The 228073-nt window shown below is 40.4% G+C and overlaps 11 protein-coding genes and 1 long non-coding RNA gene across 20 annotated transcripts; 6 read left to right on the top strand and 6 right to left on the bottom strand.

Moving 5' to 3' along the window:
• Positions 1–12536: 12536 nt before the first annotated feature.
• Positions 12537–19299, top strand: dla (deltaA). Its single transcript, XM_039800053.1, has 11 exons — positions 12537–13090; positions 13248–13550; positions 13846–13906; positions 14006–14263; positions 15456–15516; positions 15631–15761; positions 16582–16751; positions 17071–17287; positions 18052–18832; positions 18939–19047; positions 19173–19299. Exons 1-11 carry the CDS (start codon positions 13022–13024, stop codon positions 19176–19178), a joined length of 2166 nt encoding a protein of 721 aa, XP_039655987.1. The 5' UTR covers positions 12537–13021; the 3' UTR covers positions 19179–19299.
• A 473-nt stretch (positions 19300–19772) lies between these two features.
• Positions 19773–40366, bottom strand: zbtb45 (zinc finger and BTB domain containing 45). 2 transcript variants are annotated; one of them, XM_039800068.1, is made up of 7 exons: positions 40056–40366; positions 37540–38908; positions 37026–37160; positions 32879–33019; positions 29592–29862; positions 25711–26058; positions 19773–21005 (listed from the first exon to the last, which is right to left on the bottom strand). In XM_039800068.1, the coding sequence occupies exons 2-7, from the start codon at positions 38629–38631 to the stop codon at positions 20971–20973; spliced, it is 2022 nt and encodes a 673-aa protein (XP_039656002.1). In that variant the 5' UTR covers positions 38632–38908; positions 40056–40366; the 3' UTR covers positions 19773–20970. The 2 variants fall into 2 exon arrangements, with proteins under 2 accessions (XP_039656002.1, XP_039656000.1); XM_039800066.1 differs by lacking the exon at positions 19773–21005 and having other exon boundaries at positions 23717–26058; positions 40056–40365.
• On the top strand, positions 39318–40835 carry LOC120558812. Its single transcript, XR_005639204.1, has 3 exons — positions 39318–39554; positions 40090–40141; positions 40728–40835. It is a non-coding gene; the product is annotated as an uncharacterized LOC120558812 (long non-coding RNA).
• Positions 40836–42125: 1290 nt separating this feature from the next.
• Positions 42126–66022, bottom strand: LOC120555608 (hexokinase-1). 2 transcript variants are annotated; one of them, XM_039794442.1, is made up of 19 exons: positions 65508–65570; positions 62405–62567; positions 58070–58218; positions 56640–56759; positions 56160–56255; positions 55869–55968; positions 55360–55543; positions 54708–54863; positions 54243–54476; positions 53188–53492; positions 52361–52509; positions 51993–52112; positions 51570–51665; positions 50014–50025; positions 48311–48410; positions 47376–47559; positions 47080–47235; positions 44730–44963; positions 42126–43203 (listed from the first exon to the last, which is right to left on the bottom strand). In XM_039794442.1, exons 1-19 carry the CDS (start codon positions 65568–65570, stop codon positions 43053–43055), a joined length of 2772 nt encoding a protein of 923 aa, XP_039650376.1. In that variant the 3' UTR covers positions 42126–43052. The 2 variants fall into 2 exon arrangements, with proteins under 2 accessions (XP_039650376.1, XP_039650386.1); XM_039794452.1 differs by lacking the exon at positions 50014–50025 and having other exon boundaries at positions 65508–66022.
• A 7880-nt stretch (positions 66023–73902) lies between these two features.
• On the top strand, positions 73903–113394 carry myom2a (myomesin 2a). Of its 6 annotated transcripts, XM_039794380.1 has the most exons (39): positions 73976–74072; positions 74980–75102; positions 77381–77473; positions 78482–78620; positions 80077–80231; positions 80780–80872; positions 83360–83448; positions 83556–83594; positions 84944–85108; positions 85768–85929; positions 87907–88048; positions 89009–89208; positions 89294–89347; positions 91140–91267; positions 92371–92554; positions 93408–93425; positions 94516–94690; positions 95064–95185; positions 95403–95420; positions 95844–96031; positions 96445–96571; positions 97139–97317; positions 97463–97577; positions 97820–97979; positions 99670–99776; positions 99862–99906; positions 100003–100139; positions 100291–100435; positions 102618–102677; positions 103267–103334; positions 103419–103532; positions 103725–103812; positions 103916–103954; positions 105738–105843; positions 109950–110113; positions 110297–110333; positions 110427–110449; positions 110782–110837; positions 111653–113394. In XM_039794380.1, the coding sequence occupies exons 2-39, from the start codon at positions 74990–74992 to the stop codon at positions 112193–112195; spliced, it is 4590 nt and encodes a 1529-aa protein (XP_039650314.1). In that variant the 5' UTR covers positions 73976–74072; positions 74980–74989; the 3' UTR covers positions 112196–113394. The 6 variants fall into 6 exon arrangements, with proteins under 6 accessions (XP_039650344.1, XP_039650314.1, XP_039650335.1 ...); XM_039794410.1 differs by lacking the exon at positions 74980–75102 and having other exon boundaries at positions 73903–74072; XM_039794401.1 differs by lacking the exon at positions 93408–93425.
• Positions 113395–114495: 1101 nt separating this feature from the next.
• Positions 114496–130428, top strand: LOC120569430 (protein FAM83B-like). The gene is made up of 6 exons (XM_039817302.1): positions 114496–114571; positions 114686–114743; positions 114973–115468; positions 120301–120465; positions 125359–125483; positions 127051–130428. Exons 3-6 carry the CDS (start codon positions 115025–115027, stop codon positions 129206–129208), a joined length of 2892 nt encoding a protein of 963 aa, XP_039673236.1. The 5' UTR covers positions 114496–114571; positions 114686–114743; positions 114973–115024; the 3' UTR covers positions 129209–130428.
• A 2325-nt stretch (positions 130429–132753) lies between these two features.
• lgsn (lengsin, lens protein with glutamine synthetase domain) lies at positions 132754–138636 on the bottom strand. The gene is made up of 4 exons (XM_039790180.1): positions 138435–138636; positions 136219–136912; positions 135349–135515; positions 132754–134121 (listed from the first exon to the last, which is right to left on the bottom strand). Exons 1-4 carry the CDS (start codon positions 138456–138458, stop codon positions 132928–132930), a joined length of 2079 nt encoding a protein of 692 aa, XP_039646114.1. The 5' UTR covers positions 138459–138636; the 3' UTR covers positions 132754–132927.
• Positions 138637–145014: 6378 nt separating this feature from the next.
• On the top strand, positions 145015–155659 carry ptp4a1 (protein tyrosine phosphatase 4A1). Its single transcript, XM_039807029.1, has 6 exons — positions 145015–145171; positions 148576–149251; positions 149569–149661; positions 150661–150791; positions 152127–152201; positions 154479–155659. Exons 2-6 carry the CDS (start codon positions 149147–149149, stop codon positions 154594–154596), a joined length of 522 nt encoding a protein of 173 aa, XP_039662963.1. The 5' UTR covers positions 145015–145171; positions 148576–149146; the 3' UTR covers positions 154597–155659.
• Positions 155660–157632: 1973 nt separating this feature from the next.
• Positions 157633–185749, bottom strand: col9a1a (collagen, type IX, alpha 1a). The gene is made up of 32 exons (XM_039776631.1): positions 185556–185749; positions 184593–184667; positions 183707–183745; positions 183540–183602; positions 179717–179770; positions 179491–179526; positions 179059–179082; positions 177242–177295; positions 176887–176940; positions 176701–176733; positions 175587–175643; positions 175441–175494; positions 175273–175326; positions 175089–175142; positions 174322–174375; positions 174184–174237; positions 173888–173941; positions 173581–173634; positions 173343–173396; positions 173209–173253; positions 173014–173067; positions 172698–172751; positions 171453–171506; positions 168538–168609; positions 166675–166710; positions 166529–166573; positions 165314–165346; positions 164328–164474; positions 163708–163762; positions 163279–163467; positions 161070–161147; positions 157633–158477 (listed from the first exon to the last, which is right to left on the bottom strand). Exons 1-32 carry the CDS (start codon positions 185628–185630, stop codon positions 158272–158274), a joined length of 2064 nt encoding a protein of 687 aa, XP_039632565.1. The 5' UTR covers positions 185631–185749; the 3' UTR covers positions 157633–158271.
• Positions 185750–192392: 6643 nt separating this feature from the next.
• On the top strand, positions 192393–199613 carry si:dkey-23f9.4 (histone acetyltransferase KAT6B). 2 transcript variants are annotated; one of them, XM_039811772.1, is made up of 8 exons: positions 192393–192907; positions 192989–194462; positions 196524–196690; positions 196786–196831; positions 196917–196971; positions 197123–197204; positions 197841–197867; positions 199454–199613. In XM_039811772.1, the coding sequence occupies exons 1-8, from the start codon at positions 192407–192409 to the stop codon at positions 199586–199588; spliced, it is 2487 nt and encodes an 828-aa protein (XP_039667706.1). In that variant the 5' UTR covers positions 192393–192406; the 3' UTR covers positions 199589–199613. The 2 variants fall into 2 exon arrangements, with proteins under 2 accessions (XP_039667706.1, XP_039667698.1); XM_039811764.1 differs by having other exon boundaries at positions 192393–194462.
• mrpl4 (mitochondrial ribosomal protein L4) lies at positions 199171–210949 on the bottom strand. The gene is made up of 9 exons (XM_039811785.1): positions 210749–210949; positions 208545–208626; positions 206248–206419; positions 206013–206064; positions 203432–203549; positions 203094–203200; positions 201849–201958; positions 201682–201755; positions 199171–199904 (listed from the first exon to the last, which is right to left on the bottom strand). Exons 1-9 carry the CDS (start codon positions 210794–210796, stop codon positions 199759–199761), a joined length of 909 nt encoding a protein of 302 aa, XP_039667719.1. The 5' UTR covers positions 210797–210949; the 3' UTR covers positions 199171–199758.
• A 6635-nt stretch (positions 210950–217584) lies between these two features.
• si:ch211-69b7.6 (neuroblast differentiation-associated protein AHNAK) lies at positions 217585–226814 on the bottom strand. The gene is made up of 5 exons (XM_039811057.1): positions 226677–226814; positions 223288–223341; positions 223022–223142; positions 222162–222331; positions 217585–221802 (listed from the first exon to the last, which is right to left on the bottom strand). The coding sequence occupies exons 2-5, from the start codon at positions 223288–223290 to the stop codon at positions 217585–217587; spliced, it is 4512 nt and encodes a 1503-aa protein (XP_039666991.1). The 5' UTR covers positions 223291–223341; positions 226677–226814.
• Between the last annotated feature and the right edge of the window lie 1259 nt (positions 226815–228073).

The following is a 228073-nucleotide window of genomic DNA, read 5'->3' as shown; positions in this document are numbered from 1 at the left end:
CACCAGCTCCACCATGTGTAGATGCCAACATGTCATTAAATTGTCAGTCTATCCAAATGTCTACCTTATCCTGCTGTTATCCGATGTACCAGCACATTTAGTTTGGGTTATATTTGCCTCTGAGATTGAATTATTTAAAAAAAAAAAAATCCCTGTTTTCCCCAGTTTTCACTCTGGTCTATTGTCTACCAAACACAAACTCTATTTAGTTTAAAGTGCTACTGTAGACCATGTGGCTACAAGGTAATAACAGAAGAAGATCATCTTCATCAGAACATTTTTCTGAAATACGAGGAAAAAAGGTTTTGATTTACTACCCTCTGTACTGATTTGTTCTTTTTACTTTTTGTACTTGCACAATTTTGCAGCGTTCCTTTCTTTAACTTATATCTAATTCATTTGTGCCTGGTTTTGGCGTGTGTAATACTGCGCATACAAAAAAACTGAATACTGAACATACATTTGAAGAATTAACCCTTTAAACAGAGGCCTATTTCATGTGCAGCAATCTTTTGATAATCATTTCTAATCACTTGTATATGCTTGTTTGTACCTCTACTGTATACTTATATAGGACTCTCACTGACATAAAGCAATCCTGACCTGAGCATTCCCTAACGTTATTCTAACCTTAAACCGAAAACCAAGTCTTTACACTCAGCACGACCAAAGAAGTGAAGTCTGTTAAAAAAAAAAAAAGCCCTGACTTGCCAAAAAAAAAAGCCTCACTCTCTCTCACTCTCAACATCTCAAACTGAAGTTGTTCCTCATAAACTCTTCGACAGCGTTAAATCTGCAAAAAAATCATCTTTAACCAGGCGCTGACATTGCTGCTTAACGGGATTAACGAAAGAGTCAGAGTGAAAAACAGAGAGATCTACAAAGTCTGTGAATGGAGACATCAGGCTGCCCCTGCTCCAGAAGCTGGCACAAAACCCATAAACCCTGTCAAACATATACACAATACTAAAAATCTCCCTCCTCCTCTTCCAACATGTGATAAACTAGACACCATATCAGAATCTTTGAGGGACCCTGGGCCTCCTATTGGAGTTTTCAGACCAGGCAAATACATTAACTCAATTTAGAGTTTGGGATTAAGGACCCACCCCTCCCCCCTTTATATCACACACGCAAGCATGCACATACACACATAGATAGAAACACACAGCATCAACCCTCCTCCTCTGCCTTTTTCTCCTTCTCTCATCTCTCTTTTTGATGGGATCAGCTGAGCGCTACATTCTCCTCTTCTTCCCCTGCACCCTCTCTGTCTCTCTCCCCCACTCCCCCTTTTCCTCTCTCTCTCTCTCTCTCTCTCTCTCTCTCTCTCTCCCTCAGGGGACCGGGCTGCTCGGACTCTATAGTTATGGGCCGGGGCCATCTGTCACCGTGCGCATTCACGCAGCCACCAGAAGGCCGCAACATGTGCAGATTTAAATGGAGAACCCAACTTTCCCAGGACACACAGGCCTGACCCCGGCAGCCGCGGCAACCTACCACCCCCCCCCCCTCCCCCCTCCTCTCCTCCTCCCTCCCCATCACCCCGTGCCTCCATCCTCCTCCTCTTCTCTCCTCCGTCCCACGACCATCACCACCACTACCACCATCCAGAATCCCTAAAACCCAGACCCCACCCACCTGCCACACCCTCCTCCAACACCACAACCACCAAGAAATACTGTCTGCATGTGAATCTGTGAATTAGAGCCCCCCCCCAAACATCCTGGACCAATCGTTCCTCCCCCCAAAAGACACCCAACTAAGTGTGTGTGTGTGTGTGTATGTTAATGGCTGCGCGGCGTGCACGAGCACCTTCTTCACACACAATGATGGATTTCCACCTTATGTAGCAGCTGATGGTGAAAGGGGAGGTGATGGAGGAGGGGGAGGAGATGGGGATGAGAGCAACCCCTGGTGGATGTGTGAGAAAGAGAGAGATCAGCTGATTGGTAAAATTGATTGTGTGTGAAGGAGAGAGGGAAAGGAAGAAGAGGAGTGTGTGTGTGTGTGTGTGTGTGTGTGTGTGGGCAGCAGTGCGAGTGTGTTTTGTGGTTGCGAGGAGGGTTGGATGAGGGGGTGAGGGGTGAGGGGTGGGAGGGTAACAGGATTGGTCTTGTCTGTGGGACCCACGGGGAGGACAATGGGACCGGCGGGGGTGGGGCGAGTGTCACACACTTTTGCTTTGTGGCTCGGTCAACAGGCGTGTGCCGCGGGTGTCGTCTCGCCTCCCCTCGCCTGCTGTCCGACTCCGGGGGGAAAGCACCGGCATCCATGAGAACCGGGGCCCTGGGCCCTTTAATGAGGGGCGTGCTGCTTCTTATCAAAGATGGACAAGCCATCATTACAATCATCATTAGAAGCTGCACAATGGAGCACGCCTCCCTTAGCTATGGATGGGAAAATCCTCCTACAGAGCTGCGGCAGTGGTGGGGGGGAATGAATGAAATAAACAAAAAAGAGAGAGCTCAGAAAGTCTCAGTGAATGTGTGTTTTTAGTGAATCTGCAACAGTTAGGTCTGGCGAGGCAGCACGGCTCATTCAAGAAAGATTTCAACTTTGATTGAACACGAACAGCGGCGTAAAACTTTAAGCCTACAAATGAAATGCTGCACTTATCTGTCCTGGAACAGGGAGCCATCTTCTGTTGCCACTTTCTGACATGTCCTTCTCTCATTAGGTCGAGTTTTTCATTAACCGAATTGAGGGTCTGATGGCGTGTTCAGGTCATTCGGGACTGGTGGTAGGACTGGTATTTGATGAATTTATGATGACGACTTTGGAGCGTTTACGTCACGAGACAAGCTCAAGATGTATGAGTGCAGAGTAGGTTGTGTGAGGGTTAACATACATCCATTCAATTTGGGCTTAATTACCTTGAATGTCAGACTTTGGCTGACGTAGAGCGTCCCTTTTTGTTAGCTTTTTCAGACAAAGCATGAACCTGGTAAAAGGATTGGATACAATTAATCAATTCAAGTACTAGCATGCTCTGTGACAATACAGACCCAGATCTCAACCCAATTAAACATTCACTATTGGAGATTGGACAGTGCTCTCTAACCCCTAACCTTAGCCATCATTAAAACTGGGAATATCTTTGGGAAGAATGGTGTTTATCTCTCCGGTAAGAGCTCCACAGACTTGAGGAATCTATGCCAAGAAGCACTGAAGCTGTTCTGGAGGTTCATCTGGAGGCCCAACGCCTTATTAATACACTTTATGTTGGTATTTCTTTTAGTTTGTCTCCCATTTCATAGATTAGACACTAGTCTTCTTGGTCATCCAATAGCAATGCACGGCACAGTATACTCCTGAATAGATGGAGGTGCATGTTAAAGAGATGGATAGAATTGATCTGACTTGATAAGACCCGCGTCAGTGTTTGCATAATGAAAGACGACCTTTGCTACTTTTATGGTTTGAGTCTAAAGGTTAGAGTGTAAATGAGATTGTATATAGGATACAAACTTCTTCTTAAGTGCTGACAGTGGCGTCAGTGAAAGAAAGTGAAAGTACAACTATTCAAATCTCCCTCGACTTGGAAGAATTCGAGAAGGAATTTGCAGCTGGGATCTTTGAAGTGAACAAAAAGGACCGTTTGTGGACCTTCAAGTCCGGCATCAACAATCAAGCTTCCTTTTTTTTATTTTCCCCCTTCTGAATCACGGCTACAAACTGCAGTAAGTTTTGCACCATCACACAGAAATTCTCTCTTTTTATCGTTCAGTGCTCTGTGTGATTCGCTCTGAGTGGGCTGGGAGTCACATTCGTCCAGGTTACCGTGTCGTGCACCGTAACCCTGCTCCGAGTTTGTCATCATTAATGATCGGCCAAAAAACATGTTGCTCCGCTGTGGCCTTTCTCAAGAGTCTCCTCCAAGTCCTTTTTAATGCTCTCCACTGGCCTGTGGCCCTGGCCGCAGGGAGCATTGTCATGGTGCTGAAGGTGGAGGGGATACTGGGAGGAGGTGTGTGTGTTTGTGTGTGTGTGTGGGGAGGAGGAGGAAGAGGAGGGGGGGGGGCATGATGCTGCAGCAGTGGCAGCTGGCGGCCCAGCTTGCAGGGGCCATCTCTTCACAATGGAGAGCCTTCCCCCTGGGGCCAGTGATTTAGGACAGGGCTCTCTGGACAGGCCCCTGGAGAGCAGGAGAGAGGACACTGGCTTTGGAGGAACGCACCCTCCCTCCCTCCCTTCCTCCCACCTCCACCTCCCCTCATTCGCCTTGTCTTGTCCTCTAAAGCTTCCCTGCTGATTCCCTTGCCCCGCCCCCCCAGCTCCTCCACACACACACTCCTGACACCCTCCACTCATCCCACCGTGGCTAAGCTCTCTCCTGGGACGAGCAGCCTGGCCTCTGCACGGGGAGCATTCCTGAGGTGTAGCACGCTAACGCTAGTCGAACACAATAGGGGGGTGGTGGTGGGGGGGGGCGACAACAGGTGCGTGTGGATCCTCTGTCCTCCAGCGGCAGCTGAGAGATAGGGACTGGGGCTATTATGGCGCCATTATCCGCCGCTGCTCTACCGGTGGGCTGTTGGGACCTCTTTCCTCGAACAAAAACAAGGCTTTTTATGTGTAACCTGGTCTTGTACCCACCCTGATCCGACAAGCCTCTCTTTCATCCTCCTACCCCAGCTAGCACCTGCCACCCCCGGGCCCTCCAAACCAACCCCAACGGCCACTTATCCCAAGACAGGATTCAATTCAATCGAACCCCTACTGCAAGAAAACCTGAGCCCACTTGTTTAAAACACCCACCACTTATATGCACCATATTGGAGCCATAGAAATTATCCAGGCAGCAGCCACCTCTGTACGCCATCCAGACCCCCCCTCCCCTGCTCCCTCCATCCTCTGTCCCTCTGAATTATGTTATGTCTCAAATGAGCAGTCATACAGCAGATTGTGTGGTGCAGCCACTTGATATAACTGGTGACAATGCCTCTAACAGAGCGAGTGTCCTGGGGGGATAGGCAGTATTTGGTTACTGCATCCCTGATCTCTCCCCATTGTGGTCGGCTCTGGGTCCCATGGAAGGTTGAAAGGGGGTTCGGGGAGGGGGACATGTGCGCATATGTGGGCCCACAACGCAGGTGCCTACATCTGTTCATTTCTGGGCAGATGCTCATGGTTGTAGAGATAGAGAGGGAGAGTTAGGGAGAGAGAGAGAGAGAGAGAGAGAGAGAGAGAGAGAGAGAGAGAGAGGGGAGGGAGGGGAGGGGGACTTCCTCCATTTACTCTTTCATCATTCATACTGGTGATTAAGCCTAGATGGAACAAAACTAGAGTAGAGAGTAGAAGGGTGACAAATGGAGAATTGCACTTCTTCTGGGCCCCAAAAAAGGATGCAATATCACCCAGGTGTCAAAAATAAAATAAAAAATAAAAATGATTTCTCTGGGGTTGTTTGGAGTCAACCCCTTTAGCTCCAAAGAAAACAAATGCTACAGCATACAATAGTATTTTAGACAATTGTGTGCATCCTTTGTATCAACAGTTTGTGTTGGCCCTTCCCTGTTCCAACATGACGCAAAACCAGATCCATCGATGTAGACATTTCATTTTTCCAGTTTGTTGTGAAAGATGTTGACTGACCTGAACTGGTGCTGAAACCATTAGTAGATTCATCAAACTGTTTTGATAACAAATCAATTGTTAAATCAAACATTTGCTGTGTCCAGCTTCTAAAATATGACTTTTTCCTTATTGTGTGTGTTTTATTATTCCACAGTGGATTGGAAATCTTTGAGTTTCGGACTTTTGGTCCACAAAACAAATAGTTTAAAAGACGGGCTCTGAGATATTGTTTTTTTTCTGACATTTTATAGCTTAAACAATGAAAAGATTCATTAAAAAATACAAATTAATTGATAGTTGAAATACCCCAACTGGAGTGCAGACTGCGTTCTCAACAGAAGTGATGGACATCGCTAATGCTCTTGGGAGCAAATCTCTACATATCTACATACTTTTGGCCATGTAGTGTTTATGATACAGGTGACTGCACATTAAAAGTTCAGTAGAAGAAAAGATAAGTCATTTTATTGGGTTTGATTTTTTTATTGTATTGAGGTACAATAAAATCATTAATCTTATCTTATCCTCTCCTCTACTTTAGTTTTTTACAAACAGTTAACTTAATGGTTGTTATCTTCGTCGTCGTAAATTAATCATTTTTCAGCCTGCAGCCATAAGTGCCCATTTCCTGTAAATCACATCAGATGACAGAAGTGACAAATGATATGAATGCAGCCAAATTATAGACTGCGAGTCTTTGAGTATTTAAACATCAGCATAACATGCAGATTTTAGCAAGGAAACGTTTAACTATCTTAGTTTAGCATGCCAAAATTGGCTAATTAGCAAGGCTGATGCTGATGGGGTTAGTTTTAAAAGGCATTTGGCCATAAACCAAAGTATTGGACCAAATTAAGTTTGGAACTGATGATAGCGCTAGATCAAAAGTCAGAGGATCAAAGTTATTACAATTCTTCCTGAGGGGGACATGAATGTCTGAAGCAAACTTTCATGGCAATCCATCCAATAGTTCTTGAGACATTTCACCCAAAACTACAAGAGTCCACCTCAAAATCAGTAGGATTCATCCTCTGGGGACCATGAATGTCTGTACAAACTTTCATGGAAATCCATCCATAGTTGTTGAGACATTTTACTCAAAACCACAAGAGTCCACCTCAAAGTCAGTAGGATTCATCCTCTGGGGACCATGAATGTCTGTACAAACTTTCATGGAAATCCATCCATAGTTGTGTGAGACATTTTACTCAAAACTACAAGAGTCCACCTAAAAGTCAGTAGGATTCATCCTCTGGGGACCATGAATGTCTGAAGCAAACTTTCATGGAAATCCATCCATAGTTGTTGAGACATTTCACCCAAAACTACAAGACTCCACCTCAAAGTCAGTAGGATTCATCCTCTGGGGACCATGAATGTCTGAAGCAAACTTTCATGGAAATCCATCCATAGTTGTGTGAGACATTTTACTCAAAACTACAAGAGTCCACCTCAAAGTCAGCAGGATTCATCCTCTGGGGACCATGAATGTCTGAAGCAAACTTTCATGGCATACCACCCATAGTTGTTGAGACATTTCAGTCTGGACCAAAGTATTGGGCCGACTGACAGACCAACACTGCCATTCCTAAAGCCATGACGCTAGCATGGCTGAAAACACAAAAGGTGTTGGTCCACTACAACAGCTTCAGTGCTCCTTGTCGTCTATTCTCTGCTGAAAGGACGTAACCCCCTTCTGTTAAAAGATATTCCCCCATTTGGTGTTAAGATGGAGAAAACTGTCTGACATGATGCTCCATAAAATCTCCCATAGGTGATCAGGTACATGCTGAGATCTGGGGATTGTGAAGGCCAGAGCAAATGCTTTACATCGTTTTCATTAAGACCTTCTCCTCTTTACCGTCTTGATGCAAAATCGAGGTCAACAGGGCCTCCTCAGCACTTCCATACATTCACAGAGCATCATGGGATGTAAGCTGCTTAATAGTATCATGCAGTGCACCTGTACGGAAGTATCTGCATTTTTTAGGTTTCTCTACTTATTCATTATGGATTTTTTCTTTTAATTTGTCGCCTATATTTGCATACTATTCCTATATGGAGTATGGGGACATGTTTTAATACTTTTCTAAATAAGACATAGATTTAGTAGATATTTCTGCACAAATGTGTAAATGTGACGCTCATGGAGCTTACAATAACTGCATTTGCTTTTTTTAATCCCACAGTTTAATCACCCTACAATAGTCTTACAATAACCTAAATACCCAACCCTGCGTTTTACCTCATTGATAGAATATATTCCCCATAATAACCTTATAAAACACCACATTTATTAGGATTTTTTTACTTGTTTGTTTAACCCTTTATCTCTCATCGACACGGACTATTTGATGTTGTGGGGAAACGTGTCGCTGCACAGTATTAGTTGTTGAATTATCGATTTTATTCATAGGGACCCGCATATGTTGTGGTGCGTCACCCCGGGGTGCGCGGCAGATGTGTTTTCATAAACATTGGCACGCGACTGGCCACGTACAGCTCCCTCTCTTTTACCCTTCCCCTAAGGTCTCCAGTGTCTCTGTGCGCGCGCACACACACACACACACACAAACACACACACACACACACCCCTCCCTTCTGACACACACACTTATAACGCGCGCGCACACACACACACACACACACACACACACACACACACACACACACACACACACACAAACACACACAAACACACACACACACACACACACACACACACACACACACACACACACACACACACACACAGACTATACACTTGCAGGCGCGTCTCTGGGCCCCCCACGTAATTACGGCGGCACTCTTCCCATAAACTTAAGCTCAGCACGTCTCCAGTAACAGCACGTATGCAAATGAGACAGCAGCCCGGACCGGGAGCCTCGATGAGCCGTGGGAAGCCGTGGGGAGCCTGGCGGAGCCCTGAAGAGCCCTGGGGAGCTGGACGGATCTTGTGGCAGGCCCCCCGCAGATGGCGTAAACAGTATCTGGGCGGGAGACCAGTGACTTGTTAGCAGGTAAAACAAGCACAAGAAGAAAGACAGTCCAGGTCTAGTCTTAACTCATGGGTCTCGAAAAGATTTAAAGGACTTTAAAAGATGATACGCCACATCACGGCAAATATCCTACAAAAGAAAATAAATTAAAATGAAATTAAATACAATAAAGCAGCCATAAAGTCACTATGGAATCATTTTATTTTTCCATGTGCTTATTACAGTCATTTTTCATCACGTTAACGACAGTTTTATTTAGTGCATAATCATGATTAAGGACTCGGGGGAAGCGTGCGTAAAAGCGTCTCCTGAGAAAGTGCTGATTCAAAACCATTTCCTTGAGGCTTTTCATACGAGCCTACATTTTTAGCACGAGTGGCCTCTATGAGACACCCCCTCGCTCCCCCTCCTCCTTCTCTCCACCCTCCTCTCAACTCCACCCAACCCTGGCAGTGGTCTGGTGCCTTGCTCCTCCTGCATCATTCAGGGAATGGAACCACCAACCCTGGCATCATCACAGGCTCAACTGCGCTTCACTGAGAGGTGGAAGCTTTCACTCCGGGTGAAGATGTGTCAATATTTCCTACACTCACGAGGTATCAGTGTAAACAAAATCAATTGATCCTCACACAGTAGCAACACCCCCTCCCCATCCCGTTCCCAACTCGCCGCTTCATATGATCGATATCGTGTGATGCGCGCCGTGTTTACGTTCCCACGAGTGACCATGTGGTGTCTCATCTTCGGGGACCAAAAAAAGGAAGAAAAAAAAATAATAAAACCTCCTGGCTTCCCCCTCGCCATATGGCCCCGGAGGGCCCATACCGTTACAGGTCCTTTAACATGCTTCCAGTTGAGTGTAGACGGGAGCCCGGTGGACAGAAGCGCATAGAGACGTGCGCTTCAGGCCGGAGGAGGGAGGGAGGGAGGGAGGGAAGCAGGGAAATTAACGTCGTTTTCTGGATGTGGAAGGGGTGGTGGTGGTGGTGGTGGTGGTGGTGGGGTAGTTAGTGGCAGATGGCTTGTAAGGGTCTGTCCGCGTCTGAAGGCGTGTCGTGGTCCTCCACTGAAGACCCCCCTTCCCTCCCTCCCTCCCTCCTGCATTCACAATCAATGGAAATTAAAGCGCAGAGAATGGATGAATAGTCAGACCCCGAGTCACCCTTTTTTGTTTGGCGCAGCTACTGGTGGGCAGGAGTTAAACTACAGCAGCCCCCTACAGTAGCACTTTAGTTAAACAGTCAGAGCTCAGCCAACAGCATCTTGGCCAGGAAGGGGGACAGAAAGCATAACTGTATAGAGTTTTTATTTCAGTTTTACAGCTTCAGCTCCTGGTTGAGTTTGATGCCAAGTTCTGCTCAGATTGGCTTTCAGTTCTGGCTTTAGTGTAGTTTCAGGTTTAGATGCACGTTTAGTCAAACACTTTGATTATCAGCAGTCAAGTGCACGAAAACTGAAACAGAAACTGATCACGCATTGATTGCCGTTTGTGAGTCATATGAGACCATTGGCAAATTATTAAGGTCAGTTATTTTCGGGGGAAGACTTTTTAAATCTCTTTTATTTTTAAGTTTTCCCCATTGTGCCTAGTTTTTACTCCAGTTTACATACCTAGTTTAAGGCTTTTGGTTCGAGGCTATGATCAGTACAAACTACAGGATTATATTGGAGCAGCTCGTCATGAATGTACTTAACCCTTGTGTTGTTTTCCCGTCAACCGTGAAAACAAAAACACTAATTTTTTTTCGACGTTTTAAGTTGTTACATTTTTCTTCTACACATTTTCAGAGCTTATTTCTAAGTCCAATATGTTCTGATATAAAAAAAAAATTGAAAACGGGTCAATGTGACCCGAAGTCAACACAAGGGTTAAGTCCAGTTATTTTTCTTTTTCTTTTTTGTCACTTAATTGTGATGGTCACGGTTCAGCCGGCGTTTGGTCTGAAAAACAGGCCGGTGTGAAAGGAGAGATGGACAGGTTTATTAATGGAGGAGGACTTTGTTTGGTTGTTGCTGCCATTGATTAGAGTTATTAAGTAACTACGGACATCAACCGTGTTATGTCACATCAGAAGGGAAGGTACTTTGGATGAGAAAGGGAAAGCATGTCACTTATTTTAGGGAGGGGTGGAGGGGGAGGGGGTGGAGCCCCCCCCCCCCGACAGCCACGGATCACAGCAGCAGGTAACGAAACGGACACCGGAGAGACGCCCGAAAACAGCAGCCGTGACGGGCATATCTGAACACAGTGACGCAATGTATATACGCGCACCGGTACGGTAGCCCGCGCGTGGGGCTTACCACAGCCCCCCCCACATTATACAGCAGAAAAATCACACTTCTAATGAACGACCTAATTAAGAAACTACCCCCCACCTCCTGCTCCTTATTCATACGCGCGCGCGCGCACACGCAAGTGCAGTGCACACATCCACCTTCACACAAATAAGACTTAAATAGAGAGTTATTTCCCTCGGGCTGGTCAATATTTAAAGAAGAAAAGAGAAGAAAAGAAAGCAAATATGCGGTTACGTTTGTTTGATGTGAAGTGAAAAGTGTGTGTTTGTGTGTGTGTTTGTGTGTGTATGTGTGTTTTGAGGGCAGTGGAGAGTGTATTGTGTATGCGACGTGTGGGCGCGCGCTCAGCGGAGGGAGTCGCGCGCACGCTGTTATTGAGGGGAGAGCAGGTGCTGGCCGAATTACCATACAGCTGGGGGCGAGTGGTTGAGAGAGAGAGCAAACTTATTCCTTCACCACACACACAATAACAAAAATCCCCCCCCTCATGTTGGCCACGCGAGCGACTCCGGTGCGCGCGCGCCCCTTTTCATGCACACACACACACACACACACAACACACAACATTTTTTTTTCTTCTTCTTCTCATCTTAGCCCGGAGAATGGAGAAGAAGGGGAGAGCAAAATGAAAAAAGCAGGAGTCCAGCCCCTCAAGTCGTTTACCTCACCAGCCAGCTCTGCCAAGGAATGTTTTCTTTAGTCTTTTGAGTCGATTCAAAGCTAATTCTTCCCACAAACCAGAAATACCAAAAATGGAGAGTGTGTAAAGCAGGGAAGGAAAGAGGGAGGAAGAGAAGGAGGAGGAGGAGGCGGCGGAGGGGTGTAAACAATTAACTGAGTCAGGGTTTGACCAAGAAACATTTTTTTTTTCTTCCCCGAGAACCTTTGAATCAACTTCAAGCAGTTTCTGGGTTGTTGTCTTTTTGGCACTCTACCAAAACATGTTAAGACGCCAAAAAACCAAAGATGTTTGGCCAGTGAGGCAACAGCTGGAGGGGACCAAATCAACCACATGCCATTATCCCGTCAGAAGGAAACATGGCGCTGTTCAAAAACCTATTACATTCTGGTTATGGGCAACTTTTTTGAATCTACAGAGATCGACTTAAACACGTTAATCATTTCATTTAAAAGGGAAACTATAGTATGATCTCCAAACAACCACTAAAGTCATCAAAACGTCCATTTGATTTCCTCCTAACCCTGTAACCGTTATGGTTTAAATCCAACGAGCTCTCTTAAACCTGTGAATTCATTCAGAAAGATTTGGCTACATTTAACAAAAAAATGGAATACAACTTGTGTTCATCCCTTTTGCTCAACAGGTTATCTGACAATCTTTTCCTCCGCCTGTAGGAGTCTCGCAGTTTTTTTTTTTTTTTTTTTTTGCTTTTGTAATGTTTCACTTCTTATTTGGTCGAAATACTTTCAGACGTCTCCATTTTGGGCTCAGATATTAACGCTGTATGTGCTGGTAGGGGTAATAAGGAGGCTGTTGGGGTACTTGCATGGGATCCCATTGTGGAGAGCCGAGCCAGATTGGGAGGTGAAGTCGGGGAGGAGGAGGAGGAGGGGGGACATTTGCATGTTATTACCATAGCATGTGCCAGGCCGTATATAACAGGCTGCAGGCGGCCTTGGCTAGAGACAGACGCACAGTTCACAGAGAGGAAAGACATTAGGAGGAAGAAGGAAGCATGTTGGACCAGTGACAAATCCGTCCTTGGGTTAGACCAAGACCTTCACACAACAAGCTACTTCCTAAAAAAATTGTCACTTTCTTATGAAAACAAAAACAAGGAACCCATCTTTTTTTCACCCCCCCCCTTCTTTACGCACTGGATTAACGCTTTATAACGGAACTGGAGGACTTCTCTGATTTTTTTTTTTTTATTCCCTACTCACACGTCTTGTTTTGTGATTTTATTTTTCATTTTAAAGGTTTGGGATTTATCCTTTTTTTTTTGTTCCTCGGGACATGAATGAGAGCGGCGTGGCTGACAGCGACAGCAGTTAGGAGAAAACCCCGTGAGGCGACAGAAACGTGCTCAATGCATCTTCCCCAGAGGGACTGAACAGGAGGAGGCACCCCTGAGGACAAGCCGAGCCCCGAGACTTTTTACTCTATTTATTCATTATTTATTATGTATTTATTTAATATGGGGCGCGTCATCCTGCTGACTCTTGCCGTCATGTCCATGTTGCTGTGCCAGGTAAGCTACTGATTCTTTATATTTCTTTCTAACAATGAACCATCACCCCCCCACCCCCTCACCCCACGCCCCCTCCCCTCCCATCCCACCACAACACACGTACACGAGCGGTTCTATGTGTATAGCTAAAGATAATAAGGTGCTTTTTCCTCCGCAGGGGTTTTGTTCGGGAGTGTTTGAACTGAAGTTGCAGGAGTTCCTGAACAAGAAGGGAGTACAGGGCAACAAAAATTGCTGTAAGGGGGGGCTGACTTCGGCTTTCCAGCAGCAGTGCGAATGTAAAACCTTCTTCAGGATCTGTCTCAAGCACTACCAGCCCAACGCCTCCCCGGAGCCTCCGTGCACCTACGGCGGCGCTGTGACTCCAGTGCTCGGCTCCAACTCGTTCCAGGTCCCCGATGTCATCCCGGAGAGTTCCTTCAGCAACCCCGTCAGGATTAACTTCGGCTTTACGTGGCCGGTAAGTACAGCCATTCATGTCCCTTTCACTAGGCTACATTTGAATTGAAGGCGGCGAAATCGCGCCATTTTGTTGTTGTAAATCCGTGCGTAAAAAACGCGCTGAAGCACGATTTGTGACCACAACTTCGGGGCTGAGAGCACACACAGTTGACTGGTATTTAGTTTCACGGGATCGGGTTAGGCAGTTTGCATTCAGCAGTGAGTGTATGGCACAATCGCCTAGGGGCCTTTGCTTGATGTTATCGCCACATCTCCGCTGGCCACCTGTCTCATGAAGCCATTTGTGTTCCCAGGGGACCTTCTCGCTGATCATTGAGGCATTACACACCGACTCCAAAGACGACATCTCCACAGGTAGGAAATAAACACCCTTTTCTTTTTTTCAATTCATCACATTCTCGCACTTTTGCATCCATTAACCCCTCACCGTCTGCCTCCACATGTGCACTTTAGATAATCCAGACCGCGTTATCAGCACCATGACCACCCAGAGGCATCTGACGGTGGGAGAGGACTGGTCCCAGGACCTGCACACCGGCGGCAGGACGGAGCTCAAGTACTCGTACCGCTTCGTGTGCGACGAGCACTACTACGGGGACGGCTGCTCGGTGTTCTGCCGGCCGAGAGACGACGCCTTCGGCCACTTTACCTGTGGAGAGCGCGGGGAGATTGTGTGCGACTCCGGGTGGAAGGGACAGTACTGCACAGAACGTGAGTACCACAACTTTGATATTGTGTAATGAGCATGTGTATGAGTGTGTGTCTGTGTGTGTGTGTGGGGCTCTGGACATTTAGTAATCTCAAAATCAATTTTAAGACATAATGAACGTTCTAATTGGAATTAAAGGGTATAATTTGAGAGAGAAAAAACCAGCATGTAGTTGCTTTGAATTTAATGTAAAGAGATTACAAGATAAAGTATAATAAGTGTAAAAACTGTAGAACTGTTGGTCTGTAATCAGATCCTATGAGTACCGTTAGAAGGCAACTTGTGCGTAAACACCACACGCATCCCCTTCTCCTCTCACGCGCGCGCGCGCGCACACACACACACACACACACACACACACACACACACACACACTTGATTTATTCTAAGGAAAGTTTTGGGGAATAATCTCACGCGTGCCATAAATTTACATGCTACCTTCCGATTCGTTACTCTCGGAGTGGGACGGCCGCTGATTGGCCGAGGCGGGGGAGGTATTGTTTGAAGTGGGCAGCTGCCGGCAGAGAGGAGACAATGGAGCAGCTGTCGCGCACTGGCAACACACTCGCCAGCTGTCCACTCTTATCTGCCCCAATCCGAGACATTAAGGGGAGTGTGTGCACAGAATGAATAAAAGAGTTTTGACCCGCAGCGAAGAAGAAAAAAAAAAAAAGAGGGTGGTGGGGTGGGTTGAGGGGGTCTGTGTGAGTGAGTGAGTGTGTGTGTGTACACTCTCTGTGGCACACACATTCACACACTCCCTCCTTTGTCTCAGCACTATGTTAAGCAGAAAATTCTTCCACGGTGATGAGGAGAGTTTATAAGGTAACAGCTTATGGGATTAGGAGTCCCTCCTTTCCTTAATTTTAATGACTTTGTTGAGATTGAGGTGATAACGTTTTTACATCTTCAGGTGCAAAACCAAACAAAGAAGCTGTATTTGAGTATTTCTATGAGTATAACGTGGGAAAGATTTTTTGCACACCTCTTTGGTCGGGCAGGTGCGTAGGATATGACGAAAGTAGCAGATCAAAAAGTTTAGAGAAAATCCCGCACACTCACCATTACACAAACAATAATTTATTTAGAAGAAAAATACAATGTTTAAGTCTCAGACCTTCATCGGGTGAATTCCTAAATTTCCCTAAAGTTCCTATGAGTCTAAAATGTTTCTTTCCTCTTCTTCCTGTACAGCGATTTGCCTGCCAGGCTGCGACGAAGAGCACGGCTTCTGTGAGAAACCCGGAGAGTGCAAGTAAGTTGTTTTTTTTTCCTCCACCGGGTTCACTGGGGCGTTAAATAATTAGTGGGACGCATGAGGTAATGTGAGTGGACTGACCGGTGTTCCCTCCTAATTGGACAACAACAGGTGCAGAGTGGGATTCAAAGGCCGCTACTGCGACGAGTGCATTCGTTACCCGGGCTGCCTCCACGGGACCTGCCAGCAGCCGTGGCAGTGCAACTGTCAGGAGGGCTGGGGGGGACTCTTCTGCAACCAAGGTGAGGAGAGAGAATCCGGTAACGAGTGATGAGGAAACACGGAGAGGAAAGGAACCAGACAGCACTGATAGGGTGACTTGTTGGTCGAAAGACGGAAAGTCTTGGCTGTTAAGTTAGGTTAAAAAAGTGAACATTGCTTAGAAGTCTAGGTTACATAAAACTCTTCATTCAACAGCATTTCGATGAATATGTTTCAATAAGAAGCAGGCCCCAATTACATTTGGAAGGATGCTTATTGAAATGCCAGTTATACGTCTAAAATACCCTGACTTTTCAACCAAATTTAGCCTCATTTTTCTCCTAGATGCCTCAACGTCTTTTGACGGGCAACCCCGATTGTGAATAACTAAAGTAATGCTTACTGGGAAGAGAGTGCTAGAGGATAGAAAATGGACAAAGTGATCTTGAGGAAAAGCTTTACAAAGTTTTGGCAACAGGATCTTCGCAGTGCGTCATCTCTCCCGTCATTCATCGTCGGAAACATTTAGAAGTCTGTAAAGAGACAAGAGATGGGAGAGGAACAAAATCAGACATCACGACAGCAACACAACGGGCCTGAACACTGTGGTAAAGGAACAACAACAGAGCAGCAGTTGTCTCCAGATGAACAGCAAGAGCAGGGAGGGAGGAGGGAGGAGGGGGGGGGGTCGGGCACAGGAAACAAAACAGAAAAAAAAAAAAAAAAAAAAAAACACTGGAAGAAGAGAAAGAGTCAAGTGTGCCAAGAGGACAAAAAGACATTCTGTCGCTGCTGCTGCTGCTGTTGTCCTGCCATGTGTTGTGCTGCGGCTAATCCACATGTGCTGCTGTGTCTTTCCAGATCTCAACTACTGCACTCACCACAAGCCCTGCATGAATGGAGCCACTTGTAGCAACACCGGTCAGGGCAGCTACACCTGTTCCTGCAGGCCCGGCTTCACTGGGGCCAGCTGTGAGATCCAGGTCAACGAATGCGCTGGAAACCCCTGTCGCAACGGAGGAAGCTGCGCCGTAAGTGCCGCTTGGTCTTCTTAAACGAATTTTGAATAAGAACGGAGACTGGGATTAGGCTCGGTGCCAACCATGTCTGAATGCCTGTAAAGAGACAAGAGATGGCACATGCCTTTCCTCCCTTCCCTTCCATCTCGGTTTCCCGCCCACCCACCATTCTTGACTTGAAACCAGAGAAGCTTTCAAAATGTTTTAGATATTATTAAACATCATAACAGATGCGGCATACCGAGATTCAAAAGCGTACAGCGTGTAGCAGCCGCGGCTGCATCTGGATCTGGATCTTGATGTCGAGCCCGTTCTATTTTCTCCCCCACAGGATTTGGAAAACACATATACCTGCACTTGCCCTCACGGTTTCTATGGCAACAACTGCGAGCTGAGTGCCATGACGTGTGCCGACGGGCCCTGCTCCAACGGTGGCCGCTGCGCTGACAACCCTGACGGAGGCTACTTCTGCCAGTGCCCCACGGGGTACGCCGGGTTCAACTGCGAGAAGAAGATTGACCACTGCACCTCCGGCCCCTGCTCCAATGGTAAGAGAGACTGGCCCCGTGGCCCAGTTTGGATTTCCTCTTGGAGATGTGCAGATTGCTTTCTAGGGCTGTGCTCGATTGAAGAAATTCTTAGTCGACTTACAATCATTCAATTGTACCGACTAATCGATTGATTTAATCGACAGATCTGTAAATCGGAGTTTCTCCGCAAAGAGTCACGCAAAAGCACCACTTTAATTCTTGGGTTTACCAGAGATGAGCTCGTACGTTTCTTGGAAATAAGTCATTCAGCATGAAAAACAGCATCAAACATGACTAATGGACTAAAGAAATCTAAGTTGACTAAGACCAAAACGACCGATTAGTCGACTAATCGACTAAGAGGGAGCAGCCCTATTGCTTTCAGCGTGTCTTCAACGCCAAACATTAGGGGTGGGGCTAAAATCGCTAAAGCACAGTATTGTGATATTTTCCGTGGCGATACACGGACGCCAAGTATCCATCTTTTATTACTTAATCGCACATAAGAATGGAACTTTTTGGTACTACAATAATACAAGAAAGAATCAAATTGAAGCGAGATGAACAAAATCTTTTTAGATAAAGTATTTCCGTTGGGGACATAATTTGAAGTTGGAAAAAAAGTTAACAAATTGCAATATATCACAATGATATCGCACGTATTGCGATAATATGGTATCGTGGGGCCTCTGGGGATTCGCTCCCCTGCCAAACGAAAGACAGGGTTTGCCATTCCAACATTCGGACCAAACACTTATGCCGCTCCTTATCTCTGTTCTCAGGTGCACGCTGCGTGGATCTCGTCAACTCGTACCTGTGTCAGTGCCCGGAGGGTTTCACTGGGATGAACTGTGACCACACCGGGGACGAGTGTTCCACGTACCCTTGCCAGAACGGCGGCACGTGCCAGGAAGGTCTCGACGGTTACACCTGCACCTGCCCACCGGGATACACCGGCCGCAACTGCAGCTCGCCCATCAGCCGCTGTGAACACAACCCTTGCCACAACGGCGCCACCTGCCACGAGAGAAACAGCCGCTACGTCTGCGCGTGCGTTCCCGGCTACGGCGGCAGAAACTGCCAGTTCTTGCTTCCGGAGCACGCCGCGATCCGCGGGTCAGACGTGCCCTGGATGGCCGTGGGCTCCGGCGTGGCCCTGGTGCTGCTGCTGCTGGCCGGATGCGCTGTGCTTGTTGGATTTTTCCGCTCAAAAGCGCAGCGCGGCGGTCAAATGGAAACCGCCGGCGAGGGAGAGACAATAAATAACCTGACTAACAACTGCCACCGCAGTGACAGGGACCCGGCGGTCGGCGTGTTGCCGACACCGGGCGTCAAAAACATCAACAAGAAGATGGACTTCTGCAGCAGTGATCCCGATGAAGGATCTTCACCAGAGAGGAGCGGCTACAAGAGCCGCCATCCGCCCGCGGACTACAACCTCGTACACGAGGTCAACTACGAGCAGGCGGCTAAAGAGGCCATGCTGGAGGCGGCCCGCGAAGACAAGTGCCAATCCCTGGACTCCTTTGAGTTCGAGGAGAAACGCAGCAAACGTTTAAAATGGTAAATACCCGCTACTGAAAAAGTCGACTTAAAAACTAAATGCAAACGTTGAGGCTGTCAGAATGATGAAACTAACGTTTGTTTTTTATCCCTTGCTTTCCTGAAGCGATGCATCAGAAAAGAGAGCCCCAGAAATGTCTGCATGTGCGGACACCAAGTACAAATCTGTGTTTGTGATGTCAGAGGAAAAGGACGAATGTATAATTGCAACTGAGGTGAGTTTTGGAGGTTTTACTTTGGTTGACCTTACAGTTGTAAAGATAGGATTTTGGTCTGTGGTCATTTGTCCAACAAACGCTACCGTTTTTTTATTTTCTGCTGTCTTTTTGTGTCTCTCCAGGTGTAACGAGCCACCAATGGGCTGCCCGTTGCTTATTTGCTCTATGGGAGAGTTTTTATACTCCTTCAGATGCTGCTCTAACCCTAGGGGGAGGTGTCCCGCCTTGAGACTGCTGCTGATACTGAGACGTTTAACTGATATTCAGAGTGAGCTGGTTCTCTACTGGAAAATAAGCGCAGGCAGCGGCGGCCTGTGGGATAAGAACTGGCGGGGTAAAAAAAAAATAAAACTGCCACTTAGCTTTCTGTTCTGCCTTTTTATCGGGGAGTGGGGGTTAAAAAAAAAAAAAAAAAAAAAAAAAAAAGACATATAAACGGACACTGTCTCGTGGCGATAACGCGGCGACGCTACGATTTTTGTTTTTGCAACATTTGCACCCAGGCCTTTTCTCTAACCCACACGCCGTTGCTGAGCGCAGGAACTGCATCAAACGGTGGATGTTTGGCCATACTGGCCTGTTCTTCACGAGGCTGTTCACATGGGCTGTGCTCCCATCACTGCTCCTGTGAAGACTGTATGTATACTTGATCACTGTGTTAAACTGAAGTGCGTTTTCTTCCCTAAAGCCCTCCAAAACCATTTATGACATAGTATTGTTCATTTTTTTTTTTTTTTTGGTTTCTATTTGGGACATGGAAACTCTGTCTTAATTTAAAAAAAATAAATAAAAAAATGTTGCTTTTTGATACAGATTGTCCTTTTGTAAAATAAAGAAAGAAAAAAACAAGAAAAAAGTTATGATTTAAAACTATGATTTAATTTAAAGTTAATTTAATGATTTTGTGTTATTTTTATTTTGTATTGTATATTTGTGATGTTTGTTACGATTATTTAAGTTGCTTTTTTAAAACGATGATATTTGCAAAGGCACTTCAGGTCAATGGGACTCTTTTTTTTTTTTTTTCTTTTTTTTTTTTAAGAAAATGTTATTTAAGAGGGATTGTACTGTACAAATTGTTATGTTACCGTCTCCTTTACCGTTTTTGAATGAAGGAATTAGCCAAGACTATTTTTCCAAATAAATATTGCTAAACTTGAACAAATTTCGTCCAACTTTTGTTTTGTCCATCTGCAAGCACTCTGAAAAACACTTCTTTAGGGGTCTGTGAGCAAAGTTAATCAGTAACATCTGTTGTCTTCCCCTGGCGACCCCATAGTGGGCTGTTCTATGCCCACACTGTTGGCTACTGCCAGAAGTTGAAAGTGTCTCCCTGGAGACGGGAGAGGGGGCCTATTCATAAAAAACAATGTCCCTACGCTAGATTTACCACTCCTATTTCTCCTCCTAAAGACCAAGTCAGGTAATTCATGGCTCTAAAATTCTGATCAATGTAAAGGAACGCCTACTGGACATCCAACCCTTTGGGTTTTAGTTTTTACACCCTTCCTGTTCCCAGCAAATGTTACTTTAGTGGCTTTTTTTTTTCCCTCACTAGTATCTGAACACAGCCTTCATGTAAGAGAGAGAACACACTTTATTTCTGCCTACGTTTCGATTTTTTTCCACAATTACCTCTTTAAAGTCCCCTCCGTTTTCTCTCTTAATTGCCCCATAAAGACGCTGATTGTATTTAGACACAAATAACTGTAAATCATTAGCCCGGTGAAGTTGGCCTCCGAAGGGGTTTATAACCCCCGCGGCATTATGGGAACAGACTTCAGCAGACAATGATGGAATTGACAATGGCGCACACAAAAGGCCACCCTTGGGAGAGGCCTGTGTGTCCCTCGGCATGCTGGGAGAAAGAGAGTAACAGGAACAGATGTTGTTGAGTAACAGATGCCTTCTGGACAGAGTTCAGCCACGACCAGCCAGACCTTCAAAGGCCTGAGCTGCAGGGTAAAAAAAAGAAGAAAAAAATAGATTATCTATGGGCCTTCAAGGAAAGACAGCTTCTACACTGTCCTCATGATAAATTTGTTGGGAGTTTGAGGTATGGCAGAGATAAGAGAACACCTAAAAGGCCTTTTGTGTTGAGCGTTGAATACAGACAGAGAAACTACAGTACGGCTGCAGGAACGCAGAAACCATTCAACAATTTGAAGAATAAGTTTGCGGAACTAGAGTTAAAAGTTAGTTTGCACATTTGAAAGTAGTTTTTTTTGTTTCATATTGGAGCTTTCAAATTGTCTTCTTACAATTGCCAATACTTTACTTGTAATAAAGTATCTTTATAATGTGGTAGAGCAACTTTTAAGCAAGTAAATCTGAATTCCTCTTCCACCGACGCTTCGCACAAAACAACCACACGACCGATGTTAACCACATTTTAATCAAGCAAAATCTGAACACACAGACACACACACACACGCGCGCGCACACACGCGCACACACACGCACGCCGCACGCACGCGCACGCACGCACGCACACAATAATTCACCTCAGTGACGAGCAGCTGGCCTGGAGCCATAGAAGACTTTTTATTTGGAGAAAGAAATCTTTGAAATCACTCATCTTTAAAATTCAATTAATTCATTGAGTACGACATCTAAGTTCTCAGAAAAAAGTTAAAATCATGCCTTTAGTCTTTTTATACAATAAAAGATGTGGTTTTACGATGACAAGTGATTTTTTTTTTCTTCTCATTATAAAATGACAGTTTCTTCTTCTGACATATTTAACCTCTGAGAAAGAAATATTAATGTAGAAAAACAATTGTCAACTCCCCTCCCAATAAAAGAAATGAAAATAAAAAAGGCATAACAAAGTACGTTACAATGCGCTGACATGGCTTCAAAGCACAAATATTACAGTACTGTACAAGGGTCCGCCTCAGACAATATGCACCAAAACCACTTCCACTGCTGAGGATAGATCAAACCTCTGAAACAGCTCAACACTGCTTATTTACCAAACCCAGACCACAGCATGGTGTTGGCAACTGGCGAATGAGGTAAATACCCCAAAAAAGCACCAAATGTTTGGCGTTAAATTTTATATATAGCTTATAACCAACAGTGAGTTGGAGGACTTTTAGTCCAGCTTCTCTTAAACTCTTATTTAAATTCAGTTCATCCACAATGCAGACGAAATGTACTTCTGAGTCTGCAAATTAATTAGCAATGTTCAGAGGCCAATGAACTCACGCTGCCAGGCCCGCTCCGTGTAAATAAGCAGTTTTTTTTTTTTTTCCACATTTAAATGGGACATTGAATGTCAATATTTATAGTGAAGTCCAGACGGAAAGCATTTCAACCTGCGTCTTCGCCGGATCCACTCATTTAAATGAAAATACGTTTCGATTAAAAGTGATATTGAAGTCAAATTATCTCATCCCTTCGCAAAGTTCTCAAGCTCAAAAAAAATGTCTCACTTGTTAAAGTGAGGTCCACTTAGGAAATCATGTCAATTAGAAGGCTCTTACAAAGCTTAAGTAAACTACTGAATATCATATAATACGCCGACTGACAAACATGAAGGAAAATGAGCAAAAAGCAGGGACACGTAAGGTCTTTTTAAGATCACCTTTTAGGTGAAAAAAATGGGGAAAAAAAACAAACAAAAAAACAATCTTAGGCCAAATACTTTAGGGGACAACAACATCTAGGTCTAAGTAATATGATGTGCAAACTTAATTGTGCATAGAGATCAAATTGTAATAAATATTATGGTGATAATTCACATTATCACGAGTTTGACTTTGTCAAAACTTGTAGGGGTGATTGTACATTTTCATGATTAATTTAGTTTTACTAAAACGTTAAAAAGTTGTTTTTTATAGTGCTGCGAGAAAAGCTCTTATCGTTTTTTTTTTTTAAGCAACAAACACTTCCCCATTTATTATTAACCAGAGCCCCAAAAGACAAACACAAACACTCATTAAAAATCCTGATAAAAATCATTGATTTGTCATAGTTATTCAACGTTTAACTTCCTCTGAATGGCTCTTTCACTTTAAAAGTTTTTTAGTTTTTTTTTTTTTTTAAATGTTCTGCCTTATTTCTGCATCAAAGAATCACATGAGCAACAAATGCCAAACTGAGCGTCATAGCGATGTATAGGAATTTTAGATAGAATTAATTTAGTAAGTTTAAAAAAAAAAGTAAACTGATCTATTGTAGCTTTAGTTTTCACTGTTTCTTCGCTTGATGTAGCTTTAAAGATGTGAAGCATAATGCCTGTCTTTGGACCACCGAGGTAATTGTAGGTGTGTGTGTGTGTGTGTGTGTGTGTGTGTGTGTGTGTGTGTAAAACATGCTGAAATGTTTCCCAAACATTTCAAAAGAGAAAATAGTGTCCCTCCGAGCCGCCGGGGGCTCGTCCTGGTTCGAGGTATATGATCCTGGGGCCGACCAGTGGCGCCTGTGGAAAATGTTACAAAGCTGTCTGATGGATGATGGGGAATTTCATTCATGCTGCTGTGCATCTCGCCCCCCCGCCCCCACCTCCCTCCCTCCCCCGTCCCTCCCTCCCTCTCCTCCCTGCTGTAGTCTCACTCTGCTCGGACTACTTTTCTTCTTCATCGAATTATTCACCAACAACCTTCTTTGTCACCCTAGTTTGCCCATGAATAGCTCCGAACTTCATTCACATTCAATTCAGTTAATTCAGGACGTGCTTTTTTTTTTTTTTTATATATATTCAAAAATGGGAAAACTTGAAAAACTATGAGGCTCTTAAGGTTTGTTTAAAACTGAATGGGAAGCAAATTTTCCTTTTTAAGAGAATTTGAAAGTGTGTTTTTAGCCACAGACAGACAGGAAAAACACATTGGACTACAGCGGAGACAAATCCATACTAAAAATTCTGACCTGATCTTTCTTTTATCTACTTTCATGGAGTGGAGTAAAACAGCTTTGGGATATGTGCAAATTTGTTCAAGTTGAAACACTTTCAACTCTAGCAATTGCCTCTTATGTAGTGCTGGGTATCACTTAAAAAATGCCAATACCAGTGCCAATACCAGTACTGTTAAAGTGATACTGATACAGTACTTCATTTGAAATAATCTTTCTCGCATGTAGCCATAATATCGGACGTTTTGGTGGCATCTCGGCACGCTGAACTGCCAACTCTGTAGTGGGCCAATCACGCATCGCATTCAATCAAAGAATCAGACTGATCTCACGAGGTGGCGTATGTATGACACGCCAATTCGTATGCCATTATTGGCGTGTTATCAAGACGCATAGTCATTTTTTAGCGTGCTTATCAACGCCGTTTGGCCTCCATTGACTTACATTGCCTTGCAATCCGCGTAGTTGGACGTTGAGTTGGAAGTTGGTCGGGGTGGAGGATGGGTAAAACACAGGACTTTCACCCAGGAGAGCGGGGATCGCTTCCTGCGTGTGATGTTTCCTCTCCACATTTGTCGTTTTCCTAAACCCAACCCCATTCTTCTTTTCCTAAACCCAACCCCATTCTTCTTTTCCTAAACCCAACCCCATTCTTCTTTTCCTAAACCCAACCCGCGTGTGACGTTTCTAAACCCAACCGTAGCCTGGCGATAACACACGGTGTATGTTTACGCTGTGACGTTTCAGACTGCCGTCCGCTGTACAGAGCATAGACATACACGCGGATAGCTCAAAATGCATACAGACAACACGCCACTTGGCTTTAAGTGGAAAGTGGCGTGTATGTTTACACAAAGTCATGATATCCCGTTGAAAGAATGCTTGCGGGGATTTTTTTCTAGATGTAGCTACAAAAATGATCAAATGCAGGTATCGTTTGACCGGAGAAGTTTCGATAATACGCGCTACTGGATTATTTCGGTTAATACCGTTTCCTCGGCCACTTTGCTGAGATCTCGGGATAAACAAAGTGCTTCACAAATTAGATTGTGAACAGGACTGAATGAACTCCAATTTTCAACTTGAATTAAATGAATTGAGGGTAAAAAACACAAAACAACCTGCAACGCTCCTCCCCACTAGCCCTTCCTTCCCCGAATTTCCCCTAACTTGCATCTCCATATTACCCCAATACCCACCCCACCATCACCTCCACATAGAAACCCTACGACTCCCCTCGCCCTCAGCTACTCCCAAACCCGTTCTGCATTCCTAACCTCTTTGGTGACTCTCTGGTGTCGTTTAAACAGGGTTCCTACACATTCTCGGTTTCAACGGTTAAGACTCGCTTCTACCAAAACAATAACGGTTTGACTGGATTCTGGATGGCTGTTCAACAAGGTATGTGGTTACTGGCGATGTCGCTCTACATTCGTCACAGCAACAAATGTCACAACACATTTTTTTTTTTACAAACTTTTCCAGGATTCTTGGGCAATTCCAATCATTTTTAATCTTCAAAAACGCCTTTCCAGCCCTGTGTAGGAACCCTGATCGATGGTGTCGATAAGCTAAAACAATGGGAACCTGTCAGCGCTGTTCTCACCAGAACAAAAGATCAACAAGGCTGTTAGGACCAAATAAGTGTCGGTTCAAGGAATGGGTTCACTGACCTCCCCCGCCGTGTCTCCCCCTCCCTCACTCTCTCTCTCTCTCTCTCTCTCTCTCTCTAGGTGGAGGAAGCTCCGTGGCTGGGCATGTTGGCCATGCTGCCGACCATGCCAGCCGCGCCAGCCATACCTGAGGGCCCTCCCAGAGCCGGAGGACTGTGCTTGGTAGGTGAGGTCATGTCGGCTCCACGCCCCTGGCCTTGGCCTTGGCCCTGGGGCGCGTGGTGGGCATGCTGCAGGGCGTGGCGCTCCAGCAAGGTGCGGTGGGTGAAGGCCCGGTGGCACACGTTGCACTGGAATGTGCGCTCGGCACGGTGGGTGCGCATGTGCACGTTGAGCGAGCTTTTCTGGGTGAAGCGCTTGCCGCACATGGAGCACTGGAAAGCCCTGACGCCGGTGTGCACCACCATGTGTTTGAGGAGGTAGTCACGCAGGGAGAAGGAGCGCCAGCAGATGGAGCACTGATGAGGTTTCTGACCTGGAGGCACAGGTATGCACAGACAGACAGTCAGTCATACAGTATATACATAGCCACACAAAACTTTGTCAGTCCATCTGAATCATTTAGCCGTTTTCCTTTTGTTCAAGTGGAGGGTAAATTACATGAATTGAATAAATTATAAAGGATTCTAACCAAAATGTACCTGAAAATTAACTAAATCTGTAATCGAGGATTTTGTTGTGTGAATAGTTTAGCAATGGAACACAGTTCATTGCATTTAACATCAATTTGACTATTTCATATCTAATCTTCTAATCCACATTTGTCATATACCATGGCCATAATGCCAAAGAGCAAAGTAGAACCCAACTCATATATGCTTTTGAACTCCAATATTTTTCATTGAGGATGGCGATATTTGTATCCAATATCTACACATTTTGCCTCCTCTGATAACAGAAATTGAAATTCGGATAAATACAGTGATGCCTGCTTTTGAATTAAAATTAGAAAGTAAATATTGATCAACTGTTCTAAGAAGTTTTATTACAGGTTTTGCTTATTGTTCAGGTAGATGTATTCAGAGAGGACCCTCTATATTATCAATAATGAATGACACTCGATGATTGATATATGAAGCTATGCAGCATCCTGAGATGTGGGCCTCTACCTATTCAGAAGCTCAAGGTTCAAAGCTGCTGACAGATGATGTGAGAATTAAAGCTGCAGTGAGGAGTTTATTTTTGGCCACTTTGGGACAGACAAACTCCACAACAAGCTGACAGACACGCACACACTTGATATATCATTAGGGGCCGAGCAGCGAAGCCTGTATTCTTCTTCTTCTTCTTCTTCTTCCTAAGAAATCCATGTTCCCATGCACGGAAACTAGGGCTGGGCGATATGGCTGAACACTGTATCACGATATAAGTGTTTCATATCGGTCGATATCGATAATTATTGATATTTTTTATGACCTATTTGAAATAAGGACCAGGAGAAAAATATTTTAAATTTAAACATTTTTATTTTAAACTTAACCTTCCTCTGATTATAATCCCCTCAGTTATAAAAGCAGAAATGTCAACACAACCATGGAAATCACTCAAATAATTAAAATGTAAACATAAGTGTAAAATCACAGTGAAGAAAGAATAAGTAAGAATTGCTTAATAAGGTGTAATAAAATGGTGCAAAGTGTTAAATATAAACATAGAGAAACCTGAAACCTGAGAAGAACTATTTTCTGCAGGTTTAGTGCTAGGTTGGTAACCTGGCTTCTGGACAGTGCTCAGCACGTCTGCCTCTGTTATTTCTTTGTAGCGTTTAGTAAGGCACTGATGCAGAGTACCTCTCCATGGCGGTCTGCTGCTTGTGCGGTGTAGCAGCTGCAGATGTTGTTGGACGTTGCTGACGAATACGGCTGTGCTCCAAAGTATGAGCGCGGCTAAGGTGGTAAAACAAGTTTGCGGTAGTGTTGGTGGGGACGACGGTCAGACTTATAAAATCCCCAAAACTGCCATACTGACTTTTCCTGTTTTATCAACAATTTCCTCGCTCGCTGCGGCACTCACTTTCCACTTATCGCTACACCGCCCGGTTCGGTTATTGTAGTAGCCACACACCGCGAGACAGCGATGGGCGCAACCAAACATGATACTGTTACATGATTGGCTGTTAGAGTGTCACTCCCTACGTTGCTAGGTTACCAGAGAGTGAGTGCCTTTGTTCATGCAACCAAACTTGCTTCGCAACTTCTGGTTTCGTCCGAAGAAGAAAAACAAGTTATCGAACGTTTTATCGAACGCATTTTCTATTGATATTGATTACGTGTCTATCGCGATACATATCGTTATCGTTTTATCGCCCAGCCCTAACGGAAACTCACCAAACTTTGCACACAAGTCCAGTCCTATGCCAAATGCAATCAGTGTGATTTGTGTGCCAATTTTCCTGATGGTGGCGCTACAACAGCCTTTAAAAAATCATAACAAATCAGTCGTGCATGCTACAAAGTCGCAACTTACGCCAAACTTTAGCCCCAATAGAGAAGAACCTGTACTTTGCTTTTACCTTGTGGCAATTTTGAAGTTCATCACTCTACTTTTTGCAAAAAAATGCAAAACTTCTTAAACCTATCTCCTCCCACATTTTTGTTTCAATTGACACCAAATTTGGGCAACTTCATCTCCAGACTGTCCTCCACAAACTTTCCATGATGTATCAAAAATTGAGCCCACAGTGCATTAAAACGTTTTACTGCATACAGTAATGTAAACAAATACTGTAGTTTGGAAGAAATTGCAGTAAGTCTTTGATGTTCATGGAAAAAATTCACATCATCTGAAGATCACTGTAGATTTGGTGTGCAACATTTCAGAACTTTATCTCAAAAAGTGAAATTCATATATTTATTTATTTTTTAAATTGTGTCCTAATCTACGCATTGCAGTCAATACAAAATAGAGCATCTTTAAACATCAGTTTGGCATTTATTGATCCTTGTGAAAATAAATTACAGGCATCTCTATGTCGTCTTAACCAAGTACACAAATTCTCAGAATTTTCTAATAAGAAATTAATTTTTTTACAGCAGCTTAAAATTCAGCATTTTCATGCAAGCCTGCTCCTTGTCTACTAGGCGTTGCGATGCCACTGGTGACATCACCCAGATAATAGCTCCCTGAGATCAGAAACTGCCTATGGCCTCAATGGTTCGGAGTTTGAGCAGTGCAAGATGATCATACATGTATCTAATCAGGCATTGTGCTGTGGACAACCGCCCTGCATATTTTAAATGTGTGTCTGCATTAACACACCTGATTCTGACTAACAATCAGTCCAGTTGCAGTGTAGGAAAATCACGTTATTGAGTCAACCCAGGCTGACTCAATAAAATATAACCTTGATAGCTAGAGGAGTCATCAACTGAGTCCACATTGTGTCCACCTGATGAGTGTCTAATATTCACTCCCCCTTTAGGCTCATGTTTGGTCTCCACCACCACCACCTGAGAATAATATCTAGCTGCTAGCTATTCCAGTTTCTTCATTAGCTAACTGTGTCTGTCTTCCTTTTGCCGCTGTCCCATAACAGGGTTTGATAAGAACGACTTTGATTCAAAACAGAGAGTAGATGTGCCGTAAAACCCAAACAATGAGCTAAAAGGGACAGATAGGCAGAGTTGGTGATACTCTATGATAATCTCTATTTTTGTCACTGTAAAGGATAGGGCTGGGGTAAAAAAACTATTCTGATGCTTCGCGACTCTCTCTTGAAAGATCATGTCTCGATGCAGAAAAGTCAATAATCGAAAAATTTAAAACCAAATTCTTACCCTTGTGATCGCCTGTAACATTTTTTGTAAGACTGGGCTGTACGTTCCTTACGGCTCAGGCGCCATTGAAAGAGAGTCTCTCTAAAGGACACTGGGCTGACCCAACTGGATGGTGAAACCTAACGGACATGTTTTCCACGTCATTTGATTCATTGTTTATATAAAAAGATATTATTAGGAAAGAAAGAAAAGAAAGAAATAAGAAGGTGGAGGAGAAGGAGACGCGTCTTACCAGAGTGGATGAACATGTGCTTGCTGTAGTTCTTCCTGGAACGTAAAGATTTGCCACAGTGCGTGCAGTCGAACGAGGTCTCAGATCCCTGGGAGGAAGGGGAGGGGCCTGCAGAGCAGGAGGAGTTGGAGGGAGGCGGGGCCGGGGTCATCGGCGCAGGAGGCGGGGCCTGCTGAGGCTCAGTCCCCGCCATGCTGTCGATCCCACCCATGGGCCCGCCCACATAGAACGGAGCTGGCTGCGACTGGCTCACCGGGTACTGGAAGAGAAGCTGAGGACGAAAACAAAGTTGGATAAAATCTCTTACCATTACTAGAATAAAAGTGAAAATCTGCTGAACTAATGAACTGTATACAGGTTTGTATATTCCTTTCTTTATCTATATCTACAGATATGAGGGATAATCTTAGGGATATGCTTTTTTTTGCGCGGTGCTGTTGTGTTTATTATTTTTTGGGGGAAATTGAAAATCAATGAAGATATTTAATGAAAATGATTGTCACTGAACTTGTCTTTTGCATTGCATTTCTTTTCCACATCACTAGTAATTATCACGTAACTTGAAAGTCTGATGCAAGTGGCCGGGTTAGCTCAGTTGGTAGAGCAGGCGCACATATGTGGAGGTTTACTCCTTGACGCAGCTGCCGCGGGTTCAACTCTGACCTGTGGCCCTTTGCTGCATGTCATTCCCCCCTCTCATGTCTTCATCTGTCCTATGGAAATAAAGGCCTAAAATGCCTGAAAAAATTAATCTTAAAAATAAAAAAGTCTGATGCAAAAGACAAGTTCACGTTTTAAATTTTCGCTACACACACTGTCTGCCAATATTATTTTCCAAAGTATTTTTGTATGTGTTCTAATGTATTATTTATTCAATGTACTGTCATGTATTCATATATCTTTATTAGCTTTCAAATGTCTGGTTGTTGTCATGTCTCTTACCTGGGTTTTTCTCATTTCTTTTTATAGTTTCTAATTTATTTTAATTAGTCTTTTTACACGTTTTTCATCTCTTACAAAAGAAAATATGTCATCTATGTAGACGTATCAAAAGTACACTAATAACCATAATTATACACTGTATATATAATTTGCAAACTAGATTTGAAGGGTTTTTCTTGTCCCTGTCATTTAAATCAAAAAAGTTTCAAAAAGAAGTATATATAAAGATAATTTGATTAGAATTTTATATATATATATATATATATATATATATATATATATATATATATATATATATATATATATATATATATATATATATATATATATATATATATATAAAAAAATTCTAATCAAATTATCTTTGTCAAAAAGGTGATTATAATTCACTTGTATAATTAATATTGTACGAGGTTGACAATTTAATGGCAGTGGCTCCGTTTACATCTACATTTCCACATAGTCATGTGTCTCTTCAACAAAACTTAAAATGCAAACCCTCATTGCATTTTCATTTTCAAAGTCAACACATCTGTCAATCAAACTGTGGAGGCAAGGGCCTGGGAAAAAAAAAAAAAATCCATCAAACTAAAACTGAGGCGTTTCGCTTGGTTTTATGTTGTCTTTGTTTCACAGTTTGACTGTTTGAGTGATTTTTCTTTTACTTAAGTGCTGCATTTTGTTCAATACTGTTTTCCTGTCAATCACTTGAGCATTGCAAAAACTAGAAGAAATACAGCAGCTGTCTTGGCTAAATGGACCGTGTCTTAGAAAGCATTCAGCTTTTGAATTTAATTACCGTGTCCTTGTCTTTTGATATGTTGGGAATGCCATACTGTACGTCCAGTCATATCACTGTTTTTATTCATTCATTCATGCTCAACCTATTGGCATCCTAACACCCTTAAAGGTATAGAAACCCATCCATCCCTGGAGCTTTTTTTGAGTGCAATTGTTTTAGTTGTTTGTAATATTTCAACAGAAGATATTTCTGATTTTAAGAAATCTTTTCAGTTTTATTGTATCCCAAAAAAAAAAAAAAAAGGTTGGTAGTGGGACGTGTAAATCATCTTCATACAAAGGTTTAAAAGTGTTGTTGATTTATGTATTATTCCATATTAAGACATTTGAACCCTTATCTTTCACAATTACTGTTGGTTTGGCTTGAATTCATTTTGTGAAAGCTGTGTTGTTTTGTTCCTCCACCATATGTGTGATAATAAAGTGATGTATTTTCTAATTAATGTATCTTATGAACTCTGCATCTTCAAAGCACCCATATTATGCTCATTTTCAGGTTCATAATTGTATTTTAAGGTTGTACCAGAATAGGTTTACATGGTTTTCAAAAAACCACCATATTTTTGTCGTACTGCACAGCTCTTTCTTTCACTGCTGCAGCTCCTCTTTTCACCTTGTGTTCAGTTCTCTGTTTTAGCTACAGAGTGAGACCTCTTTTCTTCTGTACTATCTCGCACATGCGCAGTAGCTCAGATCGTAGATCATGTCAGCTAGCTCCACAGACAGTAAAAGAAAGGCTGACAAGGCAGGATTAGCTGGGAGACTTCTTCTAAACGAGGGCACACATGTAAGTAGTTCTTTTGTAGATTATGGTGAACTTGTGTGTGTTGTAGCAGTGCTTTGCTATTGAGAACGAGGTAGCATGCTAACAGTTGCAGTTAGCCAGCTCGTTTCGCCTAGTGACGTAGACAGCCGTGCAGATTTTGACCAGCTCACCCGGAGACTGAAGGCAGGACACATGCAGAAACCGTATCTCACTCAAAACAGCATGGGTGGATTTTTTTTCAAAGTTTGTATGCGTGTGGAAGCACCAGAGACAAAAAATAACACCCCAAATCCCAGAAAAAGTGATTTTTTCATAATATGGGCACATTCATTCTCCATATTCAATCACTCAGTTTATTTTCTGTTGGCACAAAAAGACAATAAACCGGAGAATGATCTGATATCACAATTTCATAGACTTTTGAGCCCAATAGATCGTTGAGTGTACTTTGATTTTGATTCAATTGTTGGTTAAAAGACAGTTCTTAATCAATCAATCAATCAATCAACTAACTTTGAAGTTTCAGCACTTAGTTAATGTATTATTATTTATCTACAATAGTTTACAGCGAGGAACTAGCAGAGCACACAGGGTTGTGGTGTCTGTTTTGTTTCCAACTGTAACACACACACTAACTGTAACTGTGCCTCTGGCACATTCTTTGTCATCGCTCTGCCAGCCTTTGAACTCTATACTCAGTTTGTAGAAACATTTTTGTAATTGCAGTACAGCTTCAATGTAATCACGGCGTATAACATGAGCCACTGAGCACACGGACCTGGTTGTTGATGGACTGCGTGGTTGGAGGCGGAGTCAGAGGCTTGTTGACCCTTCCTCTGGGGTTGAAAGCCATGGCCTGCGGAGGCTCACTCTGGGGCCAGAAGCTCTCCGAAAACACCCCCTGCTCGTCGTAGAAATCCTGAAAAGACGCACACAGGCACAATTTAGGATCCCAGCGCACATATCTCAGATGAAAAAAAAAATCTGACATTATGTTTTGGCAGCAGTTTCAAGGATTGTTGCTAAAATAAATCTAAAACCCCTCCTGTTTAATACACTATGAACTCTCAAGGTCTCCTAATGACGTATACATGATCTTTAAGCAGGTCACTGCACACTCACCTGCCACACGGGTGTAGATCTTGCCTGTCTATATGCTGCTTTGCTGAGTGTGTGCAAAAAGAAACAAATCCTTAACTACATTTTTTTGTGTTCCCTCCGCCTCCCCCAAAACCATCCACACACAAAAATTATTATTTCACCCCACCACACCAAACAAAACAAAAACACCCCAAAAACCCACACAAACCCACTTTCCGCACCCCCCCCCACTCCCCCACAACACCAATAAAAAAAAAAAAAAAAAAAAAAAAATAAAATTAAAATAAGAGAAAAAAAACAAAAAAAAAAAAAAAAAAAAAAAAAAATTAAAAAAAAAAAAAAAAAAAAAACAAACCCACCCCCCACCCCCAACACGCTAAAAGAAATTTAAAACAAAAAAAACAAAAAAAAAAAAAAAAAAAAAATAAAAAAAAAAAAAAAAAAAAAAAAAAAAAAAAAAAAATAAATATTAAAAGAGCACAAAAAAAAAATTTTTTTTTTCACCTCTCCCTAAAAACCAACACCGCAAAACATTTTCGGCAAAGGCTGCAACATATCTCGACAGACACTACGAGATTTTTTGTGTTAGTTGAAAGAAAATATCAGTAAAAAAACTGCAAATTAAAATGTAACTCATTCTTTTTTAAGTAGTGCCTTTTACGTTCAATTCAATCTTCAATGTGTTCAATAAAAGAATGTTAGAAATGATTCCCTTTTATTTGTTTTAAATTCAACAAGCAATTTGTTGTATTTTAGAAGAATACTAAAGCGAAGAAAGCCAGAACTGAGCAAGGTTATAATCGTTAACGAAAACGAACGAAATAACGAAAACTAGGAGGGAAAAAACATTGTCGTTAAAGTGATGGTTCGGAGTAATTCACCCTAGGGTCCTTTGCACCATGACCTCGAGCCAAACACCCCCCCAGAAGCTTTTTTAACCTGGGACGAACATTGGGAGAGTTAGCTAGAGTAGCGTTATCAGCTGAATAGCTTAGCGCAGGGGCTAACGGACCCACGTTTGTATCTTGTAAGTTACCCCACTAATAATGCCCGAAATGATACCAAACGTCTACAAGTAGTACAAATAGGTTATGCTCTCAAAAAACAATATATTGGAAAGTTTGTAAGTACACCAGAGGTTTATGTAAATAACACTTGCCTGCTGGCTTCTGCTCTCTGTTGCTGCTGCTGCTGCTACCTGCAGTTAGACGAGTGCTTAGGGCCGTCTACAAATTACTACACCGAAAAGAGATACAACAAAAATATTTATTAATTCAATGATTAAATAAGGTAATGTCTCCAAACTTACCTCAATTATTACTTGTCTCCTGCTAGTTATACTACAGCACTTACTTAAAAAAAAAGTTAAATTAAAAAATATTTTTGTTGCATCTCTTTTCGGTGTTGTAATTTGTAGATGTCCCTAAGCACTCGTCTCAACAACAACAACAGCAAAGAGCAGAAGCCAGCAGGAATCAAGTGTTATAAATCCAATCCATCGTTTATGAGAGCATAACCTATTTGTACTACTGTAAACGTTTGGTATAATTTCGGGCATTAATATGGGTAATTTACAAGATACAAACGTGGTCCATAGCCTCTGCGCGTAAACTATTCAGCTGATAACGCTACTCACGCTATTCTCCCAAATTCGACCGGAAAAAAGCTTCTGGAAGTGTTTTCGAGGTCATGGTGCAAAGGACCAGGTGAATTAGGGTGAATTACTCCGAACCATCACTTTAACTGAAATAAAAATAAAAACGAGGCATTACAAAAAAAACAAACAGATAACTAAACTAAAACTGTAATGTCTGTTTGCAAAACTAACTAAAATAAAATAATCGAGTAAATGTCCTTAGTTTTCGTCTCTGTCAATGTCTTGAGCAAATAACGTCATATCTTTCAGAGTTGACATTTCCGACCATAGACCTGTTTTATTCAGTCTATGCCGTAGACATATATAGTTTCTGACTGGGAACCCAGAAATTCTGACATTCCACGTCAAATTGAACACAACAATGTCCATGCCTGGCATCATAGCGGTACCGAAAGTCGGAAGAAAGTGGCAGAGTCCTATTTGATTATGACTGGGTCAGATAAAAGCAAGTGCCTCGCAATGGAAGGTGGTAAAATATGTGGACAATTTATTAAAGGGAAAAATCCCACGAATTTTAAACTACATTTGAGAAGTGCGCACAAGGAGGCTAACCTAGCTTACCTTAACAAGCAGTGACAGGGCAAGGAGAACCCCTGTTGATGTTTGTCTTCTTCAGTCTGTTGGCTATTTAGTTTTTTTTCCTGGCACAGTTACTAACACATTTTGCACTTACTGTGGCATCCTGTGTAGACTGTTTACATATCTGTGCTCATCATCATATGTACATTTATGTACTGGTGTTATTGTTAAATACATTGTATGATGTTTTTGTTGAATTATTATGACACAATACTTTTTTCTGACCTTTCTGAATCTTGCCCCCGACAAATAACCCATATTACAAAACAAAAAAGACTAAAACTAATAAAAACTAAATTAAGACTAAGCATTTTCAAAAAAATTAAAACTAAATTAAACTAGCAAAGCCGCTTTAAAAACTAATTAAAACTAAACTGAATTTGAAAACAAAAAGTCAAAACGAAATAAAAATAAAAACGCATGAAAAATGCAAAACTATAATAACCTTGGAACAGAGTACACTTTAATATCTGTTTATACTGTATATCGTAAGTAATATCGTTATCGTGACATTCAACAATATGGCATAGTTTCCTCATATAGTGCAGCCCTACGGTATATGCAATTTGATATGCATTATTATTTGGTATATTTTCTGGAAATTTATTGGAAAAGCCACTCTCAAAAAACAGAGCGAAATGTCTGTTTTTGGTTAACTGACTGAATTAAATGCCTATAAAAATCAAGACACTTCATACTAATACAATGCTGTAAATCCAATATGGTAATGAAGAGGTTCTGCATATGAATTTGCAACATTTCCACCTGCTATCACCATGTGACCAGTAGCTTGACAGCTTATCAGAATGATGACATCTGATTACAGATGGATACTTATAGACCATAGACTGTGTAATTGTTTCTGTTTTTCTTCTTACACTTCCAGCAGCGAAGGGCAAATGCAACGTTCTATGATAAATTGGGTTCCAAACAGTCGGTACTGCGATATGCAGGTAAAGAAACCGCTTCACATCCTGTCATGTGAACTAAAGAGCACAACTGAAAAACCGCTCATAGACACAAGATCAGATTATTTCAAGCAGTGCTGGGTAAATTGTCGATCACATGCTGTGCTTTGCGTGAAAAACTGAACCTCCTAAATTGGGTGGATTATTCCATTTCCGATCTTCACTTACTCTGCAGCACTTTTGAAAAAACTGACAGGCAAGGCTGAATCCTTTTGACTGTTTGGCAGATGTTCCTTGTGTATTCTGCTGGGTATAGCAGGCTGCGGCATAAATCCGCCCCATCATGTTTGTTTTTTTCCCTCTACTTACTTCAGGACGTGTGACAGAAATGCTGGGAATACATTTCACACAATGGAGGTAATTCTAAAAGTTTCAGTTCCGAAGCACATTTTTAACCAAAGTATTCCCTTGAAAACAAGGCACAATCTGCATTACGTTTTTAGCTCTGAATGGTGTCCTTGTCCAGCAAGCAGTGGTCGATAAATTATTTAAATGTTTAGTAAAAGTAAGCTTGACATCATTAACAAGGTCTTGCATTTTATAATTTTCTTTCGTTTATCATCAGTAGGTCTTTTTTCATTGGCTGCTATAGCTGCAGCTCAGCTCTGAGCTACACCCACCTGTCCGAAGCCTGCCATGGATTCCTGGGAGCCCTCCTGCTGTCTGTCTCGGCTCCCGTCCTCCAAGGCATAGACGGTCCCATCCGGGTCCTGAACCCCTTCATCTTTCACCACCACTCCTTCTCCTCCCAGCACCTAGAGAGAATAAGATCAGTTCCAATTTAAAGCAGTACAGAAATTACATTTACAACAGTGAGCAAGACCTAGAAGGCAGGAAAAAAAAAAAAAAAAAATGCGAATTGACCTGGCCACAGCCCCTCCAAGCAGGTACTAATAAGTTTAATGACCTACAGGAAATATGCAGAAGTCCATAGGACATCAACAAAGCAATTACTGCTGAAGTTGAGACGAGAGCTCCTCTTCAACTGTGCAATGTGCAGAAACATCTCAGCGATATACGCCAATGCAGTGCGAGAAGAGGGAAAAAGCAGAAAAAGGAAAAGAAAAGCAAACCGTTGCAGCTCTGCATGCCTTAAAGCTGTAACCATGGCAACCCTTCCCCTTATCCCCCTACCTGGAGCCTCAGCGGCTGCCTCTGCTTGCGACTGTGGCCCGCCCCCCTGTCTCTGTCTCCGTCTCTTCCCCGCTCTCTCCCGTCCAAGTCCTCCTCCTCGCTGTATCGGTCCATCCCCACCAGGTCATCGGAGAGGTCCGTCGTGTTGCCGCGGAGGCTGTCCCTGCCGATGCTGTCCACGCTGCCCACGCCGGAGCTGCAGCCCGCCGAGAGGTTCCCTGTGCTACTAGTGCTGGCTCCGTTGGCCGTCTGCGCCAACAGGTCTCGGAGCTTGTACCTGACGTCCTGAGTGCAGCTGGGGCTCTGCTTCATGAGGATGGCGGCGGCGGCCCCGGAGCTCAGTCCTTCGCCGCCGCACATGGAGCCGGGGCCCATGTCGCCCAGTGCCATCAGACTCACTGCGCTAGATTGCTCCATCGGGCCTGGGCCGCTCTCGCTGACGCTGGCACCCCCCAACCCCCCGCCCATGTTAGTGGCCGCGCATTCGGCCATGAAGTTGGGGAAGTTTGCGTAACCTCCACCTGCGCCAACCGAACAGCTCCCACCACCACCACCACTCTCTCTCCCTTTCCCCCCGCCACGCTCTTCTTGTTTGGGGTGAACTCCTCCGAGCATCCCTCCGCCTCCTCCTCCTCCTCCTCCACCTCCTCCTGCTGCTGCTGCTGCTGCGGCCGCCGCTGCTGCGGCCGCCGCCGCCGCCGTGGCCGCTGCCTTCCTCTGAGAGATGATCTGGGTGCACTCGTCGATGACCGTCTTGATTTGCAAGATGCTGGCGGCGGTGAGGATGCACAGGGCCTGCGACTGCAGCACCACCAGCGAGCCGCTGTACATGAAGTCCACAAGCTGCTTCACGGTTTCGGCGGGCACCAGCGGCGGCACAGAGATTTCAGAGTGACCCAGCAGCAGCTTGTCCTGGAAGAAGGGGCTGCCGGCCGCCAGGACGCAGGCGTGGGCGCGCAGCGAAGCGTCGTGGATCCGCACGGTCACGTCGCAGAAGAGGCCCTCGCGCCGCTGCGTGCGCAGGGCTTCCAGCACCGACTGGCTGGAGTTGTGAAGGTGGATGTAGTGCACGGTTTCCGTGCCGGACACCATGGCGGGAGGGGGCGAGTCGCTGGGGATGGGGTGGGAGTGGGGGTGGGGAAGAGGGGGTAGGTGTCTGGGGTTTTGCGTCAGCTTGAGGGATAAGGAGGACAGGGAGGGAAACGGGTACAGTGCATGGGCCACGGTGGGTCCTCGTCCCCTCAGACAGTCATGAGTCTGACGGAAGCTTGCGGCTCTGCTGTGGTTTAAGTGCGAGAGGAGCTGCCTTTGTTCTCGTGAGTGACGTCAAGAGGTTGTTTCCACCAGCGTCGCGGTCTCTCTCAAAACCCTGTTGAAATGAATCACAATGACAATAAGTCAAAGAATTGATGAATCAATCAACAACAAACTTGATAGTTGACTAATTTATTTAAGTCATTTATGTAGCCAAAATACCACATATTCCCTTATTCTAGCTTGTCAAATATAAAAAAAATATATATAAAAAGTATACTTTTCTTTGCTTTGAATGACTGAAAATTCATCATCTTTGAGTTTTGTACTGCTGGTCAGACCAACTGAAACATCGTGATGGGTATTTTTTCACAATTTTCCGACATTTTAGGACACTTTAGAATTCATGTTATAAATAAAAACATATAATAAAAATATAAATAAAAACATATTATTCGATACTGCTAACAATCATTACCGTCAGTTGCATACATTTTTGTACAATGATTTGTGTCATTTTCGAGCCAAGTCACACGGCTGTGGATGAAGGCGACAACTAAGAAGCTGCTAATAACCAGCAATTAAGTCGCGTGCATCATCTGGAACACCTGTTTCGGACAAATGACAGCACGTGCCGTGCGCGAGTCCAGTAGCTCCTCGGGTCAGTTTATTTGGCTATTCTGCTCAGCGGGTGGCCGGTAACGCAACACCAAAGATAATTTTAGCTGTTAGTGATGCTAAAAAGACGAACCATCAGTGAGGTAGTAGAAGCTCAACAATTAAAACACCTCATTAATCAAATTTAACTGCCAATTCCAGTAAATAGGTTACTGACCAGCCGACGTTAGCGCCAGCAACAAGCGACTAGATTAACAGTGACAGGCTAACGTTAGCTAGCGTTAGCTGTTGACATTAGCCGCTTAGCTCCAGCACGGAAATCTGCACGAAATGTACCGATTTCTACATGCAAACGGAGCGTCGCCATCGACTAAAACACGAACGCGAATAGTTAAATATCGAAAGGTAACTGGCAACTTGCCTGGCATAACATAAAAGCAGCTATCGGAGCTCGCCCCCACGCTCCAATACAATGCTAACGTAGCTCGGTTACTAGCTAGCTAGCGCAAATTGTACAAAAAACAACTAGTTAAGTTAGCTTGCGAGCTAATGGGCTACCACCCTTTTTCTGTACAGAGCGCGTTAACGTAACAGTCAGGTAGTTGACCCGTGTCCTTGCATGTTGTTTTATCGTGACTACATACCTGGAATGTGCAGTGACAGCTCGGGGCTTTTTAGTTTCAGGCAGATGGATGCAGCAAGAACCCCCCAGTATAACGCACCCAACCTGGTGAGCGCCTGAAACAAACACACATGCACATAAACACACACTCACAGACCCGCGCGTACATACAGAGCTCTGCACAAAAAAGGGGATGTGGAGTTTCTCATGCTCCACGCCAGATAAACCATCCACAAATGTGCACGCAGTGCTTCTCTCGCATAAAGGTACATACGGGCTCACATCCTTTTTTAAAAAGTAGGACAAATGCCTGCACACAAACCCACGTTAAAACACACAGCCACCAGACAGCAAAACACACCTTTACACACCCACGCACACTGCAGGAAACACTGTAACAAAAGAATGATGCACATAAACTCATATCCTATTGTTTAACTCTAATCTAAACATTTGATTGTAATGTGTACTCATGGTGGAGTTTGTTCATGGCATCAGCATAATGGAGGGAATTAATATAATAAATGCATTGTATTGGATAAGTACAATAGCAACAATGTAATATTCATAGTAGTCCATGATGAAATCATTGTTGACATTGACAATCACTGTTCAGATGTTGAGCGTGCACACAGCATGTGTGAATGTGTATTTAAGGGCATTTGTGCAGTGAGTTATCCTCTCTGTTCTGTAGCCCTGTTCCGGGTGGATAAACTTCGGTGACAGTGGCAGCAGGTCTGGTGAGCTCCGCACAGCGAGATCCAGGGTCAGCTTGTACTTTCAAGGACAATCACTTGAAGTGAGTACAATGCAATACTGCAAATGCTGAGTGAACTAGTAAGAATCAAGTCAGTTACAGCCCCTTTGCCAGATGATGAGCACATGAGTCTGGCACATGTTTGTTTTGATCATTTTAAGACCTCTAAAGATTAAATAGGTAATTATTTACTCATAGAAATTGTCCAAATAATTGTGCAATGAAGAAACAACCTTTTTTTTTGTACTTTTGTCTTAAAAAAATCAACTGCAGCCGATAAATAGCACCAAAACCCAGCATGAAAATTCTGCTTTTGCAGACATCTAGTGGAAACTTTTGACAAATGGTGTAGCGCTGCAAAGATTAATCGATTATTTGTCGACATATTAAATTAATCGTCAGCTATTTAAAACACTTGTTTCAACGGTTTAATTTTTTTATGGGGTAAAAAGTCAAATCTTGGATTCCAGCTTCTTAAATGTGAATATGGTTCTAGTTTCTTCACTCCTCTGTGACAGTAAACTGAATATCTTTGAGTTGTGGAGAAAACAAGACATTTGAGGACGTCATCTTGGACTTTGGGAAACACTTTTCACCATTTTCTAACATTTTTATAGACCAAGCAACTAATTGATTTATCGAGAAAATAATCAACAGATTGATCGACAGTGAAAATAATCGTTAGAACGCAGCTCTAAAATGTATCAAATATCATGGTGCAATTTGCAGCCATGATATTAACCAGTTATTGACTTAATACCGTTTCATAGAAATAATAGAATCTGTTGAGGGAAAAGAACCCTTCATGGCGTCCTTTCGAATAAACAGGACCTCCTTTTCTTTAGAAGACGTCTTGTGGAATTCCATGAGGAACAACTCGTTGTATTACAAATACATATTTCTTTCTTCAAGGCCCTGAACACCCACACAGGTATGGCCCCTGAACTAAGCCTTATTTGAAGCACATTTTCTCTTCCTTTTGTATCCGATAAGTGCCCCCACATTGTCTGTAATAACATGTCTGTCCGTGAGTATTAGAAGTATAACAAGTTTGTGCATGCCTCCCCCTGCTTGATAGTTTAAAAAAGAGACACCAGGATTTACTCCACAACAAAATATAATTTAATGAATTCACTTTTCACTGTGTTGATCACAAATCTATATTGAGGTGAAAAAAAAAATAAAAAATGAAACAAAAAAAGAAAATGATCCAATACTTTCCTTTTGTCTTAATGTAAGGCATGCAGTCTCCTAAGAGCTTTGGACATTGAAAGCTACAGGTCATTACAGTAAGACTCACTGACACTCAGCCACAAATACACACAAAAGCGCTCGTAGGATCCACTCCCGCCCGATAAACATTTATTCTTTGCACGTACAATGAGTAGAAGTGGGATTCATCACAACACCAAAAGTATAGTAGTTCACACATAGCAACAGGATACGCTAACACTTCATCTTGGGCCTTTACTACCCTCTCAGCTCCGGAGGAATAAATGGTATGGTGATGCTGGAATACTTTAATATGTGAGTTACATTGATAGCTACACAAAAAGTGGTAAGTTGCAAAGCATGTTGTGTGAGCATGTAGCACATGAACGAGGATGGTTTGAACAGCCGTGACTCTTGCATTCAACGCTTTTCAGCGAGACTGTTTTTCTGAACCAGTCAATCAATCAAACGATTGTATCTATCACATTAAATCGCACACGGTACATTTCCAGTGAAATGTAATCCCATCAGCTCCTTCAACTTGTAAAAATGAGTTTCGTCATTCAGTGAGAAGGACGTCCTTCATTTAAGGAAGTAAGTTACATATAAATGCTGCGTTTGTAACTCTCATATAAAAAGTGCCGGGGTTTTCTTGTGTCTAAGGTGAAAAATGTTAATGACCTCTGGGATGCAAAGTGGCCTCAGCTTTATAAATACAATTATATATTTGCCTCCATATAAAAATAAAATTAGCAATACACAAATATTGCACACCTAAGGAGTTAAGATTTATTAGATTACTGACAAGCTATTGAGGAAAATGTACAAACCTGGAAATAATAAACCATCCGGTGCAGTACAAATGAATACTTAGCTATTTAATTCCCTATTCATGCAGCTTGACTCTCTGGCTGTGGGAGGGGGGCCAGGTGGCGCAGAGGTGGAGTCACGGCTGCCAAGGGGAGCTGGAGTTGGGCTGTGCGCTGGGGGGAGGGTGAAGGTCAGGGTGGAGCAGCAGGTAGTTCTTCAGGACAAACGCAGCCGAGCACCTCATTGCTGCTGCGCGTCTAGCTCTCTCTGGCGGCAGCCCACGGCAGTGATGAGGGCGGCACCCTTGCCGCTGCCATCCTCGGATAGCAGGAAGATGACGTCACATTTTGGGGCGAGTTCCTTGACCGTCTGCTGGAAGATCCGAGAAAAGCTGAGGGGGGAGAGCAACAGGAAACGGTGGTTAAGAGGCAGTTCACAACTTAAATCAAAGAAATTTTGCTTGAGGAAAATGCAGATTAATCAACATTTCTGCAAATGTGCCAGTGTTAAGCCGCCTACACATGATCCACGGTAAAACCGCTCTGGGCTGGCTGTTAAATTGTTTTCCCACGGGGAGAGCAGTGATGCCGAACTAGGCGGACTGTTACCCTTGGCGTCACACTTGGAATTTTTGCAGAGTGCTGCTCAAAGTTCAAATAATTGTTGCCATTGACCTTTCAAGGCGCAACCATAATACATCCATGGGCGCAAACCAATTCCAAAAGCAATGATGACGTATACCTGCGCAGCCTCTCTGCTCTGCGCCATACCTCGTGGTTTTACCGCGAATCATGTGTAGCCAGCTGGCTAATTTTCAACTGTAGTCCTTTTGGGGAGATGTTTTGAGAACAGAGAAATAGGAAACTGCAAGATATTAGTATAAGTTAAAGAGAGAGATGCTTTCTAGTTAGCAACAAAAATGTTGCTCTCATTCAAGCTTTACAGCTCGGATGAGCAGCAGGGTGGAGCAAGGAAAGTTCATTTAGGGCCTCATAAAGAAGTATTATGACGCTGTCTGGATAGTCCACTTAAAAGAGCTCCTTTGGATGTTACTCGATGCAGTTGTCCAGCTAATTTTGTAATCTTGCTTTATGAGACATTCCTCTACTAGCCCTTTAATTTGAAATGCAACTAAGATCTTAGATGCTTTTAAGAAAAGGGGCTTGACCAAATGCAGCACTAAGGCTTCTTTTCTATGAAAAGTGCCAAATAACTTGCAAAGACAATAGCGGGATCACAGGTGGCGGGGTGCAGGACTGTTAAAAAACGGTCTTGATTAGGTAATTGAGGTAGAAGTAAGTAATTCTGACTCGAGAGACTCTAGTGCCTAAAAAAACGGTTTCTGAATTTGTTAAACAAGATCAAAATAGCAAGTCAACATTAACCCCTCTCCTGCCTCCAAGCTATTTTTATAAAAAAAAGACGCAATCACCTTTAGTCTGTTAGAAATATTGGAAATAGTGAAAGAGAATTGCTTTGTCAAACTAACAGCCCCTCCCCAAAAAAAAAAAAATAAATAAAAATGGAGTAAAGCAGCAAATCCTCTTTTGTTGTTCTTACATGATAAATTAATAAATTATTCTTTTCTGTCAACCAACTAAAATAAATGATTTTACTAATTGCTTCAGCTTTAGTTTTCTCAAGGCCATTGAGTTTGGTACTCTTATGAAGAGCCTTCATTGTCAGCGTCTTGAGATTTTAGAGGTCTTTTTAGAGTTTTTTTTTATTGTGAAAAATAGTATTCATTCAATAAATTCCCTGCCACTTGAATCAAGTGCTATCCACCCTTCAGAAAATGATTTCTAAAAGAAAATATAAGATTCAACCTTTGCATTCCGATGAAATTCAATATGTACTGTAGTGTTTAAGAATGAATGAACCCCTTTCCCCAGAAACCCGTCTCCTGTTATGTCTTACTGTGGGTGCAGCTTGTAGAGCGTGCCGTCCACGCCCACGGTAATGTCCAGGTGGTCCAGTCCTCTGTTCTCACGGATCTTGTCCACCACAGCAGCCATACCGGCTCCGCAGATCTGAGCGGCGCGGCGGGACACCGTGCCACACACCTCCTTGACGATAATACTGTCATCACAGGTGCTGTCGAGCCCCAGCTGCTGCAGGATCGCCCTGACCTGCAGCAACGCCAGACGATCGCTGTGGAGCAGGAAGGGTGGGGTGCGGGGGGGAGGAGGGAGAGCGTGTCAGAGGTCAGCCAACAGCAGGAGAGTCACCGGATACCTCACAGCTGTTCCCAGAGGCTAAGGTAGGCTTAAACAAGTCGTCACATTGCATCCCCCTCCTCCTCTCATACCTGGGGGTGTTATCCCCTTAGATGCTACTTTTCTGTGGACAATGATGCCTAAGCATGTGCTTTTGTGTGCTTATCCTCTCAATCATACTACTGTTTCTATGTTTTAGCAATTGGCTGTATATAAACAAGTATAAAATCAGATATTTTACAGCAACAACTTAGTTTTTTTCCTAATGTACCTCCAGGCAGCCTCCAGTTTCTGTTCATTTCACTACAGTATGAAAATCAACAATCATGAACCTGTTTTATGTACATAAATTATACATCACAATAAACATGTCTGCTTTGACATAACCATTTCAAGTACTGCCCCCTTTTCAGTCGACTAATCTGTCGTTTTAGTCTTAATTGACTAATGGCGCTTACCCACTGCTAGTACCAGCTCGGCTCGGCCGCGGTGCCCCGTCCTCCATTTTACATAGCAGATTTATTACTGCCTCATGCGTGAGGCGAGCATGGCTGGTTGTCATAGCGATGCCGCAGGAAACTGCCGTGACCTAACGTGACACACACGCGCCTAACGTCGAAGGTGTGTTGTTTTTGATTCTCGGCATGTAGCTGTTGCCACAGCCAGAAGACAAATTTAGTTTGAAAAGAAGCTGGGGGCAGCAAAAAAACACCGCTTGCTAAACTATTTAAAAATGGCGGGTTTGTTCAGGACACCCCCTTCTGTCGCTAGCAGTGATGATGCAGCGATTAGTGACGATTCTCTTTGACCAGTCAGTAGTCTGCAGGTTTTCACGTCACCTTTTGCTATCGCCTCAGCTCGCTTGGAACCTCGACGGAAGTGGTACTAAAAAAAAGTACCTGTTAGCAGGTACCAGGGACTTTTTTTCATAATGGAAAACCAAAAAAGGCGAGTAGAGTCGAGCAGGTACCATGTAGTGGAAAAAGGCCATAAGATTTCTTTAGTTAATTAGTCATTTTTAAAATGCTTTTTAATGCTAAATGACTTATTTTCAAGAACCTTATGAGCACATCCTCTGGTAAACACAAGATTTAAAATGGTGCTTTTGCACGATTCTTTGTGGAGAAACTCAGTTTTACAGATCTTTCGAATCAAAGATCAACTCATTGGTTAGTCGGCAGAATTATGTGTGTTGAGTGTTAGTCGATTAAGAATCTCCTTAGTTGGGGACAGCCCTGACATTTCAATATTTAAGTTGTGTGGTTATACAGTTGTGAGTGCAGATTGATATAAAAAGGTAGGCTTTGTGTTATCAAACAAGAATGATCTAAATGCCTAAAATCAGACATGGTTTTCTCTGCTGAAGATTTACCTACTTTATGTTGTTTCTCTACAACTAAATTTGCATACTGCATGGGAATTATTACCTGCCTGGGAGGTAGAAGTAACACTCTGTAGGCTGGCAATAATGCAAACAATGTGGGACCAAACATGCACAACCTTCGCCATGGCACTTTTAACTTCTGCTCGTTTATTGTTGGATAGCAGTTTGTGATGTGTGGTGACTACAAAGGAATTGTGCGGCAGTTAATTATTTATTTTGGTGAATTCCCTTCACCTGTCTCAACTACTATGCTTAAATTTTCTACATAATCTCCACCCCTGCTGCTATCAAAGGAGAAAAACCTCTTCTCTCTTTACTAATGATTATTCCCTATTGGATGTTGAAAATTAGTGCACACGTGCAGTGATCTAAAGCTGAGCGTACAACAAATTTTTTTTTCTGCCATGGAACTTCATTTTAATTGCATACAAATCTGAAGAATAGTTTGTGACAGAAATAATTTGCTTATCTGTTGAAATAAGAAAATGTTACCACCAAAAGGCCCAAAAAATATATTTGAAGGTGGATTTTACCTTTTTAAATATAACAACAGTTTGTAACCGACACAATAATGCTTTGTCAGCCTTTGGATTTGATGTGTCTCAAAAGCCACTGCATCAGCATTGATGAATCACCCGCAGTAATGCATGTTAAGTGATTAACTCACCTCTCTATCTGTGACAGGAACTTTGTCTCAAAGATGCCCCTGGTCTTCAACGTCTCAGAGATTTGTCCCCGGAAGAGGTAGCCACGCTTTGTCAGATCAATTAAAATCTGCCTGACGATCTCTCCAAGGTACATACCGCTGCACATCTTCTCATATCTGACCCGTATAAGAAAGAGACACATCTTAGTTAGCAGTAGCAGTATCTTCCATTGTTTTGTTTAAATCTGTTATGTTATTTGTGTTAAACTAGCAATGAAAGTCCTAAGATATGTACTTAATACTGGAGGTGTCTTCACCTTTGTTTGCCTTCGTTGAGCGAGTTCTCATCCACCGCCTGGTCGTACTTTGTCCTGATGTCATCCAGGCAGCCGTTGTCTCCAAACGCTCCCCACTCCATATTGACACACATACGGCCCTCATTTCCCTCCACTATCTCGATGTTCTTCGTCTCTTCCATGTAGCAGGCGTTACTGCCGGTCCCTGAGAGGACACAAAGCCTGTCAACCTCAAAACCTCTGAACGATACCTCATTTTGCAAGACTTTCTGTTTTAAAACATACAAATCTAAGATAAACTAACTGTAAATTAGTTTTCCAATTGGTGCTGTAGATCAATACAAAAACAGTAAGGCACAGTGAATATAACACAATTGTGAGTATACAAGTTTACTACCTAAATGTTTACCAAACTATGCCGTTCAAAATGTGTCTGTTTGGAACAGGCCAATTGTATTGCTGCTTGCAGCTTTCTCGAGAACTGCTCATCCAAACAACTTCACACTCAACACTGCACTTCCTTGGGTCCTGAGCAATACACCTGCAATGACGGGTCATTTGTAAACAGTTATTCAGGACCAGGCTACAATGTAACATCTCTGGTCTCTCTTTCTTCATCTGTTCTTGAATGTACTGTGGTGAGGGACACAGAGTGAGCTGTACCCAGCATGCCGTTGTGCGCTGTATCAGTTAATAGGGGTCTCCTCTCTGTACGCTACACAGTTTGTACAAAACACACTTCAAATAAATATGTCTCGGAGATCTCAAGAGCACGCACTCGACGCTGCACTTCCTTTGGTCCTCAGCAAATCACCCACCAAGTGTGAAGTCGATCGCATGAACGGTTGTCGTGGAAATTGAATGACCAACAGACTCCTTCCATTTTAGTTACATACTTTCAACTTAAACTTCTCTTTAGATCAAAAGTTACTTAAAAAGCATTGGTGTTTTCTCACCTGCAATCAGCCCAACCTCACAGTTGGGTTCCTCGTATGCACAGGTCATCATCGTCCCCACTGTGTCGTTCACTATGGCAACCACATCTAACTCAAACTCCTGTGAAAGCGGTTAGAAAATTAAATCACAGGCAGAAGTATGATGAACCTACATATCTGTTGCTGTCGCTACATTACACAGGTCTCACAATTCAAGATGTGTTACAATCCATAAGTCAATGTACTGAGTAGAGTTCAAATTATGTTACTTTTAAATTATTAAACGCCAGGTTTAAAAACAAATGTCATATGACATGATTACTTGTTTTTTTACCAAACTAACTAAAATATTTTGGATTACATAATACCATTTACAGTATTTCACATAAGTGAGTACACCCCTCACATTTTAGTAAATATTTCATTATATGTTTTAATGGGACAACACTGAAGAAATGACACTTTGCTACAATGTAAAGTATTAAGTTTACAGCTTGTATAACAGTGTAAATGTGCATTCCCCTAAAAATAACTCAACATACAGCCATTAATGTCTAAACCGCTGGCAACAAAAGTCAGTACACCCCTATGTTAAATTCCCATAGAGGCAGATTTTTATTTTTAAAGGCCAGTTATTTCATGGATCCAGGATACTATGCATCCTGATAAAGTTCCCTTGGCCTTTGGAATTAAAATAGCCCCACATCATCACATGCCCTTCACCATACCTAGAGATTGGCATGGGGTACTTTCCATAAAATCATGTCCCAGTGCAAATCAAACTAGCTATTAGGCTAACTGACATAAAACCATGCCAATCTCTAGGTATGGTGAAGGGTATGTGATGATGTGGGGCTATTTTAATTCCAAAGGCCAAGGGAACTTTATCAGGATGCATAGTATCCTGGATACTATGCATCCTGATAGAGAGATGATTTTATGGAATCTACCCCATGCCAATCTCTAGGTATGGTGAAGTGTATGCGATGATGTGGGGGGGCCTATTTTAATTCCAAAGGCCAAGGGAACTCTATCAGGATGCATAGTATCCTGGATCCATGAAATAACTGGCCTTTAAAAATAAAAATCTGCCTGCCTCTATGGGAATTTAACATAGGGGTGTACTGACTTTTGTTGCCAGCGGTTTAGACATTAATGGCTGTATGTTGAGTTATTTTGAGGGGACAGCACATTTACACTGTTATACAAGCTGTACACTTAATACTTTACATTGTAGCAAAGTGTCATTTCTTCAGTGTTGTCCCATTAAAAGATATATAATGAAGTATGTTTCCAGGTTTTCACTCAAAATTACAGCAATGTTAAGTCCACGTTTTATATCTAGCAGTGGTTTATGAATGGTTGTGTTGAAAGAATGATTAATATCAGGCCTGGTAAGGTTTTAAATGCCACTCTGAGCAAAATGCAGTTCACTCACATTCCTAAACAGACTACACAATAAAATGCACAAGCTGTTTCAGACTGCTGCAAAATTCAGGAGCCTTGCCAAACACACAAAATGCAGAGGATCATCCATGTCATCACTGTGCTAACTCTGAGTTTAAATGGAACACCCACACTGCAGACGCAGACACACACTCCACAGTATCTGGAAGTAGGTTTTCCAGGTGATAAGACATGCTATTACAACAATAACCACACACTGCTGCAGTCCTGCACTGCTTTACCTGCCGGTTAATGATTTACAGTCCCATAATACTTACTGGATTCTCAATCTAAAAGGGTGAAATTGATATGAGAAACTCAAAAGTGCGGATGAATAAACAAAATTTCTTGAATACAAAACCGATGGATAATCTCAACTAAAATGTGTTGGTTCATAATAATAGTAATAATAATAATAATAATAATAATAATAAGTGAACAGCATCTTTAATACAAGAAATGAAGCACAAAATGCTTTAAAAAAAGGAAATAATGACATAAAATGAGCCTAAGAACAGGGAATCAATGTAAAATAAAAACATGGATAGAATATCATAATTAATGAACGATAGGATGGAAATTAAACACACCTGACAACAGCAAAACAAGATAAAATGTATATGAAAAAAGAATGCATAACATATGATGGGAGGTAAAACCCACTGAATAATAGAAATAAAGTTTAAAAAATATACAAATTAGTGCCCATACAGTATGATGAAGATTTTTTATTTTATTTTTTTAAGATTATTTTTGGGCTTTTTGGCCTTTATTGATAAGACCGATGAAAAGGAAAGGGGGTAGAGAGACGGGGAATGACATGCAGCAAAGGGCCGCGGGTCGGACCCGACCACAGGCCGCTGCGGTAAGGACTGAGCTACCAGGGCGCCCCAGAGATTTGAGATTCTTTCTAATTATTGGCGCCCAGGTCTCTGAGTTTAGAAATAAACACATCAGAACCTACTTTTCCCAACTTTGACACCAAAATAGGCATTTTTTTCAATAAATAATTAACCAGCTGTATTGTATATGCCAGACCATGATAGGTGCTGTTAAGATGATAAGTTTGCACAAAGGTGTCAGTATGCCAGGATTAGCATGTATCCATGAGATGTACTAGAACAATATATCTTCTATAACTACTCTGTTTGCCCAGTGAATTTCCTTAGAGAGTTCCTTTTTTCCTGCAGTATTTCAGTACAGAAAACATTTTAATTTTATGCATAGCAAAAAAACAGCAGTTCTGAAGGCTACAGTAGAAACATACAGTGGGGAGACAAAAACCAACACATCATGCTAAAGGACTTCAGATCTGAGATTTCTTAATCCCATTTAAAAAACATTGCCACGGATGGTTGCAAGCCAGTTAGCAGCATCTCAGACCTTTTTATATGTTGGGCTTTAAAGCAACATAAGGCAACCTATCTGAGCTACAAAGAGGCCAAATTATACAAGGTGCATTGGTCCAAAAAACTAATTATGAAATCTTTCTTATCTGAAGTTCTCGATACATTCAAACAAAACTGCATCGGTGTATCAGCAAAGCAGCAGTCCGAAGGTAATTTAAACTAGCAGGAAGATGGCAGACAACGAAAGCTAAATGTTTTAGAAGTTTTTTAAGTTTTTGCCTTCCTTTGAAGAAGCCCTTACTAAAATCATACTATTTTATTTCCGAATTTTCTCCCTCAATGGCAGCAAGACTGATTTGTCACATTTAAATGTTGAAAAAAATTGACAAAACTGTGGTGTTTGTACAGCATTGATGTCTGTGTTGCTGCAGTTCAACTAACATAATACCTAATGATGATTAGATGTTCTTCCTGTTTGCCATTACCTCTTTCCTCTTGATCGCTTCCCGAAGAAGCTCCACCACATCTTCACCCTCACAGTCTGTGGCCTTGAATCCTTTGGTCCAGGTTACGAGGATACCCTGCAGAGCACATAACACTTACTGGGAAATATCTAACAAATACATATTTACAAAAATAAAATGTCAACTCTTGAAACCCTTAAAAAGGAGAAAATATCAATGGAGACAATGATTAGTTATGCTAATCATTGAACAAGGTTGTAGTTGCTCACAATCAGCCACATCCAGCTGCCAGCAGGAGAAGATTATTCTAAACTTTCTTTAACTACTTGCCACCATTTGCATTGACATTTCTCTTTTACATCCAAGGGACTCGTCTGTTTCCTTTTGCTTTCTATTTTACAAAAAGAGGTGTGCTACTTTTGAGATAGTTGATAGAGAACATACTGCATCCAAGCTGGTCTGATGGCAGGGGAAGGAGAAGGTGAAACCCAGCGGCAGGCGAGCGCTTTTCATTCCCATGTAGTCCAGGAAGTCGGAGATGCAGTACACAATGTGGTCAAAGAGCTGAAAAGAGACATGCTTTTTAGTGGTTTGTACACTGGGAGATATGGTTAGTTTTGCTATCACTTCATTTTCTATGGCGAGACAAAAATGTTTAGCGCATCCTCTAAATGTTCTTTATTGTGTCTATTAGATAAAGCAGAAATAGGAATAATTCTGTCAAAAATGGGGAAAGGAGTACCTATGTCCACACAAAAAAGACTTATTTCCTAATAAGCATCAAATCCTCAAAAAAGAAACCAAGTCGTTACCTCTTCTCCTGTGCCCTGCATGACTTCTATGGGAATGGCGTAGATTTTATTATGCATCTCCACTGATCGCTTCTTCCCGCTGCGAATCTTTACCAGAAGCACACGGAAGTTTGTTCCTCCGAGGTCCAGAGCGAGGAAATCTCCGTTTTCTGTATCCCAAGAAAAGCCTTGTTAGCTTAAGAACCCGCAAAACTTGACCTGTCATCAGTGAATAAGTTTTCTTCATATGTATTGATTTTATTTAAGAACAAATATTGCTCCCTGATGCTTATAATACAATTTTAAAAGCATAGGAGTAGGACTTTTGAAAGTTAAGGATTCACAGTAACAAATTTAAAGTTTTACTGCCATATTGAGAATTTCTGACAGTAGTTAATTCCTCTTGGCTTTGAAATCTTAATGCACTTGTCTGCGCCTGTCTGTGACGTTTATCCCTTCCCTGCCAAGATATAAGTCGGTGACGGTGTAATTTCTATCCCGCCATAAATTACGGCAAAGAAGATGACTGAGAATTTGGTTTAAGTTGTTTCATCTCTTCGTTTATGTCATATGTTAAAACCTGACCTGGTAACAAATGCACTTCTGTATGATTTATAGAAGTAATGTTGACCAGGACACGTACAACCCAACAAACCTGATCAACATTTCTAAACAGCAGCAGTGTCTCCAATCACAGTAAAAACACTGTTTTTAGTGTTTCAGGACATGTGTTAATGGAAAACAATGCTCTGATCGAAACTATTGATGAAATCACAAGTTGCACATGGAAACTAACTCCACCACAGGGTCCTTCCCTCCCACCTGTCTGCACATCAATGTTCAATCACCTGTTCCATCTGGTGTTCTTCGGACAAAAGTAGGCAACATTTTGACTGTAGCTTCCTTGTGGGTGTCCTTCTTGAGGCCTCTTTCAATCTCCACCTTCATGCGCTTCTTCACTTCTAGCAGCTGCGCTTTGCTCAGCCGGAACTCTGCCATCGTCTGCTGAATCTGGCGCGCCTGCTCCGTCAAACGGTACGCCACTGCTGTCACCATGGCCGCTCCTTTCGCACTCCCACTCTCAGACAGCAGGAAGCGGACATCTGAGTCTGGGACCAAGCGACGCACGGTCTTGTGCAGACGGCGGGCATATCTGTTCAGAGAGCAGAAGATATTCTAATGAGAAACTCGATCGGTACAACATCTAATACAAAATGTCACTCTTTTGCTCATCATTCAACACCAATTCTCCTCGGGATGAGGACATAGACAGGGTATAGGTACCGTATTTGAGATGGTCTTAGGTGATATTTTACACATGCATAACTATTTTCACTATGAACTGAAACTATTTCATATTAGTGCACTGATAGTTTACTTTTATTATTGTATTGCCTCCTCAAAGAAGGCTGTTTCCGGTTCGGTTTGTTTGTTGGTCTGTTTGTCATCAGGATTACAGAAAAACTACTGGCCTGATTTTAATAAAACTTGGTGAAGGGTGTAGCATTGGCCAAGAAAGAACCCATTACATTTTGGAATGGATCCGACTCATGTGGTAGATACACAAATTAGGTATTTTACGAAGAAACCTCAACCTGACTTAAAAACAACAGAAGTAATTTGGATATGTGTGGGAGTTTTTGTTTGTTTTGAAGACTGAATTATGGGAACATTTTCCCACCACTAAAATGAATGTCTGGTTTACATCCTCTATATTCCTCAGAGGATCTTGTTTGCCTTGATCACTGAGTATCTTGTTGTTGTTTTTGATGTTTTATTTTTTTAAATTTTTTTTTTATGGGGGAACATTTAGACAAATATGAAGGCTAATGTAGAGACATGAAATCCCAACTTTCAATATTCAGCATTACTGTCTACACACTTCTCTTTAAAGAAAACTCACTGAGGGTGCATCTTGTAGAGAGAGCCGTCGATGCCCACAGTGGTGCGTAGGCGTGTGACTCCTTTGTTTTCCTTAAGACGACAGAGGATGCCTCCTAGTGTTGAAGCAATTAGATTTGCTGAACGGAAGGATACGATGGTGCACACGTGCTGCACAGCCAGACAGTCTTCATCTGAAGGCTCCACCCCGAGCCTTGTTAGGATTTCCATGCATTTCTTCAGCCCTTCTTTACTCCTAAAATGACAAGTATTTTTTGTGATGAAAGATCTCATCCCTACTGCTGAAGAAAAACAATGAACCAGCATTTTTTTTATATGTCCAGATGATCATTTTTATGCCCTTTTTAAGGCAACAAATGAGCTTTATTTTTAATTCCTGTGAAAATTTTCTGCAGACAATTCCCAGAAAAATCAAGCTTATATTTCTTTCTTGTGCATTACTCTGCAAGTCATTTTCCCAACTCACTTTTCAATGGCAGAAACATGTTTCGTCTCAATCTTTCCTTTCGTCAGGAGCTCGGGGGTTATCCGTCCCTCAAATAGCAGCCCCTCTTTGGCCATCTTGACCAGAATGAGTCGAACCAGCTCTCCTATGTACATCCCACTGGCCATTTTTTCAAACCTGAGCAGAGAGAAACACAGTGTGTCACAGATAGTTTGCGTCATTCCATCTTCTCTTCAAAACCCCATTCTGCTTTTGCTTGGCAGGATACCATTTTAGAAGACCTGTAACCTCTATTCTCTATTTCTAGGATGAATCTTAAAGTTGCACTTTAGAAACAAACTCAGATATTTTCTAGAATACTGTGTACTTAACACAGAACAAAGGAGCTTTATTTTGTTGACGCAGCTACATAATTATGAACATGACTGATGCATATTTATTGTAATGCACACTGGTATACATTGTAATGTACATAAACATTTTTGTCACAAAAGTACGTAAGCCACATAATGTCCTTTTAAGGTCTACTGCACTTTCAGTGTTTTATTATTCTGCAACAATGGACTTACCAAATGGTAGCTCTTTGCTGCATGTTCAAATTATACAATTTCAAGTGTCTTTGTAGCTTAAGTACTCTTGCTTGAATAAATAGAAGTTTGAAGGAAAATCTTACAGCTGTTTTCCTGGGTTGATGGAGCCTCTGTCGATCTCGCGGTCAAACTCTGTGCGAATGTCCTCTAGGGACCCATCGTCCCCGAAGGCACCCCACTCGGTGTTTATGCACATCCGGCCTTCGTCTCCTTCCACCTGGTCAATGTGACGCAATTCCTCCATGTAGCAGGCATTTGTTCCCGTTCCTGAAAAGGATGCAGAGCTGCATGACTCTTTTGCTCTGTGGTGCTCAGTAGGCAGACTGCATTGTCCTAATGATGCCAGGGTTAGTGTTACAATACTTTTGGCGCCCCCACATGTAGAACTGTGCTTATGGAACTGTAAAGTGCTTTGGCTATGTGCATTGACTTTGTCTGCTTTTTCAAAACGCATCAAAACCGACTGCTTTATAATTTTATGAGCAAACAATATTAAGTCGGTCCCCAGTGTTGTTTTTTCATCAGTTTGTATCCTCTACTTTATTATTTCTCCTTCTAAGGTTCTTTTAAAAAATGTAGTCTGTGTCTTTACCTATGATGATGCCCACTTCACAGCGCTGATCGTCAAATCCGCAGGTCATCATGGTGCCAACTGTGTCATTCACCACCGCCATGATGTCTGCCTCATAGTCCTGAAAAAAAGAAGTATACCATCATTGTTGGTACATCATTTAAAAAAACGTATTTAATTTTGACTGGTTAAATTAAAATATTTAGTGTATTTTGAAATGCTGCAAACAATGAAACATGACAAAAAATAATTTTATAGTTTTGTAAACCCTATGCAAATGGTTAAGTTAAAAGAAGAAGAAAAAAAACTCACCCCTCGTTTCTTGATAGCCTTGTTCAGAAGACTCACAACATCTACGCCTTCTACACCACTGACTTTAAACTTCTTTGTCCACGTCAGTAAAACCGCCTATAAAACAAGTACAAGGACACACTTTAAGTTACAGTAAGACAGGCTTGGCAAGTCCAAAATGTCTGTCCATTGTTATTCCAACCACGGCATCACCTTTCAACAACACTTCTTCCCAATGGTACTAAGAACACAATTACATTAACATTTAGCTTCTCTGAGAAAGCAAACATTTGTGATGCATGTTTCATATACTTTGTCTCCACAAGATAAAAGAAAATGAACAACATCCTCCAGCTCACATTTGATCTTGGAACCTCAAGACTTGGGGAAAAATAAAAATAAACTCACCAAAATATTGAAAAGTAATAGTTTGAAAGTTGATTGTGGCACTGTGTATCTCTTTAACTTCTAACTAAACAACACATTTGTTCGAGTGTTTACCTCATCTAGTTTGGTTTGGGCACAGGGGAAGGAGAACGTAAATCCCACAGGAAGCTTTTTATCCTTGATTTTTTGCTTCTCCATGAAGTCGCCCAGGCAATCTGCAACATGGCCAAAGAGCTGCGGACAGAAAAGAGACTTTTACACTGCCGAATACCAAGATACTGTAACAAACAAAACCCTTTGACCAACATTATATTTACACACATTTGACATTTTTCTTGAGAAGTAAAAGTTCACAAGCTACTGTCTCATAACCATCACAGTTGGAACATTTTAACCTTAGTTAAAGTAGGATTTATTGCAGGACTGGTGCATTAGACTGCATTCGTTTTTTTAGTTAGGTGTACCTCATAAACTGGCAACTGAACTGAGTGTATAACGTGTCACATTTTAGGAGGCCAGATAGATTGATGAAGAAAGACCATCAACACGTAACACTCAACAGCACTATATTAATAACTTGACACTATTTAGAAGACGGCTGCATTTCTATAGCGAGTTTCACTGTTTTGAAGGCTGTTTTGCTTCATATTTATGAATATATATATATATTTATATTTTACCAAATCACTCTCTTTTAACCTGTTCATATAACACATGACATTTGTGGACAGCTGTCGCCTTGACATTTCATTCAACAGCATCTGTCTTTGCTCTGTCTGTGCAAGTCATGGTCTAAACCAATCACGCAGCCTCAGACAGCCTCTCATGTTTTGGTTATCAAGTTACAATTCGCCTGCCAGCTGTTCCCTATAAGTTCAGTGAAGGTCAGCGTCGGTTCTGACTTCGCTGTCGTTACCCTCAGCGTTATTAGGGGGGTCATTTTACACATTGATCTCGACCTGACCTCAAACTACTGAGCTCTGTATGAGTGGAGCCAGTTGTGTGTCTGACCTTGGTCGTGCGGTATTTGCTAAGTATTTGTTGATGATAGGGATTACGATGTGGACAGTTTAGACAGACGGAATAGCTGCCTCCATCCAGTTTTTTTTTTAAACAGTAAAACAGACCTTAATTTGTAGTTAGTTCCGTTTACACGAGTTTTGCTGCTATCAAAAATTACAACAAAACAGATTTATTTATATATATAAATAAAAAAAAACTGAAAAACTAAAGAAGAAATTTGACTTGCAGAGTAGTGTGGATCATAGAGGAAGAGGAAAAAATGTTCTCCTAATCCCTGAAACTATATAGTAAATAATGTAAGCAGTCTGGAACACTGATTAAACCGATGCTGACAGATGTTTCTGTCTGCCAGCAAAAAGGACAGCCACCCTTTGGGCCAGGATTGAGGTGCACCAGATATCTGCTACTGGTATATCCAGTATCCTCCACTGGAGGTCGCCAGTCCGTTTTGTTGACAGGGTATGTTCAGAGGACAATGCCATGAGAGAGGGAGGGTTATAACAAGGGGTATTTGTGCTTACCCGTGACCCGTTGCCGTGAATGATGTCATCAGGGGTCTCATAGACCTGGCTCTCCATTTGAACCGGCTGCTTCTTGTCCTGCGTCACTTTGACACGCAGGATCCGAAAGTTCGACCCACCGAGGTCCAGTGCTATGAAGTCCCCCTTTTCTGTCAAATCAAAAATACAGATAAACGTTAGAGATTTTAAAATCTCTGAAATTCTTTATTTTAGGAGTGCTTATTACTTATTATTTAACGATTGTCAGCCCAACGAATTAGATTTTCTGTTGATGAAGTTTGAGTTTCTCTAGGTGGAGCTTTTCTAGTTTCCTGTACAGCTATGGTGGTCACATCCAGCCTCCTTTTTAAGCTCCGTTTTAGATTTTGCACCTTACCAGTAACCTGTTTATTTATGACCCTTACCGTTAACTGTTTACATCTCTGGCATTGTGTACATTTGGTTTTTGCACCTTATTGATAATCTTTACGGTTTATATTTTGTTTAATTTACACTCCATATATTTGCACCCTTTCCTACTTTTTTTCCTACTTTTTCCCTCGGGATAATAAAAGTATCTTATCTAGGGGTATAGTATATCATAACGTTAACATCGTTAAAATTAATATCCTGACTATAGCAATATTCCGACTTGATGACACAATTTACTTTTGGGGAGCTGTTTAGATGTGCACTCCTTGAATGTAAGAAGATGCCTAATCATTTCTGATATTCAGCGCCGTGGCTCGCTTCGAAAGCAGTTTCAATTTAGATTAGAATGATTAATTTAGCTTTCAGGCATTTACCTGAGACGGATCTAGAGTGAGTTACAATGAACGAGTAGAGAAGGATTAAGTTTCTTGCAAAAGGACACTGCACCAGAACACATGATAGTGTGCGTGGATGTGCTTTTACTGTTGCAAGGATCCAACCTGGCTGTGGCCTTTCAGTTACAAGTAAATAGACAGGACATCCTGCCTCCCAACTAAACAATGTTCTTCATTTAGTAGTTTGCTGCATTGAGCTCTTTATCTCTTTGACCTGACTGGAATGAGATGTGACCGGCGCGTGACATATAGAAGTGTTACTGATTTGCTGCAGAGCATGTGTCCGTTTTATAGTCTGTGTCCCACTATATAACCTCAATGCTGAGTTTGTGTATACATTATTATTTATACATTATTTAAATGAAGCCCTGTCAGTCAAATCGCAAAATAAAACAACAAAGTTGTACAAGGATTTAATATAATTTAGTTTAATCCTGGCTTTAATTTTGGCAACAAACCCTGGGGTTTACTCAGTTTTCAAAATATATAATCCCAAACATCAGAGCCAGCCAGAGCAGGAGCAGCTGAAGGTGTGCTCACATTCTACATTTGTATCCCAAAAAGTATGTCTTTGTCTCCTCACACTTTCCCAGAGTTCAGGCTTGTGAACTTGTGACTCTGAACAATCGAAAACACACTTGGCCGCAGAGCATTGTTTCCTGTTCCACAGTAAGCTGGTCACTGAGTATTGATTATGTCTGGCTTAATGTTGAAACCTTTTGAGGGCACTCACTTCTGCAGTGTGGAATTTATTTTGGGGAACAGAGTGAATTTGGTTGCACAACTGGTAATGTGACCAGGCTTCACCCAGTGTTGAAGTTGGACTAAACCTCTGAATTGTAGCTTTGCAAAGCCAAGCAAGATATTTCGCTTTGCTTGTTGTGGTCTGGGGTAAGAGATATCATCAATGGACGTCAACCAAGATTACTTTGCAGCCTGTCACCAATCAACAGATGGTGACAGATGGATTCCCTCAGATGAAATATTAACATTACTCTATAGAGTCTGCCCTGAGGGATCAGATTAACTGTTACTGAAACTAGCCTACATGTTACAGTGGAGGAAAAGTTATCTTTCATTAGATTCACACATTTGATTAGGCTTTCAAATGTTTATCAGTTTTAACTATCGCCGTGGCTTCAACTCTGCCCTTTGCGTGATCCCTTTGACATCATGTAGATTTTGAAACCTGAGGCTATTTATAATGTAAGCGCAGGCAGGAGACGGGCAGCGGGGCCTCTGCCTTTCTGCTGGCCTTGTTCGGGCTACAGTATGTCTGACAGCCACTTGATGTTATTTCTGTGCGTTGTTTACTATCCGGGACAAGCCATCATGGCACCGGCCTGTTTGCTGCCTATCATAGGCAGCAAACAGGCCGGTTTGAGGACCAAGCCTCTTCACTTTGGCCAATGGGAATCTAAGAGTTGTTCTGAAGGGCGTTTGGTTTCTCTGAGGACATTTAGCTCATTACAATAATCCTGCATCTACACACAGATTCAGACAAACTTCAAAATGATAACACCATTAATTTTCGATTTCTTTGTTTTGTTTGTTTTCCCATTAACTATCACGATCAGGCCCTTATCTACGCTACGTGACACTTACACACCCGGTGTGTTCCAGCTGTTATGAGGCTGAAATATGAGGCTCATAATACATAAATATTCACTGTCAGTGTGGCAAATTGCTAATTGATGCTGGCGACTGTTACTACTGGTGGATAGCTAACATTGGCTTGAGTGGGAGGCTTCTGCAGTACAGTACAGCAGCATCAGACTGTTGTATCCAGCTAAATCTCAGCCATCGATGAAACAGTTGGCTATTAACAGGTTGATTATTTACAGACACACTAATGATACCTGGCCGGAGGAAGACTGAAGAGACATGATGGCAATCAACCTTAATTTATTAAGGTATTGTAAATCCTCGGGTTCAGGAAAGGTCGCCAAATAATTATTAGACATGTCTATAAAACAAATGTTTGTTAAACAAGAAATAAATGCATACAAACTTGTCAAAAATATTATCCAAACGTGAAATTGCATTGACATGTATAAGATCTTCTGTTTTCTACCCCCCTCCCAAAAGGGCGCCAGTCTTATGCGCTGAACTGGTTCATTGCATATTATCATCTTAAGGACGAAAAACTGTAATATTTAAATGTGAACTTCTCCATCTTATTATTTTAAAGTTAAATTACACTGCAGCTATAGTCTATTAGAGAGCCTTAATCAGAATATAACTCCATAAGTATAGTCAAACTTATTTGACATTAAAGTTGCCAATCCTAATTTTTAACTAAATAAACATAATGTAATACAGTTTGTATGCTACTTCTGTCTGGCAAAAGCTTTAGCTGATAACAGGCCAATCCCCACGCTGGCAGACATGAATATTTAATGGGCAAAAGGTTTTGAATGGATTATATAGGTCATTAGATTGTCCCTAAATTCAAATCAATAAATCTGACATTGTGAGGTCTTCATCCGACGGTGTTGGCTGCATGTTATCAGATGGATACAGAGCGTGAAAACAATGGTGAATCTACTGAGCCCAGAACCAGAGCACAACACAAAAGAGGCTGTCGTCACACAACAGGACTGACGATTTCACCACATCAGCACATTGTTTATAGACGGACAGAAACAGGATGCAACAAGCACGCTTACAGTATAGATGGACTGTATATAACATAACATAACAAAGACACTATTGTTGTGAATGGGATCACTTTGCCTTTAATGTGATTGATTTTGTCATCCTCATGATGTTGCTTCTTTTGCAAAACCTATTTATTCCTTCCTTCCACATTCCTCAGTTTTAATTGTTGCTTGTTCAGTCATTAAATGGTGGACGCTCTTACGTTTTCTTAAAACAATATGGTATTTAAAACTCTTAATACTTGTGATGTTTGTATTTTTGATACGCATATGTTCATTTTATTTAATTCTGCTCTAGTCATCTCAGTGTATCAAACTTGAGCACAGTTTGCTCTTTTGTAATACATCTATAATACAAATGTATAAAATATAATTACATTATTCATTTGTTTTTTTTTGTACTTTCTAGATGTTGTTTGCTGAATCAATGGGCTCCTCCTACCATGGGACACATCAGTCACACAACACCAGGAAGTGAGTGGCAGGTAATTCAATATTGACCTAATACTTAACTCCTGCTGAATATTTCAAGCAGAACATGACCACACCAAGTTCTTGTTATATCAAGTTGTAAAAGTTTTTTCTTTAAGATGCACAACATGTTAAAGCTACTCCAAATCCCTAGTTTCCCTCTCAGCTCACTATTTGCAAAGTTTTGAAACCCTGAATAATATCAAAAGTGAACTGGCTCCTGTTTCCCGAAAGCATCTTAAGTCTATGGGTTAAGTCTGTCTTTAGATTCTTTTGCGCAGCAGAATCCCAGAAAAGGTTTGTTATCGGTGAGCGGTGTTGGGCACTTGACCATAATCAGGTAGATTATCCTTAAACACCCATGTTTTGTTGTCATAATTTGTTTTTCTACACTGTACCTGATCCGTCAGGGATGGACCTGACGAAGGTGGGCAGCATCTTGATGGAGGCGGTGGGGCTGGTGTCACGGCCGAGCCCGTTCTCCATTTCCCTGCGGAACCGGTTCATGATGTCCTTCAAGGTATCATCCGAGAAACGCATGGAGTACAGGTACTTATCGATCTGAGGAGCAAACACAGGGGGTCAGGGAGTGGTCGAAATGTGCCAAATTAAAAAATGAGTTACCCATTTTTTTTCACATACAGTAAATGCTTAACAACAGATCTGAGGATAGCCCCAGACAGGGGGGGGGGGGTCAGTTGGATGTTGTGATGTAAAATAGAACTAAAAACAGTTTATACATAGAAAAATCAAAGTACAAGGTATAATGAACTGTAGGTTACCATGGCAACATTACTGAAGTTTCCTGCTAGGTTAATGACAGTGGTGGAAAGTAACCAAATACATTTACTCAAGTACGGTATTTAAGTACAATTCTGAGGTATTTTACTTGATAATTTCTATTTTTATGGTACCTTATACTTCTCCTCCACTACAATTATCTGACAGCATTCGTTACTGGTAACCTTTTTACTACTATTAACTATTCAGATTATTAATACAAAATATGAAACAACTAGTAAATCATGAAGTATTATTATGGATTAAGATACACAGCGGTGTATAAAGTAGTTAAAATGAGCTCCACCTTTACAAGCTGCAACATTTAAGTGATGAACATATTAATGCATCAATTATATCTATATTCTGAAATGAGGCAGTCAGCATATTGAGTACTTTTACTTTGGTACTTTGATGCTTCTGTATTTTTACTCAAGTGAATGCAGAACTTTTACTTGTAGGTATTTCTACACTGTGGTATTGCTATTTTTATTTAAGTAATCGGAGTAGTTGTTCCATCACTGGGTTTTTAAAATTTTACTTTAACTTAAAGCTATAGTGCGTAGTTTCTGTCGCCCCCATGAGGAATTCTAAGTAATGACAACAACACTGTCTGCGCGTCCACATGATACAAGCCTTCCGTGATCGTGCATGTGCCCCTACGCCTCGTCCACGCAGTTGCTAGTAACCAAGGAGGACACGGAGGATTAAAAAAACATGATGGACTCTTCAGAAGATTCCAATTGTTTTGGTCAATATTAAAATCACGATAATTTATCATGATTACTCATTGATGTTGCATTTCTAGAAACAGTGAAACAGTTAAACAAATCAAAAGTGAAAACAAAAATTCCTTTAATATGTTTCACAAGACAAAATAAGAGTTTACTTGCAAAATGCAATGTTCAAAATAATAGTTTTTCTCGATTACATTGTTGTTGTGATCGTTATGAGACGGAATCGTGATTAAACTATCATTAATTGCACAGCCCTACCTCAGATTGTGTTTGCCGCTTACGTGACTAATTGCTTAAAGGGCATGTCGGGCGATTGGGTACTGAGGCAGAGGGATTTATCAATTTATAGATTGAGCCACGTGACAAAAAGTACCACATATTGTGAGACGCAGCCTGAACCAGGACACGGATGCAGAAACATGTTAACATGGGACAAAAGTAGCAAAATCACTGCAGTACAAGAAATTGGTGGCGATACTTTTTAAAATCTCTAATGATTAAATAAGATGCCTTTTTGTAAAATGCAATAAAAATCAATGCAGCAAAATAATCGGTTTGTTTAAAATAGCAACATTGCATGCAGTTTAATTGCAGTTAAAGCATTCAATTAATGTAGTGTTTGTTCCAGGGGGGATTTTCCCTGTTATTGTTATGTAATCACACAGTCATTCCATTGGGCACACCACAGGTCAGGCATCCATTCTGTGCCATGAAACACAATCATGTGGACTTTGTTTCTCATCAGGCTACTCTGTGTGACATTGCTATTATTAGCCTCTGAAAATGACTAACGCAATGTGGAGTACAACTATTGATTGAATAGTGAATTTCCAGGAAATCTATTCCTGTCTTTCGCTGTCAACCTAATGTTGCTGTGTGCCAAGACAGTTTGATAATTTTGTAATTCTTTCTATTCTTCGGCTACTTTAACTCTCTAATTTTTGTCCTTTGACTTGAATAAATAAACAGTATCGCCAACATTTAATCGAAGATATACTTCCTCATAGTGGGTTAAATATATTTAAACCCAAGGTGCCATGTTATTTATGGCTGCACCATTACATCAAATGGAAATTTTACATTTCCCCCAAACTTGAGCCTGACATATTTATTTTCCCGGGATACTTTTGAATCCCCACCACTTAAATAAACTGTTTGTTTGTGTTACAGTGTTTGGCTTGCTTATTGGCTGCTGCTGAATTTCTGAATATGATATGCAGTGTACCAGTCATATCTAGGGTAACTTGCATCCTTTCAAGGATCCTGAGTCACCACAGTAGACGCGGTTGTAAATTCCACTAACCCAGAGGCACGTGCATCGACTGCACTGTGATATCACAAATCACCCCCTCCCCCTTGGGAACATCTCACCGGTCTATCCATCAGCCCATTTCTACTAAACCAAAGGTCAGATTCTTTACATGACCAGAGGCGACAGTATTTTTCTAGCTAGGGTTTCAATGTGTTCTGCTAATGAGTGCATGTTGTCTTTGCTAGAGGTAATAAGAGAATGAGCGAATAAAAAGAGGAAAGAGATAAAACGGGAGAGAAAGAGCATGATTGGTAAGCAGCGGGGAAGGGAGGGGATCGCAGAGCTCACGAATTTCCCCAACATCCCCTTACAGACACCTGTCTGCTTCAGACGCCCTGGCAACCGACGCTCCGGAAAAAACTACGTACGTATAACGAGGGTCTGTCTGCAGCACATCTCCACCATCACTGACCACAGCCCTTCTCAAGGACATCAATGTCAAACACTGCTAACCCCAGAGCAAGCTAAAATAGAGTCAAATGCAAATTAGAGTTCATCATGGCCTCCTCCTCCTCTACTTTCCAAATGCTGCATCCTCCTCTCCCAGCCTGATACGCCCCACAGGCTCAGTGCTGACATGCAGCTACTGTTAACCGGCGTCCATGGCTGTCACGTTACAAAACTCTCCAGTTCAACACAAAAAGACCACTGTGGCACTTTACTTTGACTCACCTTCTTGAGTTGATCATCCTTCAACTCAGTGAAGTAGTAGGCCAGAAGCTGAGCCGCTATCATCCTGCCTGCACGTCCGCCAGGAGCTGTCAGCGACTATGAGATGGTAAGGAGGAGGGGGAGGAAGCCTGCCGTGCGTTCTCTCTCCTGTTGCCCCCTGCGCTGATCCCTCTTTATCCTGAAGTGAAGGAAGAAGCAGGCCCAAGCTAAGCACCGTGGCAAGGCAAGGTTAAAAGGAAAAAGTCTGCTAAAACAAGAGCGCAGCAGCAGCCGTTCCTGCTAGTCTGCAACACACGCACACACACCCACACCCCAACACACTTAAACACACAACACACACAGAGGCTGGGTTTGAGCGTGTCTCCTCCCTCTGTGCTGCTAGCTCCCTGTTAGCTCTGGGGAGATGCAGCAGCTCTGCTGTGGAATGGTGGCTCTACTAAGCCCTGCCCCCACCAAGCACTCTGATTGGCTGAGCTGGGGAACGTGAAGGAGATGAAGCGGGGGAGGAGTGGATGAGGAGGAGTGGGCTTCTCCTACAGCAGCGGGGAGTGAGAAAGAGGGAAAGAGGAGGGGGGGATTGTAAGCAGAAGCAGGAAGCTGCATCTGCATGATAACCTGCCGCTCTCCTCCCAGCAGCACACAGAGCCAGAGACCCCTCCCCCGGCCGGCATGTCTCACATGTTGCCACGGCACCCAGAAGTGTACGTGCAGATGGGCAAGTCAGCCACACAATGATGTCATAATCCCTCTTACTGCTGCATCACACGCAGCATCAGCTACAGGCTGAGGGGCATCAGATACAAGCTGCAACATCCAACTGTCATCTCCGCACATACTACAGTCCGAGTAACAGGCCGGCTGTTTCTTATCTCCTGCAACACTCTCCCCTCCCACAGCAACTAGTGCCATGTTCCCATCAACAAGGCACCCAAAGACACGCTGGACACATGCTGGCACATAATTGCTTGAAATTGTGCTTGATAACTAAAATATCCAAACCTTTTACTATAGATTGAGCATTCATTCTTGACCTAGAGAAGATGATAAAGATTCTAAATGCAAGGTTCAATCACTTAGCTTTTATGGGAGTTTTACCCTTTCTATAAGAGGATTCTTGTAAACACAGCATGTTGTATGTTTTTACTAACTCACCAGTCTGTGGTGTTTAGACAAAAAAAAAACGAAAGAGGAATAACTAAGATAACCTAAAGAGGAAAAATACCTGCTCTTCTTTCCATCAGAAACTGCTGTTTAGGGCTATGGTTCTCGCTCAGGGGTCTCTGGTTAAAATCACAGACAAGACCCAAATTCATGTTGCATCCCTGACTTAGGGCGACCAAGACATTACTTGTGGTGTAGATACTTTGTAAGCTTTTAATAACCTTAGAAGACCAGCTTAACATATGAGCAAAAAGTGAGAACAATGCTCAAAATAACAAATATTTAAAATATATATCCACATATTTCAATTTATCAACAACCCTAAAGCTCCTCAAACCAAAAACCATGAGAAAGATTTGCTTAAACAAGAAAGGATTCTCAGTTATTTCATTTTTCCAATGACTTACTTGATACTAACTGGAGCCATATTTTGTTGCATGTTCACAATGAAACGTTTTTTTTTTAAATTTGCCATCAAGCCCACAAAATTGGATACCAAAAAATTAAAAGAAAAAAGTAAATAGTAATACTGCCTGTTCCGAAACAATTTATTTCCTTTTTCTTCACTGTCTATCCTTATTTTGTCTCATTCTATTCCTTTCTTTTTTTTCCTGTATTTCTTTACTTTCCTTTCTCTTGTATTTTATATATATATATGTTATATATTATATATATATATATATATATATATATATATATATATATATATATATATATATTTATATATATATGTATATATATATATATATATATATTCTTTTCTCTCTCTCTTTTTATATGTATATATATATATTTATATATATGTTACCTCTCTCTATATACTTCTTTTTCTCTGTGTGTTCTGTGCTGTTATATATATGTGTTTCTTTGTCTCTTGTATGTATATATATCTCTGTCTTTTTTGTGTCTGTTCTGTCTGTTCTTTCTCTGTCTTCTCTCTTTCTTTCTTAGCTTTTTCTTATCTCTTTCTCTTGTGTGTGCTGCTGTATGTGTTTGTGTTTTCTTTTTTCTGTGTCTGTTTTCTTCTGTGTGTCTGTGTGTTTGTGTGTGTGTGTATGTGTGTTCTCTTCTTTGTTTGTTCTCTGTGTTCTCTCTCTCTTCTGTTTTGTTTGTCTTGTTTTTTTTCTCTGTGTGTTGTGTTTTTTGTGTGTGTGTGTTTTGTGTGTGCTGTGTCTCTATATGTGTGTTGTGTGTGTATATATGTGTGTGTTTATATATGTGTATATATATGTGTGTATATATGTATGTGTATATATGTGTGTATATATGTATGTGTATATGTATGTATATATGTGTATGTATATATGTGTATATATATATATGTATATATATATGTATGTATGTGTGTATATATGTATATATGTGTATATATGTGTGTGTATATATGTATATATGTGTGTGTGTATATATGTATATATAAGTGTGTGTGTGTATATATACTGTATATGTGTGTGTGTGTGTGTGTGTGTATGTATGTGTGTGTGTATACATGCATGCATGTATGTATGTATGGATGTATGTATGTATGGATGTATGGATTTCTCCGAATGATTTGTATATGCCACCAGAAGATGTTTGCTAAATAAGTTTGTGGTGTCTTGTAATCCCATGTGGGATGGGCCAAATGTTTGGCATGACACAGAAATAAAATGTAACTAACTAACTAACTAACTATAGAATGTGTTGAGGTTTATTGTTACTTAAGACTTTACGGTGAAAGAGTGCACCACAATAACAGAGTAAAAGCTGGGCGTTTATTCCTGATCAAGCCGCTAGTGAATCTTTTTATCTGCTTTGTATTTTTTGGGTAAGCAGACTGTAACACTGTTGTGCTATTGGTTCCTGTACGAAACTAAAAAAAACAGAACAGCTAGATGTCAGTGAGACAATAAGCATCCCTCCATCCTCTCAAATGTGCTGATGTACTGTATGTGTTGTCCTCAGTAATATTAATTAAATGCATTATAGAAAATATGTTTTCTAAACTGTATCACAATTTTTTTTTATAGTCCTTTTAATTAACAGAGGGTTTGAAGCCCGTCTTAGAATTGCTGATGAAGCCTGATGCAACACATCTCATCCCCCCCCCCCCGCAGCTCAGTTACGTCACCGCACTCTGCGTAAAATGAACCATGTCTGCTGACTCAATGACGTGCAAAGCCTCTGACGTCCTCCTTTTTTTCCGCTGTGATTTAGGACTTCCCTCCTTGATTCCCCTCTATCCGGCCCTCAATTCCCCTCCTCCTTCTCTTTCCCGTTTTCTTCCCGCTGCAACCACAAGTCAGTGAGGGCATGAATGAAAAGAACAGCTTCTCTGTACTGTCTCCCCCCCTCCCACCCTCCGTGCCTCAAAAGAGCAGCTCAAAAAGAAGACCGAGAGGAGGGAGGGCTCAGCATTCATTCACTCCCCTCTGGTCAGAATATCCTGCCTGGTGTCATGGCTGCTTCAGACTGACTTTCTTTAGTGACCTTCACATTTTAGTGAAGACTGCTGACACACAAACCCAATAAACTGTTATGTAAGTAAATAATTGATGCTTAGGCAACAAAAAGAACATTTGAGGATGAGTCAAGGTCAGACTCCGGATTTTTAACCTATGACTGGCTGTAATTTTTGTTTTTAAACGTGAACAATTCAGCTTCTCAAATGTGAGGATTTGCTGCTTTTCTGTTTTACAACTTTAAGTATCTTTGAGTTTTGGGAGTGTTGGTCCTCAACTTGGGCTCCACAAAGTTGTGATGGACAATTGTTACTATTTTGTGACACAAACAAGTAATCACTTAATTGAAAAAAATAAATGGTGCATTAAATTATATTGAAAAGAAGTTAATTAGTTGCAGCCCTAGCTGTGGGGATCCTTAGAAGTGTGTCAGCAGTGTTTATTTTATTTTAAATATAAGTGTTCATCCTCTTGAAAACATAAATTTGCTTCATTATCAAATTACAATATATTGGAATGTCTCCTCATTACTTGAGTCACAAACAATATAGAAAAACAAAAGTTATCGAGCATGTTTGGAGTGGATCCAAGAGAATGTGGTTGTGCAGTTGTAAGGCCCCTCAAACTTGTGAACTTACTGCTCATCATATTATCATGCTCTAATAATCCCTTTTATTCCCACTACAAACATGCTGTGCACTGGTGCCAGAGAGAGGAAGGAGACTGGAATCAAGCGGGATATCTCTCAGACACACACACACACAAACACAAACACACACGTGTGTCAACCGGCATAAATACAGGGGGTGGATAAAGTTAAGTGACCTAAAAATTCAGCAACACTGGGGAAAAAAAACGGCAATCAGTTGAAGCTGATAATGTTTAGTTTTTGGAGGACAGATTCAACGTGATCACTTTTTTTCTGCAGCCATGTGTCCTTATGTTAAGCACATATAAGTTAGTGTTAGTGTTCTGCGTGCTGTGAGCACGGTCTGCAATGCAGTAAAAAGAGAATGCCTGAGAGAGCATGGGTCAAAGGGTAAAGCAACACTAACTATGCACCACACTGCTCTCTGCCTCTCTGCCAGAACAATGGAGATAAATGGGATTTTGTTTTGTGTTGCTCAAAGCTTTGAAAACTCACATTTCAAAAAGGTTGTGAACAAACATGTCTATCATTATGTATATACTTTTAGGAAGTGTTTATTTTCAATGTCGTTTAAACATACATTAAATTGTTCCATTTTGTCACCGTTGTATTTGTTTTATGAGAGGAGCCGTTTAAATAATGTTTATCATTATCACCAAAATTCTGACGATCATAAGGGTCAAGTCCTGGGGTCCGTCTCAGAAAGCAGGTTTAGTGAAAACTCTGAGTTTATTAACCCTGAGATGAGGGGAACTCTGGGTTTTCTGTTTCAGAAAGAGAGGTTAATCCAGGTATGAAGGTGTAACTGTGTGAATGTGACAGGTCGTCGTTCGCAAATGAGAAGTTGTTGAAATTCTCTCTCTTTTGCAGCAGCCGCTGTGTTTATTTTTTATTTTTTTTCAAAATATGTTTAAATTCGCTGTATAGTGTGCATGAGTATTTCTGCCGACAATTTTTTTTTGTGGTAGTTACCGTGGTGAATCGTAGTATCATGGCTCCATTCATGCTGCCTTTTTATAGTGGTGGTGCGCGCACTTAACTGAGTGAACCTACTCTGAGTTGATTGGACCAACTCAAATCAGCTGTTCTGGAACCGAAAACTCAGTTTCCCATCTGAGGGTAAATCAACTCAGAGTTCAGGGTTAGACTCAGAGTTTGTTAAACATCCTTCCTGAAACGGACCCGGACAATTTCCCTGTTTTCTGTAAGCTCCATGAGTAAGAGAGAGAGGAACCAAAACATAATGAAGGCAACAAAGGATTTATTTATAAGCTGATGTTCCACCGCAACTTCCAAAAAGTAGACACCAGGTGGCAGCATTTAACAGAATAACACCAATCTGGATTTAAAGGGGCAGTCCACTGATTTTAAACATGAAGCATAAATTACTGGTCATCGTTACTGCTACTACTCAGCCTATGAAAACAGTATAATAATACATTATCATTTATTTATTATTATCATCATTCAATCCGAATCTGACAAGTAACTAGTAACTAATTTTGTCGAAATAAAAGCCTGTCTAAGACTTTTGCACACACATATATATATATATATATATATATATATATATATATATATATATATATATATATATATATATATATAAATAAAAAGTAAGTTTGTTTTTTTGTTTGCAGGAGTGGCATCTTGTATAGAGGTGGGAGGTAGATGATCTTCTGGACTCAGTTCATCAGGACCTCGCAGTAAGTGCCAGTCCAACGGTCACTGATCTAGCATGGGTCTCTCTTCCTCATGTCTGCAATTATATTAAGTTGCCTAATTGATTTTGAAGGCAGTTTCTTGTTTCACCTCTTTTATTTTTTCAATGTTTTTTCTTTTCCTTTCTTTACATTTTTGTTTCTCATAACTCCACCTAAACTTTCCCAAACCGCCCCAAACCAAGTGAAAATAGTAAGTAAAATGTATGTTTACACTGGCTAAATTGGACCTCTTGTGTCCTCCTTCAGGCTACATCTACACTATCACGTTTTGGTTTAAAAACAAATATATGTTGCTGCGTTTATGCCTCGCGCCCTCGCGTTACTTAAAAAAAGGCAGCATCAAAAGGAAACGTCAGTGCAGTTTTCTGGGAGTTGGTTCCACATATGTGGTGAATGAAAACTGAACGCTGCTTCCTCCATGTTTAGTTCTGACTCTGGGGACACAAAGTAGACCTGCCCCAGATAACCTGAGAGGTCTGGGTGGTTCATAATGTAGCAGCAGATCAGAAATGTATTTTGGCCCTAAACCATTCAGTGCTTTATAAACCAACAGTAGTATTTTGCAAACAATTCTTTGAGGGACAGATGTCAACGAAAGACCTTACAACGGGAGTGATGTGATCCACTTTCTTGGTCTTAGTGAGGACTTGAGCAGCAGTGTTCTGAATCAGCTGCAGCTGTCTGATTGTTTTTTAGGGAGATCTGTAAAGCAAGCGTTGCAGTAGTCAAGTCTACTGAAGATAAAAGCTAAACTTTTCCAAATCCTGCTGGGACATACAGTATCTCACAAAAGTGAGTACACCCCTCACATTTTAGTAAATGTTTCATTATATCTTTTAATGGGACAGCACTGAAGAAATGACACTTTGCTACAATGTAAGTATTAAGTGTACAGCTTGTATAACAGTGTAAATGTGCTGTCCCCTCAAAATACCTCAACACACAGCCGTTAATGTCTAAACCGCTGGCAACAAAAGTGAGTACACCCCTGTGTTAAATTCCCATAGAGGCAGGCAGATTTTTATTTTTAAAGGCCACTTATTTCATGGATCCAGGATACTATGCATCCTGATAAAGTTCCCTTGGCCTTTGGAATTAAAGTAGCCCCCCCACATCATCACATACCCTTCACCATACCTACAGATTGGCATGGGGTACTTTCCATAAGATCATGTCTCAATGCAGATCAAACCAGCTTTTAGGCTAACCAACATAAAACCATTCCAATCCCATGTCCTACTTTTTGCCATTGTATTTTCAACTTATACATGAATGATTTTCAACCACAGAGTAACATCTGACAATCTGCTTCCTGTTAACACCGGCACGCACATGCCCAGTCTATGTGAATGGTCATGTGATACATATTGTCAGACGTGTTAATATGGACGGTGATGAAAAATGAAAATGTAGTAGCCTCAGCCACTTTACCAGTCTTTACATGTGGTGTCAGTATGTTGATGTGCACAGATGTCTGCCACAGTGTCTACTGATACTACCACTAGGAGTGGTAGACAAAGTGACATTTTTAAATCATGCACTTTGGTGCTTTGGGGTAGACATGTATATAATGCAATACATGTTTTAAAGGTGTAATGAGTTCATGTTTTTTAATAAATATCCTTAAAATGTGAGCAAAGCTGTAGGCCGGTCTCCTCTAAACAGAGAAGGGGAGGCGACTTTTTCAGTGAAGCCACATGACAATAACTGTAGGTCAAATGGTCAATAAACCCAAGGCCTGCTACCTCTTTTGATTTCACTCTGATGTTTTTTATCACATCTGAGTTTCACCTAATCGCCTCATGAGTTTCTTTCTCTGTGTCTTCAGTCATTTTATTTTTAAATGTACTTGTGTAAATGAAAATAGCTGCGAGGGTTCTTGTACAGTAAGAATCTGGTGTATCACTGTATCGGAGGACTGGCTGTTAAAAATAGCCTGACTGCTGCCCACAAGTGTTGAGCCAAGGAGGACAGGCTGTCTCAAGAAACCTAAAAAGGTCTCGCAAGGCTTTCAGTGTTGGGATTTGCCAGCAAATTGTCTCAAAATGTCTTTCTGGTTCTTGGCTATATGAATATTTGTGAAATCTAAAGGTGAGGTGCCTCTTCATTAATCTTGTTAGAAAAGGAAATTGGTCTACATGCCAACAATGAGAGGACTGGCAATGTGCCATTCAGACATTGATTTAAGGACTTCCAACATGAGTTTTTGTTGTGTGGAAACAGTATATCATGTTAGAAATTTAGCCCGCGTAAGCATTTTACAGACATTTAAAATCTTCTTTTAACCTTTCACTAAATGTCTCTGTAAAAAAAAATCTTTAAATTTAATAAATGCAGGAGAGGAAACATACCTCTAAATAATTCAATAAAATTGCCGGTACAGATGCACACTCTTCATCTCCAAAGTGCAGAATGAGAACAAAATTTGGGGGTAAATGCTATATATAGTCTTAAGTGCATCCATACATGGGGTGGAAGGGGAACAGCATTCCCCGGGTGAGAGGGTAATATTTTTGTTACCATCAGCAAGTGCTTCCCAAGCGGCATCAGGCTGGTCTTCCACCGCTTTGCGCTGTTTTAATCTCTCTGGGTAAGTCACTTTTCCTAATATTTGCTCACTAGGCTAATTAGGAGAAAAACTTTTGCAAAGTTCAGAGTAGTAGGAGAAGTTATCGAGTGTGGAATGAGTGAAATGTGTTGCTATAATGAATGGTTGTAGTTAATGTGTCTCCTGTGTGGGGAAGCAGCAGCAGTCTGTTGTAATCTCCCTGAGCAGTACTTCTTTACATACCAGGGCATTAAGAGGTTGCTGACCCTCTTGTCCCAAGTTATATAAGCTTAAAAAAAACTCTGGTAAAATGTGCCTGTGTTGAAAGAATTGATTATACAGAATGGAAACATAATTAGCCAGAAGTTTGTATTTGACAGCTGGTCTAGTTAGTTAGTCTTGTTCCAAAAAAAAAAAAAAAAAAAAAAATTAATATATGGGGGGGGGGGGAAAATAAAAAGAGAGGGGGGGGGGGGGGTTTAATTGTTTTTTTTTTTCTATTTTCCTCCAATCATGGAATAGACCGACTGCTGCAAGCTATTCATAGCTGAGCTGTGTGAGGTTGTAAGGTGAAACATTTGAAGTGCTGATCTCTGGTGTATGTTGGAACTGTCCAGATGCCTCTTAAATATTGGACTCTGAGATAAATATGTTCTTATGATATTTATGTATTCTCTAAATGTCTGTGTTTTAGCACTGTTAATTTATTATGTGTAATATGGCTACATAAATTAATCTTGCGAAAAGCAAAGAAAGAGATTGTACTACTGAGGTGTACATTTAAAAGATGACCGCACTTGTAGCAAAAAAAATGTGAATCACAGATACTTCATAATGGCTGCAGTAAAAATAATGTTAAAGGGACAGACTTGTCCCTTGTTTGCTTTCATGGCTAACACATGTTTGGTCTCCCCCTCCCCCTGGTGCTTGTGGCCATGTCTCCTTGAAGTGTTCCAGTCATGGCTTCCAAAGTCACACCTTGGTATAAGAAGAAGCGTGTGAGCCAAGTTAAAACTGATTACGCTTATGACCACACTAAATGTGTGTGTGCCAAGCAGCAAACAGCAGTAAGGTATGAAAGTTGAATTCACCTGCTACTTTTGGCTGCTTTGCCAGGTAGAGCAACAGATCTGCCTAGAGCCGCTGCTGATAGGTGGTCTTCATATTCCTGCTGCATGTGTCCATCCATTTGCCTTCGGATGTCAGATAGACACAGAGCGCATCCTCGTCAATTCTGACTGCTGGCAAACAACAGAAAAATTCCTAAAAGCTGCTGTGTGGTGATATTCACTACCAACAATTTAATGAACCCATAACTTATGCTTTTATAAGCTGCTTACACAATAAAAACTGAGCTTTTATGAAGACAAAAGTGGCAATACACATTATTAAGTGGGAGACATTAGAGTTATATTTGGATTCATATGAGAAGTAGTCCTTTGTGTCAGCTTTATTTTTAGTTTTCAAAGATACAAATTTTTATGGGACAGTTGACAGAGAGAGGAAATATGATGCGAAAACAAAGACTCCCAGCTGGAATTGAACAGGCATGCACTTTAACTATTTGGCTACCAAGGCGGCAGCTTTTATTGATTGTACATCTCAAATGTTGTAAAAGCAGACTTTGTGGTGTTATGTTTTTGTGTTTCTGGATGCAGAAACAGGTCTAGGAAATCGTTACCCTTACCTCTCACTGCCATTTGGAGTCACAGACCATACATTATTTCATGACTCAAACTTAAGGCACAAATGTTACAAGATTTTTAGAGAGTGAGACTGCATAGTGACAGAGTTCACAAACTCATTGTTCCAAATTCCAACTCCAACTGTTTTTTATAAAGCACATTTAAAAACAACCTAATTTAAAAATTACCTAAGCGCTGTACAATGAAAGATAACAGTAAAAGCACAGAAACCATAAAAAAACAGTAAAGAATGAGAGGCTGTTCCAGTTTTGAACATGTTACTTGGACTTAATGTTACATAACTTAGTAGTATTCATTGGGAATCCATATTTATCCCTCTGTGTGATGCTTTTTGTTCCTCTGCCGAACGTTGATTTAGTTTGAGATAAAAGATGACACATGTTCAGTCTAAAGCACTCAGGAAGGTACCTGGAAATATTGCATGTCCAATGTCAAAGGTGCATAGCTTGAAGATGCCGACCTGCAAAAACCAAACCATTTCAAAATGGTCACCAGTGAGTCTTTTCCCTGTGGGGTCCTGAAGCTCTGGAGCTACATCCCGTGACAGGGCTACAGATAATGCTACTGCTACTGATGCTCTGCAGCTTTTGGCTGGTTTTATTACTCAGGTCTGTATTTTACTAGATTGCTGTAGAACACTTTTTGAAAGCATTGTTCCCTACCTGGCTCTTAGTCCAACTCTGCTATACAACATTAACATGCTGAACTTGATACTTAAGTTGAAGGCTGTACTAGCTTGGTTGTCACTAGTGATGAAGGCAGAACATAAGAGTGCCTGAAACGTCCACTTCAAGCCAAGTTCAGCCCCTGCCTTATGTCAGAGGCTGCATGCCACTCCCCTGAACCTGACCTACATCTGAGGCCAGTGGTCAGGGCTGTAGGTACACGCAACTGATATCACGTTCCTGACCAGGTTTATCATGAAGTTTCCCATGAGAGACATTGAAAAGAAAAACATGGAGGGCTGTGTTAGTTTTTATACAGAATATGTCAATTTTCTGTCAATTTGACCAACTTTTAATTTATCCTTTAAAAAGAGTTGTTTGAGCAATCTTCGTACATGTCCCGGATGTTCATTGGTCAAAATCGCTTCATAGAGTATCAGACACTAATCACTATCAATCTTTTCACAATAGATTTGAAAGTGCACAGTGAATGCGGACGTGGCAGCAAAGCAAATATTACTTTGTGGTTGCTATTCTGAGCAAACGTTGACTATTTGTTTAAGATGGCCAAGATGTATTTATGTGTTTGGTCTTTGTAAATCAAATACATTGATATAATAAGAATGGATTCATTAAGATACTGTATAGATAGTCCAGATTGCATTATATTGGCAATGCAAAGGAGATAAATGGGTCTCCAACAATTGGTACAGGAGGAATAGTGTAGAAGTTTAATATGGATTGGCAACATATTCTGTTCATCCATATTAAAGACAAAACATTACAGAGAAGGAGACCTTCATTTGCGAAAATTTTGCACCAATTTTTACTAATTACTTAAAAATTAAGAAATACCTCAGGTGGATCTTGGGACATTTCAGCGCAGCAACCTGCTTCTCCAAAACTAAAACCCAAAAGTGCATTATGGTGTAATAATCTTTCAATGCCTGTTTTATAACGATGGACATCTTCCCGACAGGACATCAAGCTCTAAATCGGTGAGCCAAGTGCAGGCCCAGGCCACAGTGGCTATGGCAGAACCAGCCTATACCATACCTGCGTTCCGGCAGAGGTGAGTTCCCATTGACTGCTGTCATATGTCAGGCTATTTTAGATGTAAGGTGATACTGAACTACAGTCTCTACTAGCGGACTCCAGTCAAGACAGCACATTTCCTCAGTGTTACTAGCTACTTTTTCAGTGATTCTTACTTTTTAATTTAACCTTTATTTAACCAGGCAAGTCATTAAGAACATGTTCTTATTTACAACGGTGGCCTGGCAAAAGCCAAAGCCTCCTGAGGGAGGAGTCTCTGTCTGTCTGTCTGTCTGTCTTTCAATTGTTTTGAATCGACAACGGTTCATCCAATCAGCTTCACACTTGGCGTGTGTATCGCGCGAGCTCTTGAGATCCACAGGACACATTTGTTAGTAGTTAGTTATGTACACACTGTGTAATGTATTGAGACGGCAACTCTATTAACTATTACACTGTAGAAGGGCATGCTGGGTACCGCTTGCTCTCCATACTAGTATTTATAAATCCCAAGAGGTTGAATCTAATTTGCAGATGAACTGTATTCTTCCAATTCCAAGTTTACTTACTACTTAATATTTAATTGTGAGATCAAAACTGCCATGAAGATTAGGTCAAAGGGATCGAAATTAATTATTTTGGTGTCCAAAAAAAATAGTTTCAATGTTTCAGAAGTTATTTTCTATGAAGTCTGTATAAAATAAAATAAAAAATCAAACGGTTACACTTTACTATGAAACTGTCATGACACAGTCATGACACATGAACCCTCTAACCCTAACCATAACCATAACTTGTCATGACAAAAACCAAATGACACTTACTAAAAGAAGCGTTATGTCATAAACGTTTATGACTTGTTTATGTTTATGACACGTTCATGACAGTGTCATGTCACTCTTATGTAGATACCTTCAAGTAAAGTGTAACCAATCCAACTTGTGATTGACATCTTCTGTAGTCACACTGAAATAATTAAATATATGTATATAGTTGGTTCCTAGATTAGTAGTGGATCAATTTAAGTTGTGTGTTGTTACTGTAGGACTGCTGATGAGGGGACTGAGGAGTACCAGCGGGTGAGCACCAAAGTTGGGAAAGGACTGACTGTTATTCAGGAGGAGCTCCACAGGATGAGGGTGGCCACCAAGGCCCAAGTGGATAGTATTGCTATCCAGAGAGAGGTAAGCAGCTTGGAGGTATTTGATGATGATTACTATTTATACTGTATGTGAAACCAAATCATAAAGTTTAGTATCGTTACCTGCAAAACTGGCTGATAGATTTTAAGGTCTTAGTTATCGTAGCCAACGTTTAACTACAATTTTGAATAACTGTTTCAACAGCAAAATGACACATATCAAATTTTTCTTTCTTTATTTACCAAACATTTTATATCACCCATATGCGTATGACACTCAACTGTACAGTTATGTTTTACAGACCAACCTGTCTTGTTGAAACATTGCACTGATCAGATTATGATTGGATATGTCATAATGTTCTCCAGTTCAATAGGCACAACATTGAGATAACTATATTGGCTGCTAATTCATACCAAAATAAGTCTAAAACTCTTTTCTCTCTTTCAACCTGTTGCTGCTAGAATTTTAAGTAAATAGAACTCATTGCACCGCCTCTTAATGTGTCATAGAATAGAAATTGAGTTACAGTATGATGAATCCCTAGATTCTGCAGCTTTAAAGCAAGAGACAGTAGATCTTTGACATGCTTGTACTGAAGGATACAGACCTCTCAAGTCATCGTGAAGCTTGCTGTTTTTAATGTGAAAATAAAGGGGTGGGAATCTCTAGGCACCTAACGATTCGATTCAGAGGGCTGCAATGCGATTGCATCTTGACACGTGCGTCCGTTATGTATCACCATCAATTTTTTTCAGCCCAATGTTTAGAGAGTCTCTCTTTCAATAGCTCTGGTTCAGCCGCAAGTAACGTACAGCCCATACTTGTTACAGGCAATCACAATTTCGAGAATTGGGTTTTTAATTTCTAAGGAATTTTTTCTGCATCGAGACACAGTCTTTCAAGACAGAATTGCGTTACATCTAAGAATAGATTATTTCCCCCACCCGTTATAGTTAGTTATTTCCTGTGTCTGTAGAACAAACTTCCAGTGGATCTGAGATGCACCCACACCTTGACCACCTTGAAAAGAACTGTTTATTCTGTTTTCCAATTGCCTTTTAAATTATATAATTTGTATTTCTTTGTTTTTACTTCATGTTTGGGTTTCCTTTATTCTGTTAAAAGCTGCAATCCATAATTTTCTGCATAGTCTATACATAGCAATGCTGATCAAGCATCTAGCGTCCCGTTTATTGAGTTGATTAAGCTCATTGTTGGTATGTAGTGAAAATACTATTAACTGATCAGCTAACATGAACTCTAATATATCATTATAAAAAAAAGGAAAAAAAACGGTGCTTATATAAATGAATGTGTTTTGCCCTGCCTCATCTTGCTGTAAGATTGCAGACGGATGATGCTGAAGTTAAAAGTTGTTGTTGACTGCAGGAATAACTTCTGCCTGCTGACCTCACCTCTTTAATCCTTCTGGTCCGGGCTAGGGTTATTATAATTATGTCTTCTTCACTGTGCTATATACATTCACTCTCTTCAGGTTAGGAACATGATGTACAAGAAGACGGATGTGTTGGATGACATCCCAAAGTTGCCGGACTTCCTGGTTGCCCTGCGGCCCCACACCGTGTGGGAGAAGACTCCCGTCAAACTGTTCTGCACTGTGCAGGGCAACCCAAGGCCCATTGTCAAATGGTCAGAAAATTCACATCTCACGGGAGTGGGTCTTAGATTGGACTTCATTTATGTCAGAATAAGCAAATGCACATTTAAAGTATGTGTGTGTTACAGCTAATCGTGAAGTGGTAACACTTAGTTTATAAGAGCTGATGTTTCTTTTTTCAATTATTTAAATAACAGAACAATTTACATATAGAAGAGGAGGTACAAAACACACCAAACAACGTTCCAAATTAACTTAATTACTTACCGTATGTTTTACTGTTAATGATTATTCTTGTATTTTCTTAATAAGGGTTTTACCTAATTGTGGTAGACTTATATCTAGTTTAGTTGTTTTATATTGTGCTGGGATGAAATACAGCATGGATGCTTTGATCTCCCCCCAAAAAGGCATTCCTTTAATCCCTTTAATCTTTAATGTTCAGCATACCCTCCCAGTATAGCCATCACTTGTCAGATGGACAATCAGTGAGTCATGTATCCCCACACACATGCTAATTTTACCAAACGTGAGAGTGTGTAGGTGTGAACAACACTCACTGACTGCTGGCTGTTTGCAGGTATAAAGGCGGAGTGCCAGTCGACCCACTGACCGCTCCAGGAAAGTACAAGATTGAAAACAAGTATGGAGTCCACAGTTTGATCATTAGCAGGTACGGCACAAACACAACTCTGCAGAGAATACTCTGAATTTTCTTCGAAACACACTTTGATTTGAAGAGGCAAGGATATAACGGTATTGAAGACAATGTCAAGTGGGTTGCAACATACAAAAGGAAAAACAATATATATAAAGTGTTATAAAAAATATGTGCAATATTTCCAAAAAGTACATTCCAAATGATTTTTTACATTTTGCACCAAACAATCCATCACCCTATAATCACCCATCCCAGTACAGTCAGTATTATAACCCACACTCACCTTTCTTGATTGTTTTTATGCAACTTTGTAAACTTGCTTTAAAGGTGCTTTACACAATGAAGTTTAAAAAAAGAAGAATAAAAGAGTAAAGTTACATTTTAAAAACAGTTTAAAAAGACACAGGTAAGCAGAATAGAAATGTATACAGTTGAATTAAAAAAAAAGTTAAAATAAAAGACAGAATAAATAGTATAAAAGAAAAAAGTTTCAAAAGGCTAAATAATTGTGAAATTGTAGTGCAGATTTAACAGAGTGCATCTTCAATTAAAAAGGCCAGCTGCACTAAAAGCTGGACTTTCCCAAATTTTACTTTAAAAAGCACCCATTTTTACGGCCTACCACACACTGCAAGAAATACGATAGTGTCATACACTTGCAATAAATCATATTAACACAAAGAAAGAGACTCATACCTACACTGTCTGTACCTCTTGATGCCATTTGGAGATACAAGTGCCTCAACACACAACCTTGTCTTGTGCAGTTTTACAGTACACAATATGTATGGATCCTTTAAATTTGTAACTTGTGAAACAACCTGTGGTGAGGGAAAGCAAAGCAGCAGAAGGGGCTTAGAGTTAGCTATTGCAAGATATAATATAATTGTCTCCTCTTTGCATCTTTAGTGCATTACCTAGACTTTCAGTGACACAACTTAAAAGACGGGTGGCTCGAGAGGGAGAGGGAGGACTGTTAGATGGAGGGGAACAGCCCGGCCTGCTGGCCTGTATGTCATCTTCAAGACTCCTCAGCTGTTCGTTTCGAAGTGCTGACCTTTGCGTCATTCGAGCCATGAATTCCTCCCACTGCTCTCTCTCTCTCTCTCTCTCTCTCTCTCTCTCTCTCTCTCTCTGAGGCATTGAATATCTCCGGTCGTCAGTCAATGCAGTGTCAGCAAGGAGACCTTATGTCCCTGATTTTGTAAAAATGAAGGGTTCTCTCATTCAGTGTCCAAGTGAAAAGCTCTATTAGAAGCCGAGCACAGTCTCTTATGTCCCCCACAGCTGAGAAAATGGATCATCTTTTAAAATAGTCCAGTTCAGGGTGGAGGTCACATTTCTTCCTTCTATTCTCACCCGCCCAGCAGACTCCTGCCTCGGTACACCTTCTTTTCAGCACTCTCCCAACATGTGAGGTCATTTTTTAAAAGATGCAGCACATGATCTCATGATCCGTAGCCAAGCATTGACTTGGGGAGTTTACAGCTGCCCTTGTACTAATGTTTGACATAACTTCAAGACGGGCCTGTTGCCTCTCTTGCTTAAACCCTTTTTATCTGTCAAGTTAAATATGGATATGCCACCCATTATTATGGAAAAATGTTCTTTGTGGATGGGAGGGACATTCATCAAAATTCATCAAAATTCTATTTTCACCCTCCAATTTTTACAGTTACAGCATTGGTTAGAGCTTTTTCACCCCTATGGTTTCACCTCTCGGGACACATTACTGCCTGTCCTACCTCTGATTAGTGGCTCTTGGGTCTATATGTAGCCTGAGAGGGTACAGGGCTACACAAAATTCCTTAATCTACGTTATGATTCACAGGAAACAATGTGTAATTATAATATATGAAAGACATGGCAGTAAAAGACGGTGCTCCCTTTAGTAAAGATGCAGACTTTACTAATTATGTATTTACGGTCTCTGTAGATGTTAATAAGTCCATGTCCATTTTTCTTATAATTAGCATCAAACAAAGTTTTTTTCAAGGAATCTTCAGATGAATTTACAGTTATATTACAGAAATTACAGAAACGTATGGGACCTGTAAAATAAAGTGTAACCCATATTTCAATGTTATCCCCTTCTATTTCCCCTTAAGTAGCATTAAGGTCGAAGAAATCATTATATTCTGTCTAAAATATATATTTTGCATTGGATTGATCGTTCCATCAAATGTAAACATTATTCATGTCAGTTTGGGAAAATGGCCTTTATCGGATTAGAGTTTCTATTAACATCTGATATATTAATTTGAATTGAAAATGAAATATCTCAAGTAAGAAAATGCTATTTGAAGTTTAAAAAAATACGGTGTAAACCACATGAGTAAGTTTATTGAATGCACATGAAGACAACATTCAAATCATTTTATTGTAATACTGAACATATAAATATAGAATATTTATAGAATATGGAGAAGCTATGGATAAGCATTTATACAGATGTTTAAATTACGTTATGACATCCTTCTTTGCTGTCTGGTCTTGTAGGTGTGCTGTGAGTGATACTGCTGAGTACAGCGCTGTGGCCACCAACCTTCATGGCACGGCTACCAGCAAGGCTACAGTTACTGTAAAGAGTGAGTTCATTCTCTTACCCTGTCTCTGTCATCATTATCGTTATCATATCGTACCATTATTCAGCTCATGTTCCTCTCTGTAATCATAATTTTCTTTCCCTTCACAGGAGCATCAGGATCCGGGGAGTCCTGCCAGCTTGGTTTAGGTGAGGGGGGAGAGAGGGGGCAGTGGCTGAGGATCTAGCTGGAGGGGGGGTCTTTTTATTTTTTTGTTGGAATCAGGCCCAGACACAAACAGTTCAACCACATGGGATCAGTTGGCTACAAATAGCAGAGCATGTGAGAGGCCTGATAAGCACTGGAAACTATTGTAAGGAGCTGTTGTTCTCGTCCAGACGCAGACAAGAAACCTCACACTAAATAGTTCAGCCCCTGATGATCTAGTTAAACATTCAGATACTTCTATTAAATGTGTTTGTGGTTCAGAAATTAATTCATGTTTAAATTAAGCAAATCATTTCCTCCACCATTATTATACAATGATTCTATCTGCCCCAAGTTCACAATGTCTCCTGTTTTGACCTGTTGGCTTAAAGATCACAGTTTGAAACGCATTCAATAGACTTTTGGGAGTCCAGATTTTTTTTTTAAATTGGACGAGCAGTTATGTTGCTCTCGTCTAGCAAGTCAGTGAAATTTTTAAAATGCTGGAACAGGGTGACAAGACACATTGATGCTTTCATTTTCCTGAAATTATGACAGTGTTGAGGTTAAAGTGGCAGGGGAGCGGGAACAAACTCTCAAATGTAAAGAAACCAAAGAATCCAGCACACTTTTGATCACTTAAACTTACTTTATTGATACTTTCTTCTCCTCAACCTCACCTACACTAAGGAAAATAAAAAGACTTTATTTTTTAGAATTTAAATTTTTTTATTTTCCTGATGAAGTTTTTAGGATTTGACTGTACTATATTCTTTGGTTTCCTCCCTTTATTTTCTTAAAAATTACAACCTCCACTGCACAATGTTGTTGATATACTGACTATAAAGCAAATGTTGGCATTTGTGGCATTCGAGTCCGACCGATGAACCGGGACTATTCTCTTAACTATTCTGCATTTACCCTCTCAATAATCTCTTGTGCCCTCTGGACCACACTGTGAGGACCCATTGTGTAAGACAGCAGTTGCTAAAGAGAGGTTTAACAATTCCCATGGGTCCTTGAAGGGGCAGCTTTATCCTATGAATTTTAAGCAATATTAAACCAAATTTTGGTTGTTTTATATTATGAGGAGGTATTTCCTTAAAAACATAATTCCACTGATTCGGGGATCTTTGGTATTCTTGGCTGGTTTTAAAGGTATTTTACCTTCAGATTGGAATGCAGAAAATGCAGAAACAACCACATTTCCATCTGTATTTGACCTTACTGTATCATTTAAAACCCTACACATCTACATCCTCTAATGTTTACCTTTAAAATAGGCCATTGTCAATGAATATGTTATGCAGTGTTAGTGGGTATTAACAGTGATGTTTCACTTCTTGCCCAGTGCCCCATCTGACTGAGATCCATCCCAGTAAGCTGGAGGTCAGCATGCTCGATCGGTTCTTCGTGAGCTTTGGTGTGGAGGGCGGCTCCATCAGTCTAGTGTGTACCCTGGTGGTCGTCCCCGACCTCCCCAACCTCCCCCCCCTCGCCCAGTGGTACAGAGACGGTAAGACATTCATTCTCTCGTGAGTGTGAACAATTTAGTTCCTTCATGTTTTTATCATGCTTAAATGACACTAAAATGAATCTGAATCATCCAGGAATAGAGGCGATGTCTTGCTGAGTTGCAACAGAAAAAGTTGCAACAGAAAAATAGTTAAAGTATAAGTCCTCTGCGAGGCCCGAGTTGAACTCGGTTAACTTGTTAAGTCCTTTGGGAGGCCAGGTTTGGAACCTGAGTTGCAAAAGAAAACATAAGTCTGCTGGGAGGCCCGAGTTGGACTCTGTTAACTTGTTCTTATACTGCACTGTGAATTTTATTCTCGTATTTTATCTATTTTTGAATCGTTTTTAACTGCTCTTTAATGTTTTCTGTAAAGCACTGTGAATTGCCCTGTTGCTGAAATGTGCTATACAAATCAAGCTGCCTTGCCTTGCTCAAAAACACATCAGCATTTTTATTTATCTTCTTTTAATTGGATTTAGTTCAACTCAGTTTTAATTCTAGCTTATTCTTTTGTTCTTTATATTTATTTGTATATTCGTTCTACGTATCTATTTATTTATATTATTTTTCTCCGTAGCTTCCTCCGAGTCCAACAGGTTGTGTGTTAACTGTGTATCTCGGTCACTTCTTACTGTGTCTTTCATCCTCTCTGCTGACAGATAAACTGCTGAAACCAAGCAAGCTGGCGGAGATGTCGGTGGGTGGAGGCGCGGCCCGTCTGACGCTGCCTCACCTGGCCAAGGACGACGAGGGCCTCTACACCCTCCGCATCTTCACAAAGGACGGCACCACCGAGCATAGCGCCTACCTGTTTGTTTCAGGTAGGATTCATCTCTCTGCATCATGTAGCTTTTTAACAGGTCTTTTTTAACATCATCAAATTGGGTCACATTTTTCCAATTCAGTGAATTCCAATTCACATCAGACAACTAAACATTTATAGATCTTTCGGTAACTAATTCAAACAATGGATGATTAATACATATACAGACACATGTCAGCACTAAACTCTCTTTGCGGCTGCTATCTGTATGTCCTGCTTGTTTGTAATATTATTCTAACAACTGTGTGTCGTTTTCCAATCTTTAAACAGCATTTTTTGCTCTGATGTATTTTAAGAAGCCTTTTGTGACACCTTGATTAGGCTACTGATGAAAAAAAACCTCTATGCTAATTCCGGCACTTATTTTCACCATGTGTTTTTGATTAATTTCCACTATCCCTTTTCAAATAAATTAATCTATTGCACAAATGAATACTTAAAGAACAGAAGAAGAATCGTAGTTTAGAATATATAGTAAAGAACTGTTAAATGAGCATTGATCCACCCATGGAGGAATTTAAACATCTCAAGAAAATCTCATGAAAATGAATTGGTTAATGAGGAAATGCTGAAACACCAAACCTGTAGAAAAAGAAAGATTAAAATGAGCTTTTAGTGATATCCGTGGCATTAAAAGTGTTAACCTCTGTTAAATAAACACTATATAAAACACAATATAAAATAAATACTAGGAGTAAACTGATTCCACTTTTAAAATTGTGGTTATCAGGTTGTTTCCTTTTTGGTTCACAAAAGAAACTGCTTTAAATTACTTCTTAATAATACAGCCACTATTTAGCACCAGAGACTGTGACACACTTCAGCATGTCTGATCTATCTTATATTTTAAAGATCTGAACTCGGGTTTGAAAGATGGTGTATGATGACATGGTCTGTTTTTTGACGAACAGCTGGAGGAACAGCTGGATGGATGGATTAGTAGTCCAGGTTTTAGGACTCAAGCCAAATCTCAAACCTTTACAAATGTCAAATCAGTTATAAACAGCATTAAACAGACTCCGTTAAAGTTCACTCAGTTCTCACCAAACCTGATCTCAGGATGAGTCAAACCCTCGCTTTGCCAGACCTTCCTCCACAGCGCTGCGGAGGAGGGTCTGGCTAGTCCACACAGCATTCCGGGATGGAAGAAAAACATGCTCTGGTTTATTGGCATTTCTTTAAACCAATCACAATCGTCTTGGACGGTGCTAAGCAAAATAGCCTCGGGAAGGAACTTGTTTTCTTGGAACATGTGTACATTCAAAAGTAGTTTGTCGTGCAACAGAAAACTCAGGTTGGACAGATAGTCTAGATAGCTGTCTCCCTGCAGAGATCTGAGGAGCAGTTAACCATAGTCCTCATACATCCACCGGAGGTTAGAATGCCAACACAAAGGAAGTCCAAGGCAACGGATATCCGGCCTAAATGAGGGACATCCGGCTGAATATCCGTCGGCAACGGAGCAATCCCGGAAGTGGAACGTCAAGGATATAGACTAGGGTTTCTGCAATTCTCTAAATAATCGCTATGAGATATCTGGTTTAAGTTTTGATGCAAGTTAAAGGAGTTATTATATTGTTATTTATAATTATTATATTCAACAAGCACACGCTTCAAACAGACGTGTAGAAATGGAAGCTTAAAGATATAGATCTGTTGCTTTTACTACCCTAAAAGAAAATGACATAAATAGATAGAAGGAAGCCTATTTATGATTAATTTCTTCCCAAATTCCTCCTTCCTTTTTCTGTAGAACATTTTCTTCACCTATTGAAAGCTGCATCAATTACTGAAGAATTTCTTGTCAGTAGCATTAAAGATATAAGTATGAACAGAAGATGAGGAGGGATGGGATTTTATTGATTTCCAAGTTGAGAATTGTCTCTCTATCCAACTTTCTCTCTGCATCCCTCTTCCTGTCTGTCTTCTAGCGTCACTCCTTCCTACCTTATGTCCTTACTTCCTTTCTCCCTAGATGCTGACCCCTCTGCGCCCGGGGCACCTGGTGCACCATTAAGCGTAAAGGCATACGACATCAACGCAGACTACGTCCTGGTTGCCTGGAAACCCCCCAACACCGTCAACGAGGTGGCAATCACCGGATACTTTGTGGATCGGTCAGTCTGCGCCCTGAAAACTCCTCAGACTTTCTTTTTATAGCGCACTAACACGAAAACAGACAAATTACACTGCCCTTTAGGCCAAGGACATTTTTAAAGGTATGATATTGTCGTATTTATTTAAAGCTGCGCTCATCAATATACTTTATATTAACTTTAGATCAAATGACTGAGTGTTATATAAAAGTGGTTGCTTATAATCACCACCTCTGCAGCTCTACGGAGCCTTTAGCCTCTTTTAGCTCAAAGTTTTACTGTTCAATCTGATGATTAATCGATTAGTTAATCAATAGAATCTATAAAAAAAATATTTGCCTATTGATCGATTGTTTAATTAGGCCAAATTGTCAAATGTTCTCAGGTTGCAGCTACAAAATATTTAAAGATTTTATTGGTAACTGCTAACCAGACTTCTATGACATTTCATAGATTTAAAGATTGATCAAAAACGGGATTGATAGATTGAGCAGTCAAAAAAATACAGCTACTCACCATGTTTTAGGTGGTTTTATCTCAACATTTTTGTTTTCAGCAAGTGCTCTGCAAATTTGTTTTTTATCAGAATTAAAAAAGCAGGTTTATTGCCTAGTAGGTTTTTTTTAATACAAGAATTTCATGCAACCATAAACATAGTAAGAGAAAGAACAAACAAAGGTACTGCAAAAATAAGAAGAAAGAATTATAAGAATTAGAAATTTAGAATAAAAAGTGTTTAAAAAAAAATTGTTTTTAAAATGAAAATAGCTATACAGTGTTTAAAAAGAAGAGGACGGAATTTGCAAAAAAATTTACTAAAGATGCGAATGTACACAGCACAAAGAATATGTGCAATGTGTGAAAATATGTAATAACATATTGTATATATAATCACTCTTTTACGCAGTGGCAAGTCTTTAAATCTTTAATATGTTTTTTTTATTTATGAGTGAAAATGAATTATTTGTGTTCTCTGTGTAGGTGTGAATCTGGCAGCGACACCTGGGTCCAGTGCAACGATGCCCCCGTGAAGGTTTGTAAATACCCGGTGCACGGCCTGAAAGTGGGCCACTCCTACCACTTCCGGGTCAGGGCCGTGAACAGCGCCGGCATCAGCAGGCCGTCCCGCAAGTCAGACAAAGTGACCGCCCTCGACGCTGCCGAGAGCGAGAGGCTGCAAGGTACCGATGAAGGTAAATACGAAATACAAACCGGCGGGGTACGACTGTTTCCTCACGGATCTGTTGTTGTCGTTTCCTGCAACAGTGATTAAAATCGAAGGGAAATACGACATAGTGATCAAGGATGATGACCTGGAAGGTACGGTAGTATACAAAGACTGATCTGGGTTCAGAGATTTGCTTTTAATCCTTCTAAACCCCTTCATCGTAATCTCACACAAATACTAACGCGTGTCCCTCTTTCCAAACTCATCAGCAACATTACATCCAACATCTTAAAAGAGGAGTTTCACTCTACATAAAAATGCAGTTAATAAAAATAAAATTTTAAACCAATTCTTAAAATGCTATCAACATCCTTATACCAGCTGCACCATTAAAGATTAAATTCCAGTGATGTAGAATGTGTAGAATATGTTATTTAATTTAATTTCTCCCCAACTATCTGGTGACCCCCAGAAATTTTCTTGCGACCCCCTTGGGTGTCCCGACCCCCAGGTTGAGAACCACTGTTTTATAGAATGTCTGTAAAGAAAATAGGACTTTTCTACACTCTGACACCAAACAAGCTTCTCTCAAATGTTAAAACCTCTAAACACCTCACGCTGTTCTAAAATGTATCTGCACTTTCATATCCGAACTAATCTGTCATCTGCTTTAACTTCTTCATTTTAATGCCCCACAAAACAAACCATTTCCCCCGTCTCCTCCGCTCCTAACTGTTGTGTCCTATCTTTGATTTAACTTCAACTCTTCCATTCATACTTTAATCGACTGAAGTGTTTTTTAATTTTTTAAACTATTAAACCACTCAAAGTGCCGAGGTTTCTCTTTCTTTACTTTAACGCAAACCTTTAACACAAAAACTAAAAAAAAACGTTGGTGTCATTTTACACAGGAGTCCATTGTAGAAGTCCCACATTTTGCTGCAATGCACTTCACTATTTTACACACTTCCTTAGAGTTCTTTCTCTCTAGTCTATCTGTGCCTGGACAGTTTTTCTTCCGTTGTAATTTCTCATCTTTCTTTTTAAAAGCTAAAACATGATACTCGTTTTGTCTTGTGTTATAAATTTGCTTTCGCCCGTTTTCGTTGAGGTACTGACTGGATATATGTTTTAATATTTTACCAAAATGTTGAATATAGTTTAGGAGTTCTCCGTAGGTTGTGGCAGTGCACTACAACATATTTAATCTAATTTATTTTAATCTAATTTATTTTTTTCTTATTTGTTTAAATATATATATATATTTTTTATATATATATATATTTCAGTTGAATTTTAAATTTTAGTTTTTAAAGGTTAACAAAATCCACTCTTAAAAAGAAGTGTTTTTTTTTCTTCCAAGTTCAATAAATGCACCATCTTTCCAAAGTCAATGAGTAATCATGTTAAGTAATTGTGATATCAATATTGACCAAAATAATGGTGATTGATATCGGTGTCATGTGTTCATATTCTGAGATGAATGAGTAGCTTCTTCTCCACCATCTTCTAAGATTTGAACACCTTTTTATCTTTACATAGCTAGAAGATGATTTGTTTCGTTTGCATGCGACAGTCATCCCTCCCGTGAGGCTTCGACAGCTCTTTAATGGCAATGGATATATTGTTAGTAGATGACAATAATGACCAAAATATTCACAGTTTTTTAGGAAGACGAGAGAACGAAACCCTGAATTGTCCAATAGAGTATATGTCAGCTTAAAGGGCGACAGGACTCCTACTCTTTATTCAAATTAAAAAATATATGCCTATGTCAACCAACTAGGGATTTAGCTCTCTAACTAAATCCATTTATTAATATAAGATTATGAAATACATTCTTTAAAAAACTTAAGTTAAAAAAATACATACACAATGTGGGACTTCTGCAACCGGTGCTGCTGTATGTACTTTAGGCCTCAAAACCGTTCACTCCCAATCTAGGCTATGTAACGATCCCGGGAGAGCCCACCGATGTGCACGCATCGGAGATTTTCAAATCGTATGTCGTGCTGAGCTGGAAGCCTCCCAGCCCTCGGGGACGAGCTCCGCTGTGGTACGTCATCGAGAAGGTGTGTGTCCCTTCACCTCTGGCCATCCATTTCCATCAATGTAGCCCGCTGTTAAGCTCTGTACTGTACTGAAGAGATAAAGAAGACATTGACCTCTTAAACTCAGGGTTTTCCTTTTCAGTGTCCCATTAAGTTTTTATATATTTTTTTCCAAACTGCATGACAGCATCACATGTAGTTCTGCTCGTCCCAACTCTTCAGTGAAGCTATATAATGTTAATTTTGAAACTTCCGTATATTTGTTATGGCTGCTCCAATTATATCAAAATGTAAATATTACAGATGTCTTACGCATCATTTGACACACGCATTTCCCCACAATTCATCCTGATACATTAAACTTTTTAGACCTTCATTAGAAAGGATATGTAGGTTTGAACAGCAGTTTTTTGCTACACAACATGAGTATGCATGATGTATTTACTGCTGAGTCCATCAGAGTTTAAGAGGCTACATGTGTTTTTTATACTTATGTTAAATTCTAAGCACATGAACATTGGCGCACTAAAAGCTCACCATGTGTCACGCGCATTGTTGGGGCTCCACTTGTTTGCAGTAAATGCAAAAAACAAATATGGCCAAAATAAAACTCCATGTGAAGGTCACATACAATTTCCCATAAATAATTTACATTTAATGTGTATATTAGAAATGTAGATAATAATGTTTCATGTAGTGTAGAGTTTAACCCTTATTTATCTCAGTTCACATTTAATCTATTCATGTTGTATTAGTTTTTTATAGTTATTTATAATAATTTAATTTTTAAGTAAAATGTACTGTGGAAAATGTACTCTTGTCTCCTTATGTATCCTTGTCACAACTCTTTAGGTTCAGTCATGTTTTCTTGCTAAAAATGTCAGTGAGAATTATTGTTATTCTGACACAAAACACACACACACACACACACACACACACACACACACTTCATATCAATGATTTACTTTATTCAGAGTATGGCCAAACTTGATAACTTAATTGAGCCCCAACTATGCACCAGCCACCCTGGAAGCTCCTCTTTGTGTTTGTGCTACATTGATGAGGTTGTCGCAGATGGCTGTACCTTCTCATGTCCCCCCCCCTCCTCCCCGACTCTTCCACAGTGCTTAGCAGGCACTGGAGCATGGCAGCGGATCAACACGGCAGTCAAACTGCACTCCCCTCGTTACCCGGTTTTTGATTTGCAAGACGGGCAAAAGTACCAGTTCCGAGTGTATTCGGTCAACTTGTACGGTTCCAGCGAGGCCTCCGAGCCCTCTGAGCCCATCCAAAAGGTGGATGAGGATGGTAAGGGCTGGAATCAGTGCACAGACTCTCAGACACACTATATAATAATATATATATATATACACACATATATAATACAAAGTACAATACACATAAATACACATACATACAAATGTGCACACAGAAAAAGAAAAGTAAGAGCTGATGCTTTTATCTATTCTATTTGTTTTAACACTGCTAATAAGTCACATTTTCTAGAAATATTTAAATATCTTTAATGGTACACTCCCAGTGCCCAATGGTGGCCCCAAATCCCATATTATTCTCCCATCTCACTGTTGAACTGTGATGACAGTCAAAAGCAGCATGGAAAGGGGTCTTAAAGGGTCTTGGGTGAAGGCATGTTTAGGTGTCAGTCATTTGTTTAATACACATGGCAAAGAAGAAATGTGGTGAAATGAAATTTTAAAAGAAAAAGACTTCAGGTTGAAACATTTTGGTTTGTATAAAAGGAGGAAATTTAAAAATGATGATGTCATTAGTCAGTGTAACAAATGAAAGATGTTAAAACATTTCTTAACAACAAAATATATTGACTATGAAACAAAATCCATATTTCAGTGAAAACAAATCTACGGTGTGCTGGGAAGAAATGTTGAAATATTAGGTTGCCTTCAAGTGCAAAATTGGGGGACGTGTCACATTTTTATTTCCCAAAATTGTAGCTATTCAGTGTCTCCCCGTACAGCCTTATGTTCTCACCCAGAATTTAGTTCTTCCTCTAAAACAGTGTATTTTTTATCAGTATAAACACCACAAAAAAACATCCTGAACTGCGAACACACAAATGCATCTGCAAACACACACACATGATATTGACCTTTTGTTAAAAGTGAATCACTGTTTGTTCCAGGTACGGAGCTGCCAATTGGTATGTACATTTTAATAGAAACACATTTTTAAAAGCACGGTTTCGCGCTGCTGTAACGTCACAAATTAGTTCACTTGTCCACTGTGTGCGTGTTCTAACCATGTGTGATTAGCAGAGCACACAGGGAAATAAATAATATTTGTGTACAGTTCTTTGTATTGGGGCCTATTTAAACTTTAGAAACAGACTTTATCATATATTTCAGACGTGCTTTCTCCATTAAATCCGGTGTCTCTCGTAGTTTCGCTCCGATGTTGTCAGCTTGTACCCTGCATTAATTTTTTTGCATTTATTATATGTCAAATACGGTATATATAAAACATGCTTATACTTGTATTTTTATATTAAAACCTTTTTTTCCCATTGAAGCATCAAAGCAGAAATTTTCTGAACTCGAGGGTGTATGACGTTTTCAAAAAATAGTGCTTACATTTTATGGAGAGGCCAAGTTAAACCTCCTCTTAATCAAATCTCTATCACATCCCTCTGATCAAACCCTTTCTAACATCACGTTGTTATGTCATTCCACATGATCTTTAAAACAACCACCACATGTTGTGTTGAACCCATTTTCACAGACTCAAACTCACTCTCTTCTTGTACAATGATTGCTCACTTTTCATTGAAAACGGCACAAAGACAAACCAGTTTTTTAAGTGGCATTTTGTAATCTTAAGTATTTGGTAGATACAAATGTGCAGATCAGTCCTGCAGTACGTAAAGTGAAAAGCATATGGATGGAAATCAGCATATTGCTTCCAGAAAGTGTAGATGGTGTGAAAAAGTGTTTGAAAAAGTCAGGAAATACAAATTCCTGATGTGTTTCTGTCTGAATCACACTGATGTCTTAAAGCAATCTCCCTTTGGTACATATCTACATACAGATGTTCCTGTTTTTTTCACTTCACTTGAAATGTTGAAACTAGTCTTTTGTACATTACATATCATTTTGAAATGTAACTCTTAATGTTGATACATTTTTTTAACACATGAATTAAAGGCAGGACACATACTTCAAAATGAAACCATTAATATAATTGATTGTATCATCACTGGTATTTAATAATAATTCTATTCCCCCCCTGGTCAGGCGTCCCGTCTGCTCCCGGTCAGGTTGTTGCCACCAGAAACACCAAGTCGTCTGTGTTTGTGCAGTGGGATGCTCCCAAACATCTGAAAAAACTCATGGGTTACTACATCGATGGCCGCATTGCAGGATCCAAGGAGTGGTTCCCCTGTAACCACAAACCCTTTAAACACACCAGGTAAGTGTTCAGGACTAACAGAGTCCTGCTGCGGTTCAAAAGTAAAAGAGGTTTTGAAAAAAGAGAATGAGAAACCTTATAAGGTTAATAAGTCTGAATGGTTTAAACATTTTCTGCATAACTCAAATGCGGGCAGTGACTTTGACTCTTTTTAGTTCTTGTTAACAGTGTTGGCAACTGTTTTGTGGCTGTGCTCTGATGTAATACCACAGTGATTTATTGTGATATATATCCAACTTCACAAAGCTATTATAAGTATATAAGTATTGTGATAAAACTTGTGATTTACACCCCTAACTATCAGGCATCGAAGATCATCATGGCAACAACTTTTAATTGTATGTGATTCAAATGAAAATGAAATGTGCCTCAGGTTTGTGGTCCACGGCCTGATCCCCGGGGAGAGCTACACGTTCCGCGTCCAAGCCGTCAACGTGTATGGCCTCAGTGAGGAGTCTCAGGAGTCCTCTTCCATCACTGTGGAGCCAGCCCTCGGTAAGAGCAGCATCACCTTCATAATGAACTGTTAAATCAATGTAAAAGGCTTTAACATAATAAAGCCAGTAGGTTGTAAAGAACATGTTGGATCCATATGAAAAACTGTTTCAAAAGGAACTCATAAGTGAATTGGTAAATATGTACCTGAAAACAAGAGGTGATAAGACGAAAGAAACGTCATCAAAGTTTATGCTCATTTCGTTATTCTGTCCAGGCAAGGGGGTGGAATATGGTACGTATGAAATAGTTGTGTAGATTTTCTCCCACCTGACTTACCCACAGCTCCCACTCTGTCCACTTTCACTTTGCATTATGTGTTTTAATCACAAAACTGCATATTTTCACCACACAGTAGTAACAAAATGCACTTTGTGGTACCAGAAAGACCACAAAAACACTGTGCAGTTATTCACTACAAAAGCTAGATGTGTTTTTGAAATTACACTATTGTTGTTGAGGTTGAGGTTATATGAATCTAGTTTGAAAAAAACGAATGCATGTAGGGCCCGCACAGCTCACAGTGAACCGAAGTAATCAAACTCAGATGTATTTTCTCATTAAAATACTTTTTACGACTCTCTACAAGGGTGCCAGTTAAGTATCTTATCTTCTTATCTTATCTCATATTAAACATTCAATATTTTATGTGACTCAGCAACTCCCAGCGCTCCCTTCGGCATCACCCTGCTGAGCTGTGACGGCTCCTCCATGACTTTGGCCTGGAAGAGTCCCAAACACTGCGGCGGCTCCAAAGTCAACGCTTACTACATCGACAAGAGAAACGCAGACTCTTTGGTTTGGAAGGAGGTCAACCTGGCGGCCGTCACAGAGAGAATCTGCACTGTGAGTGGCATCAATCGGGCGCAAAATCATACAATAAAAGGAAATAATACATGTGTGTTTGTTTGGGGAACTTTTATCAAGAACTTTTACAGATCTGAATGTAATGAGAGTTAAAATTAGCACAACCTTTAACATCTACAGCATTAAAATGCAACATAGACATTAACGCAGCAGGACTATTAATCCAGAAACGTCAGATATAATAGGAAAACACTGAGGGAACATCTACTGCAAAATGAGTACTGTTCATACTTTAATACTTGCATACTTTTACTCAAGTAAGGTTTTAAATGCAGGACTAGTAAAGTATTTTAAGAGTGTGGTATTCATACTTTTACTTTATAAAGGATCATCATACTCCTTCCACTTCTGGTATCGGACCAGTTATTCATTGAATCTTTCTGTATCTTCAGGTTGACAATCTGACCGAGGGAACCTTCTACGAGTTCAAGGTCCAGGCCGCTAACATGGCCGGTGTCGGCGTGCCCTCTGCTCCCAGCGCCCCGATGAAATGTGAAGCTTGGACCATGGAAGAGCCAGGTGGGAGAGCCATCACTGCTGGTTCATAGAAACCATACAAGAGCAATTAAAGTCAGAACTAAACTGTGTGTGTGTGTGTGTGTGTGTGTGTGTGTGTGTGTGTGTGTGTGTGTGTGTGTGTGTGTGTGTGCAATAAGTATGTTTTAACATGTTTAATATGCAGGGGTTTGATGGGGTCATTGATCAATAACAATAACATCCCTGTTTTCAAAACATTTTAAGCCTATGCGCTTCCCTTTGTCATATTTTCAATTAATGAGGGTCACATTTCATTCATAAACTAAACCAAAATACGACAATGTAATTATAAATTATTGTGATTGTAGTAAAAACAACTTTAGGAAAAAATATATTGACGTGCAAATTATTAGCACCGAAAAACTGCCCCTATATTTTAATGAATATAGAAATGTCTCAACCTCCAACTGAAGGCAGAACAATAATATCACCTCAATGTTGAACCTGTATCACAGACCACAATATGCAGCCAAACTACAGACAGAACTCCAAAACAGACTTCTTTTCTCTTTTGTCCTGCTCGTGTTTTTTATTTTACCTGACCTGCAGGCCCGGCTTACGACCTGAGCTTCAGTGAGGTCAGAGGTCAGTCCCTCGTCCTCCTGTGGAAGGCTCCAGTCTACACCGGAGCCAGTGCCGTCACTGGATATTTGGTGGACATGGCCAAGAAGGGCTCATCAGAGTTTGTTACTCTGACTCAGGAAGCTGTGAACCGCCGTTACCTGCAGGTAGGAGGCCGACCGCTCACCGAAGAAATGATCCTGTACCTTAACTGGTTGGCCTTTATTGAAAGTTTGAATTATAAACTTGGGTTTACGTTAGTATAGTCATGTCCCACTGTTCATGTAATGGTGTTTCCGTGGTTTCCTGCAGGTGACTGGTCTGAAAGAAGGTGAAACCTACGTGTTCAGAGTTCGTTCTGTCAATGCGGCAGGTGTTGGAAAACCTTCCCAGTTGTCTGAGCCGATCTGTGCCAAAGCTCTTCCAGGTAACAACAACTTAACACGCTCATTGATACCACAACTTGATTTACGTATAAATTAAATCAATCAAGTGAATAATTTGAAAATCCTGGATCTTGGCTCAAGTAACTAAGGTGCAAAGACATACCCAAATTACCTCAGAATGCACTCTTGCTGAATGTGGATCTGAATGTTACTGTATATTTAAGATATATTTAGAACATTTTCCATATAGTTTCTCAGACAACCGTGTTATTCATGTTCACAGGCACTCAGGAGATTGTGGCTGGCGTGGACGAGGAGACTGGCGACGTCTTCCTGTCTTTTGAGGCCTGTGAGATCTGTGAGATGTCCAAGTTTGTGTGGTCGAAGAACTACAAAGCCATCGGCGAGTGCCCCAGGGTGGCCACAACAGACAAGGGCAGAACGTAAGCTCGGAGGCCACTTTTTATTTCTTTAGTCACAGAATGAACGATTATCTTTAAAGGTCCCATATTATGCTCATTTTCAGATTCATACTTGTATTTCAGAGTTTCTACTAGACGTGTTTATGTGCTTTAATGTTCAAAAAACACGTTATTTTTCTCATACTGTCTGTCTGAATATACCTGTATCACCCTCTGTTTGAAACACTGTGCTCTCTGAGTCCCTGCACTGTCATTGCAGCCGGGGAACGACTGTAATGGAACTTTCTACATATATTTAGTGTAGTTTTGACATCACAACCGTGCAGAAGTCCTAACGGCTCTTTGAAAGGCACAGTTTCTTAAAACGGACTGTGTGCATTTCTGTGTGCAGTGTTTTGATACTTTCACAGTTTTTATACAGCACCTCGACCCGCTTTATAAACAAAAAAGACATGGAAATCTCACTTTGTACAATGTGGGCCTTTAAAGAATGAATTACTGCAAAGACGCACTCATTCAGGAAACGGAGCAGAGCAAACAGTGTGTTCCCCCCTCGAGGCTTCGTCTGGTTCACTCTGTCAGCTGACTCACAATGAAAACGTTCTGCTGAACAGAAAAAGGTTTCTCTGTCTCCTGTTTTCAGTGTTCACGATCAAATACAAGAAGTCATGAGTTAAAGACAGGAGACACTATTTGCATTCAAGTGATGTTTAACATCTGATCTCCAGATTATCTTTTTACCGGCTGCAACATTAAAGTGATGAACACATTAATGCATTGAATACTTATAATCCAATAATATAATTTACATTATTCTAAGAATGGGCCATTCTGCATTTACATGGTTTCAATGTATTACAATTCAATTTCAATTCAATTTTATTTGTAGTATCAAATCATAACAGGACACTTTACAGATAGAGTAGGTCTAGACCACACTCTATAATTTACAAAGACCTAACAATGTCCCACGAGCAATCATTTGGTACAACAGTGGGGAGGAAAAACTTCCTTTTAGGAAGAAACCTAAGAAACCCAGGCTCTTCGCTGCCAGTTTGGACACAGACACTGATACAAACACTTTGATTTTTTTATTTGGCCCTTTAATTATTTTTAGATGCTAATGCTGTTCTTTTACTCAAATAAAAAGTTAAATAAAAGTACAATTTTGAATGCATGAATTTGACCTTTCTACACTTTGCTGCTAGCACTGCTACTTAAGTACATAAGTAAAAGATCAGTGTACTTCTTCCACCACTGATGCGGGCCTGTAAAACTCACTAAAAGACTTGAGGTCATGTTAGCTTCACATTTAATAGGAATTAAGTGACTGAATGTGTACTTACTGAACACCTTTTCTATTTGACACATAATTAGTGTTAAATTTCATAGTTCTTTTTTTCAGGAAACCTCCTGGGAAATTATCAGAAAATAGAGGAAATTACAGATCCATGAAATAAAGCAACAACAATGTGACAAATGTACAGTGAAATGCTTATCTTAAAATAAACAGCTTTTCAAAAGCATAACATTTTCAATATGCTTTACCATGGCAGTAAGAAAAGCCCGTAAACCTTGTTTTGAAATAATTATCCTTTTTTATTTAATTGTAAAAACAGCGGCTTCTCAAAAGGTTTTCCCTGTAGAGTTGATGGCTATTACTGTGTTAACCTTAACGGATATTAATTGGCTTCTGTGTTTTGTTTCTCAGTTCCAGACTGACTTTCTCCAGCCCTAATAAAGACGATCTGGGCTCATACTCTGTGGTCGTCACGGACACCGACGGAGTCTCTGCCAGCCACACTCTGACTGAGGACGGTGGGTCTTTTCAGTCCTTCTCGTTAGGCTAGGTCGTTGTGGTTTGTCCTTCGCTCATGTTTGTTGTCTTGAATCCGTTCTGCAGCCCTGAACACCATGCTGGAGCTCAGCTATGCCATCAGACATCCAAGTGAGTATTGTGCATTAGCAGCAGACCTCCTGTGTCACTTTAATGGACACTGTGTCATAAGGATCTAATTTTTGTGTGTCGTCTGTTTCTGTGCAGTTATTCCTCTGAAACACGGTCTGAACTATGAGGTTTTGGAGAAGGGTCACGTGCGCTTCTGGCTGCAGGCCGTCAAACTCTCCTCCTCTGTATCCTACAGGTTCATTGTTAACGACAAGGAGGTCACATCTGGGGAGGTATTAAATCACTGTTTGAGTCTTCAACATTATACAATTCCAGCTGTTTTTTGAGGTCTGTGGGTTTGGCATGATATTGATCTTAAAGCTGTGACAGATTTGAACATAATTACTTGATGTATTGTGCATAGTAATCGCCTTTTCCTCTCAGGGAATCAAGATCAGTCACGATGTGGCCACAGGGGTCATCCAGATGACGGTGGATCATTTCACCAGAGCCAACGAGGGCACTTACACCGTCCAGATCCACGATGGCAAGGCCAAAGCCCAGAGCTCCCTGGTCTTGGTGGGAGACGGTGAGGCTCTTCCTCCTCACATAACTGTCACACATTTGCTGATTAATTGTTATTTACCAGATGAACATAATCATACAGTATATTAAAATGTGAAAAGGAGTTTAAGGGCCCTATTTTAACGATCTGAAACGCAAGTATCAAACGGCAAACACAAGTAGCTTTGTGGGCGGATTTCGGGCGCTGTTGCTATGATACCGGCAGGATAAATGGCTCTTGCGCCCGATGCAAATCTAAAATGGGTTGGTCTGAAGTAGCTACATTACTCATAGGTGTGGTTTGGGAGTAACGTGCAATAAACCAATCAGAGCGTTATCTCACATTCTCTTTAAAAGCAGGCGTGCTTGTTCCATGGCGGATTGCTATTATAATGGCAGATTTGCTAGACGGACGCTCTTGACACATCCATGGGCGCACGCCAGGAGCGGTTCACAGCCGAAGAGACCGACGTTTGCTATTGATTTTTCTTTTTGACAAAATGTAGATAAAGAAATGTCACAAAAACATACTTTCCGATGTTTTGGACTCACTCTCACTAAATCACGACGTTATGAATGCATGGTGATATTTTTGCAATGTAGTCTAATATTAGACCGAGATTACCTCACTATAGACGATGCAGCTCTTCTGTCTCTCCTCTCCCATACGGCTGCTGGGGCATTTGGGTCAAGTGGCATCGGCACATGCAGTTCAACATCACATCTCCTTAATTCCTCTAATATTTCCTCATTTATGTCATCAACACATCCATGATTCATGGAAATGTTGTGTAAAACAAGGTCATATTTTTCCTTGTATTTATGTTTGGTTTGCAAAAATGTGAACTGCTGGGTCCGTGAGATGAGAGAAGCAAAGTGTATGCGTGTGTCCACGCTCTACATTACGGCCAAACACGCGCCCCTAAAATAGCTTCTGAATAACGCGCCACTGACGTTAGGCTAGGTTTTTCCTGGTCTGTGGCGGAATTGTTTTCTGAAACTGCAAAATAGCACCAGGGAATGTTTGCGCCTGAACACGCCTCCTCTTTTTGATGAACCGCCCCCGGGAGCACAAGTTCATTCCCTATTTTACCGACGTGAGTCTGTGGAGGGAAAAGTCCACTGTGCGTCAGGTGCAAAATAGAAATGATACATGCGTCAGTGTACAAAGTCAATTGTGCTGGGTGCAAGATAGGGCCCTAAGTGTGATTTATATGGAATTAACATCTTTGAGAACATTTCTATTTTCAATATCCAAATTCATTTTAAGTTAATACACAATTTAATTCTCTTATAGAAGTAGCTTTATCATAGTCCCCAAGTGAACAGTTGTTTTTCTTTTAGCACGCTAAGGTTTTTTCTTAAACTAACCCACATGTTAATGGTTTTACTCATAGTATTAGAGGAAGCCTCATCAGAAGAAGTAAATAAACCATCCTGCATATAACTTAATGGTGTATTCGCTGCGCCAGAGGTTTTTCAATTTGAGAAAAGTAGTTTTTGGATGGGGGGGCAGAAACAAAAAACATAAACATTATGGGAATGAACACAGTCAAATTTAAAGATATTTAATGTTGGCACATAGTTGCACCTTCAAAATACTGCATCAGCTGTTTGTTTTTCAGCCTTCTTTTGGCATATTTTTGTTTAAATCTTTAAATTATTTGGCAGAAGCAGAATGTTAAATTAATGCTGTATATGTCACCTGTGGAAAGTAACTAAGTACATTTAGGCACGTACTGTATGTCCATTTTCTGCTACTTTATACTTCTACTCCACTACATTTATCTGACAGCTGTAGTCACTTTGAAGATAAAGATTTTCCATCAAAATATATACTCATGGTGCATTACAGATTCATTACTACAGAAATTGTTAATAATTCCTTAATTGTGACTAGCTAAAAACATAAAATGCTGCTTACACAGTAATGCCTGTGTAACAATAATTCCAGTAATATAATGTCACACTGACAGGAATTCTGTTGCCTAATGAGTGCTTTTACTTATGATGCTTTAAATGCATTTTGCTGCTAATACTTTTACAATTCTACTTGAGTAAGTTTTTGAATGCGAGAAGACTTTTACTTTGTCTATTAGTATTTCTCTGTCTCGAGTAACTTCACCCTGAGGTACTGCTATCTGAGTACTTCTTTCACCACTGAACATATTTATTGATCATGACTCTGTTGTGTTTTCTCGTTCCAGTGTTCAAAGCTGCTCTGAAGGAGGCCGAGTTTCAGAGGAAGGAGCACATCAGGAAGCAAGGTAACAACACACACAATGACCTGAAACACTTGACTGAGGCTGTCACTATGTGGTGAACACCACTTACACAAACTGAAGTGTGTGTCTAAGAGTGTAATTTTCAGTCTGTTTTGTTAGCAGGATGGCTCAAAAAACTGTTAACAGATGTCAATGAAGTCTGGTGTAAAATAAAGCCACAGGCAAAAGGACAAGTCACTATTTTCTAGTCTAGTATTGCACTCAAATGAAGGTAAATCTGATTTTATCACGTTTTTGTATTTGAATGCTGACTCAAATGCATATTTAACTAGAAGGGCACTTGGAGTGCGCAGACCCCTGTTACGGCTCATGCCCTATCTCGCAATGTTAACAAAAGTGAAAAATAATTTGTCTATCTGCCCTGTCATTCGGATCCGCTGATATTTTAATGAATTCTTCCTTGGCCCGTGCTACACACTGACATACAAACAAAAAGAATTTATATGATTTAAAAGAACTCATTCAGGAGGATTGTACCGCATTAGCAGAGTGTTTTCTATTTTATTAATATATTCATTGTTGCTTTTGGGCTGATAAAATCCTAATGTACATGATTCCACTGTCCTTTTAGGTCCACATTTCTCTGAGTATCTGTACTTCACTGTCACTGAGGATTGCACTGTTATGCTCGCCTGCAAGGTAACAATTAAATCCTCCATCCTTTCACCTTTCTTCTCACTTCTTTTCCGCTCAATAAAACTAATCCTTGTGTTTGTGTGTCAGGTGGCCAATGTAAAGAAGGAGACGTCTTTCCATTGGTACAAAGAGGATGATGAGATTGTTCCAGAAACTCCTCCCAATGTTATGTCCGGAGCCTGCTCTCTTCCCATCCCTCTGGTAACTACTGCAGCATCCACACCAAAATACAATACATTCATTCTTACTGTATACATCTCACCTTATTTATTTCACACTTATTCTATATGTTACTCTGCACTTAACTGCATTTTATTGTCTCAGTACTTTTACTCGGTGCAATGACAAGCAAGTTGAATTGAATCTGGTTGATACAATATTTGTTTTTTCCAGTTCTCCAGAAAAGATCATGGCATCTACAAGGCCGTACTCAGTGACGACAGAGGAAAGGACACATCTGTTTTTGACATTTCAGGCCAAGGTACGTTCTCTTTGTTCAGAAGGAGTGACTGACTTTAATGTTAATTATTATTTAAATAAACATGTTATAATGTATTTCCTGTTTTTTTTACTTTGATTTGCAGTGTTTGACGACATCATCAATGCCCTCGCAAAGAATGCTGGTGAGTTTGATCCGCTCAAACTTAGTCTCCTTGCGTGGTTCAGTGCGTATGACAGGATGTGATGAATGTGTTTAACTGGTACCGTAGTATTAACTATGCAAGCGTGATTCCTGACAATATTTATTGGAAAGTGTGTCCTCAGGATTTGCAATGATTCCAGTTCTACCTCTGTGCAACAGTACATGCAGCTGTATCTCGATTTAAAGTAAGGTCTGACCGTCTCCCCTCCTAAAAAAATGTGATTAACCTTTCAACAAAAGCTCATCTGTGAGAAAAGGCAGCCTAGGGTCGTGCTCAGACAGAGTGCGTTTGCAGGTTGCATAACACTAGGCGCCCTAGCCAGCCTTTTTTGTTGAAGACGCCCGATCAGACCAGTTGCGTCTTTTTGTTAGGTAACCATTGAATCACCCATCCTCAGCCAACAGTTTTTTCCAATCTGTGTAGTTTTTTGTAACTCGTGGCGTTCAGGGCGCTCCTGCTAAAAAAAAATGTAGGCGCTCAGCAACGCAAAAACAGCAAAACGCTTTCTCTCCATGAAAACAAGCCACCACAGGCTGCTAAAACAAACTCTGTCTGATCAGGGCCTTTTAGGGGCTCTATGGATAACTATTTGAAAACCAATCCGTTAAGTAGTTTGACCGTAGAGCTTCGTTCGGGCCCAAAAAATCAAGCCCGACCCAGCCCGAGCCCGTGCACGTTGTGTCCGAGCCCGGCCCGGCCCGACACATTAACTGGAATTATGAGCCCGAGCCTGATGGGCCGTCATAACTGACGTTCTCAACTACAATTCAGAGTTGTTTGAACTGCAAAAATCTGTTTAAAATTATCTTAATGAATAATGCAACAGGAGCGAAGCATGTAAACTGTTCTGTTAGTTTATTCAGAATGGAAGGGATCGCAAATGGATCTGAAAGAAGAAACGTAAAAAACTCAACGTATTTCTCTGTGAGGGCTTGCCCGCTTGCCTCGCCCTCAGGGGTAGCCTATGCTTGGAGAACTAACAAAAGAGGACGTTGAAGGCTGACTATCATCTTTTCTGCCTTGGCGAGCCTGCTTCATGTGTCTGTTCATCATCCAAGTCCCCGTTTTATCAGCTGTCATAGGCAACAGCGTGCCGCACTTAATGCACTCAACAAAGCCGACACATATGTTGTCACTGCCCACGACTTGTTTAAAATGGCTCCATACCTCCGACTTTCCTCCAAACTTGTTCAAAGGTAATTCTCCCGTTTTTCTTTTTTTCTTTACATCCTCAAGCTCCATGTTGCACTTAAGCTCCACAATACAGCCCGCAGCCCCGGTGTGATGCGTGCGAGAGGAGGAGACTCCGCGCATGACACGTTGCATTTTGTAACTGTAGTCCAACTTGTGTAACTTTTTGGACACATTTGTTACTTTGGCCTAAATAGATAATAGTGCTGATTATGGCATAGCTTTCTCCCCACCCAATTAGGCTAAAGTAATGATAAAAAAAAACACAAATGCTTGATCAAGGGTCCGGCCCGGCCGGGCTCGGGTCGGTCTCGGGCTCGGGCAGAGAATCGAAACTCTATTTGACCGGGAAACAAATGGCTTCTTCCAGGGTAGAAATGCTTGGCAAAAAAACTACTGCAAAAACACTCCAAGCTAAATGCATTTTAACATGGACATAAGTAGGAGCTGTGTCAAAGGACGAAATCATTGCGAGTGTGTAGTGTACACTCTTAAAGTAGCACAGTACAATCTTTATTTTCAGTTGATTATTTCCCTTGACAGTGTGTTCATGTGTGTTTGTTGCTGTCAGGTGCGTCTGCCTCTGAGCTGGTGCTGCAGTGCACACCAGAGGGCATCAGGCTGCAGTGCTACATGAACTACTACACAGAAGAGATGAAGACCATCTGGAAACACAAGTACAGTTGAATTAAATGCTTGTTACAGAATAATCTAATATTTACATTGACAGTTGAGACGTAACAAGATTTTGCTTGCTGTCTAGCTCTGTTGTGTGTCACTGCTGAAGGTTTCTTTAAATACAGATTAAAATGTAGTCACCAGACATATGTACACATATAGTGACCAAAACATATTCAGCTTCTCATGTATTACCGTTGATTAACCATTTCGAAGTCTCGAGGCTGGAAAGTATGGTTACAACAGACAAACACACACTGTGCGGTACAGTACTGTATGTGCTGCACTCCCTCAGGCGTTGTACACAGTCGTGGTATTTCAAAACTTTAAACAACACTGAATCACAATGAACAAACGTCCTCGTTCCGGCTTTTCGCCATTTACTCACACCAGAACGTGTGTTTCCTGTTAGCTGTCAAAAGCACAATAACTCAGATGATTAATCATGTGAGGGTTATGTTTAGGTAATGCTGTGCTTCCTAATTTAGCTGCAGTGAAAACTGTTGACTGAGAAAATCACTGATTTAAGCCTGTTAATTAATCCTAAACCTAAACTAAATTATAACTCTTGAAAGCCTTGTTCTTAATCTTCAACATCCAACATGGAAATCAGTACAGCCAATTATATTTGTTGTTGTCTACCGAGCACCAGGTCCATATTCTGAATTTTTTTTTTGTAGTCCTAAAATCAGACAAAGTACTTATTGTAGGTGATTTTAATATCCATGTGGACGTTGACAATGATAGCCTTAGTACTGCTTTCAACTCACTACTAGATTCAATTGGTTTCAGTCAAAGTGTTCATGAGGCCACGCACTGTTTTAACCACACCCTCAACCTTGTGCTGACATATGGCATCAAAATTGAAGATGTATTAGTATTCCCGCAAAATCCTTTATTATCAGACCACTTCTTAATAACTTTCGAATTCTTAATACCCGATTATACGAAATTAGATAAAAGCTTCTACACTAGATGCCTATCTGACAGTGCTATAGCTAAATTTAAGGAAGATATTCCAACAGCACTAAACTCATTACCGTGCTTTAATACAACAGAGGACCTTTATGTAAACTTTAGTCCCTCTCAAATTGACAATTGTGTAGATGGTGCTACGGCCTGCCTACGGACTACTTTAGACTCTGTTGCTCCCCTCAAAAAGAAGATGATGAAGCAAAGGAAACTTGCACCATGGTATAACTCCCAAACTCATAAATTAAAGCAAATCTCGCGAAAACTTGAAAGTAAATGGCGTTCCACCAAACTGGAAGAAAGGAAGGCCCTCAGAAATACTAGATCAGACTATTACTCATCATTAATAGAAGAAAACAAGAACAACCCAAGGTTTCTTTTCAGCACTGTAGCCAGGCTGACAGAGAGTCACAGCTCTAGTGAGCCATCTATTCCTAAAGCTCTGAGTAGTGATGAGCTTCTTTAATGATAAAATTATAACAATTAGAGATAAAATCCATCACCTTTTGCCCTCAACTTCTAACGGTTCACCTTTCAACGCAGGACTCCTAGAAAGAACGACTAGACCTGACATATACTTAGACTGCTTTTATCCTATAGACCTTCAACAATTAATGGTCTGCTTTTATCCTATAGACCTTCAACAATTAATGGTAAAGGTATCTTCAGCTAAGCCATCTACCTGTCTCTTAGACCCCATCCCAACGAAGCTACTCAAAGAAGCATTACCCTTGGTTAACACTTCACTACTAGATATGATCAATATGTCCTTAGTAACAGGTTATGTACCGCAGTCATATAAAGTAGCTGTGATAAAACCTCTTCTGAAAAAACTCACCCTCGATCCTGAGGTCTTAGCAAACTATAGACCTATATCTAACCTTCCCTTTCTCTCCAAGATCCTTGAGAAGGTAGTTGCTAATCAGTTATGTGATTTTCTCCATAGCAACAGTTTATTTGAAGACTTTCAATCAGGATTTAGAAAGCATCATAGCACAGAGACGGCACTGGTGAAAATTACTAACGACGTTCTAACTGCTGCAGACAGAGGACTTGTCTCCATACTTGTTTTACTAGATCTTAGTGCTGCATTTGACACTATTGACCATACAATCCTGTTACAGAGATTGGATCACTTAGTCGGCATTAAAGGAATCACACTAAGCTGGTTTAAACCCTATTTCTCTGATTGATCTCAATTTGTTAATGTTAATTCATCCAAGTATGCTAAAGTTAGCCATGGCGTTCCACAAGGCTCAGTGCTTGGACCAATTCTATTCTCCTTATATATGCTTCCTCTTGGTAATATTATTAGGAAACACTCAATTAACTATCACTGTTATGCGGATGACACCCAATTATACTTGTCAATCAAACCAGACGAAACCAGTCAGTTAGCTAAACTTCAAGCATGCATTAAAGATATAAAATCCTGGATGACCTACAATTTTCTGATGTTAAACTCTAACAAAACTGAAGTTATTGTGCTGGGCCCTAAACACCTCCGAACCTCATTATCTAAAGACTTAGCTACTCTGGATGGTGTTGCCCTGGCCTCCAGCACCACTGTCAGAAATCTAGGAGTTATTTTTGATCAGGATATATCCTTTAACGCCCATCTAAAACAAAGCTCAAGAACAGCCTTTTTTCATCTTCGTAACATTGCCAAAATTAGGAATATCCTGTCTCAAAACGATGCTGAATAACTAGTCCATGCATTCGTTACTTCCAGGCTGGACTATTGTAATTCCCTACTGTCAGGTTGCTCAAATAAGTCCCTTAAGACTCTTCAGCTGATCCAGAGTGCTGCAGCACGTGTTCTGAAAAGAACTAAGAAAAGAGATCATATTTCTTCCGTATTAGCTTCTCTGCATTGGCTTCCTGTAAAATTCAGGATTGACTTTAAATTCTTTCTCCTGACCTACAAAGCCCTAAATGGTCAAGCACCATCCTATCTAGAACAGCTCCTAGTACCTTATTGTCCCACTAGAGCACTGCGCTCCCAGAATGCAGAGTTACCACAGCCTTCAGCTTCCAGACTCCTTTCCTGTGGAACCAGCTCCCAGTCTGGGTTCGGGGGGCAGACACCGTCACCACATTTAAGAGTAAACTGAAAACCCTCCTCTTTGATAAAGCTTATAGTTACGGAGTGAGGAGTTGCAGCGTCCGCCTAACCCGGCCCAACTGCTTCTCTTCGTAGTCATCAGATTTATTTATCATATAATCAATTATATAGTGAGAATAGAGGGAGGCAGGCCAGTACAGCCCGATCCGGCAGGGGAGAGTTCAAGCCCAATCCGGCACCTCTCTCTAAGCTAACCTGCCTCTCTTAGTTATGCTATTATATTTCTAGACTACCAGGGAAGTTCCTTCCTTCCTATGAGACACTGAGCTGCTCTCTCATCTCTGTTTTCACTTGTTTCCTTTTGTATGCATCCTGTCCCAGAACTGCTTGTTACTAACCTAGCTCTGGGGAGTTTACTCCCCCGGAGTCCTTATGTGTCTTCTTCATTCCCTGCAATGCCCAGCCTCGTCCTGCTGCGTCCGCTGCATCCGCTGCATCCACCCATGCTCTGTAGCGCCACGTTACATGCCGCAACGCCTTGCTGCGATGTTCATACACACAGAGTAGTCAGGATCCGGTATAGGAGACTGCACTACTCAATATGACACGATGTGCCCTGCTATGACATGAACTACAACGACTACCTTGAAGTCACTGTTCCATTATCTTTAATGTGACTATTATCGCCACTGTTCATCACACCCCCAACCGGCCCCGTCAGACACCACCTACCAAGAGTCTGGGTCTGCCGAGGTTTCTTCCTAAAAGGGAGTTTTTCCTTGCCACTGTCGCAACAGCAACAGCCACTGCTAATGCTTGCTCTTGAGGGAATTACTGTAATTGTTGGGGCTTTGGAAATTATAGAGTGTGGTCTAGACCTACTCTATCTGTAAAGTGTCTCGAGATAACTGTTGTTATGATTTGATACTATTAATAAATTGAATTGAAAATGTAATTGCATCCTTCAGCCTGCTCTGCTGAAGGATGCTGCTCTGTAGACATTTCAGTCTCTGATCTCGCATCATCAGTATGAATTGAGAAGTGACTCCTGTGATGTGAACCCTGCAGGGAGAGTAAGATAGCCTCCTCTGAGAAGATGAGGATCGGAGGCACGGCGGAGATGGCCTGGATGCAGATCTGTGATCCATCTGACAAGGAGAAGGGTAACTACTCCATCGAGATCTCAGACGGCGTGCAGACCCACACCAGATCCTTCGACCTCTCCGGACAAGGTAAACATCTTATTCTGTTACTCTGTAGCCATTATTTTCCATTTCCAGATTTGTTTAAGTGTTTCTAAGTTATTTATGTATGTAACTATGTAACTTGTATTTAACTTTTCTTTATTTTGGGTTATTATAAAACTTTTGGTGGCTTTGAAAAGTAAAGTCATAACCTTATTCTTCTTTTTGCAGCATACACCGATGCCTATGAGGAGTACCTGAGACTTAAGTAAGTTATTCGACACAACCTTAGTTTGTGAACATGTATCTTTAAACTGTATTCAAATGATATTAATAATATCAATATTCCTTTACCTTTTAGGGCAGCTGCATTTGCAGAGAAGAGTGAGTATAATATTATTTATTAACCTGACACACACACGTCTATTTTATTCCATCAGACATATTTACGATTTTATTTCATTTCATGAATCACGCCATGTTTTAAAAAAACCAAAGACAAGTTATTTGCTTTTGAGGCGAAGTATGAATTAATGTTCAAAGTTCAAAGAGTTTCAGCTTTACATTCCTCCTCTTTCTTCTTTCGATCTCAGCCTTGTTAACACTGCGACAGGCAGAGTCTTACATGACTTCCCCATGCAAACAGGGTGATATACAGGGTGAGTTTGTTTTGTCATCAGTACATTAATAACATCCATTTTGCTGTCTCTCCTCAGACCGCGGCAGAGTGGTCGGCGGCCTGCCTGACGTCGTCACTATTATGGAAGCAAAGGTGAGGATGTTGAGAATGTTGACATAAATCAACACTGGTAATAATATTTGAGGTGACATTGTTTTAGGGGTTTTGTTTGCATCATTACAAGCACGTAGTAATGAGGGGGTCGACGAGCTGTACTGCCCTGACAGCATTCCTTTATGAAGCCAGTGCTGGAACAAAATGTAACAAAATGAGCTCTGTGGGCTGTCACTTGCTCTTGTTTGGCATCCAGCCCTGCAGGTACTTTAGGTTTTATAGGTTTAAACAAAACAATCCAAACTCAAGATCCACTTACCATTAAGCAAAGTCTTTATCAGCAGATGGAGTTTGCTCAGCTGTCATGGAAAAGAAGCTTTTATGATTTCATGCGTAGCAGTTATCAGACTTTTGTGTTGGCATGAAAAATAAGCAACAAAATACTTCATCTTAAAAAGTAGTCAACTCAATGTCCACTTACGAGCTTCTTACGGAACAAACTGCTTCTCCAAGGACGAGGATAAACGTTTCACAATTTATTTTTATACTTTTTATAGGCTTAAAGTTAAAAAAAATATCCAATATTTCACAAGAAAAAGCAACGATTTGATAAACTTTTCTGCAGCAGAAATATATTTTCTATACTCTCCTTTCTGTTACACATTTTGGGACCCCTCAGATTTATCTTACGACCCCTCAGGGTCCTGATCCCCATGTTGGGAACCAGTGCTCTAGGGATAAGTGGTTTATTATAGTTTTGTTTAACTGGCCCCTTTATTGTTTTAGATACAATACTTAAGCAAACCTACATTTTGAACCCATTTTGACTTGAGTTGACTCTCGACCCTCTCCAGTCTCTGAGCCTGACCTGCACCGTGTGGGGCGAGCCGACCCCTGAGGTCACCTGGTTCAAGAACGAGCAGGAGGTCGCCTCCACCGAGCACACCAAGGTCACGTTCGAGGGCGGCAAGTTCGCCAGCCTCGTCATCACCAAAGTCACTCCGGAAGACTCCGGCAAGTACAGCATCAACGTGCGGAACAAGTACGGCGGCGAGTTCGTCGAGATCACCGTCAGCGTCTACAAGCAGGGCGAGCAGATCCCAGAGCCCAAACTGGGACACCCCAAAACGCCTGCCGCTACACCTGCATCCACGCCTGTGCCGCCAAAGTCCCCAGCTCCCCCCTCCAAGACCCCAACCCCTGTACCTCCTAAGGCCCAGACCCCGGCATCCATGAGGAGCCAAGCCTCTACTCCCGCTTCCACCCCGATCCCCAAATCTCCAACCCCGGTCCCCAAATCTCCAACCCCGACCCCGAAGTCTCCAACCCCATCTCGCAGCGCCAAGTCGCCCACCCCACCCAGATTCATGAAGTCTCCGACCCCACCGAGGAAGTAAACGATGGTGGTGACGTTTGCTGTTAGCAACGCTGATTCATAGCATGAGTGTGAAACAATGAGGTGTTAAAGTTTATGTAGATGTTGTCACAGTTAAAAGTTAACTTCCTGACAACCACTTACAAAGGACGGGCTTCTAACCAGTTGAAGTGAAGGTTTTTTCGCATTCTCTATCATTTCTGAGAGTTGCAGGATATATACAGATACAAAAGAGGGACTTTTACAGTGGTTACTAACATAGTCAATTTCCTTTTCAGTTTCCTTTATCATTCAACTGGTCGCTATGCTTTTGACACAGGTGGAAAAAAGGCGCAAAAAAAAAAGAAAAAAAATTTAAAAACCAGGGTAGATAGTTATGTTCAATGTTTTAAAAGCTGCACCTTCCACTATGCAACGTTAGTGGAATGCCTGTATACATTTTTGTTGTGGATGTTAAAGGATAATTCACGTTTATTACAACTTGGGTCATAATTGCGCAATTTCATTTCTATCAGTGACGTCATTAAAGAGGACTGATAAGTCGAGAAACACGAGCAGTCAAACAGGTTGTAACAAACCTCCAGGTTAGACAAACTTATTTGGAAGAGAAAATAAAAGAAAAAAAGGCTAACTGTAAATTGATCACCCAATTTGTTTGTCGTAAACGTCCAGACTGACTTTCTGGTTTTGTGTACAATGTGGAATTATTACCAGCATTTCAGGTGTGATAGCCTTTGAGATTTACCTCCAAAAAAGTGGTTTGGATTAGGGTTTGTTTACTAACCTGTCGAATCGTGTTTCTTCCCACGTCTCTAGCGATGTCACCGTGTTCCCGGATTTTAGGGGTTTACCTCTACGAAAATAAGACAAAAGTTGTTATAAACCGGAATTACCCTTTAAGCTGGATGAACTGGGAATGGGCAAGTGCAGAGCTGGGGTTATTTTGTCAGTACCTGGGTGGGAAATTAACACCAGATACCAGATTATTTTTTTGTTTTTGCTGTGGGTAGGTGATGTTCTCTCATCTATCAACAGCTACTTTGATCCCAGGTAGCCTGTCATCATTTGGAGATCCTAATGACGCCAGTTAGTGATCCTGTGAATGAAAAATATTCACTTCCTGCCCTGGTCTCTATGCCAGAGAGGTCTGTCTGTCTGTGACATGTTGTATTCCCCCCCCCCAATGCTTTGTGATGGCAATAAACTTTACTTATCAACCTCCTTCTGATCCGTCTTTGTGATTAATCTCTTCTGAATCTTATGAATTAGCTGTTATGTTGTTTTTTCTTCTTTCCTTCAATTATATTTTATTTTTATGATTAAACAGAATAATTCAGACACTAAACCTTTTACAGGATGTGTGAAATATATATATATTTTTTTTTATGTTTTGGGCATTTCTGCCTTTATTCGATAGGAAAGCTGAGATATGAAAGGGGAGAGAGAGGGGGAGAAGACATGCAGGAAAACCGTCACAGGTCGGATTCTGCATCGAGGAATAAACCTCTGCACGTGTGCGCCCGCTCCACCAACCGAGCTAACCGGCCACAACGTGAAATAGTTTTAGTCCCAAATATTCAAACTTCCATTTAGTCAATGCCCCACAGTGTTGCATGATGGGAGAATCCTGTTGGAACTTGAATGTTGAACTTGTTTTCCAGTCCAGAAAAGCGACCCTTGATCCTTTATTGAAGCGGCGCAATGTAAATCTAAATATTGATTTGTTGTGCGTTTCTTTGGGCCTGCTCCGTGATTAGATTGAAGAGGTTTAAACTGTGATCTGTCAGTCCTTAGTATGGTCAGCTGATATTGCTAACCCTAGAATGACCTGTTGCTGTTGTGAAGTTCAAAGAAAAGCTTTGCTAAAGCAACACGTTGCCTGTTTACTCCAGCTTGTTATAGGCTGCATTGTTGTGCACTTGACACTGAAACAGGAATCTGCACACATTTTGATGCTAAGCTTCTAGTTTCTTTTACCAATGACTGCTGATTTCTTCTTATTCAGCTGTTGCTCAGACGGTCTTTGTCTCTTTCTGCTCTTTCAGTTGTCAGTCTGGTTGAACCATTGTACAGTGTTTTTCTCCATGTAGAAAACTAAATAACATTACACATTTGTAAAGAGGACTTTCTACAACCTAAAAGCATCAAACAAAAAAACATTGAGTACAACTGACTGGACACAATCGAGCTTTGTGGCAGGAGATTACAAACTTGCAATGCATTTCAGGAGGTAACGTGCTGCAGCACTGAATAAAAATGTGCACTTATTGTGTTGTGTCCAGGCTCAAATTCAGCTGCATAGGTAAACAAACCCTGCTCCTGCTGCTGAAACCCAGGTGAGCTGAGAGGGGCGGCGCTTGGCACAATATGTGAGCTGTCAGTGGAACCAACAGGGCAGGTACAACAAGCTATTCGTTTGCATAAAGACAGTTCAGATCCACACCTTAGTTCTGCTGCAGGGAGTACAGACACAAAGGCTGACTGAAGAGTTTAACTTTGTTTCTTTTTTAAGCTGTTTCTTTAAGGTGCAGGGTGCTGCACATGATTTCATTTCATTTACCAGTCATGAAGTAAGTCTGTTTAAGAACTTTTGTTTTTCATCATAATGTTAAAGGATTGCTAACTGAAGAAGTCTTGTACTGTTTACCTAGACTAGTTGTGGTGATTCACACCTGACGGACAGGTTTTAACTTAAAGTGAACTGCTTGTTCTCACTCAATGAGTATCTGTTGCTTCATCATAGTTTAGTTTTTAGACTGAACAGCATGTTTAACAGTCGCACGATTTGTCCCACTGAAGGTAAAGGAGAGGCCTGTTGCGCATAGAGACTCTAGAGGGGATCTGGCACCTAATGGAGTCCAATCTGTCCTGCCTGTCTTCACTGAAAGAAGAAGACAATGTGGTCTACGTCCAGCCACATTACAAAGAATCCTACCGCCTGGCCATTTATGCCCTCCTCTGTGGAGGCCAAGAGGCCTACGAGGAGTTCCTCCGAGCCGAGCAGATAAACCACTTCCTATCAGAGAAGGAGATCCTGTTCATTTTGGAAAATGCAGAGTTACCAGCGGTGGAGGAGGAAGACACCTCTGAGGGGAAACGGGCCACAGACGAGGCCAGACCCTCCACCTACTTCCCAACCGAGTCGGACGAGGAGGTGCCCAACCTGGACCTGGGCTGGCCGGAGGTGTCTCTGGAGGACATGGACACCAACATCAGCCTGCTGTTCCACCCACCCAGACAAAACACTCCGACCATTAAAGAAGTGGTTCGCAAGCAGATACAGGAGGCGAGGAAGGTGAGAGTCATCATAATCATCAGGGGGATACATGTGCAGATATTAATCTTCCTGTGTTTGGTGCACACATATTTAAACACTGGAAACACTGAGGACAATAGCAGTTAATCTCCAGCACAACTACACAATGAAAGGCGTTGCTATTCGCAGAGAAAATTGCACATCACACTACATTTTTCTCTGCATACACAACCCTCTGTAGGACTTTTAGTACACAGATCCTTTACTTATTAAAGGGGAACATCTAATAATAATACATTTAATTTATGGGTGCCTTTCATAGCACTCAATGACACCTTACAGTTAAGACAAGCAATAATACAGTTAAAAAGGCAAATATAATTACATTAAAACAAACACATTTAAAAGATCGAGATAGAAAATTAAAATAAAGCAATCTATCCATTATTTTGATGGAGAGGGGTCAAGAATTCCAACATGTTACTTGCAAGGCCGAGAAAAGTTCAACCAATATGAAAATGTACCCATATACTCAAAACATTCCCCTGGTTTTCATCTATAACATATTTCCAAATCCATTGTCCTGGAGAAGTTCCCCACTTTACTTGATGATAATCACATATTTGAGTTTTAGCATTCTAGTTTTTTGATTTGGGAGAGATTTGTTAATGTTTACCAATAATATATTGGACCATGGGAATAACGTATATGAATTTTGGAAATGGCCGTAGTTCCCCTTTAAGTAAAAGCAGAAATACCATCACCAAAATACCACCTTTCAGGTAATAGTCTAGAACTAAGGACATAAATGTTATCAGAAATGATTAAATATACTTAAAGTATCAAAGGTTCAAAGTCCAATATTATTATAGAAGTATTATGATGTTTTTATCACTGTCAATGTGGAGCCAATTTTAGATACTTTGCACTGGGTAGATTTGTAGTATAGTACAACATACTGTCACTCCAAACTCAAATACAGACGCTTGGTCAGGACCCCTTGGTGTCTCTTTTTGACGCTCTGGATATCCCTTTGGCGCAACTTTTTAACGTGCAGGGTAAAACCATTTTGCCAAGGATAGAAAAAGATGGTGGGTGGGGTTAAAAGATGTGCGTTTAATTGACACACGGCAGTGGCGTAGTCTACGTGATACGCAGGTATACGCCATATATACCCACTAGGAAAGCTCAAGGATTTCCGTATACCCACTTACAAAAAGCAGGAGGATATGTAACGATGATTGTTTTGTGACCGAACAGTTACACTTTAATTCATAAATTCACCCCATCTGTGTTGCAAGTCGCCAAGGAACAACAACACAGTTGCTTGGCGGTCATTCTCTGCAAATTTGAAAGTAACTATTGTGAAACACTAAAGGCATATAAAATGAAAGCAAATTTAAACTTCACTTTTTCAGTGTTTACGTAAGCCTGCCCCTGAAGCTACTGCCGCTAGCAAACGTTACCGTTACAGAAACTACAGAAAATTAGCCAGATGAGGTTCACAAAAAACTTATGGGGTTGTTGCTCTGGGATGGGCGAGTAGGAAGCTGAGAGGGGGAAATTACAGTTTATGTACACTCTACAAAAAAACTGGACTACCCCACTGACACACGGGACAATAACCCCAGTCTCCTGGCTGGGAAAGGATTTTTTTCCGTCTGTCATGAACAAGAAACTTTCATTCTCTTAATTTTAATAACATAAAAGAAGTCTCCTGCAGTTTACTGCAGTTTCACGACTACTTTGTAATTGGTTCTGATTTAATGAGTACTAATGACTCCGTTAGTTTGGAAGTGATTCTGTCCTCCGAGTATTGAGAAGTCGCGGCCTAAAGTCTTGAAAGGTGCCCGTGAATAATTTTACTTGCTTGTTGGATTGCTTGCTGTGAATTCAATTTGATTCTCAACTAGTGGGACCCACTTTTGGGTCTCGAACAGCTGGTCAATACATAAAAAAGGACATGCGGCAGGTCTCTTTCATCTCCTTCCGTCTACTTTCACCCCAGACTTTGAAACTCTGATCAAGAGTAAAGCACATAACCAACAGTCTCATTGACTTCCACAAATGACAGGTTAGGTGAAAACATCTCGTTTTGGGGGCCTTTTTTACATTTTATCCACTTTTATACATGCATTTGTCATGGTCCTCCTCAGTTTCTTTCTTATGTGCTCTGAATGCAAAGATATGCATAGAAGTTAAATATCTCATTATGTGTTGGGAACGCCTGGTTTAGAGTGTTCACATCAGAAAAAAAAGTATCACAGAAACATCTCAAACCATTCCTGCAGAATAGTCCACTTTTAGGGGAGGTTAGGGGCCTTCATGATGACGGCACAAATGGCAGCTGTTTCTTTTTAAGAGTCTGTCACTTTTAAAAAGTTATATGATAATAATAATAATAATTGTTCTGAGATAATTACGTTCACAAAGATGATCGCTCCATTCAAATAAAACATGCAGAAACGTATCACAAAAGCTGAATAGGTACTCTTCATCTGACTCAATCTGTGGAACTCGGGAGCAGACGTGTGTTGGATTACACGTGTTACAACGCAGCCTCCCGCCCTCCTGAAGGTCAGACCTGCTCTGTCCTGCAGACGCTCTTACTCATTCTGATAAAACACTAATCACTTGCTAAACTGGAAGTTGAAGATTTTGCTTGCTGGTTTTTAACTGTTAAATGTAAACCTAAAAGAGGCAACAGGTCAAATATAACAAAAACTAAAAAATAACAAATAATATATATATATATATACTGCCATTATTATATGCAGCTTTATTTCTATAGCACATTTCAACAAGACAATTCAAAGTGCTTTACATAAAACATTAAAGATCAGTTAATAACAATTAAAAACATCTGTCAAAGAGAAGATAAAAACAGCTAAACATAGAATAAGACAGGTATGACATACAAAAATAAAAGTTAGTGCAGTGTAGGAAATGAACATTTACTTAAAAGGCAGCATCAAAATGAAGTCTCCAGCCTTGATGTAAAAGAACTGAGAGTTGCAGAGACGACCTGCAGTTTTCTGGGAGTTGGTTCCACATATGTGGTGAATGAAAACTGAACGCTGCTTCCTCCATGTTTTAGTTCTGACTCTGGGGACAGAACGCAGACCTGCCCCCAGATAACCTGAGAGGTCTGGGTGGTTCATAATGTAGCGGCAGATCAGAAATAAACCATTCAGTGCATTATAAACCGTAACAATAGTATTTTGAACTCAATTCTTTGAGGGACAGGAAGCCAGTGTAAATACCTCAGAACTGGAGTGATGGGATAACACTTGGTTGGTCTTAGTGAGGACTCGAGCAGCAGCGTTCTGAATCAGCTGCAGCTGTCTGATTGATTTCTTAGGGAGATCTGTAAAGACAGCGTTACAGTAGTCAAGTCTGAATATAAATTGTAACAGTTGCATTACAAAGAACTGAGGGCAGCAACAACCAGTCATTTTGTGAAGGAAACGTGCCTTTCAGCAGCTCCTAAACTGACAACAGGGACTTTCAGCTGGCAGAATACTGAGTTGCAGGAAAAGCACCCGAGGCAAATTATTAGTCGTTACTCCAGTTACAAGAACAAATCATAAAACATCTTCCAACAGCGTGAGGTGCATATATCTTAACATTCAAACAACAGAGTGCATATTACTCCACACATGCAAACACACACACACATGCACACTCTGCTCTGAGACAAAAAGTTAATTCACTCGTGTAAAAGGAGTTTTTCATGGGAAAATGTTAACATGAAGGCCATGTTTTACTTCCAGACACATGACATTAAGCAGCCAGCGTGTCTCAGCTTGAATGTTCTCGATGTTTAGCTCCACACGTTGTGACAACAACCGGCTCGCCAGAGATGAAACTAATAATTCAGAACATGTGTGTGTCTTTGTGAGTGTGCAGGAAATGGACTTCCATTCCACAGATATTCACCATCTGAAAATTATGCATTCAGTGTAGCTGCTCATTGTCCACAATACATGTACTGTGGACAATGTGTAAAATCCAGTCTTAATCATTATCAAGACACATACTATAAATCAGTTTTAGACTTAATTGCAACCGTGCTTTTTTTCCCCTCAGAGAACCATTCCTCCTTATCATTTACCTGGGGCGATTCTAGGATCAGACCTTTAGGGGGACTCAGCCCCTAATGAGAATGTGACACGGATACAGTGCCTTTGACACTATTAACACTATGATGGAACTAAACCGGACACTGTATGAGTCACAGTAATAACGACCAGTTTGACACAATGTTCTAACATTCAGCAATTTTAGTTGCTTACGTTTCAATTTGGGTTCTAATCTGCGCCATGAAATGACCAACTTCTTCTCTGGGGACTACCAACGTTAAACTCTGGCACAACCTCCTCTGATTGGCCAACACTAGGTTTCTGTTAACCCTTTCCTTGACTGGGTTACAGGTGCATAGCACCGGAGACAGTGACACAGGATATTAAACCTGTTTCAAGCCCTTTGAACCTGTAATTGTTTGTCCTCTGTCACTAACAGACAAGTTCGCAAACTCTCACTTGAAGCACCAAAAAAAAGCACAAAAAAATATATTAAAATCTTTTCTTTTTTTAAATAGTTTTTATTATTATGATTTTTAGGGGGGCTGAGATGAAATTTAGGGGGGCTTGAGAACATATTAAGTCTTAAGATCCATATTAGAGGGTTAAACTACCAGTATATGTTTTATTCCTTAAATCCTCATTTGTACAAACAGCTTCTTTCTGTTTGGGAGATCAACATGTGGAAAAGTCCTAACTTTGACTCCTCAGACATTTTTTTTTAAGACCGAATAAATGTGAAGTTGTTTTCCGTATTCAAAGTGTTTCCACTGTTTATTTTGCCTCCAGGTTATTGCCATAGCGATGGACGTGTTCACTGACGTCGATATTTTCAAAGAGATCATCACTGCCACGTTGAGGGGAGTGGTAGTCTACATCCTCCTGGATGAAGCCCAGTTCAAGAGTTTCCTCACCATGTCACACAGGGTGGGCGTCAACATTCAAGACTTCAAGGTGAGAAATATCCATTTAACATCAGACGTGAAAAGGTGGTATCACCGTTTTAAATATTGGGACTATTATTTACTTTTTGGGTTTGAGAACATGTTGAGACTGCAAGCAAGCATAAACAGAGCACACAGGGGCTTAACGTTGGATTAGTCACCATGTTGGCAGATACTTTAGCAAAACAAATTTGGAAAACAAGTGGAGCCCTCCTCTCCTCATACACCTCCTTTCAAGCCTTATTGTACTTTAATGAAACAATATTTTAGTTTCTGACATACTCAGATGGGTAAATTGAATGCATTTATAAAGTGCTTTTCTAGTTTTTGCGACCACTCAAAGTACTTTAAACACTACAGGCAGTGGCGGTTCTACATGGAATTACACCCAGGGTGAGACCCCCCTTCGAAAAAAAAAAAAAAAACACAAAATTGCAGAATTTTGCAGAATTCCTATATTATAGTGTATATTTATTTTAAGTTCTGATAACTTATACTGTGATATTTTGTGCAGAATTGTGTTCATTGTCTTTTGAAAATGTTGGAGGTGGAGATTGTGCAACTTAAAACGTGTTTCCTGTTGTTAATTGCAATAGTTAAATAACTGGATTCTCTTAAGTGTGTTTTTCAAATGTTCTAATGAAGGATTTGTACAATTGAGAAATATAATTTTCTCCTTCACTTATGTTGTTATAATAATATACATTTCGGACGGTCGACACGAACACACACACCTATCAACTCGATAATAAAGCCGTAAAGTAGGCTATCTTTCAACTCAGGATAGGATTGGAGATGAAAAGTTTAACTGACACATAACCGCGATCAGCTTCGTGGGTGCTCAGTATGGACCTTTTTGCCAGCAGACATTTTGATTTGTCATAGTAGGAAAAGCACAGCTGACATTGATAACCTTAACGATGGCTTAATTCCATCAAGTGTCCCAGTAAGATATTTCAGTGAGTCAGCATGCACAATACCAGGACCTCTCCTAAGTGGAATGCAGCCATCATTAATGGTTTTGAATACACCTGTGTTTTTCCTACTATGACACGTCAACATGTCTGCTGTGAAAAAGGTCTATTAGCGGAGCGCCAACGGTATCGGCGCCTATGCCCAGCAACCCATTCAACCCATAGGTGAACTGTCCCCCGCTCCCCTTTCCCCTTCTCACAGCTTCTCTGTGCAGTGTGCACGGTACCTTCTCAGCAAGCAGGGGCGCCAATTTGCCAATTCCCCACACGGTGAAATGATAGATAATACAGTAGAAAACCACTTGGAGGATTTTGTTTTTGCCCACTTCGCCCGTGCGAAGGGGAGCTAAATCTTAATGGCTTGTTGATTCCCATGTTATCAGCCTACAAAAAACAGATTTAGAAAATGTGTACCACTTTTGGGCATTTTAGGCCTTTATTTGATAGGAGAGCTTAGACATGAAAGGGGAATGACATGCAGCAAAAGGCTGCAGGTTGGAATTGAACCTGCAGCCGCTGCGGTGAGGACTGGGCCTCTATACATGGGGCGCACGCTCTACCAGGTGAGCTATCCAGGCACCCAACCACACACAAAAGTAGACAATGAACACAACAACTTAAAAAATATGATCTGATTTGGACATTTTCTGACATTTTTCGGGGGAAGAAAACGACCCATGATCTTCTCACTCCTTCAGCCGTACGCTTGTAGATTTGTATTCCACCGATGTTTCCTGCCAGAGGAAGCTTTGCCTGTGGCATGACCTTTCTTCTATTGGCAGGAGCATTTAGTAGATTAAGTCTGACATTTGCTCCACACCCTCGTGAAAACGCTGTCATTTGCCAGCGTTTCCCCGCTGCAGGCGTTTCTACCTGTCATTATCATACGAGACAACAGCACTAGCCGTAGGACAGATCTGTTGGGGTGGCTGGATTTTCCTGTTGGGCAGAATCCGGACAATGTTTAAACAGTCCTAAAACAAGTCGCCAGAGTAAACATTGACGGCTTTGTGATGAAATTGCCACTAGACACAATAAAATACCAGCAACCCAAAATACCAGAAAAACTGACTCACAGGTTTCATCTTGTCGGGTATCACAAAGGGTGTGTGTGTGTGTGTGTGTGTGTGTGTGTGTGTGTGTGTGTGTGTGTTCAGATACTATTAATCCCAATGGAGCCTCCCAGTCCATATAGTCAGTTCCAACAAACACGCACTAAACAAAAAAGATGCCTGAGGAAACATATTAAAAAGTTATGGGGACAGGACAACAACAACAACAGACTTGAAATAGCGGTTAGTTCTCTTCGGTGGCACATTATACCGCCCGCCCGAAGGCATTAGTGAGAACTATGTAGAGAGGATGCGGTCTGGTTGGCTGAGCAGTTTCTTTGCTTTCTCAGCCACCTGTTTCTCCCTAAGGGAGCTCATGTCCCTCTGTTGAACTCCAACAATCCTGAGGCTTCACTTTGCCGTTTAGGCTGTTCTTGTCCTTCACTGACAACCCACTAAACCAGCAGATAAAAGAGAACGTTAGAAGGCATTCAACAAAAGATTGATAAAAGTTAAATAAAATAGTATCACCGACATTAAAATAAAAAGCTTAGGCATTAAATAAATTCTTTGTTGACCTCGCTTGACGATCAGATCTGTGTTTACGTCGAACTTCAGCTGAGAGTTGAACACAATTTTGGCACAACAATTTTGACATTTTTATAAATAACATGCTTACTTTTGGTGTGTCCTTAATCCGCCTAAAATCAATGATTAACTCCTCGGTTTTTAACACATTAAGATCCAGGAAGTTCTCATCGCACCATTCAATAAAAGCAGTTAAGGCATTGCCATGGTCAGAGTCTAAGCCTTCAAGAAGAGACAGGAGAGCAGTGTCATCAGAGACCTTTACAATATAACATTATAAAAAGCAAAGGTGACCCTCCTCCAAAGCGCGCCGGAGGAGGGTCTGGCTATTCCACATAGCATTCCGGTATGGGAGGAAAACGTGCTCTGGTTTATTGGCATTTGTTTAAACCAAACAAAATAGTCTTGGGGCGGTGCTAAGCACCGGGAAAAGCCGCGGTGCTGCTGCAAAAAAGGCTCTAAGGAACTTGTTTTGGTTGAACCTGTGTTCGTTCAAAAGTTGTTTAAGTCGTGCAACAGAAAACTCTGATTGGACAGATAGTCTAGCTAGCTGTCTGGATTTACCCTGCAGAGATCTGAGAAAAGGTTAACCGTAGTCCTCAGAAATCCACCGGAGTTTAGAACGGCAACACAAAGGAAGCCCAAGGCAACGGATATCCAGCCTAAATGAGTGAAATCCGGCAGATTTTCTGTCGGCAACGGAGCAACCCCGGACGTGCAACGTCAAGGATATAGACTACTCTGTCGGTAACAAAATCTAAAAAGCAGCAATTAGAGCTGATCTGGTAATTTAAAATAAGAAGCAAGACGGTCAGTTTAAGAGGCTGCATTTTATTAAAAGCAGAAGAAAAATCTGCAAATAAACTCCTTGCGAGAAACTTTGGTTTCTCTAGGTGCTTATGCACCTTGTCCAGAATATAAGGTTTTGCATCCTCAATACCGTTACCAGATTGGTAAGCAAATTGTAAGGGGGTCCAATTTGCCATCTATAAGGGACAAGAGACGACTTTATCTTTTATGAACTTTAAAAAAAATCTTCACAACAGGGGATGTAAAAGCAACTGTCTATTATTTTGTTTATTTAAAAGGGACAATGCACATCAAATGACATTTTTAGTTTACACTCAAAATGTAAATGTGCCAGCAAAAAAGCTAATTTTCATCTGTAGTCCCTTGGGAGGTTAACACATCATCATATTACATTAATAAAAAAGAATGCAAGAAAGATAGAAAGCAAATTAAGAAAGATGAAAGAAGAGAAAAGAGAGAGGGACATTAAAAAATAAGTACAATACAAAAAAGAGCAGTACCTAGGATGAGGTAAACCAGCTATTGATGATTGCAGTTTTGATTGTTTTTAATCCATCTCTTGAGTGTGGTTTTAAATAATAGATAGCTGGTGCATTCTCTGAGTTCAATAGGAAGGCAGTTCCAATAATTTGAGGCCTGTACTGAGAACTTACTACGTCTATAGTGTACAACACAGAGTCTGCCCTGGTGGCTCCCCTAGTTGCCCTGCCACTGCTGTTCTTCTGTTGTATACATTCACCCAGTGGTGGAGGTGCAAACCCATGCAATATTTTGAAAATGAGGCAGGCATCTAGATAATGTAAAAAATTGCCAAAATTAAAGAAGTTGTATTTAGTAGTGATATGACAGTCGTGATAGGTGTTTGATCTAGTGTTTTTAAAGTTTGCTTATAAAGGGTTTCTATTGGTTTAAGAGTTCATCAAGATCATGGCATGCATAAAAGGCTGACTGTGGTTAGATATGACCTTATGTGTCTAAAGTTAGACAGATTATATCTGATGGTATTAGCCACCTTTTTAACATGCTCTTTAAAAGTTAAATTAGAGTCTAAAATGATACCAAGGTATTTAAAATCAGACTTGTACTGTGTTCTATGTTATTTTCCAGTGCAACAGTAAAAGAACACAAGTTCAGAAAGTTTAACTAGGATTTTTTAGAAGAAAGAATTACTTATTGTTCATAAGCTGAAGTATAAATAAAATAAAATCCCAAAGGTCAAAAGAGGAATCATCTGATACGCAGCCAGAATTAGCTGGAGATTTCTAAACCGGTATATGTATTTATTGTCTTAGATTGATGGGCTGTATTTTTAGGATACATTTTAAATTCTTAAACCTAACCAGTTAGTCAGTAATTACAAAGGCACAGTGTTTAGCCAAACCCTGAAATAATTGTATTTTAAATTCCAGCAGAGATTCCAAAGTTTCCAAAAAACATTCCAAATAATTTAGGTGAAATTGTGCTTTTTGTTTGATCAAGAACCTTCGTGTTCGGACGGTTCAGGGTCAGCAGTATCAGTGTCAGTCCGGGGTGAAGTTCCATGGAGATTTGGAGCAAAGATTCCTTATGGTGGACTGCAGAACAGTGATGTATGGAACATACAGGTGAGTCAGTCCTGCCTTTACCCTTTTTTACACGTCATCATTTAACCCATTATGCTCTTTGGGGAGCATAGATGAACTTTCTCCAGCTGGTTCGGTGTTGGGCTTCCTTCCAGGTCTTCCTGGATTTGTTTTCCCCTAGTGTGTTAAAGCCTGTCTGGTCGTGCTGAAGGGTGTATTCCTTTTCACATGTATTCCCCTACAATTAAATCAAAATAGATCAGATTCATTAGATTAGATTCAACTTTATTGTCATTGCACATGTCACAAATACAGAGCATCGAAATGTAGTTAGTGTCTAACCAGAAGTGCTTAAGCAGTGATTAAATAACAAATTAAATAACATGTGCTACAGTATGAATAAAAAACATATGCTACAGTATATACAGAGTGCAAGGTATGAATGATATTTAAGTATATAGATATGTGTCTATATTATTACTACAGCTATGTACAGGCTATGAACAGGCTATGAATATGGTAATACAGATTGAATAACTATACAGTATGTACTGTGGTGCAAATTGTGAGTGTTGGAGGGCTTATACAATATGTACAGCGATTATACAATATGCACAGTAGTGCAAGAGGAATGATTTACAGTGCATTTCAGGTAAGTGTAGTTGGTTCAGTCCAGGGGGGGTTGGTGGGTATGTGTGTGGGGTGTCGGTGGGCAGAGTTCAGTATGAAGACAGCAGACAGTAGGGACAGAGAATGTCTAATAAGTGGAGAACTTCCACTCTCGGGAAACAGCTTCTGAACTGGTTGCAGTTCCACTCTGATTCCATATAGGGGGCGGTCACGGGCCAGTGCAGAATGAATGGAGGTCTATGGAGCTATACCCCTCAAAATCCACTTTTCTCAGGGAATCATTTTGTGTCTAGTAATTTGAATGTTGCATTCGAAAGGGGAGGCAAAGAAAATACACACTGCTGGGTGTTAGATTTTTTTAAAGTCGCTTTTTGTTCTAAAAAGCCTTTTAAAATGTCAATGACATCATACGGCCAGAGATACTGCTTTACGGCAAGCTCTGAGTCACATCCTTTTTTCTGCTTCTTAAATGTGAATATTTTCTAGTTTGTTTACTCCTCTGTGACAGTAAACTGAATATTGTTGAGTTGTGGACAAAACAAGACATTTGAGGACGTCGTCTTGAAACACTGATCGACATCTTTCACCATTTTCGGACATTTTATAGACCAAAAAACAAATTTATTAATTGAGAAAATAATCGACAGATTAATCGACAAAGAAAATAATCGTTGGTTTCAGCCGTAGTGTGACCACATTTTTAGGAAAACATATCTGCCTGGCAAGTTTAAAGGTCAGCTAACTCTGCATCTTCCTGCTAGCTCAAGCAATCCTGGCAAAAGCTACAAGTAGTAATAGTAGCTAGTCAGTAGCAAATCTCGATCTTAGATAGCAAAAAGGGATTTCCAAATAAATGACAGCATCCATTGCATCGCTATGTTTCTTGACAAGCCTGCTAATAATTGGCATATTGAGATCTGACCACAGTGCGGGCAGAATCATCATAACATTTGTAACGTGTCGTCATTTTCTTTTTCAGCTACACATGGTCGTTTGAGAAGATCAACCTCAGCATGGTCCTGGTGATCACAGGTCAGCTGGTTGGCTCTTATGACGAGGAGTTTCGAAGACTGTACGCTCGCTCCTCACTTCCTGTAGTTCTGTCCAGGGAGAAGTCATCTGTCCTGCACCTAAGAGACACTGTGGGCCTGCAGAGCCCAAATTCCAGCCAGCTTTCCCTCCACCAAATTCACACAAGACCCAAAGTAATGCACGGCATGAGGAGTGCTCAGGATGACAGGCTTAATAATGCCGCCATGATGACCAGGGGCCTGAGCGTGCAGGAGAGACTGCATCAATCTCACTGTTTCGACATGGGAAATCTGGTGCGGGGACACAGCTATGGCGGAGAACTGCAGAATATAAACTCCATGACTCGGTTAAGGATGGGGACCAAGAACATCGGAGTCCCTGTTGCTCCCGAGAAGACAGCACCTAACGTGAGGGGGGGCGGCGACTCGCTGCTAACAAACAGGATGTCTCAGCAACACATTAGGCACCAGACTCGCTATGGAGCGGACCAGAATCTGATACCGTTCAACTCTGAAACATCCCTCAACAGGTGGAAGATAGACACATACTTTAATGACAGCAACGTGCCTCTAGATGCATCATACGATGCATTATCCCCAATGCCATCTCCGTATAGTAGCCACACAGGCTTAAACGAGCAACAGTCACAGCTGATTCACAGCAGGTCGAGGGACATAAAGTCCAGGATGGAGGAATTGAGGCAGAAGAGGCTCAGTCTGCAGGAGTACAGCAATCTCAGGCAGAGCCAAGAGTCATTGAGGTCTATGTATCCGACTGTGGAAAGACCTAAATTTGTGTCCTTATTAAGAGGTCTGGACATGCGGCAGAGTGTGGCAGAATTAGAGCCAAATACAGAAAAAGGTTGCAGCCTGGAACCAGCCAATCCCAGAGACAGTGAGCCAAATAAAGGAGGCAACAAAAGAGAGCAAACTTTCCCTGATGGCCACCACTCTGCCTCTCACTATGACGTCACAATGGTTCAAGATCGAAAGAAAACGCAGACGTACGACTGGCACGAGCCTCTTTCCAGGACAACCTCAGCTGCCGATTTAGATATGAAACTAAACGATCCATCGCTCAAGCTCTCTCATTTGCATCCCAGCGGTCTCCAACACCCAAGAGCGATGGAGTCTTTGACTGAGATCCCTGAAGAGAAAGAGGGTTCACGTGTCAACAGTTCGGACTCAGCTGCATTTAAAGATGAAAATGAGGAGATTCGCAAAGACAAGAAAGCTGTTCCAAAGGAGAACACTGTGAAATCTAGCGTACCTGCTGAATCACAGCGCCAGGATCAAGCCAAAGGAAGACATGGTTCTGTAGGTAAGGCAGCCAACAGCTCAGGCTCATCTGCTCCAAGAGAAGGAATGAAATCAATATCCAATGAGATACAAACTGCCCCAAAAATCTTAAACACTTCTACAGGACCTCAGCATGCCGTCGAAGCTAAGAGTAGTCACATGGAAAAAAAGCACACGCAGCGAAAGGAACCACCCCTTCAGAGGAAGAATTCCTTGAGAATGAAAGTATATTCGATGCTTTCCCCAGACGAAAACAAAGCATCCAAAAAAGACGAGAAGTCACTCCAAAGAAAGGCCTCACTGAGATCGTCGCAGAATCACTCAGGATCAAAACAACCACTCAGAGCAGACCATTCACAGGCACCTGCGCCAGAGCAAACAACAAAGAAAGGTCAATCGCCGAGCATCTCCAGGTCGCAGAGCTCTCTCGGTAGTCAACCGGAGACAGAGAAGCATAAATCTCCATTCCAAAGACTGTCTCCTCAGCGTTCAAGCAAAAAAAAGCCCAATCCAGCAGGAGAGCCGGACCGAGGCGCAAGGAACACTCTGGACGACGAGGCAGCGACTCTCTATCACACCAGAAGAGATAAAGTCTACAGTCGATTTGAATATTATCTTAGCGCTGACAGTATTCCTCAGGATAAATCAATGACAAGGGCAAGCATGTTGCCCTCCGAGAAAGACAGAGGGTCTTCCCCGAACAATCATGACTCTGGTTATCCAATGTATGAGACGCAAAGTGGCACTGACAACAAACTGGGAAGATTCATGCAGCGAGTAGGAAATCTAATAGGAAAGAACAAGTAGAGTTGTAGGAAAAGAGGAAGGCCACCAAGTGCTCAAGAATGAAGGCACTAATCCATGATCTGTTTATTGATTGATTTTGGTTCCCACACAGAGACAAAGATGCTGTATGTGGTCATCTCTGCAGTATGCTACGTTTTTCTTTTGATATGTTTGATAATGTAGCTATGATCTTATCAGGGAGGAAGCTGAGTCGATATGATAATACCGGTAAGTAAAGGTGTTTACAGATGAAGTTATAGCAGGGTGAATATGACAGTAGCGCTTGCAGACACAGAAAAATGTGTTATCAAGTGAGTTGAATTGTGTGAAAAGACATCTGTCTTTATATTGAAAGTGTTTGTTCTTTTTGAAAGTAACAATTACAATGCTTTTTAGCTTGCCATGAAAAGACCAAAACCAACAGTGAATGTAGGGGGACTGAACATCCAGAATAATTCGGGACAGTAAGGAATTACAAGCAGTTGTCCAGAGTCCTGTCCTGTTCGTCCCAAAAATAAGGCTAAACCTGAGTTTTGATTAGTTATAGCCTAATAAAACATGAGATACTGATTATTGTGATTATTTTTGGTGTTGCCCACAGATGGCTGTTATAGTTTTTTTTATTTTTTTTTATAATTATTTTTATTATTTCCATCAAGAAGCAATACATATATCAATATACTGTGTAATCACACTCCAAACAGGATACATTTCCGTTGGTATCCGTATTCTTCTACTCCACATTTTTGACACACAAACCCAAACACACACATTTTTACACAAATCCACCCACCCCCCCGCCCCCCTCCCCCTCCCCCACACACACACACACATCCACACATCCACTTGGTTTCCAGCTCTCAGTCACCATACCTAGTTCTTATTTCTTAGCCATTAAATTTACAACGCTTCATATATGTCCTGCCACACCTTGTTGAATTGTTGCCTTTTGTTCCGATCTTCGAACATTGATTTTTCTATACTTAAATAGTATTTCATTAGTCCTTTTCATTGTTGTAACGATGGGGCCTCTGTATCCATCCAATGGGGTATTTTAGCTGTTATAGTTTTTTTTTGCCGTGTACAGTAGTCCCGCGAATTGATAAACAAATAGCTGTGATGAAAAAATTCCGAAGGGAAAATAAACCATCCATCACTGGCACGGAGCCTGGTGTCCTGGTGAACATCCAGCCAAAAAGAAGAAAAAAAAATGTTTCAGCAGGTACCGGGAGGAGTGGGGAGGGAAATACCTGGGATCATTGCTGCCTTACGATACCCAAACAAAGCATTTTGCAAAGACTGCATTAAAGAAGGAAGTCTTGAGTTGGTTTTGGTCTTTTCAATAAGAAATATATATAATATCGCCAACCTCATCCTTTAATGTATTTTTGCATTGTCTTATTTGTAAAATGTAGTTTTCTCACATGGCTTGATTTTGACTTATGATGATAAGAAGTCACATGTCAATGTGACTCCCACTTAAAGTGATGGTTCGGAGTAATTCACCCTAGGGTCCTTTGCACCATGACCTCGAGCCAAACACCCCCCCAGAAGCTTTTTTCACCTGGGTCTAACATTGGGCGAGTTAGCGTAGAGTAGCGTTAGCCGCTGAATAGCTTAGCGCGGGGGCTAATGGACCCACGTTTGTATCTCTCAAATGGCCCCACTAATAATGCCCGAAATGATACCAAAGGTCTACACTAGTATATATAGGTTATGCACTCATAAAACGATGGATTGGAAAGTTTGTAAGTACACCAGAAGTTTATGTAAATAACACTTGCCTGCTGGCTTCTGCTCTCTGCTGTTGTTGTTGCTGCTGTGAGACGAGTGCTTAGGGATGTCTACAAATTACAACACCAATAAAGAGATGCAACAAAAATATTTTTTAATTTAACTTATTTTTTAAAGTAAGTGCTGTAATATAACTAGCAGGAGACAAGTAATAATTGAGGTAAGTTTGGAGACATTACCTTATTTAATCATTAAATTAATACATATTTTTGTTGTATCTCTTTTCGGTGTAGTAATTTGTAGACAGCCCTAAGCACTCGTCTAACTGCAGGTAGCAGCAGCAGCAGCAGCAACAGAGAGCAGAAGAGAGCAGGCAAGTGTTCATAAACTTCTGGTGTACTTACAAACTTTCCAATCCATCGTTTTATGAGTGCATAACCTATTTGTACTAGTGTAGACCTTTGGTATCATTTCGGGCATTATTAGTGGGGTCATTTACGAGATACAAACGTGGGTAGCCCCTGCGCTAAGCTATTCAGCGGCTAACGCTACCTATGCTAACTCGCCCAATGTTAGACCCAGGTGAAAAAAGCTTCTGGGGGGTTGTTTGGCTCGAGGTCATGGTGCAAAGGACCCTAGGGTGAATTACTCCGAACCATCACTTTAATGACTTTACATACGTCACCGTGAACAGGTTTCATTGCATCTTCTTTTTACTGAAAATATAGTTCCTTTGAAAACTGATCACAGTGAAGTCTGTTGAAGTCTTGTCGTTGCTGATGTTGAAAATGTGTATATTTAGTTTTTAAATGCAGATGGCAGCACATCCAAATACTGTTCACCTCCATTGATTTGGTGTTGCAGCAGAACTTTCAGAGACAGATATGTCAAAATCTGGGCACATAAACCTGAAGTTATCTGCAGGGATAGGTACCATAAAGGGTAAGTCAGAACAATATATATTTTGAAGAGAGTGAAGATTTATCCTTGACTTTGGAAACCAGCAGTTTAGAAAACAATCAAGGTCTATTATAGCTGCTCTGGAGCCTTTGATAAAAAAAGGCAGATAGAGTTTGCCCAGTTTTCATGTAATATGTTAAGATAAAACCTTTTTGGGGACTTTAAGGGCTTCTTGTCCATGTCCTTGAATGTTTGGACATCTGCAAATCCAACAAGTGAGCAAACTTCATCTGCTGAGGAAGATCATGATCAAAAGCTCCAGAACAGCAACTAATTGGACCTTGAGGTGAGATTGTTCAAAAGTGGGGTTTTTGTAAACTATGTGAACCTTTTTTTTATCTATTTATGTGATTGTTCAAAGTCACGCGAAATTGTGGATTGCAGGTTTTTACATCTGGAATATAAACTGTAAATAAAAGCATACATGTGAAACAATGCTTACGTATGAAAATTATTTTATTATTTTTATTTATTATTATTTTTCCCAAAAGCACTTTTTAGGATTTCACTTTGTCTGTCTTCTTTGTGAAGAGATGGAATGTTTTGCAGAGAAATGCTTTGATATAATAAAACGTAAGGGTAACCCTTCTCTCAGACTACCGGAAAACACGACTCAAAGTCAGCAGCCACACTAGCGGCCCCAATACGTTGTAATGTAATTACGTACCAAAAGAATTCTGACGAGAGACCATTTTTTAGCATTAGGTTTACCGCATAGTTTAGCTTTCTTCACTGGCATACTTACTCATTGTTCAGGCTACTTCCTTTTTTATGATATCTTATCAGAGCAACAGCTGCATCTGTATTGTTCTTAAAAGTAATTCAAAAATATATACACAAAACAACAAAATTGCACAAAACTGCTTTGCACATTGAGGGTGTACTTATACCTTTATTTTGAAATAACGGAAAAATATTTCAATTAAAAGAATCTGTATAATAAGGTATCAACATAATATATTAAATAAAAAGCTATTCAAGCTGTTTTTATGCTTTTATTTGTGTGGCAGGAAGAAGTTTCACATATTACAAAACGAGAGGTCTTTCTAGATAAAATACTCCAGGCACTTGTTCCTCTCATCATCCAGTTCTTGGGTCTCAATCTCAAACTTTTTCATAGCGATGAAGTACTGAACAAACGGCTCTCCGAGGGTGCTGCAGATGACGTGATCATCCCCCAACGCCTCCAGAGCGTTGTCGAGCTTCACAGGAACGGCGAACTCCTTCTGCTGACTGGGGGCTTTGTTCAGAGCGCTCTCGATGCTCAGGTTTCGTTTGATGCCGTCCAGTCCAGCGGCCACAGTAGCAGCCAGCACAATGTAAGGATTGGCCATGGCTGAGCCCAGTTTGTTGTCAATGTGTGTCTCCCTTCCGCCATGACACTTGATGTTGAAGGAGCTGCTGTTATCGTTGAAGCCACATGTAGCGTATAGCATTCGTTTGGGGTCTTTGATCATCTTGGCGATGTGGCTCCGGCAGCCCAGGCCCGGCGACATCAGGCAGCTCAGGGCAGCGGAGTGGGTGAGCAGCCCCGCCAGCCATTTCCTGCCGATCTCGGATAGCTCGCCCGCCCTCTCCCCGACATGGAAGAGGCTACGTCGCCCATTAGCATCCCACAAGCTGTGGGAAAGCACCCCAGCATTGTACAGGCCATCGTCAGTGAAGAAGCTGGCAATGTAGCTGTGTTTACGAGCCATCTCTTTGATGCCGGTGCGCAAGGTGAAGGCGCTATCTGCTGCCGCAATCCCAAACTCTGGCCTCAGGTTGATTTCCATCTGGCCGGGGCCGCTTGCAGAGGCGATGCTGTCGATGTCTGCGCCCATGCAGTACATGCTGTCCAACAGCTGCTGGAAGAAAGGCAGGTCATGGTTGCCGAGCAGGGTGGTGGCCGGGAACAGGAGTGTCTTTGGTCCGATGCGGTCCGGAGCCCCGAGGATGCAGCATTCATAGGTGAAGGATGAGTGCAGGGAGAATCCAAGGCTTTGGAGCTGGCCAAGGAGCTGCTTAGCGATGAGGCGAGGTGAAGTGCGAAGGGGGCTTCCTGTCACCGTGCAGGGGTCGCAGATGACCCGGGCTGTCTGCTCAGCCCAGGGTAAGACCCTGAAGGTAGAAAGATCAGGGATCAGGAGGACATCACTGCTGAAGTTGGCGGTGCTGGCGTTGTCCACTTCGTTGCTCTTGGGGCTCAGGGTCAGCTCTAAGTAGCTTCTAGGCATCGGTACCCCATATACCGCTTTCTCCTGTGGAGGCAACATTTACATTGGATCAATAGTGAAGTGTATTATTATCTGAGAATCTGGGAAGCTGTCGCACTCCAAGCTCTGCAGGGCTTGTACATGATGCTGATTTCTTGAATGTGAATAAACCTTTATAATCAAGAAACAGTGTCAGCAGATTCCAGCAACGCATCATCGATACTAATTAAACAACATTTTGGGAAACATACCACTTTCTTTTTGAGAGTTAGATGAGAAGATCAATACCACTTTGATGTTTGTGCGTTAAGTATGGAGGTGATTTCCCTAGCCTAGCATAAAGGCAGGAATAAGGCAGAAACAACTGTCAAAAGTCAAAAAAACAGACTTAGATTAACATATATTAACACATTATCTCATATTTGTTAAATTTTAAACACAAACGGTAATGTTAAAATGACTATTTGTGCTTTTAGAATAGGATTACTTGGTGTTAGTATTTCTTGAGACACGTTTAAACCATCTTCCCGGTACTTCAGACTCCACAAAGTCACTACGCTGGCTGTTATAGTTCCACCACGAAGCTCCCCGTAAAACCATGAATCAGTCCACCACTTTGGTCCAGACTAAAATACCTTAACAACTATTTGATGGACTGCCATGGCATTTTGTGCAGATATTCATTGTTCCCAGAGAAGAAAGACTACTGACTTTTGTGATCCCCTGACTTTTCTTCTAGCGCCACCATGAGGTTCACATGATTCCTGCAAATAATAGCATTCCCATCAGCTTTAGTAGTTGTTTGTGTTCAGTGGTAATTATTAGCAAATGTGAGCATGCTAACATGCTCAACTAAGATGGTGAACTTGGTACACATACACCTGCTTGGCATTGGAACGTTAGCATTGGCATTGTGAGCATTTTTGCATGCTGACGTTAGCATTTAGCTTAAGGCACTGCTGTGCCTATCACATAGCTGCATGGCTGCAGACTTATAGTCTAATTACATTTCTGTTTGTGTTTGACAGAGCCAGGCTAGCTCCTGCTTCCAATCTTTAACCAAAGCTGTGCTAATCACCTCCAAGTCTCAGCTTCTTACTTGTTGCTTGTTTTAGAAACAAATTTCTGCTATTTACTGGCACCTATTTCCATATCTTGATAGCTGAGATAGATAGATAGATAGATAGATAGATAGATAGATAGATAGATAGATAGATAGATAGATAGATAGATAGATAGATAGATAGATAGATAGATAGATGTGGTGATTACGTGGAAGAAGCGGACAGGGACCGTCTTGGACCTGGACACCCCGTGGAGGTCAGTGGCCTCAAAGCGAACAAAGTTGATGTCTTCTCTGGCGATCTGCTGCTTGATCTGCTCCATGGCTGCAACGAACCTCTGATTCCCAAAGATCTCGATAGTCTCGTTTCCGTTATCTGTGGAAAAGAGATTGAAATATCTGCAAAAATAAATCTGCCCAGCTGATATTAGCTTTTTGCAGATATATCTGTGTCAACCACTAATAACAAGTTGCTTATTGCATGCATAAAGGCCAAGCTAGGTTTGAGATCATTCAGAACCAGTGTAGCCAGTACAGAGTTTGTCCACCAGAGAGCACTGACAAGTTGATTTTTACCCAGTATCGGTTGAGCTATAATACTAAGGGCAGAGAAAACTGAATTCCATTTAAAAACTATGTTAACATAGGTAATAAACCATTGATCCAAGTTGTTCCAATTGAAAACTAACGATTAAGAGATTCTTAGATATGAAAAGAGATGAAAAGAGATGTAGATCCTTCTGCTGAAGATCAATGCCAATTTAATTTTACTAAACTGACAAATCAATTGGTAGTTGTTAAAAGACCACAAATAAAAACTAAATTAGGCTAAAGAGGTCAATATCCATCCATCATTGAGTCCAAGTCAAGTCCAAGTTAAAACAGGAACTAGAATGAGACAAAGCCAAGATTTTAAAACGAGACATGACTCCAGATGGAGGCAGGACTGTTAGTCCTCACAGAGCTGAAACTATCTCCTCTCTATTCACTCTATTTGCTAGATTTTGACTTTGTTAGAGAAGATGTGTCTTAATTTATATCAGGGATAAAGTTGTCTTTCAAACCGAAGCTTCACCAACCTGTCTGAAAAGCTCCAGTCTCTCCCCAGGAGCGTCCGCTTGCGTATGTGTGAGCCCTAACTCCAGGCTTCCTATTTGTGTTGGCGTCAGACCTGAGTGAGCTGGATGAATCCACACCGGAAGGCTGCTGAATAGATGTGCTATCTCTGGATGTGGGCCCCCTTCTGGAAGCGTCAGACTGGGGTTTGAAGGTGCTGAACACCCTGTTGGGGTTTCCATCGTCCTGCCGTCCGTCGGGCCTTTCACCACCACCGCTGCTGCTGCTGCTTCCATGGAGGTACGTATAAGGACTCCCTGGCTTCCCATCGTCTCGTGCCCGGATGCTATGCAGATGGCTATCCCTCAGGATGGTCTTCAGCTCCTCCATGGTCTGCCGGGGGACGCCCATCTCATGGTGGGACACCCTGGTTTGAGAGGACGCATCTGTGGTCCAATCCTCCCTGAAGGAAGGTTCGTCCATCCTGGGATCATCAACTCGCTCTGGGTGTCTGTGAGGCAGGGGGCCGATGGAGATCACAGTGGGCGTGTCTGGAGGTAAAGGGGTGCTGGTGGGAGAATGGACGATGGATGGACCTCCTCTTCCGCTGCCCCAGTCCACCGGAGGTACATGTTTCCCAGTCACCCTCACTCCCTTCCTGTTACCCAGGCTCAGCCTTGTGCCGTCTATTTGGTCTTTGCTTCTACTCTGGGCCTCCTGGAAAACACACAATGGGTCTGGTAAGAAATGATCAAGGTTAGGACTGCAACCAGAGGCGTCGTTAGGCCTGGGCGTCCCCGGCTACAGCCCTGAATATTTTATGAATTGCCCCGGATCTCTCGCCCTCTCTCTCTATTAAGTATTTTCCAAGGCACTCGCAGTTCTTACATTTTTGTTGTAGAACTCATGGTAGAACTGTAACTTTGTCCAGTTTATTTTTCCGAGGCGAATAAAACCGGCAGCTAAATGTTGGGGTCTGACCAGCCTGGGGTATTTGTTGCCATTACCTAGCAACCATCTCTAAGTGAGGAATGTTGTGAAAGGTGAAATTTTCGGAGGAATCATAGCCAAATCAGCCTAATACATTGATGCCATTAACACAAAGTTTAGGAGTGCAATACTAATGATTTTGTTTGAAGTTCCTGTGCCGTGACGATTACAGTCTATGGTTCGGGCTCAAACACACGGAGCTCTGAAGCAGACCTGTGCTTAGTGTCCAGTCTCTCTGTAAAATTAGAGAAGAGCAGCGCGCCTTCCGTGGTCTGTGCAGCTTCAGGTTTATAAAGGACGCGCTCTGCTGTAGAGATGCTGCGGCAGATGTGATGCGTTTGTGCTCTGTGTATTTCTGCCGTAGTTCCGATTTTTCCACCTTCGATGTAGAGCAGCAGCAACTTCCCTACCTAAACTTTGTGTCATTCAGAGACCAGAGTCTCAAACGGGGCTCTGTGTCTATCAGATGGTCTGAAGTCATAAGTCGCCACACAGATCTGGAAACAAAACCTTGGCCTTTGGGTTGCCAGGCCAGTTATTATTAGGCCAGATGTTGGCGCCATCTAACTAACATCTACAAACTGGGCAGCTAAAATGAACATACGCTGGCTATTAACTAGCTGGGCGAGCCAATTGCTGTTTTGCATTGCATTAAGTTTATTTAAATGGGTCCGGGCTAAGCCCCGAACCTCCTCAAGTCCTGGAAACGCCCCTGGCTGCAACTAACAATTTTTCTGTTGATTATTTTCTCGATTAATCGATTAGTTGCTTGGTCTATAAAATGTCAGAAAATGGTTAAAAAATGTCAATCAGTGTTTCCCAAAGGCAAAAATGATGTTCTCAAATGTCTTGTTTTGTCCACAACTCAAAGATATTCAGTTCACTGTCACAGAGGAGAGGAGAAACTAGAACAATATTCACATTTGAGAAGCAAGAATAAGAGAGTTTTAACTTTTCTTTAAAAAAAAAAAAAAACAGATTCATTGATTATCAAAATAGTTGGCAATTAATTGAATAGTTGACACCTAATCGATTAATCTTTGCAGCTCTAATGAAGTTTATATGAAGATTTACCAAAGAGTGTAAGGAATCACATCTGTAATAGTGAATACAATTATGGCTCAAAGACAAATACAAGATCCACAGACAAAGTCAAATAATAGCAATGCATCTGAAGCCAAAGCTGCTGTATCCATTCACACCTTTGTGCTGAAAATACAAATGAAAAGGTTAGATGTGGAGTTGTTACCTTGAAATCTTCAGAGTCATTCATTTCTTTGTTTGGACTCTTTCATTAACTGTGATTTGGAATTTGATAGCCCTCCTGTGAAGGCAGAGCTTCGCTCGCACATTAATTTTTATAGACAATTGGTACAATGGTGACGGATTGGAAAATTCTTTTTGCCCCCCGACACCCACGGGAGTCCAGCTGGAAACTGGCAGTGGTCGGCCACTGGTGGACACTGAGCTGCTGCTGCTTTGAGCTCATTGGCTGCCCGTGAGGACAATTCAGAGTTGCTTTTGTGTCATTGCAGAGTCAAACTGCAGAGCTAAGCAGCTCTGTGCTTCCAGAAAGATATGGGAGCAAAAGTATTTATTCCAGAGAGATAAAAACACATGAGGACCAGACAATGGCTGCTGTTAGTGATGGTCTGTGCATTAAACAGCTGCTGTCTGAGTGAAATCACTCTCCAAATCAACAGTGTTTTGTTAAGGGGAGACACTACAGGTGAATAGGGAAAATATTTAAAATGGACATCACCATGGAACTTCCCCAGTTGATTACCTTCATAAAGACAATAATCTTTTGTATTACAGGTTTTCTGAAATTCTATGTTTAAATATGCAAATGATGCATTATCTTGTTAAATATGCGCTCATTTGCATACATTTCCAGAACAGAAATCTAAACATTGGATAAAGCCAGGTTCAAAGTTCTTCTTTCGCTTTGTTGACATATTGTTGCCAAATGTTTTTACAGAGGGAATTTTGGATATCTCTTTTTATCACTCCATAAATCAGAAAATACTTTCAACAGCCATAAGAAAATCTATTTTCGCCACCGTTTTAGGTATAAAATGTTACATAAATCAGGCTGTGAATGATATGAACAAACCCCTCTGTAAAAAGCTTACAGGGTACAGATAGGAATAAAAGTGCAAAGTTTGATGTATTAAAGGGTAACTACCGTTTTTTTCAACCTGGACCCTATTTTTTCTATGTTTTTGTGTGTAAGTGACTGATGGGAACAACAATTTTTGAAATTGGTCCAGTAGCCTATTAAGTGAGTACGGTGTAACCAGACCGGGCTGCAATGTAACCCTATGGGGCAAATGTTCATCGTCAATTTGGTCCTCTAAAAGTGCTGTTTGAAAAAGTGTCTGACAACATTATGGAAAGGATCCCTACAGAGACAGACCTTTTAAAACCTATTAAGACCTTTCTGTTTAACCAGAAACTGCTCTGAGATCGCTAGCGCTAAACCCACCAGACTCGATTTAAAAAAACAATACTTTTAGCGTGTACAGAGCCAACATATTTTCACAAGTAAATCGATAAACAATGTGTTTATTTCAACCAAAATTAGATTTTTGATGGTTGGGAGAGTGGAAAGATGACCCAAAACGGCTTTTCATAGTTTGATTTTGTTTCTGTCGACTTTGAATGAAGTGTATTATATGATGCTAAAATTACTGTTTATTTACATGGAGTCTGGTGGGTTTAGCGAACGCAATTTCGCGGATGTTTTTATGTTTAAAAAAAAAAGGATCTTAGGCTACTCTTTAACTGAAAGGTCGACCTCCTTAGAAATCCTTTCCATAATGTTGTCAGACACTTAGAATATTAATCTGAGTCTGTCAGCGGCAAAACGAGCACTTTTGTGAAGGTAAATACAAGCTGCACAATTGCCCTGTTAACTTACATTGGAGCTTGTTTCGCAGCTGCCGACTGCAGCGATCTCGCTTAATACTGGACCAATGTCAGAGACTGTTGTTCCCATCAGTCACTCCCCTCAGGTCGCAGATTTAGAGTACCCCGGTTCAAGAGCAATAGGAGTAAAAACTCCTTTGTCATATGTGCAATAACTTGGCTTAATTTGCACATGTAATGTAGAATTTTTTAGAGATTGCTCCAGTGGTGATAAATTGTGTTGTGTGTATTACATACAGGAAACAATTTTGTACTCAAGTCTTTGTATTGTTGTCTTGTTTATTTGTATGTTGTTTGAATGTGTTTCTTTTTATCTTGCACTCCTGACTGCATATCAAGTTTCCAATTTGGGATAATAAAGTGACTGAACTGAACTGAACTGAGGTCCAGGTTGAAAAAAGTGCTAGTGAAGTGTCCGAGAACAAAACCTTTAAAGATATGGATTGTAAAATTCAGACATTTTTAAGACACTACAGGTTGATAACTTACATTAGACAACTATTTGTATTAAAAGTTATCTGAAATTGTGATGTTTAAATATACAAATGAGCCATTATCTAATGCTAACTTTTGGTGCAGGAGAAATTTACAGGCGCAAATAGACAACGTGTGGTAAAATAAACACCTAAATATAGTCTGAAAGAAGTTATGAAAGCAAAATTGCCCAAAAACTCAAAATTAAAAAATTATATTTTTCCCTTAAGGAAGAATGTGGATGTTGACAGGCAAAACAAATATATTTTCAGCTTAATTTCAGTTCTCACATCATCTTTTACCATCATAGAAATATTATTTATATAATAAACCACTTTATAATATGTTATATGTAATGAAATGTTCAATTTGGTCCATTTATTAGCTTTTCTGGAGCTTTCTATCATATCCCACAACCTTCTTCATGAGATTTTCAGTCAACCTTTAGGCCAACATGGATGAGTGTTCGGCGGAGAAAGATGCAAGAGAAGCCATTCGGTCCGTTGTGGCAACGCTGCCAAATATCCAGAAGTTAAAGCCTGAGCAAGAACAGTCTTTGCTGAGTTTTGTTGGTGGCCATGATGTTGTCTTCCCCACAGGGTTCGGGAACAATTAGATTTCCAGCTCGCTCCGTTAGTGGTGAAGGAGTCGGCTAAGGCGAACGGTAGCGATGCTAAGCCGACATCACGACCAAACATTGCCGATTGGTTCTGGCAGATCCAGAGTGGCTCTGGGCAGATCCAATAGTTTTAAACTTCAACAGAGTACCCGCCTTCAAGGAAGTTAACACTTGTCAATGGAGAGAGGTCAGACTCTGTAGCCTACAAATAAAATGTACAAGAATCTGGTAGGACCAGATCTGTCCAAATCTGAGTTTTCTGTTGCACGACTAAAACAACCTTTGAACGTACACGTTCCACCAAAACAAGTTCCTTCCAGAGGCTATTTTGCAGAGGCACCGTGGCTCCGTCCGATGCTTAGTGCCGCCCAAGACGATTGCGATTGGTTTAAAGAAATGCCAATAAACCAGAGCACGTTTTTTTCTCCCATCCTGGAATGCTGTGTGGACTAGCCAGACCCTCCTCCGCAGCGTTGTGGAGGAAGGTCTGGCAAAGCGAGACTAAATGCAAAACAATTCAACAGCATCACTAACTGCAGCCTCCCAAGTGATTTCTATAAATGCCATGGCCATCAGAGTGATGAACTGTGACTCAGCATTAATGACTCAGAAATGAGACACCGATGACTTGGAAATTAGAACATGAAATGTCCTGATAAAGTGAACTTAATTAGGACTAAATCACCTCAGAAATCAGCAATCTCCTCAGCATCAACTTTAACGTGCTGGTTAATGATATACGTAGATGTAGAAGGCTCAGTTCACACAGTGCACAGTTTCAGTTTTATTTAAGTTTTTGAGATAAATTGGATGGTTCTTCTTGTGCAGCTTCTGCAATGCAGTGGAGCTGGCTATGCTTTTAGTTGTTGGCATGGGCAATATGATGACATACTTATGTGAGACAATTTAAATGTGATATCGTTTATCTCTCTGTACCATCTCTGGGTGTATGAGGCCACCATGGCAGGCCTGCTTTATCATACTTTTGTTTTTTTTTCATGAGTTTTTTCATAAATTTGATGATTTGCGAGGTGTTTTATTTCCGACATTTCTGCCAAGTGTTTTTTTTAAACTCCATAAACAGTGTCTCAATTGATTCATCCAGAAAAGTATACTGTGAAAAAAATTAAAATTAAAATTAAAAATTATATATAAAATAGTATTGTAGGCTATGTAGGCTAAAATCAATAGAAAATGTAATTTATCATAATTTAAGATTTGATCTACATCACCGATTCCTAAAACAGTGAAAAATTACATCATAAAAACTTAACCCGATGCATACAACAAGGTTATCATTTCATTTATTTATTTATTTATTTTATTATTGGGTGAACTGACCCTTTAAACAGTGAAAGCACAACAAGCCTTATCATTACTTTTCACCCTATTTTTCATCAAACTCTTAAAATTTTGATTGGCCAAAGTGGATGCAAAAGCCCACTTTAATTTGATTGACAAACAATTTGAGCCATTGTTTTTCAGTTGTCTTTATAATTCTGGATGTTTCCTGGAGTCCACGTGTGTTTCCAGGATATTAAAGAGAGCAGTCAGGCCTCAGCAGTCCCCCCCATCTGCCCTGTGCAGCATGGAGGCTGAGAGATGTCTCGGCAGAACCCCTCACATTTTCAGGGTGGGGTTTTAAAGAGCTGCGTCAAGCTGGAGACAATTCAGTACAGGGAGAACCGGAAGTTATGTGGGGCTCTCTTCAAAATAAATCTTAAGGTGTTTCGTCCCATGCCAGACTCTAATTTGCTGATTTTTCTTCAGCTTTTAATAAGATGCAGCCTCATAATTTAATGGAGCGACTTGCCTCTTATTTTACCTTACCTTATCAGATTTTATAGTTCTTTTTAAACTTTTCAACAGACAGAGTTTAGCACGTTTTTGTAAATGGTCACATGTCCAACATTATCACCTTAAATACAGGCTCTCCTCCGGGCTGTGTACTTTCCCCTTTGCTTTTTATTATGTACACAGACAGCTGCAGGACGTCCCAAGAGGGCAGCTACCTTGTAAACCTATCTGGTGACATTGCCCTACTACTGTCTTCAGGAGGCAGAATCTGGTGCATGGCTGCACCTTACCAGCATTTGTGTTGTTTTGCTGAATTATTGATTTCAAAATTGTATGTAGCTTTTATCATTCTTTAAATTGAAAGTCTTTTAACTTTTTGTTTTATTTTCTTGTTTTTATGGCTTGTCTGTGGAAAACAAGCCTCAACCACATTGTAAATATTCGCTCTGAGATCACTGTAGTTCAGTTAACAGACCTCTACATATATCTATATATATATAAACTATATTTCCCCGCATGTAAAATCAACAGATATTTGTATTCCTTCATTCCTTCTGCTATTAGGCTCTTAAATGCTGCAGATGGCAGGAACCGGTAACATCCAGAGATTGTAATCCTGGGGAAGCGTAATGCTTTGATTCATGTATTTCTGAAGTTGGTTTTATTGTTGTGTATTTATTTTTATTTAGCTTATTCTCTACAGCCTGTGTGTGCTTTGCTGCTCTTGCCCTTGCCCATATGTTGCTCTCGCATTGCCAAACATTCCCCCGCAGCGCTGCGGAGGACGGTCTGGTCTAGTCCACACAGCAGAACTTGTTGTGGTAGAACGTGTGTACATTCAAAAGTAGTTTTAGTCGTGCAACAGAAAACTCCGATTGGACAGATAGTCTAGCTAGCTGTCTGGATTTACCCTGCAGAGATCTGAGGAGCAGTTAACCATAGTCCTCACAAATCCACCGGAGTTTAAAATTCCATCACAAAAGAAAGTGGAAGGTAACGGACATAAGGCATGGCAGAGCCAGCTCCTCAGGTCAGGACTCAGCAGTACACCTGCATCTGAAGGGCAAGGCACACACATTTGAGGACTGCAATGTCCACATAACTCCCCAGTATATCGCTGACCTCCTCCAAACCTTATAGGCCTATGTCAAAGTGGGCTCTTAGATTATCTGAGCTAAATTTACTGTTTTAACCCACTATAAAACTTGAGGTGGCCGTGCTTTTCAAACTGTGGCCCAACTTTTACATAGAGCACAGGTGTCAAACTCAAGGCCCGCGGGCCAAATCCGGCCCCTCGCAGATTTTGATCCGTCCCTCATATCAATTTAGGTTCACAATAAATGTTGGCACACGCAGCTTTTGTCACTTTTCTGAAGTTTTTTTGCTGCTTTTTCCCTGCGCTTTTTTCAATGTTTGTGCCACTTTTTCAGACGTTTTTTTTTTTCCTATGATGGCTAAGGAACTTTTTTAGGACTTTATGTCGACCAAACTGTAAGTGAGAAGACTTTATAAGACATACGATAATACGGTCAAAGACATTTGACTTTTCTCTAAAATAAAACCATGTCAATAAACTCTACATCTGGCCCTTGATGTAATTCTCATTTTCCAGTGTGGCTCTCACTGAAGTTCGGTTTGACACCACTGACATAGAGGGTATTTTAAATCACTGTTTCCAGTATTTTTAGACTCAGTTTCTTTCATTTTACCCACTGGGCAAATTGGGCAACCATCCAAGTGGCCCCAGGAGTGCAGGGCTCTTAATTGGTTATGGGTTAATTTGAATCTTGAAGAGGGCTGCTGTGTCAACATAATTAATAGGAGCCCAGCCAGTGGTGGAAGAAGTATTCCGATTTTTAACTTAACCCTCTGGGGTCGAAACTAGTTACTTTCCACCACTGGTAGTAGGCTAGCTGTAGTGGATAGTAGTAGGATAGTTTGCAGACTGTTGCACTGGCGGTGTTTTATTTTGAAAGTTCTGACAGGAAGTCGGCTTCGTCTTTCCCTCCAGCCTGACGGTGTCGTCGCAGCAGATCAGGAGACTTCGGCTCCGCTCGGAGAAACAGCACCGCACTGTATGGTGGAGAACCGTTTCATATTTTTACCTTTTTCTGGGGACCGGCTGTATGATTAAGCTACAATCTTCAATGAGTAAGCATATCCCAGTAAGTAACGTGTTTTTGTGGCTGCCATTTTGTTCTCATTCCAGCGGTTTGTGTTCTAAATCAGAACGCATATCGTTAACGTTACCAACTGGCCTTCACGTTTTTCTTCGGTGAAAATCACGGCCTTCTCGGCACAAAACCCGGTTTAATATTTCCTTGACTCAAGACGATTAATATTAAATCTTTTACTTAACTGTAACATGAACTGACTGAACGGGTATTTGTCCCGGTTACTTAAGCGTAGTTAACGGTTTGCATGATGTTCGTCATGGCTAGGAAGCTGCTGTCCGGGATGCGCAGCACGGGCTGGTCTTGGCTAACGTTAGTCACTCGGAAGTTTTTCTCGGATAAAATCGACGCATTTTTACGTGAAATAAGTCAAAAATAGAAATGACATTTTCTTTGTGATTTCCCACACGGAGTACCTGTCTGCAACGTTAACGAGGCGTCGTGTTTGTCACCTTAAAGCGATGTGTATATTGTCCATCTCCCAGCTTCTGACAGTGCCTATAGGCCTCTAACGTTAAATGATGGCGCCCAGCTCACCTCACACAAAGGACACTTTAAAGCCTGTATACTATAATGCAACATGTCATCCATTTAAATGACTACTTTCATGCCTCTCACCTCTTTTGTCTTTTTACATCATATCCCTCTTTGTCATTTAGTCGCATCCTTTTGTTCACTATGTAATGATTTTCTACCAAATGCAGTTTTTCAGCCAAAAAAACACCGGATTAACAAAGCATACTGAACAGCTTAGTGTTTTTAGTATTTGGAGCATAAGCTGGAAAAAAACATGTCCAGTAAGTAGGCATTTTCAATCACATCCTTCTCAAGGGTGTAAAGGGCAAAAACATTAGGATCTAAATGGCAGTGAGTCAGATTTATGATGATGATGGTGATAATAACAGAGTGTATGTTAAAGCCCCGCTGAGGGCCTCATGGTGAGCTCAGCTTCCACAGATATGACCTAGATGTCAGAAATGACACATCCTTCCTATTGTACACCGGCAGCAGCCATTAGGTAAGATATTACACGGGGCTGCAGTTTTACTTTATATAACCTACTCATTTTTGCCCTTTTTATTTTTTTAATTTTCATCCCAGTCCCTCATATTTCGTTGGAAGCTCTTTTCAAAGACACCTTCTGTCTACACCTGTTCAGTATGGGAATCAAACTCCTCACACCCTAGCAGTGGATAGTGCCAGGTCTTGGCTATATGGCCAAAAACTCTTCTATCCTGATATAGGTCACTTCATACCGCGATATATACCACAATATAGCATGTTTTCTGGTAGTTAAATTATTTTTTTTTAATTAATTAATATAAAAAGTATTTTCATATTTTATTAAGAACTTTAGTGCGAAATGAACATAAGATGCAAGAATCGGAACGTAAAGGGGCATTAAATATTGCAATAATGCAGTTCAGTCGCAGGTTTTTCAACATTGCGATAGACACAATATAGAAAAATATAATGCGATGGACATTTTTATATCGTTTTGACGATGCACATTGTCATATCACCAAGCCCTTGTCATATCACCAAGCCCTTGCTCACATGCTAATTTTGCACACATCTTTGTATGACTTCATGTCATACATTGTTCTAAACCACTGTGAATTGCATCTGTTTTCAGTGTAATTTGTGTTACTTCCTGCAGAAAATGCTTGTGAATGCTGAATTGCTAATGCTAAAGCTGAAGTAGTGAGAATAATTGGAAAGGTGGGAATGGTTTTTGTATGAATTTCATTGAAAATGTGAATGGTACCAATAATGTATCAAACAAAAGTGGAATAAGTGAATTAAGTTTATTTTTTTAAAGCTGTCGCTACACTGAATTGCTAGTTGAACTGTAAAAGATATCAAAAAGTTGAATCATTTTCTAATAGCTGAATGTTTTGTGACTAGTTTAAAGTTTGAAAGACGTCTGAAGGTGAAAGTATGTGGGAAGAGTAGCATTTAGAAGTGGAAGAAGCCTGAAGAGGATGTGAAGATTGCTCCATTGACTTTCAGTGTAAAAAGAAAAAAAAGCTTAATTTTAAAAACTATAAATGGTAGGAAAAAGTTGAATACAAACACAATTGTCCTAAACGAGCTGCACATTTTGATATTTGAATGGTTTTTGTAGCTGAAAGTATGCAGAAGTAGTAGGCGAGCGGAAATCGTACGGAAAAATCGCATAACAATACTGCGAATGCTGATGAATCAGCATTCACACAAATATAAATGCAGAGAGTTAATTATTATTAGGCCTATTAGCTTACATTTTTTATTTCTGGCAGGGTTTTGTGGTGGCTGTGTAGGAAAGCAGGAGTTGCAGTAAACTCTTAAAACCATTTAAAGAAACACTCGACAAAGACTTTGGTCTCTTTAATTCTTGTCAGATATTTAACATTGATGTAAAGTTGCAGTTCTGGATTCTTTGAGTCTGAAATATGACCCGAGATGCAGTTTCAGTATCCCGGCAAATATTTACAGTTACAGTGGCGTTAGTCATACGCATGCAGGAAGGTGCCTGTGGTGTGTGTGATGCAACCGTGTGACAATACAGAAATGTATTCAGTCTATTTTGAAATAGAATTGAAATTGAAAATTGAAAAAATTTCATATTTCTAAAGCTGTAACAAGACAATTTTTAGTATTTCGATTGATAATTGACTCGTGAGTCATAAGTCGATCAATTGATTGATGAACAAATCAGCAACAATATTGATAAAATTTTTAAACGTCAAAAATCCCTTTGTTCCAGGTTCTCAAATGTGAATATTTTCTGGTTTTCTTACTCGTCTATGATGGTAAACTGAGTCTCTTTGGTTTTGGGACTGTCGGGTCGAACAAAATAAGACATTTTGAAAATGTCACCATGACTTTTGGGAACTTGTGACTCAGGCTGCAACTAACAATCCTTTTTATTATCGATTGATCTGTCGTTATTTCTTGATTAATCGATTTAGCCTAGTTGTTTGGCCTATAAAATGACAGAAAATTGAGAAAAGGGTCGATCAGAGTCCAAGATGACGTCCTCAAATGTCTTGTTTTGGCCACAACTCAAATATATTCAGTTTACTGTCACAGAGGAGAGAAGAAAACTAGAAAATATTCACATTTATAAAACTGGATTCAGAGAATTGTTTTAACCAATTAACCAAATCAATTAACAGATTATCAAAAAAGTAAAAAGTCACAGATTGCCAAAACATTTTCTGCCATCAAACTTAATAGTTTTTCATGGGAACAAGAAAAAACATGTAAAAAAAAAAAAAAATACAAGGCGTACCATTAGCTGTTCTTTGTTGTTAACACATCAAGCCTCAACAGAAGCCCTTTGTGTTGTGTGTCAAACCAGTGCTTTTAAAAACCTCTTCATCCTGCTTGTCTCCCTCTGTGTCCTGCAGCAGTTCTGTGGTGTTCTGGGTCACACATTTATGGAGTTTCTGAAGGGCAGTGGGGACTACTGCCAGGCTCAGCACGCTGCCTATGCAGACGAGTGAACAGCCAAACTCGCCATCGATCCAACGCACTTGAGCCACAGGAGGGACCCCGGAAAGTTGGCAGGACCGGGACACCTCCCAGAACCAGCGACAACTCGGCCTGGATGGGGTAACTCCACTCGCTGCACACTGCCCTCGTCGGCTTCCGCCTGGCCCGAATCAAGGTGGAACCAGCCTTGTTTTTTTTTTCTTCCTTTTTCTTTTCTTTTATTCCAAAGGAAAGGGTTTTGAGTTGTTTTCTGATTGTCCGCCCTTTTTTCGGCCACCAACTCCCTAAATTTCCGCATTTGCCTGTCGCAGCCTTTGGTTTTTTTTTTGCCAACTTCGAAGAAGAACAGAAGATTTCTGCTTCTAGAATCTCGTTGGACATTTTTGTTTGACATTCCCTCCGAGTTTTAACTGTTTACATTAGTGTTTTTCTCCTCGAAAGACTTTTTGGTTTTGTTATATATATATTTTTTTTTACGTTGTCACAATGGCTCGTATGAACAGACCGGCCCCCGTGGAGATCACCTACAAAAACATGAGGTTCCTCATTACCCACAATCCCACCAACGCCACCCTGAACAAGTTCATCGAGGTGAGCCTCCGTGTCATTGGTTGAAAGTTAAAATTTGCTCAGCCAGATCCAAGGGGCATTTACGAAGTTTAGTTGACAAGTTTAACATTGAACTGCATGTTCACGTTAGGGACACAATCAGACAAAGATGATGTGATGGGAAATATTTTTGAATAATGGAAGATAATAAAACATGAGAGGTCCTCTGGAAATAAATGTTTCGGCAGAAGATAAACTGTAATTTAGGTCACATTTGAGACTTTAAATCAAGTTTTATTGCTTGTGTACTTGTGTTTTTGAAGTAGCTTTCTAATAAATCCTGCAACGCATTTTTACAGGAGCTGAAGAAATATGGAGTTACCACCGTCGTGAGAGTTTGTGAGGCCACCTATGATGCCACCCTGGTGGTCAAAGAGGGAATCCAAGTTCTGGTGAGTTCAAGCCCTGAAACCTTCCTAACTGTCGGTGCATCGAACCAAACTGAATGTGGGGTTTTTTTTGCCCTTTTTTCTCTCCGCTCGGTGTTTCCTGAACATGCCTGTTCAGTTTTATCCTTCTCTTTTCTTACAGTGTTATGTAAAATGTTCTGTTAATAAAGATGCATAACAGACCTTGTCCCTGTTGCCAACATTGTGACTTTATCCTTCGATTTAATGTTGTTTTTACACTTACAATGCCAAAAACCTTGCTTTAAAAACAACGAGCAGCCAAGGGAGGGCAGTGTGAATGTATTTCAAAACATTAGTGATAAATCCAGTCTTTCCCACAGATTAGAAAGCAATTTGTGTAAAAAAAAAATTTATAACGAAACGCACGTGTGGCGGCCGGTGTTGATTGTGTGGCGCACTGCCACAAATTAGTCTATGTGTGGGAAACCCTGGAATCAGTACAGCTGAACAATTAAAAAATCTAAATATATTCAATTTACAATGATAAAAATCCTAAATCTTTACAAAGTTTCTGCAGTGTTGCTTCATAACTGCACTAAACGACTAATCAAGTATCAAAACAGTTGTCAGATGATTTTCTGTTGATTTGATTAAGCGATTAATTAACGAATTGTTGCAGCACAAATTGAATTATATTCCAACCAGTGGCTTTTTGCCCTTTTTTTTTAATTTCTTTTTTTTTTAAAGAGATTCAGCAACACGCCACTGTTTTTACATATTTATTTAATGGCATAAGAACCAGAGGCTTTGTTTAATATTTTACAGAATAGCTTAATGTGTAGCTACTAAAAGAAATCCATAAACTGTCAAATGGCACACTGACACAGACAGAAAGCCCCTTCCGAGTCTGACCACTCCTCCCCCCCCCTCCCCTACAACAACATTTTCGTTTCCCTGCAGCTGGTTCGGCCCTCACACTTCCTTTGTTTTGGTTTCCAAGAAGCTGGGCAGGCGACGTCATTTCCCCCTCTTCTCTTCCAGGATTGGCCGTTTGACGATGGAGCTCCTCCCTCCAACCAGATCGTTGATGATTGGCTGAACCTGCTGAAGCTAAAGTTCAGGGAGGAGCCCGGCTGCTGCATCGCTGTCCACTGTGTGGCAGGGCTGGGGAGGTGAGCGCTTGCTGTCACAGGGATTAAAGTATTATGTTCTTATCATACGGGATCATATTTCACACATGATTTCTATTGGTCGGGATGTGGCAGCTCATACTCTTGACATTTCCTCCGCTCTGTACATCCTCTGATACTGAACAAGTTGGTGCTGAAACCAGTAATTTGTAGGTGACTGAGAATAAATTACACTTTTGATGATCAATTGTTTTAGTCATTTATCAATGAATAAATGTCAAAGATTCTGTTTCCAGTTTCTCAAATGTGAGAATTTCCTGCTCTTTAGATTAGATTCAACTTTGTCATTGCACAGAGTACCAACCGAGGTTGTGAGACAACAAAATGCAGTTTGGCATCTAACCAGAAATGCAAAAAAGCGGTAAAGCACAGAGTAATGTACATATGCACCGTGGTGATATACATAAATAATAGAGGTGTGACGAGATCTCGAGATTAAAATGTGACGAGACTTCTCGTCGAGGTAAAACTTGTCTCGCAATATCGGTCACCAGTGCAGGGCAGCAGCACAGTAGACGGAATCTGACCTGGTTGGTCTTATAATACATCTGGCTCTAAATTACCACAGAAGAGCCCCCGTCCGTTCACCAAAGTTGACTCTGAGTTTGAGCGCCAGCGGAGTTGCAATTGTACAAAGCTGCCGGTAAAACCCAGCGTTAGAGGGTTCTCTCTCTCTCTCTCTCTCTCTCTCTCTCTCTCTCTCTCTCTCTCTCTCTCTCTCAGCCTGTTTCATGCAGTTATTAGAAGCCATTACTTTTACACAAATGTCATTTTAAGGACATGTAAAATTAGATGGTGAAGATTAGATAAGAAGTTGGTAGATTGCTTCATTCAGTGATATCTTGTTGAGTCAGAGTTTCAAAATTATGAAAAACAAAGTGTGTCATCTATCGTGGCTTGAAAAACAAACCAAAAAAATGTGAAACCAAACAGCCGTCGAGTAGATTTTCTTGTATGTTGCCGTACGTGAACTCAGTCGCTTTGTGTCCCGTGTGTTTGCTTAGTTTAGACAACCTGCCAAACAGGTTCTGTTTTCATCCCGTCGGCTTTCAACTGACCTTTAGGTTCAGAAATGGCTGAATAATATCCACTCCCTGAACTCCTCTTAAACATACGGCTCGGTTTTATATACAGGCTTTTAATCACAAATATGAAGGTTTTAAAACTTTGCCGATTGAAGTTTTTGGTCTCAGATTGAACTGTCTCTCTGATAATAGATGAAACCAGACAGTAGCACTGAAACAGTAGTTTCAAATGAACAGGGCAATGTAAATAAAATGCAAGTTATTTCCTTACTTCCTTTTTCCTTCCCTGCAGAGCTCCTGTTCTGGTCGCGCTCGCCTTGATTGAATGTGGGATGAAATATGAAGATGCTGTCCAGTTCATTCGACAGTAAGTGGGACACGTGACTGTGAAAAGCTTTGACCAGAATGATTCAAAAATGCTGATACCGGCAGAGGATATACCTGCGAATACTCTTTGTATTTATTTATAATATATCATCTTTATTTATAGAGCACATTTCAAACTCCATGTTACAAAGTGCTTCACAAAACAAGCCAGTCAGTCATTAAAAAAACTAGGGGGTGCACGATTCAGAAAATGTCCCGATTCAATATCTATTTTCAATTCAAAAACGATTCTCGATTCAAAAAACGATTCACAGTATGTAAATGTAGTTACTTTTCCCATGTGATTGCAGTAGACATAAGAGTTAAAAAAATGTAAAAAGTATGAATCGATTTTGAATCGGTAGAGTTTGAATCGCAATTCGAATGTGAATCGATTTTTCTGAACACCCCTATAAAAAACATCAGGTTATTTAAACAACAAATAAAAAACTATTTGATGTATAAAATCCTGTACAGCGTAGAAAAGACCAGTCTTAAAAGAATAAAAGACAAGAAATATTATATTGTTTATAAGATTGTTTTTGGGAAACTTCCACCTCCCTAGATATGGCAGTTTAGAGGTAGACAGAAAACAAATAGACACAAGTCTTTTGCTGCAATCCAACCGTGGACTTTGCCCCAAAATTCTTTTGTTTTTTAACATAAACGCACAAACATTTCTTAAATTCAATTTGAAAAAAAGTTATTGTGACCAGGACGTGTACTGAGCTGTACATTTAACAGTTGGGGGGTGGGGGGTGGGGGGGGGGGGTGAACTTGTGTCAGTGCTCACTAGGGGATATACTACGTACTTAAGACCCTACACTCCCTCAGACACGCAGCGTTGTTATCGCCACATGCACACCTACCAGTATACCTGTGAAAAGCTCAACCTGCCTGATAATATTTGGCCGTACCGGTGTTTTGTCCGACCACTGACTTCAAGATCTTCCTGCTTTTCTGTTAGACATGTTTCTGACAGAAACTGAAGGTTTTGCGTGGTACATAAAGCAGGGAGGGATGAGTCATCCTAACTGTAAATAGCTGAGATGTCAGAGAGTGAATGAGAGCGATTCAGTAGGAGGAGGAGTGGACGTAGTGCCTTTTAAAGTATGTAATGCGTCAGAGCTCGAAATAGTTTGAGATCCTACATGTTGGCTTTGAAGTAATATTCGGATGTTCGTAGAAAGTTACATGAATAAGGTTGAAAATGCAGACGTTTGGGCATGTTGATGTTAACTGGCTACATATTAGGGTTAGAAGATAGTGATATGGCTGACATCTTATGACGTTGCAATCTAACTAAAAAGGGTCTGACTCGTTTTGTACACACTGTATTTCACCACCAGTTTACCACCACTTTCACTGTATTCTACACCTGAATTTCTCCTCTGGTAATCACAAAAAAGTATATTGAGATGGGGGCCGCCCAACGGCATGCTGGGTACAGCTCGCTCTCCATCGCTCACTACAGAACCTTCAAGAACAGATTTAAGAAAGCGAAACCGGAGATGTCACATTGTAGCAAACTCAAAACATTTCCAGCAACCGCGGTGTAACTTTCTGCACGCTTTTGATCTCGGAAATAGCCTGTTCCCAAATAGCTAGCTGTTAGAAAATGATGCACGTTCTCTTGCATTGCTAGGGGACGCAACTTTGTCATGGCATGTGTATTGCAGTGTCGAGTGTGAAGTTGTTTAGATGGGCGGTTCTTGAGAAAGCTGCAAGCAGCAGTACCGCAGGCCAAGAAGTCGGCCTGTTTTCAACGAGCACTGCACTAGTTTATATAATTTGATATTACGAAGTATATCTTGATATACTACATATGCTTGGAAATCAACTGAGGTATTGTATATGGGTTAAATAACCACATGGAAATGTCTGTTTTTGACCAATTCAGGCAATTAAAAACCAGACAAACCAAAGTACTTCAGCAATAATATAAACATCCAAAGTTGTCCCGCTTAGTGATTTGCAACATTGTCCAAATGTGTAAAAATGTGTCTTTTGTGTCATTATGTAAGTAGCAATATCTCAATAGGTTAAAACAAATTGGCATGACATAATTTCTGATGGTAGACAAATGTATATTGTCTCATTATTTACACCAATAATCATGATGTAGAAAACGGCTAAAAAAAAGGTGGATAACTTCACTTTTCGTGTCTCAAATTACATTTTAATCAAGGATCTTCTCACAGTGCTACAGAGATACTAAATGATCTTGTGATGTCATCTGTCGACCTGAGCTGAATGAGTGTCCCGTTGTTTCTTCCAGGAAGCGTCGAGGAGCGTTCAACAGCAAACAGCTGTTCTACCTGGAGAAATATCGTCCTAAGATGCGCCTGCGCTTCAAAGATTCCAACGGCCATCGCAATAACTGCTGCATCCAGTAGAGCCAAGCCCTGAGCCAAGCCCGCCCCATTCAATCCAAACTCGCTAGCTTATTACCTGGCAGGCTTGTTTTCTAAGTCGTTGTGTTGAAGTTCTTTACTTTGGAAAACCATGCTCGGTAATTAAACTGCCCTCTTCCCTTTCAAGGTTCAATATCAAGTGTCAAACAAAAAAAGAAAAGAAAAATGAGTTGTGTGAACCGGGATCACCGTGTTTTCTCTTCATGTGCCCGAGATGAAGGAAAAAAAAAAAAAAAAAAAAAAAACGTTAGGAAGGGCAGCGCTGAGTCGTGTATCATTGTAAGATGTTGGATTAATTGTTTTTTCTGCAAAAAGCCCAAAGATTTTGGATTGGCAAGTGCGTTAACATCGCCTGAGAATGTTCTCAAAACAAACATTTTTAATTTCACGTGAGCAAATTATGTACCCCGTTCAATTTTACTGTTCCGTTTCAAGACTGACTAGAAAGAGGTACGCCTTCCTTCAGATCAGATGGTTCATCCATAAATGCCTTACAATCGAAGTGGAACAAAGGCAATGGAGGCGGGGGGTCGACCCCCCCCGCTGCCATTTGGAAAAGGTGTTTCATTTTTCTACTCGGAACAACAAAAAAATCGTTGCCTTTGTCTTGTGCAGGAAGTCTTACACTCACATAAGCCCTTTCAGTAACAATTTTTTAATATAAAATGCTTCATTGTTGCAATATTTGTCAATTGAAAGTCTGGGAACTCGTACTTTTTTTATTTTCTCTATTAAACCTTCTGTTTACTAATTAACTGCCATGTCCAAAATGTGATTTTTATTTTTTATTTTTAAGTTTATTTTTTGCTTCAAACTGGACTTCCAACGTCTGCGATATTTTGTATGCCTTTTTATTTGATGTCTGTAACTTAAGACTTGGATACTTGATGATTTTATGTATTTGAAAATGTGTACTATTATTATTATTATTAGGTTGGCTATTTATACTATCAATGGATGTGTGATTTAGTACCGTGAGCGACAAAGTTGTACCTGTTCACCAACTTGTGAGAGTACATTAAATGATACACTGAAAAACAACAAAGAAAAGAGTTAATGGGTGGTTATTTTCAAGGGTTATGCATTCTTGTTATGTCTGAAATGGAAATTCATTTCACTTAATTCAAAAGTCCACTTACCAGCTTTTCCCAGAGCTTTCAACTGCATCGACTCAGTCGAGTTTGCTCAGCTGTCAAACTACTTTTTAAATGTCATTTTTAAAAAGTAATATGTACTTTTACAAAACGATAGGAAGCAAAACATGTAAATGGTTTAGTGTTGTAATTGAATAGATATCTGAAGAAAAATGTTAGTCTTCTAAAAGGAAGGGAGATTAATGTCAACAGATGAAGTTTTTCTAGTTTTCTTTAGTCAAAATACAAGTAGAAAGCACACAGTTGTTAAACTAAAGATACTATAAATTACTGTGGTGCATTGTTTTCACCCCGGTGCTCTATCTTCTTTGTACTGTGTTTTATAAGTTTAAAAAAAAAAAACCTCTTCAAACATCAGCTTCCTGACACCCTGTTGTAAAATATGCTGTAAAACCAGGTTCCAGCAGCAGGCGTTGTTTGTGTCAGGTGTTTGATCCACATTGTGTTTTTAAAATGTGCCTCAAGATCGGATTAACGACATTTTATTCAGAAAATTAAAAAAAATAGTGTTAGAAACAAATAAGGGGAACCGCTCAAAGGTCAAGTTTCTTGTAAAAAGATACCAAAAATGAGCAGTAACATTGTACAACGGACGGAAAATCTGGTCATGACATTTAAATTGAGATTAATGAAGGTATGGCTGCCACCCTGTGGTCATTTTTGATTTTACATATGCAGCCTCCAGCATTTTCATCCCCAAAGCCATCATTTTCTTCTTTATCTTCTTCTTGTGCATACTGATGTATAGTTTGACCTGAGGACTTTCTGGTGACAAAGTCTGCAGCAGCTCCCCCCTGTGAACTGTGAGCTGATGATCTAATGAACCTGGTTCAAAACCATAGGCGTAGGCGGACTGGCAAATGCCAGACGGGCCGATGCACTCTCGGGTCGACTCTCGCTGGAAAAAAGAAAAGAAGGCAGCAACACTGGCCTTTCACACTAGTTTGACAACAATATGTAAGACTGTACAGCTGCGGCCTGGAGCCTCCTGTCTGGGGCCATCGGGCTTCTACTTTTCAAAATAAACGCTTGCGTCTGGTCCGCTATGTCTCCGTAGTTTGGTGTATGTAAATATGCAAGCATATTCCATTCTATTCTAAGATGGTGCCGTGGTAGTTTATTTGAAGGTTTTATGAATTGCTCCAGCGTGTGTGTATTATTTAATTATGAAAGCCTGTAAGTGTGCCTCATGCTGCTGGTGCCATAATCTGACGTGAGCCTGGTTTTTGCAATTACAAAGCAAATAATGTCCCCCGTCTGAAATTGGACCGGTAAGGGACGGAATTGACAGGGCCGAATTTTGTCCCAGTCCGCCCCTGACAATAGGCGTAGATTTCGGAAGGGGATGCAGGCGATATGTCCCTCAGCAATATTTAGAAGAGAGAAAATAGAGAAAAATATGAGAGACAACCCTCCTTGACACAGTTGCTAGTAGCCAAGGAGGACACGGAGGATTAAAAAAAACAAACATGACGGACTCTTCAGAAGAAGTCATTATCTTCACTCGAGTTTCTGTGTGCGAAAGTCGCCGGACGACACAATCTTCTGAGCATAGTCATACTGAGAAATCCAGAAAGAGTTGTGTGTTAATTAGCTTTGTAGCAACTCATTTGGCAATGGTTTGAATGTAACGGACGTTCATTATTATAAAAAAAGTTATGCACTAAAGCTTTAATACTTGACTGCCAAGGAAATGGTCAAATTTAAAGACCACTTCAGTCTGAAAACAAATTATTTTGGCATTGGCCCTTAAAAAAATGACTGCATTAGTTAGTGTCTTAAAGCTGTCAATCATTTTTTTTTTTTAAGCTCAGTCGTGGTTGTTTATTTTGGCCTTGCTCGTCCATACAAAACATGCAAGAGGTTATCAAAATGTGTTTATTTCCTCCTTTGTACAACTCGAAGATGTCACCTTGAACCTTGATATAATAAATAAGAAGTCATATAAAACTGTCATAGAGGTTTTCACACATCGCCACCTTCCAATCACAAAAACAACAGTCGTCATGACATGAAATTATCAAACATATCCTACATTTGGAGGAAAAGGCACAGCGGGGTGGATTAAAGTGGGTACACAACAAAGATACTCACAAACAAAATGTACGTCATCCAGCTGTATAATTTGCATATTGACACATTTACATAAACATACAGAATAACTTTCAGACTCGTCTTGTTGTTGCTTTGATAGAAACGTGGCTGGTACTGTGGGTTTGCACAAACACAGTGAGTTCTTAATTCCTCTAATTTGATAGTACAGAGATGGCAAAAAGTGAGGTAAAATGAAACTTTTTATGTAAAGGAGTTTCAAAAGCTGATGTTTGCTGCTCAGTGTCCACCTTCATGTCAATTTCTAACCACAAAGATGGCTTCAAGAGACCAAAATGACTTTCCAAATGAGCTCACCAAATTAAAAACAAACAAAAAAACATACATGGACAGATCTTCCATGGAGTGATGGTTTCTCTTCCAGTCTCTCAGTTTTCTGCTCGGGCCCTCTTCACATGTCACTGGGGCCCTTCATGCTGGAGTCCTTTGCAGAAACCGGCAACGCCACCATGGGCAGGACGCACTGTGACGACTCACAGTAACCAGTCATGCCGGCGGGCCCGGGGGGCCCGGGAATGCCGACTAGACCGGGAACACCACGGGGTCCCCTTTCTCCGTCACGACCGTTTTGGCCGTAAGCCGGTCGACCGGGTTCACCTGAGAGAAGAGTCAAAGGAAAAGAATACAAATTAATGCGAGACACTGCAGGAAGAAAAAAACAAACATTTTTGGGGACATTTAGGGCTATTTTGCTTCCATAAAATATCTTCTTTCACACTAGTGCAGGGGTCTTCAGACCCCTTAACTGAAAGATAGATGGAGCAGGGACCCCTTACTACATATATTGTTGTTACAAATTGAGTTGCATATTAAGCTGGGCCTACATTAACGTGTTGGCGGCCTAAAACCTTTATACTTACCTTTAGTACAGAATACTAAGCTATTAAATAATTGTTTGCATTTTTTTATAAATCATGTTTTAATGTTAAACTTAAATGTGGCAGAATGAATCCTTATTAACTGTATCTGTGGATGGCTACCTTTTCACACCTACCTCATTTGGTCCGGACTTTCGGACTTTTCAGTTTGGTCCGAACCAAAATTGCAAGTGAGAAAGGTGCCTCGGACCACAGTTCGGATCAAAAGACCAAATTTTGATCCGATCAAAAGAGGTGGTCTCGGTTCAGACCAAACCGAACAATGGTTCGGTTTGTTTGCAGTATGAAAACACTTTTTGGATGGTTCGGACTTTCGGACCAATTACGGGAAGCTCTGGCAAGCTATCATCGTTTTATAAGACCGGGCAAGCTTCTTAAGTATTAGCTCAGTGCTTACGTGTATGTGAGAGAGAGACGGTGAATGCGCTCAGAGCAGACAGCTGTCGGCTATCAGAGCAGAGAATAAATCAGCAGTTTACTTGTTAAGTGGTAGTAAATGTACAGCGTAGGTTTCAGTTTGTCTCTGAATAAATGCTGCAGCTCCTCAAACCCCAAGTAAAGTTCCCGTGTCTTGCTTCTCAACAACGCAACAAACCAAAAAGAGCCGCCAAAAACTTGACACAGAGAGGATACGAGAGGACGGGGATGCCCGTCTACAAACCAATCAGTTACAACTGTCGGGAGACGCAGCGCACGTATGTGATGACGACAGGATGTAGTTTTGTCACGTATAGATCTGTAGTGCGCTTGCATAACTGCAGTGTGAAATCAAAACTTTCCGGATCAAATGTATACAATGTAACAAAAACATGAACCTTGGTCCGGACCTTGGTTCAGACTTTCAGGTGTTAAAATGCCCTTCGTGACTACCTTACCTTTAGGCTAGTAAGCCTATCCTCAGTGTTTTTTTCACAAATAGGCTGATTTATATTTGCCAATACTATGTTGGATTCATGCTAAAGCTATAGTGCGTAATTTCAGTCTCACCCATGAGGAATTCTTAGTAATGACAACAACACTGTTGGCGCGTCCACATGATACAAGCCTTTCGTGATCGTGCACTGCCCCCCATTACTTAATGCATTAATAATCATGAATTAACTGTTAATTACAATTAAATAAGGTGTCTAATAAACATTTATAAACAATGTTCATGTTCGTTCATGTTAACTAATGTATTAATTGATGCATAATTTACCATTAGTTAATGCCTTAACTAATTGTTAATTACAGTTAACTAAGGTCTCTATTTCACCTTTAGTTAATGCAGTAATAAGCTTTGACTAACTGTTAATAACAGTTAACTAAGGTGTCTATTTTAAGTTAATGTAATAATAAGCCTAAACTGGAAATAACAATAACTAAATTGTCTAATTATCATTTTTCTAATGTTTGTTGTACTAGAGTTAAAATAATATACAATATTAAACATTATGTGTGGTATTTACAGATCTGATAACATCATTTAAGGTATTACTGATTATCCACGATTCAACGCTTTTGGTATTTATAGGGTGAGATCAGTGAAAAGACTCCATGCAGAGGTTTGCTTGTTCCTTTGTCTTCATGTAGACATTAACTTTTAAAGCCCAACCTATATAAATTATTGTGCATGCTATATAAGCATTACTTAACCATAACTGGTCACTTGATTAATGTTTTCTCATAATGAAATGGCTTGGCTGTGAACCTTAAGACATACACGCTATCAAACATCTTTATCAACCACCTAGTAATATTAGGAAATACCTTAATTAACAAGTAAACCCTTAGTTGATGTTATCAAGTGACGTTTGTTAACATTTACCTAATGTTTAATATTGTATGATTAACTGTTAAGTGCTTATTACTGTAATAACTAATGTAAATAGCATCTTACAAACTGTTATTAACAGTTATTCAAGGCTTAATATTGCATTTACTAATGGTAAAATTGATGCCTTATTTAACTATTACTAACAGTTGGTCAAGGCTTATTACTACATTAACTAATGTTAAAATACACACCTTAGTTAACTTTTATTAGCAGTTAGTCAAGGCTTATTACTGAATTAACTAATGGTAAAATAGACACTTTAGTTAACTGTAATTAACAGTTAGTTAAGGCATTAACTAATGGTAAACAATGCATCAATTAATACCTTAGTTAACATGAACAAACATGAGCATTGTTAATAAATGTTTGTTAGACACCTTATTTAACTGTAATTAACGGTTAATTAATGCTTATTAATGCATTAAGTACTGCTAATTAATGTACCCTTATTGTAAAGGGTTAGCCATGATTTCTTAGTCATACTGAGTCATTCACCTGGTAGACCTGGGGCACCTGGTGCTCCTTTGGGTCCTCTCGCTGTGGGTCCTCTGTCCCCTTTGTCGCCCTGGTCACCTGCAGAGAGGAAACATAATCATCACCAAGAGGATACACATAATTGAAGTTGCCATATTTAGCTGGAGTTCAAGCTTAGACTTCACACCTCATCTGTTCCTTCATTAACATTAAGAGGAACCTGATTGGTCCCTGAGGGGGAAGTGGGTCAGAACAGGATATAAATAAGATCACATAAAATGAAATAAACGAGATCTTAGCTCCTGGCCAGAAGAAATCCTCACAATGTATGGGGAAAAGTATGAAGGGAAGTTTTTGAAGTGTTTTCACTGTTGATTTAACTATTTCACTGTTTTTGTTTTTACAAAAGTTAATGAGTCATCGTGTTAAATAATCGTGATTTCAATATTGACCAAAATAATCGTGATTATGATTATTTTCCATAATCAAGCAATCCTAACAGATGTACAGTTTTGACTTTCACAGAATCAGATCTACACATTCTATCTGCTTTTTCCCTGCCAGGACCAATATCTCAGATCACATCATCTGAGTACAGATCTAACCGGATGTGCTTTCTTTCCCCAATTTTAAAATCTGTATATCTCACGTTTGCGATGATTTATGTCATTAACATCAGGGTTGAATTTCAGTTCTTGCCCTCAGGCTCTCGTCTCAGATGTCCACATGTCAGGAGTAACAATTAAAATTCAATTCAATATTATTTATAGTATCAAATCATAACAAGAGTTCTCTCAGGACACTTTACAGATGGAGTAGGTATAGACCACACTATAATTTACTAAGACCCAACAATTCCAGCAATTCCCCCAAGAGCAAGCATTTAGATACAGATAGAAGTACTCCTTCATACCAACAGCCTCCTATTTTCCTCTTGAATATGGGTCAGGGGAGGAGTCAAACTTGAATTCTGGGGCTACTCACTTGGCTGGTTATATATTTTTTGTCTGTTGACTATGTGATGATGATGATGTTGAGGTCAACATTCATTCCTTCGGGGACACAAATAAAGTTGAAGTTGAAGTTGGGTCTAAGGACAGAAGGTGTTGTATGCTGTACGGATTGTAAAGCCCCTTGAGCCAAATTTGTGGTTTGTCCAGGGATTGTTGTGGCAATAAAAAGTTTGTCTTGCTTTGCCAGACCCTCCTCCAAAGCGTACTGGAGGAGAGTCTGGCTAGTCCACATAGCATTCAGGGATGGGAGGAAAACATGCTCTGGTTTATTGGCATTTCTTTAAACCAATCACAATCGTCTTGGGCGGTGCTAAGCACCAGAGAAAAGCTGCGGAGCCTCTGCAAAATAGGCTCGGAAGGAACTTGTTTTGGTGGTCATTTAAAAGTTGTTTTAGTCATGCAACAGAAAACTCAGAGTTTAAAATGCCAACACAAAGGAAGCCCAAGGCAACGGATATCTGGCCTCAATGAGTGAAATCCGGTGGATTTTCCGGCGGCAACGGAGCAATCCCGGAAGTGGAACGTCAAGAATATAGACTAATAAAAAGTCTACAGCCCACCGTGACTGAACGGATGTAACTAATAAAACTCTCAAACACGGCACAAACTCGCATTGCCAGACCTTCCTCCAAAGCCGTGCAGGAGAAGGGTCTGGCTAGTCCATGTAGAATTCTGGGATGGGAAAAAAACGTGCTCTGGTTTATTGGCATTTCTTTAAACCAATCACAACCGGTGCCTCTGCAAAATAGCCTCTGGAAAGGAACTTGTTTTGGTGGAACATGTGTACGTTCAAAAGTTGTTTTAGTCGTGCAACACAAAACTCAGATTGGTCTAGCTAGTCTGGATTTACCCTGCAGAGATCTGAGGAGCAGTTAACGTCCTCAGGGGTTTAGAATGCCAACCCAAAGAAAGCAGACGGTAACGGACTCCAGCCAAAATGAGGGACATCCAGTGGAATTTCTGGAGCAATCCCGGAAATTAAATGTCGTCGATATAGACTATAAAGACTGTGACAAAGAAATCAGTAATACATTTAATTTGTTCTGTGTGTGTGACTTGGTGGAGAAAAGAAAACAAATATTGCTCCTAAACAGCAAATTCTCGTTGGTTGGTTGATTGATTTATTCTTGGTGTTCCCAGACAGCGAGGGGGATTCAGTCCAATAACCTTATAGTCACATAACCATACGGTCGTAGATCTGCTGTTTTGAGTCTCACCTTTGGGTCCTTTGCGACCCATAAGCCCAGCTGGACCCTTCAGACCGGGAAGGCCTCGTGATCCGGTGTGTCCGGGGAAACCGTTCTCTCCGGAGGGACCTGGAGGTCCAGGTGGGCCGGGGGGACCCTGTAGCCCAGAGATGCCTGAGTCAGGCCTGCTCAGGCTAGCTGCTAGCTGGGCCAGCTGCTCTGTGACAGACACAGGAGGACATTTTTGACATTTATATTTAGAAGCTGACACTCCAGTCCAGAGCAACTTTAAAGATTCAGTCCGTGCTGTTCACACCTTTTAAAGGAGCTACTGCTTTACTTAGCCTACTACTTATATTAAGTGATAAAGTAGGTGAGCATCAGTCAAAAGATTTAAAAACTGTATAAAGGATAGAACACAAACAGAATGAGTTTGGTAAGAAGGTGACAAACACTTACCTTGCATTACCCTCATGCAGACTTGTTTAATGTGTGTATCTGTTGGTGATTTCCCCTGAAAAAACAAAGATTGTTGATAGCGATGAGCCATTTGTCCATGCAGCAATTTTATGAGCAAACATCACATGCAAAAATCACAGGATGTCCTGCTATGTCCTGTAACGCCCTGCTATGCCCTGCTACGTCCTGTGACACCCTGCAGTGCCCTGCTATGCCATGAACTACTACGGCTACTATTTCTAGTCACTGATCCGTTATCTTTATTGTGACTATTATTGCCACTGTTTATCACACCCCCGACCGGCACTGTCAGACACCGCCTACCAAGAGCCTTATAGAGTGTGGTCTAGACCTACTCTATCTGTAAAGTGTCTTGAGATAACTCTTGAGGTGAATTGAAACGTGTCCCTGAGGTGTTGCCTCAGCACACCAAATATATGTAATTCCATAAAACTAATGCTTATGGAAAACCACCCCTAAAACACTCTAATTTCGTTGAATAACAGCAGGAAGGATCATTTTGAATACTTTATTTAAGTGTCCTTCAGTCGAGGGAACATACTGGACAATAAGCAGCAAAAAAAACGGTCGCCCAATAGTTTGTAGCTGAAACATCTTACCGCTGGTCCCTGCGTTCCCGGCAGGCCTGGTACGCCCATGTCACCCTGCATGCCGCGTGGTCCCGGTTGGCCAGCCTTGCCCTCTTTCCCCTGCTGTCCTCGGCCGCCCTCTGGTCCTTTATTTCCTGTCTCTCCTGGTGGGCCTGTCTGTAATCAGCAGCAAGTAGATACTGATATTAATGATGATTGTTTTTTTTTTTATGATTAACTATAATATATATAACATACAAAATATGCAATTCGCAACATGCACAACCCCCTCCTCCCCCCCTCATCATCACCACCCACCCAGACAAAGATCAAGAAAAGATGACACAGTAACTACAAGATTCAAGACCATTTTGGACCCAACTTCTAATGTGCTTATCTATTCCGCTTAGGATTGATCCATCTCCTAGAACCTTATAATCTTGGGCTAAATGGAACCTGGGTGCCTGCAATCCGACATAGGTTATCATGCATCCCGGTCCAAAATTCCTGGACCTTATCACAGGACCATAGGACATGAAGTAGTTGGCATTCCTCTATTTAGGATTATTACAACACGTAGGGTACACACTGGTAACTCAAGAACACCTGTTAAAGGTGGGGAAACCTAAACATCTAATTTATTCGTGAGATCAGGGACAACATGTAAGAAAGCAGCAAAGTCAGCAGTTATTTATATAAAAGTCAAAGGCAGAGGAGTGATTGTAAACCGGAAGGAAAATGTGTCGATTAGGACAGCTGTTTGAAATTGTTTTGTTTGTTTTGCTGCCAAAAAATGACAAAATCCAGACAATACATTTAGCAAGATGCATCAGCTTTTTATGGCAGACAAAAAATTTCCTGCAGGTGCTTCACAGTTAAAGCTCACGTACAAACTGCAGTAACAAAACTGATTATGCTCCTTAAACAGCTGCAGGACGTAAACAACAATGGGAATTATATCAGTAAAACAATAAGGACCTTCTCAGACATATGATGCTTTGTGTAGGTGAACATACCGATCCTTTCTCTCCTGGCTCTCCTTGTTCACCCTGTGAGGGAAAAGATAGGTCAATAATTGTACATGAACATGGAAATTCATATGTTCCTACACTTTTTTTCCATCTCACAGTCAGGATGGAATTGTGAGGATCTCTTTGGTTTTATTACTATAAATGTATTTACTTATTTTATTTACTGAAGGATTAGTGTTTTTTTAAATGTGTATGTTTTCCCTGTCTTTGCCTAGTGGTGTTTTTAGGAATGTGTTGTATGTTCAAAAACATCTCTGTATGGATGTTTGTATGGATGTTTTAACTGGTAATGGCTGTAAAATGGGTGTTAGCCCAAGCAGAATTCTCCACTCTGTGGAGCAATGAAGTTTATGTTATCGTATCGTATCTTATCGTATTTTATCGTATCTTATCTTATCTTATCGTATTGTATTGTATTGTATTGTATTGTATCGTATTGTATTGTATTGTATTGTATTGTATTGTATTGTATCGTATCGTATCGTATGTTATTGTATCGTATCGTATCGTATCTGATCGTATCTTATCGTATTTCATCTTATTGTATATCTTATCTTCTCTGATCGTATCGTTTCATATCTTATCGTATCTTATCTTATCGTATCTTATTTTATCGTATCTTATCTTATTGTATTGTATCGTATTGTATCTTATCGTATTTTATCTTATTGTATATCTTTCTCTGATCGTATCGTTTCATATCTTATCGTATTGTATCGTATCTTATCTTATTGTATTGTATCGTATCGTATCTTATTGTATTGTATCGTATCGTATCTTATTGTATTGTATATTTTATCTTTTATTTTTTATCTATCGTATCTGTATGTATTGATATCTTTGTATCATTTATCATAATTGTATCGTATGTATCATCTTATGTTATCTTTGTATTTGATCGTATTGTATCATTATCTTATCGTATTGTGTTATTATCGTATCGTTATCTTTAACTTTTCGTATTATATTGTATCGTAGCTTATCATATCATATCCTTTCTTATCTTAGTACCAGCCTCTTTTTCATATCTTAATAATTTGATATTGTATTGATATTGTTGTTGTTACAAAAAACATGATTGCTCACAACAACACATTTCTTCACTTCTCCAGACTTTTTCAGACTTTCCAGATCAGGTTTCACACTGATAGGCTGATTTCTTTCAGTCAAAAGCAGGTGTTTCAGTTGTCAATCACTCACCAGGTCTCCGGCATCTCCTGGTGTTCCTTCGGCACCTGCACCTCCCTGAAATAAAAATGCATGACAGATTTTTGGCACTTAATGTTCAACACACTGTAATCTGAGTTTTAATAGCTAGATGTAATATTACAATTAATGTAACATACCTGGTCTCCCTTTGGACCATTGAGACCGACTGCACCCTGAGAAAAAAGTTGATAATAATAATGATTATCTGAAACTACTTAATATTTTTCAATCAAATAAATCCGTAATTTCTTACAGTAAAACTTTTATGGCATTTTCACATGTTCTAAATATTCAGTTAAGTCAAGGAAAATTGGTGATAACTTTGGTGTAGATTTGATCTGGCCATGTTCCCACTGATTCATTCAGAAATAAGACTGCTCACTTGGATTTGATCATTTTGAGCTCCTCACACTTGAAAACGGCTGATGTTTTGTGTCAATATTTGGAATGACAAATTTATTCTTTAAACCTGCAATAACTGTTTTTTTTTTGGCCACTTGCGGGCAGCAGAAACAAGTAGTGAACACAACATTGACATATCATCTTTTGAGTTGATATGTTGAACAGGTTAGCAAACAGTTGCTTGTTTACACATCCAGCTGTTACAGAGCAACATGATGATTTATTAGGAGTCTTTCTGTTTGTGTCCATGTGATGTAAAATCCTATATTTTAACTCTTTTAGTTGTTGTTGCTCTCTACCAACAAAGAGAAATATCTGTTTCTTTAGTTTCTAAATGCTCCACTTTGTTCACCAGTTAAGGCCAATTTATGCTTCTGCATTAAATCGACGCCGTGGGTACGCATGTAGGTACGTGGATATACCGACCCTACACCGAAGCCTGACATGCACCGCTCAAAAAATTTAACTACATGTCACTCGGCCGTAGCTTGGTAGCGTTGCATTTCCTCCTACTCATTTCCTCCTACTCATTTCCTGGTTCTCTTTCTCCATGAACAACATGAAATCAGGGAGAGGGTTAACTTTTCCTGCTTCAGATTTCCCACTATGCCTCTAGGGTCGGTACTCGCTCTGAAGCTAATCTGGCCACTCTCTCACTCGCTCTACTACACACTCCCCACACACATGCCGGCTATTAGAAAGGTGAGCGTTGAAGCCGGACAGATAAAGAACGAGCTGAAACTCATGTTAAGGCTGCGTAAAGCCGATAGGAGCTGCAGCTAATAATTATCTGTAGGTTCATCGCTACTAGCGCCTCCTTTACATTGTTACATTGTTTTCACATTATATTTTGATAAATTGTTTTTTATTATGAAACTATTATGAAATTGCTTGTAGCCACTTTAAGCTTAACAATACATACGAGTAGAACTACCTTTTTTATTGCTATTTAATAGATCAAGTGATCTCCACCCAACCCTCCCTGCCACCCTCTTGTGGTTCGACTGTATTTCTGTGATCTGAGCCTAGGTACATTTGAAAACAAGCTCTTGATATAGAACTGACTAACAAGGCAGGCCTGCTTGGTTCTTTCGGTGAATGATTGTAAAGATTTACAAAGAATATGTTTACAGCATTTCCTCTCTAACTGGGACGTTTTGGGACCGATTGGTGGGATTGCTGTGGATGAAGTACACACAGTGATACACTGGTTAGAGCAAATGAGGTTTAACCATGTATCCAGCTAATTTAAATAGCTCACGTTACTGCATTGTGTGAACAGTTAACTTCATTTAATATTTTATGTGGCATTTTGTTTTGCGGGGTCCAAAGTTCCTTCCCGAGACTATTTTGCAGAGCCACACCGTCGCTCCATCCGAAGATTAACACCGCCCAAGATGATTGGTTTAAAGAAAGGCAAACAACCCAGAGCATTTTTTCTCCTACCCCAAAATATGTGTGGTGTGGCCAGACTTTACTCCACAGCGCTGTGGAGATAGGTCTGGCACAATGCGAGACTAAGCACTTATTCACTCCGGATTTTTTTGGCTTCACTGTTAAAGTTAATCTGTGTATTTCTGTAATTTTGTGTCTCTCACCCTGTCGCCCTTCTCCCCACGATAACCAGCAGGGCCAGGAAGTCCAGGAAATCCCGGGTCTCCTTTGACTCCCTGTTAAAACACATACACACAAAAAATAAACAGTTAAATGAACAGAATGTACACTCAGAATCATAACACAAGACCGACTATGTGAGGCTTAAAAACTCCCCTCCCCCACCTTAACCTGACCACATCCACAGAAGAAATGAAAACAGTTCAAGCTTCACATCATCTGAACGGTGAGGCTGGAAGGACCCCCCCCAAATCATCCAACCATCCACCCTCCCTCACATGTTTCTGGGTGTGTGTGATGGTACTGATTGTAGTGTACAGTGGGCGATGGGTTTCAGGCATTCCTGGGGAACAGAGAGCTCTTTCAAGGCTTCTCAGCTTCTTTTCCTGCCCTGAATCCCCCCCTGGGCTGCAGAAAAACCCCTTGGGCCTTCGGATTTCTGTAACAAGAGGCCATTCATACCCGCTCACCGGCGAATTAGAGACTTAACTGCAGGGACAGAAGTTCATAAAGATCTGCCACTCTTTAATAAAAGCCTCGCACAAGGCTTCAGTTCCCAGGTACATGGTTTATGTTGGTGAATGATCCTCGTGTTGAATAATACGTTCAGGATAGGAGATAGTATTTATGAACACTGATTGCTCGCTTTGTATTTCAGAGCCCTGATCTCTTAGTTTGATAGAGACAAGTTATGCAGCAGCACAGAGCTAAGCAGAAAGGTTCCGCTGGCACTTCTTTGGCACTATCTTTTGAAATTAGCTTCATCAAAATGTATGTTTCAGTGTTTCTCGATCCATCCATGCTCTCTTCTTTTCCCATAAGAGTATTACTATAATCCTGTTGTTTTCTTCTCAGGTAATTAGCACAAAAAAGAGGGAATGTTTTTAACTTTGGTAGTAGAAACTTAAAAACCATTATGAACAGATTTGACCAGGGTTGGGAGGGTTATTTTAAAAAATGTATTCCGATAGAATTACTAATTACCTGTTAAAAAATGTAATCAGTAACCTAATCCAAGTATCACAATATTAAAGTAGCATTACTTGATTACAGTTACTTTTGGATTACCTCAATACCAAATACGGGCTGTCTGATGTTATTCCCCTTTTCTGCTTTAAATACAAAATAACGGTGAAATTTTCACCCAACGTTGAGGTCATAATAATGAATTGTTAGCTATGGTTTCACTGAAGACCAGAGTGTTGGGCGAACAAGGGCGAGTGTTGTGTAAGAATCATGAAGTGTTATAATGTGTGTACATGTGCATGGTAGTATATAGTTCTTTATAACTTTATCTGACCTTAATGTTGCCTTTTCTTGCAACACTGTTAAGTAACAATCATAACTTCTTCACAGTCACAGTGACAATTATCATTTACTACATTCACGTTTGTGAAACCAACAGGGAAAGAAAGCTGGTGTTTGCGGTCTTAAGATATACAATTTTCTTACACAATCATGTGTCAGGATTGATGTCTGCAGGTGTAACTGAAAGTTTGAGAAATCTTTATATCTAGCAAAGGATCATACTTACTCAATGTAAAATTGAGATTAGCTGTTTCCAGTCCATACAGCCCTTGTTTTTAAGGGTATTACAGTAAATAATGACATTTGTCTTGGCTTCATGAACATCATGAAGTATCACTAGTCTTTTGTTGATGCCTTTTTATTTGATATAATAAAGAAAAGTAATGCACACCAATGGAAGTAGACTAGACCACACACCTTCTTCAAAATCAACAATGTTTAATTGATTTGTTGATTTTTCTTACTTTTTTCTTTCAACATAACATAAACCATAATTTAACAGAGATGTTTGACTTAATGTTTGGAGTACCACAGGGTTCTGTACTGGGGCCACGCTCTTTCTGAGAGATTTTTGAGATTTTTCTTTGCACCAAATTAGGGTTAAACCTATTGTTCTTTATTTGTTCTGGAAATTGAAGGATGTACTTAAAACGCTGATATGTAGCAAACAGTATGCACCTGTGACTGATGATTTAATAGGCTATATATGGCACTATTCATTTAATACCGAGCATTAACATGTGGTTTTATCTATTACATACAGCATATACTCTGAAGACTTTCTAGTAAATGTAAGGAAACGCAACCCTAATTAATTTCTCTGTTAAAAGCCATAAATGTATTTGCTTTTAAAAAATGTTTTAAAAGCAATTACATTTATTTTATTTTTTACTGTCTATAATATAATGACTTACTTATTTATATTTAATATTATGCTATTTAAGTTTCTCTTTTTATGGAAAATGTTATTTCGAATCAGAAGTGTTCTGTTTATTCAAAATGAACAAAAGGCAAACTAACATAGTTTTTAATATAGTTAATGTTTTTATCTAGACTCCGACTTGATAAAAAAAGAAGCAGCTTTATATATTCACACTTGGTTTTAAAATGCATCTGAAATGAAAGCTTCTTTTCATGCAGAGCATCTCCTCTTCTAATTATGTTCTCCTTTAAGTTGCCTCTTTTTCTTTGTCTTGCTCGCTATCCACCATAATTATTGTGTGTATTATAATGTGTTACTGCCACAGGAAGTTGGGAATCGATCTTGCCTCGCTCAAACTAAACTTTGACCTGTGACATACAAACACACCCCAAACTTCCTATTCTGGTCTGACCTCTCCCTAATTCTGTACACATCACAACAAACTGTTGGGATAATCACACTGTACACTGTTTGACTCTTTCTCACTTTGTTCTCCTGGGAACCACACTTTATTATCTGTGTTTCCAGCTGATGTTGAAGGTTCATCTTTCTCCCGCTTTTAATGCAGCAAAAACAAATGTAGTCTGAAGAAACTTGGTGAGATGTATCGTTAAGGTGTTGGATGACATTTTATCCCTGATATTAGACAGCCTCTCTCTCAGGTCTTACCCTGGGTCCTGGTGATCCTAGAGGCCCGTCAGGCCCTCTCTCTCCTCTTGCACCCTAAAAAAGAGAGAAAAGAAAAGGTAAAATCTGGATATAGAAAGCACAGATAGAGGCCTAAATGCCTAATAGAACAATGGAAAGAAATATTTTGTTTAGCTTTACAATAACAATAGCAATAACAATAGACAAAAGATGATGTAAGAGAATTGGATTGGGTTTGGATGAAAGGATGAGGTTTGAGGGGCAAACTGTTACGGATTACGGGATGAAGGGATGAAGGAAAGGAGAATGTTTCTTTTGTTGTGTGGCATCAACATAAAATGCCGGAAAATGTAAAGAAGTATTTTGCGATTTTGAGCTGCTAATGCTGTTTGACTTTTTTGATCATTTTCATACAAGTAAAACATTGTTTTCTTCCATATTAAATAGTAATCAGTAATGTAATAATTAATTGTTGACATTAACCAGGAAATTATTTTAAAAACAGCTTCGCCACATTACGAGCAACTGTAAGTATGTTTTATGGCTTTTATCTGGCAGTTTTTATGTCACACTGTTTTCTGTGCTAGGTGTGCTAAATTTCGTTCTGTGGCAGTTATAGGCATCATAATTTGTAACTCCGTTCATATTGTATGTATTAGATGATGCAGAAATGTAAAAAAACTGCAATATGCATGATGTAAAACACTGAACTGTGCAGCAGACTGTACGTGTTCTGGTTGATGTTCAGGAGGGGTAAAAATTGATTAAACGAAGGTGCAGTACTTTTTTCACTGATCTGGTTGATCCTCCTGCTTAAGTCGGTTTTACTTTCAATCTTGGAAATGAAAGATAAATGATGTGATTGAATCTGACTCAGCCTTCACTTTGGCCCTTCAGAAAAATGTTGTGCATGGTCTTAGAAACCTCCTTCAATCAGACTTTGACCAGGTTTACACAGGCTATAATATGCAACCTTTTGACATTCAATAATGACAACTAACTGCAACGAGTATCAGTCTGTCTGTGCATTTTATTTGACAATCTGCCTGTGATTTAATTTTTTTTGGGAGGCTTGTGCCATGTCCTGTGAGTGTGCCATGTTTGGGCTACTGGACACAGAGATCTGCTTTGGAGGCTTTTGGGATGGGTGACAAGTGCTGGGGCAGGAAGTGAAAGAAAAGAAGTGGGACTCTTATAATATTTCCTGTCTCAGGGAGAAAACTGTCTCTCTCAGCTTTAAGTGAAATGTAGCTGCAGCTGACTCACTGGTCCTCCTCTGGGTCCGACAGGTCCCACCTCTCCCTGCTCGCCACGCTCGCCCTGGAAACAAATAAGACATCAAATAATTTCAGTCAGTGGCATCGGCTTTTGTCTTGTACTTCAAGAAAAGCTTTGTTGATTATTTTATGAGTTGAGGACAATTCTCACAGTCAGTTCTTAAAATACCTCAAACCAGTTAAGTGGTTGGTGTTTCTCAGGTAGTTTAATGTGCTTTTACATACTAACTCCGAGGCTCTTGTTTTACAATTAAATGAACTTTATTGTAACACAAAAGGTGTGTTTGAACTTGCTTCAAACTTACTTGTTTCCCTGGAGACCCCATCACTCCTACAACACCTGGATCACCTGTGTTACCCTGGTGACAAAAAGAGAAAAACAGTGCTGTGTATTTTATTTTGAAATCTACAATCTGGCCATCAGTAATAGTAGTAATAGTAGTAGTAGTAGTGGAAATATCCGTTATTTATAGTGTTACTAAATAAAATTGTAATCATACCACTGGACCACTGACTCCTTTATGGCCATAAGCGCCTGGCAAACCCTACATGAAGAAAATTATATCAAACATCAACAAATCTCACGCTGTTAATGATGAATCAGAGAAGCTTTGTGGTCAGAGGTCGCACTTACAGGAAGTCCTTGTAGGCCAGCATCACCTGGAGCCCCATTTTTCCCTGAAAGACCCTAAAAAAACACAGAAACAAACTGTCAGGGTGGGCGCAAGTTCTTTTTAATGACTTGTCTTTAGATTTAGATGGAGGACTTTCTATCTAAAAGCACACTTCACAATCAAAACTTGTTTTGCAGCTAAAAATCACTTTCACACACTTCTGTAAAAATGTAAAATAAAAGTAGATAGTATAGTTACCGCTGATCCTGGCAGCCCGGGTATTCCCTCACGACCATCTGGACCAGGGAGGCCCTGTTGACCAGATACATGAAAGGGTTATCGTAGATAATTACACAAATACGTCTGTCTTTAAATGAAGGAACCACTTCGAACAAACAGAGGTAGAAAAGTATATGACTTTCAAACAAAAATAAGATGTGTTGGCTGGATCACCACATTCATATGGTTGCATTATGAAAGATATAGGTATAACGCAGCAGGACAGTAGTTAGGTTGGAAGAGGGATATATTTATTGATTGATTGATAAGATGAAGAGGTGCTCACAGGCTCTCCTTTTGGCCCTGGCACTCCTCGGATTCCAGATGGACCCCGATTGCCCTTTAAATAAAACAAAGAAGGAAACAGAAACAAGTTAAATTTATAACACATACTAAAGGAAACATTGGACAGAGAAACAAAAGGACCAGTGACATTAAAAACAAGTATTTTCATTAAGTCTGTTGATTTATTTCCAAGATTTTAAGACAACAAAAACTGGTACACAAATCATAAGTTTACAGCTGCTAAATTGTGTCACTGTTGTTTTATTTGGTCTGGTTTGTGTATCTGAAAGATCTTACCTGCACTCCCGCTGGCCCGGGCTCACCTATGGCTCCTCTTTGACCCATATCACCCTAAAAAAAATTTCATATTATCAGTATTTATGTCTATATAACAAGAAGGGGGTCAACAGAGGTGAGACAAAGATGCAGACTTACTGGATGTCCCTGGATTCCCTGAGGACCTCCATCACCAGGTTTCCCACGAGGTCCCTGTTTGTGGAGACGGGAAATCGTTGTGGTCAGTAAAAGTTGAATCAATTCAAGAATTTTTAACATATTTAAATTATAAAATGTACTCAGGACAGCACTCCTACACTCAGAAATAGAAGTACCCTTTTGTACCTAAAAGGGTACAAAATCTTGTAGCAGAAGAGGTACCCTTTTGAAAGACAATTGTGTACCCTTCTTTTTTATTTTGTACCCTCAGATTAGTCAAAAGGTACATTTCTGGCCTATTAAAAAAAGTGTACCTGTAAGTACAGAAAAGATCTTGTCTCATACCTCCATTTTTGAGTGTGTATTGATACTTTTTCAATTTTACACGCTGAGGAAGTGCCCGAAATAAAAAAGTATCAATTGGACTGCTGTTCTTTCGCATTTCCTTAGGTTTTAATGCGCTCTGACTATATTTTGTGACTGCATGGTTGCATTCTTTTAATGAGCTTTTATTTTGAAATGTCTTTGTTGGCAGTTTGGTAGGTCAGCCATCAAGTGTCTTGTCCTGATGGGATAATTGGTAGTCAGCCATTTTGTGGAGTGTGTATATATATATATATATATATATATATATATATATATAGCTGTGTTTTTATTTACTCAGTAAACATCTCTCGTGGGTTTAAACATAATGGACATTTCTTTAATTTTTGTTTTACGACTCGATGAGACTCGTCTGCAGTGTGTTTGACTGTGTGACCTCTTACCCTGTCGCCTTTGGAGCCAATTATTCCTTGGAGGCCTCTTGGTCCACCTGGGCCCTAAAATTACTCAGCGGACAGAGGAGAAGAGACAGAAATGTCCCATGTTAATATGTTTGACTCGCTTGAAGCATGTCGAGAGAACTTTTATTGTGACAGCGAGTTGAGAGAGAATGGTGAAATAGTTTACTGGTAGTCCTTGAGATCCAACTTCACCCAGGGGCCCTTGTTCACCCTCCTCTCCCTGAAAGAAAACCGTAAGTTTTGTCATCCTGTTATATTATTATATTATATTATTCAAAAGCTGCAGAGAAAACACAGACTTATATAGCAGCTGCACAGTGTGAAAGGATGTTACCTTGTGTCCTTGTCTTCCAGGCTCACCAGATTCACCTTTAACTCCTTTGTGGCCCTACAGACAGACAGGTAGGAACATGTGCAGTTACATTTATCTATAAAAAAAGCGAGAGAAAACAATAGCAGCATCAGTGACATTTTACTCACTTTCATGCCGGGGAGACCGGGATGTCCATTGAGACCAGCAGGGCAGGCGTTGGGACACTGAAAAACACAACAGCCTATTTGAGGTCATGGAAGAGCCCTGCCACCAGGGGGCTCCACTGTCCAGTGACCCCCTGAGCTAGCAGTAAGAGCAAATTAACAAATGTATTTGTTTTGCGTCTTTACAACAAATTGATCACTGATAATTATGATTTTTTTTTCTAAAAGGCAGTGATGGTGAGATGAAGCCTTGTGAGGCGTTAAAGCTTTCCAGAAAAATAGTTCATTTCTCGAGGCTTCATATGCTCACAATACCACCGGTTGGTCAGAGACAGTAAAACAGGCAGATATCCCTGGAAATCCAGAATTCTCACGAGAGCACAATTTTAATTTGCTCAGCGAGTCACTCTGGCATTGAGTAATGATGCTCATTAACTATGCCCTTGTAGCCGAGCTGCACCAATCACATCAGTGTATCTGATATAGGCGGGCCAGAGGTATAGGCGGGCCAGAGGCGAGCTAAACAGATGACGACAGTTTAGTCTACCAGTTAGCTCCGCTGGTAGCTAAACGTATGCGGCTCTGGATACGTCACCCTGTGTATTGTTGTGATTGGTCGTAGTGTTATCCAATTGCGTGCAGTGAGATTTTCAAACGCATGCTTGGTGCCGCCCCTCGAGTTGGGCCATTTTCATTACTCAGACCCTTAATCTTTCGGATTTGGGTCTGGATTTCCAGGCTAGATCGGTGATGCTGTTTTGCCCTCATTGTTCTCCGTGAAGTTTGCTGGAAGTTATGTACTGTAGCGTTTTATGTGCAGTGAGCACAATAGCCTTTTAAATGCTACATTGCTTGAATAAGGAAATAACTGGCGTAACAGGCAAACCAGCTTTAAAAATGACATCTATCCTTTTTAAATAAGTGCTGTGCGGTCAGTCCAATTCATGACGATGTGCATAAATAGTGGTTCATGTGGATTTGAAACTTGAAAGTGTTAAATTGAGAATGGAATTTGGTGTGGCGGTGGTAGAGTCCCCCTCGCAGACCCATCTGCCGGGCTAAAGCAGTCAACCTAGTGGAAACACTGTAAATGAATCTACTTTGAGATCAAACTTACCAGGTCCTCGCCTTGATACACGCCTGGAGGACCCTAGAAGAAAAACACAATGTGTGTTGAGCCTAAATAAACTTTTCTTCTCCATTCCGACCTTTACATTAATGCATCTAATGGTTCTCATCGAGAGCTGCCCCTGCCACCATGAAAGTAAAATAATATTTATGTTACAGAAGCTGTGATATTTACCCGCGGCCCAGCAACACCAGGAAGACCCACTTGACCTCTCTTTCCTCTCGCTCCCTGTGAGAGATTAAAGAGTCTTTATTAATGTGGGCAATAATCTTAAATCGTAATGCAGCATCAACAGCTACCATTATCAACAAGGCCACAAGGAATCTGTGGACACAGAATTATTTTTAAATTATAAAAAATTTTTTTTTTTTTTTTTCAGCAGTAAAAATGTAAAATGTATCTGTGTTCTTTTTTTTTGCTGAAGTTCTCAGGACATCTAGAAACATAGTTATTGCTAATTTTTGTTTACTTGAATAAATATAAACAAAGATGACAAACTTTACATAATTAAAATGATAAGTGTACTCACAGGTGCTCCAACTTTGCCCAGTTCACCTGGTAGCCCGTCTGTACCGGGAAGACCCTGTTAACAAACACACTTTGCAATAAAGCCTCTGACACTGTAGCAAATGTATCCTTGGTACCTATGCATATTATATTTTTTTCAGATTCAGACACTTTTTAATCTCAATGGGCCGTTCATTTGCAGTTTCCAAGTCCATACAGTCGATCCAACAAACACTCACCAAACAATAGTTAAAAATGTTTGTTTTTTTAAACGTTAAAGAGGAAGGAAACATGTTGTAAGAGATCCAGTTTGTCATCTATAAGGAAGACCACTATATCTTTTGTGATTTTTTCAAAAATCTTCATAACCAGAGATGTAACCAGGATTTTATTAAGCATGTAATACTCGTCCATGTGCTGTGTGCTGTGACTAATAAATACAGCCATATTCAGTGGTGGAAGATCATTTTAGATCTTTTACTTAAGTAAAAGTAGCAATGCTGCATGATAGAAATCAAGTAAAAGTCCTGCATTCAAAATATTTACTATTAATGTCACAGCCCAAACACAACCCTGAGGAAACGTATTACTATTGTTATGTCTATAGAAGCTTTAAAGGTCCAATGTGTGGGAATTTCTCCCATCTAGCATTGAGATCATATATCGCAATCAACTCTCTCGCGCCACGCAGTTCAAAAGTACATATTACGGTTAGCATGGTAACCTTCACGCTTCAAAAAGGGCCGGAAAGCGACGATTCCCATTAGCAGCACCGGTGAGTTTATCATGTGACAGCAAAAACGCGAAAGGCGGAGCAGTATGTTCTGTATGTCCCTTACCAGCTAACGTATTTCAAGATGGCGCATGAATTTGGAGGGTCTACCCCAGAGACAGTATATAAGAATGGACCAACAGATCCCGTGTCTCTGGACGGAGACCAGTGAAGGCTATTAGAAGCACTTTCCCGGTGCTGGCTGAGCGTTACTACGCAGCCTCTAACTGAGCTCGAAGACGTAGATGTGACGTGAGCAACCTGTCTGAAAGTGTGAAGTCTTCTGGTAGCTGTGCCGAGAGAAATCTCAATCATTCCCAATCTTACAGAGACGGAGAGAGTAGGTATATGTAAGGAGATAACATAGGCACAGGCTAATTATTGCTAACTAACATGCTAGTTAACATTAGTAATTAAACCTAAACAGCTCATTTAAGTCGAAACTGCCTGCGAGCTTCTCCTGTACTATACGGTAATTCCTCTACTATGTGACACAATCGTTAGCCTATTTTTACAAAAGCGTCTGCTACGGAGCCATAACGTGAGGTACAAGGTAATGGAGCCTTTTATACATTGTCGTGTTTTTTTAAGAAATAAACAACGGACAAATAGAGTCTTTAAACGCTTCAGATGTGAAGTTATTCACTGCCAAAATGACGTCAAAATGAATGGCAGTCAATGGAATGCTAACGGGAGGTGATCGTATTGTAGCATCAAAATGGCGCCATAGGAGGTTCAAGTTCTGAAGCGAAGCTTACCCCCTTGGTCTACCCCAGTTCATGCAAACGCAAATGTAAAATTTCAAGCCAAAAGGAATACTTGGAATGGATGGTGGTGGTAAATATTCATGAAAAAGGACGAGTTTGTGAACAGGCAACACAGATTTTGATAATGAACAACTAAAAATGTTACACACAGGGACTTTAACTTTAGTCGTGGATTTGAAATTACAGAAATTTACGCTCAAAATATAATCAACAAATAAATAATGATTTATTTTTACAGGATTAATGTTGCATGCAGTTACCAGCATAGTGTATAAAGTGTGATATTGTGTCTATACTCACATCCAGCCCATCAGGTCCTTCACCCTGTGAGAGAGAAATCATTCATTGACAGCGTCAGACTGAGACTGATCAAACCTAGATATACATGTATTATTATTTAAACTGCAGCTGTAATAACATAGTGTATAAGTAGTGTTAGTGGTTGCATAAGATGAACAAAATAGACTTATATAGTCAGCAGTATTACAACATTATACACAGATTTATGTAACAAAGACTTCTTTTTACAGATCATATCAGTTCTTTACTGAGCAGTTTATTATCAATACACATTATATTATTGTGCATTTGATCCTTAACTATGTATCCTAACACCTAAGTAGCTAATATTAACACAACTCTGTGGATGAAGTTCAGTACAGAATCTGCGCTACTGATCAATTTAATCTGGGTATTGTTAAAACATAAATATAAAGCTAATATATAACTTACAGGCTCTCCAGCAGGCCCACGTGGCCCAGAATCTCCCTGAAAACAAACAAGAGCAGAAATGTTCAATCTGACATAAAACATATTGTAGTACAACAGGAAAGAACAGCATATGTGCTTATAGGTTGGCCAAAAGATTTAGCCAGCAGCTCAGCCGACAGAGTCAGAATTAGCGCTAACATTTCAACAGAAAGATTAATATAATAAAATGTTGCGATAATAAACTTACTTTTGGTCCTTTTGGGCCCACTGGGCCTGTATCTCCAGGAGGTCCAACAGGTCCCTACAAAGATGACACATCATCATTTACAAAACATCCAACCCATTATGATGTAAACAAATAAACTAATAACTAACTGATAACATTAAGTTATGTGTCTTACAAAACATATGCTAATGTCTACTATATTAAAGAATAAGGGATCTTTGCCTTCAGAGGATCACTTCAGTTAAATTACATAACTCATTGCGCCTTATTGTTATTGTCACTCTATATATTTGCACTCAGTGGTGTAGTCTACGTGATACGCAGGTGTACGCACTATACCCACTAAGAAAGCTCCAGGATTTCCATATACCCACTTAAAAATGCCCAATGACATGCAACAACATACTTTACATTATATTTTTGATATATTTTGAATTGTAAATGGTAAATTGGTGCATAAAAGTGTATCCAAATACAGGAAATTAAGTCGTTGATGCTCAAAACTTCCCTTGGGGAGGACACCCAGACCCCCCACTATGATATGGCCCCCCTCCCCCAAAGGCAGATTCTGGCATATGTATATATATATATATACAGTACAGTATACCCACTACAATACATTAGACTGTTTGCACTCTTCCCACTTTGTATCGCTACTGCTGCACAGCAATTTCCCTCGGGATATATCTTATCATCACAAGGGTTAAAACCAAACAACCAAACATCAGGGACCGAGTGGGAATGATGAGGTCACCATTAAACTGAACTGGCATGTCATCAGCAAATTATAGGACAACTTCTGTTTATCACAACTTGGGTGCTATTTTCGTAGTTTCGGCCTTTTTGTTTCTGTCGGTTTTGATTATTGTACTCATCAAATTAATTTCTGGGGACACTGCAATAAACAGGCTACAACAAAGCCATGGGGCAAGAAGGACAAATAATCACACAGGTTGTTAACAAGCCAACAGTTTAGCCAGATTATCTAAACCACTTATTTTAGGGTTCTTCTACCCGACTTGAAGCTGACAGATCCTGAATGTATTGGGTTTTGGGTCATGTTCCGGTAAAGCTTCAGGCTTTGGTCGGGTTCTGTTGGTTTATGTTCAAATGTAATTTTATAAGAAAATGTCTCTCTTTCTCTCTCTCACTGAGGCAATCCTCTGTGTCCATGTGTCGCAATTATAGAATGTGAAGTACAAAGACCGTGAGTGTAACTGTAATGGGAAACTACCAATCAGTAATGAAAGTAATTAAAGGAAATATATAGCTCTTGTCTCAGGTTGGCTTTGGGTTTAGCAACAGCAGTAAGGTTTAGTTGGGTCTGGTCTTAAAGACCTGGGTATGGGCCTGGTTCAGGTCTCAGTTTGTACTTTCCTTGCTAATTAACCATAAAAATCTCATGCACAAAGAACATTATTAATCATTCCAAGTTACGCCACAAAATGGTGTGTGTATAATGGAAACCGGTCAGTCTGTAAACTGGGATGGATGTTTACCACTGTTTGGCTAACCTGGAGGTTTCATTACAACATGTCTGACGGTTCTTATCCCCAGATCTCTGCATTTAATTTGTTAAGAAGAATGTCATAATTACTGATTTAAATGATGGCCAAAAACTATGAAAATAAGTCATAAACAAGAAAACAGAATAATCCTCTTAAACCAAGACATGAATGATTGGAATGATGCTTCTAATAAACTTATGAAACCTTCCTTTGCCTGCGTTCATATATGGGACAAATGTGAAATCTGGGAACACAAGCTGGATAGGGAGATAGATCGTTATCTTTGGGATAACCCATAATTCACAAATGCTCCACCAACTCTAGGCACTGTCTCAATTTAAGATCATCCACAGACTTCATTACGCAAAAACAAAGTTACATCAAACGCCAAACTGAAGAAGCCACTCTTCTCTTCTCCACAGTTATGTCCTAAATTAACTCCATTTTGGACTATTGTATTCCACATTTGATCGAATATGTTGCATACAGTAATGGAACCTGACCCATTTCTGGTGGTGCTTTGAGTCTCTGATCAGTTTTCCCTGCTCAAAAACTGCACTCATCGTAAAACTTTCTCACTTAGAGAGACTACGGTTCTCGCTAATAAGCAAACTGAAACAGTTTAACAGGATTTGGCATCCCTTTCTCCAATACATTGATAACTTTGGAGTGACATGATGTGAAGTCTGGGGAGGAAGGGTGGGATAAGGCCATAGTTGTGTACATGTCTTTAAATGACTCTCCTCCCCCAAAAAACGCCCACATAAGTCCTTTGTCACCTCTCAAGAAGTCACCTCCTGAGATCGATTATGCTGTCAGACACTTTAATAACAATTTGAGTATTTTTTTTAAAAACAATCACTTTTAGTGGAAAATCAAGGGTGCATAATGGCCCTATCAGGTTGCATTGCAGCTTGGTTCGCGCTGGCCGGGTCACTGCGTTCTCGCTCAATACTGGACCAATCTCAAACATCAGTCTATTAGACACAAATGTATGGGGTGATGGGGTCCAGGTTGAAAAAAAAACTAAATTACCCTTTAACTTTACGGAACAAAAGGAGCTACGCCACGTTCCGGTCACGTGCGTAACCGAATGTGAATAAACGTCTGATTGTAACCCAAACCACAATCTTTTTCTAAACATAACCAAGTAGTTTTTTGTGCCTAAACATAACCAAACAACCGTTTCACAATGTCAACGACGTGTTTAAAACCGCAACCGTTACATTCTCTGGGCATAAAACGTTCGTAAAACGTGGGTCGTATTATCAGGTAGGAATAAAACAACCCATATCATCGTATAGTTTGGATTACTTGTTGGTTTGTTTGTTTTGTCTCTAACTCTAAAGCAAGGCCAATTTTGTAACACTGAATTTTTTCTGACTGCTTCCTCGATGAAAAGATTTAAACACAAAAAATTTGATATCAGTAGGAGGCGCGGCCTTCCTTCCATTAGCTCCGCCCCTCATCTGCCTCCTCCATAAATATCCCTCAAAAAAACGCTCCACCTGCTCAAAGGAATCAGCAAGCAAAGGGAATCAAACATACCTTAAACTAAAGAATCAATCAATGATAACAAAAAGTGGAAACCCAAAAAAAGCATACCCCTCAGATAGCATGGTAGATCATGCCATGTGGATTTCTCCTTTCACACCCAAAACACAACAATCTTCTCACTGCTTTGCATTCTGGTCTATGTTATGTTACTGTATAGTGTACAAACTCTCTCTATCTCTTCCCTCAAAGCGTGCTTGTGCAAGCTGGGTACAATTTATCGTGCTTATTCTCAGTTTCAGTCCACATTAAGCTCTGAATCTGCTCGTCTGTTCTCAGCACCGTCACCACAGCCAGACAGCAAACACACTGAGTCCATTCTGCACCACCTTTCCCTGCATACGGTTCTCTCCTGTCAGCCGTCCCTGGGCAGCCGATCCCCCCTCTGCACACCCCTCCACCTCACACAAAAAGACCCCTGTTTCTGTCAGGAAGCCACTCGAGACTCTCCCCTAAATAGCCAGATTGATTTAACCAAGGAATATGTTTTTTTTCACTCAGTGGAAGCTAAGACAAACTTGCTCACACAGCAGCAGATCTGAATAGCTCAGATCTTACAGAGTTTCAATACATCCTCTTGTTGGAGAGTTCAACCTGCAGGGAAGAAAAAGACTCTCATCCACTGGATTTGAAGCAGCTGGTGGATTCAAAATTCAACAGAACCTTTTGTTCAGCACTTTCTTGAGAAGAGACGAGCCTCGAAAATGTGTCTGGTGGATGAACACTCGACCAGCCACATGCCGAAACCTACCAGTCTGTGCCTAACATGTTGTTTCACTTACATCCGCGCCTGGAAGGCCTGCAGCTCCAGGAACTCCGTCTTTGCCGTTATCACCATCAGCGCCCTGGAAGCAAAAGTCCACTTGACTTAACGCTGTTGATTTGGGTACAAAGTCAGCATCCATTACACATTTCTGCATGTGAAAGGTGAAATTAAAAGCCCACTCACTGGTCCGCCGGTCACTGTGGAGTCTTCTCCTCTGTCGCCCTGAAGATACATGAAGAACATGTGTTCAGATGAGGATATTCATTTCCAATTTTTCTTAATCCATTAACGGAAAATCTCTTTATTTTCACATGATTATTTAGTTGTTGCACAGGGCGTTGAGGACACTTGGGTCAAGTCCCTTTGTATATTTTTCTGGGAATTTGGGGTTTTTTCTACAAATTCTACAATTTAAATAACCTGATTCCAATATTTTTAGACTCAACATTTTTTGATTTTTTCAAATGGTTCAGGATATTCCCCACTGAAATTGTATCCCTAGATGTGCAAAGAGGGATTTGAAGCAGCATTTAAACATTAATGTTGAGGGGGAGAATGCAGAAAACAGAATTGAACAACTAACTTTTTGTTTTTGGTTCATTGGGGGGAGGGGGGACTTGAACTCATGATCTTAGTAATCCTGGCTGTTACATATTCAGGGACCAAGAAAAACAGCCCTTTTTTCTGTGTGATCTTGATACTTATTTGAGTTTGTTGGGTAGGGTTTTGGAAGAATTTCATACACTTGAAGGAGTTGTAGAATGTTTTTAAGCCCCATAGTGCTGCAGGAAACCAATTGTATTATAACATGAAAATGACCTTACTGTAGTTTAAATAACAGCTGCTCTGTTACAGCTTTTTGCCCACTCATTAACACTTTTTGGGAGTGTAACATCCCTGTAAGTCGACAGGATGAAGTCATGTAACCTTTTTATTTCCAAAGGACTTCATTGTTAAAACTCCTCGTGCCAAACAATGAACAACCTGCTTTACTGAGCTGATTAACCCGGACGTAGCAGCTTCGAACGCCATCTGAAAACTGAATTTTACGACTGAAACAGCGACTCACATCAATGCCGTCCACTCCGGGCACGCCTGCTGGTCCGGGCGGCCCCGGGGGGCCTCTGGGACCGACCGGGCCCCTCTGTAAAACAAACACACACACAAAAAAATCATTTTTTTTCTCACTGAAATTCATCTTTAAATATCATCCCATGCTGCGGCTGCTGGAGGTGGTGGTGGTGTGAAGGGCAGCTCACACAGAGTCTCATTGTTAGGATGATGTGAGGGGAAAGGTCATGAAATGAAACCTGGTTTCTTATTATCGTCCCATTATGCCGCCTAAGTAACCGCATGTGTTCGGGTGACTGCTGCTGACTGGACCTTATTGGTGCCAGGTGTGTGCACGGGAACCCAGTTTGGATCAGTTTTAGATCAACTTCGTAAAATAATTGAAGTCGTTTGTCGTTGTTTTTGAATGCATGTATTTAAACATTTTGCTGGAAAAAAACACCCTTAATTTACCCAATTTCAACAATCACCTGCCCCATACTGAATTTATAAATAGCTCAAACAATAACAATGTGTAGTCAGATACTAAGAAAATGAAATACTAAAACCATAAATTGTTTAGTATATAGTTAAGAATATTTGAGTCCCTAGAAAAAGTACTAATACAGCAACACACACACACTGAGTTCTCATAGAGATAATGTGGTGAAAAATCTGTGCTAAAAGTATAGTGAAGTCTACTCATTACTGAGAGACACAAATAAACTTAAAGTGCCAATAAAAATATACAATATGATACCATAAGAGATTCTAATTAATATCACATAAAGTTTACTTATAAACTTACTTTTAAGGACCACACAGACACCTCTAATTCTGTATTTAGTATATTATAAGGATACATAGAAAATACATAACTGTTAAGTGTACATTAACTTCTCTATAAATGCCTATAGGACCTTGTATCTATAGGAATGTTTAATGGAATGTACTAGTGAAAGAAAGAGCACCTATTTCTCACCTGAGCCGAGCAAATCAGCACGATTTGCAGTAAAATCGCCAGCAGAGACAATCGACCGATCCTGGAGAGAGCCATGGTCTTCCCAGGGCCAAGGAAGACGCTAAAAGTCCTTTTTTCCCAGATTAGACGGGGCTCACGGACGGTCCACCTGTCAGTCTCCCCCCTGACTGAAACCCCACCGCCTGCTGGAAGGGGAGGACGTTAGAAAGTCCTGATTATTCATGAGAAGCCGAGGCTCCGCTGCAGGAGGAGGAGGAGGAGGAGGAGGAGGAGGGTACCTCTGCACAAACAGGGTGGAGTGTACTTACCTTTACTTTGAAATTAAATCAAGTTTGATGTTGATGATTCATGTCAGTACAGAGGAAATTGACCATGACAGAACATTGTTTGATACTGTTCTTTACCTGGCTTCAGGATGTAAACCTTAGTTTTTTTGTAAAACATATTTTTGCTGTTTAAATGTTTAGAATAGGGAGTTAAAGTTAAAAGAGGGCTGGGGAGTTCATATTCAATAGTACAATTAAGCGTTTGTCACATATTCAGTCATTGTAAGTTTATTTTTTAGAATTCTAGCTGATCCAAGAGGCTTTTTAAAGACTTTATTTAGCTTAAGAGGTGGGGGGTTTTCTCAACACAGAAAGGAACATTTCATCCTTCAGTTTATCACAAACATTCAACATCAACACATCTGGTGATATATGGTGTCAAAGCCCCATGGGAGCTTTAGTTCAGACAAGATCACAGAGCTGTTTCTAAGTCAAGTCTCAAGTTGGAGGGAAAGTCCAAGTCGGTCAAGCCCAAAGCAAACTGGCCATTAGATGACGCATTATTTGAAGCTGTGTTAAAAGTCATTTCTGTGACCATGTCCTTTTATTGCGTAGGACTAAAAGTTAAAGAGACTGCCCTTCCTTTTTTAAATTTTACCAGGTTAAAACTTTAGACTTAAATGTTTATTTCGAAAGAGCTCAAGTCCACGTCTGAACTCAAATGTTTCAGCTTTGCAAATAATCATTATGCCTTTGTTAAAACGAGAAAGGTGGATGTTAAATAAATATAATTTTAGTTCATTTAAGAGACAAGGGTCTAAGAAGAGAGAATGTAGCCTAGGTTGTTAGCAGTGGTGGAAAGTGGAAAGTGGAAAGTAAAATAAAGAAATAATAAGAGGTATTATAAAACTAAAATAGGGTATAATGTAGTAAACTGTAGTATAACATGATAGATAGATAGATAGATAGATAGATAGATAGATAGATAGATAGATAGATAGATAGAGAGATAGATAGATAGATAGATAGATAGATAGATAGATAGATAGATAGATAGATAGATAGATAGATGAATAGATAGATAGATAGATAGATAGATAGAGAGATAGATAGATAGATAGATAGATGGATAGATAGATAGATAGATATATAGATAGAGAGATAGATAGATAGATAGATAGATAGATAGATAGATGGATAGATAGATAGATAGATAGATAGATAGATAGAGAGATAGATAGATAGATGGATAGATAGATAGATCGATAGATAGATAGATAGATAGATAGATAGATAGATAGATAGATAGATAGATAGATAGATAGATAGATAGATAGATAGATAGATAGATACCTTATTTATCCTGATGGAAATTTTAGGCATCCAGTAGACAACCATAACACAACAAACACACATACACACACATATATCTCACATACATAACAATCACTCACAGAAATTTAAAGAGTTAAAGGTGCAATGGTAGACTGTGTGCAATGGTGGTAGTGCAAAAGAGAACAGTGCAGGGATTGAACAGTGCAATAGGTTATTATTAAATATTAACTATGACTATAAAAAGACTTGCTCGACAAACAAGAAAAGAAATAATATACGTTAAAATATAGATAAATATAGGATAGCTAATATAAAACACAATATATAATCAACCATATATATATAGTGAGTTATGTAATCCAGCAGCCCAATAGTCCAGGTAACCAATTTCTACATTGTGGTATTGCTGCTTTTACGTCCTACAGCCGACTATGGGTGGCGCTAGATCACTAGATCTCTCACCGCTAAAGAGTACAACGAAGAAGAAAAGGACCGGAAGTTTGTAGCAGGCGTCCTTTTCAAAGCTCGTTAACGGCTGTTGTCTTGGTGCTGTTGTGTGTTTCGGAACCAGTAAACAATAAACAATAAAACACGAGCACTACTGATAAACAGAACCGGGGATGTTACCGTGATGGATACCGTGTAACAGCAAACTGAGCCTCGTGCAGGTGAGAAAGCAACCCGTTACAAGTTTTTTACTATTTAACATTGTTTATGTGTACTGCCTGTTTGGCTGCTAACTGTTAACTTAGCCTTGCTAGCTTCCGTTCACTTTTTCATTTGAGAGCGACGTGCCGAAACCCCTTCAGAAATTGGCTTGCTTATTAACTATTAAAGTTGAAATATTAAATAAAGCTTTTGGGCTATGTATAATCTTAATAACTTACTGATAAATTCGGCTTGCACAAAAGCCACAACTCATTTTATTGTGTTTTAATAGCAGCTGATAAAGTGTTCACAGCGATGGAGATCTTGATAAGATAAAAAAAAAAAAAAAAAAGACTCCGTAATGTTACAAGTTAGCTAGTAGGGCTGGGCAATCTATCGATATTATATTGATATCCTGATATGAGACTAGATATCGTCTTAGATTTTGGATATCGTAATATGACATAAGTGTTGTCTTCTCCTGGTTTTAAAGGCTGCATTACAGTAAAGTGATGTCCTTTTCTGAATTTACCAGACTGTTGTAGCTGTTCTATTATTTGCCTTTTCCCCACTTAGACATTATGTCCACATTACTGATGATTATTTATCTAAAATCTAAGTGTGAAGATATTTTGTTAAAGCACCTATTGTTAACCCTAGAATATCACCACAATATCGATATATGGAGGTATTTGGTCAAGAATATTGTGATATCTGATTTTTTTTATATTTGTTTCCCTTCAGGCTTTATGCTACCTCCTTGACTTGAAGCTGAAACCATTATGGACAGTCTGGATTTCTCAGAAGATGAAATTCATGAACAACTAGTGGCCCTGGGCTACAAAAACATACCAAAACACAGGCTCCGTGAATTCAAGCAAGGTTAGGATCTGAAACATAAATGAAACTGAAAGTTTATGTTGGACATTGATGTTAAAAAAAAAAAAATTAACTCTTAAAGTGCTCATATTCTGCTCATTTTCAGGGTCATACTTGTATTTAGAGGTTGTATCAAAAGAGATTTACATGGTTTAATTTTCAAAAAACACCATATATTTGTTGTACTAGACATTGCTGCAGCTCCTCTTTTCACCCTGTGTGTTGAGCTCTCTGTTTTAGTTCCATCTTTGTTGGGAGTCGCACATGTGCAGTACCTAGGTAAGGACTACTAGCCAGTCAGAAGCAGAGTATGAGGGTGTACCCTGACAGTACCTAGGTAAGGACTACTAGCCAGTCAGAAGCAGAGTATGAGGACGTACCCTGACAGTACCTAGGTAAGGACTAATAGCCAGTCAGAAGCAGAGTATGAGGGTGTACCCTGACAGTACCTAGGTAAGGACTACTAGCCAGTCAGAAGCAGAGTATGAGGACGTACCCTGACAGTACCTAGGTAAGGACTAATAGCCAGTCAGAAGCAGAGTATGAGGGCGTGCCCTGACAGTACCTAGGTAAGGACTACTAGCCAGTCAGAAGCAGAGTATGAGGGCGTGCCCTGACAGTACCTAGGTAAGGACTACTAGCCAGTCAGAAGCAGAGTATGAGGGCGTGCCACGCTAGCAGCTAGCGAGCATTATAACGTGTGTTACAAAGTGACCACGTTTGTGTCTCTGAAGTAAAGGCTGGACTACAATAGAGCTGTTTGGAGCAGTGTGTGAACAGTGTTTTCTGTTGGAGATGGTAAGTCCCTTTGGGGGGGACTTTGGGCTTTTTCACTTTGTAAACCTATAACGTGCACACACAAAAACTATATAACACAATGAAGTAAAGAGAAAAAGTCAAAAAGCATAATATGAGCACTTTAAATGATTACATCTCAAAAGATTGACTACACTGGGGGACAGAATCTTCAGCACTCTTGATTTCCATGTTTTAACTCGGCCTGTCACTCTTCGTGTAATGTCAGATCTTGACGAACTGGTTCGTCACGGAGAATGGAAAAGCCTGGCTTCATCCTCTCAGATAAACCCCGCCAAATCTCAGACGGCCACATCTCAGCAGACTCCTCCTGCCTACACCAAAGAGAAAGGTCAGGGCACTGGGCAATAATGATAACTGTATTTTAACAACACTTTTCTCTAAACAAAGCATGCCAGCAAACATGACGTGAAACAGTTTTAAGATTTTCCATTAAAATGAGTTGTATGGCAACTTGGTGAATTCTTTGTTTCTTCTTCACAGTAAGTCAGTGCTACTTACCCTCTGGTGAAGGGTTTTTCTTACATGCCGGACAAGCGGACCACGACAGACATGTAAGTGGTAGCCACACATTGCTCTCATTTTTTCTTTTATCTGATATAGATTAATCTTATCCATCAATAACAACACTCAAATTTTAGAATCGGTCTCTCAGAAACGAGGGAGACATTGTTACACAGAGTTTTCTGAAGAAGAAACACTACAATATTCCTGTAGGCATGTCTGTGGTGCTCTCTGAGGCATTTATTGACCTTATTTTACTCTATAGTGTTATATTCTCTATATAATAAATAGAGAATCTGTGTCTGTATGATTCCTAAAAGTAGTAGTTAAAGATCCACCTTCAGAAAAAAATAACTTGCCTAGTTTAATGTGCATCACCTGGTATGAAACCAGATTATTCTGTGAATTTAGGTGCTTTGTCAATCAAGGGAAGGTTTGTTTTATTGTCAAACAAAATAAAAAATGAAGACGAGATTAACATTTAGGGTGGACAAGCAATCCATCCTATACTTTCAGTATATCAGGCACATATGATTGATTAACTCAATGTATGATTTTAACTCAGGTGCTCACCACCTGTCCGAGCAAAGACCATGGACGGCGGCAGGGAAACTGTGACTCGTACACTCAGCACTCGGTGGCTCTGAAGCGCCGGCTGCCCCCAGGGCCTCCCGGCCGGCTGCAGGTGGAGATAGATCCTGACGACAGCCTCCAACCGCCGCTCAGCGACAGCTGCGATAGCTCCGCATCCATTCCTGAATCCCACAGGGGGCGCTTCATCAAGAGAAAAGTCCTGAGGTAATTTTTAGTAAATAAGACTTGTGTGTTTTGTTCATCCAGTTGTTTTCCATTTGTTTATCAAGTTTCAAGTTAACATTCCATGTGTGAAAAGTGGAGCAGAATGAACTATCGTTTCTCTCATAACCGGGATGTCAAACCGACAAAACATCTTACAAATCATGAAACGTCTTAGGTGTACAGAACTGAAAAATATGAGTGCAATGAATGATTTTAATTTGTTCGAATAACGTGCACATGGCAAAGTCATATCTCAGGTATCTCCAAACATTTTACTTCATGGCTCATCTGTCAAAGGCAGGTATGCTAAAGATTTTACAGAAAACTGGAAAAATAAACAGACCACAGGATGGACATGTAGAGAGAGACACATAAAATGGATGCATTTAAAACAATTACATCAGAGTTATGGGTCTGTGATTTCCTTTTAATTTTAAAAATTGTTTACACAAAAAAATTATTGTATAAACCCTAACCCCCCTGATCATTTCTACAGGCCAAAATATGTACACTTTCCATAAATATGCTATTTGATGTACATTTGGCTGCAAATAATTATCATTTTCAGTATTGACAATCCGTCATATTTTAAGTTAATTTATATACAGTATATATAATTTATATAGTGTCAATAATGACACATTTTCATTGAAAACAGAGCCCAAACTAGTGTCTTAAGTTATTTGTCTGACCAGCAGTCAAAGAAATCCAAATAGTGTTTTTCTTTTTTTCATTTATAGTGATAAAATAGTGCAGTATTGAAAATCTGTTTTTGTATTTTTATTTGACGAATGACAATAATTGACCCAAGTTGTCGCTCCTTTTCTGTGGATCGGTTGCGTGACACATAGAATAAAGAGACATTTAAAGTAGCTTTAAATTGACTTTATTGCTCACTGACAACAGAATATTTGAATTCATCATGAAGTGACTGACTTGACACATAAGAATAACAACAACTGTCTATATGAAAGAAAAGAGAGAGGATCCTGAAGAAAAACCTGTGTAAATACTGTCGTATTTTTCTCTCCCTACAGGAAACATAAAGGCCAATCACTTGTCTGCGATGAATCAGTCTACAGTGAAGACTCAGGTAATCTATTATATCTAAACTTATCTAATCTATCTTTAGCAACATCAACACATTCTAAAATCATGTAAAATTAAATCAAATGGAGACTTTTAGGTGACAATAGACTGGACCAGCATGAAATAGTAATTTCAGTAATATATAATATATACATATTTATTGTCCCACAATAAGTAATAATAATTTTTGCAGCAAGCAAAATAAATACATAAAATGAAACGATAAACACAATTAAAACACAAACTGAATACCGAGGGGTCCTGGTGGTTGAGTGATTACTACATCCCAGTGCCAAGTTCCTGTCACTCTTTTTCAAATGGATAAAATCATATTGAATCGAATAAAAACAAACGCAAAGAAGCTGAGGTGTCACCAGCAGTTTGAGCTGTCTCAGCATTGAGACGAGGCTCCGCAGGAGACGGTGCTCCTGGATATCGGCTTAATCCTCTTAGCTCCTCGGTTAAGCCCTCTGCCTCCACAGATCACACACCTCGGCAGGAGTGCAAGTCGTCAACATGTACAAAACGTACGGCACTCCGTGGGATGATGAGAGCGACGACAAGACTTCTCTTAACTCCTCTTTTTGGTCTGATGGAGAGCGTCAAGAGGAGGAGGTGGAGGAGGAGGAGGTGGAGGAGATTGAGCGAGTGATCGGCAAGAAAGAGTCCACACCTGTTGGTAAAACCGAGGACTCTTACCAGGAGGCTTCAGAGAAGATAATCGGCGAAGAGAAGTCCAAACCTGTTAGTGATGCAGAAGACTCTTACCAAGAGGCTATAGAGGAAGAAGAGTCCCAACCTGCTGGTTATTCAGAGGACTCTTACCAGGAGGCTTCAGAGGAGGAAGAGTCCAAACCTGTTGACGATGCAGAAGACTCTGACCAAGAGGCTTCAGGGAAGGTGGAGATTAAGCGAGTGATTGGCAAGGACGAGTCTAAACCTCTTGGCGATGCAGAAGACTCTTACCAGGAGACTTCAGAGGAGGAAGAGGAGGAGATTGGGCGAGTGATCAGCGAGGAAGAGTCCTATCCTGTTGGGGATGCAGAAGACTCTTACTCGGAGGCTTCAGACGATGAGATTGAGCAAGTGATCAGTGAGGAAGAGTCCAAACTTGCTGGCGATTCAGAAGACTCTTACCAGGAGACTTCAGAGGAGGAAGAGGAGGAGATTGGGCGAGTGATCAGCGAGGAAGAGTCCAATCCTGTTGGGGATGCAGAAGACTCTTACTCGGAGGCTTCAGACGAGGAAGAGTCCAAACCTGTTGACGATGCAGAGGACTTTTGCCAGGAGGCTTCAGAGAAGGTGGAGATTAAGCGAGTGATTGGCAAGGATGAGTCTAACCCTCTTGGCAATGCGGAAGACTCTTACCAGGAGACTTCAGAGGAGGAAGAGGAGGAGATTGGGCGAGTGATCAGCGAGGAAGAGTCCAAACTTGCTGGCGATTCAGAAGACTCTTACCAGGAAACTTCAGAGGAGGAAGAGGAGGAGATTGAGCGAGTGATCAGCGAGGAAAAGTCTAATCCTGTTGGCGATGCAGACGACTCCTACTCGGAGGCTTCAGAGGAGGAAGAGTCCAAACCTGTTGGTGATTTAGAGGACTTTTACCAGGAGGGTTCAGAGGAGGAAGAGTCCAAACCTGTAGGTGATTTAGAGGACTTTTACCAGGAGGGTTCAGAGGAGGAAGAGTCCAAACCTGTTGGTGATTTAGAGGACTTTTACCAGGAGGGTTCAGAGGAGGAAGAGTCCAAACCTGTTGGCGATGCAGAAGACCCTCATAAGGAGGCTTCAGAGGAGGAAAAGCCTAAACTGCACAACCAGGTCAACGTCAGCAGGGATACTTTGGAAGGTGGAAGCCACCGTGATGATGAAGAAAGCTGTAGCAGCAGTTCCGATAGTCCAGCTCAGAGTCTGATGACGTCTGGCTACGGCACGTACAGACCAGAGGAGCAGGAGGGAGGAGACTACAGAGACGACCACACCATAACCGAGTTTGATCAAGACAGTCGGGGAGATCTGTCTGAGGTAAGAGACGACGAAGACGACGACCGTTCGCTGCGCAGCTTTGCCGGGTTTGACGTGGAAGCCACGGTGCCAGGCTACATCGAGACGTGTCCACCGGGCGTGTTAGCGGACGCCGAGCCTGAAGCTAACGTGGCGCGTTGTGCAAACGATGATTTGCACAAAGTGGTGGACATCGCAGACGTGAAACCAGGAGAAGATAACGACCAGACCGATGGGAAATCTGGAGATGTACGTGCGGCGTCCAACAATGAAGTAACCAATGCAACATCAGAGGAACGCCAATATTACAGCGACGTAGTTGAAGACCATTCAGATGGGAATCATTTGGAAGGTGGGTGTGATGACGAAGGGGGAGAACAATATGAAAGGCTAGAGGAAGAGGTGCAGGACCCTAAAGAAGAGAAAGCCGGTGAGGACAAAGTGGAGTCGGAGGATCCAGACGAGTCTTCAAGCAGCGAGGACATCAAGTTTATCGACTCCAAAGTGGATTTCAGACGAATGACGTTGGACAAGATGTGTGAGTGGGAAGGAAACCTCAGACAGAAGGAGGGTAAATGGGTTTCTTTCTCTGTGTTGCTGACCCTTTACTTTAAAACACTGTCAATGTTAGGTTGTTAAAAAGCTAAAGTTTGTGGGATTACTTCATCCCAAATAACCTCTCAGATTGAAATATAGCTCATTGCCTTAAACATCCATACCTACTTGGAGCTTGACATGACCTTGATTCTTTTCTGCTTCTGCAAGATTGACCGGTTTGAAATCTTGTGATTTAAAACCTGTTATGCAGTCGAAGGTATTGACTTTCATCCTCGCTACTTCAGCTCCATTCCTCCAAGTCAAAGTGTTAGACTGACATTTGAATAAAGTGTTTTTTAAACCTAAAATAATTGCTGCTAATTAAGGCTACGTTCCCACTTGGTGTGAGCGCCACCGACTTTTTTTCTGCAGCTCATGGTGTCTTTTTGAAGCTGACGAGCGGAGAAGCCAGACCTGTCGTTTCCATAACAACAAGAAAACATGGAGTCGGAGCACAGCGAGTTATATGCAATGACCGGGTTATCCCTGTACAGGGAACTCTCTACGTTAGAATCTCTCTCTCTCTGTTCTTTCTCTAGCTCGCTCCACCGCTTTGTTTTATCTAACGTTGGCACCGCTCCACATAGCGCTCTAGGATACTGTAGCAGTAACTGTTGTTATAGCAACAAAATAAGCTCTCGGCTGCTTTTTGGAACTAACCTGCTTTTTTTTTTTTTTTTTGCTACAAAAGCTCCCTAGTCAACTTTTTCTTGTCAAAAAATACGCCAAGTGTGAACATAGCCTAACTGTTCTTTTTGGCCAACAGCATGTCAGAGGTCAATGTGATTTTCTATTGTTGAAGCATGTACAAAGATGTGTCTCTCACTTTTTTTTTTTTTTTTTTTATTTGGACCTCAAACTAATGTTTCAAGTCTGTTTGATTCAAAAACCCAAAATAGTTCAGGTCTGTATTGATATTTTGTGAACTAAAGAGGTTACCAGCACAGAATCAGAAGGCAAAGGTTTCATAAAGAATATTTTAAGATAAAAAGAAAAAAATCAAGACAATAATTAAGCCAACTTGCAGTGAGAATTAGCCTTAATAAATGATTGAGCAGATATTACAGATACAGTAGCAGACTAAACATCGTCTGTGAAGGTTCTCAGTCATCCAGGTCACAGTTCTCCAAGAAAGGGTTCAAATCAAGGGCAACTGGACTTGGTTAAAGGTGCTTCGAAGACGTTTTGTCTCTCATCTGAGAGACTTCTTCAGTTCTGATTCAGCGATGGAGATACCAGCTATTTAATAGGGGTGGGAATCACCAGAGGCCTCACGATACGATATCATCACGATACTTATGTCACGATCCGATATTATTGCGATTTTAAACATATTACAATATTCTGCGATATATTGCAATGTATTACCTTTTTTGTAACTTCAAATTCTTCCCAATTTCAAATGATGTATGTGATTATATGATTTGTAGGAAACCTCTGTTTTATCTAAAAAGATACATTTCTCTCTGTTCATCTCACTTCAATTTTATTGCTGCAAAATGGGATTGTCAAGCAGACAAACTGACCAAAACATATATCATAAAAGATCGATACTTGGCGTCTGTGTATCGATACAGTATTGCCACGAAAAATATTGCGATACTATGCTGTATCGATTTTTTTCCCCACCCCTACTATTTAACCTCTGTGGGGTTGATAAATAGATAGATAGATAGATAGATAGATAGAGTTAAATGGATTACACATTACAAAAAATTGCCTAAATGATTTTTAGTAATCAAATTACTCAGGTTACTTAATTGTTTCAGCCCTGGTCGTTGGGGACACCAAAAGCCAAGTCTGAACGACTATCTAGACATTCACATGAGGCCAAATGTGAGCGTTTTGTTTAGTTTCAGACTAAACCGAGGCAGCCTGACGACTGAAAGTTTACTAGCCTGAATCCTCCGACCAGCTGGAAAACTCTGATCAGACTGAATATGTTTTGTTCTCTGGAAATTGTGACGCTAAAGCAAGTTAAAAACAAAGCCAGTTAAAATCCTGATAATCTGATTTGAATCTTGTTTCTTTGCAGATGCAGCGAGCTGTCTGGAGGAGCGACTCGCCGATCTTCGGTTGTCCTCGTCGCCTCAGCGCGACTTTGAGACTGAGCACGACGACGTCACCAGTCCGAGTGAGACCCGGGCCTCGGAGACAGAGGGACTCTCTTTCAGCGCCTTTGAATCCTACATAAGAGGCATGGTGGGTAATGGAGTCTCCCAGAGAGTGGTGGCAGCTACACTTTCCACCGTTTGTGTCCGATAAAATGAATGAATTTACTGTTTGATTTTGGGCAGACTCGAAGTCAAAGTGATGGCGACCTCAGGCCCAAACCCAAATCCTGTAAGTCAACCAATGTAACAATTCATATTATGGTTTTTATGGCACTGAACTGTTTTATAATGTATCGAATGTCTTTATATTTCAGTCATCCGACCAGTAATGAGTCAGCAAACCATAAAGAAGACAGACCCGGTGGCCAAGTAAGTTTAAAAGCATGACTCATACTTGGATAAAATATGGAGTGAGTTCTGCTAAAATGAACTTGGAACCACAAGATACGAAAACCTCTTTATTCCCTTTACATTCATGTTGGTCTGATAGTTGACTTGTGTGGTTGTCTCATCTCTGCAGGTATTTCCAGTATAAGCAGCTCTGGGAAATGTTTAAACTTCCAGGAGAAAAGGACAGGAGAGATCTCCGCTGGGAGATAAGGGTATGAAAACCTATCCTCATACCTTCTTCTTCTTAATGGCATTTGCAAGTTTCCTCCACGCCTGAAGGAAAACAACCAATCAGAGGCCAGGAGTCTAACACAGTGTGCTTTGTTTTGGCTCCACTCGGTCACAAACTTTCTCATTTTTCAGCGAAACAGCAACTAACATGTTTCTGAAAACGTATGAGGTAAGAAATACGCAACGCAGTAACAGAATCTTGATTCGTGATTGATCACCGCTGCCTGGTTATACAGTTTGACCGCAGTTCACGAGCAGTCGTTGGCGCCGCGTTGGAGACTCCTCGGCTCTGATTGGTTGTAGGAAACCTGCAAATTCCTTTAGGAGCTCTAGGGGGAGAGAGAGGAACGTGATTTCTTTAAAATAATTATCTGATTCATGTAGTACTTAAAGGATATAGTGATAGTTTGCAAATTTGAAAATTCTTTTTTTTTATAAAAGCTACTCCACCTTTTAAGTACATATTGCTAATTATACTTTCTAGGACATTTACTGACCTAAAAAATCTGAATACTTGTTCCACCTCTGTTTTAAAAAAAGAACAAATTGGTATTCAGTTGTTTCTTCACAATGTTTTTTTAATGTTTGGCTCTCACAAGTTTTGCTTTTGTTTTTAGGAACGACTTGCATACCAGCCTCCACCAGTAAGTAGCTTTCCAAATATTTTCCGTAAAGCTGCGCTAGGCAACTTGTTCTGTGTTAAAAATATTTGTATCTGTTTAAATCACAAGTTAGGCGTTTGTGTGAGGAGGGTGGAGTTCAGGTTCAACCCAGGGTTTTGTGTATCACAACAGTGGGTCACTTGTTACCGGGTTAAATCGCCGTGGTAACCCATGCTGAACCCCTAACCTGCTCTGGAGCAGGTTATGCCTACCGCCTACCGCCCAATCGATACTCGAAAGATGGTGGCATCACCGTTCTTAGAAGATGCGGTGGAGCTCAGTGCGCAGAGAGAGAGGGGTGCGCTCATAAAAGTTAAAACATTTAGAGAAAGACAACCCCGTTAACTTTCCCTGATGGGTATTTTTATGAAATATATAGAGTTACAGCGGAGGGAATTACATATAGGCTATTTGTCGGCTTCTTGAGCCGTGTGTTGCCAATGCGCACATCGGTTTGAATTACGTTTTCATATTTTTTATTTTATCTCACGATCGCTTACCACTGCCAGGGTTGCAACTGAAATAAAAGGCTAAAGCAACGTCAGTTTATGGAAAGCACAAGTGTAATTATGGTCAGATCTTGGTCTTGACTGATGGGGAAGTGATATTAATAAGCGTTGTGATTCACGCATTTACAGCATCTGTTTTTTTGCCAGCTTTCCTTCCTGTTTTAGGAAGCAGCGACTGTATTGCTTTTTGCCTGGAAAACAGTGTCTGTGTTCTTCATATTTATGTAGAATTATGGTTTGCTCTTTTCATGTAAAATATGCGGCTCTGGTAGATGTTTGCAATTGGTCACGCTGTGCAAACACCGCCTCTTTTATGTGAACGCGCCCGTCTGTAGATTGGGAAACCCTGATGGTTGACTGAACTAGTTGTTAACCACCGTCATGACACGGGTTATGGGGGGCCGCGGTTGTTAGGTTAGGGGAAGCCCGGTAACTGAAATAAATCTGGAGCATGTTGATCTTGATTCGTAGTACTCGCCTCTGGTCTTGCCTAAATGTAATTATGGCTTACCTTCAACAGTTATTCACTCTTCCACTCAGCATGGTGGCTTGGCTTTAAAGCTTAATGATTATGCAATTTCTCACAACTTCCATTTTCTAAGGTGGCTTTAAAACCAGAACAATAGGTGCATGTATTAAACTGCAGATCTGAAGACCATGTTCAATTGTAAAAATGCCAGTTTGTGTACTTGTGTTATGGCCACATTAAGATGCTGTATCTACTTATTTACATACTTTTTTGTTGTTGTAGAGGATCTGATCACACGGTACAGCAATTACTATTAACCCATCTTTGTTGTAACAACTGCACCAATAGAAAACATTTAATCAAGAGTCACTTCTGCACTCCAGAATTACCAGTTTATACACTTGCAGTCCTTTTTAATTACTGGTAATGAAAGATATGTAAACAAGAACAGCTGTGCAGTGTGTTCAGCTCTACTGAAACACAAAGTCAGTGTCTACAACTTCACAATAGAGAAATCTAAGTACTGAGGCAGCAAAAAAAAGAACTATTAGTATTTAGTAGATTAAGTCTTGATTTGTTCTGCGTTGCAGCCTAAACCTCGGAGGGTCTATGTGCCGAACACCTACATCGTGCCAACCGAGAAGAAGCGCTCGGCCCTCCGTTGGGAGATCAGGAACGATTTGGCTAACGGTCTACCTCCACACAAATTCAGTCATCGATTTTAGGCCTTTTACTCTCCATGTGCCTTTTTAGGTCATTTTAATACAACTTTGAGTGTTTTTTTTTTTTTTTTTTAAATCATTGACATTATTTATTGATTCTTTTTGTGTGAAACATAATAAACTCAAAGAAAACATTGCAGTCAGTGAATATATTACAGGTAATTTGGTGTCTTCTACGGGAAGTCGGAGTAGGGCAGTTTAAACGGGTACAGAGGGGTGTAGCGCTGGTCGTGCCAAAGCAGCTTGTCTTCCAGAAACTTGATGGTTTCCAGAGTGAGGACGACTGCTTCATGTTTCAGCATGCTGTGGACATTCAGACCTGGCAGAGAACAGACAAAAAAAAAAAATCCGTTTACTTCTACAGAAGCTTAAAATCATAGCGCTCCCCCTTAAATTTGCAACACGATAGAAGTGCATTACTTCGTGCTTTTCGATCGTCCTTAAAGGCTGATGTAGCTGCCAACCTCAAACCTACTGAAGTTTTAAATAATGCCGTCATTATATTTGTCTTCAAAGTGATGCTTGGAGTTCCACCATTTGATGATGCAAATTATATGCCTGCTACTATTAGTAGGGTTGGGTACCGAAACTCGGTGCCAATAGGGAACCGGTGCCGACGTAAACGGTAGTAACGAGACCGAATAAGAACCAAAGTTTCGGTGCTTGACTTTACACTACACCTGACAGCGTGTAACGTTAGCCTACCTTTAGCTAGCAGCTGGATTAAACACCGGTAAAATGCTGACAGCTAACGTTAAACAGTGTAAAGTGTGACTGGATTTCACTGTGGAGGACTTCAACAGCGGGATGTAACAGTCTGCACTGCAGCGCAGCAGCTGCTGCCGTTAGATATACAGTATGTTTATATGGTCGGAATTAAACAACACAGACGGTGCATTCACTTAAAACAGGTAGCCTCGTGGTGCATTCACAGTAATTGTAAAATACCCTTTTCCCATCTGGGGTTCAACAGCAATTTACTGGTGAAATAAGTTACTGTTATTGTTATAGTTATTACATTATTAAATCTTTAACTTTGACCATGGCCTTAGCAATAAAAAAGTCACTGACTGTTGTTTACTACCCTTATTTTTTTTCTTTTTCTTCTTTTCTTTTTTTTTTTAACTTTATTGAAAAGTACCGGTTCAGGCACCGGCACCGTTTTAAAAGTATCGATTTAGCACCCGGAATCGGAAAAAAAAAAACGATACCCAACCCTAACTATTAGCTAGTTAGTGAAATTATCATTCGGACAAATGCAGTGCCACAGAGTACATTTTTTAAAAGGTGTTCCAATCAGTTGTTTTCCCATCAAGAAAATCAGAATTGAGGGTGAGCGTTATATAGACCCAGGATATTGACAGTTAACGGCACTAAAGTATCTTCCAGTGAAAAATAAAATGGGCATTACAAATGATTATATTTTGATGAGAATTTTCAGATTGTTTTCTTCATGTAACTCTTATTTCAATGAGTTTTGTGGGTTTGAGTAATTGTGTGAATGCTAATTCAGTATTGTTATCAGATTTCCCCCATTCGATTTCCGCTCGCCTACTACTTCTGCATACTTTCAGCTACAAAAAACATTCAAATATCAAAATGTTCAGCTCTTTAAGGACATCTGTGCTTGTATTAAACTGTTCTCCACCATTTATAGTTTTTTAAAGTCAATGAAGCAATGTTTAAATCCTCTTCAGGCTTCTTCCACTTCTAAATGCTACTCCTCCCACATACTTTCACCTACACACGTCATTCAACCTTTTAAACTATTCACAAAACCGTCAGCTATTAAAATTATTCAACTTTTGGATATATTTTACAGTTTTTGTGTTATCACCGTTTAACTTTAGTGCATTTTTTTTAGGGCTGCTCAGATGGTGATGGCACTAATTCTCATACACCATTTATACGTCAAAATGTACGCAGAAAGCTAAAATAAATCATAAATAGTTCTAATGCCTGTTTCATTTCCACAAATGAAATGGGAAGTAACAGTTCTCAGACGTTCAGCCCACAGAGACGAGTGCAACAGAGCTTTACGACAGAAGTTGGCGCGTTACGTCACCTTTTAGAGAAAATGCTGAGCGCCAACTTACCGATGGCTGGAATGATGTTCACCGTCTTCAACCCCGCTGTTGCCTGGAGGATGTTTTCAGGAAACTCTTCACCTCTGAAAGCAACAAGAACAACGTCAGCACTGAGCGAACCGCCAAAGTCCGTTTGAAGCTGGAGTTGTAGAGGCGCCCTCGCTGTTCCTACTCACACGTCGACTATTAACAGCGACTCTCCCCAGTGTTTGTGTCTGATGAGGTCCAGCAGGTACTGAGGGTCCGGTGAGGGGATGTTCAGAGAGTCCACAATGTGAAGGTATTGCTGGAAAAATACTGAATATTTAGTTCAACGTGGGCTCGGCATTTCAAAGTAAAAGAATTTTTTTTTTAGCTGAAACTATTGTTAAAAATAATCAGTGGTTTGTCTTTTTTTTTTTTTTTTTTTTTTAAATCAAAAAAGCAAAACTTTCACTGGTTCAAACTTCTTAAATGCTTTTGTTTGTCATATTTAACCATGACTGAGAAAACAAGTAATACGATTTTTTTATTTTCAACATTCTGCAAAATAAATCTGTAAAAATGTAATTGTTAGTTGAAGTTGATATACAGTACAGTACAGTACAATGCGTTTCCTTTTTATTTTCATGACTATTTACATTGTAGATTCTCACTGAAGGCATCAAAACTATGAATGAACACATATGGAATCATGTACTTAACAAAAAAGTGTGAAATAACTGAAAACATGTCTTATATTTTAGATTCTTCAAAGTAGCCACCCTTTGCTTTTTTTATTAATAAGGGGAAAAACTTCCACTAATGAACCCTGACAGAGCACACCTGTGAAGGTAAAACCATTTCAGGTGACTACCTCATGAAGCTCATTGAGAGAACACCAAGGGTTTGCAGAGTTATCCAAAAAAGCGTAGGGTGTGCTACTTTGAAGAATCTAAAATATAAGACATGTTTTCAGTTATTTCACACTTTTTTGTTAAATACATAATTCCATATGTGTTCATTCATAGTTTTGATGCCTTCAGTGAGAATCTACAATGTAAATAGTCATGAAAATAAAGAAACACATTGAATGAGAAGGTGTGTCCAAACTTTTGGCCTGTACTGTAAGGTAGTTTTTTAAAACAAGCCAATGGAAATTAATATAAAATTGTATAGTATGCAATTAAAAATGTCATAGTATTTATTGTAGGTCATAAAAAAAAAGTCATAGTATGCCTTAACAATTTATACTATAGTATGTAGTAACAAAATCATAGTATGTGAAATAGTAATTTCTAAATGACCCTTGTGAGGAGGAAGTACTACTTTGTTCGAGACGTGTTTTTAGTTCTGTGCCTTTTCAATAGTGTCCTGTTCCCCATTAACCCAGAGCACAGTAAATACAGGTTTATGCTATTTTAAACACTGACGGATTAAACAGACACAAAGGTTTCGGTTACCTGGGCCATCTTGGAGCTCAGAGCCACTTTGAGTCCTTGCACTCGAACTTTCATGGGCAACATGTAGAAGTAACTGGTCGGCCCTCGGGGTCCGTTCGCCACGCCGCCTGAGAGAAACACATCGGCTGTCAGACTGACGTCCAACCTGAGAATCGCTCGAGATCACACGACCGCAGGAAGACAAACTGTTTGTCTCCAATGATGATATTGTGGCGGTGAAAGCGAATACGCTTCTAGGCATCTGTTTGGAAGTTCTCCAGGACAGCGCTGGTTTTTGAAACATAAAAAGAATACATGAAGATTATGAATAGAGCACACAGTCCAAAAGAACCAGTCACCTCCTTTCCACAGCGGTGATCGGATGCTTCCATGACGAGCTCTTCCACTTCCTTTCTGTTTCCATGGTTTCCTGCCTCCACCTCTGACCTCTGACCTGATCTTTGTGCTGGCGTGACTCTGACAGATCAAAACAGCCGTTACTGGAGTGAATATTAGAGTTCTGTTATTTCAGGGATCATCCTCTCTTAATCCAAACATATTAATAGTTTCATAAGAGCAGTAGACCAGACACGCATTAATATTGGTTTTAAATTGTAAGATTTTACAATTAAAGAGTACAGCAAAAGAAAAATGAACTGTAAGTGATAACATAGGACAAAACATAGGTGTTTTGAAGCCAATGTCAGATATTCATGTGCACTTTCTGCATGATACACTTTGACACTAAGCTTAGCTGCTGCACGTTAATTGTTTTTAGGCTTTTAAAAAAAGATGAGAATTTTTATCCGTTGATAATACTGCAGTTGAATTAGGAGAAATGCCTGTTCCATGATTAAGCAGTAAAAATGAGATTTGACTGATAGAATTGGACTTTAAAAGCTGATATTTAATGTGATACCAACAGTATAAATATGTACCAGTAACATCTCTTTTATACAGTGCCTTGCGAAAGTATTCGGCCCCCTTGAACGTTTCGACCTTTTGCCACATTTCAGGCCTCAAACATAAAGATATAAAACTGTAATTTTTTGTGAAGAATCAACAACAAGTGGGTCCCAATTATGAAGTGGAACGAAATTCATTGGCTATTTCAAACTTTTTTAACAAATAAAAAACTGAAAAAGTGGGCGTGCAAAATTATTCAGCCCCTTTACTTTCAGTGCAGCAAACTCTCTCCAGAAGTTCAGTGAGGATCTCTGAATGATCCAATGTTGACCTAAATGACTAATGATGATAAATAGAATCCAGCTGTGTGTAATCAAGTCTCCGTATAAATGCACCTGCTCTGTGATAGTCTCAGAGGTCCGTGTAAAGCGCAGAGAGCATCATGAAGAACAAGGAACACACCAGGCAGGTCCGAGATACTGTTGTGGAGAAGTTTAAAGCCGGATTTGGATACAAAAAGATTTCCCAAGCTTTAAACATCCCAAGGAGCACTGTGCAAGCGATAATATTGAAATGGAAGGAGTATCAGACCACTACAAATCTACGAAGACCTGGCCGTCCCTCTAAACTTTCAGCTCATACAATGAGAAGACTGATCAGAGATGCAGCTAAGAGGCCCATGATCACTCTGGATGAACTGCAGAGATCTACAGCTGAGGTGGGAGACTCTGTCCATAGGACAACAATCAGTCGTATACTGCACAAATCTGGCCTTTATGGAAGAGTGGCAAGAAGAAAGCCATTTCTTAAAGATATCCATAAAAAGTGTTGTTTAAAGTTTGCCAAAAGCCACCTGGGAGACACACCAAACATGTGGAAGAAGGTGCTGTGGTCAGATGAAACCAAAATCGAACTTTTTGGCAACAATGCATGTTTGGCGTAAAAGCAACACAGCTCATCACCCTGAACACACCATCCCCACTGTCAAACATGGTGGTGGCAGCATCAGGGTTTGGGCCTGCTTTTCTTCAGCAGGGACAGGGAAGATGGTTAAAATTGATGGTAAGATGGATGGAGCCAAATACAGGACCATTCTGGAAGAAAACCTGATGGAGTCTGCAAAAGACCTGAGACTGGGGACGGGATTTGTCTTCCAACAAGACAATGATCCAAAACATAAAGCAAAATCTACAATGGAATGGTTCACCAATAAACATATCCAGGTGTTAGAATGGCCAAGTCAAAGTCCAGACCTGAATCCAATCGAGAATCTGTGGAAAGAACTGAAAACTGCTGTTCACAAACGCTCTCCATCCAACCTCACTGAGCTCGAGCGTGTTTTGCAAGGAGGAATGGGCAAAAATGTCAGTCTCTCGATGTGCAAAACTGATAGAGACATACCCCAAGCGACTTACAGCTGTGATCGCGCGCAAAGGTGGCGCTACAAAGTATTAACTTAAGGGGGCTGAATAATTTTGCACGCCCAATATTTCAGTTTTTTATTTGTTTAAAAGGTTTGAAATATCCAATAAATTTCGTTCCACTTCATGATTGTGTCCCACTTTTTGTTGATTCTTCACAAAAAATTACAGTTTTATATCTTTATGTTTGAGGCCTGAAATGTGGCAAAAGGTCGAAAAGTTCAAGGGGGCCGAATACTTTCGCAAGGCACTGTATATAGAGATGACGTCATAAAGGGAAGATTCCAGATCGGTCCATCTGAGCTTTCATTTTCTCAAAGGCAGAGCAGGATACCCAGGGCTCGGTTTACACCTATCACCATTTCTAGCCACTGGGGGACCATAGGCAGGCTGGGGGAACGCATATTAATGTTAAAAAAACCTCATAAAGTGAAATTGTCATGCCATGGGACCTTTAATTAACAGCCAGACTAAAAGGGTAGGTCTTTAATTTGCTTTTAAAAGTATCAACATTCTCTGCTTCCCTCAGGAATCATCATCTCACAAAACATAAATAACAACAACCGAAAACCGCCAGCACAAACGTTTCAAAATGAGGGAACCTGTAACTTACAATTCTTTTATAGTTTCTCTGCCATGTTTCGACCTCGTGGAGGATATCGAGCCTGAGAGGAGAGAGAGGAAAGGACGCATTCAGGATTCACACAGACTTTTCTTTCGCGGGTGGATTTAAAGATTTGAGTTGGTGTTACGCAGGATGGAAGTCCACTAGGAGTTAATAAGAGCAGAACGGACAACCCTTTCCTGGGGATAAGGTGAAGGCTTTATGGATGTGAACTCATCTTTACCTCGGGTGCACGGCGAAGACATCCGGGTGGAGCTGAGCCAGACCCAGCGGCTCGCTGTCCGGCCTCGCCAGAGTCTCCACCCACGTCTGGACGGGGCTCAGGTGAGCTGGAACCACAGCGTCGCACTTCCTCAGGAGAGGCAGGGAGCAGTCTGCAGGAGGAGGAGGACGCCCTGCAGGAGGAAACACAGCGCCGGTCAGTGATGGATGGCTTCAGACAATCAATAATAATATCTATTGATATTATTAAAATGAGACACCCGACTAGAGAAATGGTTCTAGCGAGCTGTGGTTTGTAACAGCGACAGTGGGAACTGTAGCTGTCGGGAGAGTTTTATTTGTCCCATGGTGGTCTGGATCAACAGAGGTACATTTGGGCCGGATATCAAGCTTTGGCCCGCACCCTCCGCCTTCTGTGTGCTGCGGTTCTCAAAATCCCTTCGCCACGGGAAACAACGACAAACTTCGAGCTAGCAAGCAACACGCTGAAAATGGCAACTTCTGAAGAAAATTTGAATCGTGCAATAAGACAGGTCTGATTGGTTCTTTCGGGGGAAATGATTGTAAAGATTTACAAAGAATATGTCACTTATGGAAGTGACTGGGGTCATTCATGTGTAAGGCAACATCAGGCTTAACATTAACCCTTGTGTTTTTTTATGTATCAAAAGTATGGGTTTCTTTAAACCCAAAATAACAATGATGCATGGAGGAACGTTGTACGGGTTCCATACAACGTTCTTTCGGGTCAAATTAATGATTAATTTCAAAGAATTTTGGGTGTTTTATACAATTTTTATAGCAATTGAATTAGTTTTTTTTTTGTTTTTTTAAATGGTTTCAAAACCAAAAACTAAACGTTGACATAAGCCCATCTGTGATTCAGTCAACATGCTCTGATCTTAACTATTAGTCCAAATACCTCATAATATTTGTTTTTTTCTTTAACTCAAAAATGAGGTTTAATTTCCATAAATAAGGTTTTATTGATCATGAAGAAAAGAAACGCTGAAAAAAAGCGACAAAAATGTTTTAAAAAGCGTCAAAAGCATAGAAAAAAACCCTGGAAGGACAAGTTCCCGGTGGACAGGAAGACAACACAAGGGTTAACATTGCTTTCCTAACGTTGTCAAAACTAATAATACATTGATTTTAATGTACCAAATTTCTACTTATTATTAAAGTAATAAATTGTGCACCAGCAACTTGGTAAAAAAACTCAACAATTAGGAGGAATTACAATGCAAGTTTAAACTAGAGATGTTCCGATACCGATACCAGTATCGGTATCGGCTCCGATACTGCCTAAAACGCTGGTATCGGTATCGGGAAGTACTGGAGTTTATGCACCGATCCGATACCACGTAATGAAGCCCTAAAGAAAATCTACGTTAAAGTAGTTTATTTATGTTCTTTTTCATTAAAACTATAAAAGAAAGTTCTGGGGCATTCCTTGTTTGCGTTTGTTCATGTTTCACAAAGAGTTTAACCTGAGCCAGACCGACAACAAAGAAAGAAATCATATCACATCCATACAGAGATAGTAGTATACAGATGTTAAAACATAATGAAATATATGACACGCTGGTATCGGATCGGTACTCGGTATCGGCCGATACGCAAGTTCAGGTATCGGAATCGGTATCGGGAAGCAAAAAAGTGATATCGGACCATCTCTAGTTTAAACCTTTTAAATGCAGCAACAAATTGGTCAAAACTTTGTTTTTGTTTTTTAATTGCCCCATTATCTCGATAACCAATCCAACTATTTAAGTAAGTATCGGCCTGTATCAGATCAGTGCATCCCTAAAAATAATGGATATTGGTATAAAATATAGGAAAACAATTTCAATCACCACATCAGCTTGACAACAACATCAGCTGACAAGTTTAGATTGAATCCATAGTAGGGCTGGGCAATATATTGATATTATATCGATATCAATATATGAGGCTAGATATCGTCTTAGATTTTGTCGGTTATCGTAATATTGTAATATGACATAAGTGTCTTTTCCTGGTTTTAAAGGCTACGATAGAGTAAAGTGATGTCATTTTCTGAACTTACCAGACTGTTGTAACTGTTCTAATATTCACCTTTACCCACTTAGTCATTATATCCACATTACTGATGATTATTTATCAAAAATCTCATTGTGTAAATATTTTGTGAAAGCACCAATTGTCAACCCTACAATATCGATACCGAGGTATTTGGTCAAAATTATCGGGATATTTGATTTTCTCCCTATCACCCAGCTCTAATCCATAGTTACAGTTACAGAAGTTTGGACTTACTTAATCTGGCAGGATCCACAAGGTTGGTCGGCAGCAGGAGGTTGGGAGGCAGAGCGCTCTCTCCGGGGAAGGAAGAGGCGAACTGAGGAGGAGGAAACTCAGAGTTAGTGAAGGAGCAAGTCAAAGGCTGATATTAACGTTCAAACAGTACTGCAAGACCTGCAAATATTTCACATTTCTACTGGTTAAATTACAGTATTAAGTATGATTAGGGTCCATGTCTGTCAGCATTGCATTTCTAAATAAGTAGTAAAGATACAAATACATTGTCAAATAATTACAACTGTAACACTACACTCAACTCACGATTCGATTCAACATTTTAAGTTTCTGACAGCTGTGAATTATAGGAGTTAATTTACAAGCTCTATCACGATATGCTACTATATCGATTCTTTGGACAATGATACGATATTTGCTTATGTCTTAAAGTCTGTCACGATACGATTTTGATTCAATTCAGGGGCCTGCGATGGATATGAGCCAATACCAAATGCCCATTTACCACAGTTCGATTTGTATCAACTCAAAAAAGCAACTAAAATATGATTTGACTATTTCATTACAGAGCTCTTCCAGCCATTTAAATGAAAAATAAACTTTTATTTTTTAAATAAAAAGAATAAATACAAAGTGGGATTCTAAAATAAAGGGGAATCTTTAGTATCTTTAGTAAAGTATTGATATTTTCACTTTGAATCAATAATATTGGATATTTTCATCCCCTTCCTGTCCAGTGAAAACCACGTATCTCCAGACGTGTTGATGTTGAACGTTTGTGATAAACTGAAGGATGAAGTGTTCCTTTATGTGTTGAGAAAGTTCTCCTCCTCCTTAAGTTAATTGGTCTTTAAAAATCCTCTCGGATCAGCTGGAAAATGCATCGTCACAAGGCTGAAAACAGGGCTGTTTTTCTGACACCATGAAAAGTTTGAAAACTTTTTAGAGATACGTGGTTCTCACAGGACAGCGACGCTACAAACATATGATGATCTTATAGAAAATGATGCATTGCTGTAGATTAAACTACCCAACAGTATATAGTGCTCAGCATAAGTGAATATACCCATACTAAAGTTAACTAAAAAAAGAGGAAGAAAAAAAAATCATCTTTTGGAAATAGCCCCACATCATCACATACCCTTCACCATACCCCCCACATCATCACATACCCTTCACCATACCCCCACATCATCACATACCCTTCACCATACCCCCACATCATCACATACCCTTCACCACATACCCCTCACCACTACCTAGAGATTGGCATGGGGTACTTTCCATAAAATCATCTCTCAATGAAAATCAAAGAAGCTATTAGGTTAACTGAAATAAAACCATGCCAATCTCTAGGTATGGTGAAGGGTATGTGATGATGTGGGGGTATATTAAGGGTATGGGTAATGTAAAGGTATGTGAAAGTAATTATGATGATGAAGGGTATGTGATGATTTTTTTTTATGGTGAAGGGTATGTGATGATGTGGGGGGGCTATTTTAATTCCAAAGGCCAAGGGAACTTTATCAGGATGCATAGTATCCTGGATCCATGAAATAACTGGCCTTTAAAAATAAACATCTGCCTGCCTCTATGGGAATTTAACATAGGGGTGGACTGACTTATGCCCCCTGTATTTTAGAACATTTATTTATTTACGATACATTATTCATTCACAAAGAAAATTGGTGTCCTTAAAGGTTGGATTTTTCCTCATTTTTTAATTAAGGCATTAAGATCACTTTCCAAAAGATGATTTTTTTTTATTCCTCTTTTTAATCAACTTTAGCATGGGTGTATTCACTTACGCTGAGCACTGTATAAAAGAGTTTAAATGAGCACAACCTTAAACATCTACAGTAGTAAAGTGCAACATACACATTAATGCAGCAGGAATATTAATCCAGAAACATCAGATATAATAATAGGAAAACACTGACAGGGAGCGTTCTACTGCACACTAATGCCAGTACTTTTATTTCAAGTAACGTTACATTTAGCTGATATATCGTACCCACATAAAGGCTTTGAATGCAGTTGTAGTGGAGTATTTTCACACCGTGGTATTACTACTTTTACTTAAGTACGGTCTCTGAATACTTCCTCCACCACTATTATGTGCAGCTGATATGAACAGGAGTTCATTTAAATTACACTGTAACAGCTCCCATGTTCAGACGGCTGCAGGTTAACGTTAAACTCACCCTTTTAGCGACTCCTCTGCCGCAAACCACCAGAGTACACCGAAACATTTCGCTTCTGTAGTCTTCCACAGTCACACGCGCACACTTAATTTACTCTTAAATCATTAAAAAAAATACACATTATGAACGGACTCGACTCTCTGCGGCATGAAAGGTCGTGGTGGCTTTTCCTGTGCCGTGTGTTGGCGCGTGTTGATGACGTAAAGCGGGACCAGTTGTGACACCTAGCGGTTGGAGTGCTTTAGAAAAACCAACAAGATGGTTTAGTGGTCCCCTAATACTGTATCTGAAGTCTCTTTTATATAGACCTTAGTGGTCCCCTAATACTGTATCTGAAGTCTCTTTTATATAGACCTTAGTGGTCCCCTAATACTGTATCTGAAGTCTCTTTTATATAGGCCTTAGTGGTCCCCTAATACTGTATCTGAAGTCTCTTTCCCGAAATTCAGCCTTGGTGCAGAATTACAGCCACTAGAGCCAGTCCCACAATGAGCTTTCCTTAGGATGTGCCATTTCTGTGTCTGTAGCTATTGAGGAGGAGAGAGGGGGGGGGGCAAGGTGGAGGGTGGGGGTGTGGCCTTGACCAACTGCCACTTTGCTCGTTTGAAAGCCATGATGTCTCTCTCTCTCATGAGCGGGCCAAATTCTCTGGGCGGGCAAAGCAGAGAAAGGGGAGGTAACCTTGCTCCTTATGACCTCATAAGAAGCAAGATTCCTGATTGGTCCATCTGAGCTTTCATTTTCTCAAAGGCAGAGCAGGATACCCAGGGCTCGGTTTACACCTATCACCATTTCAAGCCAATCTGGGACAATAGGCAGGCTGGGGGAACGCATATTAATGTTAAAAAACCTTATAAAGTGAAATTTTCATGCCATGGGACCTTTAAGTACGAATTTGAGTTACTTTACTTGAGTATTTCCATTTTATGCCACTTAGACTTCTACTCCACTACATCTCAAAGAGAAATATTGTACTTTGTACTACATTCATCTGATACTTTCAGTATATACTCTGATATATTTCAGATTTATATTAATAATACAAAATATTGAATCAACTAATAAATCATGACGCATTATTATAGGTTACGCTACCCAACAGTTTAAAGTAATTCATTTTAACTCCCCTTTTACCAGATGCATAGAATATAATAGTCTTCATTGTCATTGTACAAGTACAACGAAATGTGATGCAGTCTTATAAGTGTAAAACAGGTGAATAAATAAATATGAAAGAGCCTCTAAATGTCACTATATAAATATATAAAAGAGGTAGGTTTTAAAAAAGAAAAAAACAGACAGTGTCTGGGTTGAGATGGATCTTAGTACTGTATGTTCTGGGCTTTTTTTAGACAGCGGGTACTGTAAATATCATCCAGGTATGGAAGAGGGCAGCCAATGATCTTCTGGGCTGCCCCTCTCATCTTGATAGAATATTAAAGCAATACACGTTAATGCATCAATAATTATTATGCAGTAATATAATGTATATGATTCTGAAATGGCCCATTCTGCATCATGAGTACTTTTACTTTTTGTACTTTAAGTATATTTTGATGCTTATACTTTTGCACTTTACTTAAGTAACCATTTGAATGCAGGACTTTGACTTGTAACAGAGTATGTCTACACTGTAATACTGCTACTTTTAGTAAATTTAAGTAAAATATCTGAATAGTACTTCTTCCACCACTGAATGCACTCAAGTACTGTATACTTAAGTACACATTTGAGGTACTTTTCTTTCTATTTTGACTCCACTACAATTCAGAAGGAAATATTGTTCTTCTTACTTCACTACATTTATCTGCCATATTTAGTTACTAGTTACTTTACAAATTAAAAACAAAACACATAAGGAGCTTATAGAATATGTTTTTTTATAAATTAAACTACCCAATAGTTTATACAGTTTGAGTACAGCTGAAATGATTAGTCAATTAATTGATCAGTTGATTGACAAAAATGTATTGGCCACCATTTTGATAATCTTTTAAGTCATTTTTAAGCAAAAATGTCAAACTTTTATGGTTCCAGCAAAAACCGGCCATACATAAAAACTTACTTACTTACTTACTAAGGAAATACTTTAATTAAATGTATACCTAAAACATCTTGTACATTCTTTTCCTTTCAATAAAGCAGCAGAATATGAACCAGGAAACAAATACTGTACATATGTTTGTGTTTATTTTTCCGTACAATATAATAACAAAATGATATATGGTGCATCCAAACATATTTTAAAAGCTTAATGGTCACCAATTAAAATTGGTCAGTTTTTTATAGTTAAGTATATAAAGTCATCCTAAATAATTTCATGAAAATGTATTATATTATTGTGCAAAATTGTTGAAACAGAAACTCAACTTACTGTTGAAGCAAAATTTTTTATAAAAATTATATAAACTCAACTATATACATCCCCAATGAATATAAAATAAAGTGGGCGTTTCAAAAGTAAAGACATACAGTATAATATAAACATATGCAAAACTTTGGGTATTTTAACATTTAGTTGATAATATAAAACAAAAACGTTCATGCTTTGACCTTGTAATAGTACCCAAAAAAAATCCACAAATTTCCTCCTTGAGTTTCAACATCAACTTAACTTAAATGTAGATAGAAAGAATACCTACTTTTCATAACAAGTATTGAACAGTACATAGTACAAATTACAAAAATGTAATTTATATAAAACAAGTGCAGGAATGCTGCATTACAAAGCAATGAGATTGGCTTTATATACAAAAAACTTAACTACAAAAATGCATAAATTATACAATAAACAGACAACAGCTTAAGCCACAAGTCATACATAAACCCAATATAAAAAACACACTAAAAGAGACATTTTGTATCGGTTATGGACCTAATAGTGGTTTGAAACCTACATGAGGTTTGAGAAAAAGAAAGTTGACCCCCCTTTTTGGTCATCTCTTGGAACTTCAAGGTCAATGTTTCCTGATCGAAAACCAGCCCCCCCAAGTGTGTTATATTTGCGGTTTGGCATTCTTTGATCTTGTGCTTGGCTGGGAAAAACAGTGACATAGTATCCATCTGAACTGTCAGGGACTCTTGTTCTTGGATTTTGTGTCAAACGTGCTTTAGATTCCTGCTGCATTGCTCCGTGATGCCTTGAATACATATCCACATCACCAGGAAGCATTGTTCTGGTGTGTCTGGGGTCCCTCATGTCGATAACACCCGACGGGGAGATCACCTTTCCGTAGTTATGTGGTGCCTGGAAGCCCAGTTTTGTACCCCTGGCTTTAGGCACATGCTCCTTTTCTGTGAAATCATCAATGTTGAGATCTGAATGGTCGTAATGAATGCTGTGGCCAAAACCAGCATCCACCTGAGGGTAGCTGGACCTTATTTTGGTCCTAGATGACTGTCCATTAGTGTGATGAAGTCTAACATCTCCATCTACGTCCATGACAGGCATTCTCATGTTTACACCTGGGATATCTGATCTGTGATTTGAATAAGAAGGTACTCTGAAATTTTGTGAAGGATCATCAATGTTAAGATCTGGAGATTTAAGATGCAGCTGTGGCACTTTGGGCATTTTTGGAGCACTAACATTTGGACCCGTAAAATCACCCTCCAACTGTGGTTGTTTCATATTCAGTTTTGCATTTGGAGGAGAAAAATCTAGATTTGTTGGTCTCAGAGATGTATCAAAGTCAATATCATACCCTGCCCTGTTTAGGTCTGGGCCTCCCAACTGAGGCAGCTTGAAAGAAGGGACATTGAATTTCCTGTCTGCCAAATCAAAATCAGTCTGAGGACCATGGATGTTTCCTGAGGGAACATTTATGCCAACCTCTGGGCTTCTTATTCCTCCTTTGACATTAGGGGCAGTAAAGTTCATGTCAGGTCGTCCTATGTTACCATTTATTCCTAGATCTGGACTTTTTGCATTGAGGTCTAGCTTGGGACCTTTGAAACTGGCATCAGGCAAATCTAAGTCTGGCATTCTCATACTAGGGCCTTTCAGTTTAGGTCCTGAAAGATTCATGTCTGGTATTTTTGCCTTAGGTCCAGAGAGACTGAGGTCTGGTGTATTTAAACTTGGCATTTTAAGGTCCATTTTGGGAGCATCAATTGCACCTTTCAATTTTGGAGCTTTGACATTAAAATCTGGAGTTTTTAGGTCAGAATTGAAGTCATAGTTTGGGCCATCTAACTTTGGACTGGAAAACCCCACATCGGGCATTTTCAAATGTGGCTTTTTAATATTTCCCGATGGGCTGCCAAAATCAACACCTTTCGGCCCTTTGAGGTTAATGTTGGGTGCATTCATGTCAATATCTGGGCCATCAAAGTTCCCATCAATCTCAGGTCCTTTGAGGTTTGGGACGCTAAATTTAGGCATTTTCATTTTGGGCATTTTAAATTTTGCTTTGGGTGAACCAATGTTGACATCTGGAGTGTTCACATCTAACTTGGGAGCTTTAAGGTTCATGTTTGGTAAGTCCAAGTCAGGGGCATCAAATCCACCCTTTATCTTTGGAGCTTTCAGACTTAGATCTGGTGAATCAATGTCCATATTTGGTCCCTTTGGTAATGTACCTGAAAGGTTCAATTTAGGCATTTTCAATTTGCCGGAGGGAGCATTAACATCCCAGTCTGGAGCATGAAGCTCTGGCATTTTCAGTTTACCTGATGGCATGTCTAAGTTGAGCTTTGGGGTATTAAGGTCTAGTTTGGGGCTTTTAAGATCAACCTTGGGCATGTTTATGTCTGGTGCATTTAAACCACCACTAAGATTGGGACCAGATACATCTAGATCAGGGGTTTTGAGGCCCAGGTTAGGACCACCTAACTCTGGACCAGAAAATCCCATATCAGGCAAGTTCAAATTTGGCTTTTTGAATTTTCCTGATGGACCAGAAACATCTAAATCTGGCATTCCGACATCAGCTTTAGGACCTTTGAGGTTGACATTGGGTACATTTACACCAACATCAGGTCTATCCAAATTTCCGTCAATCTTAGGTCCTTTTAGTCTTGGGACGCTAAATTTAGGCATTGTGAATTTGGGCATTTTGAATTTTCCTTTGTGTGAACCAATGTTGACATCTGGAGTGTTCACATCTAACTTGGGAGCTTTAAGGTTCATGTTTGGTAAGTCCAAGTCAGGGGCATCAAATCCACCCTTTATCTTTGGAGCTTTCAGATTCAGATCTGGTGAATCAATGTCCATATTTGGTCCCTTTGGTAATGTACCTGAAAGGTTTAATTTTGGCATTTTCAATTTGCCTGAGGGAGCATTAATATCCCAGTCTGGAGCATGAAGCTCTGGCATTTCCAGTTTACCTGATGGCATGTCTAAATTGAGATTTGGGGTATTAAGGTCTAGTTTGGGGCTTTTAAGATCAACCTTGGGCATGTTTATGTCTGGTGCATTTAAACCACCACTAAGATTGGGACCAGATACATCTAGATCAGGGGTTTTGAGGCCCAGGTTAGGACCATTTAACTTTCGGCCAGAAAACCCAAAGTCAGGCAAGTTCAAATTTGGCTTTTTGAATTTTCCCGATGGACCAGAAAGATCAAAATCTGGCATTCCGACATCAGCTTTAGGACCTTTGAGGTTGACATTGGGTACATTTACATCAACATCAGGTACATCCAAGTTTCCATCAATCTCAGGTCCTTTTAGGCTTGGGACGCTAAATTTAGGCATTTTCATTTTGGGCATTTTAAATTTTGCTTTGGGTGAACCAATGTTGACATCTGGAGTGTTCACATCTAACTTGGGAGCTTTAAGGTTCATGTTTGGTAAGTCCAAGTCAGGGGCATCAAATCCACCCTTTATCTTTGGAGCTTTCAGACTCAGATCTGGTGAATCAATGTCCATATTTGGTCCCTTTGGTAATGTACCTGAAAGGTTCAATTTAGGCATTTTCAATTTGCCAGAGGGAGCATTAACATCCCAGTCTGGAGCATGAAGCTCTGGCATTTTCAGTTTACCTGATGGCATGCCTAAGTTGAGCTTTGGGGTATTAAGGTCTAGTTTGGGGCTTTTAAGATCGACCTTGGGCATGTTTATGTCTGGTGCATTTATTCCACCACTAAGATTGGGACCAGATACATCTAAATCAGGTGTTTTGAGGCCCAGGTTAGGGCCATTTAACTTTGGACCAGAAAACCCTATATCAGGCAAGTTCAAATTTGGCTTTTTTAATTTTCCTGATGGACCAGAAACATCAAAATCTGGCATTCCGACATCAGCTTTAGGACCTTTGAGGTTGACATTGGGTACATTTACATCAACATCAGGCCTATCCAAATTTCCGTCAATATGAGGTCCTTTCAGTCTTGGGACACTAAATTTAGGCATTGTGAATTTGGGCATTTTGAATTTTCCTTTGTGTGAACCAATGTTGACATCTGGAGTGTTCACATCTAACTTGGGAGCTTTAAGGTTCATGTTTGGTAAGTCCAAGTCAGGGGCATCAAATCCACCCTTTATCTTTGGAGCTTTCAGACTCAGATCTCGTGAATCAATGTCCATATTTGGTCCCTTTGGTAATGTACCTGAAAGGTTTAATTTAGGCATTTTCAATTTGCCTGAGGGAGCATTAACATCCCAGTCTGGAGCATGAAGCTCTGGCATTTCAGTTTACCTGATGGCATGCCTAAGTTGAGCTTTGGGGTATTAAGGTCTAGTTTGGGGCTTTTAAGATCGAACTTGGGCATGTTTATGTCTGGTGCATTTATTCCACCACTAAGATTGGGACTAGATACATCTAAATCAGGTGTTTTGAGGCCCAGGTTAGGGCCATTTAACTTTGGACCAGAAAACCCAAAATCAGGCAAGTTCAAATTTGGCTTTTTAATTTTCCTGATGGACCAGAAATATCAAAATCTGGCATTCCCACTTCAGCTTTAGGACCTTTAAGGTTAACATTGGGTACATTTACATCAAGATCGGCGGGCCTATCCAAGTTTCCATCAATATGAGGTCCTTTCAGTCTTGGGACACTAAATTTAGGCATTGTGAATTTGGGCATTTTGAATTTTCCTTTGTGTGAACCAATGTTGACATCTGGAGTGTTCACATCTAACTTGGGAGCTTTAAGGTTCATGTTTGGTAAGTCCAAGTCAGGGGCATCAAATCCACCCTTTATCTTTGGAGCTTTCAGACTCAGATCTGGTGAATCAATGTCCATATTTGGTCCCTTTGGTAATGTACCTGAAAGGTTTAATTTTGGCATTTTCAATTTGCCTGAGGGAGCATTGACATCCCAGTCTGGAGCATGAAGCTCTGGCATTTCCAGTTTACCTGATGGCATGTCTAAGTTGAGCTTTGGGGTATTAAGGTCTAGTTTGGGGCTTTTGAGATCAAACTTGGGCATGTTAATGTCTGGTGCATTTATTCCACCATGGAGATTGGGACTAGATACATCTAGATCAGGTGTTTTGAGGCCCAGGTTGGGGCCATGTAACTTTGGACCAGAAAGTCCAAAATCAGGCAGGTTGAAGTTTGGCTTTTTCAATTTACCTGAAGGACCAGAAATATCAAAATCTGGCTTTCCCACTTCAGCTTTAGGACCTTTAAGATTAACATTTGGTACAGTTACATCAAGATCTGGGCCATCCAAGTTTCCATCAATCTCAGGTCCTTTCAGTTTTGGTTGATTAAATTTAGGCATTTTCATTTTAGGCATTTTAAATTTTGCTTTTGGTGAACTAATGTTGACATCTGGAGTGTTCACATCTAACTTGGGAGCTTTAAGGTTCATGTTTGGTAAGTCCAAGTCAGGGGCATCAAATCCACCCTTTATCTTTGGAGCTTTCAGACTCAGATCTGGTGAATCAATGTCCATATTTGGTCCCTTTGGTAATGTACCTGAAAGGTTTAATTTTGGCATTTTCAATTTGCCTGAGGGAGCATTGACATCCCAGTCTGGAGCATGAAGCTCTGGCATTTCCAGTTTACCTGATGGCATGTCTAAGTTGAGCTTTGGGGTATTAAGGTCTAGTTTGGGGCTTTTGAGATCAAACTTGGGCATGTTTATGTCTGGTGCATTTATTCCACCATGGAGATTGGGACTAGATACATCTAGATCAGGTGTTTTGAGGCCCAGGTTGGGGCCATGTAACTTTGGACCAGAAAGTCCAAAATCAGGCAGGTTGAAGTTTGGCTTTTTCAATTTACCTGAAGGACCAGAAATATCAAAATCTGGCTTTCCCACTTCAGCTTTAGGACCTTTAAGATTAACATTTGGTACAGTTACATCAAGATCTGGGCCATCCAAGTTTCCATCAATCTCAGGTCCTTTCAGTTTTGGTTGATTAAATTTAGGCATTTTCATTTTAGGCATTTTAAATTTTGCTTTTGGTGAACCAATGTTGACATCTGGAGTGTTCACATCTAACTTGGGAGCTTTAAGGTTCATGTTTGGTAAGTCCAAGTCAGGGGCATCAAATCCACCCTTTATCTTTGGAGCTTTCAGACTCAGATCTGGTGAATCAATGTCCATATTTGGTCCCTTTGGTAATGTACCTGAAAGGTTTAATTTTGGCATTTTCAATTTGCCGGAGGGAGCATTGACATCCCAGTCTGGAGCATGAAGCTCTGGCATTTCCAGTTTACCTGATGGCATGTTTAAGTTGAGCTTTGGGGTATTAAGGTCTAGTTTGGGGCTTTTGAGATCAAACGTGGGCATGTTTATGTCTGGTGCATTTATTCCACCATGGAGATTGGGACTAGATACATCTAGATCAGGTGTTTTGAGGCCCAGGTTGGGGCCATGTAACTTTGGACCAGAAAGTCCAAAATCAGGCAGGTTGAAGTTTGGCTTTTTCAATTTACCTGAAGGACCAGAAATATCAAAATCTGGCTTTCCCACTTCAGCTTTAGGACCTTTAAGATTAACATTTGGTACAGTTACATCAAGATCTGGGCCATCCAAGTTTCCATCAATCTCAGGTCCTTTCAGTTTTGGTTGATTAAATTTAGGCATTTTCATTTTAGGCATTTTAAATTTTGCTTTGGGTGAACCAATGTTGACATCTGGAGTATTCACATCTAACTTGGGAGCTTTAAGGTTCATGTTTGGTAAGTCCAAGTCAGGGGCATCAAATCCACCCTTTATCTTTGGAGCTTTCAGACTCAGATCTGGTGAATTCAGATTTGTGTTTATGTCCATATGTCCATTTGGTTTATTAAGGTCCATCTTGGGCAAATTTAAATCTGGGGAACCAATATCACCTTTAAATTTAGGGGCGGAGAGATCAAAGTCAGGAGTCTTTAGATCACCATCAAGCCCTTTCAGCTTTGGTCCTGACAGTCCAAAATCTGGCATTTTAAAACCTGGCATTGAGAATCTTCCTTTGGGTGAACCAATGTTTAAATCTGGAGAGTGGAGGTCTAAATCTGGAGCTTTAAGATCCACTTCAGGAGCATTTATGCCTTTTATCTTAGGGGATTTCAGAGCTAGTTCGGGTGTTTTCATCCCTGCATTGATATCTACATCTTTTTTCTTTGGTAATGCGCCAAAGAGTTTGAATTTTGGCCGTTTAGGCTTGCCAGAGGGAGCTTCTGCATCAATGCCTAATTTACCAGAAGGCATATTAACATCCACATCAGGACTATTAAGGTCTACCTTTGGAGCTTTGAGATCACCACCAGGCAAATTGATGCCCCTCCCTTTAAACTTGGGAGCGGATACATCCATGCCTGGATTTTTTAAATCATATTCAAGGCCTTTAACTTTAGGCCCAGATAGACCAAAACCTGGCATTTTGAGCTTTTCAGATGGGCTTGGAAAGTCAAAGTCACTTGAGGGGACATTCATGTCAACATATGGATCTGCAATTCTAGCTTTGAGATCTGGCGCTGCCAATCGCACATCTGGTCCCACATCTGGTCCCTCTCCATTAAAACTGGGAACTTGAATGCCTGGTAAATCGAATTTGGGCATTTCAAACGAAGGAGCTTTGTATTTTCCAGTTGGAGAGCCAATGGCTAACTTTGGTCCTTTTAGGTCAACTTTGGGTAGATTTGCATTAGGTCCATGAATTCCACCTTTTATCTTTGGTGTTTCAAGACTTAGGTCAGGTGTTTTACCATCAGCTTCACCTTTGCCTGAGAACCCAAATTTGGGCATAGTCAATTTACCAGATGGGGCATCAAGATTTAAATCCGGAGATTTAAGATCAATCTTTGGTTTCTTAAATGGCACTTTGACTTTCCCTGAAGGCATGTCAATGTCCGGCCTATGTATATCAAGTTGTGATACATCAACACCTGGCATTTCTAGGTCCAAGTCAGGAGATCCTCCAGACAGCCTAAGCTTGGGTGACTCTACATAACCGGTAGGATTGTCCACATTTAGATGTGGGTTTTTCAGTCTCTTGGAATACTTGAGACCGAGTTTACCTGAGGGAACATCTGGGGTTCCTACATCTGGGGTCTGGACACCAGTGTCAAAGGATGGACCAGTGATATTTCCCCCCTTAAGGTTTATCCCAATGTCAGGGGTAGTAACACCTGAACTTTTTAAGTCCATACCCATTTCTGGAGCTCTAAAAGTCCCATTGCTTTCCAGCCCAATTTGAGTTCTTTCAAGATATGGCATTGTCAAGTCAATTGACGGACTATCAGTGTTTGGCAGTCGTATACCAGCTGTAGTGTTTGGACCCTCTGGTAATGTTTTGGACAGATGGAAGTCTGGAGCATTAAATTGTGGACTCCTAGCATTCACTTTCAGTCTTGGTACCTGAGCTCCACTTAGAGAAGTCCTATTCAACCCAAGACCCATAGGTGGAAGGTTCAGATTGCTGTCATATGATAATTCTCCGGCATCAACGTCTGTGGCCACAGTCTTCTTCTTTTGACTTTCAATTCCAAAGTCAACTCCAAGGCGAGGCAACCCCATGTTGTGCTTTAGGTTGACCTTCGATGAGCCTGGTACAGTTGACTTGGGAGTAACCTCCTTGTTCACAGAGCCCTCCTTGGCACCGTGCAAGTCATCTTTCATAAACTTCTTGATTTTGGCATTGTAGAGTTTGCTGTAGGAATCGTTCAGCATCTAGAATTATAAACCACAACTTAGTTATTTGAATGTAACTATAATATTTCCATTAAGGTAACTATTCTCTTGTGGGGTGGAGATCAATTTTAGCATTGTTTCCATGATTTAATGTAATGCAAATTGCGGCACAAAAAATTCTCTTAGTTAAACATTTAAGAATTAATGCCCTTTAAATTACACAAAACAAAGCAAGAACTTTTGTTCTGGTATAACCTGCTGTATTAAAACCTTGAGCAGAACATCAGAACATTTCAACAAATGTGAGATGTGACGTGGACCACTGCTGCATGAAGGTACAAGAAAATGATTAATTAACTAATTCAGTAATTCCTTGATAATATATTTACTCCACCTACCGTCTCAGGACTCTTGGTACACTGGTCCAAATTTCCAAGACTCTTGCTCATGTTGTTCCTGGTGAGAACATGGACCTTGGCATCAAACGGCTCCATCATCTTCAGTACTTTCAAAACCTCTGCTTTTGAAAGTTGATCAAAGTTGATTGTTGCCCCCAAAAGTTCATCCCCTGAAAAAGAGGAATCAAGTGTATGCATAAAACAGTAGCTTGTTCCAGATTAAAGGCTGAATAATCCATTTAACAATCACTCATGGGCGCAAATCATAATGTATGAAAGGGTAGACTAAGACTCAAAACCCTAAACCTGGCACTTTCAATATCAGGGCAATGGAGATTGGGTTTTGTCTCAAATAATCTTTAAACTTTGATTCATCAGCAAATCTTTAGAAAAGAACTGCTATGCTGTTTTTCGACCACAGTTCATTTTACATACATTTACACTGAGTGAGCAGAAAAATATGCAATCCATTACAATTGGGCTGAATATTGAAAGGTGTGTCTATAATTCTTTACACTTAATTTACATAAATGAAGGAGCAGAAATGTTAGAGAAAACTTTTTTTGCCAATCAAAAAAACTAAACTATAGCCCAAAAAAAACACCATACAGCTCAATAAGAAAATAATTGAAGTGCTGGACTCAACAAAAACTGCACATCTAATTATCTCCTGCTCACTTAGTCTAAAGCATTAAGGGTTAACACAACCTTTGATATGAGTCAAATGCACATTAATTTCCTTGAATTTCGAAAGCGTGTTCTTGTAGGGAACAACTGTTTAAACTCTTAAAGGCAAGACGGAAAACATTTAAAAGCAATACAGGGGAAAAAAGCTTTAGCAGCTAGCCAAAGGGTCATACCTTCTCTCAGTCCCTGATTGGCTGAGGACTTGTTGTCAATGCTGGAAACGACCAGTCCTCCGTCATCTGATTGGTCCAGGATCAGGGAATCGGAGAGACTCCTTCCCCTGCGGTGTGACGGCTGCAAACAAAGACATTTCATAAAGCGTTTAAAACAGAAGCACACCTCAACAGCCTTGAGCTTTGAGAAGCAACATACATCAGATATTTAACTATTATAGAATGTTTTAAACACAGAACTAAAACAATATATGGATGTTTCGTACCATGATCCTTGTGTCTTTGTCACAGTGGCATTGCAAAATCCCGTTTGATTAAACCTATAGAAGAAAAGAAAATGTTCAGTAAATAGATTTACAGCAGTTCTTTACACGTGTGACATACTGGACAGTGCAGCTTCTGAGATACTGTATGTTTCTAACATGTTAAAGCTTAGAAAACAAAGCAGCAGGAACATCAATGGAACAGATGAACCGGGAGAATCAAACGTTCGTCTACTGATTGGAGCTAGTTTTCTTATTTTACAGCTAAACAGTAACTCAAACATGTTTCTGAAAACATTCAAGGCGAGCAATAGGCAATGCAGTAACAGAATCTGGATTCATATTTCATGAGCAGTGATTGACACTGCGTTAGAGACTCCTCGGCTCTGATTGGTTGTTTTCCTTATGCCATTAGGAGCTCTAGGAGGAGGCAAAGGAACATGATTGTTTTTCAGAGATGATCTGATTCATGTAGGACTGTCAGGATATAGTGAAAGTTTGAGCAAATATGACAAAAAGTTATTTTTTATAAAAGTTATCAACAGTAGCTTTAACCACTGAGGTAAAGGAAGACTACATAAGAAGTTTGTTCAGAGAAGTGCTGCAAATGCGGAAGTGCATTAAACGTGAATTCTATCTGAATTCCAGCAGGGGGCGACACATGCAGTTGCAAAAGGAGGTCGGTTTGTGTAGAAGTCTATGAAAAAGTGACCCACTTCTCACTTGATTTATTACTCAGTAAACATTTTCATAATGAGTTTATGGTCTCAATCGCTAGTTTTCAGTCTTCTGCAACACAGAAAGATGTTCTTTTTTTTAATTAGGGTCTCGTTGATTTTAAAATCAGCGATAAAGCAGGGGGTGTTTTAGGGCGTGGCCATGATGTGATTGCCAGTGAAAGTGTGTAACGTAACGTAGAGGGTAAGCAGCTCCTCCCTCACTCCTCCCTCTCGTCTAAAATCGCCACATCCGCAACCAGGATGGCTGCGCTGTAACTGCAAACTCAACGACGGATAGCAGATCTCCATAAACCAATGGGTGACGTCAAACATGCACTGTCCATTAATGTACAGTCTATGTTGACAGCACATAAATGCACCACTTTGGCAAACACAGTTTTAACTGCATTTCTAAGCAGACCTTTGAAAGGAGGGAACAAGAAATACAAGAACATAAAAAAACCTTTGGGTGGGGCAAATCCACTTGGCCAACTTAATATATTTTATGCATGGGAGACACTGTGTTTTATTTTATTACAGCTGTGAGAACAAATGAAAAAGCGCAAGGGTATGCTTTTACAAAGCAATGTTTTGACAGCAGAAAAAGACTATTGAAAAATGCACATTGTTTCATAAAAATTCATATCGATACCCATTTTTCAATTCAAAAGTTTTTTTTTTATATATATATTTGCAGTCATTAAAGTATTTTTTAATCCCGTTTTTGTTGACTTTTTACATGTTATCTCAGTATATCAACAGTTAATTCAGACCATGATAAATACTCAAATTCTCATATGAGCACATCCCCTGGGAGACACTTTATTTTACTGAATTCTTCCGTTACATTTAAGCCATTGCCAAATGAGTTGCTCCAAAGCTAATTAAGACTATCAGCTCCACACAACTCTCTCTGGATTTCTCACTGTGGCTATGTTCAGGAGATTGTGTCATCCGGCGACTTTCGCGCGCAGAAACTCGAGTGAAGATAAGAAGGCTTGTATCATGTGGACGCGCCAACAGTTTTGTTGTCATTACTTTGAATTCCTCATGGGGACGGCAGAAACTACGCAAAATAAGCAGCACAGAACACTTTGACTGTACACGACTGTGGGTGAGTGATAGCCAGGTAACTCGCTCATCGTTCAGGTATTTGAGGTTTGGCCTTGAGGAACACCAATAACAGGTTTATCGAGAGTTTCTTGAACAAATGTTCTTTTTTTGGGGTGTTTCCTTTTTGTAAGCAGACAAAGTCATAAGTGACCACACCCACTGCGTTGTAGTATCGAAGTAAGAGCGCTGGCAGCCCTCCAGTGAATCCAGACACACTATGTTCTTTCCAGATCGTGTGAAATGATGTGCAAAGATACGCTGGATGGATGGAACTAGGATTTTTTTTCCACACAAACACCTAACTGCAGTTTTAACATAACACTTCAAAATAAAAATGTGTAAATTAAACGGTCATGTAAAATTTAATATGTATGATTTTAAAAACTGCTGAATTTTGACCCCACTTCAGTGTGCCATTATAGCAACAAATATTCAATGTGTTTAGGCAATAATGACTTCATAAATACTACAATAACTATCGCAGGATTATCTCAATATCAATGTGACTACAGAATTCAAAATTACATGGCAGAAAGTAAAAATTACGTTCAATTTGAAGTAAAAAAAAATAAGAAGAATTTTTCAGGCATTTAAGATGTCAAACTGGGAAGGATTTTGATAACATTTTACTCAACATTCACATAACTGTGAACCACAAAACCCCAAAAGTTGTTATGATACAATTATAGAAAAATACACAAAAATCAATCAAAACCCTAAATATGAGGTGTTAAAATGGTCCTATATTTAAAAAAAAGAAGTGTAGTTTTAATGTTTAGAAAACTTTATCAGTCTGTAGTTTTGCATCAGGTGTCCTGCACGTCTTTAACAAAATCTGCCTCCACATTTAATGTGTGAAACCAAATACTAACATCAATCACATTATTGGCATTTAGTTAGTATTACACACGGCTCTAAATAGATTCTGAGCAAAGGCGTCAGCTGATTTACTACTTAAGAAGTTAAATATTACACATTTTACAGGTAAGCCAAAGTGCACCCGCCTGCAGTTATAAAAGTTAAAAAACATGTTCAGAAAGTAGAGGCTGAATGCACAATAGAGCTTGCACTCAATTAAAATAAAATGTGTTTTGACGACAATAAATGGTAAGCAATCAGCACATGTGTAATTTGGTGGCAGCAGAAGATTTGTAGTTTGTAATAATAAGAGGGTAAACACTTTAAGGTGCAGACCAACTGACAGAACTGACATGACTTTTTATATGAAGCATGATTTGTTCTGTTTTTTTAGATGCATTTAATGATAAGACTGTTGATTGAAGTGATTAAAGGTGAGTTGAAGAACAGCAAGTTCAAAATGAACTGAAGAAGAATCATTGTGACTGCTGGTTGAACATGATGCACATGCATATGAGTTGATAAAAACAAACTGTAAAACAAACTGTAACAAAAAAAAAGACCTGTATAACAATTTCTCAAAGTAGTCAAGATGAACACTTGACAGAAACTACCTATCACCTGAAACTGAAACACTGTCACCCAAAACTTGCCACCTTAAGGACCAAGCACCACACAGGAAAATGAATGAGTGAAACTGACCTCAGGGTCCATCAGGCAGGTGTTTTGGCCTCCGAGTTGTTGAAGTTGTGTCAAACTGTGTGCAAACAGAGTCATGAGTCCGACTGTTTGCTCTGCAGGCTGGGACTGACGAGAGGAGCTGCAGGCAGGTCAACGACTACTTCACCTGAAGCAGACAAACAGGTTACACATTTAAAAGTCCTGCCTCTGTTAGCTGTTAACATTCATACACAAACACACATACACACCACACGCCCTCGTGCAAACACCCTGATGACCACACACCTGCGGCTCACATGCACATGCACACAAACGCACACGACAGCAGACGAAAGTACAACTCGAATGTCTGGCCCGCTTTTTCTTATACACACACACACACACACAACACATCTGTTCCCAGAGTCTACACACACACACACACACACACACACACACACACACACACACACACACACAGTAAAAGTGCAAAAGTATTAGCTTCAAACTGTCCTTAAAAGGCAAAATTGTCCATTTTGGAATCATACGTATTATATTAAATCTCTTCCAATTTTCTTAGTTTTCTTCGTGTTTATATCTTGTGTTGTATGTAGTTTTCGCTTTGTTTTATCTTGTTGTGTGATGTTACTGTAAATGAGGGCAACCTATTTGAAATTTGAGTTTAAATAAAGGTTTGATATTGGATTATAATCAGAATCTGAATTTATACTGATCCCCTCAGGGTCATTGTTAAGTTGCAGCTCCTCACAGTCATAAGTGTATAAAGTAGCAAAGTGCAAGACATTTTAAGTAAAGTAAGATTAGGTTAAACACATTATGTTGCTATAACAATGCAATGTACAAATGTTATTATTGATGCATTATAGTGTTCATTGCTTTAATGTTGCAGCTAGTGAACATGGGGCTGATTATAATTCCTTGACATACTGCTGGGTATCCTAATCTATTTGTATAATAATACATCATAATGATTATTTGAGTTATATTTTGCATTAATAAGCTGAATCTGCAGAGTAACTAAAGCGGTCACATAAATGCAGTGAAGTTAAAAAAGAAAACCTTTCCCTCAGAATAACTGGAGTAGTATAAAGCAGCATCAAAGTGGAGTATTAAAAATGTGTTATTATAATTAAAGTAAAAGTGCCTCGAACTTGGACTTGTGTAAAAGTACTTAGCTACGTTGCACCACCGACACACGCACACAAACAATCACACACACACACACACACACACACACACACTCAAAACCAAGACAGAGCAGACAAACATAAACCAAACACTCCCCCTCTGACAACTTGATAAGCATGTTAACAATAAAAAAATGCTGACCTGTGCCAAGGGAGCGGCAGGCGTTCCCTGTGTGAGTCACTCCGATTACAGTCGCTCGTTGATCACAAAGACTTTCGCCTGTGTGAATC

This window comes from Perca fluviatilis, chromosome 1, assembly GCF_010015445.1.
Source record: "Perca fluviatilis chromosome 1, GENO_Pfluv_1.0, whole genome shotgun sequence".
NCBI lineage: Eukaryota > Metazoa > Chordata > Actinopteri > Perciformes > Percidae > Perca > Perca fluviatilis.
Note: the sequence above shows the minus strand (reverse complement) of the source record. Positions and strands in the feature narration are given on the sequence as shown.

Coding starts and splice junctions, on each gene's coding strand:
- dla (XM_039800053.1), top strand. CDS start 13,022: ATGTATTTATTTAATATGGGGCGCGTCATCCTGCTGACTCTTGCCGTC. Junction 13,091..13,247: donor TGTCCATGTTGCTGTGCCAG/GTAAGCTACTGA, acceptor TTTCCTCCGCAG/GGGTTTTGTTCGGGAGTGTT. Junction 15,517..15,630: donor GAGAAACCCGGAGAGTGCAA/GTAAGTTGTTTT, acceptor GGACAACAACAG/GTGCAGAGTGGGATTCAAAG.
- LOC120555608 (XM_039794442.1), bottom strand. CDS start 65,570: ATGATAGCGGCTCAGCTTCTGGCCTACTACTTCACTGAGTTGAAGGAT. Junction 54,477..54,707: donor CATGTTTCTGCCATTGAAAA/GTGAGTTGGGAA, acceptor TTGTCATTTTAG/GAGTAAAGAAGGGCTGAAGA. Junction 51,666..51,992: donor ATCAGACCAGCTTGGATGCA/GTATGTTCTCTA, acceptor TGTGCTCTGCAG/GGTATCCTCGTAACCTGGAC.
- myom2a (XM_039794410.1), top strand. CDS start 73,918: ATGCTATATATAGTCTTAAGTGCATCCATACATGGGGTGGAAGGGGAA. Junction 77,474..78,481: donor ATACCTGCGTTCCGGCAGAG/GTGAGTTCCCAT, acceptor TTGTTACTGTAG/GACTGCTGATGAGGGGACTG. Junction 99,777..99,861: donor CCACACTCTGACTGAGGACG/GTGGGTCTTTTC, acceptor TCCGTTCTGCAG/CCCTGAACACCATGCTGGAG.
- si:dkey-23f9.4 (XM_039811764.1), top strand. CDS start 192,407: ATGTACAAAACGTACGGCACTCCGTGGGATGATGAGAGCGACGACAAG. Junction 196,972..197,122: donor AAGACAGACCCGGTGGCCAA/GTAAGTTTAAAA, acceptor TCATCTCTGCAG/GTATTTCCAGTATAAGCAGC. Junction 197,868..199,453: donor TTGCATACCAGCCTCCACCA/GTAAGTAGCTTT, acceptor TCTGCGTTGCAG/CCTAAACCTCGGAGGGTCTA.
- ptp4a1 (XM_039807029.1), top strand. CDS start 149,147: ATGGCTCGTATGAACAGACCGGCCCCCGTGGAGATCACCTACAAAAAC. Junction 150,792..152,126: donor TGTGTGGCAGGGCTGGGGAG/GTGAGCGCTTGC, acceptor CCTTCCCTGCAG/AGCTCCTGTTCTGGTCGCGC. Junction 152,202..154,478: donor GCTGTCCAGTTCATTCGACA/GTAAGTGGGACA, acceptor TGTTTCTTCCAG/GAAGCGTCGAGGAGCGTTCA.
- zbtb45 (XM_039800066.1), bottom strand. CDS start 38,631: ATGGTGTCCGGCACGGAAACCGTGCACTACATCCACCTTCACAACTCC. Junction 37,161..37,539: donor GGCAGCCGCTGAGGCTCCAG/GTAGGGGGATAA, acceptor TATTCTCTCTAG/GTGCTGGGAGGAGAAGGAGT. Junction 29,863..32,878: donor CGCAGTCCATCAACAACCAG/GTCCGTGTGCTC, acceptor TTTCGTCCTCAG/CTTCTCTTCCAGTACCCGGT.
- si:ch211-69b7.6 (XM_039811057.1), bottom strand. Junction 222,332..223,021: donor CAATCAGGGACTGAGAGAAG/GTATGACCCTTT, acceptor CCTCTTTTTCAG/GGGATGAACTTTTGGGGGCA. Junction 221,803..222,161: donor GTACCAAGAGTCCTGAGACG/GTAGGTGGAGTA, acceptor TTATAATTCTAG/ATGCTGAACGATTCCTACAG.
- col9a1a (XM_039776631.1), bottom strand. CDS start 185,630: ATGGCTCTCTCCAGGATCGGTCGATTGTCTCTGCTGGCGATTTTACTG. Junction 173,942..174,183: donor CCGGGCCAGCGGGAGTGCAG/GTAAGATCTTTC, acceptor TTTTATTTAAAG/GGCAATCGGGGTCCATCTGG. Junction 172,752..173,013: donor TGGGGTCTCCAGGGAAACAA/GTAAGTTTGAAG, acceptor ATTTGTTTCCAG/GGCGAGCGTGGCGAGCAGGG.
- LOC120569430 (XM_039817302.1), top strand. CDS start 115,025: ATGGAGTCCAATCTGTCCTGCCTGTCTTCACTGAAAGAAGAAGACAAT. Junction 115,469..120,300: donor AGATACAGGAGGCGAGGAAG/GTGAGAGTCATC, acceptor TTTTGCCTCCAG/GTTATTGCCATAGCGATGGA. Junction 125,484..127,050: donor GTGATGTATGGAACATACAG/GTGAGTCAGTCC, acceptor TTTCTTTTTCAG/CTACACATGGTCGTTTGAGA.
- mrpl4 (XM_039811785.1), bottom strand. CDS start 210,796: ATGTTTCGGTGTACTCTGGTGGTTTGCGGCAGAGGAGTCGCTAAAAGG. Junction 208,627..210,748: donor GCAGAGGAGTCGCTAAAAGG/GTGAGTTTAACG, acceptor CCTCCTCCTCAG/TTCGCCTCTTCCTTCCCCGG. Junction 201,756..201,848: donor TCGCTGTTAATAGTCGACGT/GTGAGTAGGAAC, acceptor TGTTGCTTTCAG/AGGTGAAGAGTTTCCTGAAA.
- lgsn (XM_039790180.1), bottom strand. CDS start 138,458: ATGAATGACTCTGAAGATTTCAAG. Junction 135,516..136,218: donor GACTGGAGCTTTTCAGACAG/GTTGGTGAAGCT, acceptor TCTTTTCCACAG/ATAACGGAAACGAGACTATC. Junction 134,122..135,348: donor TCCCTGTCCGCTTCTTCCAC/GTAATCACCACA, acceptor TTGCCTCCACAG/GAGAAAGCGGTATATGGGGT.